We start from the raw sequence: 230,011 nt of genomic DNA, 5'->3' as shown, positions 1-230,011 counted from the left end.
GATTATACATTTCAATAATTTTATAATAAATTTTTTAAAAGGATTCTGAGGTGGTCCTTCTTAATCATACGATTATTTTATTAAAATTAGAATAAAATATTGCCTTTATCTAATACAGATATAAAAAATAAATTATAATACTTAAATTTAAATGGTATAGACATGTACCAGGTCGTTTTTCACTCGGTTAACTGATAACCAGTTATTAACAAATATAGTAAAAATTAAATATACAGATAAAAATAAATAGAATAAAGTGAATCTACTGATTCACTTTATTCTATTTATTTTTATGTTCATGAACAGCTTATAAAGTGAATCTACTGATTCACTTTATAAGCTGTTCAATCTATAATCTAGTACACAACAAAATAACTTTTCTCAAAAATAATAGATAAATGAACTTTATTAAATTAAGTAGGCGTATATTAATATAAGTTGTATAGTAAATATCCACCTCATTCACATGTATGCATGCACATGCATAGGCAAACAAAATGTAAACAATATGTATTAGCGAATCAAAAATAATAACAGAAAAAAATAATGCCTACCAAGAATATTGAAAAAGCAAACAATATCATAACCATTTTGATATACAGTTATCATTGTGCAGCATTATTTAATGCTTAGTAATAATCATACTCCATTTACATTACATTTCAATTCAATTTAATATGTGATAAAAAATATATATACATAAAAGAAAAACTAAACAAAAAATAAACTTTAATAAAATTCATAATTCCTATTATTCAAATTTACACATATACCGAGTGTTATTAAAGTATGGAAACGGCTTCATATTTCAAAAATGAGATACCAAGAGATAGAAATAAGTGCAGATCTACATAGTTAGAAAATTACTACTTTATGGTGCCTTTGAAATTTTTGTCCACCATATTGGATAACCAAAACTGATTCAGTTTTTTTTTAATATACATTAAAAAATAAATTTAACCTATTTTATGAAAATTAGTTAAAAATAAAATAGGTTAAATAAATTTTTAAATATATTTAGTTTTCAAACTTTTTTAAATCTTGTGATACATAATTTTATTGTAAAATTGTATAAGAAAATTGATGGCAAAAACTGTTTCCCAATAAATGTCTTTTTTTCGAGTGATAAGTAGTCATTGCAAAAATGGAAAAATCACAGTAATAATAGAATAAGGTAAAATGTTTCATAGTAACTTTTTTATTTTATATTATACCTTAAATTACATACAATAAAAAACTTTAAATAGTTAATGTTAGTATTAATGTATGAACACTAATAATAACATCCTTCACAATAATAAATAATAATATTCAATAATTAATAATTTGTCCCTACTACAAATTAAATGGCTAGGTTAACTGATATTACTTACTTTAATTTTAAATGTTTGCAGTCCTAAATTACTTAATACAATAAATTTTGAAAGCATACCATTCTACAAGAAATGTTCAAAATGCTTCCCATCTACAGCTTGACAGTACTTATATAATATCCATTTATAACTTGTTTTATCATATTTGGTGGTATATGTGCAGATTAATCATTTGTGTATGCTTTTTCTAGTCGACAGTGTTTACAGGTTTTGTTTTCTACACATGATTTAAGTAACTCCAAAATTAATAATCTAGAGGAGACAGATCTGGAGTACTTGCAGGCCATTCTTTGCAACCTATACAATGATCTGGAAGTGTTTCATTTAAATTTTGCCCTGTTCTTTGATAATAATGAAGTGGTGTCCCATCTTGCTGAAACCATAAGTTTTCTAATTTTTTTTTCCTAATGTGTACATTGCAATCTGTTCAACTAGTGAACAATAAGCAACCTCCTGAGATGAGGATGATGCGTGTGATATATAAATGAGATGTAGTCTTGTACAGTCTCAGGCTGATCATGAGAAGTATGGTCCAAATTACACTGGTATCCATTTACTAGTATTCAGATTCTTATGAAAGCAACAAAATTACTATACTGTGTTAAGTTTACTTGTAGAGTGAAGAATAAACAATTATTACATTTGTGTTAATGATTTCGTCAAGTTTCTGCTGAACCATGTCCCTTGTATCAGTATTTATTCACAACTTGACCGTACCTATATACAAGATAATAATCATTACTCATTTTACAGGAGATGGTTGTGAATTGGCCGCCTGAACACTTGTACGTGCAATTTGTTTACTCCAACTCTATAAGCTATTGAATTTGGTGTAGGATTTGAACCTCGAACCTCTGACTTTGAAAATCAACTCTTAAACAACTGATTTGCAAAAACGAGTTAACTATTAAACCAGCTCAGTGGGTTAAGTTTCCTAATTGTTCAAAATTTTCCTGGATATTTGGTAAAATCCTATTCACTAACAATTTTCAATAACTATTCCTGTAAGATTTCCACCTAAAATTAAAGGCCCTACAATATGATTACCAGTGATTCCTGCCCAAACATTTTCTTTCTCAGGGTACTGAGTAACCTTCTAACATCCATCTGGGATTATAATATTGTAACATTTACAATTAAATGACATAATACCAACTGATGTCAACAATTGTGGTAGTCTTTTATATTTAGCAAAATTAGCTGAGTTTGAGAGTAATGTTATACCATATGATATCTGCCAGTAACTGTCTCATAAACGGAGCTGCAAATATACTCAAGAAATTTACATGGATACCTCTTAGGAGAGACCAGTTAGAAGGTGGAGAGCAGTCTGATACTACCTTAATTCAGTTTGATGACAAATTCGGTAATTGTGTGAAAAATGTAAAATGTAGATGGCTATGGCTATGGCACTGACAGTGCAAATTGTCAAACTACTAAAGGATATGGGGGGTTCCATTATTTTATTTTTAACAATTAATTCCTTTCAGCTATAGACCATGATGGTACACAATTTACAATGCGCTACACTCAATAAAGACAAAAATGTTTTTGAGAAAGCTAAGCGAATATTGTTCTAAGTCTAGTAAAAGAGCTTGGAAGATTTAGGTTTGTGTAAATTGGAGCCAAACAAAATAGTAAATAAACTACATGATGATAAATTGCAGTCAGAGATTATGATTCTATTAGTGAACATCTAAAAAATGTTCTGAACCGATTTTGACTAAATATAAATTGGGCCACAAGGGGAAGGGAATCTTCCCCTTTCTTATTGTTTATGAGATGATGGATCAACAGTGGTAGTCAAACTTGTTTTCTGTTACGCAGCGGTTCTCAAAATTTTTTTTATATACCACTTATGTGAATTATAGATCAGTGTATTGTACCACTGAACTATTAAATATACATTATATGTCATTAGGATAGCGATATAACTACAGAATGGTAAAGCAATAAAAAATTAATTTTTATTTTAAAGAATCTATTTTATAAAAAATATGAATTACAATTTTTTAATGTTTTTTATTTTAAATCATTCATTTATTTCACATAGAAATATTACATTACATATTTACTTAGAATATTTTTGAAGACTAAAAATTCTGTGAGAATGATGGGGCGCATGATTGAAACAAGTGATGATAATCTGGTTCAGTCGAACTTAATTTTAACCATAAATTTGGGTTAAGGTTAATTTTATTAAACAATGTATTTTTCACTATCACCATAGCAGAGAATCCAATTTCACAAAGATATTTGGTAGGAAATGTAATTAAAACACGTATACTTTTCTGGACAATGATGAATACTCATTTCTAACCTTTAGCCAAAATTCATGTAATTATAATTTGGTAAATTTCCATTGCACAATAGTTCTATCAAAGATTCTGTTTCGTTGTTAATTAAGGTTCCAGGAATTATATCCTGTGTTTCATATCTTAGGAATTCAGATTAGTCTTCTTCAAATGTTTTCAAAAGTGTCAGCAAGCCTTAGGTTATATATAGTTGATGAGATTATCGTTCATTTAAATTTTGTGTATTGACACAAAATTTTTCATTTGAAAAACACTATTATTCATCAATTGACATTTTTCAATAAATGCCTTTTATTTTGTCATATACTGAAAATCAATTTGTTGTTTACCTTGAGAACTGATAAACTGATTGTTTACCTTTGATTCAAAATATTAATAAGACTAGTGTTGTGACCTACAGCTCGTCTGTCAATCATGCTATTCAAAATCGTTATCTATTAGGAACACCTGCACCTCTGAATGTAGCTCAAATAACCAGTTTTGCATTTTTCTTTTGGAAATCCATCTTACCTCTGTGTATATAATTGCATGTGGTCACTGCCCATTTTAGAACACAAATTGGACCACCTTGACAACCTCTGAGAACATTTTTAAATTGCTTAGGCATAATAAAGACATTAAGATTTCTTGATGACACTGCTCTATTGACAGAAATGAAAGATTACTTTAAAAAATTCTGAATGGCATGGATTTATTGCTAAGAGAGAGTTTTAGCACTGAAAATAAATCAAAGATTATGAAACTTTTCAGGAAAGAGGTTAATGAAGAATTAAATACTAAACTATTAAAACAGATTTATACCAGAAGTAGGAGATTTTTTTATTTATGGCTTTATAAAATTACAAATGATGGAAAAAGTATGTGGTCTTCAAAAGCAGACTGAGATAAAATATACAGCTTTCAAGCATAAAAGAAAGTATTCATAACTATAAGCTAGTATATAGAGATCTTTAGACAAATAGGTGATGAGCAAATTTGTTTATCTCTTATAAAGACAGACAAATCAGGTTAACTGATCATATGTTAAAACAAAGATGTTAGTTAAATTATGTAGTGCAAGGGTTGTTCAGAAAGTTCACGGCCTGGAAAAGCAAACAAAATTTTCCAGAAATTGTTTTTTTCCTTTCAATGTATTTACTTTGCAACTTGATACATTAAGACCAGCAACTTCCTAACTTTTTAATACCCTCAGTATAATGCGATTGTCCAATGCTTTAAACCAAGCAGTTCTCAATTTTGACTTCCATTTGAAGTGAATCTTCAACCAAAGAGCCATTTCTTCAGGTTTGGGAAGAAAAAGTAATTGCTGTTACATATTGAAAACACTTCAAAGCGTAGGGTGTAGAATTTTGCAGCAACAATTTAAGATGTGTATATGGGCATATTATTATCATGAAAGAGACATCTTTTCGGCCAGATGTCGATGTTTAACCAGAACAGCACCCTTAAATCATTCAGTGATGGTCCTTCCTTTTTCCAGGTAGTCTGTTAGCACTGCATCATGAGAATCCTAAAAAATCATAGCCATAGCCATGATTCTTGCAGGTAGAATTATTTTTACATTCTATGGTGCTGCAACTACTCATTGTTTGGACTGCTGTTGGTCTTTGTTTGTAATGATGAACCTATCTTTTCCCATTCAGACAACATTTAATTATTTCTTTCAGATACATATACTAAACAGTATTGCTAACATGCAGCAACCCTGCCTCACTCCCCTTCTCTATTCTTCCTGTCATTTCGTCTCCTACCCTCTCACTTTTATTCTCTGGTTATAGCCCAGCTCTTTTATTAGGTGCCTCTCTTTCCATTCAACTCCATTTTTTCCAAAATTAGCAGTAATTTATCCCATAAGTTTTTAAATTGTCAAAGAAACTTAGTGAAATCACATTTTAAAGTTTAAACACCCTTGAGAAGTGTTCAGTCAAATGCATTTCAGTTGTTTGATTGTTTGATAACAAACATGGTCTATTGAGATGTTTTTTTGATATCAGTAAGCTCATGTACCTTCAGTTAGTGATCACAGATAAGGCACTGCAGATTTTTGTGACAAATTTCATCAGTCACTGCGGTTTTCACAACTTCAGTTCAGTTTTGGATTCAGTCACCCGAACACTCATCAACTTTTTTTTGTTTAACCTCCAGGACCACCATTAGGTATTGCTTCAGAGGATGAGATGGATGATTTGTAGCATGTGAAAATGCCATGCCTGACTGGGATTCGAACCCGGATAATAAGATTATTTTACTTTTTCGATGACATTCTGCCCATCCAGAGGGCTTGCATCGAGCAGTGTAAGGCAATCCCACAAAGTGATTTCTCCAGAACGTTTGACAGGCTCTATTGGTCCTGCAATAAGTGTTTAGCTAGAGAAGGGCTCTATGTAGAGGGCTGATGTGAGTAAATTCATTTATCTTTAAATCTGTATTTTTATTTAATTTAGTTTGGTATCTTTTCAGACATACTGTGTATGACCACGTTTAAATTCAGCAGTTCAATTTTTTACTAAATGAAGAGGAAGAATGAATCCTTTACACTAGAATCTAACTCTTTTTGTCCATCAGGATGAAACCTTTTAAAATGAAGTACTAAGGACACCTCAAATTTTCATTTTTAAGAAAATGAAACTTACTTGTTTTCTTTACTCAATTGTCATAAACAGAACTAAATGCATGAGTGCATTTAAATGCAGGACACCATCTAAAGGATCATACTTGCACCATCTCTTTGTCAGGCAAACAACCCTGGTAGAAGGATTTGGAGAAGATAAAAAATGTAGGGAAAAACAAAGATTGGAATGAATGCAAAGATAATTGAAGATGCAAGACATATATATATGCTGAAGTTAGAAAATTAGCTTGGAACAAAAAAGAATTGAGAATAGAATCAAACTAGTTGCCTGACTGACAGCACAAACTCTTATATGTATTGGATGAGTGATATAATTTTAAAAAAAATTAAATTAATAATAAAAGTAATATGAAGTTTAAAAAGACTTTAAAAATGTAACAAAAAAGGATGCTAAAAATAAAGGCACCTTTAAAACCAAAATTATGATATTAGAGAGTTTTCAAGAACAAAACGGCAGAAAAGAAAATCCAAAAATGAAATGATTGAAAGAACCCAAAGAACAACATATAAAGAGAAGGGTGAGAAGTACTGGAAAGAGAGAAAACAGCAGAAAATAAAGAAGTGAAGGAGGTTAGAGTGTGGTCCTAAAATAATCAAAATCGAGAAGAAAGTTAATTTATCAAGATGTATCTTTGTAATGGTAAAAAGAACACTCAAAATAAAACCAATATTTAAAATTTGTTTTAATTGTAGTTAGTTTTTGTTTGTGTGCCTTGATATGATTTTTTTTGTTTGAATGGTTATTGCATATTAGGAAATATTTATGATAATTAATAAAAACAAAAGAGAATGTTTCCCACATTTAGCTACAATCAGTTATCATACTCAATATGAGGTATTTAAAAAAAAAACTAATTCTTAAATCTATAATTTGGTAATAAAAAACTTCTTTTCAATGTGATAGCTTTAATACTTCCTTGTCTCTTTACTTTGTTCATCATTCTTAATTTGGGTGATTTATTACCCATACCATAAATTACTTTATTTTTTAAATTTGCTTTATTCTTAAGGATTTATTGAAGTAAAAGTAGGTTTATAGTTGGAATTAAATCAAGAGAATGGCATACAAAATATCCAAATTGAAAGAATGCAAAATATCGCGATTTCTTGGAATTTATTTTTCATACTGTTGTGGTATAAAGATTTTTTAAAATTTTAACTATTCTAGAAAATGAAACGCGTGACGTATGAAAAATATAAATTGTTTTATAATTTAATTGTAAATGTTAAAATATTATAATCCCAGATGTTTGTTAAAAGGTTACTCAGCACCCTGAGAAAGAAAATGTTTGAAGTAGTAAAATGAAAATCCCAATTAATATTGAATATGAAATTTACGTAACAGATTATCCGATTGTAATTTCTATATTGTTTATTACTTGTACAATAATTTTTTTTTTGTTTTTATCAAAAGTATTCAATAAGATTATGTTGATTTATGAATTGAAAAGAATTTATTATTTTATCCTTATTACTACCTTAAGTATCTAAGTAAAAGATATTATAAAAAAAATCAGTTTATAATAAAACGATGAATGTTAAACAGGGAATAACAAGAGAGCTTCACAAGCAAGCTCGTAGAAACTATTCGTCAAGATCAGTTAATTGAAAGGTATAGATGATTTGTATCAAGCTGACATAGTAGAGATTATACAATACTCTAGGTTTAATGGAAGATATATATTCTTATCTTCCATTAAATATATTCTTACGATTATAAATTGGTTTTCGAAATTTGCTTTCGCTTTTCCATTGAAGAGCAAAAAAGCAGATGATGTAAAGATCCTTGAGCCTGTATTTTGTAAATATAAAATGAAACATTTTCAAACTGATGATAGAATAGAATGGTTTAATTCAAAATTAAAATCTTTATTACTAAAATTTAATATATAAATCATTATTCGACTTATTCTGATAAAAAAGCCTCAATAGTTGAGCGGTTCAGTAGAACTCTCAAGACTAACATGTGACGAAAATTTACCGAACAGGATGATATTGGATGATTTGGTCAATAAATATAATAGGGTGCACATAACTACCGGTTTTAAACCTAAAGAAGACGTTTCTTATAAAAATGAATGCAAAGTGCTGCTAAATATATTAACAGCCTCTTGGTGGAAAAACTGTTAAGAAAAAGCGGTAATAAATTACTCGTCCGTTGGTTAGGGTTTGATAAGAAAGAAGATTCGTGAAAAGAAAAAGCGGAAAAAAGTGCTAGAATTACTGTGCAAACTCCCCGATCGCTTCCTGTCGAATGTAGAGCTGATGCCGTTTGCACGCAAAGTTGAGTATACCGTACTTCAGAGGAGTTTTCATGCGCGATAATTTACCGGCAAGAATAAACAAATCCGAATCTGGAATAGTTAACCTGGACAGCGTCACCAATTCGGGCACACCAACCCAACCCAACAAACCCAATGGTTTGTTACAGAAAACGAGTGGTGAATGTGGTTTATTTTGAGTTATGGAAATTTACATCCGCCTAAAGAGTTAGCGGTGGGAAATGCTATGGGAAAAGCTAAAGTGGAATACTAAAAACTATTACACAGATTGGGCAAAATATATTCAGTATGTAATACTGAATATATCAGTAATGGTGCAAAGGCAAAAACAGGAAAGAAAAGTAGTGGATTTTTGAAAAAAATTAAAAAAACTGTCTTATACAAGAGCAGAATGGACGCACTGCTTCCTTCACAGACATGCTCTTGTAATAAAAAATATGCTGGAAAATCTCAAATTCAAAGCTGTAAAAATGGTTAATTTTATTAAAAGTTAAGCTTTACAGATGTTTTGCTAAACTAGGCGATGAGATGGGCAAAAAGAAAAATATTTCTTCTTTTCCATAAAGAAGTCAGATTTTTATCGTGAGGTAAAGTGTTAACCCGGTTACTGGAATTGTGAGACAAATTAGCAATATTTTTTCAGGATAAACAAACGCTATTTTCAATTATTTTACATAATAATATGTTGCTGTTGGCTTATCTAACTGCTGTATTTTCGCATTTAAGTCGTTTAAATGCGAGTTTACAAGGATGTGATAAAAACACTTTATTAATGACAGACAAAGCTCATACTTTCGTTAAGAAACTTGATATCTGGAATATTCACCTTCAAAATAAAAATTTTGATATTTCTATTCACTTCTGATTATACTAAGAAAAATTTGGATATTGAAGATATATTCACCATAGTTTGGATAACATGAAGATGCATTTGCAAAAGCTAAAAATTAATTTGGCATAGTATTTCCCGGAAGATAAAAATGATTCCTCAGAGGAACAGGTACTGAATCTATTTAATGAAAATGTTCTTGCATTTGCTAAGTTACCAGTTAAAATTCACTAGTTCATCAAAATATCTGCCAATAAAACATTACAATTCACAGCTTAAGATTTAGATACATTTTTTTTGGCTTGCTCTTCAAAGTAAATATTGAAATTTTAGTGACAGAAGCATTGAAAATATTAATTCCTTTCACCATGTCTTACCTCTGGAAAAAGGGTTTTTCATCTATGGTTGCACTAAAAACTAAATAAATCGTCTTTTATCACTTGAAAACAATTTTCTTTTGTGTGTTTCTAACATAGATCTACATATGGAGAAACATCTAAATTAAAAAAAAAAACACAACCATTTCATTAATTTATTTTCTTTAAATTATAAATGTAAGTAAAATGTTTATAACAAATGATTTTATTTTCATAGAATGATTTCATTATTGTTTGAATGTAAAGCTGAAGGCTAATTTTGTGACCCTCCCAGGTTGAGAAATGCTGCAAGAAGAAATGTATGGTAATCAGTCAAAAAATGGGGTATGGGTTTTTTGGATTTCTCAATATTTCATGACTCAGGGACCCCAAAAAAAAGAAAAAAAGTAGGGGTTTAACATTCCATATGTATGTACATGTTCGTTGGCGTGTTTGAAGCTTATCTGTCATCTGACATAAATCGTATGGCATCTACCATTGTTCACATAAAACAATTAATTTCTTGTAATTTTACTTCATATCTTTGTTGAATAAATACTTCTCCATGTAACTAAGATGTAGGTGTACATATGAAGGTACACATAATATATAAGTTGTACATATATATAGGTGTCCCACAACGAAGCTTTCTGGACATGTTCTACTGGTGAAAATAATATGTACGATAATATCACAATACAAGTACATATCAAAATAATACATATGTAATAATAGATACAACATTACACTTCCCTTATCTCTATGATAATTTATGATAACAGATTCAAATGAAGTACACAACTTTCAATGTTGACTAGCTATTTTTTAGTATTGCCAAACTATACAATAAAAGTTGTTTAGATATTTCTAAAATAACATACATTTCAACTTATTTTTTTACGTGATTATTACATTTAACCTGTGTAAATTATTGAATATACACAGCTAAAATACTGTTTTATAAATTTTGTATTTCTTTTAAAATTATTTTCAGCAACTAGAATGTTTGGTTTTAAAAAGAATGTTTATTAGGTACAGAAAGAATAATACGGTTTTCTTCTATTTTGCTTCAATAAAAAACCAATTTTTAAAAGTTTTTATCTTTTCATATTTTTTAATAATTCATTAACAAAATGTTTTTTGACCATGTAAACTTGAACTGCCTTACGTCACATTGAATGATGTATTATTCTGCTACTTTGTGTAACTAACCTCTTTTCTCATTGTATGCAGGTTCAATCCATGTGATGATCTTAAAGCAATACCTTTTTTCTTTTGAGGCTATATTGAACCACTTATTCAATCAATTTCCAGTGTTCTTCAAAGAGTGCCCTGTCTAACACCCTACCCTAACAGTTCTGCCAGTACCTTTTTAAGAAGGTGAACTTTAATTCTGCATTTCATCTAACCTCCACTGTGGTCTTTGGGTGCATCTGTAGAGAATGGGTTTGCTTTGAGTGTTGTTTATTTTTGTCTTGTTGAAAGCGTCCTCAATAATCAGTCCAATTTCTTTGAGATCCTTCTTAATTTCTTTGACGTATCTTCCCCTAGTTTTCTTTTCAAAATTCCTGAGAACCAGATGTTTTAGAGGACTGGAAAAAATGAGAAATCCTTCTCTTCTTCATCGCAGTGATAATCAGGTTAATTTCTTTGTATATGGTTTTGTAAGTGGTAATTCACTAGACCTCATTCTTCCAGTAATTTTTGTTTAAAAAAGTTCTAACAATCCTGCATTCTGTTCTGGTTAGTTTTAGCTTCATTTTTAATTTGAAAATAGTTTCACAGGTGTACAGTGCCTCTTATTATAACATACCATAAGTAAATAAAATATAATATAGAAAGGAAAATAGTAACAAATGTAATTATTGCTGATGATACATTTTATTTGTCAAAAAATGTTAACAGATAAATATAGCACTTAATTTGATTTAAGGATGAATATTTCTTGGATAAAATTTTAAGTTTATAACAGCATAATAAAAATACATATTTATGCAACAGTTTATTTACTGAGAATTTGAATTGATGAAATTTGGATAAATTACATATAATACAAATTATTAAAATATTTATGAATTCTTTGTTTCACTTTACATATTTATGTATAACATTTTTATTTTTACATGAAATATAATTATTTTAACATATAATGAAAATGATTTTTTCAGAATATTGTAAAAGTACTTCCAAAACAATTATTTCATGTGACTTAAATTTTGTACTCTATAAGTATGTTTGAAAATCTGCAGTAATTCATAAAAATGCATATATTCTTAAACATAATTCCACTCTAGCATTTACTGTTTCAATAGTTCAGATCATAGTCAGTTTCATAGTTGTTTCAGATTGTAGTGCTGCATATATGTTTTTATAGTTCAGGAGCCTTGGTTCAAGTTTTCAAATGTAGATTAATTTTAGATTACATTTAATGAAATAGTTTAGGTAATATGTTACACATTTTAATAGGACATTACAAAACAATTTTCTTATCACTAATATATTGTTACCCTTTTTTGGCAACATCTTTTACAATCTGATTGGTTTTATATTAAATTTCTAAAATTTGCAAAAGGTAATAACAAAGATTTACTTTTTTTCAAGTGACACTGATTCGTCCACACTTAACATCTTAAGAAAAAATAAAAATAATTACTGACTGAATTTTTGAAAATACAAATTGATGGTAAACAGAAAAATGCTATTCCAGACTGTCTGGAAAGCATTTTATAAACAATAAATTATTTAGTCCAAAGGTTCTAAAGCTGAATAATCAACAAGCAATTTAAAAGGTGAATTAGAAGAGTTTTAGAATAATTTGAACACTTCCAAGATTTTTAAAAAAGTTTAACATAATATAACCATAAAATGTTTCACTTTTTTCTGACAATTTACAAAATTATGTAACTGTTATAATTATACAAAAATTAAAAATAATTTTAAATTCCATTACAATATACGGAATTTGAAATGGATTTATAAAATTTGCAAGTTACTTTTGATGAGATTTTTGAAATTAGCAACCTGAAGTAACCAACATTTCTGTGTATTATATGGATAATTTCATTAAAATATATATCTTTGTAAAAAAAACCATTCATGGGTCAACTTTCTATAACTATTAAACAAGTTAGATAATACATTGTTACAGATATTCTAGGTTTGGCAAAGTTATTTCTATTCTGCATTTTAAAATAATAAATTGTTTTATAAGTAACAATATTGAAATAAATGTATGTATTTGAAGCCAGTCAACTTCCCAACTATACATTAGAATCCAATAAATAGCAAAATTGTTTCACCTTTTGATAATAATTTTAAAATTTACAAAATGAAAGAATTATTACTACTTATAAAGAATGTTTTCTAGTATCTTCTTAGTAATATGTCAATTCTGTAATGTTTCTACGCTTCAAAATGATCCAGCAAAACTGAGAATTTACTTTGTATATCCAGAAGAATGTTCTATTTGAATATAAACTTTGAGTACGGATATTTCTTGGGTAATAGTCTTCCTTTAATTATTGGTAAGCCACACTCCTTATATTACGCTGAAGTTTTTTTTTTTTTAATGAACTGCTTTACTTAGTCATACATGTATACAAAATACAGAACTACATGTAGTGCTGCATTTGGTCATTTGGAATAAATAAACAGCATTGAATTTATAATTGTCACTGATTTGAAAAAAGGTGCTGAAAAATGCTGCACAATGTTTGTGTACATACAGGTGGGTAAGAAGTAACTGTTTTACTCATTTTATTACAAAATATGTCAGATAAATATGAAAGCCAAATGTATGCTTTGCTGATTGCAATGTAGGATTTCTATTTAATTTTTGGAATACTAGGAAAAGATAATGTGATAAAATCTATCAACAGTGAAAAGTTCACAGTGGAAAAAAATTAATTATAACATGGTTAGAATGTGTCCAATGTTTTAATGACAGACAAAAAGTGCACAACCACCTTTGGTGAATGTTGACTTTGTGTGTGAAGGGATCAACAAAAAAGTTAATATGAACTAACTTTTCATAATTTCAGCACTCTAAAATATTTCCTCAAACCTATAATCTGTATGTGATGAAATTTTGCACAACATTAGAGTTATCAAAAAGTGTGCGTTAAATACCAAAGATATAAAAATACAAGAGCATATAGCATATACAATTCTGAAATGTTACTTGGAAGTTACATGCTGAACTACATTCTGACAGATGAGGTTTTGGTGGCACTTACCTCATCTGACTCAATTTCAATTACTATGATGGACTAGAAAATGACTAATTAAGCAGGTGAAAAAATTCTAAAAAATCTAAACAAAAACTTGTACTGTGCCTCTACGTGCCTACATAATGGTGGAGACTGTGCTGAAAAATGGTTGTTTGTAGAACTGAGTAACAATATAAATATTTAAATTATCTGCCTTTTTAACATTTAACATTTCTGAAAAATCATTGCACCTTTTACACTGTAACTGAAAATTCTGTAAAATCTGATCAGCTCTCGATTAACTCATTCAATAAGATACAAAACTAGAAAACAAATTTGACAACTATCTTTTCTTGAGAATCAATCTTTTCTGGATTAATTGATACAAATTAGTTTATAATTAGGCTTCAATAGATCAAGTATACTTAAGGATAAATATAATTTACAGGATAACCTGAATAAAGGTACTATAAAGAAGACAAAATTATATCAAATTATCAAAATAAAAAAGGGTCTGGTATTTATTTTAAATCTAATAAAATCACTTTTTTATGTAATCGGATTATGCTTAAGCTGCTGGCTAGTTTTAATTAATATTTACAGTATATTAATTTTTAACAGTTAGGAAGTTATGTAATCATTAAATTAATTCCATTTTGATTTAAATAAAAAAGATTTATGTAGAAGTACAAAAATATTCATGACAGTTTTTTTATCAGTCTTCATTTTCATCAGCCAAATCTAATTCATCTAGATCTTCATCAAATAAAGATTCATCCACTTTAACAGAATCTCCACCTGCAAACAATATTTTAATAAATTTAAATTTAACCAAAAATTCTTACTTAAACAAATAAAAAAATATCTTGTTTAAGCAAATTTAAATTGGTATAATGAGCACATTTAGATTTTGATCATAAATATAATACACTGCGTAAGTAGAAATCACTAATTTTAATAAGAAAAAGTATTGATTATAATCTTGTAATTTAATGTCTAGTACCAGATCCTTTTTTTCACACTCTGATTCTTGGTAATTTTTTTCACTCATCTCTTAATGAGAGGACATAAAGAAAGAAAAAAAACAAGCAAGTAGGGGGCAAAAAGAAGTATTCTCACACCATAATTATCTTATTAGTCTTATTGGAGCTGTCTTTTGTTTTTATGAGACTTTATTGTAGATAAAAATCATATTCATATTTGAGCTTAACTTATGCACACATAAAGTACTTAGACAATTAACCACAAAAAAGTTTGTGATTAATGTCATGACTTTCTGATGTAGTAAACCTTATTAATCTTAACTAAACTTTATATAGCATGTAAAGGTATCGCTGATAAGGTTCGATCAAAACAAAGTGATAACATATAAATGTCATCTAATCTTGCATAATTATTATTATTTGTTCATTTCAGAAGCAAGAAAAACACCCAACATAACTAAACATTAAACAGCTAAAATAGACATTAATTCTGTTAAAAATAAGTCCATTAACTTCAATTTGTTTCTGTTTCCAAAGAATGTCAGTTATAAAAAATCTGTTACTACTATGAAGTTTCATGTTTACCTTTCTAGAAGAAACCTGCTGTAAACCTGAAGAACACAGTAAAACTGATAAGATATAACGCGTATGTTAACATTTTATTTTATTTGATTTGGGTGTTTTTTTGTCCTTCCTAGCATTGTCATTCTAACTTCACAGTTGATGCATTTTGGAGTACCTCCATTCTTAAAACTACTTTTAGCAACTTTATTTTATACTAAAAAAAAAATGTATCGACTGTAATAAAATAAGTAATTAAGTTAAAAATGATGGAGACAATCAAGTTGAACTGAGATAACATAAATGAATATTAAAATTCACATATTTATCAGAATATTCCAAAATTAAAGTTATAAAAATGTATTAAGTTAGGTTGGTATAGGCACAACAAATTTAAGAATGGGAGTTATTATCACTTTATTAGTAACAAAATAATAATAACTTAATAAACAAATTTTCAATTAAATATAAAAATACTCCACCTTCTTCTAAGAATTTAAGGTCGGATTCATTAAGAGATTTGTCACGAAGGAATAATTCTCTTCCTGTAAGTTTTTTTGACTTCTCATCTTTTTCTTTTTCTCTGTTATATCCCATTTCGATATCAAATGCTTTTTTCCATGCTAAAAATGATTCCACTGTTACCCTGGTGCCTTCAAACCGTTTCTGAAATAAAATATGTAATGTAGTTATTGTGCTATATTAAGACAATTGACTTAAAAAATAAGTTAGGAAAAAATTATACAAACGCCAACTGGTTGCAATTTCCTGATCAAAATTATAGTGCTATTTTATTCCATTACTTTTAAAAAAATGTCTACAAATAATTTAAGTTTAGTATAATAAACATAATAATTAACATAATTTAAATATAACATATATTATAACATATTTTCAATAACACTAACTCTTTCTGCTTCTTCTTCATCTTTTATTCTTTTTTCTTCCATTTCTTCTTGTACTCTTCTAGTTTCATCATTTAAATTGTTCAACCATTCTTGTGCAGCAGAAACCAAGGTAAAAATCATTACCATACCGATATTTTCTTCAGCCTGAAATAAATAATCACAAATAGAAAAGACAAGATATAGTAAAAAAAAATTAAATTTAATTTAATTATAGTATAAGAAAATATAAATTAAATAAATAAGCTTGATAAATCTTGTTAATTGCTACTTTATAATGATCTAAAAAAAAACAAAATATAGATAATTTAAGATATACACTAAGACACTGTGTTTTACAGAATAAATAACACATATTGTATAAATTTATCCTTATTGTAATTAAAAATTTCACAATATTTTTCATAATAATGCAATATTTTATAATATAAAAATATAAATGCAAAGAGCAATGAAAATTTATCAGTTAAACTATTCATAATCAATTAGTCTTTAGTAGATTAATTCCTTACAACTAAAAAATTTTTATAGCTACAAGAATAACTAATACTTCATCTTTACTCTTATTAATTACCGCTACTAAATTGAAGTTCTTTCTATACGTTCCTTATTATTTATCCTTTACCCATTCTTCCTAGGATAGGTACTATGGGAAGTGTATCAGTTATCATCCTAGCTCCATCTATAATGCCATGCTGGCACCATCTACTACGTGGTTTTTTTATTGGGGTGGTCATTTTTCCTACACAAGTAACTCATTCTTTAATTTGGGGTTGCACAACAAACCAACTTTTTTTAAGTTTTTTCCAGGGGAATTGGGTTTCATATTTCTAACAACTAATAGATTACTTTACACTAGAAGTTAAGTAAAAGAACAATAAATATTCTAATTCATAGTAAAAATGGCAACTTATACATTTTTTGGGATAATTGATATAGGTGATAGCAATTTAAAAATATCTTTACCGCAATATTAACTAGGAATATCTTTTTACGAGATAACCTATTTAATTATAATTTTTATAATGCACTGATGTTCATAATAAAGTGATTATCATCATTACCATGTTTTACAGACACTTCTGTCTTGAGAAACATTTACTTTCAGCACACATCCTCCTTTGTTCATCATATAACATTTGTACTTCTTTTTTTATTTGTAATTAGACTTTCATACAGAGTAAATGGCAAACCATAGTTTAAATTTTAATCTATAAATTTGTCTTGTAGTTTATCAATTTATGTTGGAAAACATTAGGAAAAAGTACAGAGTAATGACATATTATGAAATAATGATGCATTGTAAACTAGTCAAGTAGCATTATTATGCAGAATTATCTCTTCAATAAACTTTAAATGAAAGACATCATCTTTTCCATATTATTATAAAAAAAGAAAACCCGTTTAAAATTTTTATGTGTAAGATCATAAACTTTGATTAATAGGTCAATTTTTAATTCATTTTTTTGCCAGGGATTACAAAACAGCAGATAGATTAAACCCATTACATACTTACAAAACTATTTTAGCAATATGAATAAATTAACAAAATGGCTCCCATCAAAAAAAGACAATCAGTTAGTTCTACTCTTCTAGTTTCATCATTTAAAATGTTTAACCATTCTTGTGTGACAGAAACCAAGGTAAAAATCACTGTTCATGAAATGCTGTTGTAATAAAATTAAATGCTAGTGAAAAAAAAATTACAACTTTGATGACTATTAATAAATAGATCACTGTACACATAGATTAATCAAAATTATCAATGAACTTTTGCATCTCATTTGTAAAGCAATTCTAACCTAAGATTAAGATCATTTTAACTATTAATGTTAAAAGCATCTTACATTATATTATTATTTTATTACTATAGTCATTTATTAAAGTGATTAAAGAAATATCTGAAAAAATATAATCTAAGAAAAAATCAAACTAAGCCTTTGGGCTAATCAGTAAAAGATATGATATATGTTATATCAGTATAAGATATATAGAAATAGGATAAATATACAATTAAACTTAGAATACACCAGTGATGACAAAAGAAATTAAGTTTAGGTAAACAGAAACTGGATGAAGGAAACTAGACCTTTTGAAAAGCTAATTTCTCTTAAAAGGTTCTAAAGCCTTTCATTCAAATATAAAGTTTGATCATTGTATTTGGAAAGGGTAATGGAATTTGGGGTAAATTTTTTATGTATTTACTGGCTCATCTAATAAAGAAAAAACTCTGTAGCAAGTTCTAAAATAAAACAGCACCTTTAACAAATAAAATTTATAGATTCTAATTTTAAAAACACTTTCCTGATCCTAACATCCTTCCCAAAGAATTATATTAATAGTGGCAACCATTCGTTCCATTCCATTGATGTATACATGCCTGTTAATGATTAACAACAGTCACAAATTTAACAGTTCACAACCTAGATGAAAAGATGTTAAACACAGATCAGAAGAAAACAATGATCTCTCACTTTACAACATATACATATACAGTAAATATAGTTTATTGTGACGTCCAAGGGACCGACGATTTTAGGTCATTATAACCGATGTTTAGGTAGCTTAGTGGTACTACTTTAATATGCCATCTAAATAAGTATTGTAATATAGAAATAATAATAATCATTAAAAATAATAATTTATTTCCACAATAAAAATCATATAAAACAAAAATATGCAATAATAAATACAAATATGCTAGAGTAAAAGAAGATAGAGAAAAATTACTTTTTGTGCAAAAAGTCTGTTATTTTGATTTGTTTTGTAATATAGTTTTTGAAGTTCCTTTCTAAATCAAAACAAACCTCTCTGTTTCTATATTAGCAAGTTCTGTAAAACTGAGAAACTGGCAAACAGTTTTCATTGCAACTGTGGAAGATTTGGCACGTTGATGTCTTCATCTTATCTTCGTTGTCATTACCTATGCTCCTACTTCTGCCAGTACTGAAGCCACTAAATCATTATCTGTTACAGTTTCATATGTTTCTAAATCTTTGTCAACCTCTTGATAATCTTCAAACAAGCATTTGATAACGATTGGTTTTGATAACTATTGTCCCATTCTGCTAAAGATTCTTCTTTGCATGCGATGTCAGTAACTTTGCCAACCTGTGGTAAAAATCCTGCATATCAAAAGCAATTTTTTAGTCAGCAGAGAAACCTCATTCCATGATATTTCTAACATAATTATAGTATCTACAATAATTATTTGTGTTTCCTTTTTTTTTAATCTAAATCCTGTATCATTTGTAAAATTAGGTGTTTTTTTTAGTAGACTTTTACCAACTTGATCACACATTGATTTAAGGGCTGTAAGACTCCTGTTGTTTTTGGTGGTAAGTACACTAACTTTATACATGAAAGATTTTCAACATGTGGATGAGCCGGACAGTTGTCAATCAGCAGCAGTATTTTGATTTTGTCATTTTCAATCTTTAAATCACAGTCCCATTTTCATAACCAAGACGTAAAGATGTCACTTGTCATCCAAGTTTTATTGTTACTTTTGTACATAACAGAAGGCAATTATTTTTTAAAACATTGGGGTTTAGCACTTTTCCCTATAACCATAAGTTTTTTTATCAATTCCAATCATATTTGTAGCAATTAGTACTGTTAGTCTTTCTTTTGATAATTTTCCCCATGAACACGTTTTGCCTTTAAACCGAAGGATTCTTTCTGGTGTCAGTTTACTAAAAGGATCAGATTCATCAGCATTATAATTTTTTCGTCTAAATAGCCCTCTTTTAATTTTGGCAAAATGGTTTCTAGTTATTTTTCTGACACACCAGTTGGAGCTACTGCGGCCTCACCGCTTATTCTCCTTGACACAATATTATGATGCTGACAGAGCTGTTGTATCCAAGCTGAAGTTATTTCACGTGGTTTACTTAATTTTTCAGAAGAATTGTTCGCCTTAGTTTGCAATATAGAGCTGCTAATAGGGATACTAGCCCTCTGGTATTTAAACCATTTTAACAGTGCTTTGTCTACATCATTATGTTCACTAGGTCGTAATCTTTTTGATTTCACAGAATTTGTTTCAAAATTTTAAATTTTTTTTCATGGTTCTTCCACATCATCGATACTGTCGAATGACGTATGCCTAATTCTTGGGCAATATCCTTATCAGTTTCACCATTCTCTAACCACCAGATAATATGCGGCTTTTCCTCTAACATGAATGTTTTTCACGTAGTCATAATTAAATCACTATTAAAGTTATTACACAGGATATGTAAAATGAAATGCTGTACCTGCATGATATGATACGTTCACAACAAAAGATTAATAACAACTGAATGTGGCTGCTTCAGTTTACAATAATCTGGTACAAGAAGAAGATAAGAAAAACAAGAACTACAGTACATATGGAGGTAAAAAGGAAAAGGTGACTCATTTTAATCATCAAAATATTTCTGCAGCTACAATGTTGACACACTATGTTACTGATGTCACTTATCAGTTATTATAAACAATAAAATATTGTATTGCAGTAGAAAAAATAAGTCATAATAACTGATATGTCACTACAACCGATGTAATTATAAACAATATACATACTGTACTTATGTATTAACAGCATACCAAACTAACCAAAAAGCAAGTTTTTGGTCACTATAAACAATACTTACTCTGTATGTATATATATGTTTTGCTTAAAAGTGAAAACAATATTTAAATACCTGAGATTTCAGAAAACTAAGGAGTGCTTCTTGCTGAGAATCATCCAGACCCTCTGCACTGTCAAAATCAAGCAATGGAGTTTCCTCAGGATACTTTGGCGTATATTCAAATTTTAATCTAGCCAATAATCCAACTTCATTATCTTCATCATAGTCATCAGATTTCACAGGTATTATAAAAATGAATGTTGGTTCAGTTGTCACTACTGTAAAACGTAAAAACATATTAAACTAGAGGCCAATTGAAAAAAAAAATATGCACACAATCCCTTTAATTATATTCTAAATGTTCAAACTAAAACAAAAATTATGTTATATGCAGTTTATAATATACACAGCTAAACCTCTTTTGCTCAAAAATATATTTTTTCAATCATCATTTAGGATTATCAAATCATATAGTTTCCTGAAAAAAAGGAACTGAATCTTACTTTTTAATAATTACATTCATTTAGAGATGTACTTAAGCAATTTTTTTTTATAGTATGTAGACAAAAAGTATATAATTTCTAGGTGCATTCTTTTGAAGTCTGCCATAGATTTACAGTGCTATTTTATCACAGATTATTGTTTCAAGATCATGCCTGTATCAAGTCACAATAATAATATAGGTGAACTAAATTAATAAACAGCAAACTTAACAAGTCACAATAATAATATAAGTGAACTAAATTAATAAACAGAAAACTTAACACAAGTTACACACAGAAATTTGACAGTAAAACACTTGTTATTTGAGTTACTTCAGCATAATTAAGAATTTTGATAATTTCAGATTTACGAAGTAAATGGCTTATACACAACTCATTGAGTTATAATACAAAACTAAAAAAAAACAAAAAACAGTACACTTTTAAAACTAACGTAGCAGTTTATGGAAACTTCAATAACCTTAATCTTAGCACACTTACTCTCCATTTCTCCACAATAAATCGAGTCCAACGCTTCGATTTCATTGTTTTGTTCTTCCTTATGATCCATAAAAGAAATTCATAAAACTAAAAATACAACTAATTATAAATAACACAAATAAATTTGCTACCGGAGCGTTACCATGTGCACACTCCAACACATTCAACTACTTAACAGAATTCACCATTTTGATATTTTAACATCGCTTGTCGAAACAGCTGATCAAGTAGTTGATTCCCAAATTTCCCATTCGGGGTTAGTTGATATCCTGTGTTGTTTCGAAAATCTGATTTTCGTCTGTTTTAGTATGTTTATTTTATGTTGTGCTTTTTATCTTTGAATGACTTTTATATTATCTGAAGGTATTATTAATGAAGCAAAAATTGATTTTCGTTATGTCGTTAAGTAATGTCTATTTTATTTTTAAGTGTTGTGTTCGTTGAGTATAATGTTAATTTTTTCGTTTTGACCATGTGTACTCTTTGATTACAATTTATTTTAAAAATAACATGTTTTAACTGTGGGTAAATCGTGTATAATTCTTTTTTATTCATGTTTTATTTGTCTTTACAAACTCTTAATGTGCTTGTGTATTTCTTAGTTTCTAAGAAATAACGTTTATGTAGTTTATGTGTGTTAGTTTTTATTTTTATGTACTATTACTCTTCCGTTAAATGAAAAATATTATTGTTGATGTGTTAAGGCAGATACATTTTACGTTTCTGTAATTATGTAATCTAATTCTTATCCGATAGACAGTTAGAAAATTGTAATTTTGTTGGAATACAACTAATTAATAAATTTCACCGTTTAGTATTTTTTAATATTATGAAATATCAGTTCACCTTTTAAAACTATACAAGCCTGTTTTGGAAAAGTATTCTGCTTTTGTTTGTATTTATTTTATTGCTGCAGATTTTTAAAATCACTTTTTATTGCTGTTTAACTGAATTCAATCACTTGTATGATGTAAAATGGCAGAGCCTTGCTTTTCATGTAAGTTATTGCTAATTTTTAGTTTCAAGTATTCTTTGCTGTTAATATTTTAATGTTGGATGTATATAAGATTTTTAATTACTATTCAGCATTTAACATTTTCAACTAATTCATCATTGATAGGCTAATTAAGTATCTTTGCATATCTTATTTTACCCTGTCAGATGGTTAAAAGAAAGCCTTATTCTTTTTTTAAGATATTTATGGCATTAAAGTTATTGTTGAATTGTAGATTCTGTCACATTTTAATTACAAGATATGGAAACTATAAAATCAAACCTTAAATTCAACATTTCACCTACTTTGGAATGGTTTAAAGGAACTTGTAGTTGCATTTTTTGACTCAGTTTTGATATTTCTGAATTTCAAGCTTCTACAACAGTTTCAGAAGATATAAATTAGAGCAGTGTTTCTCAACCTGGGTCATGGCATTATGAAAGGGGGTTGTGAAATTAGTCTGAAACTTTACACATAAACAATAATGAAATCATTTATTATAAACATTTTACTTATATTTATAAGTGCACATGTAAAGTATATAAATTAATGAGATTGTTGCATTTGTATTTTATTTATTAGTTTCTCCATACGTGGATCTATGTTAGAAACACAAAAAAAAATTGTTTTTAAGTAATAAAAGATAATTCTTATATTTAGTTTTTAGCACAACCATGGATGAAAACCCGTTTTCACAGAGGCTAGATGTGGTAAAAGGGATAAATATTTTCAATGCTTCGGTGACTAACTTTACATATTCACTTAAAATAGCAAGCCAAAATGCATCTAAATCTTCAGATGTGAATTGTAATTGAAATGTTTTATTGGCAGATTAACTGTCATTGTACAATCTTGTCATTTTACCAATCAATTCACTGAATGTAGATGCTTACTTTGTTTCTTCATAAATTTATCCATTTTGCATAAGAATCTAATTGAAAACTGAAAAACAGTTACACCATTTCACTGCACACTAAAAAACCAAAACCTCAGTTATTATTACAGGGGCGTATCAAATATAACTTTACTTTTTAAAAGGTTTTATTTGTTGTAAACAAATAGCCATGCATATGTCATTTTTCAGCATAATCTCATACTTTGGAAATGCATTTTTCCCAGTGGGGTGATAGGTTTTTGATCCCAGTATCATAAAATGAAGAGGTTGTGTCAGGAACCAATTGTGCACAAAGCCTCCACCACCACATGATCTTGGAATTGTCCTCCTAGTGCTTCTTTAAACGGTCCAAAGAGATGAAAATTGCAGAGCTATAGTGAGGATATTCAAGTGGAGTCCATCTCATCTCCACTAATTTTCTGCAAGTTAGAGATGCAGTATGGGGCCCAGCGTTGTCATGGAGGAGAATAATGTCTCGAATTGGTTGGTCTCGTCTTTTGGTACAATAAGCAACATTTACCTCATTCAAAAGCTCACAGTAATAAGCAGCATTTATTGTGCGACATTCATGCAAGAAATTGATGTGCAAAAAAAACTGTTCCCAGCACCTTGCTAACTGACAGCTGAGTCTTGGCTTTCTCAGGGGCTGTCTCCTCTTCCTCCGCCACTCCATGCTGACTTTTTTGGATTCAGGCGTGAAATGATGGATCCAAGATTGATCACAGATGACAATTCAATTCAAAAATGCATTCCTTTCTTCTGCAAACTATGCTGAAAGCACGTTGTGCTGCCAAAAGGTGAGGGATCCACCTAGCACACACTTTACAGAACCGCAAGTCTTTTGTCATGATTGTTTGACAGCTTCCATAACGTATTCCAATCTGTGATCCAATTTCAGAAACTGTCAGACATCAGTTACCTTTAATAAAGTCATGAATTGTACGAATGCTCTCCTCCATAATGCAGTCTGAGGACGGCGATCATGATTCTCATTTTCAACCTGTTGACGTCCTTCCTTGAACTCCTTGTTTCAGGCAAACATGCGAGCCCTTGACAGTTTTTGATCCCCAAACTGTTCAGTCAATCTTTGCAGAATTTCCACTGGTTTTATGCTTTTATATGCAACAAATTTAATGATAATGCAGTCTGGCAATTGAAGGATACACCTGTTGCTCTGATATGTGAGCACTACTGCCAACCTGGTCTGAACAGGACATCACCTGGTCTCCCCACTCCTGACATCCCTACCAATGCACTCTAGAAGCGTGGCCGCCCATTCCCTTCAAACTTTGGTGCTCAGTATGAAAAGTCTTGTTTATATTTGATCCACCCTTGTATTTTCAATGAAACTGTGTTTTTAAAAACTTAAATAAAGGCACTTCACATTCAAAATTAAATTGACATTCTGCAATCTCTTACACCTCTTTTGTACTGCTGAGAGCATGACATGTTAAAACGTATCATATGCATCTTCGAACAAGACACTCTCACAGCGAATATTATGTGAGCAGATAAAATTACAAGGAGCATGTACACATCAAGCTAGAACCTGTAAATTGCTCATGTTTGTCTACTTTATACATGCATGTTCATACTCATCACCATCAATGCAGTAAATAGTTTTAACTAGGTTTCGTTGGGTTGGGTTGGGGGGTCGCAAAATATTCATTATTTTTTTTTTGGGGGATTATGGAGCTAAATATACTGAGAATCACTGGATTGTAGAATACAGTTTTAACTCTCTTTGGGATGGCTTTAAGGAAAATTTCTTAGCTGAGTTAATACAACTCTAGAGTAAATATTTCTGACAAATTTCAGTGTGCATCTTACATGGAACATTGAAAAATTGGTTTCTGTTCCAATTCTACAACTTTGGACTTATTAATCAAAAAATTATTGCAGTATATTGGAATATCTGTGCTAAAGTTCTGCTGTTTTGTAGTTTGGAGAATTTGTGATAAAATTAATCATTGTGGGCTTTCCCCATATTTATATATATAATGTTACTACTACTAATATTATATATATATAAATTCAAAGTATCAAAAATTAATAGTACAATAACTTTATTTTTTTTACTATTTCTATTCTATTCTATTTTACTTAGGGTGGGTGTGTGCATATGTATGTGTGTGTGTGTGTCTCTGTGTAATTAAAAGGAAGAATGTATTTAAGGGGCTATTTATTATATATACTAGAGTGGTCCAAATAGGGCAAAATTTTTGTCGAAAAACGTGCAACCCCTGATTTAAAAGTACTCTCAAAAACAAAATTTTTGACACGTTGATGAACCGTTTCCGTTCGAAAAAAGTCATCCCCCACTCCACTTGAATTTTAAAGGGGATTTAACATGGGTTTTAGGTTATTTTCAAGTCGTTACGATATAGCGCTTGCATGTTTCGTTGTCACTTAAAAAAAATCTGAAGGATAGATTCAAAAGATCAACTCTCATTTTATTTTAAAAATTTTATATTCATGAATATAATTATTCAAATAATGTTGTTAAAATTTTATGATTTCTATTTCTATTATTATATTACATTACATATCTACATTTGGATGTTTTTTGCGATGATCATTTACAATTTGTAGTATATATTGCAATTGACTTTCATCTCTCGTGAATTTACATCTAAATTCTTTCACCAACTTAACCATTCTTTCTGAGCAGTCATTGACGACCTTTAGATTTTTAACACAATTCAGCCAAATAATCTTCGTTTTCGCTCCACTTACATGGATCAATTTCTAGAAAGCTAGTCGCAAGTTCGAATCGTTTAAAAAAATTCAAGGACTCCGTGTTGACAAAAAAGTAGATTTCTTTGTTTAACAATTTGTTAACATTTTTAGTTTTGTGTGAGCAGGTTTGTTATCATAATCACAATCTGTCGCAGATAATAAATTTTCATAAGTTTCACCCGAAATTGCTAGTTTTTCAACCATTTTCAGTTTTAATTCAGTTGAGATGTCTTCATCAAAAAGAGCTAGCGTACCTAGCCAAAATGAGTTTTTTTACTTCAAATTCGTGTTCTCCGACCCCAAAAACCCTAATTAACTTTGTTTGTAATGTCTAACATTGATTTTCCTTCATAAGAACGCTAGTTGTCAATTGATTGACAGCGATTTTGACAGTTACAATGTGTCAAAATAAGTTTTTGACTTCAAATTCGTGTTCTCCGACTCCAAAAACCCATATATACGTTATTTTTGAAGTTTTGTGATGAAACATGCTAGCGCTATATCGTCACAACTTGAAAATAACCTAAAACCCATGTTAAATCCCCTTTAAAATTCAAGTGGAGTGGGGGATGACTTTTTTCGAACGGAAAGGGTTCATCAACGCGTCAAAAATTTTGTTTTTGAGAGTACTTTTAAATCAGGGGGTACACGTTTTTCGACAAAAATTTTGCCCTATTTGGACCACTCTAATATATACCTATATATAGTATTTTACACGACTGGCCAAAAAGGAGCATAGTGTATTTATTTGTGTGTGTGTGCCTGTGTGAGCACACGTGTATGGTTGCTTCACCATAGCAGTGAAACAGCTGAACTGATTTAGATGTATGACCCAGTGTTGGAATCATGGCTGCTGCATAATAATCATTTGTACTCTAACATGCGAGTTGATTTCAGAATGAACAGTAACAAAATAAACAAAACAATCTTGCAATCAGTCACCACATAGCAAAATCAATATATCGAATGAAATGAACAATGTCATTTTCAAGATATAAGCAATGGTGTGTTTATAGTATGTGGGCATTTTAACCAAGGTAGCGATTGATTTGGAGCAGAATTGCAGGGTACCCAGTGTTTAGCGAATGCTGCTACCACCATTGTGTATTTGGCATTGAAGCTGCTGCCTGAATGATCATCATCAGAATTGGACAAAGTTTTGTTAGCTGATGACAGTTACTTCTTGCAATACTTGATGCACTTGGTAGATAGGCCAGACTATCTGAATACCGAAGAATTGTTGTCTCATGTGACTGCCAGTGAACATGCATTTGACATGCAAGTTCAACCATATGTAGTTGATGGATTTATCAAGCCTACTTTGCCTGAAGAATACCAGAGGGCTACTTTAGCAGTATAAAATCAGGTATCAAGCATTTCTTCCAGAGCCATAAGCGTGAGATCATGACCTGTCAAAATCAGTACTCATGCTATATTTAAAATAATGCTCATTTCTGTTTCTTTGACTCCTGTTCGAGGAGGCCAAAAGGATTTGTAGCTTGTGAAAAAGGAATGTCAATGTTGATGCGTTTTGCAACAGACTTGTCGCTGTGAATACACATGTTGATTGTCTTACAATGCAGAATGCAAGAGATCTGCAATTTTCTATTAGTGCATTATCTGCTTCATTAATGATTGCAAATCACCCTTTTCTACTGCTCATAAAACGCAAGCACAAGTTGTTGCAAATTATGAGGATTATGAGAATGAATGTGGCAATTTACTTGATAATATGAATGATGGTGCATTCATTACCTCTAGTATAATGCCAGTTGACACTGATAAACCAAATAGGAACTATTTCACCTGTTTTTACTGGCAACTGTCCGAGACCTATTTATCAGTTAATGCATAAAACAGCTGCTCCACTTAGCATTGTGAGAGAACAAAGGGCAACTCGCCCTCTCAACTGTAGAGTTACATAAAGCTCAGTAAAATGTTTCTGTTTGTGGTCATTTATACAAAAATGAAGTTAAGTCTAATAATGTTCAAAACGTTCACCTTGTGATGCATAATGTTTGAGGGACTCGGTCATATTGGCATAAAGCCTTCATGGATCTAATGGTAATTGTCTGAAATTTAGGGGCTCTGCACTTCTACATTACACTGTCATTTAATGAACTGTACTGGCTGGACATCCTATTTTTTTTTTTTGCAGTCATGTTTTTTTAGTTTTTAACAGATCTAAATCTTGTTTTCAGATCTGTTTTAACAGTATTATATCTGGCCATAGTATTTTTTTAAATTAAATTTTTTTGATAACTTTTTACAACTGCTATGCATCTGGAAAGTGACCGTTGAGGTTAGGGGATAATTTTGTTCTGGCAAACATGTGAGCTAGCTATTTAATTGAGGATAAGTTTATATGGATTTTACAGAAAATAAAAGCTGTACCACAGTTTCCATTTTGCATAAAACTACTGAATAAAAGTAAACATCAAGTGTTAGTATATTTTAGTAATGAAAAAATAAGAATTTGCTGTGATACTTTTTCTAAGATCATCATTGATATATTCTTATTAACTTTAATAAAAATTTAGCCAAACTCAAGATAACATAAATAATGAATTTTTAACCCTCACGGCTTAATTAGTTAAAAGTGTTTACTGCATTTATATCAGCTTTTATAAATTGTGTCTTCAAAAACTGATTAAAGTATAAGGTTAAAAATATATGTATTATAAAACTTAAATTTAATAACTATTTCAATTTTTTTTTTGTGTTTTCAGAATAATCTAGTATTGTATTAAATTTTGAAAATGGATAAGCTACGTAAATTTTTAAATGGAGATGAAACTAGGGATGATGATAGTACAACCGGAATAGTTCCTGTAAGTAAATAGCTTCCATTTTTTTATAGAATTTTGATTTAGATTTTATAAGATTTCCACATTACCTTATACATTAATTATGAATTCTATCTGTTCATAATGAATAAGGAAAATATGCTGCAATATCACCTGTTTCAATAAAAATTTTAAGTTGTGTGTTGTGTTTAAAGTACTTTGATCTGTGTCTCCAGTAGATATAAAAAAAATTTCAAATTTTTGTGTAGATTACAATCTTCCAAATCACAGCTATCAATTTGCAGTAGCATCATTTATTGATAAAATCATGAAATTAGATAATTTCTACTTTTATTTCATTTGAATGATCAGTAGATTCAGTTAGAAATTTGAATCGGTTATAACTTTATTGTCTGAAACAAATCTGGAAATTAATAACAAAATTAGGTTTCATGAAAAACTTAAATGTTTTTGTAAAAGGCCTTTTAAGATCCTTTTAATAAAAAGATAAAGTTTAACATAAAAAAAAAAACATGTATTACCGAAAAAATTATAAAATTTGGGTGTATATGAAGGAATATATGGGAATTGTTAAAAATTTAGTTTATTTAATAACCCAAAATTATTAATAATAGCATATTAATAATATAATAATTATTAGATAATTTAATACCTAATTCAAACAATAAAGTGAAAACTATGTGTGAAATTTTTCACACATTTTTCAAAAGCAGATTTGGAACTAGATCTGATAACTTCATCAAACATACAAAAGGACTCTACTTTCATAATCTAATATCTGGTGTAGTAACAGAGAAATATAATAAATTCTTTTCTGGTATTTTAAACAAGATTGATCAATTTCAACAGAAGTTAAAACTAGTATTTTGAATATAGGTAATAAGCATTTATTGATAACATTTCTGCCACAATTGTAAAAGATGTTCTAGATGTTATGTACAGATTTAATGTACAAAATTATAGGTCAGCTTCAGTATTGTCCATATTTTCTAAATTATTTGAAAGAGTGAACCTTGAAAAATAGGCTTTTAAGATTTCTCGATAAAAAATCATATTGGCAAAGCTTCAAAAGTCCATGTCTCAGTTATAAGAAAATATTTTAGAGAGCATAGGTGACAAAAGATATCTTTTTAATTTTGTTTATTTTAGTTAAACCATTCAGTCTTCTTTCATATTATTATAGATAAAATCTTACTTATTATACCAAACGAGTACTTACATTTGTTTAAATTTATTTCTTAGCAAACATTAACAGAAAATACAAACCTCACTTTAAGGTATAAAATGCAAATTACTATTAAGAAGCTCTTTGACCTTTGATCTTATTGTTTATTTTGCTTTGAATCTTAATAAAAGATTAGACATGTTGTCAGTTATCTTTTATGCTTACCTATACTCCCATCTGAAGCATAATATCATTCTCTGAAGATGTAATAAAATGGTCTTCCTACAAATTTATTTAAAATAAAATCAAAAAATTTAACTGTTACTTTTCTATTTTATAATCAATTGTTTATTTTGTAATTTAGTTCTAAGATTTTGGCATGTTTTCCTTTGATCCTTCTAGTCAAATCCTGCAACAATTTCTTTTCTAATACATTTATTTATCTTTGTTTAATTTTTGAGGACTTTATATCTAATCAAAAGTCAGTTGAGTTATTATGTATTCATTAGAGAAACTGTTTCCTACATTAATCTTTTAATTGTCATTTGTTATTTTTCTGTTCCATTTTCACTTTTAATAACGGAAAATTCTTCAGCTTTGTTGGAGTACTGTGAAATAGTTTTCGTATAAGGTGCCTGTGAAGTTAAACAGTGAGAAAAATGGGACTTTATCCAAAGTCTGGTTTCTAGGAGATTTTTAGTAAATCTGAATTTTTTTTATGTTTGTTCAAACCTTACTTTTCACTAAACAAACCAATTTAGATGATTCTTTTTAATTTTTTTTTTTAAATATTCCTCTAACATCTCTTTATTTTTTTCTGGATAATTTTAATGCAGGAGTTTTAAACAGAAAAACACATGATTTATGTGATTAATTTGTATGTAGTTTTCATTGTTTTTATATTTTTTCATGAACATTGGTTATTATTGTTTTTTTTTTTTAGCATAAGGGCATAGCTTAATATATTGGCATTTCTTTTATTATTTTTGTCACGATGTGGGTTTCATACATTTGTGTTTCTGAACAATGTGTTTTTTGTTTTTTATTTTATTTTTATATGCCTTTTATATATTTTAAATAAAATTAAAGTGATTAAAAACATAACACACCAATAAGTAAAAATAGTAATTTTTCAATTCTTAATTTTTACTTCAGAAAGCCAGATTAATAATTAAGAGGTTATTCATATTTATTTTTTAGTTTATTCCTGATTTCAGAAAGTAAAATTCAAAGAATTGAAAAATGTTTTTTATTTTTTATTGTTTAGTGATTTTTTTTGTCAGTTTTATAATTATTTTTTTGTTTTGTTTTACGTATTTTCTCTGATGTATAAACATAATTCATTGAGTTTTACATTTGATGTATATGACACCTACAAGTAGTTTATTCTTGGTGTGGAAATAATTTGAATATGGAATTCTGCTCATATAATAATTAGTATTCATAAACTTGTTAGCTATTGTTTTATTTTAGTAATATTCATTATATTTTTACTTATTCAGTAATTATTCTATGATGATTCTCTTTCTTTAGGCTATGCATAGGTTTTAACAGATGGGAAAAACGATAGCCTTGCATGTAAAAATTCATTCAACATACTGTAATTTTTTGATTTTAAGTTATGTCAAAACCAGTAAGGATTTCAGTGATAATATTTTTTTAAATAAAAATAGTTATTATTACCATTTTATAATGTAGTTATTTATTATAAAATTAACCAAGTACAGTTTTCATCCTTATTTATTTTTTTTCGTTTTTTGAATGTCCAATATTGTTGAGAAGCATACATGATAATAAAGGATTGATGGTGGAGGTGGGACTTACACATGCTCCTGATAAGGTGGAGATGGTAGCGATCTCTGCGGCTGAGAAGGGACCGATCCTCAAAATAACATTAGAGGATAGGAGAATGTGTCGAGGCCGGCAAGAAAGCACTTTGGCATATGGATGGATACCAGGTTAAGATTTATTACACAAGCAGTAGAAGCAGATAATAAAGCCAAAAGGACTGCGAGATTAATAGCCGACCTCCTACGTAATACTGGTGGACATTGGAGGAAATTATTAGCAAGAGTGATGTATACTTCAATGCTGTACGGGACAAAGCTTTGGGCTGATGTAATGAGATTTTCAAAATATCGTGGAAGACTAGTTTCAGTTTATAGACTATGTTTTCTGTGAATCAGAGCAGCGAATAGAACAGTCTCTAAGGAGGCAGCTGAAGTCCTGGTGGGTGCAATGTTGATAACCATTGGGTTGGCCTAGTGGTGAATGTGTCTTCCCAAATCAGCAGATTTGGAAGTTGAGAGTTCCAGTGTTCTAGTCCTAGTAAAGGCAGTTATTTTTATATGGATTTGAATAATAGATCATAGTTATCGGTGTTCTTTGGTGGTTCGGTTTCAGTTAACCACACATCTCAGGAATGGTCAAACTGAGACTATACAAGACTACACCTAGTTTACACTCATACATATCATTCTCTGAAGTAATACATGAATGGTAATTCCCGGAGGTTAAACAGGAAAAAAAAGAGAGATGCAGTGTCGATAGATTTGGTGATTTTGCAGAAGATGAGGCTCTGGGAGCAGAGATCCCTGCCATTAAGAGAAGAACGCACATAATATCTCAGATAACAGAAGAATTAATGGAGACTTGGCAGGGACATTGGGACCAAGCCACTAAAGGTCGGTGGACTCATCGCCTTATAAGTGACATTGAGAGTTGGTGTAGGAGGACCCATGGCTCGCTGGGATACAGTTTAACACAGTTCCTGGCAGGTCATGGCCGTTTTAGGGTGTATCTATAAACACGGCCTGGACCACATGGATTGTTGTCCTGACTGCAATGAGGAAGAGACTCATAACCATATTCATTTCTGTTGTCTGTGCTTTGATGAAGAACACAGGAAGATGTTAAATATGTAGGTTTTTTTTTTAACCTCTTTCTTTCTTTCTTTTTCCTGTTTAGCCTCCGGTAACTACCGTTTAGATAATTCTTCAGAGGATGAATGAGGATGATATGTATGAGTGTAAATGAAGTGTAGTCTTGTACATTCTCAGTTCGACCGTACCTGAGATGTGTGGTTAATTGAAACCCAACCACCAAAGAACACCGGTATCCACGATCTAGTATTCAAATCCATGTAAAAATATCTGGCTTTACTAGGACTTGAACGTTGTAACTCTCGACTTCCAAATCAGCTGATTTGTTAAGACGCGTTAACCACTAGACCAACCCGGTGGGTTTTTTTTTAACCTCTGGATCCACCGTTAGGCATTCTTCAGAGGATGAGATGAATGATTTGTAGCGTGTGTGAAAATGCCATGACTGACCAGGATTTGAACCCCGGACCCCAGGATGTAAAGGGGGTTAATTATGTAGGCTTGGAAGATATGTTCTGTCCAGAGGACACACAAAGCATAAAAGCTAAAAGGATTTAAAGAATAGAAAGCAGTTGAGAGCTATGTTAAGAAGGTGATGGATAAGCTACACATTTATGAAGTGTCCTGCCAGAAAATCAGACATTGGAGGGTGCCGGGGCGGATAGGTCTGTGGCTGAGGGGGCTCCTGAGCATCTGGGTGTCACCCCTCTGCAATGAGGCAGTGGGCACTCCACATTTCGGTCCCTGACGGCATGAAACTCCCTTTTAAATATTAGTAAAATATTTTCAGATTACATGCTTGCTATTTTCCAAAAAAAGGTAATACGTATCAGCTAACAATAAAATGATACATTATAAGATGTGCACAAAATCCATTGCATAAACATGTAATTTTGGCTATGTGGTATTTTATAATGTTAAATAATATTAAACAAATATTAAAATTTCTAAATTACAAATGTCAGCTCAAATATACATTGAATTCTTTGAATTCCAATTTTTCCCAGCCCTTGATTATAAATAAGAAACTTTTAGGCATAAAGTTCCACCATTAAAAAAAAAACTTTTTTTATTTATAATTATAACAATTTTATTTTTCAGGGTTTTATTTCAGAAAACAGTCTAAGTTGGTCAACAAGACTAAAAGCTTTTATAATATGTTTTATTCTTGGTATATTTGTGTCTTTCTTGGGATCTTTATCGTTATTTATTGGTAAGCCTCTGGCACATTTTGCTCTCTTTTACACTCTTGGAAATATCATTTCTATGCTCAGGTAAGTGAAAGTAAATTAAATTATACTGCTTTAATATTCATTTCTTTTAAAGTATAATTTTTAAACAATTCAATTTAAAAATATATATATATATATTTTTTAATGATCAATCAATCAGTGAGTGTGAAACAGGAAAAAAATTGTAGTTCTGATAAAACTTTAGTTAATTTTTCTTTATTTCTACATTAGGCAGAAGTAAAGTAATACATGTAATTCATTTTCTTTTCTTTTTTTTTGTTTATTTATGATTAATATAAAAATGCCAACTTCCTACTGGAAATTGAACTCAAGATTTGTGGACTGTGTAATTTTCTATAAACCTCCAAACTGTGATGGAGGATGTCTTCATTAATCTGTGGTGGAGGCAAGCCCTTTTTAATATTTTTAACGTGTTTATAGAGAGCTAGCAGATTTTCATTTTTTGTATTGCAAGTTCCTCTAGTAGATGATATTAAAAATATCAGTAACTGCTGCAATCTGAGTTAGGCATTACTACCTTCATTTGAAAAAATCAATAAAAATGGGGGTTTGAAGAAACTTTCACCAATCTTGCCAGCCATAGATGTATCCAGTGATAAGGAAATGAGAAATGTTCCGGAATATGTTAAATATTCTTGCATAAGGTTTCTTGTGATTAGGTACAACAAGGAAGGTAAATCCTTTGCTAAGGTTTCTCCCTTTCTGAGTAATAAATGCATTGGAACAGCTTGTGGTTTGCGAAACCGATAAAGAAACTTACCAATGGTGTCTAATTGAAGTCTGTATTGAAGAGCAGTGTCAAAAAATTCTAGACCTTAAGTATTATAGGGACAGACCGAGTGATAGTGGAACCCCATAACATGCTAAATATTAGAAAGGAGTAAGTGACCTTTGCCATAACTTGGCTGATGTTGAGTTACCTGTAATTGCAGAAGAGTTGACATCATAGTCAGTCACGTCTGTGTAGAGGATTATGAGAAGGGAGAATGGTGTTGATGTACCAACACCATGGCTGTTTCTGACTTTTTCCATTCTGACTGAATAAAGATTGGTTACCTTTCTGTTCGTGTGCAACCATATATACCAAACCCCAGATGCTGCTGCCAATGTAAGGGTTTTGTCACACCAATTACTGTGTCACCGTGGAACTCTCCACGGTGACACAGTAATTGGTGTGACAATTATGCAGGAATATTTTGCAGGAATAACCATTGATAGGAGGTTATTATTTGCTGTTGGGCACACACATGGGTATATCATGACTCAGACCAATGCACTCATTTGTGTTGGCTGTGACTGTCAACTAACAATACACTACTTCCTCATGGACTGTATGTGTTATTCGGCATTGTGTTGGAAGTTTAAACTAGGGGCTAATATCTGAAATATCTTAGACAATACTGTATGGATGTTATCGATTGTCTTATGATTTCCTAAAGCATATTCATTCACATTCATCTGGATTTAAAAATTTAATTATTCACATCTTTTTTGCCATTTGGCATATGCCAGATGATAATTTTGCTCTTTTAACTTACATTTTTAATCTAATATTTTGTTATGGTTTTATTTCGCCTTTAACATACATTGTAGGCGTTTTCCATCTATATTCTGTGTGTATGTTACTATTGTTTAGTTTTAAGTTAATTTTTAATATTTATTTGTTTAATGTATAAATATCATGTCCGGGTGCTGATGATGACACTTTGTTGAGTGCCCAGGAAAAAGGAAAAAACATATCTCCAGCAACATTAATACACATGTGCCATCTCTGAATCATCTATTGATTGTAATGAGCAAAGAATTCTTTGCCTTTATGTCAGAGCCAATTTAGTATATTTTCTTTGACATCATCTTTGCCCTTAAACGTTTTACCATGTCTTCTTGAGTGAATCAAACAAGTGAAAATCTGATGGGGTAAAGTCAGGACTATATGGGGGTTGAAGTAGTTCTTCCCAATGTAAGTTGTCGATGGTTTCTCAAGATACCTGAGATGTATGAGGCCAGGCATTATCATGAAGCAGAATGGGTTTTTGTGCAGATCCAGGGCATTTTTTAACACTGTTGTCTTCACTTTTTTCATAAGCATGTCACAACAGAGTGCACTGTTTATTTATTGCTCACTAATTTTCTAGAAAATCAACAAAAACCAGGCCTTTTGCATCCTAAAACATTGTCTTCTTGATAGATGAACTTGTGTGCTTCCAATCCATGTCCATCTTTTTGATTCTTGTTATTAGTGCTGAATTCATGTCTCATCACAGGTTAAAATACTATGCAAAAAAGCATCTCCTTCCTGCTGATACCATTGTTTCAGCTCTGTACAAATGAGAAGTCTTGTCTTCTTATGGTAGTCTCTCAATGCTTTTGGAACTCATCTTACGCTTGTTTTACAGTTTTTGACCTTGTTGGTGATAATGTTACAGATTGTACTGAGACTTATAATTTTTTAGCTATAATCTCAACTGTAATACATTGTTCTTCTTAAATGATAGAGTCTGTGGGAGTTTCCAGCACTGGAATTGAAACATCAGTTGGAATTCCAGTACAGTGCTCTCCAATTATTGAAGTTCAACTGCTTTTAAATATTTCTACCCGCTTGTAAAAATGTCTGCAGTTCATACAACTTTGTCAATATTGTTTGGTCATACAAGAGTAAATGATAATTGGTATTTCAGCTTTGGAAAGCAAAAAATAGATCACTGGATGCTGTTCAACTTATTCATTAATATCAAGAGAACTCACCATCACAAAATGAGATTATAAACAAAACAATTTTCCTCATATAGCTTTATATGATGATTTTCCTCATATAGCTTTATATGATGCTTTTACTCATATGGCTTTATATGATGCTTTTACTCGTATAGCTCAGAAGTCATTGCAGGGCTATAATTGTACTATTCTGAAAGTATCATAACCCTTACCAACTGTTCTGCTTTCACAAGTATTTATGTTTAATTATTGAAAAATCCTTGTATTATGACCATTTACATAGTTTTTAAATGAATTTTATCATGGGAAAGAGATATTTTTTATTAATTTTTTTATGTTCTTTTTGCGGCTGGACCTGCTTTAATTATGGATTCAGCATCAAGGAAAAGTCAGGGATTTTTATATATTTATAAAAATATTATTTTCTGCCTGTTCAATCTGTTATGAGCTCATCCACAAAGAAAACACCTTTCTAAGTCTGCAGTTTTTGGTAGAGCTGGTGAAGCTTCTTTAGTTCCAAGCAAAAGTTTACCTCTGTATTTGATCTCCTTTGGTATCGACTCAAAGGCTATATGCCTGTGTATCACTGGCTTCAACAAGTCAAAAGCCAAGTCCTGCAGAAACTCTTTGAAATTGACATCAGTAGTTTTTATTTGCTCTAAAAATGTTTAATGAATATAGCAGGAGTAAACTCCTCCTACTACATTCATTATGTGAAAAAATAATGTCAGTGGCCACCTACAGGAATTTCTCGATACGTCATAATGCCTACACATTTTATCCAAAATATTGACACCATATTTTGTATTATTGTATGTAGAGATGATTAATGGTTTCTTGTCTTTTCGGTGTTGGCATCAAGTGCACTAGTGTAATGCATAGTTGATATAGCACAAACTGCCCTTTTCTTCTCTGGTACATATGACACAAGAGTACATGTTTTTTGGAACCCAAAAAGGCTTGATTTGGGCTCCTTATCTTAATCACGCAGGAAACATGCAGGATTCTGGGGCATGTTTTTTCAAAGTTCCTACATACAGCAGCAATTTCTCTTTTAAGAGCATCTTAGCTAAAGGAACTGAGGAAAAGAAATTGTTGGCTGTTATGTTCCTGTGTGAGCCGATAACTGGTTCTACAAGGTGATATACAAGATCTTTTGTCACAGTTCTTACTTAAACAGGACCCTGTGACTCTTTGCCCACATATACTTCTAACTTAGTGGTATAAAAGTTAGATGCAGATACTAGAGCATTTTATCTCCACTTCATCAATAGGTTTTACATCCCTTTCCCATACAAATTTATTCTTTATTATCTTAATGTATATGTTTCTGGATTCAACAGCTTGCTGTATCATTACACCATCAATCAGACCAGTGTTTTCACACTCTTAGCATCACCTTGTGATATCCAGGCTTATGAAAAGCAGGTATAATATTGAAACATAGTGTTTGTGATGTAGGTGGCACCTGGGGTTCTAAATACCAGCAAGGTAGTTCTGACTTATTTGCCTACCAATATAGAATTCACTCTATCAAGGTGAGATTGAGGACTTTGCTCTTCTACAGGAGTACTTTCTTCTTCTATTCTACCTCATGAGCATTCTCGGTATCACTATCCTGAACTATATCTTCAACAAAATCTTCAATCTGGGTCTTTGATATTAATTACACTTTCACTTTCCAAACACTGCCATGTCTGTTCTTGATCACATTCTGACATTTTCAATACAAGTACAATATTACTTATACAAAAATCACAAAAAATTGAAAATAACTGATTTCTAAAACCGAGATTCAGTTGTTATGTATAGTTGTGCAGAGTACAATGGTAATCCAAGGGCAAACAAAAACACTCCATATATACACTATGTCAGCAAGAACACTGAAACTGCACTGACATGACCGGTGGGTAGTGACGGAAAGGTAGATTACTGCTCAAGGTAATCAGGTTCATTATAACCTATCAAGGTTAAGACCAGGAGAGGATGACCATGTGTCCAACTCTAAGTAAAATTGGAGTGAATGAGCTTCCACCTGCCAGAGACCATAACTGTTTAGGTCTTCTCAGGCGAAAGCTGCAGCCAGATATCCTGCAAGTGTGAGAGATTTTGTTTATCACCACGTTGCCAATGTCTATCACCACTATCCATCCTGACTTGGCTGTCGTGATCAGAGACAAGTCATTGGCAGCCCTGGTCAGGGCTGCCCCTTCAGGAAGCACGACAGACAGAACTTCATCATAAGCAATGTTCCAAGATATTGGGTCTAGGAACACAACTCATCTTCATTCACGCCTTCCCTCAGGAAAATTGTCTGTCACCTACCTTTCAGAGAGATAATACTGGATAGTCCTCCTCAGGTGTGGATTGAAGCCAATTCTTTTAATTACTCCTACAATTCCTCCGAGTTGTACTATTGAAAGCATTTTTAATGTCGAACATAATAACGGCATCATTCACGAATGCCTTGAGCTCAAAGTGGCCTTCAGGAGGCCAGCAATTAAATTGGCCTAAAGGATGTTGGATTGCAACCTTGCCTCATCTCCTTTTTGAGGAGAATTAGCTGGGCAGTCTTCCAGGACTCCAGAATCCATTCCTGGGTGATGATGTGATTGAAAGCATCAACTATATACCATGGAGCTCTGCAAGCCTTACAAACTCTACTGGCTCCTGTGATACACCAACTAGGCCAGAACTCTTTTCACATTTGGTACTCTTGTTGGCCACCATGAGTTCTTCTGACAACTGAGATATCAACAGCAACTATTTCCTTGCAAATTTTGTCGCCGCATGGTGGAAAGAGAACCTTTGCGCAACTTGCAAGAGTTGCCCTATCAAGGATGGAAAGTTGCCGACCAAATATTTTGATTACAATTATGTAGCAGTCTCCCAAAATGTCCTTGTCAAGGGCAATACAGAGCTCTCTCTACTTCTGCCATTTGGAGCTGGGAAAGAAAAGAAAGCTGGACTTGAAAAGAAGCCAAAACACGCAGGCTGAATGCTGAATGGGGGTTTTCTGTTTGCTACCTTGAGAAGGACTAGCGCACATTATCATGCTAAGATCTGAAAGGGTTTCATCTTACAGGACTTCTGGTGCATGCAGTCAAAATTACATTACTGTAGGAGGTCTGAACGCTTGCCTGTTAAAAGGGGGGGATGTCACCTTGATTAAATCAGGCAAATCCTGTCCTGGTTATCGCCTCATAGAGGATGCAGTTGCCCACTCTCCACACCACAGCAAGTTCTTAGTGTTGAAAGTGTCCCCTACCAGTTGATTTTTGTGACTGTCTGCTGATCTCCCCTAGTAAACTGCATTGTTCAAACACATCATTCCCCAGCAAGCAATATTCATACACATTGAATGGACAGTTTGGATTATAGATGTAGAACTGTCATGATGATAATCTATTTTTAGCTGTATTATGATAATAAAAAGGGTCCATTATTTATGAACTAATAATCAGTGCATTGACATTACAACATGAAATAAATTCTTTCTTAAAGACTATTTTACTGCCTTTAAGAAAAATGTGCATATTTAATTCTCTCTAAACTATGTTGGTCAAATCAAACTGATCCCTAAGAAGTACACAGGTGTGCTGCCTATTTATAAGTGATGGTCAGTTAACTGATATTATAGTACTGTTCTGTATGTCAGTTGATTGTAAAGGATTATTTTTTAAGCGACTTATTTTCTACTTCATTCATTTTTGGAGTCCTTTTTGAGTTTTAGTTGAGTTTCCTTATTCATTTAAATTGTCTAAAAAGATGAGGCAGTGAAGGAATTCGAACATAATTACAAAAGGATTGTAATGACAGATAAAATAAATGAAATTTACCTGATTGATGTCTAATGTTCTAGTAATGACCTGTAATTGCTGTAGGTGCTTTCCTATAGAGGATATCAGTACCTTCAAATTCATTTTCAGTCATTGTACTGTTTAAACTTTTTATAAAATTATTTAACATTTTCTAAGCCATCTTCAGCAAAGTTTACAAGGTTAAAAGTTCAGTATTATACAGTGGTAAATGTGATGAAATAAGAAAAAATGTTTAAAGCATTACTGCTTGTCTTTGACAAATTATGTTGTTAACATGATAAAAATATTATTATTGATTGAAAAATTAAGCATTATATAATAAATAGTATAATGCTTATTTATAATGTTTCAAAGTGCTTTCAAACTTCTTTTAGAAATTGAGTTTTTCATTTACTTTTGATTTCAATAGTTTCATTGTTTGATTTTTTTTTTTTTTACTTTCATGCATATCTTGATGTTTTGGGTGTCATGCGGTGAGTGTAATCATTTGATACTTTAGTGATATTATATATAGAAAATTGAACAAAAAAGTTTGAGTTTTATTTACTTACTCCCAATGGTATTTATTTTTTTTACCTACCTTTTTTATTATATATCACTTTTTTAACGTATTCTAGTATTATATATTATTAGATGAATTAATTAATCTGCGATTTTTGCAATGGATTATTGTTAATTATGTACTTCTCATGAGATTCTAAACAACATTTTTATCTTACTTGTGGTGACAAAATAAATTTCATTGTAATCTAGATTATAATAAAACTTCACTGTGTTATTAATTTTTACTTTTAATTTAAAGTATTGTTAAAACTATTGTGTCTACAATTTCATTAAACTGTTTCTCTCCAGCTTTCTTTTACTTTCCTGTCTAGTTAGCGCTATTGCTCTAGAAAGGAAAGTATTGCAATTGGTTCAATTTGAGTATATGCGATTTTCACTGGATCTTGACCTTTTTTTATAATTAATCCAATGTAGAGATCTGAAATGTTTCATGTAATTATATAGATTTGGATTTACATGCAATAATAATTTTTTTTTTTCTCAATATGTTTGCTATCAAAAAATATATTAAATGAATCATTTTTGGAAATAGTAGAAATAGAATCAAATGTAAGCTCAATATTATTAGTGCTGTATGTTATTAATGTATTGTGCATTGTCTAATTATCTGCAATTCTTAAGCTACCATAGCCAGTAGGTAAAAAGAAAAGTTCTGAACTTAAAAAGAAATATTTACTTAATCATATTACCAGTATAGAAAGTACAATAGGAATTTTCAATAAGAATATGATACAGTACCAGATGTATATCTTTCATTTTGCATCAAAACGTTTCATTGCATGATGTTGCAATTTATAAAATTTTATCTGAGTACCAATTTAGTATAACTTTTAAAAAGAGTATTTAATATTTTTAGATTTATGAGGCATTTTCATGTAGTTTGTGTAAAAACCAACTATAATATTCTATATTTAATATCAGAAAATCACTTACATTGTTTTTCTTTAAATATGTCGGCAATTTTTGTTTTAGTACTTGTTTCTTAATGGGCCCTGTCAACCAAATTAAGAGAATGTTTGCAGAAACAAGAATTATTGCTACAGTTATGGTATTTGTTATGATTGGTTTAACACTGTTTGCAGCGTTATGGGTAAGTAATATGTTTTGCTCATGTGTAGTCAAATAAGAAATAAGAAAATCAGCTTTAAAGTGTTACCAGTTTTATTTATTTTGATATTGAAATTTATTCATTTGATTTTGCTCAGGTTGTCAGCTCTCAGGTTAATAAAGAATTTTTTCCTCCTTAAATGCCACTTAGTACAAAATCAAATTGATTATAAATTTAATTTTCAGAAATTAGAATTATTTATACATGGTGCAGCAGGACAATTTAAGCAGTTCAAGCTGTGTGAGCTGTAGCCCTGTCCTGTTGGAATCACAGGTCTCTCAATCCCTCTTCTTCAACAATCTCTCTTTCATTTTATTTTGGGCTGCAGAAATTTTACAACATTGCGTCATAACATTCTGAGTTCATGGTCACATCATCCTCCTCAAAGAAGTACAGGCCTATCACGCCAAATTGTGATACAGCACACCTTTAGTTAGGAGAATGTAGCAGTGCTTTTAATTGCGCCATTCTTGGCTGACCACGCTTCACCCTACACCGATGATGTGCCAAGAATGACACAAATACAAAATGAAAATTTTAAATGGTCTTATAAAATTATGTTAGTAAAATTACTAAAATGTTGAAATGTTTGAGTTTTAAATGAAATGTAATACAACGCTGAGAAATTTGAATGTTTGAACAAAGAAATTTTATTAACATAATTTATCTTAAAATTAATACTTTTTACATTAGGATTCACCCTTTGATGCTGGCCGGACGCTCATCACATCATAGACAGAAAGTCATCTTCACACACATTCGACTCTTCACCACGTTATTAATCTCCCGCCATTCACAGCATACACAGTCGCCAATCTTAATTTCTTGATACTGCTTCGTCCATGTCCAGAGTGAGAGTGCCCTCCCACACACTTACTAGCTGGCCGGAGAGGAAAAAATAATTATCTTCCCCTTCCAGCAAAGTTTCTTACATTACAGATCGCATGCACGAGAACTTAAACATCTTAACAATAATGCACATCTACTTAATACTAGTAAAATAAAAAAACGTTACTTATATTAAATCTAATACAGTGTCATGCAATTAAATACAAGTTACAATGTCAGCTTTATTTTTATTCATGAGGTTTGGCATGCTTCATAATTCAGGAGTTATTCTCAGCTCAGTAGCAGAAATTTTGCTTATTCACAGCCCCGTGAAAATGTGCCCATTGCTACTGAAGAAAGCTGCCTCGAGAGTGATCTGTGCAAGCATTTGCTCACACAAATTTTGGCAGTTGGCATAGTCTGTTGGACTCAGATCTTGAGACATTATTATTTTGAAGGGTTGAAAATTCAAATTGAAGTCCAAAATTATCCTCAAAGTTAGTTTTCTTCATATTTTTCATTTCTATTTTATTTTATAAGGACCTTACTTTAAAAAGTAGAAACTTACTTATCAACTTACTTTATCAAAATTAATGAATTGTTCTTAATTTATATTTATTTGACTACTCATTCCACTAGTTTTGTAAAAGTCGATCAGTTTTAACAAACTTTGCTGTATGAGTGTATTTTAAAGTTAATTGGATGCTGTGCTATAGTTTGAATAGGGCACTGGCCTCTTGTGATAAACAATTTCTTAGCATATTAATGGATTTTGATAAAAAAACATTTTTCTTGGGAGGGGTTAGTTTCTTTTTAAAAACAGAACTGAAACTAAGAGAAGTGTCAAACAATTGGGAAAGTTTTGCAGTTTATAATTGTGTTTTACTTTTGATATGTAGGACCCTTTTTTGTGTTGCTCTGGCAGTAATAATAATTTATTTATTTGTTTGTATTTTTTGTGCAATAGGACAGCTAACTATAGCCTTTGTGTATTACACAATTGTACATAAAAAAAATATCTATACACATTAAATATAAATTAAAAATTTCAATATAAATTAAAAATACAAAATTTAATCATTAGTTCATAATAATTATTAGTCATTGGTTCATAATCATAGCTCATATAATTATTAGTTCATAAAAATAAGAGTAATACTGGTGTTTTAATTATGTTACACAATTATATTATTATATGTCTTTGCATAAATACAAGATTACAGATAAACATGTACACATAATTCAGGAAACAAAATTAAATAATATAGTTTAATAACAATAATAATAACATTAGTTATAAATTCAAAAATTTACATCTTTTCTCCTTCATCCAATTACATTTAATTAGAATTTCAGTTACTTATACAGCACTGTCAATATATATATATATATATATATATATATACATACATACACACACACACACACACACACACACACACACACACACACACACACACACACATATATATATATATATATATGTGCAGGTAAAATAGACACAAAAGAAATTTACATCATTGTTATACAATATAATTGATTTTAATTATTAAAATATTTATTTATTTATTAATAGAAAATTGTTTTAATGTATGTAACTTAACTACGGTCAAGCAGAAGAGGGTTAGTGAAGTTCTGTAGTAATCCACTATTATGGTTTTTTATACTTTTAATATCTATATTATATCGGAGTAAAACCTACTCAGTTCAAAAACAAAATTCTTCCTCGGTTGAAAAAAGTCTATTTTATCATATTTTTTTACAGCAGTTAAAGCGCATCTCTCTGTGGGTGAGATAAGTTGTGTAGAGTATGCAAGAGGACAAAAGTTTCGAATATTGCGTCCGGGTGTACGTAACTGTATTTCGTTTTCCGTAGGATTACTCCCGTGTAATGCTTTATGAAAAAACAGTAAATCAAAGTATTCTCTTTGACATACAAGAGATGGTAAATTATGTAGTAATTGAAGCTGTTGCTTTCCAAGATGGTGAAGTTTAAATTTGTGAGTCAGCCAAGATAGAAAGTTGTTCTGAATGGATTTAATGTTAATCGATGTATAGTCTCTTCGAGAATTCCAGGTTGAGGTGGAATATTCAAGCTGGCTTCGAACAAGTGACTTGAAGAGTAAGACACAAGTTCGAGGATCAACAAAAGGTCTCGCAATCCATTTCAACAGACCAAGATTTCTCTTCGCTCGGCTCACAATCATGTCTGCATGTTTAGAAAGGTATAGCTTGGAGTCAAGGAGTATGCCTAGATCGGTGACGGAGTTCACAGTATTAATGGGAAGAGAGTTTATTGTATAATTATACCAAGCAATGTTAGTTTTTCGGGAGAACGGAATATGTTTAATTTTTTAGAAATTTAGCGGCATGTGATTTCTCATTGCCCACTGGTAAATATGGTTAATATTGTGTTGTAACATAAGGTGATCATGTAAGCTTTTAATCTGAAGAAATATTTTAAGGTCATCGGCACACATACTCAGACCAACAGAGACGGATTCAGTAATATCATTTATAAAAAGTAGAAACAGCAACGGGCCAAGGTTGGAACCCTGTGGAACTCCAGAGATTGCAGAGAATTCTCTTTGGGAAGTGCATCCAGCATACCTAACAGCAAAAGTTCTGTTATTCAAGTATGAAGAGATCCACTTGACAAGACGCTCGCTGAACCCAAATTCAGCCAACTTCTTTTGGAGCAGGTAATGGGGCATTTTGTCAAATGCTTTTTGATAATCAAAATAGATAGCATCCACCTGACCTTGAGATTCAACAACAGGACCAATTTTATCAAGGAAACAATTGAGGTTTATAATATTATAATTTAGTTTATATTATAATAATAATAATAATGTTATTAGTTATTTTCCTATTTAAAAATAATGTTTTCTTTTATTTCAGATTAAAAAAGCTCCTTTGGCATTACTTTTCATTATTCTACAGTGGATAGCTATGACATGGTATTCATTGTCATACATTCCATATGCTCGAGATGCTGTTAAAAAGACAGTGACTACATGCATTGCTTGATAAAGAAAATATATTTTAACTTTTTTTTTACATAGAAATGTGAGGCATTCCAAAAAATAACTATGTACTTATATTATTACTTCTAACTTATATTGTTGATTATTATTGTTATTATTACCATTAATTTAATATATTACATAAATTAATTATGTTATTTATAGAAATCAAAATAACATTATTTATATTTTAAAAGTAGTTCTGAGCTACTCTCATAAAACTGACCGAAAATTTACTAAAACATTTATAACAAAATTATATTAATTTTTACTACTAATTTTTAGAATTAGATAACAAAGCATTTATTTGTATCATGTGGTTGAATCTGTGTCACACTTTTTCATCAAAAAAAAAAAAAACAAAAAAAAAAAACATTGTTTGAATGATATATACACACTAAAGAGAAAACTCATATTAAATGCAATGAGCAACCGAAAACAAGAATACAAGAATGGAGGCTTAAAAAATAGACATATTTTCTGAACTAAATGCAGAATTTGTTGATTCTTTATCCATTGTTTCTTTTCTTTATTGTGTATTCCATCAGTCTATCTGTGTCATCAATTAGGTATGTTGTTTTTAGGTTTGTAATTTTTGAATGCCCTTTGGCAGTAATGAACTTGAATAAAAGCACCTGTAACTTTCAGCGTGTACTTTTGTTTTATCCCAATTTAAATAGTCTTACTGTATACTAAAGGGCACAAAAAAATAGTTAAATTAGTATTTCTTCTTTACAGCCCCATCATGTTTTGTACTTATTTATATCTCTCCTATTATTAATATTCGGATCACAGCTTGCTCTGTATGATTACCCTTATTGTAACACATTACTTCATTAAAGATTATTCATTTTTAGAAAATAAAATTATTTTTATTATTGATTTTAATTAACTTTTTTTAAGTAATATCAGACTTTTGATACCATTCATTATATACATTAAAGAAAGTGTATAAGAAATGCAATTTTTCAGTATATTTAATAGATTTTTGTTGGTATCAGATGTTGAATATAAATGCATACCATAAATAACATATTCATAAAATAACACATCATCTTTATTAAAGCAAATTAACTGAGGAAATCATTATCTTCACAGAATATGTATGAATGACTCATTAACTTTCTTGAAATTAATTTGCACACTATTATTTATTTATAAAAGAATTTCTATAATAAGTTTTATTAGGGGTGTTAAAAATATTGCTAAATAACATTTTGTTTAAGTATAAAATTATGTAAAACTTTGTGTAAGTTTTTCCATTTTTTTTATCCTTGTGAGTTATGTAAGTGAATTAAATTAATTCACATTAGTAATATAAGTAACTTAAGATAAATTCTTCACCCCCCTCTCTCTATCTTTGTGTGTGTATGTGTGTGTGTTTCACTTGATTCATACTTAAAAAATATATCAATTTTATGATCAAAGATATTTGTCATACTTTATATTAAATTAAATAAAATGTAAACACTTTCCTTTTGGATTATTTTTTTTGTGAAATGAAAAAACTACCAACTTACAACCAAAGCAACAGGTTGTAAATTGGTAGTTGGACTAACTTTTTACTGCAGGTAGTAGAAACTAATAACTTTTTACTTCTGGTAGTTAAACTTTTATTTTGTATGTTTTTACTTTCCTGGTGATAGCAATAAATGCTGCTATAACTATAATAGGAAAGTACATAGATGCGTAAAAAAAATCTAAAAAACTTTGGTCTTTTCTTAAGTTTTGTGCCTTAAGAAGACATTTTAAAAAAAACTTTACAAAAGATAGATTTAAATAAATTGTAAATAATCTTGAAAAGTATTTTTTATTCCAGTGCTCCCAAATCCAAAAAGTCTTTTTTTTGTCAAGTTGGCCATTTGTACATTTGTAAGTTGGCCTGTACTTGGTCTTGTAACTGGAACCCATAGACCAATTTTCTTCAAACTTTGTAGACAGATCTAGGGTTGAAAGAATGTACTCATATTAAATTTTTGCAAAAATGGGGAAAAGGGGTGAGGGCTGTTTTCGGCAGAAATAAAATTTCAAATCTTAACTGGGACACTTTAGCAAAAAAACATTTCTTGCAAAAGTTGAAGTTTTTTATCAAGATCACAACTTAATCAAATAATTTTATTTAATATTCACCCTCCTCTCTAAAAAAAATGACTATATATTTTTCTTTTTAACTGTATTTTAATATTTCAGAAAAGTAGTTAATGGAAGGTTTTGCATCTAATCAAATATATCACTGTAAATTTTTTTGCCCATCCCATTCCAATGGTTGTCGTAACAAAAAATAATTTTTTAATTATTTTAAATTTAAATTTATCTTGCATGTTACCTGTTGCATTTCAAATGCAAAAAGTTTATTTTTTGATAGCGTTTATTCTTTAGTATTTCTGGGAAAAAAAAATAGCCAAAATTTTCATCCCTTTCCTAGAAAATTACAAATTTAGTAGAATTTTTGCTTTTTTTTAGTACCTGTATCTCTTAAACAATTTTAAAAAGTTCTTTTTTTTTTAATTTATCTTGACGTAGAGATTTTTCCTAATTTATTTTACCCGATTGTTTCTTCAGTATGAGACCCCAGAATGAAAAAAAAAACAATTTTCACAATTTGAAATTTTTAATGCTTAAAACGTATTTTGTTAAACAATAAAGCCACTAAAATAGCTTTATACCCTCTCCTAATGGGAGAGCTCCCAAATCTAAAAAAAAAACCGAAAATTATTTAATTTTGATTTTAATTAATTTAAAATCAATTTTCATGAATATTTTAATCATTATAAAAAGCCATGTGATGCATGACCCCCTAAACTTTCAAAAAGTCAAAAACATATTTTTCAAAATTGTGATGCTATATAAAATAATATTAAAAATTTGGTTATTGCTTTATTTTGTTGATCATCTTGTTTTCATAAATTAAAATTAAAAGTTTTAAATATAATCTAAAAGTAATTTCATATATAATAAAAAAAAATATATTTTTGAAATCAGTAACATTAACATTTATTAGAATGCTTGTTTATTTAATATCGATGAAGAAATAACTGAAGCTGGCTAATTAAGCATTTTTGGTTGTGTATTCACTTTCTGAACTTTTAATGATTTTATTTGTTTGGAAAAGAACAAGAACACAGAACAATAGTCCCGCCGTTCAACTTTCATTGACTCCTTCTCAAGTATAAAAATAATCAGTTATTTTGTTTTTATTTATTTGACTATTTGCCATAAAATAAGAAATAAATATTTTTACTTAAAAATGTGAAAAAAAGAATCCATAATTTTGATTAATGTTTTTCAATAAAAAGTAATTAATTATTTTATCAAAAAGATACAAATACAGCTTAAAATGATTGAATTGAAAAAATTAATTTCATAACTTGATTGGCTTAGCCGAGAAAGTTATGCAATTCATTGCTGGCGTTTTCCCTGACTTATTAATGCTATCTTTTAATTCCATCAATATTTGAAAGATTATAGCATATAATAAATAATGTGTAGACTTTTATTTATTCTTTTAATTTATTTTTTATTTTAATTTGGTATTCCTTTTTATTTTAGTCATTTCCAGTTTGTTGAAAACAGAAAGCATTCTCTTGTCTGATTTGATTTTTTTAAAAACTTATCTAACTCTGTTAAAAACTTTTCTCTTATTAATATACTACTTTATTAAGTTCATATTGTGTCAGTACTTCTTTCCTAATTGTTTTGTTGTTCTTTTTTGTAAAATTTTCCCACATTTTTTTTGTGTGCTTTACTATATGATGAATTTCAATTTACCTTCAGATGGTGTATAAATAAGAAAGTTGCTATATTGTACTAAGTAGTCATTGACAATTATATGAGAATACTACCAGCAGACTTCAAGAGTCAGTGGCCGTAAGATATTCTGCAACATGTATTAGAAAGTATGTCTTGTAGTTATGTGTTTAGACTTTTAGCAAATTAAATGATGAGTTGTCATGGAGGGTTTTAATGTACTCTATTAGTAACAATATTTATCTCTGGGCTCCTGATGCCCAAGCAGATTCAGTTGTACGTTTACAAGTCAGAAGCTTCAAAATAAAACAATGGTCATCACAGAGAATTTGAATTTAATTTATAATTGCTTACCAGATTTTAAACAACTTTCATCAAGGAAGGATTTATAAACTTTCTCATAGAATGAGTTTCAAAAAAATTTGTCTTACTAGTTGATCCCCTTCCTAGAAAATTACAGCTTTATTTAGAATTATTACTTTTTCTTAGTACCCACATCTCTTAAACAATTTTAAAAAGTTATTTTTTTAATTTATTATCATCTCTTAGAGATTTTATTTTTAAATTTATTTTACCCAAATGTTTCTTCAGTATGAGAGTCCCCAGAATGAAAAAAAATATTTTCCCGATTTGAAATATTTAATGCTTAAAATGTATTTTGTTGAACAATAAAGCCACTAAAATAGCTTAATTCCCTCCCCTAATGGGGTAGCTCCCAAATCTAAAAAATAAAACTGGAAACAAATTTAATTTTAATGTATTTAAAATCAATTTTAGTGAATGTGGCATTGCCCTGTCCTCCCAAATCCAGAACAGGTAAGATCTGCACCATCAGTTTATATATATTACTTACCTTCTAGTGATATCCACAGGTCTATATAGTACAGCCCTCCAAGAAAGCTAAAACTTTCATTTTTTCCTATAAACTACTGTTAAAGCTACAAAACATTAACACAAGTGTTTGTTAACTTCAACAAGTGTCATTTAGAAAACATCACTTTTAAGTTTGCATTTTTGGGTGATATTTCTTTATGTTTTATTATCTGTGTTAGCTAACCAACGCTTAATATCTTTATTCTTGTAGGACATATATGCTGTTGTATAAGATGTTACAGGGATTTAAAATATTAGTAAAACATTAATAATAGATATTGAAGGTTACATTTTTTGTTTTTCACAAATACCCCAAGCAGCAGTATGAAATTTTAAATCTGTGTTGTTATGTAAATATTGATAGCATACAATAAAAAATCATTTTTGTTAGCATTTTTTTTATTTAAGTCTATATGGAATAAATGATTTAAAAAAATATTAATTCACAGTCAACAGTCTACCTGTAAATTTCTATACATTTTACTATGTTATCATTGCAGTAATGTAAAAAATCTTGATGGCATAAATAAAGACTGATTAAATCTTGTTAATCAGTAAGACTCAGATATGTTTTCAGTGGTATGAGATTTGTGATTTATATTAACAGCAAAAATAGGTTTATAGATGATTATCTTTGAAACTTTGAGAGTCCAAATCTTATCATAAACCCTTGATGTGAAAGATACTTCTTGTAATGAAAAGTTGAGTTTCTTCTGGATGGAAGTTCAATCGTATTATCAACTGTGTGTTACATCAATGTATTAAAACTAAAAAAAAGTACCTTGCATCAAACTGAAATAATGAGGTAAACATTACTAATTTCCAGCTTTTTTATGTGTGGAGCTATAACACACATGTTTACATGACTCATACACCTACCTACCTTTCAGTAACTAAACTGATGAACTCAATACAATGATATATCTGGTACAGGTTAATAGCTACATATAGTAAAAAACAAAATTGATTACAGCAGATACATAGCAATAATTGATACCAACAAAGTTACCAATGTTTTTAGGGAAGAAGGCTTTCAAAATAACAAAATAACTTTCATTCAAAGATACAAATAACATACAACAGCAGAATCAACTTCTGCAAATCGTCTATAGTAACTAGGCTTACAATATGTGCGGGATTAGCCCAGATAGTCCTGGTTTTTTAGTGCTGTCCAGGGTTTGAGAATTTTATGACTGGCAAGGTTTTTTTTTTAATTTTAGACCTATATGTTTGACATCGCATCTTTAAACATTCTCTTACGGCTGTGCATCTGTCAGCTGACCTTGGAGCAAGCACTGATGTTGACTTTGACAGAGGCGTGGTTACTGGTCCCACCACAACTTTTTACTTAGTCATTTGGCAACAACAGGGGCAATGTGTTTATGTTGTTTTCGTGTGTAACTTGTCTATAAGTTTTTGATCATTTTTTGTCTCATCGTTTATCAATGGGCAAAAGAAAATGTGTTTAATGTTCACCTGCAACAGGAATACAAATTTTTGAAATTGTGTAATGACAGAATCACTGAACATGTTTATTGTACACTATGTACTGGAGAATTTTCTGTTGCACATAAAGGAAACGGTGATGAAGACCAAGTGAAAACAGCCAAACACAGGAGTGCTATTAATTCTACTGCTTCAGCGAACATAAGAGATTTTTTTAAAGCCAAAGATGGCAATAACAATAACAGTGATCTTGAGTGTGCTGCTAAAGAAACTTTATTTTAATACCAAACTGCTAGACACGAACTGAGTTTCAAAATATTTGACTGCACATCTAAACTGGTTAAAAAGTTATATGACCCAAAATTTTCATCTGCTAGAACCAAAACGAGGCAATTATTGTTAACGTTATTTCGCCATTTATATTTGATAATGTGTTGCATTCTTTTGAAAACATTAATTATGTAACAGTAACAATGGATAGCTCAAACAGAAGTGAAGTAAAACTTGTTCCAATGTTGTAAGATATTTCAGTCTGGAGGAGGGAATTCAAGTTAAACTTTTAAATTTTGATGAAATGTCAGATGAAACTGCTCAAATTTTCACTCAGAATCTTTTGCAATATGTGAAAAAAATACGAACTTAAAGAAAAGTTGGTTTGTTATACTACTGATAATACTAACAGTAATTTTGGTGGTGTGAAGAGAAGGGGAATGAGATTGTGTTCAGAAAAGTTCAAAGTGACTGATAGACCTATTTTAGGAATTGGTTGTTCAGCCCACATTGTACAGAATTCAGTACAAACAGCATGTGATTCTCTACACCTGGATATAGAAGTTATTGTTATAAAAATTTATAAATATTTTCACATTTATACAGTAAGAGTAATGAAACTCTCAAAGAGTTCTGTGAATTTGTGGAAAGAGATTACAAAATAGTATTATCTCAGCAGCACAAGGTTCCTTAGTTTGTTACCTGCAATATAAAGAATTCTTTCCATTTTTGATGGCCTAAAATTACTTTGTATCTTGTAACAAATGGAGAAAATTATTATTTGATTTTGTTGAAAATCTAGAAAGTGAACTGTTTTTGAAATTTTTATATGGTACTCTACAGTTATTTGATAGCATAGTTCTGAAATTGGAAGCTAATTCTATCACAGCAGCAGAAGCATTTCAGACATGAATTAATTTGTCAACTTCACGAAAGAAAAACCCACAAATCTATACCATCTTCTGCCAAAGAATTGCTTTGCACTCTAAAAGAAAATAATGATGTTCAGGCACAAAAATTCTTCTCAACTGTAGACAATTTTTATAATTCTAGTATCCAATACTTAAGAATTGTGGAGAACCAGTTTTGATGAAGTTAGTAAGTTTTAGTGGATAAATTTATGAACTGAAATTGCTCGGTCTGATTTAGAAGAGAGTACACAAGTTAATGAAATTATAAAAGATTCCATAAATACTGATGAATGTACATTGTTGAACTAGGTATTTCAAAACCAAAAAGTAGGTTGTGGTTCAAGTTCTGAAAAAGTACCAGGCAATATTGAAGAGAAGTGGAAAGCAATTTTTAAGGTGTTTCAAAAGACTGATATTTCATGTTGCAATATTTCTAAATTGGTTGAGTTTGCGATGTCTTTGCCTGGGACATCTGCTCCAGTTGAGAGACTTTTTTTAATTACAGTGAACATTTGGTCTGCAGAAAGGGGTAGACTTTTAGTATCTACTGTGAAACTTCTACTAAGTGTTAAAATTAATTCAGTACTTTCTTGTGAATTTTATGATTTAATTAAAACAAACAATTTCTGAAAAAAGTCTTGTCTAATAAAAAATACAACTGAATAAATTGTTTAATATTCGTATTTCAAAAAACAATTAAGACTTTTAAGTAATTTCAAAAATATGTCCTGAGTTGGACCCAAGAAAAAATGGTAACCCTAAGTAACAGGACTTATACAAAGACATTAACCACTAGCAATTTTTTCAAAAAAGAACATAAAAACCAAGGTCTTAACACTGTTACGTAATATGAAAATGAAAATAATAAGTTTAACTAAATCTATTTAAAAAATCTGTCAAAACATTACAAAAGAAGTTTACAATGTTTTTTAAAGCAGGTGCCATCAATAACAACCCTAATGGTAATTCCATTAAAAAAGAAGCATTGTCTTTGAAAGAATGATAGCAAAGTTATTTGAAAGAGAGTTATATTGTTGACAAATTTTGTCATAGTTCTTCAAACAAAAGTAGTGTGTACTTTATTCATCTAGTATCCACCTACCCACCCAGACTAGCAGGATAGTACAAAGTAGTGTTTTCCTGTTATAAAACCCTTTTTTTTATTCCACACTCAGACTGGATCTTGCCCAGAAAACCTGCAGAAACAATTTAGTCTGTAGTGAGCTTTTTAACGTATTTCAAAAAAACAAGTTTTCAGTTCCTTGTAGGTTTGTATTTTTGTGAATATTCAAGCAGTAGTCTTTACCAAATGGACTGATTTTAAATTTTTTTGAAGTTTGTTGGTTTTATTGTAAGTTTTCTCTACACAATTGGAAGATTTTTGTAAACATAATTGAAAGATTGTTATAAAACATATTCTGCTGTATTTATTTCAACTACGAGCTAACTGCCCAATTACAGTTACTTATAATGTATGAAAAATGCCAAGCCTGACTGGGACTGCCCAAGTTGGTTACAAGTGAAAGGCAGACTACCTTTTCATTACAAAGGTCATAATGTTGATATCGATGTTGTATACCTGTTTTAAAAGAGCTATATCCACTTGATGTCAGTTAATGTAATTTATTTATCTTATCAGAGTATTTATCTTATACGAGTATTTTATCAAAATACTCGTTTTGGACCTTTAACATTAAGTGGTAAAATTTGAGTTTTTGTTGTGATTGGTGTAAAAACACGACTTGGTATACTGGAAAAACATAATTGTTGGATTGCCGGAAACATCGCGGCGGTGCCAGATTATTGTCTGAACAATGATTCAGTATTTTATTGATTACAATGTTGCTTTTTATAATTAATTTTTTTATTTACAAATTAGTATTTTTAACTTCATTTAATAATAAACAAACACACATAAAAAAAATATTATAAAATTAGGAGCTAAGAATGTTATACGCCTATAATCAGAACAATAGCACAAAATATGAAAAAAGATAACTTATTCGTAAAAATAATTCCGCGATACATTGTCGAATTTTTTTCAAATAATCTTCATTTAGATACCGCTGCCGCTGCTACATATAGTCAACCAAGTACGAATCTATCGTTGATCGGCTTGTACACCAATGTTTCTTGATCTAATTTTTGTCCTTCGCTCACATTTCTTTAAATGCGGATCAGTAAAATACAGTGTGTAATTCTCGTTTGGTGTACGTACTCGTAATGCTGCTGCCGGAGAGCTTCATACGTTGTCCATTCATCAGAAAAAGCAGTAGTCCGTGGTTCAATGTATTGCCAGATGATTGGCAACAAGTTTCTTCGGATGTCTGGTACTGCTACAAAAAAACAATCTCTTGTTTCTCGGAAAATTCCAATACCTCAATTATGAGGTAATAATCTTCCTCATATTTTTTCTAGTGAAGCGAGCTTCGTCAGTTTCGACATGCGTGTTAGGCCCACCAATTGATTTTTTAGTAATTGTCTTCGTACACCTCACGCATATAACTTCAAATCAGTACATGTATTTTTGTTCATTCCTAGTTCTTCTTAACAGAATTTGACCGAAACAATATCTGTTTCGTTACTGCAAATGAAATTACTGCAGTAATTTGCAGTTTCATTTGCAGTAATTTCATTTTAGCAAATAAATTTATATTTTTATGACAATAATGAATGAAGGCTTCGACTCACGAATGATTTCTGAGGAATAGAATATTGCAAATGAATTAATTACAGCGCGGTGACGGCAGTAATGACGTGCCATACGGATATTATGTTATTCATTTCATCCTAAATCGAGACGCGTTTACGCTGTTCCCAAAAAAGAAGAAAATGCTGCTACTTAACAGAAAAGATCCCTCGTTTTTTTTTTTTGCATATGATGTCTTACTGCGATTGTCTTTTTTTATGTAGGTAACGGCTTTACTCTTTAGTCGGTACCAAATCTAGGATTGTGTATTTTTTGCAGTTGTTTTTAATTTGGCTTTGGCTTCTAAAAGACGAAACTTTTTTTTAATTTAGTGTCTTTTTAGGTTAGGTAATAAGTTATTATTCTACCCGAACTCATTTTCGGTGAGTGTTAACAGTTACGGAATTTCTGAATTTGAAGATAACCGTCATTGTATCAATCAGTTTAAAAATATACTGCTGTATTTACTGGTACGTTTATCAGTGCTGGAGAAAGCTAAAACCCATATTTTTAACAAGAATGGATGATTTTAGACTTCATGCTTTGGATCAGTAACACTGTAACCCAACATAACCTAAAAAACCACATTTTTAATCATAACTTCAATACCAGTCAACTAATTTTTATTTTATTTGTATTAAATTACTTGTCATTCAACGGGCCTTTCAATAACATGTTAAAAAAATTAAGTTTTCAAAATTGAAAACATTTAAGGGTGAAATTTTGTGTTGTAATTTAAAAAATAATTTTTCCAGTTTTAATCTACAGATTATTATTGAATGGTTTAAGAAGTAATATCACGTAATTTTATAGTTATTTTTGTTGGACTGAAATTAAAAAAAAATACTACCCCAAATGGTTTTTCGCACCTACCGAGCAAAGAGGTAGGGGATTTTAATTTTCTTTTCACCAAAATTCATTATTTTTTTCGGGTTGTCAATTAATGTATTTAAATGTTACCATTGCCACTTAAGATTTTTGAGTTGGGGTAGGTGTAGCGGAGAGGTGGGTTCCACCCACCCACAATTATAATTTTTTAAAAATTATTTTCATACGGAGTTCCCCTATGAAAATAATTTTGAAAAGATTACACCCCAGAATGGTGTACATGCCTGCAAACAGAAGTACGATGGGACTGATAGCTGTTGAATAATAAATATTATTTTTCAAATGATTCACTTTTTATAGAAATGATGGTGGGAGTGGCTGTCACATGGTTGAATCAGCTGCGACTTATACGAAGTATTTATACGCAATTCCGCAGTTAATAATATTTAAGAGCGCGCGTTATGTACTCCGTCTGAATTAGTGCCGCATTTTCTCTTCTCTTACAAAAATGTATTCAAACTATGTAAGTATTATATTTACTAGTAAGATTTTTTACAGGATTCTATATGAATACAGTAACAGAAATTTGTGGTAGTCATTAAAGTATCGTAGGGTGAATGTAACAGTTTCCGACCAGTTAAGACTAAATTTTGCATTAAATTAACATTAATTTATAAAGGAATTTCATAATATAATTCGAAAGCGTTTTCTTTATATTAGATTTGGCTACCTCTGTAGCAACTTATTATTGCTTAAAATTGGGTTTTTGATTTTTTTTTGTGTAAAGTTACAAAATCACCAATAACCGATCACTTATCCCAATTACCTACCACAAATGCACCAGTTACCGAACAGTAATAATAACTTTCATGAATTAAATGTATTAATATTTAAAAAATAATTGTATGTAATGTATCAAACCTTTAAATATAGTTCTATGCAACACAGGTAATAATATCTAAGGTTAAAAATAATAAACACTATCATGGAACTAAATTTTTATGTAAATGAAGCTGCAAAACATATTAATTCTCTTGGCGTACAGTTTACTACTTAACATTAAAACTTTTTAAATTAACATCAAAAGAAACAAAAAATGTTTGCCTTGTATCATCAAAAACTTTAGGTAAGTGTACTATTTGGTGCCTTTCAATGGCTGATGTGTCTGAAATGTTTGGAAAAATGATTTTGTTGTCACATTTCTTACGTAGACACAAAACTGAAATTTCACTTTCCTGTGCGCTTAAAACTTTTCCAACATAAATAAGCTTCTTTGTCTCCTGCTTCAAATGGAAATTTTATTAAAGCTTAATCATACTTCAATGGATCCCTGTGTCTGTGTAGGTGGTCTAGGTTTCAATAAGTCTGCTAATTCATTGTCCAAATCTGAGTGGTCTTCAATCTCTAACAAATCATTATCTTCTTAAGTAGATGAAAATTGTTTATTCTTTTTTGCTTCTTTCTCTGATTGTTTTTGTTTGAACTCTTCCCCTTTTTTCCTTTCCCTCAGGTCTTTTCCTTTTATTCTTTTCTGTTACTAGTTTAATTTTGTTTTGATTTCCTCAGCATTTGACCCAAGCTCCAGTCCCTATAGCATCTGGAAGTTTGATTTTTTGCAAAACTTTCCTATCTTTTTTTAATGGAAACTGGACGAGCCAAACCATGCTGTCAGCAAAGGCTGGGCTGCTTGAATTTGTTAGATGCCTACTGGCTCTAGGTATGACACAAGTCATATTTGGTTTAGGTAGGAATGCTTGAAGTTGACCAACCGCTTTAGTTGACAGATTGTTTGTTAGTTTTGGATTGGTTTCAATTAAACTGTCATTGGAGCTGAATTGATTTACTTTATCTAGATAGAAATCAGTCATCATTTGGTCAGGATGGTTATTGGTTATCGAAATGTCAAGATTAGTAAAAAAAAACAGAAGTTCATTTGTTATAGGCCTACCTTGCAAAAGGTTGGATGCTTGCTGCTTGGTGGAACATCAAGCTTATTTAAGTAAAAATGTTCAATAGAATTTCCTTGTGCTGAATCAGGACAGTTAGTGATTGATAGAATTAGCTTTCAAGATTGTCAGTGCTTTGAATTTCTTAAGGCAGGTCTGAATGTTTACTGCGTTATGGAACATTGAGGTTATTAGAGCTAGGATGTCCAACGTCTTAGGCCTGTCTTATGACAAAATGTAGTTTTTAATTTTCTTCCATACATAAAAAACCTCTTTTGCAGATTCATCTCCTCACCATACTTCACCACTGCTGTAGAACTCTTGATTGCTTGAAGGGAATGACGTAGACTCTAGTTACAATAAATGTTCAGTTTTTAACTGGCATTGTTTGTCAACTAGCCTGGAATCATGACTTAAACATTTGCTGTAGTCAATATTTTCTTTATTACTGTTAAATCCCACATTTTTTAAACCCCTTATGTAAAATATCTTTTATTGCTACTTGTAAAGCACCATCTACCATAAAATTCACAAGTTCATTGAATGAATGCCTTTTAGATTTTCTTTTTATTTAATTTGGATGTAGGAAAGACTGATAAAAGAAATCTGTAGAATTAAAGAGTCGCAGGAATTTCATTTCAGAGTTCATAGTGGAATAAGTACCCCCAATCAACAATCACTTATTTTCTGTTATTATTGTTATTTACTTATTACTGTTACTCTGTACAATGAATTGTACTTTCTACTCAAGCTGAATCTTTCAAGATTAATAATATCTAAACTCTGGAACCAACACTCTAGAACAAAGTTCTCTGATATGACAAATCAAAGGATATTTTTACTTTCTTTTACGAAGTTAAGGAAGTATTGTTTTGGTTTTCAAATTTCAACAGAAATATCCATTTTGACCATCCCTGAATCCATTTTTACTAGTTTTGGGATGACATCTGTCATACATATGTATGTATCTCACATAACTCAAAGCCAATTAGCTATAGGATCTTGAAATTTCAGATTTAGGACTTGTAACATCTAATTGTGCACCTCCCCTTTTGATTGCAATCAATTGAACCAAAAGTGTCCAAAAAAGCCCAAAATCCTAAAACATTTGGATGTTGGACTTTTTATTAACTGCTGTAATCAGCCTCCGTTGAGAGTTTTTCAACAGTATATCATAAGTGGTACTTACGAATATTTTCATTGGTTTCAGGGTTATAGCCAAATAAAACTTTAATTAATGAAATATTCAGATCATACAAGGGGAAGGCACATCAGTTCAAATCAGACATCATTTCCTTTTTTTTTCAATTTTTTTTTAATTTAAATATATTGACATTATTTTTGATTGCAAAAAAAATGTGTATATGTATATGCAAGGAAGTCATGTGATGCTCTCATCAGATTTTTACAAAATATAATATGAATCAAACTTTATTAAACATTTGTTCATTATGGGTTCTCTTTGATAGGTGTGTTAACCATGTAACAGAGAAAATAAAAATTTCCTCATCCGTTCTCAATCATAATTATATCTTGGGTGTTAAAACTACTGTCATCATTGGCTGAAATTTTCATTATTATGAATATTTAACCTATTGTTATGTTATTCCTTCTTTTGTTTATTTCTTCTATTGTTTATGTTATTCCTTCACATAATTAATATCTAATAAAATAATTATAAACCTTTTTTTATGTTCAGTAAATTAAATTTTATTAGGTTCAAAAGCAGTAAAGCTTAAGTGGCTAGACCAAAAACCATAGGTTTCCAGGTCACTGTAATATAAAGGGTAATCAAGTACTGTGCCACCTATAATTCCATCTTTGTTGGAGTTCCATAGTAACATAATTGATAATATTTACTGTAGATTTCTAGGAATTAGATATTTTCAATGGATACATACAACAATAACTTGTGCAGCGAAGTAAGTACCATGTTTAAGGTATATAAGAAAAACTCAAAAATAGTTGAAAATTCATATAAAAAATAGGTGAAGATATTATAGGTTACAGGTAGGAGAATGACCATTAGTGTCTTTGTTAACCGCAAATAATAAGCATTCTGAATAAGTTGTGGGTAGTATCTAAGGTATGGTGGGGTGTGTTTAAGGTTGAAATAGTACACATAAAAGATTTTTTTACCCATCAAGGTTACTGTACCATAGGGAAGTATCAACTGCTTTAAATAAACTGCCGTATCTCTCGCATAGAAATATTTTTACATTTGAGAAGCAGATCACTTATTTGCTACCATAATGGACTAGACAAAGAAATTGTATCTGAAAGAGATCTGTACGGCCTTTTCAGTAATTGTTAACTACTAACCAACTGATACAGCTTGAACAACACAGTTAAAGCAAAATATTTTAGGCTTTAAAAACTGTCCAGTTAAAAGCACAGGAAAACTACTCCTGTATTTTAAGTAATTTTTCCTAATTTTTTAAAATTAGTATGGTGGTGGTGTCTTTGTGGTTAAAATATTCTGAAGGCAAAGTTGTCCTTTAAATCGATGTGAGTGGGAATTGTTCATGAGTAGGCCATTATTAAGTATAAAAAGTGATACAATCGTCAACTTGGAGCTTGTATTCAAGCTACAGTGTTAAACTGGATAATGTAAAAAAAAAAAAAAAAAAAAAAACTAGAGAAATAAAGCCAGAATGTATTAGAGGTCTAAACAGAAAGCCTTTATTAGGAAGAAAAGAAATAACTAATAGGTAGAAGGAAAATATAGAGGAAAAAATTATCAAATGAAGTTTTGAAGGAAAAAAGAAACTGATGATATCACAGGAGATTTATTTTCAGATCCTATTAAAGATAGTCTTGAAGAATTAAACAAAAAAATAAATAAATAAATAAAAGATGATATACTATCAGAATTGTTATTTACAAGAAGCAGGATTGAATAGACTACACAGATAATATGTAGGCTGGGAAAGTACAACATATTTTAGAAAAACTTTGTGTAATGGATGAAGTGCAGTAGATGAAATATATGTACGAGTATCTTAATACTTATAGTCTATTTTGTATTAATCTTTTAAATACAACATATTTACTTCTTCCTTAATTATCCGTTTTATGTATTCCAGTACATAAAAACTTGATTTGTAAATTTTTTACCTTTTACATGTCTTTCCATTGCCAAATTAATTAAATCTGGATGTCATAATATCCTTCCAAACTATTTTGCCTATTTACAAGATTAAGCCACAAATTTCTATCCTCTTTCTATTGTTATCTGACCTCTTCCTTTCAAATTTTTTTAACACACTTAGTTTTTAACATCTTTTTGTAATCACATTCCAAAGGCTTCTACCCATTTACATTTTATTTTTCCCATTATCCATGTTTCACTACCATAAAGTGATACACTGCATGAACATTTTCGCTAATTTATTTTTAATTTATTGATTTAATGCTAATTCTGACATTTAAAAGGGGGAAAAAATTTGATACTGGCAGATTTCTTTTTGACATGAAAGTTATTGCTTCTGGAATCTGTTTTTTATCTGTGTATTATTTCATCCATTTGATTCACCGTCAGATTTCAAACAGAAAAAAATGTCTAACCCATCATTAGGTAATAATTTTGCAGTTATGTAGATCTGCACTTGTTTCTACCTCCTTTTCCTCAGGTTTGAACTATGGTGCCATTTCCATACTTTTCTCTAGCGATATTAAGTAAGGTACTTTAAGCCGTACCTTAAAGTTTTATATTTTTTGTTTTTGTTACTATGTTTTTTATTGTTTTATTATTGTATTTACTTTTTATAAAAATTTTCTTTCACTTGCAGTTTTATTCTATTGGGATTATTAAATTTCTTTTGAGTATAGCGTAATAAATTTTTGGTAAGTATATTGTTTTGTGTTATATTCCTAAATTCAGATTTTTTCCCTATTATTTTTGGGTGTATGTATGCTCTGTGATCATGGTGTGATACATTCCTGATTTTTGTGACTGTAATATATCTTTATGTATTATAGTAATATTTGCTGTGATGTGTGGTTACTTCGTCAATTAACTTTTGTTCTTATATTATAATTATGCCTAAAAAATGAATTTAATATAGACAGTATGCAAAATATTATGTGTACATTCTATTTCATTTATTATTTTGAAATATTTTATAACGTAATATAAATGATCTTTCAGTGGTGGCTCAACAAATGTTACCACAAAAGATAATAAATATACATATGTATGCCTAAATAAAAAAAATTAATTAGATTTAAAAATTTTATATATATTTTTTCATTACGTGGAATTATTATTGCATTTGTAATGTGTTAACTTATAATTAAAAATCCTTTTTTAATTTTGCTCTAATGATAAAAAAACCTTGCAGTGGTAATCTTAGTTTGGCAGTTCATTTATTGTTGTTTATATTTATAATCCAAGAAATAAAAAAAAAGAAAAGAAAAAAGAATCGCTCATAATAATATATCAGGTGCACAAAACAGAATATCGGAGTGGTTTAATTTGTTATAATATTTTTTGGATGAAGAATCATGGAACAAAAAAACAGTTTTAGTTGCATAGATGACTGTAAATTGATATTCCCTATCTTTCCCCATTTGCTATCTGCTAGTTGTGCTGTCAAGCACCACTAGCAAAGATGGCAACTCCTTGACAAAAAGCCTTCTGTTTTGCAGTTTGCTAAATGTGCATCTGTGGTTACAGTTCCATAGTGGATGCCATGTTTAAATTATTTTTAAAATATATTTTTTTTATACAATTTGCCTGTTAATTTGTATATTTTTTTAGGTGACTTTTTTTGTTTTGGAGTTGTTTCTGTTGTCAGAAACTGCTGTACATTTTGTCACAGGTAAGTTAGTTCTATTTGTTTAAATAATGCATTATGAAATAATGTGTTTAAAAATGTATATTTATTAACTCTTAATTAATTGTATTATAATAACTCTTTTATTTGCTTAGACATTTAAAATTCTGTTTAATATTACTGCAGCCTTTTTGTTTTGATAATTTTCCAGCCTGTCTAAACAGTTGGTCAATTGCTTCATTTGCTATTTGGCCTGTCCACAAAGATATGATTTTTCTACCATAGTGTTTTATATTTAGTGTTTATATTGAGTTGAGTGTTTTATATTTAATTAATCAATGTTAAATTGTTCTGCTGGGGGAAGTCTCAGGATCTAATGTAGGTTTAATTATTTTCTCATGTAAAATTTTCATATTGTAAACATATTCATAATTTACACTTAAGCCCATTTAAATAGAATAAAAAAAGCCCAGAAGTTAAAAATTCAGGATACTTTTCAGATAAAAGAGTTAAATTCAGCTTAGATTATTTCTAGTTTTTACTTTAAAGAATTCAATACTCATCTAACTAGCTGTGAAATATAAGAAAATTAACGATAACAGTATGGTACTAGACTTAATGTTTCTTGATTGGCTGTAAAAGATGTCTGTTCTATCCCACTCCCATTTCCTGAAAACTAGAAGCTTTGGATAAGAAAATAACTATTCAAGGTACGTAGAAGTTCCGAGTTTAACCCCTAATATTAATATATATTAATTTAATATTCAACTGAGAGGTTTATGACCAATGATTCTTTTTTTCCTATGTGACATAAGATGGTAGCTTTTAATTGGTGGTTCAGAGATCAGACCGGGTGGTTGCCACTTGATGTGGAGGCTTGTAGCAGTGAATTGAAATTTCTATTAAAGATGCAGATATGTTCATTGATTTTACTAGAAAGGCAGTACATAGGCAAGATTAGACAAAAAATTTAGCAAATGTAGCAAAACAGCCTTATTTCAAAACAATATAGAAGGATTGAAGAAAGCATGGACAAAATTGCATATTGTCTTATATATAGCAGGCTATAAAATATTTAAAAAAATCACAATGTAGCATTTAGGAACATTTCTAAGAAAACTAAGAAAAATCGCTCATAATAATATACCAGGTGCACAAAAAAGAATATCGGAGTGGTTTAATTTGTTATAATATTTTTTGGATGAAGAATCATGGAACAAAAAAACAGTTTTAGTTGCACAGTTGACCGTAAATTGATATTCCCTATCTTTACCCATTTGCTCTTTGCTAGTTGTGCTGTAAAGCACCACTAGCAAAGATGGCAACTCCTGACAGAAAGCCTTCTGTTTTGCAGTTTGCTAAATGTGCATCTGTAGTTACAGTTGCATCTGCGTTCTATAGAAATTTTAATTGTGTTCCTCCAACTGGAATTAACATTCATCGATGGCATGATTGGTTTGAAACATCTGGATCTCTGTGTAAGGGGTCTAAGGGTACCTGTAGAAAATTTTGAATGTGTCAGGGAGTCTTTCCTGCATAGTCCTAAAAAATTTGTTAACAAGGCCAGCCATGAATTATCATTGCCAGTGGTAACAACGTGAAATGTCTTAAGAAAATGCCTTCAAGTATGTTCATACATTTACAGCAGTTATAGGCTTTGAAACCCTATTGACTGTACTATGTTTCCCAACTTCATAATCAAAAAGTTGTAGCATGAAGTTGGTTGCTTTTTTCATCATATTATGTTTAATAATGAGTGAACATTTCAACTTAGTGGAAAAGTTAACCCACATAATGTCCATATCAGGATTCGAAAATTCTCATGAGTAATTACAATATGAAAAGAGCTTCCCAGAATCAAATGTTTTCCATGCAATTTCCTGATGGGAAGTTTACAGGCCATTTTTTTTTCCCACTGAAGTAAGCATAGCAGTAGTTTCTTGTTGGATATGCTGCATACTCTTCAACTGCAAGATAGACCGGAGAATTTTATTTGGCTACAAGATTGTGCTTCTCCTCACTAGTATAACTCTGTTCACAATTGGTTAAATAATGTTTTCCCCATCGCTGGATCAGTTAGCATGTACTTGATGACAGAGCTTGTTTGTGGTGATCCCCTAAATAATTGACTGTCTCCAAGTAATATTTTTCTTTGGGATTTTATAAAAGTTCTTGCAAATGTATGCCTCCGTCTGCCTACTGATCTACCCAATTTTTTGGCACAGGATTGAAACAGTTGTTTCTTCCATTACTCCAGACATGCTGGTTAAAGTAAAGGACAAATTCTCCGACTGGTTGGATGAGTGTCACATGATGAATGCTCACACTGAACACTTGTAGCGAAAAACTGTAAGAGTTACTTTTTCATATTATTTGAGGTCATTACAGTAAGTCAAAGTTAAAGATATTATATAGAAGTTAAAGATATTTAATAGTTTTAAAACCCCAATATCGTTTTTGTATATCTGTTTAAGACCAAAGAAATTGACTAGCTGAACATTGCCAGGAAATTGTATACAAAATTAGTTTACTAGAAATAACAGTATTAAAAAAAAATGTACACAAGAATTAGAGAATTTGGGAAAATTTACTTATCATTGGTGGTGCAGAAATATCATTGCCGAACAGTGATAGGGAACCACTACCTATTAATATTCTTTTAATTTTAAATTTAATAAAAATCCTTTTCTGAAAGATTTTAATTGTAGCGTTAAATGGTTATCCCCAGGTTTTAAATTTCATTGTAGGGGATATCTCATTGATCGGTATGAAATTCATGCTATCGTAGCCCTTATTTGAGATAAGTATCTTAGTCTATCCAACCACTAAAAGACCAATAACAACTTTAATTATCATAAAGAATGGTGGCCTAGCCAAAATTGTATTCAAAAAACCAAAAAAGGTGTTATAAGATGTATTATTATATAGCTTTTTGGTAATTATTTGTGAGTGTTACAGAACACTAAGTTTTGCAAAAATTCATGCATAGTATGAAATTGGCTATTAAAACATATTTACATGATCTAACTGAAGGGTAACAGATAATGAAATGAGAAGTAGAGCAGATTCCATTAGTTTAGAATTAAAGTTCAGAATTTGTGGCAATAACTGTAATATTTACCTTCACAAATTTAAACAAGATGATTTGGTTGGGTGTGTCTTAATGATTGGTCAGGGAGTTTACATGTTCAGTCTCTTTAATAAACATGAGAATATTTGCAGCTGAACTGTTTATGTTACTTAATTCAAAACTTTATGAAAAACTTGTTTACATTACTTATCTGGGGTTGATCTCATGACAATGGGTAGGAGATGCTTCTTTATTCTTGTGTGCTGTGATTCTTTCATTACACTTCTAGTACTAGTTGACATATGTAATTTATTTGGAGAATAGAATGAATTAATTTTAGAATGAATTAATTTTTTGTATTCATGGGTTTTCATTTTTGATATATTCAGAAAATGTTTAAAATGATTATAAGTTACCTAAATTTTTTGCTGAAGTGGTTATTTAAAAAAAAAAATGCATTTATGTGCAAACATTTTAGAATTTGATGTGAAAAGTATATGTCGATTCATATAGAAGGGTATTAAGATGATAAGCAAAGGAAGTTTGAAATTTTTTTTCAAATTTGGCTGTAATATTTCTGTATATATATATATATATATATATATATATATGTGTGATCATATGAATTTTTTTTTCTAAATTTGTTAAAGAAGTGGGGGGATATCGCAAAAAACCAGTTTTAATTTTCTTCATAAGAACTTTAGAGAACTTTATTAGTGCAAATATTTATCTACAGTGCAATGAATTAGAAGAGAATTATTATGTACATCTGTTTTGTCAATTTCAGTCTGAAATTTACATCAACTATTTTCATAGTAACTGTAGCCTAGGATATTCTCCTTAATACAATGGGATTTAATCCTAGTATTAAAATAAATGAACGGAGCCACCAGTGTTTTCAGTCATGTTTGTACGCTGGTCTGCAGCTCGATGTCTGTGCCAAAATGTTGTCTTCCTAGCCAGCGTTTCATGTAAGCAAAGAGGTAAAAATTGGATGGAGCCAAGTCCGGGCTGTATGGTGGGTGATCAAACACTTCCCAACTAAAACGCTGCAGGAATTTCTTTGTTACAGCTGCAGTGTGCAGCCGAGCATTGTCATGAAGACAATGCTTGATGACAACATTCCTCTCCGCTTATTCTGAATTGCCCTTCGTAGACATTGAAGAGTAACGCAGTATGAGGCTGCAGTGATGGTCGTGTCACGTTCCATGAATTCCACCAAGAGAACTCCAATCCGGTCCCAGAACCCAGTAGCCACACACTTTCTGTTGGAGAAGGTTCGCTTGAACTTCTTTGGTTTACTGGGAGAATGAGAATGCATCCACTGTTTGGATTGTTCTTTTGTTTCTTCTGTTTAGAAATGGACCCATGTCTCGTCCTCTGTGACAATTTTGTTAAAAAAATCTTCTTCATTGTGGTAGCGCTGGAGAAACGTTAGGGAGGCGTCCATTCTCATTGTTTTGTGATGATCGGAAAGCATCTTGGGAACCCATCTCGCACACAGTTTGTGGTACTGAAGTCTGTCACTCACAATGGTGTAGAGAGCTGACCTTGAAATTTCAGGAAACGAATCACTCAATACAGAAATTGTGAACCGACGATTTTCTTGAATTGTCTCATCCACTCGCTCAACGAGATCATTGGTTGACACTCGCCTCCTTCCCTGACCACCTGCATCATGAACATCTGTACGTCCTGCTTTAAAGTTCCTGCTCCATTGTCGCATTTTGCTATCACTCATTCAAGTTTCACCGTACACATTACTTATTCGCCGTGAATTTCAGCTGCATTACACCCCTCAGACTGAAGAAATCGAATTACCGCACGCACGGAGATGCTATTGTTGTAGACATGTTTACGTGCTAGCTGCGTGTTCAGAACTAAACGAAGTGACGCGGTGTGATTGAAGGCCATATTGGAGACGCTGCGCAACACATATGCGTAAAGGTTCCTCCGATTTTTGCACGGGTTTTTATTTCGCGACCGATCGGACCTTGAAAAAAAAATAACCCTTGTATAATATAATTAATGTTTTTACACTTTTACAAAAAAATCAAATACGTGTTATGTAGGTTTAATCTTATGTACAATCCTTTCTTTTATTTTCTTGTTCTGTGATCATGAGAATGGATAGAAATATTGCTTGAAATCACACTCTAGTCATTGTGTGGAAAATAGGGACCCAATTTTCAGTTCCCAGATCCTTCAATTGATTTTCCATTACCTTTATGTACCCTTAAATCTAAAAATCTAAGTAAATCTTAAAATGAAGTAAGCTCACACTATATAGGTCAAACCAATTGAGTAATTTTTGTGATCCTTTTAGTTCATTTTCTCCTTCATTTGTGTAACAAACTGTAATATATAATATTTTATCTGTAATAAGTTGTTTGAAATAATCAGTGGCTGAGTTTATAACACTGTTAGTAGGAACACTTGGTGTGTATTTTATTAAGTTGTAAGCTGGATGTCGGCAAACATTTGACTGTTCAATGCTCCATATAATATTTTAAGATCGGTTTAGAATAACTTGAATTTTTTATTATCTTCACTATTCAAGTTTTCAACTAGCATGCTGTTATTTATTTCCACTTCAAGGCCTTTTTTTTTTAACTTTATCGTCCATGTTAATTTCTTCTTCTAAATCATTCACTGCCTTTTGATTCATCATTATGAAATAAATCTACCATAGCCTGTTCAAAACTGCAGTTGGTACCAAATACTCCATTATTTATTATCAAAACTCATAATCCACAAAACATTGATGAAACACTGATTGTTTTAAAGAAAGGTTAGCACCAAAACATTCGATCTTTTAAAAGGGGAGGCATACTGAATGGAAATTTTAGAGTTGATAGGCCTGAGAAGCTTTCATTACTTAATAGATCATTGCTGAAAACATTGGTATATATAGCACTTTTGCCAGTGTTTCAGTAGTTAAGGTTAAAAAAATTGAAAGAACAATGAAAGATAAAAATAAAATTATATAAATTACACCACACTATTTATCAGTTTATTTTTGTTTTATCTTTACTAATTCATTTACAATTTAAATTATAACTTCAATAATTATAAAAATTAACTAAATAATATTTTCTACTTGGAAGCTCTAATGTGACAATTAAACCTATTTTTCATCCAATTCTTTAATCAATTCTTGCCATTTAGATGTCTAAATTCCTCCTAATTTAATTCTATTGATTCCTAAGGTTATCATAGTAGGAATTCATATCATAGTATTGTTGATTCCTAAGGTTATCATAGTAGGAATCAATAGAATTAAATTAGGAGGAATTTAGACATCTAAATGACAAGAATTGATTAAAGAATTAGATGAAAAATTGGTTTAATTGTCACATTAGAACTTCTAAGTAGAAAATATTATTTAGTTAATTTTTATAATAATTGAAGTTATAATTTAAATTGTAAATTAATTAGTAAAGATAAAACAAAAATAAACTGATAAATAGTGTAGTGTAATTTATAATTTTATTTTTATCTTTGATTGTTCTTTCAATTTGTTTTACTGCATTTGTATGTAATAGATAATTATTTTAAAAAGATTGTTGTTACTATCTATTAAATATAAATAATAAGATTTTAATTTAATACTGTTTTTAATTTTTGTATTGACCTGTACTGATACAGATGGACAAAGTACATGTAAATAGCTTTTATTAAATAAGATTTTTTGTAGGAATAATTTTTTAAATAAAATCGTTATTATTGTCATTTCAGTCACCTTGTTCAAGAATAGTAATCTGCTATGCAGTACTGTAACACATTACCTCTATACAGAAGAATTGTCCATACATTTTCACTGACTTAAGACACAAACATTCACATTTGGCATTTTTCAGTATGTTGCTTGTATGTTAGTGTACATATTCTTACATTGTGTATCATATTTTCATATTGTGCAGTCAACCGTACATATCAGTAAGGTAGAAGATTATGTAAACACTAAATACCTTGCTGATTAAATCATCCTCATTTTTTTGTTGTATTCATCATGTCCATGCAAAACTCAAGGTTTTCCTTGTCACCGTCATTCAGTATCCAAAGCAGTTACATAACATATATGGCTTAGACTCAAGATTTTGAAAAAAAAAATTTCCATATAGTAATACATGGAATGTTGTACTGCATTTGCTCTTGAAGTAATTTTTTTTTTTTTACCTTTCACTTAATTATGGCCCCAGTTTCCACAACTTGGTCTGTTGCACTAAGACATCTTAGTGTTGTTCTCAGTGTGTCATACAGCAAGTATAACAAATTGAATATTCCATGCATTTAATATTTGTTTGAGTTGGAGCTTTATATATATTGTATGGTTTTAAAAGTACACAAAAGTATCCACAATCAGATGGGAATGTCCAAATTTGACAAACAGTCCAGAGCACTTAGAATCACTTGATGTAGAGTCCCCAGATCACCATCAAACGCTTGAAGTGAGCACTCCGAAACAATACGTTCTATTGTCTTGCTCAGCAGTCGCAGTCAGCAGATGGGCAGAAACCCCACCTCCATTGACCTGTCCTAATGCGGTTCAGCCTTGACCAGGTTAGGCACAGTTGGTGGACTTCCTCAACCTTCTTTCTTGGAACTTGAACCAGGTGAGGGTTGTTCGGTGGACATTCATTCCAGCATTGTCACCACTTGGAGGCCACATCAACAGAAGTGATACCTTCCAGATCAGCCCAGGGCATTTTGCTTGACCTCAGCCGAGTTGGTAGATCTTGTAGGGCATCGTACAAGGGAGAGTTCTTATGAGAAGTGATCCTCTTGAGCAAGTCTACCTTAGCTTCTTTCCTCATCAGATCTTGCGGAGCAATATTAGCCAGGACAGGCAACCACTGAATAAATGAGAGTAGATCTAATGATACCAGTGATAACCCTCATGGCTTCATTTAGCTGCACATCAATCTTTGTTGTGTGGGCACTGTCTTCCTACACAGGGGCACAATATTCACCAGTCAAATACACAAGAGCGAGTGCAACAGAGCGTAAAGTATTGGCGACAATCTTGTGAAGTAGATTCACTCTTGAGCAGAGTTTCTTACGTAACCTGACGCACTGTTGTTTGAATGTCAAGGACCGATCCAGAATGATTCTCAGATATATTGGATTGTAATTGTAGGGCACTTTGATTCCGTTGAAAGTCACATGTAGCTTCCTTAGGACTTCTTTATTAGTTAGATGGAATGCAGTAACCTCACTCATATTTGGGTTAGGCTGAAGCCTCCATTCATAGAAGTAATCATTCAATTTTGTCAGATCAGCTTGTCAGCAGACTCCCACAGCGGATAAGATCCTTACTCTGGAAGACCAATGCTAGATTATCTGCATACTGAATTTTCATGGAGTCAGTGTCTGGCATGTCATGGATATAAAGGTTAAACAGAATGGGGGCCAAAACTGATTACTGAGTATGCCATTATTCAGAATGATGAATGCTCCGTTCTTGGTTGGTCCTGAAAATGACTATTTATTCATAGATAGATTCTTCTGCATACTTGTTGAAAGCAGCACCTTCGTGGAAGAATCAGCTGGTACTAGACTGTTGCCAAGGGATTGCCTAATTGTAGTAACCACAATCTTCAGAGAGGCTTCTTCCTTGATCCCAAGGCTTCTTCTGAGGAAGTGATACTTACTATTTTGTGATACTTGCAATTAACAAAATTAACCCTGCATACAATACAGTCATTTACAAATAATACCATATAACTTGGAGTTATAAGACAACTACATAATAACTATATAATTCAACTATCTTTAATTTGAATTAAACATTAATTGCATTATAACTCTAAAATTTATGTAAGATAATTTACATAAGATATGTGAGATATGCTTCTACCAATTAGTAGTATGTACATAAATATTTAATATACACTTAACTGTATATTATCAGAAGATATATAAGCCTGTAATTGATAAAAGCTAATACTTTACATGCTTATTGAACTTAATGTTATCAAAAAGGAACAAAAATCAACTTGGCAATCAATAGGTCGATAACAGCTAAACTAATCATTATTATCAGTCACCTTGATAAAAGTTTCTCTGAAACCCATGTTAAGTATTACCTTCTGATTTGTACTTAAAAAAAGTGCTAAATATCCATAGAATTAGATAACTTCATGTTTTAAATTTAAGCTGTACCATGTAAACTATAATCTCAGGTATGTTAATTGATAGAATAATATATAAAAATAAAGTTGTTAGATTTCATTTGTCTTTTTGGAAAGAAATATTTTATTAATATTGAGAGTAATTAGTAAAATAGTAAAAATAAACTGGTGTTGTGATAAGATATGTTCATTTTGTCAGATCTGCACATTTGTGATTTGGCCAACATAATTTTTGATCATGATCTGTAAAAACAGTAAAACAGGACATTAATAAACAAATTACCAATATTCACAAAACACTAGAAACAGAGTATTTCTGCTTGTATTTGCAAAATAAAAATAATACTAACTGCTGATTAAGAAGTTCTACGGTATCCTGTAAGGGAGTTCAAGTCATAAGTGGAAAGTCAGCTTAAAAACAAGCTATATCACTTAATTTTCCCTTGTAGACTGGCTGTTGTGCCTTGATACCCTGCCGTATGTATGTGGTTGGATAAAATAAGAGTTTATTATCTAAACAAAGATAGAATAGAAATCATACTTTTACATTAAAAATAATTTAACACACAAACTGTTAACAGTCTTATGATAGAAAAGCTTTTCATCACAAAGATTTTTAATAAATGTATAATTTAAAAGGCTTTTAGATATCAATACCCTGTCAATATTCAAGATTGAATTTTTTTATTGATAATGTATTAAGTTTCCAGCCATTGTTCTTCTTTTTTTTTAGTGAGACATTGTTTTAGAACTCTGGCTTGTTATAAAATTATCTTGTGACTAGTTTCCAGACTTGAACATAGCTGATTTCTCTACTTTTCTTGACGTACAGTAAGCCATACTTCTTTTTACTGTAGTTCAGTTTTTCTTTTACAAGTAATTTGTAGTTTTAAATTTTAAAACTGTTTTTTTGTGTTAATAGTTATGTAGCCAGTAATCATTAATGTACGTAAGTAGTGCATGGAAGATATGGCAGATTGTACAATCGGTATTATTCCTTAATCTAAACAGTTTAATTTTTTTTTTTTTAAGTACATATGCTACAAAAATATTATATTTAATTAAATATGATATTAATTTTTGAACATATATAATGTGTTCAAATGCATCTGTGTTGACAGATGCATTTGGATATGTGTAGTTGATAATATTAAATTTTTTTACTTATTTTGATGCATTTAGAATTCCATTTTTTTATTATTTCTGGTTTTAAAATAATATTAATAATATAGAAAATACCATTTTAATTAAGTTTTACAATTTAAAGCCTATATTTAAATAATTGATTTTGTATTTTGCAGGAGATTCACCTTGTCAACCACATATATTTTCACATGGTTTTATTGGCTGTGTATGTAATGCAACATACTGTGATACAATTGATCCTGTGATGAAGTTACCGGCCGGAGAGTTTATTATGTATACTTCTAATGAGGATGGTCTACGTTTTGCCAAAACTAGTGGACAGTTTCAGTTTTATAATTTAATAGAATCAGGTACCCATAAGTTTTTATGATATATTCGCCAAATTGCATGTTGAAATTAATTTTATTTTGTGTATAATTATTGTATTGAATATTATAACATCAGTGCTTTCATTTTATTTAGTTTGCAAAAAATTATGGATTGTTTATGTTTGCATCATATTTACTTTATTCAGTACTATTTTTTAGCATTTTCTAGGATAGTTCATTCAGCATACATCTTCCTCTAGCGCTCTGAAAATTTTTCTTTTCTGTGGATTTCTTTTTTCCTTTATCTTTTCTTCCAATTTCCTCCATCGTAATATCACACTACTTTTTCTTGGGTTTCTCTCTTATTTTCTGTCTTCCTTTTTTCTTCAAGAATGATCTTAAGAGTTTCCCATTCAGTGTTCTAACTAGTGTTGAAAACAATCATCTTTACCTAGTCTGTCCAACATTTCATTTATGTAGGATCTTATACTTTCATTTTTTATCTTTATTTCTAATCTTTCTTGCTATATTTCTGGCTCTTACATTTAATTTTTTCTTGGCTATTCAGCTTCCACTTTTCTGGCTGCATATGTTAGAGATGCCAGATAGATATAAAATATCTATCTAAAATTAAAAGCATCTTTTCCATATCTTTTCTTTGCACTTTGTTGAACCTTCCTTACTACAGTTCAATTCAATTTTATTTTTGTTAAGTGAATTATATTACCTCTTGCACATAATATATGAGTCATCATTAATTTATTACTAACTTAATTATCATAACTTCACCATGGCTTAAAAACAGTTCTGAAAAGCACGCATTGGTTGGTAAACAGGGCAATTTTTCCACGTTTGTAATATAAAAAAACCTTTATGACCGGTGTGCAAAGCCCACCTTTTAGTGATGAAAAATTTATTTATTAAATGGTGTTTGCTTTGTATAATTAAATTTTTATACTTCACAAATTAGTCTTTCTTAAAAAAAGTTCCAGTCATAATTAAAATTCCACTTATTTCTAGATATATTAATTGAAGTCCTATATTTCTGTGTCAAGTAGTTTTCAAGTAATTATAATTTTTTTTTAATTTCATTTAGTAACTACAGGGTAACCACCCAATTATAGTTTTTCATGATAGAATAAATTTTATTTATTTTTTTTTTAAACTCCGCTAAATATTTCTTTTATTTAACCAAAGTAATTGTAGTAGAGATTTGAATAATGAAAAAACATATTTTTAAGAATGATTTTAATTTCACTTGTCAGGTTTTTCTATTTATTCATTATTATTTAGTTTTCTCTTTGTAATATGTGTGTTGTATACTACATTATGTATACATAATTGTATAATAATTTGTTGTATAATTATGTATACATTATGTTGTATACTACATTATGGACATAAATTATGGACATATTTTATAAATAACATTTATAATTTTTTTAAATAACTGTGTCTATATTGTAAAGTTGTATTATATTGAGTGAGTAATTCTACTTAAATGGATCTTACAGTATTTAAAAAAAAAGTGAAATATCTATTCACAATAGTTAAATATTTTAGCCTATTATAAAAATTATGTATTATATAATATATTATGTAATATATGTAGTTATGTTTATAAAGCAATTTGATTAAAGGGATGCAAATTTAATTAAATGGTAGTTGTGTAAAGAATTTTTTGCATTATTCTGTTGAGTTTGTAAGTAATTTATATATATATATATATATATATATATAGTATATCAAGTATATTTAAAGTACTTATATATGAATATGTATAAGAATACATGAATTATACATTATATTAATGAACTGTACTTAATTTTGTAAACAGAATTTGTTATTGATTTTGTTTACCCTTTAATTATTAATAGTAATTAGTTGTAAAAATTAACTTTATACATAGAATTTAAGTTTATTATTTTATATATTTTAGATTATTATACATTTGAGATTATAGTTTTTTAAACATTTAAAATGGTAATATACTCGTAATTTGTAAATATGTTTAATTACTTTGGTAGCAGTGTACTGTATTTTATTTTATATTGTTGTGTATCTATTCCCAGGATAAATTTACACCAACGGCAATACAGAGAAGTCAATAAATACAGGTCATTAACTGTACAATATACATAGCATAGCATCGGTGTCAAGAGATGCTTTGGATGTGTAAGAAAGGTACGAAAACACTGTAGTATTGGTGGAAGTAGTGTTTTACTGCTTTTCATGAAATTTTGTTTAGAAAAACTTCTCTGACCAGTTAATGTTTATGGTAGATTTCATTAAACTACTAAAGTATAAGACACTATGATGAATATTTTGCTGAAACATTTTCATTCTAACACCATTTATATGAAAGTAAAAGCTCCCAAAAAATCATAAGTGTATTCATTTTAATTATTTTTTGTTAATTAATTATACAATTATAATAATAGCTACCTGACAGTAATAAATTGGAATGCTACATAATAAAAATTTGTTATATGAGCTGTAGTGTATTCTAATGTAAATGATACTGTGTAATTAAGTTACTGTAAAAAATTAATATAAAATTAACAACAGAATTATAATTTTAAAAACTTAGTTAATTATTTGCCAATAGCAAGTCAGTATTCCTCAAATAGGAATTACAGGATTTTACCTCATAATTTTATTTTTTTTTTTAAATAGTTTCAGTTAGTATCAACTAATTTTATGTTGTTCCTTTGTATATAAAAATTCTTCTGTTTTATAAGGTATTTAAAGGTAACTATCTTAATTTATTTTTATGTCAATAACTTATTTAAATTTTAATTTCATCATGAAGCTTGTTGAAAACTTTTAATGTTTATGTAAGAGAGATCCCTTTTAGTAGTGATACGTGCTAGGATTCCATAAATCTGCAGTCCTAATGTTGTAAATGTGATCCTTTAACACAAAAAATCAGTTAAATAAATTTCTAGACTCATTGTAGGATACATTTTCTAAAATAGTTTTCTGCACAGGTAATATTTTGCTGCTGAAATAATCCACATATAAATAATTTCACAAAATACTTACGCAGTTACAACAGACTTAACTATATATATATACTATGCCATTACATAACAAAGAACACCTCTAATAAACCTTTAAGACGTCCTTCTAAATCACTACTTTAATATTTTTTTGAAAGCAGACAGAACTCTACTTAGCTATACATGTAGTTCCAAATAAATCCTCCACTTCATAATTATTTAACAGTTACGTAAAAAAAACTTCACTGGAAGATGATCAGTATATTTCTTTTCACTCATCGTAACTTGAAGTTATTTTTGTCAATCAAAGGATGAAAGTGCATTAATATTTTTTTAATAATAATTCAAGTTTACACAGTTCTGTTACACATTATTTACAATTACTATGTGATCTTCATCTCTTGCTTTAAACTTATTCAAATTATTGCTAGAAATAGAGTCTAGGTAGATAGGTAGGTATATGCAAATTGAATAATTCTATCGCCTCTTTTGATTTGATTTGAGAATCATTAATAAAATGGAGCGTCGATTATCTGGAATGACTTTTGCAATGCTAAATCTGGATAATCTGAAAACCAGAAAATTGGAAAATTAAAAAAGTTTTGTCATGCGTACTTCTCATATCATTTTTAACGGGAATCACACTTAATAAAAAATTAAATTATAGAAAAAAGATATATTTCAGTAAAATTAGAAGAGTACTCAGAACAAACATACAATGAAATGAAAAAAAAACAGATGTACTTTATAAAAAATCCAAAAATTTACTAATAAAAGAATCATAATTAACAAAAATTATCCAAAAGAAATTAAAATTTACTTTTTATAAAAAATATTATTTAAAAAACTTATAAAAGCATATGAAAAATAAACTGAGTTTAGTTACTTAAAATTATTTTTCAATGTCTTACTTTTGACAGAATTCCATTTATCAGCTACCATATGTTAGCAAATTAGTGTCTTTAATTCTCTTAATTGTCACATTTTCTTATTACTAGAAAAGTTTTTCATTAATTCTTTTTAAGGTAAAGAGTTTTGAGGGAAATCGATAACCCTTTGATCCATCGGTTGTAAAATTGATATAACTTTTGGAGGTACAGACATAGTACAATCCTCCAAGCAGGTTTGCTTGGAGGATTTTACCTCGAAAAATGATTATGGTGGCGGTGTTTCTATCTTCAATCATAACCTGTAGGAATGGCTGTAAGCAAGAAGTATTATTCTTGTTTTGAGATAAACTAACTTATCTTTGACCATTCAATATTTTTACTGTAGATATTAATTATAGATTTAAATATGTATATACAGTATCCAGTTTTAATGTTGGAGTTACTATATTTTCTCCTGCTGCATAATTCAGCTTCAAATTGTAATAGCTTCTTGAGAACCTATTCATCTTTGAACATTCAATATTCTAATCACTTTCATATACACTTCATTCGTTATCGTCATATGCTTTATCCTCATTTGCCTTCCAGTTTTATTATCCAAACTTTTTGGAATTTTTCTGTTCTCATTTGCTATGTATGCACATTCTATTAATCTGTATTTCTTGTAAAGCTGCTTCACTGGTTTCATTTCTAATACATGCCATTTAATATTTAAATTAATTTTAAAATTTTGCCATTATTTCTTAATCAAATATTTAAAATGAAATATCAGAATCCTAATATAAAAAATTATAAATTTCATTTTATTTTCCAATTTATTGATTGGTCTGTTAATTTAATTTAATCTATATTTTTAGGCTCTCCTACTTTTTCTGAAATACTGTACACAATGTGGATAAAAGCCTAGTGATGGTGGTCCATGCCATTAAATAATTTGAACCTGATTGAGGTTACTGTCTATAAGTGAAAAGAGCATGGAACAGACTTTGCTTTACATAGTGATAGGTTAATTATATTTTCCTGGATTATTAGTATCAAACTATTATCTAAGCTATTTTAGTATTAAGATAAACCAATTCTACACAGCTGAGGTTGATTGCAATGTTTACCAAGTTCTGATTGATGGAGTTTGCTGCATTTCTAAACCGGATTTTCATGCAAATTAATCTTTTTATTTCTGACTTTAATCATCACTGTTCTGATCCCACCTACTATTGGCTCTTGTGTGCACTGTCACATTTACCAGCACTTACTTTTTTCTCAATAAGAATGTAGTCCATCAGTGATTGTTTGTTATCTTATCAGTGTCTGTTTTACAGTAGGATTTTTTATTATTAAATTGTAGGTTTGATTCTCTTCTTTATTAGATTTTTTAATTGGAGCTAGTCACTTTTATGTTTATTTATGTTTTGAAACTATCTTATTATGTCACTTGAGTTAAAATTGATAAATGTGACTAACATTAATGTGTATGTATTTGTGGGCATTGTGTGTAATGTAGCTATCTGGTAAAATTACATGTCATATATTTTTATTTTAAAGAAATAATAATGAATTATGCAGAGGTTATTTTATTTTAGATTTTTTTTTATTTGTAGATCTTGTATTTCAAGTCAATAAGTCTGTAGAATATCAGAAAATTTTTGGATTTGGTGGAGCATTTACTGATTCTGCAGGAATCAATATACTTTCACTTTCTAAAGAAGTGCAAGATAATCTATTAAGGTAATTTATCTCTATGTATATTTTATTTTATTCTGTTGTGAATATATTTATTAATCTTTTTTTTGTTATATTTAATTTATTGGTCTGTGTATTCCTTTCTGCCCTTCAGTACGGTTTTAATAATCACTTGATATATTTTAATATTTGTTTTCTTTTACATTTATTTTTACTCTTGTTTACTTCCATCCACTCAACTCCTTTTCAGTTAAATTCCATAATGGTTATGGCTTGTCTTTCTAGGCGTGCCTATAACTGTGGTCAGAGTTTAGGGAATGAGCAGTTTGAAGAACTTAATTAAATTAATAAATAATTCACTATTAAACAATTTTCAAACCTTTTGCGCAAAGTGTATGTCTGCATTATTACAGTATCATAATGAAATTTTTGTTCAAACTTACTATAATTTCAGTGTTATACAGTTTTAAATAAAACATTCTGTTTGCTTTTTAACTTCTAACGCTTCAAAAACTTGTAGTTAAATATGATTATTATTCAGAAACACATATAAATTATTAATCTATCATGTCACTGTTTGGCTCACTGGCTAAAAACTAACATCATAGTTAACATTTTCATCTAGTATTACATAACAGATTATGATGTACTCTGAACTTGTGCCACAGTATGATTTGTACTTGGAGGAAAGTTATCTTAGAACACTAATAAACATTTTTTTAAGGACACTACTTGGATAAACAAAACAAGATAAGAAGTAAGATGATGAAGGGAGGAAGGTTATGTTAGAAAGTTTGTCAAGGTGTAGAAAGTTAAGAAGTTTGGCCAAGTAAAAAAATAAAAAGAGAACAAAATAATGAAAAAAAGCTTGAGGACAGAAACAGGAAAAAGTGAGTATCTCATCACTTTTCCTGTTTCTTTCCTCAAGCTATCAAGCTTACCTTGTTGGTAAGCCTAATAGAAGATTGATTCAGTGAGGATAATAATACAAATGAGCTATAAAAATTATGATATAGTAATGTCTATAAAGCAGTAAAAGTAAAAAAAATATTTTTCAGTATCCTAAGGTATGGTATAATTTTCTAAAAGTGAAGAAACTTAAGAAAGAAAGCAAAGTTTCTAAATAAGAATATCTAACTTCATTTAGATCTTTTTTTATTTATTAATAACAACTATTTAAAAAAAAAATTTACAATATAAAGTTGTGAATTGCTACTTAACCCATTTAATAAAATTATCCCATCATTCATTAAATGTATGAAAGTTAACCACAAAATATAGATTTCTTGCTTCTTCATCTCGTAGTGATCTTTCTTAAAATGGAAACATATGAAATGAAAAAAATACCCAAATACAGTTGAATTAATTATAAACAAATAAAATATTCAAAATAATTTTTTTTTTTAATTATTTTTTTTAGGTCGTATTTTTCACCACAGGGTATAGAGTATAATTTTGGTAGAGTTCCTATTGGGGGTTCTGATTTTTCTACTAGAAAGTACACACTTGATGATGCAGTTAATGATGTCACACTGAAAAATTTTAGCCTCGCTTTTGAAGATTTCACTTATAAGGTAATTGTTTTTGCTGTATTATTTTTATAGCTTTTTTCCATTAAATAAATTTAAAATTTGTTGATTATGAAGAAATGTTCCTGTATAGTTTTTAGGGTGTTTAAATTAGGAAGATGGTGATGTGTTTATTAATTGAATTATCTATGCTCAAAAATAAAAATGAGATGATTAGAGGATTGTTGATGAGATGATTAGTTTTCTTTATTCAAATTTTGTCTTTTGTATGAAATTTCTGGTCAGTGCATCTAATGTCTGTGAGAAGAAGGTTTTTGTGTTAACAGATCCTACAGACTTTTAGAAAAATTCATTTTTAAGTTTTAAAAGAAATTTATTTTTTTACAGTATTAACTCTACAGCACCATCATTTTTTTGTTACATTTTCTTTCCTACAAAATATCTGTTTTCAAGCTTTTTATATTTATAATTAACCTAAAATTAGTATTTGTAGATCAAAATTCCATTTATTAACTTTTAGCTTATTAATAAAAAACCACTCACTTGTCATATTTTTGCTAAAATGGGTAGGCGCACCCTGTCAACTACTAAAAATATATGACATCCATAATAGAATTTATTTCGTCTAGGTAGCAATTCGCTGCCACACCTAGGTCGCTGAATGCCAGCAAGTACCTGTCCACCATTTTATAGCGCTTGGAGCCATAATAATTGGCTAGAGGTCAGCCATACCCAGGGTTAGCTTCCCATGACAATGCAATAAGAGTATTTCCCTTAAGTAAACTACGAATGCCGGTTGAACAAAGCAACCACATCTAGGAACTCCCACACGGTTCGACAATGTGACTCTCGCTACATTGACTCGCCACCTATGAGTGGCCAATTTTCCCCTTGACATCTAAGTTCCAGGGTGGCCTGGTCTCTGGCCCCCCCAAGAGCAGCGCAGTCAAACATCAGGTGCTCATTTGACTGGACCTCCCCGCAGACACACAGTTCATAAGCTGCCAGACAGAGTCAATACAGATATTGGTTCAAGTTAGCGTGGTTGGTGAGCACCCGGGCACCCGTTGCCCTTAAAAATGAACTCGAGGCATCTCATCCCCCCAAATCCTGTATAAACTTATATAAGGATCTTCCCTTAGTCGTGGTGCTCCATTCCAGCTGCCATGCTTTCATCGTGAGGCTCTGCAGCCTCTTCTGCAGGTGGGAGATGGGCAACTGAACAAAATTTAGATCTGGTGCATTGTGATCACGAAGTTTTCTATTTATTACTTTTTAATTAGCATTATATAAAGATTCATGGATAGAATAGAATTTTTTATTATATTTATTTTATATTGATTAAATTGATAGCAAGATCTTTAAAACGACTTAACAATTAAAAATAGTAATGGAAGCATAATAAAAGACCCCTTCTTGCAAGTGAAATTGCTACATTGAGTTACATGAAAATATTCTGTTGCCTTGTTTGTAGTTTGAGCTGGATACTGTTATTTTATCATTTTATAGGAATAAGAGACTACTGTTTTTAGCAAGCTAAAATTTTACATATATCATCATCATCATCAACTGGTATATGGCTGGCAGCAGATGCCTTATCTTTCCAATGCTGTTGTCAAGATTCCACTTCGTCTAGCCACACGCTTTAACCAGTTTCCTTTTCTGTTGTGTACTTCCTGCATAAGTTCTTTTTCTTCTTTAATTTTGTTCATTACTTCCTCATTCCTCACTTTAATTGTCCATCTTACTTTCTCCATCCTTCTCTACATCTACATCTCAATACCTTAATCCAATTCCTCTCACTCTTCCTCAATCTTTGGTAACAAAATCTTAACTGTAAACATTCTTTGAATTGCATGTGTGTTAGCTAAAATTACGATATCAGCAGCAAATTTTAAGCATCATATTTTTCATCCTTCTGTACCTATTCCTTCTTCTCTTTCTTCTAATATATTACTTATCATATTTGTAATGTAAGTGTTAAAACACTCACATTCGCTGAGAGGCAGCATCCTTGTTTAACCCTTCGACTTAGACCCATCCAGTCACTATTTCTATTTACTTTCATTGCTACTGTTTATCTCTTCTATAATACTTTAATTAATCTTTTATTTCACCATTCCAAATTTTACTTTTAGAAATCTCCATAATTTTCTCCCATGTTACTATAGATGGCTTCTATAAATATGTGAAGCATTAACTCATTCCTCTTATTTTCTAAATATCGCTCTTTAACGATCCTTAGTATCCCGATGTCATCTCTGGTTCCTTTTCCTTTCCTGAAACCAATCTTTTAGTCTCCTGCATTCTATAACATTATTGTTACCAACTTCCAGTTTAGAATTCAATATATTAGTAACATGGGCTATTAAACTTATTATTCTGTATTCTGTGCATTTTCTTGTACCTGTTTTCTTTGGAATTTGTAACATTACTATTTTTACAATCTTCAGGCAATTCTCCTAACTATATCCTATTACGAGGGCAAATCAAATAAAAACGGGATTTTTGTTCCTGAGCATCTCTGGTTAGTAGGACTGGGCCTACAATTCTAGTATTCTTGGGTGGGGTCATTAGGAGTGGGAGATCCAGCCATTACACACTTCCAACCAATTTGTCAGTAACACTCACAATGTTCGAGCAATGTCTGGCAAGGTTCTTTCAACTGTTTTTTTGACCGGTGAGGCATTTTGCTTATTGATTTTTTGCATGAGCGGCGCACAATCAATGTTGCTTACTACTGCAAGCTGTTGAACGTGGTGAAGGCTGCATATTGCAGCAAAAGATGAAACCAACTGATTCGAGAAGCCATCCTCCTCCATGACAACACCAGGGTCCATACTGCAGCTCTAATGGTCTCAAAACTAGAAGAAATGCTCTAGACTCAACTTGATCATCTTCCCTATCGCCCTGTGATTTTCATTTACTTGGACCGCTTAAAGAAGCTCTAGGAGGGCAACAATTTGAAGATGATGAGGGCGTGGAGGGATTCATGTGCAGTTGGTTCCTGATGCAACCAGCTTCATTCTGTGATGCGATAAAAAACCTTCCTTCTCACTGGGAAAAATGTATTTCTAAAACAGGAAACTATGTAGAAAAATAAAGTATATTTGCCTTTTATTTTTCAATAAATAAATTTAAAAAAAAATTAAAATCTTGTTTATATTTGATTTACCCTCACACATTGTTCAACTAAATTAAAATCTTGTTTATATTTGATTTACCCTCACACATTGTTCAACTACTTTTTCCACTCCTTTCTCTTTTAAGCATTCATAAAATTTTATGGGTGTTCGTTTATTCCAATCAATTTTTTATTCTTCATTTGTTTAATTGCTTTCTGCACTTCACATTTTAATATCTTGGTTCTTTATCCTCCTCAGCAGTCTCCCATTTCTTTCCTATGCTTAGTTGTTCAGGTTTTTCTCTTGTCATGTAAAGGTCTTCTAGTATTCCTTCTATTTTTTTTCTTATTTCTTTCTGCTTTGCATTTTATCATTCTTAATCTCAATTAACATCATTTTACCATTTCCGTTATTTATCCAATGTAAAACATTTCACCTTCCTAACATCACATCATACTGTCCTTTCTTTTCTAGAGCCTTAATATCATTTCATTCTTCCTTCAACCACCTTTCCCTAGGCTTATTTTTTTACCTCCTTAACTCATTGTTTAATTGTAATTCATTGCTCTTTCATTTTCTACCACATTATTCTTATACCTCTTTCTTTTTTAGCATTTCTCTTGCTTCCCATAATTTCTTAGTTCTTTTTCCCACATAATAGCCTGCTTATTCTTCTGCTGTTTTTACTGTGGCATTATTTTATTTTCATCCAGGTCTCCCCATTGTTTTCATTTTCTTTTTTCTTTACTTAATTGCCTTAGCTAGTTGTTCTCTCATTGTTTTCTCATCTAATTTCAACTTTTCAAAGTTCCATTTCTTAACTACCTTTGCTTTCTTTACTTTCTTTACATTTTATTCTCATTTCCTCATAAGTAGCTCATGATTACTGTTGATATCTGCATCTGGTAATCCATTGGCTTCAGCAGCATTTTTTATGTACTAATAGTGCTAAAAAATTCACCTTTTATCTCTAAGATATGGTCTATCTGATGATAAAAATGATGCTTTGTCCCCAGGGGATACCCATGTATATTTTTTTCTTTCATGGTTTCTGAGCTAATTGTTAGTTAAAAGAATTTTTTCTGTTGGCAAAACTATTAATCTGTTCCCCTTTCCATTACTTAACTCTAAGTAATATTCTCCTACCACACCTGTTTCTTCACCTTCTCTGACCACAGCATTTCACCATACCTTACAGCAGTCCTTTTCTGATTTTATTACATGTTCAATACTCAATTACATTTCTTCAATAACCTCTTCTTCAAGTTGTCATATACGTACTTGTATTATAGCTAAATCTTTTTATAACATCCCAGTCCTTAACGATATTAATGTAACATACTTTCTGCATCTGTTTTGTTATATCATTCCTCATTATTATTGCCATTCTGTTTTTCCTTTCTTCTGGAATAGAATATGGTTACTTTTCCATTCTTAATTTTACCCTGTCCTTTCCATCTTACTTCACTCAGTCCTAATATATTCACTTTATTTGTCTTCATTTCCTTCTTGAGAGTTTCTAACTTTTACTGTGTGATAGTTTTGATTTTAACTTCTTTTATTATTTCTCCTAGAGATCCAAAAGAGAAGCTAATTTAATTCTTGAATATTTGACAGAAGATTCCAGCATCATAGTGTAATGCAAGGAATTATCACTGGGATCTTTAATACAGTGGTTTTCCATTGCATTCTGTATTTTAATACTGTTGGCTTCCTGAAGAAGTTCCTTCTCTTTTAGTTTACCACCCACAGGGCAATAGAGTGCCCTGTGCCATCATTACTCATCTGGGCAATGATGGCCTCGTTTTGAGAAGACCATTGGCACTTGTAATGGAGGGAACTAATTATTGTGGGAGTAACTCATTCCCTTCATTCATTAACTGCTTGTATATACTAGTAGTTGTTAATACACACACACACACACACACACACACACACACACACACACACACACACACACACACACACACACACACGCGTGTGTGTGTGTGTGTGTGTACACACACGCACGCGTGCATACACATACACACACAAATTGGGAATTGATTATAGAGCTTGAAATAAGGAAAAAAGCTCATACAAAAATATGTTTGAAAACACTTTGTTATTAAGTTTCAGCTAGCGAAATATTTCACCTGGATTTCAGTTCTCCAGGTTAAATGAGGTTATACATAAATTTATGACATTATATAAGACAGTAAACTATATTTCTTATGTTTTTTGGCCTAAAAGATTGAATAAAACAGGTACCAGAACTGTACCTCCTGTAGTTTTCATGATATTATACATATCTTGCAATTCCAATAACAGAGTTAACACTTTCTCACATGATAACCATCCAACTTCTGTATAGAAAAGAAGAGATTTTTCTTTTCGCCAATTTCATCACATAGTTTAGCAGCCTATTTTGTAGTGGCTGAATTCTAATAAAATTAGCCATTTTTACAGTTTTATAAAAAATTTCTTTGATATTTTCTGACTTTTTATGTGGCAAGTGCATGTCTATGGAGGAAGCAGTTCATCCATTTCGCCCCTGAAGACAATTTTTTAATTTTTTCAGAAATCCAGTTTTTCCCTGTTATCACCTTTTGCCCAATCTATATTATAGTTTTTAGTAGCTTCATAAAAAACATCAAAAAGACATTGTCCTATTGTGTGACCAGGTATTGATTTGCAAACAACATATTTTCTTTGGTTGATCTGTCCCAATCCCATTCATATCTCACAAAATATAAGAACTAGAAATGTTTGTCACATTTGTTGATTCATCAAATTGAATACTAAAAAATTCACTTGAACCCACTTGCTGAATTATCTGATTGCGAACATCGACAGGCATGATTGATTTATATACTTTGATACTGTGTCATTAGAAAGGAGAATCTTTTAAAACTTTTTTGTAGGTTTCATGCTCATTAAAACTGACCATATAAATTGCAGCAGGCAATATGAGGTTTTCTGTGATTGTATGGGGTTTGGACATCTTACCTACTCTTAATGCTACAAGATAAGCTGTTTAAAATGTACTTTTATATTAGTTTTGCTTGATTTACAAATAGTTTTTGATTATAATATAATACCTTGTTGATTTCTCAAAGTATGTAATTTTCTTTTGAAAAATTCCTAGGGTTTGCTTTTATGATCTGAATGTTTAGGTTCCAAGTGTCAAATTAATTTTGATGGCTTCATGCTTTCTTTCCATCCAATTAGTTAAAACCATAATTTAAATAACTGTCATTGTAGAATCTTATTTTTTTTACAAATCAGTTTACTAGATGTAGAATGCTCAATTCGTTTTTTCACAAATCTATCTATTTTGCATAATAATTGGAAAAAGAAAAACAGTTACACCATTTGACCACACAATAAAAAACCAAAACCTCAATAATTTTTATTATTTTCAATGAAATTATGCTTTTAAAAACATAAATAAAGGCATCAGATGCCTTTTGAGAGTTATACCAGATATTTTGCATTCTAAACTAAACTGTTATTCTGTGATGCCTTATGTCTATTACTGCTGAGTGCATGATGTATTAAAACATATCATATGCATGTTTGAACAGGACACTGTCACAGCGAATATTACACAAGCAGATCAAATTACAAGGAGCACATACACATCAAGTTGGAACCTGTAAATTGCTCATGTTTGTACACTTCATATATGCATGTTCATACCCATCGCTATCAACACAGCTAAGTAGTTTTAAACTAGGTTTCATTGGTTTGTGGTTGGGGAGGGCTTGCAAAATATTCCATATACATTTTACTTTTTGGGGTTATGGAGCTAAAAAGGTTGAGAATCACTGCTCCATAAGTTTTAATAATAAAATGTATGCATTTATCAGTAATTTTACAGCGTTATTGTATACTTCATACCTGAAAAAACTTGTTTTCCAACCAAAAAATTTCTTTATGTCAAGCTTTACAATCGGTTCCCAAATTATTTCCCTTTCCTCATGAATTATAATATTTTATATATATATATATATATATATATATATATATATATATATACACACGAGGTCCTACCCAAAAGTTCAGGGAATTTTACCATCAAAATAAAATAGCTTACTATAACTTATAATTTCCACTACCTCCTTCAAAGTAATTCTCTTGGGCATGATACAGTGATCCCAGTGTTTTTCCCATGATTCCATGCATCCCTGGAAGTCTGCAGATATAAGTGTTCGAAGCACATTCTGCGTTTCTTCCTGAATCTCCTCAATTGTGTTAAAAGGACGGCCTTTCAATTGAAATTTTATTTTTGGAAAGAGAAAAAAGTCGCACAGGGCAAGGTCAGGCGAATAGGGTGGGTGGGGAATCACTACCGTCTTTTTGGAAGCCAAGAAATTCCGAACGGCTAGCGATGTGTGCATGGGAGCGTTGTCATGTTGCAGAATCCAGCTGTTGTTACCCCACAGATCTGAATGTTTGCACCTAATGCTTTCACGTAACCGCTTCAAAACTTCACAATAGAACATCCCATTGACAGTTTGACCAAGTGGAACAAATTCCTTATGGATAATGCCTTTGATGTTGAAAAAACAATCATCATGGACTTCATGTTGCTGCGAACTTGGCTTGCTTTTTTTGGCCGCAATGAACTTGGTGACTTTCACTGTGACGACTGCTGCTTAGTTTCAGGGTCATACCCGTACACCCATGTCTCATCACTGGTTATGATGTTGGAGATGAAGTTAGGGTCATCTCTTTCTGAATTTTTCAATTCACTACAGACAGCTACGCGATTTTGTTTCTGGTCGCTGTTCAACAGTCTCGGTACGAATTTTGCAGCAATGTGTCTCATGTTCTAATTGTCCGACAAGATGCGTTGCACAAACCCATACGTCATTTGTACAATTGCACAAACATCATGGATTGTTGGTCTACGATCTGCAATAATAGCCTCTCGCACTTTCAAAATGTTTTCCGGTTTTGCACTTGTTAATGGTCTTCCTGAACGCTCATCATCATCAACTGTCGTTCGTCCATCTTTGAATCGTTTGTACCACAAAAATGTTTTACTTTTACTCATAGCATTGTCACCAAATGCTTCCACAAGCATGCAATGGGTTTCTGTACCAGTTTTTTTAAGCATGAAGCAAAATTTGATACAGGTTCTTTGCTCTTTAAAATCTGCCATTTAGAATTTCGTTGAAGCAGTAAAACAACATTATACAACTGCACGAAAGTCAATAATGCAGCCTCTCACTGTCACAGCTGTTGGAACACTGATTCACGAAGAGTACTGTTAGCCACATCTAGTGGCAGCAGGTCGTACCAGCAATGGTTCGCGCGCGAAATTCAAATTCCCTGAACTTTATGGTAGCACCTCGTATATATAATATTATAGTAGTAATCTAAAGCATTATCTACATTATTATTACTACATCTTAGAAATTTTTTTTTTTTTTTTTTGTCTTCAGTCATTTGACTGGTTTGATGCAGCTCTCCAAGATTCCCTATCTAGTGCTAGTCGTTTCATTTCAGTATACCCTCTACACCCTACATCCCTAACAATTTGTTTTACATACTCCAAACGTGGCCTGCCTACACAATTTTTCCCTTCTACCTGTCCTTCCAAAATTAAAGCGACTATTCCAGGATGCCTTAGTATGTGGCCTATAAGTCTGTCTCTTCTTTTAACTATATTTTTCCAAATGCTTCTTTCTTCATCTATTTGCCGCAATACCTCCTCATTTGCCACTTTATCCACCCATCTGATTTTTAACATTCTCCTATAGCACCACATTTCAAAAGCTTCTAACCTTTTCTTCTCAGATACTCCGATTGTCCAAGTTTCACTTCCATATAAAGCGACACTCCAAACATACACTTTCAAAAATCTTTTCCTGACATTTAAATTAATTTTTGATGTAAACAATTTATATTTCTTACTGAAGGCTCGTTTAGCTTGTGCTATTCGGCATTTTATATCGCTCCTGCTTCGTCCATCTTTAGTAATTCTACTTCCCAAATAACAAAATTCTTCTACCTCCATAATCTTTTCTCCTCCTATTTTCACATTCAGTGGTCCATCTTTGTTATTTCTACTACATTTCATTACTTTTGTTTTGTTCTTGTTTATTTTCATGCGATAGTTCTTGCGTAGGACTTCATCTATGCCGTTCATTGTTTCTTCTAAATCCTTTTTATTCTCGGCTAGAATTACTATATCATCAGCAAATCGTAGCATCTTTATCTTTTCACCTTGTACTGTTACTCCGAATCTAAATTGTTCTTTAACATCATTAACTGCTAGTTCCATGTAAAGATTAAAAAGTAACGGAGATAGAGAACATCCTTGTCGGACTCCCTTTCTTATTATGGCTTCTTTCTTATGTTCTTCAATTGCTACTGTTGCTGTTTGGTTCCTGTACATGTTAGCAATTGTTCTTCTATCTCTGTATTTGAACCCCAATTTTTTTAAAATGCTGAACATTTTATTCCAGTCTACGTTATCGAATGCCTTTTCTAGGTCTATAAACGCCAAGTATGTTGGTTTGTTTTTCTTTAATCTTCCTTCTACTGTTAATCTGAGGCCTAAAATTGCTTCCCTTGTCCCTATACTTTTCCTGAAACCAAATTGGTCTTCTCCTAACACTTCCTCCACTCTCCTCTCAATTCTTCTGTATAGAATTCTAGTTAAGATTTTTGATGCATGACTAGTTAAACTAATTGTTCTGTATTCTTCACATTTATCTGCCCCTGCTTTCTTTGGTATCATTACTATAACACTTTTTTTGAAGTCTGATGGAAATTCCCCTTTTTCATAAATATTACACACCAGTTTGTATAATCTATCAATCGCCTCCTCCCCTGCACTGCGCAGTAATTCTACAGGTATTCCGTCTATTCCAGGAGCCTTTCTGCCATTTAAATCTTTTAATGCTCTCTTAAATTCAGATCTCAGTATTGTTTCTCCTATTTCATCCTCCTCAACTTCCTCTTCTTCCTCTATAAAACCATTTTCTAATTCATTTCCTCCGTATAACTCTTCAATATATTCCACCCATCTATCGACTTTACCTTTCGTATTATATATAGGTGTACCATCTTTGTTTAACACATTATTACATTTTAATTTATGTACCCCAAAATTTTCCTTAACTTTCCTGTATGCTCCGTCTATTTTACCAATGTTCATTTCTCTTTCCACTTCTGAACACTTTTCTTTAATGCACTCTTCTTTCGCCAGTTTGCACTTCCTGTTTATAGCATTTCTTAATTGCCGATAGTTCCTTTTACTTTCTTCATCACTAGCATTCTTATATTTTCTACGTTCTTCCATCAGCTGCAATATATCGTCTGAAACCCAAGGTTTTCTACCAGTTCTCTTTATTCCGCCTAAGTTTGCTTCTGCTGATTTAAGAATTTCCTTTTTAACATTCTCCCATTCTTCTTCTACATTTTCTATCTTATCTTTTTTACTCAGACCTCTTGCGATGTCCTCCTCAAAAATCTTCTTTACCTCCTCTTCCTCAAGCTTCTCTAAATTCCACCGATTCATCTGACACCTTTTCTTCAGGTTTTTAAACCCCAATCTACATTTCATTATCACCAAATTATGGTCGCTATCAATGTCTGCTCCAGGGTAAGTTTTGCAGTCCACGAGTTGATTTCTAAATCTTTGCTTAACCATGATATAATCTATCTGATACCTTGCAGTATCGCCTGGCTTTTTCCAAGTGTATATTCTTCTATTATGATTTTTAAATTGGGTGTTGGCAATTACTAAATTATACTTCGTGCAAAACTCTATAAGTCGGTCCCCTCTTTCATTCCTTTTGCCCAGCCCGTATTCACCCACTATATTTCCTTCCTTGCCTTTTCCAATGCTTGCATTCCAATCTCCAACTATTATTAAATTTTCATCTCCTTTTACGTGTTTAATTGCTTCATCAATCTCTTCGTATACACATTCTACCTCATCATCATCATGGGCGCTTGTAGGCATATAGACGTTAACAATCGTTGTCGGTTTAGGTTTTGAATTTATCCTTATTACAATGACTCTATCGCTATGCGTCTTGAAATACTCCACTCTCCTCCCTATTTTCTTGTTCATCACGAAACCTACTCCTGCCTGCCCGTTATTTGACGCTGAGTTAATTACTCTAAAGTTACCCGACCAAAAGTCGCCTTCCTCTTCCCACCGAACCTCACTAATTCCTACTATATCCACGTTTACCCTATCCATTTCCCTTTTTAAATTCTCTAGCCTACCAACCTTTTTTAAGCTTCTAACATTCCACGCTCCGACTCGTAGAATGTTATTTTTTACTTTTCTGGTGACCCCTTCCTTAGTAGTCCCCACCCGGAGATCTGAACGGGGGACTATTTTACCTCCGGAATATTTTACCAAGGAAGGCGCCTCCATTATTGCTTTTGTAAATGCAGAGCCACATTTTCTTGGAAAAAAAAACAGCTGTAGTTTTCCATTGCTTTCAGCTGCGCAGTACTCAGAGGACTGAGTGATGTTGATATGGCCGTTTAAGTCATTGTGATTTACGCCCCTAACAACTACTGAAAGAGCTGCTGCCCTCTTTCAGGAATCATTCCTTAGTCTGGCTCTCAACAGATACCTCTCCGATATGGTTGCACCTTCGGTCCAGCTACTCTGTATCCCTGAGCACTCAAGCCCCCCCACCAACGGCAAGGTCTCATGATTCATAGAGGAGGTCTTAGAAATTAATGTGACTTAATTATTAATTTTGAATTGTGCTTTTTTTCAGATTCCACTGATAAAAAGAGCACAGGCCATGAGTGATAGGAAAATTAATTTGTTGGGTACAGCTTGGACAGCTCCTCCCTGGATGAAAACTAATAACGATTACACAGGATTTGGTTTCCTAAGAAAGGAATTTTATCAGTTGTGGGCAGCGTATCATATCAAGTGAGAACAAGTGTAATTCTACGTATTTTTATACATTATTTTTCAGATAAATTTGGAAAGAAGGTTTTGATTCTATCCACTTTTTGTTTAATGACATTAAAATATTCTGTATTAGTAGTATGCAGCAAACTTTTTCATGAATAGTACATCCTTTTTGGGCATATGGAAACCTGTAGAAGATTTATTGAATGTTAATTAACCTCAGTCTTATAAAATAAAATACATTTTTTTGGGGGGAAAATAAACTTCTTTAATGAATTATTCATTTAACTTGCAAATATTTTTGAAGGCCAACAATTGTTTGAAAAACCGAAATAGTCTTTCTGCAACTTTCAAAACTTGTAATATTAAAAAAGCTAAATTGTTAAATCAGAAAAATCTATAAACTTTTGTACAACATTCTGTTCCATTGCAGTAAATATTTTAAAATGGTATTTCCTCTTTATCCAAAATATGGAAAAGATGTAAATTAGATGAACATACGAGATCTGTTCTAAAAGTAACTGAACTTTATTTTTTTAATCTTTACAGATTATACCAAAATTCATTCCATTTTGAAAATTGGAATGAATCATTTAAAGCTTGAATTGATTTTTAATTCATTTGAATCATTGAATTGATTTCAATTTTTTTTGGTGAAGTTTTTTTTTTTAATTTACAGATTATTGGACCTTTTCTTTTTAAAGTACTCCCCTCCCCTATTCACACACTTTTATAGCTTCATTTGAAATGGTCTTTAAGGTTTGTAATGAATTTGTTTTAATGTCATCAGTAGTCTCAAAACAGTGCTATCTTTTCATCACTGATTTTAATTTTGGAAATAAGAAAAACTCGCAGGGAGCCAGGTCTGTTGAGTAGGGAGGTTGAGGAAGGACAGTCATCACAAAACTGACGAATTGACAGTTCTGAGTGTGTGGGCATGTTATTGAGGTGAAGAAACCATGAGTTGTCTTGCCATAACTCTGGTTTATTTTTGCAAATATTTTCACGTAACTGTTGTAAATCACCTTGATATTATGCATGGTTCACTGTTTCACCTTGAGGCAAAAATTCAAAATGTACAGTTCCATTAAAATCAAAAAAGAAAGAAAACATCACTTTGACATTGGATCAATTCATTGTGATGAAACTTTTGCCTCAGTGTCATATCCATAAACCCAGCTTTCATCTCCTGTTATGATCCTTTGCATGAATGTTTCATCATCATTGGCTTGTTCAAGAAATTGCCGACAAATGTGCTTGTGATGTTCTTTCTGCTGTTTGTCATCAAACAAGGAACAAACTTTGCTGCAGTTCGATGCATTATCAATTTTTCAGTCAGAATGTCATGGCATGATACAGTTGAGATGCTAACCTCTTTTGCAAGTTCTCTGACAGTCAATTGGCAATTTGCACACCAGATCATTGATTTTCTGAACGTTGGTGTCATCAGTTGAAGTCAAGGGTCATCTTTAATTGATTGAAAACCACTTTTAAATCATGAAAACCATTCCTAACATTGCGTACAATCCAGAGCATCATCTCAGTAAGCTTGTTTTAAAAATATGAAATGTTTCTGTGAAATTTTTCTCCAGTTTCACTTAAAATTTTATGTTGTATCGTTGTTCCTGAAAATCACACATTACAAAAATCGCTACTAACACTGAAACATGTTGCACTCAAATAACAATAACACAAAAACTAATGAGTAATCAACAATTCAAGAACATGTGGTCACAGAGGAGGTTATGCAGAACACAATGCTGCCAATCGCAAGTCACTAAATATCTCCATTGTTGATTAATTAAAAATGTTCAGTTATTTTCTGAAGAGACTTCATATTACTCATAAAATGTAAGTAAAATTAATTTTTTATTTGTTAAAACATGTAAAATGATTACTTTTACATTATTCAATATTACGGATCAATGATTTCAAAGTACTACTATATCTGTAATTTGTAGACAGCCAAACAAAAAAAGTAGTTAAACATCTGAATTCTCTACAGAATAATCTGTAAAGAGTACAATATATTACTCAATTTAAGTGACTATGTTTCAAAAACTTCTTCATGTGATGCGAGTCCAGATTATTTTATTAATCATTGATGTGACAAAAAACATCTAGTGAAGAAAGTTATATGGCGTAAAAATTTAGGCTATTTATGTTAATAAATTTATTCTGTATATATAAAGTGAACTTTCCATTATTTGATTTATTTAATCAGTAAATTAAAAAAAAAAGAAAAGTAATTCATTAATCTGTTTAATCAAAAAAAGGTAATGAAGTTTTATTTCAAATAATTTTTCTTTTAAGTAAAGAATATCTGTATATATGAGTAGCTCAATAGAAAAATGTAAAATCGCTGTTAGATTAGCTTTTCTTGCATGTTAAAAATATGTCAAGAAAAAATAGAAAACTCACAAATATGAAATTTAAATATTAGTAAAGTTTGTGCTGTAGAAATTTAAAGGCAAATGTGGGAAATTTTGAGATTATCAGGTATGGCATTATGTTCAATGAATGAGTTAATGAGTTCAGATTATTTTCAATTCATTATGAGTTAATGAATAGGATAAATTTCATCTTGATCTTGATTTTATTGTGATGGACGATTTACTGTGGCTAGATCACGTAGGTAATTTTTACACAGATTGGTTCCACCTTTTCATGTCTGTCAATAGACAAGAAAAAATAAATGGGAATAACTTTTCTAGACCAGTATAAGCAAGAAGACAATGAATTTTGTAATCATATTATTACTGGTAATGATGTACAGGTTTATCATGAAACTGCTAAAGGTAAATGCCAGTTAATCAAGTGACATCACTTAGAAACTCTTTCAAACCAGAAAATACTAACAATCTGAAAGCATAAGCAAATAATGATGAGTGTAATGTCAGACTAGAGAGGATTCTTAATCACTTAATTCTTGCCAAGTGGGATATAATACTTTCATGAATTTTCTGTGAAAAACTCCTTTCCCATTGTATAATACTACACAAACACCACAGGTTAGTCTTTGCCATGAACTTCATCTATACTCATTCCAAAAATCAAAGCACTGATTTAAATATTATGTTGTGAATTATGTAAATACCTGCACCATGCAGTCATGATCTGTTTCTAGTCCTTTGATGTCTTTCCTAAACTAAAAGAATTTTCAGGTAGCAGTCATTAGATAGCTAAAGTTAGTGAGCTTTGATAATAGCAGCAGTGATAAATAAAAACTTTCTTAATTATTATTAAGTGTAATCATAAAACTAAATAAAAAAATAAGTATATCACTATATATTTCTATAATGCTAGAATAGAAAAACTAGTGACATGACAGCAATAATTAATTAACTTTAAATAATGGATATGGATGTAGAGATATAAAATGAAGTTTTGTTATTTATGCTGTTTAATTTTTAGTTATTACTTGTCTTAAACTTATTATAGGGAAACATTGTTTATTTTTACGAAAATCCTTATATAACGGCTGTATTATTTCATATCTTTATAAATATTTTCTAGATTTCTGGAAGCCTACAAAAAAGAAGGCTTAGATTTTTGGGGTTTAACCACTGGAAATGAACCATTAAATGGATTTTTGCCATACATTGTTAAAATTAACTCAATGGGTTGGTTCCCAGTAAATCATGGTAATTGGATTGCAGAAAATCTTGGGCCGCTATTACGTACTTCTGAATTTAATTTTACAAAAATAATTGCATTTGATGATCAGCGTCTTCTCTTAAGTTTATGGATTAATAAGGTATGATTTTATTTTTGTTTTATTAATTTGATTTGAGTAAAGAACATAGTAATATCTGCTTAGATTTCTTATGTATTATGCTGTCACTGATGGAAACCTAATATTTTTTTACCTGATTATTCCTCCTCTTTTTCAGTGATTACTGCAAGAACTATATTGAAATAGACAATAAAAATATTCATTCCATGATGTAGGGTGTAAAAATTTATCAGATGCACGGTTCACAGGCTACTCAGTGTACCCTTACGATTAGATTACTTGGACTAACTCAATATTTTAAAATACTTATAATTCATATAACAACACACTCATTGACCGATTCCTACAAAAAATAAAAAACAAAACGACTACCAAAACCAAAAACACATCCCGCTTAAAATTTTCAAATAAACCAAGATTCTGGAAAAGATAGTTCAAAAATTTAAATACTAATTAAAACAGCTTTTACAAGAAAGAGCAGTACAACATAGTATATGCTTATTATACAAACACAGTGCTTTAGAAATAGATAACTCAAATTTAGTGCAGAAAGTATTACAGTGTAGCAGGATTTGGTTTTAAATAAAGTACAATGAATATGTAAAAGCATTCATCAGATATATAGTAGACATTACAAATCACCTCATTGACCACATCAGAAACTTTTTAAAATTTAACAAAATATTCTATACTACATGTACACAAAATTGAGCCACATCTTGACTTATAGTCAAATTGTATTAAGTGTACTAATGTAATGTACAGTATCTTCAATAAATGGTTAAAAACATTCAAACAAAACTGATACAAATGGATTGACACATTTTAATTCTTACATGCATTTTGTTCATGTCCAAAATATGTCTGTTCTTCTTACTTGGAAAATTGAACAGTGTTTTCTTTCTGTGTAAATAACAGTGTAATGTTATTTTCATTCCCTCATTAATTATTCTCACTACGGAGCTACTCAAAAATGATCATATCCTCTTGCATTATCTGTTAATAATTTGATTGATTATGGCTACTTTTCATTACTTTTACTTTGTGGTAGCACTCAAATGTAGTATGTTTGAGTGCATCAAAACAGTCTAGTTTACCATGCCTGTGCATAGCTCAATATTGAAGACATTGCAAATGATTGCCGAGCTATATTCAAGCACAAATGTTTAGAATACAAAAAAAAATGTTATTTTCTTTTATTGTTTTTTTGATGAAATTTATATGAACAGTTATGGAAAAAGGAAGATTCTTTTATCTTGCATAGCATAATCATGATAGTGTATTAAAGGTTCCATTTTTGTTCGTCTGTTGCACATTTCCTTGTGGTATTGTTTAGAGCTGTTTCTGGTTTTTTTTTATGAAGTCCTGTACATTGTTATTTTTGAAGTGAAACAATTATTTCAAGATCTTTTTCAAAACATTATCGTAAAAAAACATTTTCAACATTGTCATTGATCATCAACGATTCTGTAGAATCACTTGTCTCTTAACCTGTTCAGCATCTTCAACAGTTGGCGATAAACAAAGTATCTGTCTAGCATACTTCTGGAAGTATGCTAGTATAAAAGTTTCATTCTGTTGGTGAAATCTTTTAAATCTCCATAAAATAATAATAATCTTTGAAAACTTTGTGTATTTGAAAGCATATGAAGTTTTTGCAAACATCTTTTTTAATATCTATGATTGATTTACACTCCATGAATTCTGTAACAATTAACACTGACCAGTTCTACATGGTCACTCACTAGTAAACAACTTTCTGTGTAGATGACAGTGTAATTTTATTTACATTCCCAAATTAATTATTCTCACTAGTGATCTACTCAGAAATTATTATATTCTCATGCCACACCTTTTATTTTTAATTTGGTTGTTTTGTCAAAAAACTAATCATTTTGTTCAAACTTTTTTTTAGCTTCATTAATTTGAATATAAAAGTGTTACGGTTATTTTAAACCTGTAATATTTATGTTAATAATTATATATTCTATTTTTCAGCTTCTGTCTAATAGGAAAGCAATGAAGTTCATTGATGGCATTGGAATACATTGGTATTGGGACTTCATTATTCCTGTTTCTGTGGTACAGAATGTTCATGATTCATATCCTGATAAATTTATCATTAATACAGAAGCAAGCCAAGGTAATGTGACGTACCTTTTTAATTTATATTTTATATACATGTAAGAAAAGCCCTTGTACATCTGCCCTTGTGAATAATTTTCCTCTGGTTGCCAGTTATGGCTTCAATCACTAACCCAATTTATTTTTAATTATTTTACTGTGAAATCACTTTACCTTGATAGATCTAAAATTATGCTAGATATTTTATTAATTTGTGTATGTAGTTATTATTTAACATATTTACTTATCTTAATTTATTTTCACATTGCTAAGTATTATTATTATTAATCATACTTCCATGTTGCTGTAATTGAATAAATAACTGTTATTGATGATAAATTAGTTCTCATTGAATTTTTTTTACATTTCTGTTTTTTACTTACAATATTTTAATAATACTTAATTAAACATATAAAAAACTGTCTGTCTTTTAATAATTCTTTTTGCGGTAACAGTTCATGATACTATGACTATACGGATAATATTCTCCCACAATTGAAAACTATTCTCTGCTGTGAATGATGTCACTCACTGACAATTGCTTACCTGCGCTGTTAGTTACTGTATAGTATACCCGCTGTTTATAACCTAGTACTTTAGCGTGAATCGCCATCGTAATCTGTGTTCACCTGTGCATGATTTACTTACTGTTTTTTATTCTCATTTTGGTGAATGTATTGTTTATGTGGGTGTAAAATCTTTGAATGTGTGTTTGTAAAAACTGCATTGTATGTGTGTGCCTGTTTTAAGTTTGAATGCGGGTGGATAATTTTACGAATTCAAAATGGTGATATGTGCTGTTTTTGGGTGCAATAACAATAATAATGAAAAACTCAAATTCAATATTTATATACTTGATAAGAAGGTTATATTTCACTCATTCCCAAAAGATAGTAGATAAAGAAAAAATTGTAATTGGGTTCAGTTACTTCTGTATCTACATCGAGCAATTGTCAGAGGGGCGGTTATACAAAAGATCTATCGATTTTTTACAAAATTATGTAATATTTTTCAAAGAACAGACTTGGCATGTAAAATTTTATCAACTCTGCTTGAATCAAAAGATGTTAATGAAGAAGTAGAAGAAGAGGAAGTTAGAAGAAGAAGAAGCAGTAATAAAGAAGTTAATGGAGAAGAAGTAAAGAAACCTATCTTTAGAACTGTTATGTTTTTTTCATTAAGAAACATAATAGTAACATAGCTGATGGTAAATCAAAGAAAAATTCAGAAGACTGTTACTTTTTTTTGTTTAACCTTGAGGACCACTGTTAGGTATTGCTTCAGAGGATGAGATGAATGATTTGTAGCATGTGTAAAAATGCTATGCCTGACTGAGATTCGAACCTGGGACCTCTAGATGAAAGGCCGAGAAACTGCCACGGAGGCTGGCTGTTACTTAACTTCAAAAGACTGCTATTTACCTAACAAATATCTAACCTTTTCAATATTTACTCTTAACGTAAATTAGTTTTCATTTATATATTTTTAACATTTCAATTATGCTATTGAACTCTTGATGGAAAAAAACATAATTTTAGCATATAGTGAAAAAATATTATTTAGAATGTAGCAGATGAAGTATAAGCCTAAGCCTACTAGTAACTAGAACATGTGAGATGTGCACTTTATTTGTTTTCCCATGGATATTTTCAAGAATAGATTATTTTTTAAATATATCATTCATTATCTTTTTTGTAAGTAATCAACTTCATATATAATATAATATAAATAATACGTAATAATAATAATAATAATAATAATAAAATAAAATTACAATATACATGTACCTATAACAATAACATGTTTTGTCCATTTCTTTTGGGCCTGGGCCTATAATAAGTAATAGTTATTTTCCTCTTATCTAATTAAAATGGGTCAATATTGCAAACTATAATCATATAAAACTATAACTTCAACAAAAATATACGCAAGCTATAAAACATTATAGCTCTTTGACAATACAAATGGTGAGTCAGTCTTTGTCTGGTGATGAGTTGTCAGGGAATGACAACAAGTGTGGAAGTGAGATAGAGCTACACATGCGACTATCTGCAGTTGTATTGTCATGGTAAAAGTTAAAGAGAATATTAGAATATAAAATAGTAGTAAATCACATTTTCAGGTAAAAGGTAACAAATCTGGGATTGGTAGCTACTTAGTATTAATCATATTGTTCTGTTGAACCATCTTCAATAAACTTAGTTTTAATTTTTTATCAATTTTCTATATGTGCATAATTTTAGACTGCTATCACAGGATATACATGTATGTATGCCATAACTTAATGTTTTTAAATGGTTGTTTTTGTTTTACTTTATTGTTGTCATTAATTCAGTCACTAATGTTTTCAGTTTACAGTGCTTTTTGTTAAAGATGTATGAATAATTATTTAATTAGAAATAAATTATTGTTGTTTTTTTTTTTTATTGATAAAATGGAAACAAAATGTTTTAGGAGATAAACCATGGGAAAAAAAAGTAGTACCAGGTTCATGGAAGCGTGGTGAGTTGTATGTTGATGACATTATAGAAGTAAGTACTTGTTGCATATATATTATTAAAATATTTATTAAATTAATTCAAGAGTAATTTTTTAAGTGTTTATTAAGTTTCTGTAATTTTTCCAGTTGTATTTTGGCTGTAGTAAGTTCTTTGTTGTATATAATTTATTGATTTCATGTAACTTTTAAAAAGGTTTTAGATATTACTAACTCAAAATGTCTTACTCTCAATTAGATGAGAACACCATTACTTCAACCTGCAGAAAGTGGGTGGAAACAACGTATTTGTTATTAGCTTGGTATATATTGTTTCATTACATTTTGTATTGTAGAATGCTTCTTTTTTTAGAACTTCTTTATTGGTTCCATCAGGTTGTATAGGCTGCAAATGCACCATCTAACCTAGAATTCTTTTTAAATAACTGGTAACAGTCATTTTCTTATTTTACTATGATTATTTTATCTACATTGTATTATATATTGCCAGAGAATTATTTTTACTACCTGACAATTATTGTAAGTTCTTTTATTATTATTATTAAAAAAAATCTATTGAAAAGATTGTTTTTAGTTCTGTGCTAAATTACATAAATTATTGCAAATTTTAGCATTTAAAGGAAATAATAACAACTTCCCTAAATTTGGAATTTAGCATGATAATGTTTCTTATATCTACTTCCTAACAAAATTTAAAAATTTCCTGTTGATCAAATCAGTGTTTTTTCTTTATTGTAGGTAAATTGCAACCAAAAAAGAGAAGTTTAGTATCACTTTTTTTCTAAGGAAAAATAACTACTGACATATATCTTATCTTACATCAGAACTGTGTACCCTTCTTTTGTCTAGATATTTTTCTTTGAAAGTGATACTGTTGTGATTTTTTTATTTATATTAGTAGTTTTTTTTTCTGAAATTATTTTGAGCTGCTACCAAAAGTTATATCAAGATCATAATGGCAGTAAGAAGTATTGCATTATCCTTGATTTGTCAGTTTAACAAGCGGCCACTTGTTTCATTCAGTTTTTATATTTATGAATGTTGTTTTCATATCCTTTCTATAAGTTTAAAATTCTAGAAATGGCACTGTGAAGAAGCAATAAGTAAAGCGTATTATCAGATTGACACTCAACTCTTCTTGCTCTATGATTTGATGCATTGGATTTTTTTTGTTAAGTGCAGTCTGATTTTTTCAGATCAAAATAAATATTTATTTTAAACTTATTATTTTTAATACAAAAGTATCAGAAAATGATGCATTTTTATTAATTTCAACACTTTATATTAATTGTTCACTTAGTTGTATGTTAATATTTTTCTTGTAGAATTGTATCGTGTTTACCATGGTAGTTGGTTTTAAGATATTTATTTTTAAACTTGTCTACATATCACTCATTTTAAACACTTGATTATAATTTTTAAATTGTAATATTTAGCATGATTTTTTAACTAATTAATATATTTAATTAATTACTAATATTAATATTATTATATTATATTATTTATTTTAATAATATTACTAATTAATATTAGTATTTTAATTTTTTTTTTTAACTTTTCGTTTCATATATAATTCATGAGTAAAAGAAAGATCATATTATATTAGTAGAGACATGTTTCAGGTTACATTTAATTCAGGTTAATTTTTTTTTTTACTTAATAGTAATAATAATAGTAGTATTATAACAATAATTTTTGATGTATTCAAGAAAAGCATGCCAAGATACTTTAATATGCAGTCACTGCTAATTGTGCTGTTTAACTTTGATGGCATCAATCACGTAGCATTTCTTCCTAGTCACCAACCAGCTAATTCAAACTTCTGTACCAAAATTCTAAAGTAGCTGTTTGGAAGGAGGTAACAGCAGGAATTCTCATATTGGTATTTGAATTTACAAGAAAACCATATTGATGGTGACAATAAGTAGAGCTTTTTAGCTTATTTGTATTTCAACATTTTTTGATAAATTTATGCAGCAGATAATCACTAAAATTGTGTTATAATTTGATAAAAGATTTATTTAACTTGATATGCAAATTTTAATAGGTACAATGTTTATTTGAAGTTGAGAATGGCCATTTTAATTAAAATATCATTTTTTACATAATTTTTTTTTCTTTTTTTCGGTCATTGATAAATATTTGTATATTTATCAGATTAATTGCACTTCTGGTTCTTTATCATATAGATGTTATGGTAGATTTAAGTAGGGATTAATAATTGAAATTCATATTATATTGCATAATATCTTTTTGCAGAATGTTTCTAAGTTGCTGCTATATACATTAGCTGGTAAACTAATAATGGTTTTAAGTGTTTTTTTGCTGAAATCCAACAGGTTAGTTTACATGTAGAGGGCAACTGCTCTCATTGTTTCTAAACTTTATTTATTCTATGAAAACTATTTTATTTAACAGACTGTTTTTTTTTGTTTTTGTTTTTTTTTTACTTCCAGTGCACTGTTGTTAGAAATGTTTTCCATATTGCACAACCATCAAGTGATCACTTAAAACGTATTCCATAACATAATTGTTGAATAATAGGGTAGTTTTTTAAAATTATTTAGTATTTTAGTAATTTTTAAGAATTTGTTTTGTGTTCTTTTTACAGGACTTAAATAACTGGATGTCTGGATGGCTAGAATGGAATTTAGCTGTTGATATGAAAGGTGGTCCTAATTGGGCCAATAATTTTGTTGATTCTCCAATTTTAGTGGATGCAAAAAATGATGTATTTTATAAACAGCCCATGTTTTATGCCTTGGGTCATTTTTCAAAATTCATTAAACCTGGTGCTGTAAGAATTTACATTGCTCCAACAAAATATAAAAATGTAAATGTATTAGCTGTATTAAATGAGGATGAAAGTATTGTTGTTATATTACATAATCGGTATGTATATATTTTTTCTTTAGTATAGTTTAAATTAGAGTACTGATTTTCCAAATATTTAGGTGCTAGGGTCTACTCTCAAAATGGATTTTTTTAATAATAGGTTTTTTATAACACAAAAAAGTAACATCATTATGATGTTCAATAAATTCTATTTAAGATACAGTACATTAAAAAAGCATTAAAAATATTATGTAAAAAAAATAATCCATTTATTTTATAGTTGGTTAATTAATTCTCATTAATTAGAAGTCAAGTAATGTACAGATAATTTGTTTAATAAATGTTCAAATAATTAATGCCATAAACCACAATTGAATAGAACCATTCGTATAAAGATGTAATCATTCAGCATATTTGTTCATTTTTAAACACAGTTATTCTAATTATAAAAATGAAGAAATTCTTTAAGATCAAATTTTAAAATCTTGTGTGTATTTGAAGAAAAAACTGTGAATATAATACTTAATAATAAATTGAACAAATCACTGTTAAACTGATTAATACTATTAGGAAAAAATTTCAGATTGGTTGATAAAGTGTATGGTTGTAGTTTTAGATTTAGATTGTGTGGAATTTATTTTGTTAATTCTGAGTTTAAAAAACTTTTCTATTGTATTTTATTTTCTTTAGTAACATACACAGTTATAAGTTCTTAGAGCATTCCTTAGTCACTTTTCAAAGTAGAATAAAGAATTATTAATTAAACACATATTAGGTTGAAGATTTTGGTTTGCAGGATTGATGATATCACCACTGAATAAAGACACTATTATGTGTTCCATTTTGTCATTTTTAAACAACCATTAACTGACAATAGAGCAATGCTTGTGTTTATCTTATTGTTGGTAGAAAAGAAATAAAAACAGTCAATTACCTACTTAAGGAAAAATTTCCTGATTTTCAGTTTCAACCAAATTGTTTGTGATTTAACCGTTTGTAAGTCATGGTTTAGAATAACATAGTTGGTCACAGGACCACTGTTCTTATTGACTCTTTAACCTCTATGAATGTTTGTATTTCTTTTTACTTCCTTGTACAAAGTAAAGGATGTATTATGATTGCGAAAAATTTCGATTTTCAGATTTCAATGGAAATATCCATTTTGACCATCCCTGAATCCATTATGTTTCAGCATGACGTCTGTACATATGTATGTATCTCACATAACTCAAAAACAATTAGCCATATTGAAATTTATTAGGATATTGAAATTTTGGATTTAGGACTGTTGTAACATTTAGTTATGCCTCTCCCCTTTTGATTGCAATCAAATGAACCAAAAATGCCCAAAATCCAAAAAATTTGATTTTGGACTTTTTCTTAACTGCTTTAATAAGCCCTCATTGAGAGCTTTTCAATTATATATCATAAATTGTAATTATTTTCATTGGTACCAGAGTTGTAGCCAAATAAAATTTTAATTAATGAAATATTTGGATCTTAAAGGGGAGAGCACATCGGTTTGAATCAGACTTCATCTGCTTTTTTTTTTAATTTTGATTTTTAATTTAAATATATTGATTTATTAATAAATTATTAATCTCTGATAATAAAAAAAATTTACAATAAATAATAATTCACTAATAATAAAAAAAAAATACTGTATGAAAGAATATCAGAAGTTATTAATGAAATAAAATTTTATGTAATTTTCATTTTAAAAAAAAATGTGTATATGTAATTTAAAAGGCGTACAAGGAAGTCATGACTGTCCACATCAGATTCTTTGTGTTATATCTCTGATGAATACATTTGAAAAACAGATGAAACGTGTCACTATCATCTGAATTATAGATGAAATGACAGAGTAGGATAAATGACCAATTAACCTGCCATTTTTACTTCTGCTGTTATGATGGATGAGAATTCCACAAAATAACCTTGTTTTTATTGAATAATGAAACCCAGAAAATTTAATTGATTATCATGGTTTCTTCTTTCATGATATCAATTAGTAGCTATTAGCAGTTTTAATTATTGCTTAATAATAAATTTAAAAAAATATTTCCTATAAATGAAAGATAAAAGTAATGCTGTCAGTCTTGTATAAGTGCAGAACTCTGTCAGAATCTTATGTTGGAAACAAACATTTAACTCAGTTTAGCACTCATCTTGAAGTACAAGGTTAATATTATATCGCACTAGACACTTTAATAGATAGTTGCATGGTCCTACAAACCATATGAATTGTTTATAATATGAAGCCTTGAATTCAATTTAAAGAGAGTGTAGTGGTCATCCACAATTGATGCAGAATTAAATAAAAGATTTGGGCTCACAGAGGATCCTCAATCATGCATTTATGGTTTGTGCTAGCTGATCTTCCTCTCCCAAGCTGATTTATATCTTACCTTACTTAATCCTAGCCTTAGCCTTCTGACTGGTCTTTACCACTCTGGCTTCCTCCTTCATGTAATCCCCTTCTTCCTTCTAATCACAAGTCCATCTAATTTGAACTCTTTTTGCTTTCATGTTGGGTATGATTTCGGAGTTTTATATAGTTTTCTCAACAATTTTCTTCCCATTCCCCAACTTTACTTTTGTTTGATTGTGCTGAACAGCTTTGTTATTATTTTTTATTTTTGAATATGATTAGGCTTTCTTCATTTTGTATTCTTTAATTTTTTTTTTTACAAGAGTTCAAGTTTTACTTCTGTTTATTAGGCTAGGCTGAATTATAATCTTATACATCAGAATTTTGGTCTTGAATGAGAAGAAACATAACATTACTGCAAGACAACAGGCATGGCTTTATAGTTTATTCTTAAATTCTTCACATTCTCTACTTACATTCCTGGATAAACTCATTCAGTTTTTGTGGCTCAATTTCAAAGTTATTTTTTTCTTTCTGATATTGGTTTTCTTACAAAGTGAGCAGTCTTTTAAGGCCTTAAGTGAAAAATATAACTATGCTCAAGCATTTTTTAAAAATTCTGTTGAAATCTATGAAACCCATTTACTTTATACTTCACACTATAATGTTTACAGGAGATTGGTTTGATATATATTTAAAATTTCAGAATGGATTGTAGTTCATTGAGAGGCAGAACCATATGTTCCAGAATGCATTACTTAGATATATGAAGCTAGTCTCAATTTTTGAGGGATGATTAAATCAAATAGGCTTGAATCATGTGTATGAGGATATAAAGTGGAAATATTGTCATTCTTGAAAACTCATACCTGATTGGGATTTGAACCTAGGACCTTCCAAATGAAAGGCTGAGATGCTACTACTCCTCCATGGAGGTTCAGATATTTGAAGAGTTGTATTAATCTTCATAATTATTTTACTGGAGTAACTCAAATCCTCGTGGAATAATACAATAGGAATTAAATCTTCCTAGTTTAAATGTTTAGAGCAGTGGCAGCAAGGTGCTTTTTTAATGGTTTGGAAATTCACATTCTTCAAATGTTACAAGTAATTTTTACCTGAGTTTAAAAATAGTAATTGTTTGACATTACTGACATTATTTGTTAAACAGTTTTTATAAGATGTAAAACTTGCCACTCTCTGTGGCAGAGTGGTATCATCTCAGTGTTTCATCTGATCCCGGTTTTTAATCTTGGTCAGGCATGGCATTTTTCATACGCTACAAAATTTTATTTCTATATTCATAAGCTTCAAGCTTATATGGCAAAAAAACATAATTACAAATGTTTTTAATTTAGAAATTAATGACTAATTCGTTTGTTTGTGTTTTGATGTACTTTTCCATTCTCCTTTATTGTGCTAACCTCTTAATGGTAACGTACAAATTCCCTTACAACCTTCATCCTCAATCATCTGTTTAAAATATTTTAACTGTCTTTGTCTTCTTTTACTGTTTTCTCCTAATACTGTTCCTTCTAGAAAAAAAATTCACTAACTCAGGATATCTAAATACTCTTATACAGCACATATGTAGAGGAATTTCTATGTTTAATGTCAACAAATTAATCTGACATCCACAGAATCCAAGATTGGAAAAAAGTTTCTCCTCTTTATTAGTAATTTTAAAACAATTTACTATTCCATTATTAAGAAACAGGATTGTAAATAACGGAAATAGATAGATACTGAAAAAGCACTATTAAAATATATGGAACCACAATATGAAACTAACAGTCCTATCCTGAGGTTAGCTCAGTTCCAAGCAGCAGGCAGCTATCCTGTTCACAGATAAGATATTTTTATTAAGAAAGAGCTACATAGAACTGATCAAAACTTTTACAGATTAAATGTATAGCGATACAATTACTGCTTTTCTCTGTAAATTAAAACGTCACTCATGAACAGATTCATGATTCCTAAAGGAAAATCTTACCTACATAGAATTGTACCTTATGTGGAACTATCCACTGGACTATAAACCATTCAGCTTGAAGTTCTTACAGAATTATGGTTTCAAAAAAGGGTTTTGTATATAATAATTTTAAAGATGAAGTGTTATGATCGTGTCATTCTGTAGTTAGCTAGCAATTGGCTCAGCACAGTAAACACTTGTGTGCCTAAATGTTCCTGTTGATTTTTTCTCAGATTGTTTATTATTTTATATTTCTTTTTTTTTTTTTTTTTATTAATATGACCTTAGGCATTCTTTTACGCATGTCTAAGGTTAATTTAATATTATAAGGCAAGCCTGCAATTAATGTATATATGGCTATTTTGTGGATAATATGTAATTGAATGTGATGGCAAAGATAGGCAAAATTGATAATTGCATTAGATAATGCTAAACCAAGGAAAAAAATCATGGTAATATATATAAGAATAATAAGATATAACTTTATTGAGTAGTATCTAAAAATAGGGCAGAAATATATTTATGCTCATGGTATATTGTTATTTAACAGAATTTAATAATGTTAGAATATTTACATACATTTTAATTAAAAATTAATATTATTTTTAATTAGATCTATGCAGATTTAAAAAACTTTTAAGAATAAATTTAATTTATAGGAAACTTATATAAGTTTAATAAGTTCCTTTTTTGTTTTTCTAATGGTTTAATGTTAACAAAAACTCCTTCCTAATTGCCTTAGGGGGCCACATAAAATAGGCACTATATAATTTGTTTGTTTTCAATTCATTTAGTCTAAAAATCATTCAGTTTCATAGCTGAAGGGGGTAATTTATGAAAATAAGTAATTATCTTTTTTCTTTATTTTCAGGAGTGCAGAAAGATTTTCAGTGATATTAGAAGATGCAGTCAGAGGAAAGGCTGTAATTGTGATGGAGCCATTCTCATTTAATACTGTTATTTATTGGTAATTGAACAATTTCCCAAAAACTTTATGGTCCATATATTAAATGGAATATAATGGAAATACCAATTTACTGTTATATTTTTTTTAGAATTTCAAATAAAGAGAAGTAAAAGTATCCAATTAATGAAGTAGTCACCCAATTTTTTCCTGAAAAATAATGAACATGTTGTAGTCATTGAACTTTTCACTTGCCTGTTTCACTTTTCTATGTATTAATAGAATGTAAATATTCAATTTCTTGAAAACAAAATTGTAATATTGTAAATTTGTAACTATCTATTTTGTACTGAAACATTCCTTCTGAAGTGACTGGTGTATTACAGTTTATTTTTATTCAGGTTGTTTTGTTTATTTTTACCTGACTATGCCAGAAGATGAATGAATACTGTGTATGTGGGTAGTGTGTTAATTTATTTGATTCCTTGTAACACCTGACTGATTGCACTACGTTAAGAGATAATTTATTATATCAACCAATAATTTAACAACTGATGAGCTTTTCCGGATTCTATAATTATAATTTTTAAAGTACAGAAAATGTGGTTTGTAGACTAAATTCATGTAGAGGACGCTATAAATCTTAAAAATTTGAATAGTTTTCTAAAAAATATTGAATATACTTTAGCAGTAGAATTAGAATAAAGACATATGTCTAAAAAAAAAACAGTATTATCGATAATAACAATTAATAATCTATCAATACACTCATATCAAGAAAAATTAGCCACATATTGCAATATGATTAATATAGCTAATAAATTATATAGGAGATAATATTGAGATAATTATGTAATTACATAGAAGATAATATCAGCCAAAAATAGTTGTAATATAAAGGTCATTAATAAGTTAATTAAAACGTCAGTTTAGAAATAATAAAATAATTGTGACTTTAAAACTGACAACAAATAATTTCTGTATCCCATTAAATTATAATATGAACATATAAAATTATTTCAAAAATCATTTAACCAATTAATTATAGAATTAAATTCTCTTCATTCTCTTTAAAAGATTTTTGTATTCTCTTTAAAAGAGAATACAAAATTAGATAATTAGTTACAAATTAAATTATAACATCTTCAACAAAGTTTATGAAGTAGAATGTAGACAGCAAAATTGTAAAAAAATTCTAAATAGGAACAACTAACTGAAATTAAAAAAACATAATCACTCAGAAATATTTACAAACTTATAATGAACCGAAACCTTATTATGTTGATCACATTAGAAACAATAAACATATATTTTCAAAAATAGATAATGTGCAAATATTAGAAATATGTAGCAGTAAATTTAAATCCTGAACTCTTGAGAAAATCCATAAAATAAAAAAAACGCAGAAATATAATTAATAAACAAATAAAGTTTGACCATGATAACTGGATTAGGGAGATAGTAGTACATTTAATTTAAAAATATGTATTCCAATTATATGCCAGGAACAATGATTCTGTTATTTTTCAGTTATAACAGCAGAATAATTCATTTTATACCAGTGACTGAAATTGTAAACGTACCTCTCTATATGTATTTTTATTCTTAGAAAATATAATTTTTATACTTTTCTATGTAAAAATCGGTGCAAAACCACTAAATGGGGAAAAAGAGTGAGTAGCAAGTTCAAGGAAATTTTTTTTTATTAATGTTTTTATTATTCTATAGGATGCAGTTTGCTAGACTATTTATTTACATTTAAGTAAATTTACTTTAATAATTTTTAATGTACATCATACAATTTTCAATCACTCTTTTAATATTACAGGTATTAATCAGGTTCAAAATTAAGATAGATCTTGTTTGCAGATCAAAAAGTTCATTCAAACTTCACTGGTAAGAGTCTGCAGAACTGGTCGGCACAGCAAAGTTAGCAAACTATGTTTAGAGTTCTAAACATGACCTAACCTATAAGTGAAATGAAAATGCGGAAAAAATTAACAAATAAGCATGAAAACATTATATTTCAGTTCAATTAGATTTGTAATAAAGAATACTTTTCAAAAAATACCTCTAATTTTGTTAGACAAGATTTTTTCTTCCATTTGATGAACCACAGGACTCAATTATGTCACTTTTTCCATAAAAAGGTGGATTTACGAATCACACCACTAGGTAGTATACTACTTGATAATACTAGGTAGCATACAAAAACTTGATAATGTACTTGAAATAATAAAATTTAAAAGAAAATATAGTACAGCTTGTTTTAATAGTAAATGCTGGTATGCAAATGAAAGTACTGATGAAACAATTTTCAGATGAAAATTTGAAGAAATGAAACAGATGAAGCAGATGAAACAATTTTTTTAATTCCCATCACTTCATTAAAAAAAATATAAAAGTGTTAGTTTACAAGAGATTATAGCTGCTAATAAAACACGAACAGTAGGAAAGTGTTGCAAATGTAGCAACAAGATTTGTTACATAAAACAGAAATAAATTTGATTGGTAAAATTTTTATTCTGCAATTAGTATTATTTTTTGTAAGTTTATATGCCATATTACGTTGAGTCCAGGAAGGCTATTGGAGGAATACTGAATGAATATAATGCAGAATTGGCTTATATAGTGTGTACAGAGCTGAGTGAACTGTCAGAAGCTGTGTAAATGTCTCACTGATCCCTATATAATTGGATAGGGGATCTTGTATATTGGAATTGGTAAAATTTGAACCATAAACTAGCACCACTTAATGAGTAGTAGAAATAAATAAAATGAAACTGTGTATGTGAAGAGGTAAGTGTGAGTAGGGATAAAACCACATTTTAAACCAATGCAGTAAAAGTGTTCTGATTTTGTATTTTGAACACTGATCTATATATAAATTTTCTATATTCTATAACTGTCCGTAAATTTCTGCTTGTATTGCAAAAATGACTGTTCTTTTGGTTATCTGTTATTATAGATATCCGTTCTTTTGGTTATATGACTTGCGTAAAATAAACATCCCTACCATCATGATTATAGTCGCGCAAGTGTACAATGGTTTTATTTAGTTCCCAGCTGCTCAATCTGTGGTGCTGGAGTATGTTTCAGTATTGAACACTTAATTATATTTTATGCCATACGATCCCCTATCCAGTTATATAAAGATAAGTGGAGCGTCTGGAGCTGAGTGCAGCCAACAGGAGTCTAGTACATCTGAAAGGAACTGTGCCAACTGATCAAAAGACCTTTAAATTTTCAAGTCCTTAAATAAATTTTTAATAACATGCAATGAAACTGAGTCTTAACAATTATAACTATTTGAACTAATTGATGGAGAAATAAAAAAAAGTTCATTTTATAATAATATAAAAAGTGTGTCCACGAAAATAATAAAAATCAAGGGTTACACTTACAAAGTAATAAGGGCAATATTATATCACAGATCTTCAATCCGTGAAATTCATTACACTAATTTTATTAAAAAAGGAAAAATATGGTGTGAAGTGACTATCAACTATCAATATATGACTATCAACAAAAAAATTGGCTGAGAAATTCCAAAAATGTATATTTGTTTGTTCTAGAAAGGCAACAAATTTTAATAATAAATCCATAAGATAACAATCAGTAATTCATAAAAGAATAATCTAAGAAAACGCAGTGATATCCAAAAAAGATTACAATGAAATTTTCAGTCGTATGGTAACAAAATGATACTGATATCAAAAAAGATAAGAGACTAGATTTCTATTATCAAAATCTGTTATTAATTTAGAATTTTGTTTATATATTTAATATGTATTTTTTTTTTAGACAATAGATAATTAATGTTAACTGTTCCATGTAATAAGCAAAAAATAGAAAAATCTGTTGTAAAACAATAACCAACCTGATTTCATTTATTAAACAATGAATAATCATAAGAATTGTATTATTTCTGTAATTGTGATATGTATTGCATATAATTTTTTTTTATCATAGCATTCAGAACATGAAAGAAACTACGCTAAATTGTATCTTTATATATAAAAATATGGTAATTAACAAAGTAAGACAGGTAAATAAATAATCAATACAACTAACTGTTGCTAAAAAAAAGGATCAGAATAAGAAAGAAAGTAATGCAAAATGCATTTACTTTTTTTTCTATTTATATCCTTTAGTAAAAATATTGCATTAAAACATACATTCAGTGAAAAAACCAAATTTTCATCAAGTTGAAAAGTTAAAAACTTGAAATAATGTTGAATACTTAAAATAAAGACAGGTCAAGTCGTAGTGAAATATAAGGTGGAAATTACTTTCAAAACAAATATGTAATTGAAGAAAAGATGTTGAATCACTAATAAGTCAACATGCATTATAAATGCTAATAGATGATAAATTTGTGACAGCAAATTTATAATTGTCAAATATAACCAAAATTGTGGTAATGACTTTATACTACCCCTGCTAATTATATGAGTTTGTTTAATAAATGAATTCAGACAGTAAGTATTTTGTAACAGATTTTTCTATTTTTTTGCTTATTGTATGGAACACTTAAACATTTTTATTATATTTTATTATATATTGTCTACACATTTAACATGTATTTTTGTAAAAATAAAATTCTAAATTAATAGATTTTGATAATAGAAATGTAGTAGTCTCTTACCTGTTTTGATATCAGTATCATTTTGTTACTTGTAAGACTTACCGTACAGTTTACAATTTCATTGTAATTTTTTTTGTTTCTTTTACTGTTAATTTTTTCATATGAAACATTCAAGATGTTCACTTATAATACTGCTAGAAAAAGGGTGATTGATTATTATTCACTTTATAATTAAGTCACGATTTGCCATAAAAAGCATTAACTTAAATTTTAGTGAGAAATATCATGATCTATTCTAATTTTATGTTGTCTTAATTAATTTTCTTGATATACCAGAGGACTTAGAATAAGTCTTACAGAACTTAAATTTGAGTTTTGTATTCTTCACTCATATAATTTTTTATGTTGAATTTTCTAATGTAATATCAGACCATTACTTTAAGGATTTTCATTCTTGGTTCATCCCCACATTGAATTCTGTCTTTATTTTCCTTAGGGTTCAAGTGGTTTCTTTTCTTTGTTTTACTACATTTAGGAAGGATGTTTCTGATTTTTAGGATTAGTGTAATAGTCTTGCTTGATGTCTCTTCACTATTTTGTCTCATTGATGCTTTATTGGAGAAAATTATGTGATTCGTTTTCTTGACTAGGTCTTCGAGTTTATCTGTGATTGCTATTTTTTCGGTTGCTTTTTGGTAATTTTTATTCTTGATTAGTTGGGTAAGGTCTATTTTTCTTTTAGTTTTAGGGGCTTCATTTTGTTGCTTTCTTTGGGGAGTAAATTTAATTTTAATTTTGACTAGTTAGTGGTCTGACCCTGTGTCTATTCCTTGGAGGACTTTTTCATTGTAGATCTCCTTGTGGTGATGTTTGTCCATGAAGACGTGTTCTAGTTGCCATTCTCCTTCAGTGTAGTAGGGATGTTTCCAGGTTTTAAATTTTTTAGGTTTCCTCTTGAAATATGTGGATTTTGAGATTAGGTTGTGGTTTCTGCAGAGATTGACGAGTCTGATTTTTTTTTGGGCAGGCCACTTTCTGATGATGATGCGGTATCTTTTTTTCTCTGCCTAGCTGAGCATTGAAGTCTCCTATTAGTTGTTTAACATGATTTTTGGGGATGTTATTTATGGTCTAATCTAGTAGGTCCCAGAGTTTTTCTGTTTCTTTACAGTCTAGGAGATTTGGTTTTATTATTAGTGGGCATATGGCCATCTACTATGGTGTAAATTGTATTAGGTGCTTTTAGGGTGAGTGTTGAGATTCTTGGGGTTGTGACTTCAATTCTTGTACAGAGTTTATTATTTTGAGCTAACCAAAAGCCTGTACCAAACTGTGGGGGGACTCTTCATCACTCTTTTCTCAGGTATACCTTTGTAGAGCCTATATCCTTGAGATTCCATGGCATCCTGGTCAGTGTTCCTTATTTCCTGCAGTCCCATGATGAGAGTTTTATGTTGGTCCATAGGCTAGTTATTTTTTTCAATTAACCAGTCTGCATGAGCAAGTTTTTATTATGTGTTGAAATGGTGATTTGCTTGACATTTATTATGATATTTTTTATCATTGTTGCAGACTAATTATATATATTTGCATGATATCAAAGTTATCTTCTTGGAAAATTCAAAAACATTGGTCTGAAGTCTTAGGTTAAAAACTTAATACATAATCTAGGCAGCAATAGCTCCACTTATTAATTTTTTCTGCATTCCTTTTCTGATTTTATCAAAAGAAAGGTTTTTTGAGTCTTCATTAATTGCAGCTATTATTTTTGTATGGGCAATAAGTTTTGTAGGTTTATTCATATTTTTAATGTAAAATAAAATACATTTTTAAAAAAGTATAAAACTTACTTAAAAAACTTCACTTTTTGAACTCTTTTAAAGTTCAGCTTTTTGAATTAAGGTGCCAAGTTCACGATTTGCAAGTAATAAATAGGCAATTTTTTAGCGTTACATTAAGAGAAAGAAAGATGGAACAAATAGTTGTAGGACTTATGTATATCAAGAGAGAAACCTGAAGAACCAAGCACAGAAAAGGAAAAGAAAGTAACTGAGTAGGACAAAGGAACATTGATATTAAAATGTAGGTACAGAAACAAATTGAAGAAATGAAAAATTAAGAAATTGACAAATAGATGAACTGCCCATAGAATTTTATAAATGCTTAAAACAAAAAGAAGTGAAAGAAATAGTTATAGGATAAACAGTACAGGAGAAGGGCCTGAAGACTTTGTAAAAACAGTACTGAACCAGTTCCAAAGAAGACACAGAACAGTAAATTTAATAGCTAATACCAATAATAGTGAATATTTCAGAGTCCTAAGCTGGAGGTTGGTAAGAATAATGGAAGAGAATGCAAGAGAGGAAAGTCTGTCTTCAGGAAAGAGAAAGGAACCACAGGTGCCATCAGGCTATTAAGGATGGTTGGAGAGATATTTAGAGAGGAACATGAATTTTTTATAGATTTAGAGAAGCCATTTGATAAAGTCCAAAGGAAAAAAATAATGGAGGTTTTTTAAAAAAAAGTAGAGTTGAAAGACGGAAGGTTAAAGAATAATATAGATGAGACAAAAAGCATAAGTGAAAGTAAATAAGAATTGACTGACTGGTTGAATCTAGGTTGAGGTGTTAGGCAAAAATACTGCCTTTCACCGACACTTAAGATGTACACTGCAAATATAAGGAATATCAGGTATGTAAATAAAGTAATGCAACTAGTTTTTTTTTTGGCAGCCAAATTGGCAATAGTGTAAAGTTACTAGTAAACATATGGTTATATGAACAGCTGATTTATATTAGGTATTAATATTTTTAGTCTATTGTTGCCACATGAGATGTTAACAAACTTTTCATGAAACAAGTTTTTGTTGTGCATTACAAAAAATGAGTGATACTAACTATGACCAACATTGTGCAATCAAGCTTGGTGTTAAACTTGGTGAGAATGCTACTGAAACTTTTTCAAAATTGAAAAGGACGTACAGAGATGACGTTCTGTCAACAGCCCAAGTTTTTAGGTGGTTTAAAGCATTTTCAGATGGCCGGGAATCAGTTGCGGACCATCCATGCTCTGGATGACCGTTAACATTAGAAGGTGATGAAAATGTTGAGCAAATCAGAGACTTGATATGGTATGATCAGCGATTAAGTGTCAGAATGATTGCAGAACAATTGAATTTGAATCACACCACAGTTCACCAAATTTTGATAACAAATTTGACATGAAAAAAGTTTGTGCAAAATTGGTACCAAAAAACCTCACTGTTGAACAGAAAAACAACAGGGTGGAAGTGTGCCATGATTTTCCAGGCGAATTGAAACTGATCCTGATTTTCTAATAAATGTTATTACTGGTGATGAATCTTGGATATTTGAGTATGACCCAGAAACAAAAGACCAAAGCAAGGAGTGGCACACTTCAAACTCACCACATCCCAAAAATGAGCAAATCAAAGCCATGCTAATTTGTTTCTTCTATAGTAATGGCATTGTCCATAAGGAGTTTTTGCTTATAGGGCAGACTGTAAATCAATATGTTTACTGAGAAAGATTGCAGAAAAGAGTTACCCATGTGAGACCAGCCATCAAAGACAACTGGATGCTGCATCATGACAATGTACCTTGCCCTTGTCACACTGCACTCTCAATTAATGAGTTTTTGGCAAAGAAACACATTTCTGTAGTTCCTCAACCACCTTATTCACCTGACTTGAATCCCTGCAACATTTTCCTGTTCCCGACTGTAAAAAACACCTCAAAGGACACCATTTTGGAACAGCAGAAAACAAAAAAAATGTAACTGACCATCTGAAGGATATTCTGATATTTTTGAGTTCCAACTGCTATGAAAAGTGGGAAAACCATGTGAATCCTTGCGTGGTTTCCCAAAGGAACTATTTCGAAGGTGAGTCCATTTACAATTGGATTGTAAATAAAAGTTTTTCTGGACCAGTCTCAGTACTTTATTTACAGATCTCGTATATTAGAAGGAATAAGTGTAGGAGGATAAAAAATAAAAATGCTTAAGGTTGCCTGATGATATGATAATTCTAGCTGTTGGTAGTCACACGATTCAAAAATTGTTACTAGCCTCGGAGGAAGGAATGAAAATAAATATAGAAAAAACTAAAATAATGTAAGTATCACAAAGAGTTTTTAGTGGTAAAGAGAAGCGAAGAAAGAAGAGATAAAGTAAAAAAATTACAAATATTTGGGTACTATGGTGCCAGATTACTGGAAGAATGCAGTGGAAATAAAAGGAAGCAATGACAAAAGAAGTCTTCAGTAAGAGGAGGGAATTACTATGTAGTAAAAGCCTGGTCTTCGATTTACAGAAGAGGTTAAAACCAAATGCTATGTACGAAGTGTCTTGTATGGAAGTGAAGCACTGATAATGAGGAAGCGGTACAGGAACTGAATTGAGGTTTAAAAGATTAGGTATAGACAAAGTAAGTTGGACAGATAAATTGAGGAATGAAGAAGTAATGAACAGGATTAAAGCAGAAGGAGCTCTTATGCAGTAAGTACATAATAAAAAAAGGAAGCTAGTTAGAGCATGTGGTTAGTAGAAGTGGAATCTTAACAAATACATAGGAAGAAAAATTAATCCAAATAGGGAGTTTTTTGTTTATTTGTGTTGTGACTACATTGCTTGACCACCCTATTCTTTAAGTTGTCCATTTATTCTTCTTTAGATATTTACCAATTTTCATGTTATTTTAGTTTTTTGTGAAAGTTTATTTAATTGTTTGTTACAAAATCATATTTTTGTATTTTTTGTTATGTGTGCCTTAAATATATTACAATAATAACATAACTCTAAGAAAGCATTCCAGTATTACACAACAACAAATAGCTTCTGAGTGTGGTGTTGGAGTAGGGACAATGAATGCAGTTTTAAAATAGTTTAAAGAAACTGGTTCCTTTTAACCCCAAAAGAAAGTAAAATATAGTCATAAATAAAAAAAACTACTCCAACATGGTTGGTTATTAAGAAAAAGTAAATCTTGATTCAGATTTATCTGCTGTGGACTTAAATCAAGAATTAGCAGCAGGTAGAACAGATTTACAAATGACAAATATTAGATGCCACCTTATTGCAGTTAAACAGAAATTGAAATTTTTGTCCAGCTGAAAAGCAGCTTTTAACATCAGCAATGTACAAAAAAAAGGTATTTGTGGGCCAAAGCACATGCTAACTGGGCAAAAAAAAAAACTGTAAAAATGTTATATTTTTTGATGAGTTAAATTTTTAAGTAAAAGGGCAAAGAAGTTCCATATGTTATAAAAACATCAGATGAAAATACATCACCAAAAGAAGTTGTGGGGTTGCTTTACATTTGAAGGCCCTTGTTCATTACTTCCAGTAGATGGTATATTAAAAAAGTATTGGATATAACAAGATTCTAAAGGAAAGAGTTGTGTTCATAACAAATGTGCACAAGGCAACAGAGTTTTCAAACAAGATTTGGTACCATGCCATATTGCCAAAAAATTGGAAAAAGTTTGTAAAGAACAAAACATTGAAGTGCTTCCATGTTTTGGAAACTTCCCAGACTCTAAACCTAATTGAAAATCTCTGGGCAGTAGTAAAAACGTCTCTCAAAACTGAATTGTACCACAAAAATTGACGACATTAAAGCACTAATATCGATATGGTTTCGTGAAGAAATAAAAAAAAAAGTGTAGTACACTAGTTGAATTGAGGCCAAATCATGTACGTCAAGTGATAAAGAATAGAGAAAGACATTAATTACAGATTCAAAAATTGTACAAGTATGATTTTTTTGTAATTAGTTACTTTCTATTAACTAACATTTGTGTTAGGTCTCTGTGATAGTTTGCAGGCCTCTGTAATGAATGAGATGAATATTGGAAAATACAAGGAGACGAAGGCGAACCCATCGGGTTGGTTAGTGGTGAACGCGTCCTCCCAAATCAGCTGATGTGGAAGTTGAGAGTTCCAGCGTTCTAGTAATAGGAAAGGCAGTTACTTTTATACGAATTTGAATACTAGATCGTGGATACCGGTGTTCCTTGGTGGTTGGGTTTCAATTAATCACACATCTCAGGAATGGTCGAACTGAGACTGTACAAAACTACACTTCATTTACACTCATATATATTATGCTCATTCATCCTCTGAAGTAATACCTGAACGGTAATTCCCGGAGGCTAAACAGGAAAAAAGAAAAAAAAGAAGGGGACTAAGGTGATGGCTAGGTAAAGAAATGGATGAGGACAGCAGTGTTGTAAGGGTCCTGCCGCCAGGCAGAACACCAGATGATAATGACATGGTTGTTTTTAATTTGGCGCCGACTTTGAAAGATATAAAATGGTTCTATTTTTTAATGAAATTTATTATATATTCATTACGATTTTGGAAAATATGTAAATAATAATCTAAACAGATAAATATCCGTAAAACTTTCTAACTATGAAAAAATTAATTGGGCAGCGTTCAACCAGATACGTGTTTAAGGTTACGTGTGTACTTTATAGTTGAATCTGTGGTTGTTGAGTTTTCCAACTTTACTCGAGTTTTAATTAATTTAACCAAGCAGACATAGTGGAAAATATTAACATGATGATTTCTGACTGGATGAATGAAAAATTATCATCGTTGCTGGATTTTCCTGTGCCACAGGATATGATAGAGTAAGATCATATTTCTTAGATTTGTTCTTTGAGTAATTTAATTTGAAGATAAGTTCCTGCATTTGAAATCATCCTTATTCATTGATATACAAGATTTAAAAAAGTTTTTAAAAGAAAACAAAAAGAAAAAAGGTTGAAAAACGTGTTCCTTTTGGTCGCATAACCTGTACTTGTTTTATTTGTACTGAATCTCGGTTATACTGGAAAGAAAGTTTTATAAAAATTGACATTTTTTTCGACCACGTAAACTTTTTAAGTGCGTTTAGTTTGGGAATATCTTTAGGCAACAGCAGTTTGAATAAATAAATCTGGACAAGTTTTTATTCCTTATTGGAGTCTGTAAATTTCTTTCATTACTGAGAGTAATGAGGTTAAGGAATGTGAGCAAAAATTCATACTCATACAAATACTCCAATACAAATTGAATTGAATTGTTAATTTATTTATACACTTTCCCCTATTTGTACCAAAAGGTTTGCCTTAATTATATGAGTTCATTTTCTTTACACATGTTTCTAAAAATTTATGCATACTTTTCAAAGAAAATTTCTTACCCAAAACTTTTAATTTTGCTCTTTAATGTTGGTCATGTTTGAATTTATTATTCTTTCAATATTTACTGATTTCCTTCATGGTGGAATTTGAAAGACAATTCCCCTATTTTAGTTAGTGATTTATTTGCCTGCTAATGTTTCTTCTTCCTTTGAGATTGATGTATGTAATTTGTTTCTACTTGGTATTACCTGAGTTTAGTACTGCTTTAATTCCAGATGGGTTTTTATTACTTTTACATGAATGCATTATGTATCTTGCAATCTTGAATAAACTTTAATGTTTGGGAATTTTTAATTTATTTTTTCTTTATAAAAACTGAACTGTTTCTATATTCCTTAAAAATTTAGTAAATATTTTGTTATAATACTTTTATGATTAAAAAAACTTTTGTTGCTTTCTACATGCAGGCCGGTTGGTTTCTGCAGATACTTCTTACTTTATCCCTTCAGTTTCTCTTTCCAATTTAATATGAAACCTGTCCATTTCTTCTCACTACTTGATTAGTTAATTTTTCTTTATTTAATGATCTATTTGTGTAGTAATGAATGCTGTTAATATATATATATTTAAATGTACATCATAATGAGTTTCATCCAGCATTACTTAATAAATATGCTTATCAAAATGAAGTGTAAATAAGGATAAAAACTCATAAACGGGTTTAACTCATTAAAACGGTTTAATCTAATTAATGAACATATTAATGTTAAACATAACATTTAGTACATTTATGTCATATTAATTATATAACTTGTGCAAACTGATTGGTAGTCTTCAGGTAATGCATGCTTATGAGTTGCATTTAACACATTTATAAGTTTATGACTGCAAAACGTTCTTCATCCCATTTAGAATCTAGAGGCATATTTTGTATTCATGCATATAATATATTAAATGACTGAAAGAAAATTATTATTTCCTTCTTAGATTTTAATTTAATGGTTTTTTTAATAGCCTTAAACATTTACTTATCTGATACATGATTGGCAAAATTTCATAGTATATAAAAAAAATAAAAAGAAGTTTTAATATGTATTACAGTAACTTAAATACTATTTTACTGCTAGGATACTTTACCAGAAATTATTAATCAGTAATATTAAAGTAAAATTGTAAGAAATAAATTTGTACATGAATTTAAAAAAAAAAAAGTTTGTGTCTTAAGTCCAAGACTTCACATTCTTGAGTACCATGTCAAAAAGATAACTGCATAATTATACTTTTATTTTTAAAAAGTTATCTTTTTGACATGGTAAAAGACAAAGTTAAATATAGCAACCAAAACAGCTAATAATGGATTAATTAAATTAGCTAATAAAAGTAAATCCAGCATAAGCAACATGTAAAACAAGGTATTTAAAATGAAATGTAGAAAACAAAACCGTAAAAACTTTTGTATTGGTATGTAGTCTAATTTAACATTAAAACAAATTCCAAATCTTGACTTAGGACTTTACTAATAATGGTAACTACACGTCAACTGGCTAGGCAGTCTAGGGTATGGTGAATGTTAAAACTATTCATCTGACAGCAAGCATGTTTTTATCTTGAACAGTTTGTTTAGCAGACTGCAGAGGTCCAATGTGTAGAGTTGAAAGTTTCATGGAATACTTATTGATTAAGTTTCTGTATCGGGTAATGAATTTTAAATATACTATAAAGTTTAATGGATAATAAATTCTATTTATAAGTGGACTACTGCTGTACAGCAAGAACAGAAATTGTAGTTTCAAAGAAAGTGAAGTGAAGAACTAATAGAATATAATTAATAATGGAATGTTGTATCTAGCTTAAATAATGTTTGTATATATTAATGTTAATATTAAAATCAATAATGCTTATATGTACTTGTATGGTGATTTTAATTTTCCTGACCTTTCATTCATGTGTAACTTTATTTAAATTTGAATTTAATCGGTAAATTTAGAATTTAGCCTAGAATTTAATTTGTAATAAGTTTTGTTTATTTTTTTGAAAAAAATTATTTGTGATAGATACATTATGGGGATTGAAAATGATAGAGATTTGGAGGATTATTTAAAAACATTATTAGATTTTACAAATATTCAGCATCGTAACTTTTTACAAGAATTACTACAACGCCGTCAGAGAGGTAAGTTTATTTTATAGAATTCTGGTACTTTCATATTAATGGGGTGAGCACCTGATTTTTCCCAAATTAACATGAATAGTCATTGTTAACGTGTAAACAAAGGCCAAAATGACCTGATAGCTTGAAGTATGGCTGAGAAACAGTCTATTTTTGACCCGTATATTGTGCCATAGGAGTTCGACCAAGTAAGTACAACCCCAAATGATGCCATTCCGTGCCATACGCGATTATGCTTATTTCACCACTTCACTCTATCCCAAATATATTCAGTCTTTCACGTACAAGCTGTAGTCCCAGGTTCATCAAAATTATAAGTATAATTAACTTTGAAGTATGTGAATTCTACTTCTTTTAATTACATTGTTCTATGTGCTTTCCAGCAGTCCGATATAAGTTTGTTTCCTCAGAAATCTTATTTTTTTGTATCTCTAACTTGTGAGCATTTTGAGTACTATCATTACAAAATAATCATTGGTTTCCTTACATATATCGGTACTTACGTATTAACGCCACCGCAGCTACAGCTTTATTTAAAAACAAAGTAGTCAATCGGATTTCGGTGGAAAATGAACAGTCTCTTTATTAATTTTAATAAATGGTTATTTATATTTATTTATTTTATAAATATAATTTAACCAAACTTAATCTACGCTCGCTTCGCTCGCTAACCTTGACTCAAAAAAAAATACTCAAAAAATTATGGTGATAATTAATCACCGTAATTTTTTGAGTATTTATTTAATAAATTCAGTAATTATTGCAATTATTTATTATTTTTTAAATAATCAAAACACTCCTGTTAATTAGTCAAGGTTAGCAAGCGTAGGTGAAGTTTGGTTAAATTATATTTATAAAATAACCATTTATTAAAATTAATAAAGAGACTGTTTTGAATATGTTAAACTCTATATCGACCCATTTTCCACCGAAATCCGATTGACTACTTTATTTTTAAATAAAGCTGTAGCTGCGGTGACGTTAATACATAAGTACCCATATATCACAAAGAATATTCGTTATTGTGGAAGGACATGGCCTGCATTAATCTCCCCTTACTTTAAGCTCTCATTAATTTCTACAATTTCATCTGACCATCTGATTTTTAACACTGGACTGATTTCTAAGAGTATCTTCTGTATTCACTTTCCATACGATACAATTATTTAAATTTACTTTTGATTTAGCACACATATTTAATTGGTAGAGACATTAATAAATGTGAGGCGTTTGGACCAGCAGTGTTTAATTGTAATAAATTTTTAAGTGTTTAATTATTACAAGCGGGATGTGTGAATTTTTTTAGCCAAAAACTGGCACAAATTAATCTTATTTCGGCATCAGCCTAAGCTGGAGCAGCACTCTATACTTCTGCTGAAGTATTGAGCTTTATATTGTGACTACTTTTACATACATAGCAGCAGATAAAATTTCATGTTTCTGTAGGAAAACAGGTGCCTTTTTTTGTTCTTGTTTTCTCATTATTTGTTTTACTTTTTTGGAATTATTATTTTCAGATATTAACTCATTTATGATATTGAATCATTCTGTTTTAATACTAGTTTTATTAAATTAAATATGAATTTAAAATGGAAATGAGAGTGATTTGATATAGTACATATTCCATTTCTTTTTCCTTAATATTAGTCTTATTTTTTTGTTTACACTTTACCACCAAATGGTACAGTTCAGCCATTTTAAAAGGAGCAGAGTGTTATATGTTTAAATGTTTCATTGTAACTTTCAATTTTGCACTATCTTATTGAATTCCTTTAAAAGTAGTTGAATTTTGTTAAAAGAAGTTGAATTGAATAAAATTTATGAGAATAATGTTATTTTATATGTTCAGTTGTAATTGTGGAACAACATTAATTTCACGTTTATTACGTTAACTTATTTAGAAAATATGTCTGATTTTGTCATATTGAACAAGATATACCTTTTTGCATTATCCTTTATATTTAAACCTGATATTTTATGCACTTTCTTTGAAGTGCAGTGTAATTTATATTACCACTAGACTTTTGTCAAAAATAAACAAACTTTGCTTATAAAGATTGTTGGCTGCAGTGATGAGTGTCTGATTGTGGATATTAAGTTGACAAGCTTTTCAATTGAAAAAAATTACTTTTTGTCTTCTTTTTTTAATTCATTCATTTCATTAAAATGCTCTAAAGTTGCCCCTAACTTGGGAAACTAAAGTCTCTTTAAAGTGTTTCATAGTCTGGTTGCTCACCTTCAACTTGGCCAGCCTATGATGTCCTGCCAAGTAACTAAACTAGCACTGACATATCTGTCCGGATGAATGGAGGTGCAAGCCCTACCAGGGCATCTTCCAGTAATGCATTTAAAGTATGGACAAATTAACTCAAACAAAATATTGGAATTTATTTTTTAAAAGATATAGAGAAAAAAACTTATTCTACTCGTTGAAAAAGAAATTAAATGTTTACTTGCTGAGATGCATTTCCCCAAAACATTTTTAAGGTTTAAAATTTATGCTGATTGAACTAAAAAAACATTGAAGTTAACTTTTGAGGAAAATATTTTTAAATTTCAAATTAGGGTTTCATCCCTCCCTTATGAAATAGTATTTTTTTGTTTTGGGGATGAAGTAAAAAAATGTAAAGGACAAAAATAAAATTAACTGAAAAATTTTGTTATTAAATAATCATATTTCTTACTTTTGAAAGTATGAATTGCTCTGTGTTTTTGGGGGAACACTAAACAATTTAATTCAGCTATTAAATATATATATATAATATATATATTTATGCATAAATATATATGCCTAATTCTATGGTGGACTGCATTGGAGATTTTGTTAATGAAGTTTTGCTAGTTACTACCAAAAGCCATAAAACCCCAGGAATGAGTCAAGTAGTTAACCTGGAAGCCTAAGACTATCTTATATGATTGTTTAGTTTCTAGAGGAAAGCAATGACTTTTGCAACACAGATATCCTATCCACTGTATAAAACTTAAAAAGGAGTACACAATAAATCAGAGAACTAACTTGTGTCATTCTGTACCAATGTATGTAAAATTTCTTTACTTTTAAAAATGTAAAATTAAACAATTTTTTTACTCTTATTATTCCTTGTCTTCTTTTGTGAGGTTTTTTACAATTTTCTTTTAATGAAAAGCTCTGTATTTCTGTGCAAAATTTGAAAGCTTACTCCCATTACACATTCTAATAAAAGTGATTTTAAAATGTCATGGTAGTGTTAAGTAATTGAAGAAACATTGTTAAAAAAAATTTACTTTGTTTTTCATTTTTATTAATTTTTTAGCCTTATAGTTTATCAAACCGGTATTGTCCAGTATATGAATATTTTATATCTAATAAGATATAGTAAACCTTTCTAGGTATGAACAATACTTTAAAACTGTGTAGTGTTAAAAATGTACATTCAAACTTTTCAATCAAAGTTTTTCTGTTATTAAATTTTTGAATCCTCAATTTTAGATCCTATGAAGGGAAAAAATTATGTATACCAAAAAAATTTGGTTCTTTTGTAAATCTTAGTGCTACTTAAATGTGTAATTCATACTTAAGTAGATTATTTAAATGGTATATATGTGTATAGGTTTATCCAAATGATTACTACTTGAGAACCTCTTAACTTATGAATCTCTTAATATATGAGTCTTTGAATAAGTTTATCTAGAAATAAATTGAATTTTAATCAGTATTATGGATGGACTTTTTTAATAAATAATTTCTAGAGTGTAAATCACAATAATATGATTAACAGTTCATAAATTAGTTTTTATTGCTGCAAGACTGCTTTGTTTACAGGCCCTGAAATTTTGTGGTATAGCAGAGAGGGTAAGCTATTCTCCATCAGCTAATGCTTGTGCACTAGAACCCTTTTTTGTCCATAGTGTAGATATATTGCAATTTGAAATTACTGTACACTCAGTTACAGATTGTAAAAAAAAATACAATAAAAAAAGAATTATTCAATAAAATAACGGCAGAGCTTTTGAACATATTGGTTTAATATTATATTAAGTAGAGACTGTATTATGAGTTATAACTAGAGAGTGTATGTAAACCACTCCTGTATTTATACTAACAAAAATGTAAATAAATAAAACAAAACCTTAGAAAATAAATAAACAGCAGAATAAAGAAATAAATAGAAATTATGATCTGTCAAATGAAAGTCTTTTTTTCACTTATGGTCTTTCATTTATCTTTGTGAAGTATAAAAAAAATGTTTATGAAACTTTATTTTTAGTTTTAGCAATTTTTATATAAAATAAACATTGATTGCAGAGTTCAGAATTAATATTAATCAAAATTACAATACATTATTTATGAATGTATTAAATTAAAAGTCTCTTTACTGTTTCCTTTTAAAAACAAAAGACCCTTTCAAACAAGTTCTTAGATGTATATCATTTAGCTATAAAGGTAATCATTAATTTTAAGGATTCTGGAACCCCTTGGGCAAAAGGGTAAAATGGGACCTCTATTGTTCCCCTTTTAATAATTGATCAACTTCTGAAAGTGATTTCTGGTGGCTGTTTCTAAACGTTCTGGCCAAATTTCACTACATAAAGAGGGTGTTTAGTATGCCTAGATTTACCTCAAATATGTAATTTTTTTTTGTAAGTAAAACAAATAATTTTTTGCTAATAAATTATTAAAATTAGCAAAATAATTTTTTTTTTGTTACAATTGAAAACTTGATTTTTTGGGAGAAATATATAATAGTTATTGTTTTATTTGAGTACTACTATATTATATTTTATTATAAAATTTTACACATGCAAATTTCTCTGACAGGTAAAAATATAAAAATTCGGAAAGATACCCAAAAATTAAATTTGAAATGCTTGAAAAATTTATTTGTAAAATTTTGTAATTATTGTTTATATTACTTAATTTTATCTTGCTTAAGTAAATTTCAAATGACTATATAATTTTATTTTATATGTTGGCTGAAGCTGTACACGCTCCACAAAAAATACCCAAGTGCTCAATGTCATAGCTCATGATTATTCCTAAACAACAATTGGTTTTTTTTATTCTGTGATGGCAAAGAAACTTAATTAAATTTCATTTTGTCGTTTCTGAAATAGCGGTATTTATATTTTTCTAAAAAAGATAAGAAAACGTTTTTACCCATATTTTGAAGTCCAGGCTGAAACAATTATTACTTGAGGTAAATATTTCTACATTCAGCATTCTGTATCACCTAGTGAAATATCTTCAGAACTTTATAAATACTATATAGAAATCAGTTTCAAAAGTTTTAAAAAATTGTGTAATAAATTCATTTTTTTAAAAATTATCTAAATTTGATTGCCAAAATTGTTTTCCATTTTGTGTATAATAATAATTGTTATGATCAGTTTTAAATAACAATAAAGTCATTAATATTTAAAAACCCGTCATGTATTCGTAATAAAAAAAAAATAAAAAGGGTTGGATACAACCCTTTGTCAGCTTTTATATTGATGTTGTTGTTGCTGCAATAGTAATAATTATTAAAAAGGTGGTACCAGATTTTTAACTAAGTTGTAATTAAAAATTGAAACTGAAGATGACCTTAGTGTTGACTTTTTTTTTAGTTACTGTTCAGCAAGATGTTCAAGGATATAAAAAAAATGATGTTAGTGAAGTGTATTTTCCTCAAAAAAATGCAGATAAAAAGAAGAAAGGAGGTAAATCAGAAGATAAAGAAGGTAATAATGGTGATGTAAGTAATCTTATATTTTTATTAAAAATAATATTATGACTGTAAGCTGTGTTTTGTCTTTATCTTATTAATCAAGTATTGAATTACTTTGTAATAAAAATTCTTCAAAGTTGACTTCTGAAAAAAAATTGTTATGGTCTTTTTTTTTAGTTATATTTAAATAATAATTATATATATATATATATATATATATATATATAATTTTACTAATTCTGCGTCTTAATTTAACATCCTAAAGATTTCAGTATGACTTCATTTCACTGGGGTAGCTGAAATCCATTACTCACAAATAAAGCATTTTAGGACATATGTTTATATGAACTTTTTCCATTATTTTCATAAGTAGAATAGGTTGTGTAAGTCTTGGGAGACCTTTGTGATAAGTTGTATATTTAGTTATTTAAAGCACACGATCTGATAATTTAATTTAAATGAAAAAATAAATCTTTGTGTTCAATTTATTATGATAACTACTGCACATTGTTTCAGCATTGCTGTTATTGTTTTTTTTTCTTCATCTTTTATGACCAGATAGAATCACTTTGGTCAGTCCATTATCCAAGCCCTTTTGTTCAGGCCTTGCAGTCCAAGTAATTTTTCATACATTCCGATCTCCATGCTCCATCTGATGTTGAAAATCTTCAAGTTGTGAATTTCTTTCTTGTGAATGTGAAGCGAATGTTTTTGTCCTTGACTTTTTTCATTTAATTTTATCTTATCTGATGTCTTCTGGTGTAAGGCCAATTTCCTTCATATCTTCTCTTATTTCTCTGGTCCATCTGCATCCTGTCTTTGTGTTTTGACTGTACCAGATTGTACTGTACCAGCTCTTTCAGAAGTCTCAAATTTTGCACCCTCATGATGTGTCCAAAGAATCCTAGTCTTGTCTTACACATGGTTCAGTGATGGGTAGAAACTCTTGTATATGACTTTGTTCGGCACAATCTGCCACTGCCAGTCTTCCTGGTACTTTTTGTTGATACAGGTTCCTCCAATTCTTTCGATCTTCTGGAGTATATCAATCTTTGATTGTTTGTTCAAGCAGAAGAATGTTTCTGCAGCATATGTGGCTTCTGGTTTTATAACTGTGTTCTAAGTGTGTTTAACTGTGTTTTATAAGTGAGTCTTAGTGTATTATTTTTGTATGTATGGATAGAAATTTTTTTACTGTAGGTGTACCAGGTTAATTTTTGAGTTTTAGCTAGTGTGTTAGTTTTTCTTTGGATGGAGGTTGTTTGTTATTATATTTCTGAGATATTTCAATTGAGTTACGTTTTGACTTTATTACCGTTTATGTTTACTTCTTTTAATTGTGTTGCTTTTTGAGGCATAATTTCTGTCTTCTCAAATGATATTTTGAGGCCAATTTTATTTGCAATGTTTTAAGTTTTAATATCTGTGTTTTGGCTTTGTCAATGTCGTTTGCTATCAGTGCCAAGTTGTTGATGACACAACATAGTTTGTTTTGATTTTGTGGCCTATTTTTATTTTTGGGGGACAATGTTTGAACCATTACCATATCTAGAGCTCAGTTAAATAGTAGAGGTGAGATTCCATCGCTTTGTCTCAGTCCTGTTTTGATCTGAAATGTTCTGAATTTCACTTTAGACTTAAGAGTTTGTGAGGGTCAGTTTATTCATGTTTATTTATTTGGTATGTAGTCCAAAGTGTCTTAGAATTTTTAGTAGGGATTCTCTGTGGCTTATCACAAGCTTAATCATAAGCTTTCTTGAAATCTACAATTGTTCTCACTATGTCTGTTTATTTTCCCATTGTAATCCACTATTAGCTTGAGACTCATGATGTGGTCTGGACAGCTTCTCCAGGTTCTGAAACCTCCCTGATATTCTTGTATTAATTTCTCAAGTTGTAAACCAATCCTGATGAAAATGATTCTTGAAAGAATTTTGTATATTGTGTTTAGGAATAAGATTCCCCTGTAGTTATTAGTGGTCTGTTTTCTCCGCTTTTTTGTGTAGCAGGTGGTTGAGAGTTGTCGTCCATTGTGCTGGTAATTCTTTGATTCAGAGTTGACAATCTGCTGGTGAAGTGCAATATTTGCTGATCTTTCTGCATGTTTCGAGATTTCTACAAAAGTCTGATTTTGTCCTGCCACTTTATAATTCTTCATCTCACTCATTGCTTGGTAGATTTCTTTTATTGTGGGAGGGTTGATTTTTCTGGTGGTGTTGTTATTGGGGTGCTGGTGTCAAAATTTAGGAGTTCTGTTGGTTCTTGCAATTTTGGAATTTGTTGAAATATTTAGTAAGAATTACAGTGTTGTCTTTATTGTTATCGGCCAGATTACGGTTTTCTTCCTGTATTAGTAGGGTTGGGGGTTTGTATTTTTGAAGTTGTTTTTTGGTAGTCTCCTGATTTCATTTTGTTGTATTTTTCTTCTGCTGATTTCAGTGTGTCTTTATGGTGTTGTCTTTTTATTTTCGTTAGGGATCAGGTGGTTTCTTTTCATTGTTTTACTACATTTTGGAAGGATGTTTCGGATTTTTAGGATTGGTATAATAGTCTTGCTTGATGTCTCTTCTCCACTGTTTTGTCACATTTGCTGTTCCCTCATTGATGCTTTTTATAGGGCTTTATTGGGGGCAGTTCTGCAATTCATTTAAAGTTGTTGACTAGGTCTTCGAGTTTATCTCTGATTGTTATTTTTTCGGTTGCTTTTTGGTAATTTTCATTCTTGATTGGTAGGTTAGGGTCTATTTTTATTTTAGTTTAAGAGGCTTAGTTTTGTTGCTTTCTTTGGGGAGTAAATTTAATTTTAATTTTGTCTACTTAATGGTCTGATCCTGTGTCTACTACTTGGAGGATTTTTCATTGTTCCTTGTGGTGGTGGGTGTCCGTGAAGACATGGTCTAGTTGCCATTCTCCTTCATTGTAGTTGGGGTGTTTCCAGGTTTGAAATTTTTCAGGTTTCCTCTTGAAATATTTGGATTTCAAGATTGGGTTGTGGTCTCTCCAATGATCAACAAGTCTGTTAATTTTTGTTTGTTTTTTTTTTTGGGCAGGCCATTTTCTGATGATGTCGCGGTATCTTCTTTCTCTGCCTAGCTAGCTGAGCATTGAAGTCCTATTAGTTGTTTAACATGATTTTTGGGGATGTTATTTTTGGTCAAAACTAGTAGGTTCCAGAGTTTTCTGTTTCTTAACAGTCTGGGAGATTTGGTTTTATTATTTGTGGGAGTATGGTTGTTTATTATGGTGTAAATTTTATTAGATGCTTTTAGGGTGAGTGTTGAGATTCTTGGGATTGTGACTTAAATTCTTGTACAGAGTTTATTGTTTCGAGGCTGACCAAAAGCCTGTTCCAAACTGTGGGATACTTTTCATTACTCTCTTTTCAGGTATACCTTTGTAGGGCCTATATCCATGAGATTCCATGACATCTTGGTCGGTGTTTCTTATTTCTTGCAGTCTCATGATGGAAATTTTGTGTATTGTCCCTTAAGTCTGTTATTATTTTTACATAACCAGTCTGAGTGAGTGAGTTTACATTGTATGTGGAAATGTAGGTGATTGTTTTGACTTAATTTTGGATTTTGTATTGTTCTTTTGTGTGTGAGGTGTTAAGGCATTCTAATTTTTATGATCGCATGTTTTCTTCTGAATGGCAGCCCACCATATCTGAGTGCTGCCTTCTCTGCCAACTCTGGTGTTGCTTGGTTCAGCTGGTAGTAGAATGTTCCTTAAAAAACCTTTCATGGGTGACTGTCAAGGGATCACCTGTGGTGGGACTAAGTCCCAAGTTACAACTCTAGATATGATCTAGTGAGGGAATAGTGGGGTGTGACTTGATGATAGATGGAGTTTGTTTAGAAGTAGCTCACCGGACAAATTTTTTCTATTTGTTCTAGATATATCCAGGTGCTCCTTGTGGAGGCTTGATCTGACTTTAGTTAAAGTTATTATTTTGAAGAAAAGTTAAAATGATTGATCCTAAACATTACATCCATTTATTGTTTTATAAAAAAAAAACAAAAAACAATTATTTATCTAAAAATAAATGTTTTAACTGTGGATCAGTACACTATTAAAATAATCTTTGTAGTAAGCACTCATAATTTTCAGGATCCTAAAGTAGAACTGATTTACTAGTAAATTACAAACATGTTTTTAATTGTGTCATTCATATTATGATTATATTTTGAATATATGAAAACTTTTATTATATAAAATGTTATTTTTAAACTGTTAATCAGATCTGTTAATAATTAAAAGAAAAAAAGAAGAATATTTGCAGATATAAGAATTGAGATAAAACTAGTAAATTTTAATGTAGTTTTTCTAATCCTGTTGTTTGTACACTTGTTCGAATAATTTCCGCCTTGGTATAATACCTTGGTTAGGAGTAATTATCCTGTATATAAATCGCTGATTCAGCTATTAATAAATAAAGAGATTGTTCACTTTATGTTTAAATATGATCCTTAAACGTTTTATGAATAGTTTAACAAACGTTTAACAAACTTTGTTAATTAATTTATGATTAAATGAATAGTGTACATGTTTACTGTGTGAATGCTTAATTTTGACTGAACAATACAGGAATAGTAATACTGTTAACATTATTAATATAAAAGATCAGCTGTTAACAAGTCTAGCTGAATATAGATGAATTCAATTATTTTACAGTGAGTAAGAAGAACTATACAGGTAATACATTTATTTACTTTTACAAAATAATAAAGAGGAGTTGATACATGAGTCTGAACAACACGTACTAGTTCTAAATAAAGTTTTATGAAATATTAATCTCCATAGTAATTAAGTGATTTTACACTAAAAAATTATTCTAATCATTTTATTCTAAATTATATATACTCTAAATTTTACTCTAAAACCCATTGAGCTGGTCTAGTGGTAAACCATTTGTTTAACTGCTGATTTTCAAAGTTGGTTTTGAGGTTCAAATTCTGGTAAAAGTTACTTACTTTTTATACATTCATATTTGAATACTAGACAGTGGATACGTGTTCTTTGGTGTTTGGAGTTCAATTAACCACACATCTTAGGAATGGCTGACCTGAGTCTGTATAAGACTACATGTCGTACATTTTATTTACATGTCATACATATCATCCTCATCTCATTGGGCCTTGGGGGAGGGGATTGCTTATTATTCATTGTTTGAACAGATTGCTATGTACACAATAGGAATAATAATAATTTTACTCTTAATAATATTGGATATATTCTTTAAATATATCCAGTATTTAATACATCCATTTCAGAAAACAGGAGAAAGTGAAAAACATTTAATTTTATGAATGCTATCGTATGAGTATAAATTATTAACTTGCAAGTCATTGTTCTCACATACAAAATTTATTAATTAAACTAACTCGTAGATCTGTGTTGAGGGAGTTGACAAAAATTTAAAGGACTTTAGTAAAGTATCATGGATGCATGCTGTTACTGATCTGCTGAAGTTAAGAAAGAATTGAGACATCTCCAAAGGTTTTTTATTTGATAATATTTTAAGTTTAAAAAAAAATATTTTTTTGTTAAAGTTTATTTTTTTTGTTGATAATCATAGTTTACAAAATTAATGAAGGAAATTCTTTAAAAAAAAATTTTATATATATATATGGTGTATGTCTGTCATTAGACAGAATAATAATTTTTTCAGACTATATATTAATTTGTATTTAAACATCTTTAATTTAACTTTTAGTTTTATTTTTATAAATTTTCTATAAACTTATACAGTATTTGAGCAATTAAGTTTTTATAATTTGTAGTGTAGTTGATTTATAGGGATCTTTAAAGAATTTCTATAACAAATATTGTAACTTATTATAAAAAGTAATATTTAAATATCAGTTACTTATAAATAAGTAATCGAAAAATTATTATGAATAACACATTTTTTCTCTAGTAAAATAATTTACTTCAGTTATTGTAACTGTTGATTTACAATAAAATAATTTTTTACTAGCTGTCTTTTATTAATTTTTTACTTCCTTGTGTGTACAAGGAATTATTGTAATCAAGAAAAATTTCGGTTTTCAGATTTCAATGGAGTATCCATTTGACTAGTTTTGGCATGATATCTATCCGTATGAACATATATATATGTGTGCGTATGTGTCACATAACTCAAAAACGATTAACTGTAGGTTGTTGAAATTTTGGATTTAGGACTGTTGTAACATCTAATTGTGCACCTCCTCTTTTGATTGCAATCTACTAGACACTGAAATTGTAAGATGTTGTAAATTTCACAGCCAAAATTTTATATACACATTGTATATAATTTTTATTTTTAATGTTAATTATACAAGGTTAGCAAGCAAAGGGAGTGTCTGTTATGTTTAGATTATATTGATTACATATACTGATGAATCATACATATGTCAACATAAGTAATATTTTGTCTAAATATAAGTGTTGTTTTTTCAACAAAAATACTTTCTCTGAATTTGTCATTTTACTTTGATTTCTCTAATATATTTTTAATTAAGCATTCAAAAACAAGCTATTGTACAAATATTAATTAAAATAATATTTTTTAAATTTGCCATCTGATTGCAAAAAAAGGACACATTTATTATTGCAATATATAGATTATATTCAGTGAAATTAATCAGTTAAATAAATTACTTTATCAAAAAAGCCGAAAAAAAATTAATTTTGAATTAATTTATATTTGAAATATTAAATAATTTAGTAGTGAAGATTTAGTAGTTCTCTTATTTTTTATATATTTTTGTACACCTTAAAAGTTTATTACATTTTTTCTGATTGTATTGGCAAATTTAATAGTTTGTTATGTTATATGTATTTAATAAATTCTAATTATACTTGCAAGGATGAGTCATTTTAATTTAAGTTTTTAATTTGTAGCAGATTAAAGAAACTGGTGATACATCTAGTTTCCATGGTAAGAAGAAGACCAAATATGTAAATTTATATTCTCAGGAAGGTCTAAAGAAGGATATTATATTACTTAAAGGTATATAAAATTATATATATTTAATGTGAAATATACAAAATATTAAATTCACATTTAAATAAAATTTGTTATATTTCAATATTTCTTTATATTAAATTAAAGGTATATTAAATTTTTATTACTTACCACACAACTATTATTATGGAGTCAAATTTAATTTATAACAGTAAATTACAACTCATATTAAAATTTTCATTTAGAATAATATATTATTATTTAATATGTTTTGTTAGTTGTTTGTTTACCAGATATGTTTAGAATATAAAAAGAAAATTTTTTAAGTCATAATTTTCTTTTCCTTTTAAAATAAAGCACTTACTAGAAAAGGATTATGGAAAGTAAACTTTTAATTATTTAGTTAAAAACAGTTAAAAAGCGCTCATGTTTAAGCTTCATGGCAACAGATCGCCTTTTTGATTTTTCTATTAGTAAGTAGTTTAATAAGCTAATTGGGCTCTTAGGTATTTTCATTTGAACTATTCAGAGACAAAGTCCCGTTATAATGTGGACTTGTTGACCGTGTGAGAGAGTGGCAAAAAAAAGGTAAATTTCATTGAATTCTGTAAATTGGGGCTGGAGAAAGTTTTTCAACATAACAAGTACCTGTCAGAAGTCACAGTAATGGGGATGCCACTCTCTTCAAAAAAGAAGGGCCTCATAATGCCCAAAATGGATAAAGCGCACCATACTGTTGCTTTCAGGTTATGAAGAGGTCTTTGGTGAGGCTGTTGAAGGTTTTCTGATGCCCAATACTGAAAATTTTGCTTGTTTACAGTGTCTGAAAGATGGAAATGAGCTTCATTGCTGCTCTACACAACAGATTCAGAGGCATACCTGAAAGGATTCTCGGACACAAAGTTCTCTGCCTTTCCAGTTTTGCTCACTTAATTCCTGTGCAAGCATCTTTTTGTACAGATGTAGATTCAAATCACCATGCAAAATTTGCCCCACAGATCAATTGGAAATCTTGAGTGCAAAAGCATGTTTTTGAGCAGAACGTTTTGAAACTGCTCCATAGATGCTTTTACAGCAGTGATATTTCCAGGCATTCTGATGGTCCTATGATGGCTAGCTGGTCTCTGTAATGCAAAACCAGTTGCTCTTATGTTTGCAATCCACTTCAGTATTGTTTTCTGATCTGGAACATCCACATTTGCCATTAAGCAGAAGTGCATACGAAATACTCTTTGTGTCAACCTGACCAAGGCATGGTACCTATTGACAAACTTCATCCTCTGCCCAAGTGAAATGGACCTCCCCCACTCTTCAACCTACCACTCCACCTGGTCATTGTCCTTACAAAATGTGAGACTCCATTTTGCTGCACCCGGTGTAATAAAACAATGATAGCCTCCACTATGATTCCTCTAGAGAATTATAGCATAGTTGAAGAATAGAATTGTAGTCTATATCCTATTCAGTTAGCTTACAGAGTTCAGGTAAACAAACTGCATATGTGAGTGTCCAGGCGGCCAATTCACAAGTATCTCCTGTAAATCTTGATGCATGTAAAAGAAACTACGCAGCATTAATGTTTAGTAATCATGCGCTATTACATTTTAAATTATTATGTATATTTTAAATATAAATAAATTAAAACATTTTATTTGAGTTTTTTAAGTCATGAAATTGTCCAAAGGCAGGCAAAATTTCACATATATCTTGGATTAAATTTCCATGTTAATAAACAAATAATAAATTCAGTTCAGTTTTCGTCTTCTGATTATGAGAAATCTGTAGTGCTGTCAGTATTAAGAGATACAACAGGAGGCTCAATTTTGTTTTCTATTATAATATCAAATATCCAATAATTTGGTTCAACAGTATCCGTTACATGTTTTATACAGTTTTCCATTCATCTTGGCCTGTTTTATTGATTGCTTTTAAGCATAAATTTTTAACATCAGATATTTTAAAAAAGCAGTATTTTCTGCTTTTAAAGTAGCTGATCATAACTTATTAGATATAAAATATCTGATATAACTTTTGATTGAAAGTTACATAGCGTACATAACTTTTGACACTTTACATTTTACTTTTAACACTTTTGTAATGCATATAACTTTTGAAAGTTATAGCTACATAATTTTTGATTTGTCCCTAAATTAACTTAATTGGGTTTAGTACACAATGATAGGGAGGTAATAGAAGCAAGGTTTTGCGACTGGATCTTATTAACTCATCAATTTTATACACATTAAAATTACTTTAATATGTGAAGCTCCTTACAATAATTGGACCTTAAGTTCAACGTCTTGAAAAATCACTCTTTTTGAACTAAGCCTCATTTTGATATTTTTGTTTTCAAGACACAGCTGGAATTCATTCCATTTTACATGGATGACAAGGGGCATTGTCTGAGACAATAACCAAATTATCTTTCACTGTCGAGGTAACACATCGCTAAACCATTTCTCAATAAATAAAATTCATGTACTTTTTTACGAATCATGTTTATCAAAATCAACATTTTCTTCAATTGATCTGCAAGGTTTTGTTTTTTTAGGAAATCATAATTCATTGGTAGATTCATACTCGCGAATCACATTGTATACTGAAGCAGCACAACTTGCACTTATGTTAGCAGTTTATTAATGACATCCGATTACTCTGTAATTTGCTTTTGTAAGTATTTAAAATGATGTGTTTTTCTGCATTACTTAAGGGCTTTTTTCATGACCTTTTTTCAGTGGGGATATCAGTAATCATACACTGTTATCAGTTTAATCGGTATCAGACATGGTGTCAAAAAATAATTGTACAACTTGAGTCATACAGACACAAATTCGGGAATACACTACACTCACACTCCAGTAAACTTAAAGTAACAGAAATACAAAAATTGAACACAAGAACAAAAGAGTGATCGTATGAAAAAATCAAGGGTTTTAATAAAACTGAGAAGTCATAACATTATATAAACGTTTGATTACATTGACTACAAATCAATATATGGTGACTGTATATCAGTAATGGTTTTGTTGTTGTGTATAGGTATGGCAATGTTATGAATTGCAGTGAACTGGCACTAATGCATGGGATGTGACTCAGCAGAATCATGACAAATTGCTCACTCACAAAAAGGCAGTGTTTGTTTATTCCTCACTCTGTAACCTAACTGAATACAGTATAGTTTAGTTGAAGAAATTTAAAATGAATTATCTGCCTACAAAAATTAAAATAACTAAATAAGTAAACGATTTACAAGGATAAAATTAAAGAATCTCTATAAAAAATACAGTATGTTCTAAATAACTGAAGTATTGAATATATTATAGATCTTTTTTGGCCTTGTTTAAAATGTTACTCATGAATTGTCCTAAGAAACTGGTTGTCAGGTGCTTCATTTCAAAATTTGTGTGTTTCTTCAGATCTAAATGCTTTAGATATTTTCCTCTTGTAGCCTTTTGATTTTCTTTTTAAAAAGCAGTCAGCTTAATATACTTTGTTATGTCTATTTTATGTTTCAAATTTAGAATTTATTATCAATTAATGCATCCAAGAGATGTTGATTTCAATTTTTTAAACAGTTCCTCAAAACAATACATTTTTTAACGACAAGTCTACATTGTTTGCTAATTTCCAATCCATGATCTGACTATTTTTAATTTTTCTTGTTATGAATTTTTCATAACATTTTTTGATTTCTGTGAAAATAAGTTATCAGTCATAACTTCTGCCTGTTCTTTAATACTGATAGTTGTTAAAAGACATTACTTCCTAGGAATCCAAAATAATTAACAAAAGGATAAAGAGTGTAATATACAAATTTAGGTTACCTACTTATGTACTTTCAAATCAACCTCTGCTTGCAAACTACTAAATCAGGTTAAAATCAAATTAAAAAATCAGCTGATATATTAAACAATACTTGCTTGCAATTGGACAGTGTCTGAAAAGATTAGGATTTTAATTGATTGAACACATGTATCATAATGAAAATTTATTTTGTAATGACCCTCATAATGATATAGGTTCCATCTGCGCAATTCAATTGTTACAGTACAGACATAGAAAAATATAGTTTCCATACATCAGCTCTAATGAAAAATGAAAAATATAAAACAAAGTTGCTTATTAAATTTGAGGTCATTTTTTAAAAAATTTTTGAATATGTAATTTTTTTAAATTTAAAAATTAATTATAAAAAAGTTGCTAATACATTTTTAAAACAAAATATTTATATTCATTTTTTTATTGTAGTTTTAATGATGTTTGATAATTATTGATGTTTGGTTTAGAGTCTAAGAATATGTGAATTTTTTTTTTGTGTATTAAAATCAGTATATTTAAATCATTTTTACTGCAGATTGAAGGAAAAACAAACATGGCAAAACAGAATAACCAAAAATTAAAAGAGCACTAAGTCTAACTTGGCAAACATACAATAAAAAATATCTCCCACTAAAATCCTAAATTCACTATTATAACACACTAGTTCTTCTGGTGTTGCTTTATGCTTGTGAAACTATCTTTTAGTTTAAGAATGAAAGTAAAATGCACCAATTGCTTAAAACAGAAAGGCGAATTATCAGAACTTGTTTAAATAAATGTTATCAAAAGAATGGAGTCTAGTGAATTGCCACAAATATAGCAGTCTACAAATAAGTCGACCCAAGTCTTAGTACAATGAAAAAAAGATTTCCCATTTTTTCCACATATTAAGAATGCCTGAGAACCAAATTCTAAAACAACCTGTCACAAGGAATATTAACAAAAAATCTGTTGAAAATATGTTGGAGAAATCCAGAGATCTTCAAGAAATTGTCTTGAGGGTTGAAGACGCCTGTGATAAAATGAAAATTAACTACGCACTTCAAAACAATAGATTCAATGTTAAAAAATTAGAAAGGCATAACAAAGTGGAGGTCAAAGACCAAATCAGGAAGCAACGATCCAATGGAATGAAATACTGGAAAAATCGAAAGGCCAGACTAATAGAGAAATTCAAGAGGAACTGAAATATGGATGACTAAATTTGTCCAATGTGGCCTCAAAAGTAAAAAAAAAAATCAGTCTATGCATTCTGATATATCATGTAATTTTAAACATTTCGTAGAAACTATTATTATGCTTTAAATGCGAATTCTCTTTCCCATTATGAGAAAATTTATGTTATTTGCTTGTTGAAATGTAAAAGAATTTTGAGGGAAAAGCTGAAGTGTTTCAAATAATTTTAATGTACAATTTTGTTTTTGACTGAGAATTTCTTTCTTGGTAATGGAAAGAACTTAAGCAAAGAGAAACAGTGGACTGAGTAATTCAGCTTGTTTTAAATATTTAAAAACTTTGAAAAAACTTAAAATGACATTATGATTCGTCATTATGAGATTTGTCAGACTAATCATGCTTAATAAATTTTCAAAATTATGTGTATAATGTTTACTTAATTGTGTGTGATTGATTTATCTCCAGGAGACTTTTGTAGTGTCATTCAGACAAATGTAAAGTTACTATATTACTTGCTACCATAGTAATGTTTACCGAATGAATACTAACTACTTTGAAATACTAATACTTATAAAACATAATACTCCATTTAAACGTTATAGTTTATGAGGTACTGTATTTTAGAGTAAAAACATTGTTTCAAAATGTGGTCAGTTGAAAATGTGTTGAGAAAACTATATGTCTTTAAAGAACTTATGCTTTTAAAATATATTTAAACTTATGTATACTGCATTATTTGATATATACATATTGATAATCTTTTTTTAAAGCAGTTCATTTTTATTATGTGCAGGGAGGCATAAGTGTGATTGTCAAGCCAGCAAACATCGCTTAATTAACAATTGTCTAAAATGTGGACGAATTGTTTGTGAACAAGAAGGATCTGGCCCTTGTGTATTCTGTGGCAATCTTGTAAGTTTTAATTTATGCCTTTATTCATGGTGTCTGTTGAGTTATCTTAATCATGCTTGTACATTAATACATTAATATTTATTTGTCATATTGACTCCTCTAACACTTCACAATAGCTTCTTGTCTATCTTTAAACAGTAACATCAAATAACTTAGGACATTTAAGATATTTTTCATAATAAATGACACTTATAATTTTTTTTTTATTGAATAATGTGTTTCAAACAAATAGTGTTTTTTAATTTTTTTATGTGTATGATTTATGTAAAGTTTAGCCATACCATAAAGATTTGTTCAATTTTTATCATTATTTTGAGTAGGTGTGTTCACGTGAGCAGCAAGATATCATAACATCAGGATCAAAGCAGTCAAATGTTTTACTTCAACAACTTATGGATGATAAACCATTATCTCTTACTTCAGCAATTGAACATCGTAATCGGTTACTTGAATATGATAAAACCAGGTAAAAATCTTAAAACATTGTTCTTGTAATGTGCATAACCTTTTTATAACTACGAGTTACAATATCAAATATAACCATTAAATATTCTTTATTTATGAATACATTTTTGCAAAATTCTTGTCACCTGCAAATTATTCTCTTGCAGTACGTTATTTCACAACATGACAATTTGAAGTCATTTCGCATTAATGAACAAGAACTGTTTTGTTTAAATTTAAAATTAGAAAACAAAAATTTTAAATTTGTTTTAAAAATTTAAAGGAAGAAAACATGTTTAAGTTGTAATAGATCTTTTTTTCATTTGGTAGGTATCAGTATTCCAGTAGTTTAGAAAGTTATGGTTTGATAAATTAGTTTGAAGGAGTAAGAGATAATACAATATTTAAATGAAGAAGAAGAAGATTATTTTGTGTTAGTTAACACAATGAGATACAGAAAGACTTTGGCATTAGAATTTATGATATACTCTCTCTCTCTCTCTCTCTCTCTCTCTATATATATATATATATATATATATATATATATATATATATATATATATAATTTATTTTGGTTAAACTTTTTATAGTCCTTTTTTCCCTATATGTAAATATCTACATATACAATATAGTATACTTATAGTCTCTGCAAAGCACAGAATTAGAGAAACATTCTTACCTATAACTTTTTGCTTCATCAAAATGCTTTTGGGCCTAAGCCCATCCTCAGTGATATCTTTTATAAATTCTTAAACTGTTTACAATTTACACAATAACTCTATTAGCTTTATACATTTTGTAAAAAATAAAAATAAATTTAAAGAATTAAAAAACTAGGTATAATTTTTCATTCTTTTTTATTCCTAGTTGAACTAATATTCTAAATTTATTTTAAATATTTTTAAAGATTTTTTTAAATTTTTTAAAAGTATGTATATGTTTTCATTCTTGACTGAACAGATATTTATTCTAAATTTATTTTAAATGTTTTTAAAGTTTTTAAACTTTATTTTTATTTTAAACAAACGATTTTACAAAATGTAAAAAGCTAATAGAGTTACTGTGTAAATTGTAAAAAGTTTAAGAATTTATAAAAAATGTCACTGAGGATGGGCTTAGGCCTAAAAGCATTTTGATGAAGTAAAACATTAAAGGTAAGAATGTTTCTTTAATTCTGTAGTTTGCAGAGACTGAAAGAATATTGTATTTTATATATAGATATATTTATTTATGTAATTTTTTTTTTGCCAGCTTGATGTACAATGATCTATCGTCATGCCATATTCTTGAACAAGACTTATTTTTGTTTTGTTTGTATGTAAAAAGGAGAAAAGTATAAATTGTAAGAAGTTTTTCCTTCCTATTTTTGGTGTATTGTAAGTGACTACTTTTGTGTTTCCCTTTTTAATTTTATTATTTTGATAAATACATTTCATTAATATTATTCTAGCACATCTCTTTTGAAGAATAAGGAGACAGTTGATTCTATGCCTAAATGAGCTGCCCTACAACTCTATCCCATAGGATAACCCCATATATGGCTCATTGTAAATGGTTTTCATCATCTCTTGGTTAAAGGGCTTTTTCAGACTTTTGAGGAAGTATATGGTGGAAGGTGTCTTCCTATAGAGTACACCAACATGACTTCTTATGTCAAATCTTTATTGAAGATGACACCAGTAAATTTTATAACTAATTTTCTCAGTACTTTCTGTTCATGGAATGTGTATTATTCTTCTCCCCTTATGTCTTGTACCAAATTTTATCAATTTTGATTTTGTAGGAGTTTACTTTCAATCTGGGGATTTCTTCTCCGGAAAACCTTTAGAATATAATTCAGTTTCACTTATATTACACTAGAAAATTTTTTCAAGTTGTTGAATATTTTCCTTCTAGAAAAGAATTGATTAGTCATTAATGTTTGAAGTTTTAAATGTGTTCTTGAACTTTGGGGTGTCACTCACATACAAAACAAAGAAAATGGGTTTAAGATTACAGTTTTGTGGTACACCCTGTAAATGGTTATAGCTTGAGCATATGAATTTTTTTCTTTATTATATTGATAATATAATTCACAGCATTGTGTTTCAAAATGAATAACAGGGTTTTAAAGCTATGTAATATTTCTCAAGTTTCACGTATATTAATTTAAATGAAAGAGCAACTCAAACAGTTTTATCTGTGCTAAAACTCATAAACTGTTTCCTGTATCTTCTGCTTGAAAGCGCTGGTGGCAAATTTTGCCAACTTGCTGATTATAGTATGGGATGAATATCCTATCAGCTGGATGTGTGCTGTGTGACTAATGGTGCTCACATTGAACACTTATAGGAAAAGCTGTTTGAGTTGCTCTTTAATTTCATATATAATTTATCAGTATAAGTAAAATTTAATAAAAATTACAACATTTTAAAACCCTGATATTCATTTTGAAATACAAGATATTTTCCACAAAGGTAAGAAGAAAGAAGTCTTCCTTTCAGAGAAGATCTTCTTTCTTTTAGGTAAATCTAGAGTGGTTCCTTTTTCTTATTCATCCAAGAACAGCCCAAGAAATGAATTTTGTCCCTCAGAATTAAAAAAAAATTTTATAGTCAAAAAAATGAATAATCATATAATGTGTAGAGACAAATATTTACTAATGTTTGGTTCATGCTAATGTTTTCCTTTTTTTGAATTTATGTAGTGAAAAGAGAACTCATGTTATTGATGATGAAAGTGATTATTATTCACCAAATTCAGTTTGGCTTTCTGAAACAGAACGTACCCGTTTGAAAGAAAAAGAAGAAGAGCTTAGAGCTGCCAAATATTCAAGACAAAATCGTATAACATTTGATTTTGCAGGTAATTATGTTATGTTATCTAATGAATTATAGTGGTTATAAATATTTTATTTTTTTAACTGACTGAAAAAAGTCTTCTAAGAGAAACCATAATAATTGGTAACCATGGGTATAAAAAGATTTCTTCCTTTACTCACTCTTTCATGTAAAATGATAATTAATTGGTAGTAACATTACCTGATCCATTTTCTTCTACGTACTAAACCTATATTTCCATCTGAATTATGGTTATTTTATCTAACATTATTCATTCCTTCATTCAAATTAACCTAATTTTCTCTGTAACTCTTGGAATTCTTCTATTTAAATAGAAAGTTTTAATTAATTGTAGTTTAGCTTCTAATAAGCTGTACAGAATTCACAACGTATCTCAAAATACATTTCTTATGTAAATCCATCCCTCATTCTGCTTTTAACACATTTTTGTCTTACATTCAGAAAGACAAGAACTATTGACATAAAATTTATCTAACCTTCTTTTATACATTATTTTTTTGTATTTTGCTTGGGTCCTTTTTTATCATTGAAATACATTTTTCAATTTTACTTTGAATATATGGCTCACACCAACCCAAAATTCCGCACCTTAAATATTTGGCATATTGTTATTGTTTTATATGAAGTAAAATTTTCTTGCTAACCATCTCCTTCCCATTAATATCCACTTCTTGGTTTTGCTGATAGTACTTTATGTTCTGTTTTGCAGTCTTCATGAATTTAAAAAAAGTTTTTAAATGATCTTTTGAATTTGTAATAATGTCATATATACATATGTCATATATGCATAGGCTGGGAAAAACATATTTCTTGCTATGTAGATCTTAAATATAATTTATTGTGTACTTCACTTATCCATTTCCATGTATGTATTTGTGGTTCGATTAAAAAATAAATGGAAGTTTAGATTTCCTGGGCTGTGCAAATTCAATTGTCACAATTGTTTTATGTTGTGTTGGTACACTTGTCCCTAATGTATATTTTTACATTGGTAGTCATATTGGATGCTTAGTTTAGTGTTGGCTGTCGAAAAGGGTACGTGTGTTTTGGTATGGTCAGTGTTTTAACTTGCGGAAAAATGGAACAAAGAATTTGCATTAAATTTTTCTTTAAGAATGGAATAAAATGCAGCACCGCATTGGAAATGTTGAATGTTGCTTTTAGTAATTCTTCTATGGACAAAACAAGTTTTTTACAAGTGGTACAAACATTTCTAAGAGGGTAGTGAAGACGTTAAGATGAGTGCCCTGGATATCCCAGCATAACAACCGATGACAGCAAAAAAAAAAAAAAATTGAAGAAATTGGTTATGGATAATCACCAAATTTATCAGAGAGGTAGCTGTTGATGTTAGCATATCATTTGGCTCATGCCAAGTAATCTTTTCAGATGTTTTGGGCAGAAAATATGTGGCAGCCAAAATTGTTAAAAATCAACCAAAAGCATTGCCAAATGAATATTGCCTAGCAGTTGCTGAATGAATTGAGAAAAAATTCAAAATTGTTTAAATGAGTCATAACTGGTGATGAAATATGGGTATGGGTATAATGTCAAAACTAAGACCCAATTGTCCCATGGAAGTTTCCTGAAGACCAAAAAAAGCTCATAAAGTGGAATCAAATGTGAAAGTTGTGATCACTGTATTCTTAGATTTCAGTGGCTTTGTGTATCATGAGTTCATGCCACCAGGTCGTATGATCAGTAAGAAGTACACCTGGAAATTCTATGCCATTTGCAATAACCAATTCAAAGAAGATGCCTGTATTTGTGGTGAAAGAATTCATAGCAATTGCACTACAATAATGCATCTGCTCACACTTCACTGTTTTTTCGTGAACTTTTGCCCAAAAGCAACAATGTTATGATGTCTCAGCCTCTGTATTCACTAGACATGGCTCCTTGTGACTTATTTCTATTCTTTAAGCTGAAAAGAACCATGAAAGGGTATGTTTTACCAACATTGAAAAGTTAAAAACAGAATCAATGAAGGAGCTACACGTCATACCGAAAATTGTGTTCCAGAGTGCTTTGAAGATTGGGAAAAGTGCTGGCACAAATGCATTACATCTGAAGAGGTTACTTTGAAGGTGACAAAATCAATATTGATGATTAAATAAAGATTTTTTTTTGAGAAAAATTAAAATGCTATATATTTTTTTATCAAGCATCATGTATGATTGACTGGCAACAGATAATTATGCCTAACTCGTAAGATTTATTTTAATCTTATGACTCCTTGTGTAATGATAACAAGTATTTGGAATTCCTCTTATTTTAGATTTGGTATAATTTTTCCTTATTACCTTATAAAAAGCCTTTATCGAATAAATGTATTGTATATGTACCTCAGACCAATTTACAGATGATTCCAGAAATTATATTTAATACATAAACTTTTTAATTTTGTACGTTATTTTGCTTATCTAAGTACATTAATATATCTTTCAAACATTTTTATATATTAATTTATTAAATCTACCTTCTGTTCGATCATAGGTTAATATTGTCTCCAGTTAAACTTTTACATTAAGTTTTTCTTCATGATTCTCTATAATAAACAAAAATGAAGTATTATTGAGCAGTAGTAATTTTTTAATGAAACTTTTTTTAATTTAACTAACCAAAACAGTGCAAGAAAACACATTTCAAATTATTATGTACTGTGGCTGTATTACTACATGTTTAAATTTCTGCTTTAATAAAAAAAAGGAAACGAGCAGTTTCATAATGCACATTCTGTTGAATAAGAAAATTATATAAAGAAACTAAATTTATTTGTTGGCCTGTGATATTTACTATAACAGCATAAATTTGTTTCTGGCTGTGTCTGTAAGTTTAATTTGTAAACATGTATATGCTTTTACAACTTAAATTTTTTATAGATTAAAGAAGTTCTTAATTGATGGTTTGAAAAGGTTTAGTGGATATTGTTGGAATGTCTTCTTTTTAGGTCGAAAACTTGTTGAAGAAGCTCCTGACTATGATGAACTATATGATCCAAATGATATGATTTTAAGGAAGATATCAGAAAGTATAAATAATGAATCACAGTCACCATTTTCTGATGATAGCGTTGTGAATCCTGGTTTGCTAATACATCCTAAAGTGAGTAGATCTCAAAATGTCTTATTCAAAATATATTTCAGATTGTTATATTATATGTTCATGTCTTGCCAATCATTCAGATATGTCTAAAAAAGATTTTGACACCCAAAGACAAATGGAATGAAATATTATGTATATGATGATACATAATAGTATTTCCATTATATATATAAAATATTATTATTTTACTGAAATTAATCTTAAGATTCATTTGTATTGTCTATCCTTTGTATTGTTAAATTATATTTTCTACTAAATTCTATTAATATAGACCACCTAATACAGGATATTAAGATAGAACATAACTTATCTTAATTTTACCATGAAAGTACTTTTGTGGGATACAACATTCTCAGTCATGATTGAAATATTTAATTAAAGTGCATATTAAAAATACTAAAATTATGAAAATTGTATATTTATTTATTATAATAGTGCTGCTATCTGTTGTAGTTTTTATAAGATTTTAATATATATAAAATTTCAGTTTGATAAACCATGAGACAGTTTTTAGGGTAACACACTTATGACATAACTAATATGTATCCTACCGTACTTATAGATAACACCATAAAAACAATAAAAAGTACATTAACCCTTTCTGTCACAAGTAAAACGTATGTTCCTAGATCAAATGTAGGTAAAAATTACCTACATGCTCATTTTTAGAAATTTCTTTTCTAGTAAAGTGGTTGTTACAGATAGATAGGTATTCATTTAAAACTGTTAGAAAAGGTCTTTATCATTGTGTATTGCACATAAATAAATAAAAATAAAGTAATATGAAACATATATTTTGCACAATATCTTGTGTATTACACTCTAATAATCTTCAAAACAGCTCAAAATAAAATATATTGCACATTCAAATTACATTTAATAAAATTAGGAACACATATTCTTAGAACTACATATGAGATTTCAAAATAGACATAAATGAATAAAAAAAAGGACTAGAGATTATTTGTTAATTTATTAAAGATTATTTGTTTTTGTAATAAAGATTATGAAGTTTTGAAGTTTCAGAACTACAAATATTTAAACACAGTTGACATATAATTTTCTGGAGCATTCCATACACACAGGCTGTTTGCACTTTATACACATACTGTTAGTTTTTCTGTATTTTGTTTATGAACATAAAGAACAGTTTTTTCTTTTTTCCAGTTTATCACTGTTGATTGTAGATGAAGTACCAGCAAATTGCTGGTACTTCTTCTGTTCCTCTTGCTGTACACACAAGAGCGATAGATTTTTCAATCAAGCTTCAAGTTGGTTAGAGATTTTTGGGTTTTGGAGCCACTCAAAGAGGAATGGAAGCATCTGTATGGCTAGTTTTTTATCAAAATATTTCTTGTTTTTTGCACATCATTGGCTACAAGACACTGGTGTAATATGAAAGAGTTAACCATAGTTATGGCTATCATGCCACTCAATACACACAATGGCCAGCAAATGTCTTTTCTTTGTGGGGAGTACACACTGCAACAGGAATCCAAAGTATCCACCCCCCCCTTTTGTTCCATTGTGAAAGGCTATAATCTCTGGTTTGCCTGTTTCTTCATCAATTCTATTGCTACTGTGCATACTTAATACAAGAAGGGGCAACACGGTTTTTTTTCACTTTCCGAAGAGGAGTGTCATACCATCTGAAAAACCATAAAGCATATCATTCAAAGACTGCTATCGATGAATACAGAAATTCAGGGAGTGTATCCCTTTTGTTTTTTTTGAGGGTGCCAACACAGATGAGTCCTTGCTTTCCCAGTTCTTCAACAGCATGAATGGGGCTAAATAATTGTCAGTTATGTTTCTATTTGCACTGTGGATTGGCTTGAAGCTTGAAGTAAGGTCTGAGTAGGCACCATGGAGGAAAACCGAAGATAACAGGAAGATTTTGATTGAAATATATGATAAATGCTTTTCAAATAAATCGCGTGTTTGAATAGAATTTGAGAATGCAGCAGAGGAGGTAGGCCTGTCATATTTACTAATGAATGAATCCTACTTTCAATCACCACATGTGAAGAGTAATGGGTGGACTGATAAATCTATCAGTGGCTACAAGAAAGTTTTGAAAAGATCAAGGCTGATAATATTTCATGTTGATGAGAGGAAGGAGAGTGGAAAATATCTTTTGTTTTTTAAATTGAGCCAGAAAATAGGGGTCTCTAACAATGAAATAAATGGGGAAAGCAATGAGAAATGAATTAAAAACCGATTGATCAGAATTCTTCCTAGAAATTGAATTTTGGTAGTAAATATTGCTATGTTGCATAACAAAAAACACATGCTACTCAAAATTTGAATAGTAAAAAGGCAGTGTAGCTGCATTGCTAAGAAAAAGGAATATTCCATACTCTAAAACTATGTTCAAATCTAAACTTTATGAATTGGTGAAAGTAAATATATCACAATCTGAGGAATAATATTTCAGTCAAATTATTAATTTGGGAAAAATAAGAAATGACATCGTTCTGTACAATGTAATGACTGACCTCAATATATTGAAAGAAATGATTGGAATAGAAATTTAGACAACTGGGTTCTAAATTTTTTGAAAGTGGTGTGATATTTGAGAGGAGATAATTTTGATTGATAGCAACAGCAATATTGAAGAGTGACATTGTGAAGACAAAGGAGAGTGCACTTGAGCCTTTATAATAATTATTTATACATTCAACTTTTAAATTATTTTACCTGTATACTTGCTATTGCAAATAACCTAACATTATATGAAGGCATAATATTTTATATAAAATAAATATTATTTCTATTTTATCTTGTATAAATAAATAAAAGTAAAATAAAACAAAATAAAAGTGAATAAAAGCTACGTAACATATAAATATACAATAATACAATTAAAGAAATTAAGATGATATAAAATTAAAAAAAGTATCTTAGAAATATAAGAAATCATTTTTCAGGAGGCAGGCCTCTGCTTTCTGCATAAATACATACACATGCACACATTCAGGTAAACTTGTGTGTGCATACACATTCTGGCGCTGCAACAATGTAATTCTCTCGCCCACATCTAAATATCATTTCCAACATGCATGAAAACAATTCATAGAAAACTCGAACTTTCTGTACGTAATCTTTTTTTTATGTTTTCATTATAAATCTAGTCCCTCTAGTTTGTGGTGATCCCATTAGAAAAATCCCACTTCTATCAGAATTTATTGTAATTCTTTTTATTATTTAAATTTTTTTTTGTCTATTAAATTTATTTACTGTTCAATAATTTTTTTTTTTTAATTCTAGAATGAACAGTTTAAGTCATCTAAAAGTAATTTCAGAGAAAGTAAACATTTAATCAAAATTTATATTGGTTGTATATTATTATAATATTCTTTGTTGCTTTTATAGTTTGATATGCGAGTAATATCTGGTTTTTCATCTGTGGAAAAAGACTCGTGGAAAGATTTAAAGAAGTTACGTATACAAGATAAAGAATATTTAGAAATGGTAGATGAAGGATTTTGTCTTAGTATGCATCAGCCATGGGCTTCACTTCTAATTGGTGGAATCAAAGAGTAAGATTTTGATTTTATTGGGTTATTTGTTGCCATTGACTTTTGTGCAGTACTGTTTTTCACGTCAGCAAGGAAAGGATTAAAGAAGTTAAATAATTTTCGTACAGCTAAAAAAAGCATAGCTGTAAGTTCATTTTTTGTGACAGAATATGTGTTATATTAACATAATTTATAATGAATTTAAACAAAATTATCTTTTCTTCTTTAATTCTTTATCCAAGTATTGATTTTTTTCAATTATCCTATAATTTATTGATAAAATAGAAAAACACTTTGTCTTATAAACTGACAGTAAATGATTATTTATCATGCAGGCATATTCTACTGCTTGGCAGAGAAGCTGCATTTTGGTTGAGCAACAGTTTTTGAAGTGACACTTATGGATCTACGAATGGATTGGAAAAAAGCCAGCTAATGGCTGATGTTCCTTTAGGCAGAGCGCTTGATCTACTTACAAAATCTTAATCTTATTAATAGTTAAGATTTTCCCTTTAATTCAACCCTGTAGAGGGAAGTAAGGTAAGATTTATGTAATTACATTTTGCAGACACCTGTAAACATTTTGATGATGTAATTGGCATCATATTATTTGTTAATTACTGTTAAAAATTAATTTTTAAATCAATAATACCAATTTTGTATCCAATGTAAGTTGTAGTTTAAGATATTATGTAAATAAAGTAAAATTTCATTTATTCAATACCCAAGAAAACTAGACAAATTTATCAAATTTTTTTAATCATTACCTCTTCCGTTTTGATTTTTCCTTTTCCCTAGCATCATTTACTAGCATCTTTGCTAATTTGTGTCCTTTCTCATTTTTTCAAAATAGGCAGTAAGATGATTTTGTATGGTATTCTGCTTTTCTTTTAAAATGTCATCATTGATTTTTTTTTCTGTCTTCATTTCTTATGAATCTGATTCATAACAGTGAAAACAAGACAGATGAGAATGCACTTGCTTGTCTTAATCTAGTTTCCACCAAAAAATTTACAGCCTTTCCTATTGTGGTCTAAACAGTTCTTTCACAGTTTTATAACTGAATCCTTTAATCATTTCTATAATTTCTGAGGACATTCCTTTCCTCCTTAATGCTGTTCATACTTTCCTTCTTGGCAGATTTATTTATTTTTATAAAGGTTATTATTATACGGTCATAACACTCCCTATGCTTACAAATTATTTCTTACATGAAAAGATCAAATCAACTAAATTTTTTCCTCTGGAACTCACTAATGTATCACATTCTCAGTTATTCTTTTTCTAATATTTTTTTACAATTTAAGATAATGTATAAATCTTCATCTAAAAAAAACTTTTACATTGTATTTATGTATTTTTTTTTTTTGAGAAGTAAGTACACACAGTTATTCATTAAATTTTTCACAGGCATGAAGGACGCACATGGTATACTGCTCATAGAGGTAGATTATGGATTGCTGCGGCAGCTAAAGTTCCTGCTCCTGAACAGATTAAAGAGATTGAACACATGTACTACATATTGAAAAAGGGTAAATGTTAATTTGCATCTTTTTTTGTAAGTAACTAACATGTGAGATCTTTTCAAAGAGTTCTCATACTTTAGTGTTATTGTAAAAGTGGATTGATTTGACACATCATTAGTCATCTTTGCTACTTTAAGTAAACCTAAGTGTTGTACATTTTTTAGCATCTATTGCTGTGGTTTTTAGCTATAAATTGTAGTAAATTACACTGTTTTCCTAACTTCAGTGTTGTATGAGAACTGGTATATGAATAATATAACTTGGGTCATGGACTTTTAAGTTCATACTATTCAATTTCCGTGTCCTTCCCTAAAATGTCCCAGTTATTGCAGAACTATTAGGTTGTAAGAAGATACACTTTAGCATCTTATCCAGGAGCTAATTTATGTACATAATATGAAGATGCAACAGTGCATGTTAATAAATTTTCATTAATTTACAATGAATGTTAAACACATTCACTGTTAAATTTTTTTGCTCTGCTTAACAGGTGTGCTAATTTTTTTTTGGTAATTATTTAGTTGAGGTGTCACCCCGAAATCACAAAAAACATATCAAATTTATTCAAAATTAATATTTATTCATTTAATGATGTCGGAAAATAGAAAATTAGTAAAAATTTACATCTCACTTATAATTCGCCATAAATGGTGAAACTGTGTTTTATAATCACAATACTTCCTTTTAAATAAAAATTCAGCCATATGTCCGTGGAAATGGTGTTTGGAATTTCCATAATGCGGCACATTGCTTCTTACTTTCTTCCATTGACGTTTGATTGTCTGCAGGGTGCCTCACCCCGAAATCACAAAAAAAACATCTCAAATTGTTGTAAAATCTTTTGAAATGTATTTTATGACAGAAATGAAGTGTTGGAAAAGTAGATATTTGACTATTGATACACTTGATAATGCAGATTCACACACACCTATGGTGTGTAAAAACCTTGCTAGTCAAGGTTAGAAAGTGAAGCGAGCATAGGTTAAGTTTGGTTAAATTTGCTAGAACATTACCAATATAATTTAATCAAACTTAACCTACGCTCGCTAACCTTGACTGGTAAGGTTTTTACACACCATATGTGTGTGCATTATCGAGTGTATCAATATTCAAATATCTACTTTTCTGACACTTCATTTCCATCATAAAATACATTTCAAAAGATTTTACAATGATTTGAGATGTTTTTTTGTGATTTCGAGGTGAGGCACCTCAACTAAATAATTATCTTTTTTTTTAATAAATTATGTCAGTATACAGCACTAATATACATAGGTTTTTTTTTAAGTCTTCGAGTGTCATAACTTTGAAAATATGTAATGGACACCATGTGTGTGTTATTAGCAAATGGCATATAAATGACCCCTACTGTTATGCAACCCGCTTGTTAATTGCCGTTTTTCAATTTGTTCTTTGATATTATTGATTTTTAAAATCTGTGATGTAATATTCAATCAGAGCAATTTTAGGAGTCATCTTAGGTTACTGAAATTATAATTTTCTAAAAAAAAATGTAATAATTATTTTTAAAAAAATATTCTACAGAATTACATAGAAATCTTTTGTTTTCTACTAAGCATTAGTTTTCTGATTTGCAATAAAAACTATAAAAATATCAGAAGATAGCTTTTATTAGAACTTGTAACAATAATTATAATTACAGTTCATGAAAATTAGAGCAATTGACAAAAATTATAGTAACTAATGAAGTTTATCACAAGTAGCATGTATTTTATTGTAAAAATTGTAGATTAATTTAGTATATTCTAACAATTATTTTTCAAAAAAATATAACTTAAAAAAATTTTTAAATACTTAGAATATAAGAAATGATCACACATTATGTATTTATATTATATAACACATTTTGAGAGAGATAGTTGTTAAAAGTGTTGTTGAAAAAAGTAGCTGTTAATCTAATATGAGCGCCAGTTCTTCGTCAATTTTGTCTGATTTTCTTTTGCCTGACCTGCTGGTTTCAAAAGTGGAAGACTATGTGCAATTCCATTCTGAAACAAATAAAAATTCAAAACTAAAGTAAAATTGCAATCTTACAAAATTATAAGCGTTTTTAGCATGCTAGTAATATCACATATTATTTTTTAATTAAATTAATTTTTTTTAATTTTAAAAGTCCTTAAATGTAAAAAAAAGTAAACCAATTGAAATATGCATATTTCAATATGAAATAAAAAAATTAAATAAAACAAACAAAAAAAATGAAGGCATATTGTATTATACTTTGCAAAATGTTCTTAAAGATAAAATGAAAAGTTGGGAGTTATAAATTAGAGCCTAAAAAAAAATAATGTCAAAAACAAATTTCATAAAACAATAGCAAATTGTTTTGCAATGTTTTTAGTTTTTACAAAAAGTAAAAACAAACTACACAACCAACCCAAAGAATCATTTCTCTGTGCTTAATACACAATGGAAACCCTTAATGGATGCTGTAACCATTATAAATTCTGACCTAAATTTAAATTTAATTGAATTGGCTTATTTAAATTGGTGAATTTATTTGTATTTTTTTTTATTGTAAGAAATTTTTATTGGATTTCTTAATACGTCGACGGACGATATTTTTTTAAAAACGTAAAAATTAAATTAATAGCAGCATGATTCATTGGTTATCAAATTCCTTCTTAAAATGGAATTTTAAGAAATATGACATCATGCGTAAAAAAATGAGCAAACGTTTTCTGTACAAAGAGTGTTACGCTTGCGTGAGTACACATACTCACACAGACTTAGACAATTCAGAGAAATAGTGGTGGGGTTAGACCGGTGACACCATCGGAAAGCGTCAGTTGTATGAGAATACAACAGCATACAACTTTGTACAGAATACAGGCATGATAATTTAATATCAAAGGCTACTCCATAAAGACATTCATAGATTTATCAGATTTCTTATCTGCCAATTTTTTTTTTTATAACAAAAAATATTATTGTTGAAATTATAACATGTTAAAATGACAAATTATGTTTAAAATTGTAACTAAAATTAATTTTGGATTGGCCAATTCCTTACTATCATAAGTTTTAATAAGATATTTTGTTAAATTATGATGTATACTTGTTAATTAACAAAAGTTTTAATAAGATATTTTGTTAAATTATGATGTATACTTGTTAATTAACAATTATGATGTTATGTAGTAGCGGCTTTACAAACTTAACTAGACTAGTTATGGAACTTCTGAGTCAAATATGTTTATTGTTATTTTTCTCTATTTTTTATAAGTAATGTGTTACTTACAAGTGATGTTTTACATGAAGCTCACAATGCTGACAAAAAGTAGAGGATAAAAAATGCCTTACCCTTGACATGTAGGTAGTGTCTTGTGCCTGGAACAATTCATCATTGCTTTTGTCGTTGCTCTTTTTGGTTATGAGACTAGCAAGCAGTTCAAGTGGGGAAATGCAAATTAGCATAGAATAATAAAAATATTTCAAAATATTGGTAGTGAAAAGAAATCACTGAAATGGAAGAAACAGTCTGCAAATAACTAGGAAAAGTACTAAAATTTGTTAAAAGCTTTAGGCATTTATGATGGAAATTATCTGAGGATGAATGAAATTAAAATTCATTTTCTTAACTTTATGAGAGTGCAATACTGAAAATTGTAGTAATCTGTTTCATCCAGTAGTGTGAGCAAGGTAAAATGTTTTTAAAATTCTCACCTCATAGATGAAAACTGGCTGAACATTTTTTCGATTGTAGCATATTGATTTTCTTATAATGAGAATTGCAGGTGCTGTTAATTATAATGAATAAATTTAGCTTTGACCATGAACAATATTGTTGGAATTATAGATCTGTTCAATTAACTCTAACAAAGATCCAGTTACAATATTCTCCAAGCTAAAGGTATTGGGTTTTCTTGGAATTTTTTCACAGACTTGTTTGACCACTTTCAACTGTATTCCAAGAATGTATTCAACATTTTGCAAAAAATTGTACTCTTAAGACTTTTGAAATTCCTACCAGATACCTAACAGTCTTTTCAAACTGCATGTCTGGGATATCTGGGTATTATACTATTGCAGATTTAAACTTCATTTGAAAAATTCATCAACATAAACAATATCGGCATAATTGAGAAGATATACCACTTTTAGAATAGAATTGAATCAGAATTTGGCTAACAAATACAAATTTTGTAGATGAATATTACAGCAGAGTGTACATTCAATTAATTCCAATTCAAGCAATCAGTAATGCCCAGGATTTTTATGGTAATGGCCTAAAAATATTGTACTATCATTTGCCTGAATTGCAAATGATACGGGTGTAATAATGTTTTTCCTAATTTTTTTGCCTGATATCTTATTATCAAGTGATTCTCAAATTTTTAGCTCCTTAACTCCAAAAAGAAAAAAATATGTAATGAATATTTCGCAAACCCCCAAACATCACCCAATGAAACCTAGTTAAAACTATTTAGCTGCGTTGATGAACTTGCATGTATGAAGTGACCAGTTATGTATAGATGAACACTTTACAGGTTCTAACTAACTTGATGTACACATGCTCCTTGTAATTTGGTATGCTTGCTAATATTCGCTGTGAGGTCATCACTTTTTAATGACCCAATATCAAGGCGATTGATGATAAGGCTGCCGATATTCTCAATTAGATATAATTCAGCAAGTGAAATTTTTATTATTAAATTTGATGAATCAACAATCTGGCAAACATTTTTCATTCTTATGTTTTGTGATATATTAATGTGATAGGGACATATCAATCAAAGAAAATATGTTGTTTTGCAAATCAGTACTTGATCATGCAGCAGGACAATATCTTTTCGATGATTTTATGAAACTACTAAAACCTATAACATAGATTGGACAAAATTTAATGCAGTATGTTGTGATGATGCAAAAGCAATAACAGGAAAGAACAGTGGATTTCTGAAAAAATTGTCTTATACCACAGGCAGAATGGATATAATATTACACTGCTTCCTTCACAGACATGTTGTTGCTACAAAAATATGCTGGAAAATCTCAAACAAATTCTTTTTGAAGTTGTAAAAATGGTTAATTTTATTAAAAGTCTACCATTACAGAATAGGGTGTTTGCTAAACTATGGCGTAAAAAGAAAAGATCTCTTTTTCTATACAGAAGTCAGATGGTTTTTGCAAGGGAGAGTGTTAACCCATTTATTGGAATTGCAAGATGGAGTAGAAGGAAAATGTTTATAATAAATGACTTTTTTCTCATAAAATGATTTCACTATTGTTTGCGTGTAAAATTGTAGGCTAATTTCACAACCCCCACCTTTCTTATCATCAGGACCCCTGTGGGGAGGGGGAGTCATGATCCCCAGTTTATGAATCACTGCTTAAGAAGATAATAGTTTGTTTATATTCAGAAACAAATTGAGAAAAACTTTTTAGTTTGCTTATATTCAGAAATAAAATGAGAAATTTTTTCTGGACCATATTTTATAACTTTTTAAATAATAGAAACATTTTCCAATGTAGATTTTAAACATTAGCAAAACAGATATTTTAAACATTTTAACATACATAAAGAATTCCTGGACTTATTTTATAACATTGTTTTTCTTCTTGGTTTTAGAAACAATTTTTAATATATTGACATTTCTTCCTTTATCAATAATGTTAGTAAATGATGAAAATCAAGGTTGAAATGATTTTTTTTTTTGAGGGTAAAAAATGCTTTCTTGTTATTGCCTGATTTTGAAATGATTAAGGATCAAAAGATTATGTTGGGCTAATAATGTATATCACATGGGTAGATGAATTACTATTCACTTCTATATATGTACAATGAAACCTTAGAATAACATTCAGTACTGGCGCCAAAAAGTTAGCGTACTCTGTTTATGCCCTAGTTTAGGGGAGGCCTGAGAAAAACAATTTTTTTATAGTTCTAGTTAATAAGAAATGATAACCTCTATTATCATCAGCAGACTAATGTATATATTACAGTAACTCATGAAAGTGGGGTATTTGCAATATAAAGTAAGGTAAAGGAATTCTAAAGTAGTAAAATTACCCATTCGGCTGAACTATTGGTAAACATGTCTTTGTAGATCAGCTGATTTATCAAAGTCAAGAATTGCAGCGTTCAAATTGTAGTAAAGGCAAGTTACTTGTATATGAATTTTGAATACTAGATTGTGGATACCGGTGTTTTTTGGTGGTTGGGTATTTCAATTAACCACGCATTCTCAGAAATGATCGACCAGAGACTGTACAAGATTACACTTCACTCATACATATCATCCTGTGAAGTAATACCTGATGGTAATTCCCGGAGGCTAAACAGGAAAGAAAGTAGTAAAATTAAAACACAATTAGCCAAGAAAACTTTTTTTTTAGTTTTCTAAGAATTCATTGTGAAATATTTTTAAAAACGTAATGTTAGTAAAAATGTGGAGCTAGAGCTAAGAGAAATACATTGAAGAAACTATAATTTAAATCTTGAATACACAATATTCGTAAAATAAATATATTCTGGTAAATTTGTAAAATTATCTATTTTTTTGTATATACATAAATTGTATTTTTCTATTACTCTTCATTGATTTACTGGCTGTTTTGTATATCTATTTTAATATGAAACTAATTATCAAAAAAGCAATAAAAGAGAATAACTTAATTACTTTTTGTTTATTGTTGCAGTATATTTTATCTCAGAACTTAATGTTTATAAAAATTTTAAATTATCCATAAAATAATAATTAAAAAATTACTTTGCATGTACAAATGAAATCGCAGTCAGAGCTGTAGGTAGTCTTAATAACCATAAAGTATCTTAAATTAGGGTCTACACAAGTTGCATTTTCATAGTTCTAATAATTCAGTTTGTTTATTTTGAGCAGAAGCAAGCATATTTAATGTGATCAAACTTTGCTATTAGCTAGGTTTATATATCTTCTAATGGTTGCTATAGAATATTAAATTTAAAACAGGAGTATTAAATTTAATTAATTATGCCTTTATATTTTTCAGAGGATGTAAGATTTCCAACTGAGTATCCTGTTGGTTGTTTACTGGGTTGTGTTAATATAACAGACTGTTTACCTCAGGAAGAATACCGTGAAAAGTTTCCCACTGGAGAAAGTGATTCCCCATTTGTATTTATTTGCCAAGATCCACAGGCTCTACCAATAAGATTTCCAATGCAAGGAAAACATAAAATTTGTCAGTATTTTTAAATACTTTATTTTTTAATAAATTTAAATGTTATATTTATACACAAATGTTTTTATCTTAAATATAATTTTGTTTTAATATCTTTTAACCTTTATCTACTACATTTTTACATTTATAGATGCAGTACTGTACTTACATTAAGCTATGTTTATAAATTATGCTGCGTTCATAAACATTTAGTATATATATTTTGCGGTGTTATTCTATGGTACTCTATGTTTGAGAATAGTTTGAATTGCTTTGTTTAATTTATTTTTCTTTGAATAAATTCATTTTACAATTATGCTGCTAGATATTTTGATTTGCTGTGTAGTTTTTTTTTTGTGAGGGAACAACTAGATGGAATATTATAATCCAAAATGCCATGCTGTTGAAAAACTATTGGCAATCTGTTTATAAAATTGTGAAAAAATTTAATTGGATGCATATAAAATAATGTAAATCAAATTTTATACAACATACAGAAAATGGAAATAGGGGAAACATTGAAAGGAAATTGAAACAAATACTTGTAAAGGTAATTGACAAACAGAAAAATGAAGTAAACAGAATTGGGTATAAAAATCCATGTTGGATAAATAAAAATATAGATAAATATTAATTTGCATATGTTTGTCTGACACGATGACATATGGACTGGTGCTATATTCAGAACTGAGTAATGCAATTACTTACAGCTGGACAGAGTTTAAAATTTGTACAATCTATGAATTATATTAACATATGACTATGAAAGTGAATGATGAAAAGTCTGGTAGAAGTTGTTGAATACACTACTAACACTGTACAAGATAATAAAGAGTATTACAGACAACTTTTGTGGGATGCAATCCATCACAATTAGAATTACATTAGAGAGTGAGAGAGAAAGGGCAGGGGAGAGGAAAAATAGAGAGCGATACTTCATATATCTTGCACATCTGCTCAAGCATTACACATTGTAAGTGGTTCTCATAAAGCTACAAATTCTGAGATTTTTAAAGATATGGTAATTGTATGAGCATATACACACACACATGCAAAGCGGTACTGATCAAACCAGAAGGATGCATGTGTTGTAAGTTCATCACTAATTCACACCCAGGTGAATGTGATTGCATCTGATATTACATCATCATCTGGTAAAATTCAATAAAATTTTATTGTACTGGTAAAATGTATTAAAATTCAAAGAGATTTCTAATAAATTTAAGGAAAAGTTGGTTAATGTAGGGCATATTGTTACTTAAATTTTACGAAGACGCATGTTGGCACACACTGGATGACATGGGGAATTTACACCTCAATCAGGTATGTTCCAAATATAAGAAATAAAGAACCACTTCTTCATGATGATTCCCACAATGATATACTATCTTTAATATGATGCTACTTATTGTCACACACTCTTCCGACACTTGAAAGAATCCATAATCAAAATGGATAACATGCCTGATCAAGACTGGCAAAATGCTTGGTTTCTTCATATGTAGAGCCAGTACATCAGTTCTTTTATTTCTCAAGATTCTTACATGGCTTGGAACACAATCCAAGTTATGGTCTTAAAGAACATGACAGAATCTACCCCTGATATGATGAAGAACATTGTCCTCCATAAACTACTATTTCTGGGTAATAGTTATTTCTTTTCAATTGCGTTATACCAATTGAATAACCCAATTGGTTATATTGATATTGGGTTATATGGGTTATACCAATAGTATATAAATTTAAATCAATATTTTATTATAATTTCATTCCTTTTACATTAACCTTTTAATTTGTTGTCTACCGGTTGTACACTGTGCATTTTGTAGTAGTTGTGCATAATATTATTATTCTATATTCCAACTTCCAAATGAGGCTACAAATGACTGATCATTTGTAAACAGAAAGAGATGATTGAGTTCTGGTCACAAAACCATAATCTACAATAAATGAAGCACTTAATCAGATTATCCTTAATATCTAACCATCCCAGTGGTTCAAACCTTAGGTTAAATCTCCTCACCGAAGTCTTGTCCTAGCCCTATTACAAGTGGTCACTAGCTTATTGTTGAGTGCAATCACATGTACCTGCTGCCTTCCTCATGCTGGATGTGATATCCAGGATATACTCCTGCTACCAGAATTAACTAAGACCTGCAAATTAAGTTTTGTTTACCATAAAATTATAGAGCTATGAATATTGCATGTAACCAATTTTTTCTTTTTTTATTATTGCAGATTCACTGGAGTCAAAAATACATCAAGCGGCTGTAAAGTCACTTCAAAGGGTTGCCAAACTTAAAGCTGAACATACTTTAAGTAGAAAATAATAAAATGTGTTAATGTAAATAAAAAAAGCAGTTTCTTATTTTTAAAAATTGTAAATAGTTAACTAATATTTAAGTGTTTTGTATCTTTATTTATACTACATCAGTAAAAAGAAACTATTGTAATAGAAGTCATGTTTTAATAAATTGAATCCATAAAATATTAAATAAACAGTTGAAAAATATTTCTGGTTTCAGAAATATTTATGAATTATTAGTTACTTCACAGAATTTTCCAATTATCAAAATTTATGGTTACTATTTATAATCAAATCTACAAGTAGAGCAGCTATCATGTGAGGGTATGCCAAACTTACTTCATTCAGTGAATTTTTTCTCTAATATTTTCTTTCATATTTACATTTACATCAGGATTCCTGCTATAGCACAGAATTCAATACTCCTTAGTTTTATTTTCAATAGTCGTCAGTTAGCTGATTAAAACCTGCCATGCTGTTCAGATGATGCAACACTGATGCAGTACATGTTTATATGAATACATTAGAGATATACTTTTTTTTAGGTATATATGTTTTAAATTCAGCATAATTCAATGACAAATGAAAATAAGACTGCTCCACAAATAAAGTAATGATTATGTTACATGTACTATAGAATAAGCTAAAATTACTAAGGATATGACCTCTGTAAATGTAATTACAAAATATATATATATATATATATATATATAACATTGGTGATGCACGATAGAAGTAAGGAAATATGAAATATATTGTTTTCAAGTGATAAAAGATTCTTTCATAAAAAAACATAAAAGACATTTTTCTATTGCATGACCACATATTGCAGATGATGCAACACTGATGCAGTACATGTTTATATGAATACATTAGAGATATACTTTTTTTTAGGTATATCTGTTTTAAATTCAGCATAATTCAATGACAAATGAAAATAAGACTGCTCCACAAATAAAGTAATGATTATGTTACATGTACTATAGAATAAGCTAAAATTACTAAGGATATGACCTCTGTAAATGTAATTACAAAAAAAATATATATATAACATTGGTGATGCACGATAGAAGTAAGGAAATATGAAATATATTGTTTTCAAGTGATAAAAGATTCTTTCATAAAAAAACATAAAAGACATTTTTCTATTGCATGACCACATATTGCAGATGATGCAACACTGATGCAGTACATGTTTATATGAATACATTAGAGATATACTTTTTTTTAGGTATATCTGTTTTAAATTCAGCATAATTCAATGACAAATGAAAATAAGACTGCTCCACAAATAAAGTAATGATTATGTTACATGTACTATAGAATAAGCTAAAATTACTAAGGATATGACCTCTGTAAATGTAATTACAAAAAAAATATATATATAACATTGGTGATGCACGATAGAAGTAAGGAAATATGAAATATATTGTTTTCAAGTGATAAAAGATTCTTTCATAAAAAAACATAAAAGACATTTTTCTATTGCATGACCACATATTGATTTCCAAACAACATTTTGTTTTTATTGATTTGTCCTTATCGCATTCATATCTCATAACACATAGTAATTGAGAAATGTTAATGTTTGCCACATTTGTTGATTTATCAAATTGAATACTAAAAAATTTACTTGAACTCACTTGCTGAATTATCTGATTGCAAACATCGGCAGCTGTATCATCGATTGCCTTGATACTGTATCATTAAAAGCAGAATTTTTTTGCTTCCTCCATACCTATTAAACCACTGACCTCATCAATTACAGCAGGCAATATGAGGTTTGGACATCTTAGCTACTCTGAATGCTACGAGCTATAAGATGCCTCAAGTGTTTTTGTATCAGTGTGGCTTGATTTACAAATACCTTGTTGATTTCTCAAAGTATGTAATTTTCTTTTGAAAAATTCCAAGGTTTGCTTTTATTATCAGGATGTTTAGTTCCAAGTGTCAAGTAATTTTGATGATTTCATGCTTTGGTCGGAGAGAACTTTCATCCAATGAGGTAAAACCACACTTTGTGGTACACAGTTACTTGTACAACAGTTATTGTACAATCTTGTATTTTTACCAGCTCACTGGATGTAGATGGCTCACTTCATTTTTTCACACATTTATCCATTTTGCGTAAGAATATAATTGAAAAAATAACAGACACTCTTAAAACTAAAAACTATAAACGTGCACTAAAAATGTTTAACTAAAACTAAAAATGTTTATTATTATTTTCAATAAAACTATGCTTTTAAAAACTTTAATAAAGGTACCAGACATACGCTTTGCATTCGAAACTAAACTGACATTCTGCATTCCCTTACAGATCATGTTCCAACATGACACTCTCACAGTGAATATTATTCAAGCAGACAAAATAACAAGGAGTATGTACACATCAAGTTGGATGATTGCTCATGTTTGTACACTTCATACATGCATATTCATACCTGTCACTATCAATGCAGCTAAATAGTTTTAACTATGTTTCATTGGGTTGGGGTTGGAAAATATTCATTATATCTTTTTTTTTACTTTTTGGGGTTCATGAAACTAAAAATGTTGAGAATCACTGGACTACACACTTCACTGAACACCCACGATTTCTTGACACATTTGTTTTTGATCACTAATGATACTAGTAAAGAAAAAAAAACAATATGTAGTTCTTATGCTAAGTATTAGACATTCAGTGTATGTAGGTCAATGTTAGCACACAAATGGTGGGTGCATTCTTTTAAATGTAAGCAGGATGTTGAGCAGCAGTTTTAGTTTATTCAATAATCATTGACTGATAAGCCAATACACTTCCACATATAAGGCACTCTGGTATCTGTTTATGTTCATCTCCACTACGCATAAAACAATGATGCAAGTATTTATCACTATTTACGAAGCACAGCTTGTTTTTAAAAATTCTGAAGGGAATCGTAATTTCTTCTCACATTATTTGAATTAGCACTACCATGATTGCTGTTACAGGTCACAGAATTTGATTCAGCTTTTTTTTCGATTGTGAGATATGCTTATGCCACATGTAAACTGAAACTGACCAATATGTTCTGATTACTAATGGACAGTCTAAAAACTCGCAGTGTAGCCAGGGTTTTTCAGCAGAAAATCCCTCAATGTGGCAACATTGCACACACTGTTTATTACCAAGTGTGGGAAGAATTAACTATGAATTGTTACAGGTATATCACAAAATTAGCAAGCAGAAAAGTTAACATTGTTGCAATTGTTGGCCGATACAGTCTCAATAAATTTTACTGTATTAAAGGTTTTATGGTAAGCATAAATTGTGTTACACAAAGTTTCTGAATGACATAAAATTTATTTTTAGATTCTAAAATTTCATGAAATACCCTGTGAGACTGAGTGACATACAAGTTGGAACCACTGGTTTAAACAAAGCTGGTTGTAAAACAAGTAGATTTGTGAATGTCATGCAAGTAGACTGCATATGTTATGCAGCGTTGCGTCGTAAGTTTAATCTACCTAGAAACATCTGTGGTATCTTGTACAATAATAGCGGAATTTTGGACCGGATGTTTCTGTTTTTGCATAGTACCAGGTTACTGCAAAAAATTTAATAATATCATATATATTTTTATGCTAGAAGAGTTGTTGATAATTTTTAACCTTTACTTCCAATTTTGATTTTTTTGGTTCTACGTCTTTAATTTTATTATCTGCGAAGGGAGCCTTTTGCACAACCCATTGGAATTACATAAGTTTTATATAGTTTCTTTATTCGATTATTTTAACATGTATATTTTAAAGACTTCATAGTTTTATTTTACCTTCTTGACTCTTGTTTTAATAAATTTTTATTATATGATTAATATCAATTTTACACATTATAAGTTTTATTATTTTGGAGTTATTTTACCCTTTTATTAATAAAATTCCGGACGATGATAACACCCAGGCGTTTTTCGCCCACAAAAAAAAAAAAGGTAATGGTGTTCAATATATTACATGAAATAAGTATATTGAAAGTTGACACTGTCTTATATAGAATAAAAGTCCTTTTTTGTAATTTAGGAAGTTTTTTACTGTTTTCACTTTCCAATAAAAGCAGTTTAATTAATGTAATATTGTCACAGTAATAAAATATTAATTACTAAGTTCTGCTACAGCAACTTTTTTTTTTGTACAACTAACTTCAACAGATAGGTATACAAGTTCTATCAATATGACAAAGGGAATCACTTTTTTATTAATTCTAGCATGCAGACAACTACAGAGGCAACAATTCGCTATAAATTTAATTTTCTGAATTTCAGCTTTGTTGTACCTTTGAAATAACTTGCTCAATGTACAACACCAAACACAGTCATCAGTTATTAAGATTCAGTCTTATTTGTGTTATTGACATATTACAGCTGATATATAATTTTTCTTTTAATTCGGTCATGTTCACTTATTAATTTTAATATCTGTAAACTTGCCAAGTAGCTTCATAAAAAGTTTAAGCTGAACTTATTGAAAAATTCTTGTTAGGACTCCCACAACAGAAAATTTCATTATCATAAATTTATAATCAATAATGATTAAGGTTTTCATAAAATTTTAGTTTTATATTACATTCTTTTCTCAAATACAAACCTATGATATCCTTTCATGGTTGATAAATCGTACACCATGGAAATTAATTTTAAAACTCTCATATTATTTAAATTACACTGTTCAACTCTGGGCAGTAATAAACCAAAATAAGTAATGAACAGATATTTATTTATTAAAATGGAATAATTTAATATAGAGTTGCTTCAAACCGATGTTTTTTTTTTTTTGTCTGTGAAGTGACTTTCCATTCACTGGATCACTTCAGTAAATAAACTAGAAATAAGAAGATGAGTACATTAAGATACAATCAGAAACTGCCCAAACATTCTCTCTGGCAACCTGTGAAATAAACATCTGGTATACTAATTTGAAAGTGACTATCAATAGCTGTCTAAAAATGTTACTTTTAATTTGAATTATATTTCACCTAAATAAAATATGTTGAAAGTTCCTATCCTTAAGTCAATCTTGCTTACAATATTAGGTTCTAACCTCTGTGTATGGTTTCTGCTTCAATTAATATTAAAGTAAATGATTTTATTTCTACTTGCAATACAGAGGCAAATGAATCAGCGTGTTGCCTACTAGTGGTTTACAAACAGGGTTGTACGAAGTAGATATACAAGTTGTACATATATCTATATCAACTAGAATTGTGGCTCAGGACACTCAGATTTACATTATATATATATTTTTTTGACTACAAATACAAAATTTACATAATCTTATATAGGACACAGTTGCTAGAGAAATTACTAGTAATTATTACTATTACTTAGTATAATTTAAGAACATTTAGAAAAAAGTTTTTAATTTTGAAACTTCACTGAAGAATACATTAAAAATAATTAATGACTGTCTAGCGACAGATATATATATATATATATATATATATATATATATATATATATATATATATATATATATATATTCTGTTTGTATTATGTTTGTATGTAGTCCATAGGCAACATACAAACATTGGTTTGTTAGTCATATAATAGTCAAAGTTGATGTAAATAAATTTGTTTGATATGATACAAAAATGCTTAAAAAGCTAGCAAAGCAAAGATTGCAAACATCTGTCCCATACTTCAAATTCTTAGTAAATATTAATTCTGTTTTTGCTTTGAAAAGTGAAAAATAATTTTTGAGAATGTATTTAAAAAGTTAAGATTTTATGTATATTCAGTTTTAGATAAAATTAAGTTTTTAAAATTTTATATAAACTTTTCTGAATGTAATAAACACTTAAAACTGAAGCTAGTTAGTTTTAGTAGCTTTGCTGCAAAACAAAAAAATGTTAACACATTTCTTGCTAGTAACAGAATATTGTTTTCAACAAATCTTTGTTCCATCAGTTTTTACTAAAACTGTGCAAATAGATCTAGTGCTAATGCAGCCAGTATATGGTCTCATTTGCAAACTATATATTCATAATGAATAACATTTGTAAAACTTATGCACATTCATATTGCAATGCACATCTTAGGCTAAAAGGTTTGTATACATATGTATATTTCTGAATAAAGTTTTAATTATACAGTAAAGTACAAATTTTGATTATTATATCTATATCCCCAACCTTTAGTCACTACAATTTTGTAATGGATTGTACTTTCCTATAAGTAGCTCTATCCAAAACACAAAAAACTAGAAATTTTTATAAGACATAAGTAAATATATCCATGTTTGCCTGAATTTTGATTAATATCTCTGGATTGACTATCGTGAATTCTTCAAAAATGGTTCAACAATTTTCTATAAATGGGATTAAATTTTGAAGAAAATTATAAAAAAGGAAGGTTTAGTTTTCGCAATTTTGAATTTATAGCAGTCATAGAAAATTGAGCTGAATATGATGAGAGGACTTATTTGAAATTCCAAAGTTTTAAGTTAATTGCATTTAGGGAAGGAAGAACATTATTTTTAAGCTTTAAGCAGTTTTTGCCCCATATCTTGAAAAGCCAATTACCCAAAAAAAAAGCTGAAATTTGATTTTACATGTCCCAGCTTTGGTCTGATTTTTGATTGCCCTGGACAAAAGGGTATCACAGTACCTTTATTTTTTTTATTTCCTCCAGCACAAAAATATTTATATCGCTGTGGTGAGGGCCTATAGCTACAGCTATTATTATCCCTCTTGTGATGTTAGCCAAACTTAAGGGATGATTCAGGATATCAAACTAACAAAAAAAGTTCATATGGACAAATGCCATATTTTGTTTTCTTTTTCAGTCTGTCATTTTGTGTTTTTTCAATAAAAATTTATATCTTAAAAATGGACTGAGATATTTTAACGATATTTAGTGTATGTGTACCCAACATTATCTTCTACAAAATAAATTAGTTGGGCAATTTTTTTCTTTGGAAATTAAAAACTAGCATCCATTAAAATCTTTTTTTATCATTAACAGTTTTTTATCATTAGTTTTATTGAATTTGTTAACAAAATTACACTGCATTTGATCAAATCTGTTCACAAACATGAGATATGCTGAATTCTTTAAGTGGATTGCAAAAATTATGTATGAAAACAGGCACAAAATTTGCACAGACTGCATAATTTTCAGCTTACACTCCTACTGACAAGCAGGTAAGGTAAGCTAAAAACTTACCTTACCTGCTTAGATTTTTATTATCTAAATTCTACAACACTGATAAAAAAAAATGTCATTTGGTCAAGGAGATCAACTGAAAAACTTGTAGGAGATGGTGAGCATTGGTGCGGCCTACAAGGGCATGAGGTGTCAGAAGGTGCCAGGTTGGACAGGTCTGCGGCTGAGTTCCTTGGGGGCCCTCTTGAGCATGAGGGGGGGGTCACTTTGGTGCGCTGAGGCCGTGGACACTCCACTTCTGGTGCCTGAGGGTGTTTCTCACGTTTAATGATTGTGGTTGATGGTTGCGTGGGTAAATGATAAGTGGTAAGTAGTTGAGTTTTGTGTGCGTGTGTTTGTATATTTGTGTGTGTTTTGTGTACTCTGGGTGAGATTGTTGAAACTTAATTAACTTTTGAATGTACTTTGGTGGATAAGTTATGTCATGTGGCCATGTCTTCTTGATTGTGGTGCACTTGTCTTGAGTTGGCTTGATTGTATGAATGTATAAATATGTGTGGTACATCTTAGTACTGTTAGGTGTTCTACTTTTTCTGAATGATTTTCTCTTTAGGTGTTCTTGTAGTGGTTTGGTATGGATGATGTTTGCTAGTGAAGACCGAATGTGTGTGTGGGCGCTTATCCCCTTCCTGAAGTAATGCTTTATTAGCAGTTTCCCTGGAGGTGGGGTTGCCAGGGGTGGAGGTTTAGTCGGTAGTGCGCAGAAATACATATGCATTTTCTGTAACAGCTTGCAGAACATGTTAGTGAGTCCAACACTGCTTTGGAGCCCGTAAATGGGGTTCCTCCACCTCAAAAAAAAGGTGATCAACTGAGACCCAGAATAAAAAACTTTTAATATTGCATAATTTTTAAGTAAAAACCTTTGATCAAGTGGCTAAAATTTTTTTTACTGAACATTTTCAGTAACAATATTCTAAATATTGCATACTTAAGTCATTAATATTTAAAACTATATGTCATATTTGAAATTAGAAACTATCAAAAATAAAGATTGGAAAGTTATCCAACTATTTACTAATTTTTTTTATGAACATCTAGTATGTAATGTCTATTTCATACATAGAAATATTTTTGTAAATATTATAAATGAGGGTCATTCAATAATTATACACAAATTGCTTTAGATCTAAAACGGTTTAGTTACATGAATTTTTTTCACTTTTCAATTTAATCCAGCAATATTAATTCACTTGTTCCTTAGAATCAACTTATTTATGCTTGCTGCAAAGAAATCTTCGTTATGGTGTCAGAGTCTATTTAGCACATTTTCTTTGACGTCGGGTTTGCCATTAAACTTCTTACCACATAGTGTCTTCTTGAATGGATCAGACAAGTGGAAATCCAATGGGGGCAAGTCAGGACTGCATGTGGATTATAGTACTTACCTAGCCAATAGTTTCTCTAGTTATCTGAGCTGTGTGAAGCCTGGCAGAATGATGCCTTTGCTGAGATTCTGGGTTTTTTCAACACTGCTGACTTCACTTTGTTGTTAAGCATGTCAAAGTGATATGAGCTATTTATTGTTCGCTGATCTACAAAATCAATAAAAACCAGGCCTTTTGAATCCCAAAAAATTGTCATAAAGATGTTTCCTGCTAAAGGTTGAATTCAGAATTTTTTTTCGAGGTGAACTCATATGCTTCCACTTCATGCTCTGTCTTTTTGATTTCAGTTTGTATTTGTAAATTCAATGTCTCATCACAGGTTACTGTGCAAAAAAGCATAGTCTTCCTGATGAAACCAGTGTCTCAGCACTGAACACATATGAAGTTTTGTCTCCTTATGGTGATAACCAAAAAATCATTGTTTTCCTGCTTATACAGTTGTTTCAGCATGAAATTTTGTCTCCTTATGGTGATCTGGAGTTATATTATAACTTTCTCGAAATCCATCTTGTGCTTGTTTACAGTATTTAAACTTGATAATGTTATGAACTGTACCAATAATTACTTGTATTTTTTTAGCTATAATCTCCATTCTAATCCATCGATCTTCTTGGATGAGATAGTCTATGTGAGTTTCAAGCACTGCAGCTGAAACTTCAATTAGACATCTAGAAAAATGCTCATCACTGAAGTTTGACTGTGTTTAAATTTTTCTACCCACTTGTAAAAATGTCTGCAGTTCATACAAATGTCTGTATTGTTTGGTAATAAGAAAGTAAATTTTAACCAGTTTTTCAAATTTAGAAAACAAAAAAATGGATCACTGCAACCTGTTCCAACTACTTTACAAACTTCAGGAAGACTCACCATTATAAAATAAGATTTTGAGGTAATAACAAAACAATTTTAGTTGATCATAAGTCATCACAGGGTTATCAGCTAACTGTTCTGAAAGCATCATAATCCTCTTACCAACTATTTTACCTCCATAGCTATTTGTGTCTTTAATTATTGAATAACCCTTGTATGTTACATAAATCTAAACTTTAGTTTAGCTAACAAACAAAAGCGAAAAATCTTATTTGAAACAGCTGAAAAACAACTGCTTTCTTAGATTCAACATGTTCACCTGCTGTTTGATAGAGTAATAATTTGTAATTTAACTGAAAAATTGAATTTTATAAATGTAGTGATTGTAGTTTATAAACAAAAGTATTTATAAAATTAATTATTACCTATTTAATAATTTATGGCTGGTAAATCACACCACTTAATATTCTGCTCCCTTATGCTCTTTAATTAAGAAATAAATATAGACATTTCCTTTAGATGTTTTAACTATTTCTTTGTGAGTTATTAACATAATTGCTGCAATACCATACATCAGTGAAGGAATACCTGTAATAATTATTAACCAATAATTACTTAATGAAGAATGTTCAAAATCAAGAACAACTTAATGATTTTTATCTTGTTATAAAGTAACTTTTACACATATTCATTTTTATATTGTACTATTGTACACTTTTATAAGTACGCCCCAAATAAAACTGTCAGGCTCTACCTTTTAGATCAGTGTTAATTTTATCGATTTATTTGACTTAACTGCAAGATTTACTGCACGTAGCTGCATATTAATTCTTTTGATAAATTACAGATTTTTAAAAGTTGTTTTTATATAATTTTTTCTAAGTTCTTAAAAAAATGGAGGAAAAGTTGTGAACTGTAATTCTTACTGGTAATAAACTACAATCATTAACAGATGATGCATGAATATTTGGAAATGTTAATGGTATAAAGTGTTTGGTGACTTCCAGTGTATTACTAATTATATTTTTAATATGATTAAAATCATATTAATCATTACTTATCATACATGAAAATTTAATTTCATATTTTGTTTTCCATGGCTTGAGACAGTTACTGTACGAAAAAAATTGTTGTTCAATTAAATCTCTTTGTAGTATTCATATTTTTTTCATAAAGCTTTTCCTTTTGTTTATATTTTGCTAGTAAATAATACTTAAACAGTTTGTTACAATCAGTGTTTCAGAAGTTTTAATAAAGTGCCTTTAGGAAATCTCTTTCAAGCTGTAATGAATGATTGAGTGCATTTTTTGGGTAAATTAAACATTAGAAATTCTTTAATATGTTACATTTAGTCTCCACATATTACAATGAAAAACAAAACTATACAAACAAAAGAAAGAAACATTATTTAATAATATTTGAGCATGTTAAGCCTTTTCTATCCATGTATAAATATTAATATTAACCGTTTGGTGAATTTCTGATTTGGCTGGTAAATACTGATAGTGTTGCTATGAAGAGCTTTTAAATGTTCACTATGTCTTTGAAGTTCTGTGCCATTTTAATATCTGAACACACTAAGCATTATATAGTGCACTAACAATATGTACTAAATGAACAGACGCAATTTAAATGCAATATTTTTGCAATTCTGTGCATCTTATTAACTTAAGAAATATTTCCAGCAATAGGCTAACGTAAGCTGATAAAAAAATGAGAACAGCAGCATTAGTCACAGATAATGGCAAAGGGTTTTGTTATGATGCAAATTTTCAAAACTTTGTATTAAATAAATTTGGTTCAGTTAATTATTAAACATTTTTTAGTTTGCATAATCTTCAACACTAACCAAATAAAGAACTGGTTCAGAAAGAGATGAGACTTTGTTTTACAATATGTTTATAAAAGAAACAATACAAAAATTATTATCTATCTATCATTAAACAATACAGAAATAACTATCTAAAGGGAGAAAGTAAAGATTTTAATCATCATTGACCACATTAAACATTATTGATATGGTTCCTTTGGCAAAAGATCAAACACGAGTTTTAAAGAAATAGTGAATACCCATGAACTTATTTCTAGGAGATAAATTTAGTTTAAACATAAATAAGAGAAACAAAGATGATGAAATAAAATTTAAAATAATAAACCATTAAATATTAAGATAGGGGTACATATAAGAAGTTGCAGGATTTATTTTTTATAGGGTAGATGAAGGCATCAAAAGTACACTGGCACTACGCCAAATGTCTAATATATTTAATACAATATCTGTATTATAATAAATCATGCAATGAGTGTTTTAGAGGAAACTGAACCAGAAAGTCAAAAGCTGCAAAATATTTTTTAATTATTAAAAATTTCTAAACAGCTCTTATTTAAGTTAATGAATTTGTTCTACCTTTCCAATTCTCTGGAAATAGAAATAATTTCTTGAAAATATTTGGGTACAGTGTAGCATATATATTATGTTTGTGAAACTGGTAAAAGAAAAAAATGTTTTAAATTGATTGGTACAGGAGAATGTTGAAATTAGGTGGATATATAAGTACGTAAAAAGCGTCTTAAAGATGAGAAATCCATGTTTACTTAATTTGGTAACACAGTAATGTGTAGATAAATAAAACAAATATCTGAGATTGTAGTAAATATGTTAAATATTAACAATTAACAAAGAACATACTGTAATGAAGGATAGCAATAAATGAATAATTTGATGTTATTTTAAATAAATAAAATTAAGTGTAATATTTTTTTAAGTTTTGGTTAATGTTTGGTCCCATGGTGTGTGTGCGTGCCATTCTTATAGTGACTGAAAAAAAATAGAATCTGTTGTTGTGTATTAGTATAGTTGATTCTGCTTTGTGTATCTTTGTATGGTTACAAATCATCTCTTAAAAACAGGATATAAATATTAACTGCTTTAAATTTTACACACAAAAATCAGAACTGCAAAATAATTTAATATGAAATTTATGAACTATATTTGATAAAAACAAAATGTATTTTATGTATTATTCAACTACATAATACATAAAAGGTTTTCTGACTGTTTCAAGGCAGGTGCTGTTAACACAATTACCATAAACTTTAATGTATAAGTTGTTGATAATTGATTCCAAAAGGCCATTAAAAGGGCAAGTTCATTAATTAGAATACAAGTTAAATTAAAAAAAAATGTTTTTTCAGCAAATTGTTCTGCAATTGTTTTTTTTTTTAGCAAAATTGTTTACTTATTAAGTCGACTGGTATTAATTTCCCTAAAAGGATTAAATTAAAACACACAGCATGCATTGTAACTCTCAATTACTGAGGAAAATTGCAATTTAAATCGGACGCATGTGTAAAACTAGGTTAAAAATGTCGCTGAACAATCAGTTTTTGCTAGCTTACCTAAATTAATCAGTTTAATCAAACCCATCATTCTATTGTCAAATGATAAATCTTGGGGAGCCCTCTTAGAACAGTGATATTTTATGTAAGGATAACATCCTGTTCTAAGTATATGGTAGTTACTATTACCAACTTTCCAATTAAAATGAGACAATCCCCTTTGATCATTAATTACACTACTATATTTTACAAAATAAGAAGTCCAAGGCGGTTCACCACACTGTTGCAAGTAAGCTGTTAACACTTCGGATGCTGCTGGTTTTTGTGACCTTAACCACTTTAAAAATGACATAACACGGCTGGCTTTCAATTAATAAAATATTAAGTAGATTAAATAATTTAAAAATGATATAATTCCTAGTAAATAAGATAATATGTAACTTAAGGTGAACTTATCACCTTCGTATTTTATGTAGGAACGTACGATGTATTTAGGTCATGATATTAATTACAGAAAACTCAAATGAAATTAGATAAACTGAATAAAACATACATTTGAAATCGTAATTTACAAAATATTTAATTAGTAGAAACCCGGCAAATCAAGGTTTTCATTACAGTCCGTTTCAGCTGAATGTCAGCTGACGGTAAATTTTATTTCAGTCCCCGTTTCAATTCATTATTAAAAGAAATTGAATAGATTCAAATAACGGAATGGAAACAGTCAGATGATCATTGTAAACAGTAGAAAATGGCGTCCTCCCAGGATGCTTGGTATTTATCGTTGTTAGGTTTGGCTGAAAATTTTCGAACTTCTAGCCCTCCTAATATAAAATTGTGTATTCAGTGTTTACAAGCTGTTTTTAATTTTAAACCTCCTCCAATTGTTGAAGCAAGGACACATTTACAGTTAGGAAATATTCTTTTAACACATACAAAGAACATAGATTTAGCCAGAAATCATTTGGAACAAGCTGTAAGTTATAATTCTACTTATTGCATTACAGACTGTTTATGATAAGTAAAAATAATTTAAATAAAAAATATATTAATTTATTAGTGCTGTGCATTTAAGTTTGTCGCTGTTTATGTTATTTTTATATAGAACTTTGTCTGCAACACAAGTTCTTGTGTTTAGTTTTACTTATTGACATTTGACTTGTTATGTCAGAAAATTTCGAATTTCGTTGTAATCATGAACATATTATGTATTTTTAAATGAAATATTTATTACTGATAAGAAATTTATTTTCCAAAAATAAATCTAAGTTGTTTATTCTTCATGGGCTCATGTTTTATATTGTTCAGCCACTTGAATAAATATGTTTTATTGTTTTGTGAATTGTAAATAATTAATCTAGAGTTACAGAACTATAATATGAAGTGTTATTTAATTATCTTCGTAAAGTGTCTGATTTTTTTTTTGGTTTTATTGTGTATTGAGGTTAGGTTAGTTTCTAATTCTACTTCTAGCACCAAATAGTTGTATTGTAAGATTTAATTTTAAGATTTTTATTAATAACCAGATAACATTATTTACTGTGTTTTTTTATTTTTATTAATCCTAAGTTTATTCTTATTAAGTCAGCAATTTTTGTTAATAGTAAAAGTTTACTTTTTTGCTGGAGCATAATTTAATTTTCCTTACATAATTGTGTACTGTAACTAGTAAATATTTGTTTCTTGTACTGTATGAATTAATATAGTTGTCTTGAGTTTAGCTTATAAAATATAATTGCATTGAATCTTGTAATAATAATTAACTAAATGTCTGTAATTAAACTTGTTTAATCACTTATAAATATTTACATGTTTATAAATTAATAACTGGCTATTTTATTCACTTAGAAATGCATGATTTAAATGCAGTCTTAAACAATACAACAATAGGCTTAACCTATTCATAAAATTTAAGTTCGTGTAGCCAATTTTTAATGCTACATAATTAGTAGGCAGAATGGATTCATTTGTGTTATTTATATTTCCTAACATAATTTCAGCATTTTATTACTTCTGAAGTTCGGTTGAGGAGAATTTGAAATTAATTTTTTGGTAAGAGTTGAGGCAATGGATTAATCTCATTCTATTATTCAGAAATTATCTTAACACACATATACTTCAAATTTTTTGTTGAGTAATGGTAGTATTCTGTTTTTTATTAGTTAATAGTATTTTGAAAAAAAAGTTTATTTTGTAGATATTCTCTGCGCATGGACATTGATGAATACTAACCTGTTCATTATGGATAAGTAATTAGCATACATGATTCAATCTGAGTTCAGCATTGAAATTATTATATATATATATATATATATATACATGAATAAATTATACAATATTTATTACTACTGCCTATTGTAATTTAAATTTATCTTTTTCTCTTATTACTTGTTTCAGTGGCTTTTATCACAAATAATCAATGGTTTTGATGATGTGAAGTTTGAAGCAGCAAGCGTCTTAGCTGAACTTTATGAACAACAAAATCAATCAAATTTATCCAAGCCCATATTAAGAAAAGCTATTGAACTTTCACAGCACAGTATATATTGGCATTGTAGATTAATATTTCAATTAGCGGTAAGTTTTATTTTTAATGTATTATCTTTTCTTCATAAATGTTTTCACTCTTTTCAATCCTTAATTTTTAAAGTGTGAATTATTTTTGGAGCACCCTGCACTTTTTTCTAGTATTTAGCAACATTTTGAATTTAAATGCTATTGTATTAAAACTTTTAAATTAGTGTGATTATCTGCTTGAGTAATTCTCTGAAAGTACTCAATCCCAGTAATTAAAATGTTTTATTACAATAGAATTTAAATTCAAAATGTTCCACATTCCCAGAAAATAAAAAAACAAAACCCATAGTTAGTTGGTTTTTAAGATTTTATTGTTGGTTGTCTTTAAATTATAGAATAACAGCAAAAATGCTACTGTCATTAATAAACTACAAATTTATATAAAAACATTTTACTTTAATTTTTAGTGTTTTAAATTGGGTTATTTTTGATATTAAAGATATTTTTGTAATTTTCAATACTGATTGTCATAGATTGCAAAATCATTATTTTTTATCAAAATATTTATTTGTTTTTGTTAAATATATTTGGTTTTTAAGTTTCATCTACGTTTATGAGTTGTGAGTTTATAATATGACCAAGAATTTAATATTATAGTTCATTTATATGTTATAAGATTTTCTTTAATAAATTTTGATTTTATAAATATTTTGTTTTTTTTTGTTACAGCAAATACATGCAACAGAAAGAGATTATGAATTAGCCAGTAGTTTATTAGGTGTGGGTGTTGATTATGCACACATTTCAGCAGCTAGTTACACACGTGTCCTTTTTCTATTAAGTAGATGCATGGTAAGTTTTTATTAATATTATGTAACTAAAAATTTTAATTGGATTGTCATTTTTAGTTGTTAATTTTTTAATTATAGTCATTAGTCATACTTTGATTTTATAAAAAAGTTTTAAAATTTAAAAAACTGCCATTGCATTCAGACAAATATGAAGCATTATATTATTAATGTAGATGGGTTATCTGGCATTTGTCTGTTGCTTAATAAAAAAGCAGTCTGTTGTCAATTAATTTACAGATTATTTAATTTAATTTCTTAGCTTAGATTATTTTTATTTATATTTTTATGTACTTATTATTATTATTTTTATTATCTTTTAAAAATTTAATTTTGATAATAAAAGAAAGGGATTATTAGTTAATATTAGCAATAAAAAAGAGATTCTTTATTTAGTGAGAAAGAGTCGTAGGCACGCATACAGCAGTGCATCACGTGGTCTGCTCTGCACCAATAGCAGCAGCTGGACTGGCAACTAACACAATCTCACATGAAACATACAAGACTAAATGAAGAAGATGGCAACCCCAAGTCAACTCCCTGTTATCATCATATTCATGTCAAAACATATTTCATTAAAACGTATTATTATATATCTACTTACTCCTTAAGCCTATTTTTAATATAAAAACACCAAAATGTTCTGAAAAATATTCTCAACACACTAATATTTCTTTTCTTAAAATATCTGTGTAAAATACTTAATATTCTCATGAACATGATGATATGAACGTGTCGAGAGTGCAGGGGGGCAGAGCTCCCTGGCTAGACGATCGAGCAAGTGAAGTGAGCTTTGACCAGCTAGTACATAAACAATGGCAATGTATTTCACTTGAAAACACAGTTATATCAGAAGATCCATTTTGGGAAAAATTAATACAAATACCTTATAAAATTGTTAAGTTTAATATATGGTTAATAAAAATAAAATAAAATTTTGTTGGCAAATGTGTATTCTGTACAACTGCTAAATATCTTTCCTTATAGAATATAGCATTATATAATTAATTTTAGGCTTCATTACTTATCCTTTGGTTTGTTGAACACTCTACTATGTGGTTTATACAAAAATTTTAATTTATGGATATATAAAAAATTTTCTCATTTCTCTTTGTATATTATCAAAACAATAAGATATATAATAATAAAAACAACAAGATAAATAATAATAATACAGCAACATAATTTAAAAAAATCAAAAATAAATTTTTGTCTAATTCAGTTTTAATTTTTATAATAAAAAATTTGATCTTTGCTTTTAAATTTGGCTTGTATTGTATAAGTTAATGCTAAGTTTATAATGTATGCAAATTTTTGTTAGAAATTTTATTCTTAGTGATTAATTATTTAATATTTTCAGTTCTTAGGTTTTTTGAAATTATTTGTTTAATTTAAGTTATATTTTTTAGAACTAAAAAATTTTGTGCCAGCATTTATGATTAAACATCAAGTTCATGTTATTTTTATTTTAAATTTTAGTTATTGGGTGAAATTTTTATTGATTTTTTATTTTTTTTTTCTAAATAAAGAGGCTGGTTTTGTTTTTATTCTTGTTTTAATTACTATTTTTTATTAGTAAACATTTAATAGATTACAAATGTATTTCTTTCAACTAAACATTGAAAAATTATTATCTTAATTTTATTTATTATATTTTTAAGTTCAACAAATATATCTAAGAAATATATATATTTATTAAGAGAAATGAAGGTTTTGTTTGGTTGATAAAATTTTCTGTTCACAGTTACTTTTAATTGATAAGAAGTTTATTGAAGTTTTACCATTACTAAATCAAGCTGGACATTTAGTGGATAGTTGGCAAGGAAGCCAGTACCAAAAAGAATATTTGAAAGTATTCTTTCTTGTTTTACAGGTATATAAATTAATAGTTAATTAAGTTTATTACTTAACTTATTTTAAGATTAATTATTTTATTTTGTTATTGTTAGAATGTTTGAAACTTTTCCCATTTTTCTATATTGTGAAACCATCAAGTATCCATAAAGTTTTGGTGTTGCGGGATAAGATAAAAGGCATGGTGGATTTTAGTTAATACCAAGGCCCTTTAAAATATTTCAAGATCTAATAAGTGACTGGGGTGAATTTAAGCCATATTGTGAAAAAAACTCATGTGTTAATGCCTGTTCTTCATGCAAAAATGGTGTTATCCAAGTTGGCAAATGATATAATTACTTCTGAAGGTAGCAAACTCTTCATTATTAAGTGGAAGTTACTTGTAGATCTAAAAATATAAGGTATTACCTCCTGGTAATGCGTTTTCTTCTTGGAGTACTGTGAGAATTGGGTAATTACAAAAGAGTTGAAATTACCAGATGATAGTTACCTACAAGTAGAAAAGAAAAAGAAAATGAAGAAGAAAACAGGAGAGAAAAAGGCTGAAAAAGACAATAATGTGATCCTAAACGAAAAAGTAGAGCCATTGGTAGATTATATGATAAAGTAGTCCTGGCTGTACTAGGTTGGCAGAGGAAAAACGAAAAGGGAAAAATTATAAAAAGTTAAGAAGGAGCTTACACCTTTCTGGAGTAGTGCTGGCATTACTTCATAGAGAGATGTGAGGCAGTACATTGGAGAAGTGCTATGTATATAGGTCCATCTTTAAATACTTTTTTTTATGACTAAGTTGATTGAATTGTCATGCATTAAAGAAATGACCTAGTAATCTGTGAATCCTGGTTTAGGAAGAAGTGCTCATGGAAGATTACTAGATATGGTTGGGACAAAAGGAGAACAAAGACCTCTTGAAAATTACTTCTTGATTGAAAAATTGAGACAAAAAGAGTTAATGGATGGAACAGCCATGATTCAAGGGGATGGATACATTTAATTGTCTCAAATGGAAGCCTGTTGAAGGATCACAGACAGTGATTGCAAAGATTAGGATAGAAGTGAGTAACTAGAAAATAAAAGAGAAAGTAATAAAAATTGTTGAGTTCAAAGATAGAAAAATTTTGAAAAGTTTCCTGTAGCAAGTTAAAAAGCATATTCTAAAGACTAAATATGGAAAGCATAAGAGGAATTATTAAGGAAATTAATTTTATGTTCCTCAGTTAATTGTTCTGGAAGAAAAATAAAATGGATCTGAAGAATGACTTAGGAGAAGATAAAAAGTAATTATTTGAAATGGTGAGTTTAAAAATAACCAGGAATGTTGGTTTTGTAACGGTAAATAATGAGAGGGCAGAGTTACTGGTCTAAAATTAGTGCATAAAAGAAAAATAAGAATATTTCAGAAACTGTTAGGTATTGTGTGGTAGGTTAATGATATTGTGGAGGTTGAAGAGTATCATGCTAAGTACAAACTGGAGAGTGAAAGTACTTGAATGAGAGAAGTGGAAGATTTTTTTTTGTTTGGATTTTTCTGAGCGAAAAACGCTTTCATGTTATCATTGTCTGGAGAAGTGGAAGAGGCAGTAAAGAAAGTGAGAGTAGGGATTGCCTCAGGAAGTGATGAATTGTGAAATGGTAGAAGGAGGTGGGCAAGTAGGACTATATTGGTTGTGCCAGTTGATGAAAGCTGTCTGAAGAAAGAAGAAAAGCTAGAAAAGTGGTTAGAAAATGCTACACCTAATCATAAAAAAAATTGTGAGAACTGTAGAGGATATTTCAGAGATTGCCATACACTGAAAATCTTTGAAAGAGTACTAGGGAAAAGGGTAAGAGAAGGAGTAGAACAGTTAGAGGAAGAATGGTATAGGCTGTTGGGGAAGCTTAATTTGATGTGCAAAGGTGATTGAAAAGTGTTGGGACTGTGGGAAGTTTTCTGATTGGATCTCTGGATGGTGACTGTGCAAGAGGAGTCTTCAAGAAGTATAAAAACTGAGCTATTCTTTGAGTCAGAGCATGAAATATTGTAAAAACAAGGAATGGAAAGCTTCATCTAGATGTAATATGAATTAATAAAATAAGATGGAAAGATGGGTCAAGATTTTTTGCCAGGACGTATGAGTAACTGATACAAAGTCTAAAAATAGGAATGTAGGAATGATATATGACAAAGAGTATATTCCCTATAAACTGTATTTAATAACTTACTCTTTGTCATATATTACTCATCGTCAATATTTGTGATGCTATTAATATCTAGCATTACAATAGAGAATTATTTTAGTCATAGTAGATTAAAAGCCCGAGCTTGCAACAAAAGTACAGGATATGTCCCAACTCTTCTGCAGAAGATTAGATAAAAAGGATTTTTGTAAAAATCATGGATAATAAAAGATGTATTAGTAGAATTGATGATTGAAAGTGGAAAATATAAAAATTCTAAAGCTGATGGAAACTGTGCAATCACTTCAAAAATAAAATTGATAGAAATTGCAAATCATCTAAGGAAAATAGGTTGATGTAGAGATTTAGTAAAGTAGAGAAACATATGATTACTGGAAAGATAGATTTAGGATATTGAAAATTTATTGAAATGAAAGTCACTGTTTTATTATCAGGTTGCGTATGAAAAGCAGTTGTTAGAAAGGTAAGAAAGAGATAACCTGTACCAAGAATATAAAGAGAAACTACACAGAGATTAAAAATAATATGATTAAGTTTGGGAAAAAGAAATTGATGGCCAGAGAAAATTGGATTTTGAGGTCAGAAAAGAGTTTAATAAAATTCATAAAGATGTGAACAGAAAAAAGGCAGTAGGGGCAGATATATATCAAAAAAATTACTGCCTTGTATAGAAGTAGGACTGAATAGACTGCAGGCTATGAATTTGTGGTAGTGGGAAAGTACCCACAAATTTTAGAATAAATGTAGTTGTCATAACAAGAGAAACAGAAGCAGATATATGTGAGAAGACTATACTATTAAGTTTTATATCAAGGGGAAAAAACACTTACTTGGATAGTTGTAGGCTAATAAATTGTGCATTAGGTGGTGTACTACTTGGCAAAAAAATTATATACACCTGAGTTTGAGGTTTTAGACTTAGTAAAATAAAACTACCCAGCTGATTTTAAAAAAAGACATCAGCTTTTTGATAATTTTGTTCTGTGTTTAATAGTGTTGTGGGAATTGTAATACTACTTTTTGTAGTATGTTATTGTAATGAAAATTAAAAAAGACATCATTTCTTGAGCCCTCTGTAGATAACTTAATTTTGATTGCTAGTATTAAAATCTACTACTTCAATATTAACAATAAAGGTTTTACACAAGGTAGCTCATTCTATTAACTTATCACTCCATAAACATTAGATTTTTGTCTTCATCTGTTCAAGAGTCTTCAGTTGTCTTCAAGAGATGTTATTAATTGATTTGTAAAACCGTTTTATCTTTGTTCCTATTCATCATAGAAACATGAGTCAATGCTGTTTTTCTTCTTTCTGTTTGATGTATATGGTGTTTTATTTGAAGTTTGTTAACTTGAAGCTTATTAAAGATTTTTTTTTGTATGAAGAAATAAATTGATTTAAGTACTCTGCTAAAAGAAGGACAAAATAAATTAAAATATTTTAATATTTTTAAAGCTGTCACTGAAGATCCAAAGCCTTATGAGAAAAGCTGATAGAAAGTATTTTGAAAATAAAAATAACACTTTATTAATTAATTGAATAAATGAATTGCAAGAAAACAAGTAAAATGACATATCCAAACTGATATTTGTCACCTGAAACTTGCAATAGAATAAGTTCAGTAGTGTCGTATCCATAGGTAGGCAGTTAAGGAAGACCTTCTTGGCACAAATGTTTCCTCTTTTAGTAGTTCACTTAAAGCAGTTTATTTCTCCATGGATAAAAATTTCTAAATTAAATTCAGATTAGAAATAACTTATTAGTTATCATATTCATTAATTTAAAATGATAGGAACAAATATAAAATGACTTTACAAATTGAATAATAGTTAAAACTATTAAAAATATAGGTATTGTAGATGATCTTGGATAACATGGAATAAAATAAAAGTGAAAATTTTAAAGAAAATTGAACTGAAATATAGAAAAAGAATTAATCTTAGTTTGTACAAGAATCAGGTATAGTTAGATAAGAGTAAAAAATAAAGAAGACCAGATTTTATTCAGAAAGAAGACTAAATGGATGTAGTCTTTACCTATTGCCTGTTAACTTGCATACAGAAGCAATGAATGATTGAATAAGAATTTTAAATATAGAATAGTTATCCAAAAAGAAGGATAAAAATATTGAGACTTTTGATGGTGTTGTTTTGGCAGAAACTAAAAATGAGTTACAATGGATTCATTGCTAAGAGAAAAAATTGAGTTTGAAAATAAAAAAGGGTAAGTAAAACAATCTTGCTGAAATTTAAGGAAGAATAATAATGAAAGATTAAATATCATAAGGTAACATAATTTGTCAGAAGTTGTAAAATCTTGTTATGTTCAGATGGATGAAGTAAGGATGAGTTCAAATGCAGGTTGCACAACCAAGGGATATTTTTATTTATAAAAGAAATCTGCTGGAATTGAATATCCATTTGAGAATTAGCAAAGGTTCTTAAAGGCTTTATGAAGAATCAAGAGCTTATGATAGTGAAAAATATAAAAATCAGAAAGAAAAATAATTGAGGTAGTTGTAATGTGTGTTACAGGGAGATATTTAAAAGCTTATGTGGATTATTAAAATTAAAAGGTCTTAAGACAAATAGAGAAATTTATGACAGAAACTTTCAAAGATAAAAATGTGTTTGCTATTTATGTTAAGGTATCCATGTTAGTTAATTCTGATAGGAGAGGAATATATAGAAGTTAAAAATGTTAAAGAAGACGAAAAATAGAATATGTAAAATACACGTAACATGTAATAATTGTTTTGAAATCAGCATGATTTTAAAATTAAATGATATATTACTGTAGAACAGCTAATATATATTTGAAGCAGTATTAGAAAATTGTTAATTTCAAACTTTAAAAGATTTATGTACATTTTTTCCTTTGTAAATTATATTATGGAAGCTTAAACATTGAATGTTAGAAATATTTTTTTTCTGCAGCTTAGTAGCACTCAATTCAGATGATGCCTGTTGGGAATCTGTCATATTGAGAGGTATATAAGTAGCGTTTCCAGTTATACAAGGTGTGATGAAAAAAGTAAACAGAATTTTAATTTTTATCAAAAGGGATTTGCTTTTCTTCTATGTTGATGTTGTCCCTTTCAAAGTTGTTCCTGAGATATGCGACACATTTATACCAGTATTTTGTTTGATCCTAGAGTATTTCAGAAAGCATTTTTTGTTATATCTTTAAGTTCACTTAGCAATTTTTTTCTTGATTCTTAGCAGAGTGTTCTTTTAATCATTGGAAACAAGAAAATCGCAGGGTGTTATGTATGGATATTATGGAGGCTGCAGCATCACTGTAATGCTATTTTTGGCTAATCACAAATTAATAAAGTGTGAGCTTGTGGAGATTTTTCTTGGTGTAAAATCCAAAATCTGTTGCACATATTTGTGGTTGTTTTCTTTGGATTGTCTCACATAAGCATAAAACTACTAATTAATGCTGTTTGTTGACCGTACAACCTTACGGTTAGAATTTATAATGAATGACAGAATTGTAATTTTCTTTTCTTACTAAATGTATCTGATGTCTTATAAGAGAATTAAAATATGAGTTGACATTTTGTAAATTTTTTAAATGATTTTGGTAGCTAGAAAATAATATTACAATTATGAAATTTGGCACACTTAAAAGATTTATCATACTTCAATTTTTTAAACAATGTTTTGGTTGAACAACAATATAGATGTTTGGAATTAGGTAAAGATGAAATGGGAATTAGATGTGGATGTTGCCATGTGCAGTGATTAGACTGCCCATGTTTTAAGGGTTAATAGAAAGTATATTCTATATGGCTTTACTATTAATGATTTATGACAAGTACTGTATTAATAATGTTTAATTGTTTCAGCCTGTAAATGTATGTAACTATTGAATAAAAATTTTTTTATGATAAAATGTTGTTTGAACACACAGTTCACGAGGTTGGGCTCTAGGGATGTTTTACATCCTTAACATTAGACTGCTGGCGTTGAACAAGTACATTTCCCAACTGGCTGTTGAACTTATACCAGAACTATTTATTGCAGTAGTTATACCAAAAAAAGGAGGTTTATATAGTGGTTATAAATCTAATGAAATATTTATTATAGTAAAATTATAAAAGTATAATAATCCTAAAATAGCTCACAATATAAAAATTATTAAATATAGTAATAATAAAAAGAAAATCTTCACTTTAATTTTTTTTATTGTATTAAGAAATAGTAATTAATTATGTTTAACAATCAGGGGAAATCAACTGTGTGAAATATAACTTAATGTGAATTATGCAATTTTTTTTGTCTTCAGTCATTTGACTGGTTTGATGCAGCTCTCCAAGATTCCCTATCTAGTGCCAGTCATTTCATTTCGGTCTACCCCCTACATCCTACATCCCTCATCCCTAACTATTATGAAATAACACTGTTTATTGAAATTTTAACAAGCATTGAAAAATTAATGAATCTTTTAATGATTTTTACAGACATCACTAGATACTTGATTGTAAAAGTCAAGCATGACTTTTAGATTCATTAAAGACATGTACTACTTTTTTTTATTTATTATTCAGATAATGTCTGTGATGTTTCTGGCTGATAATCGTTAAAAGTTACAATTAAATCCTTTCTTATGTTTTTAGGTATGTCATTATCTTATGGCAGGTCAAGTAAAGAGTGTTAAGCCATGTTTAAAACAGTTACAGCAGAGTATACAGACAATTATGCAACCTTCGTGGCCTTCTGATGAAAGTAAGCAAGCAGCTTTATGATGTTTGTTTTTATTACTTATTTTGATTATTGTAATCTCTAAAAACATATTAGTTTATGTTGTAATATATTAAAAATATACTAATTTAGCTTGTATTTGGTTGTATTTGTTAGTGTCATTGTTTATGTTACTTTAAATAAGGAACATTGAATTGGAATGTGTTAGATTTTATACGTGTGTAACATGGAAGTTTGTTAAAAGTCACTGTATTTTTTTTTCAGTGGTGAGTGGTAATAATAAGGGTGATATGTTTATATGGATGCCAAAGGAACACTTGTATGTTCTTGTGTATCTTGTTACTGTAATGCACAGTATGCAGGCAGGCTATATGGATAAGGCTCAGAAATACACTGACAAAGCGTTAATGCAGATAGAAAAATTGAAAAGTAAGTAGATAAAATGAAATTATTATAAATTAATTTTTAAGACATTGAGTGTTTCTATTTCAGTTTTTATTATTTGTTGTCTTTTTTTATTCAGTATTATTATATCAGTGTTGCTTTTTAGATCAGAACTGAAAAAGTAGATAAGTAATACAAGATGTAATTTTAATCAATTAATTAATTAAGAAGGTGAGTTTTTTTAGGTTGTTGTCATAACTATTTGAAACAACCTGTTATCTCTTTTCATGTATTTATGTGATAAGTAATATTTCTTATTATATTTTATGCTCGTGGAAAAATCTAAAGTAGTGTTTTTCATATTTATTCAAATTGTGAACCTGTGGAGATGTTATTACATTTACATACATTCTATATTATCTCATTTCTTTTAAAATAATACACTAGGTGTGTCTCAAAAGTAAGTTTACTGATTTTCCTATGGATGAACAGGTATTTTAAAATGCCCTTGATGTATAACAGCGCATAGTTAGTGACCTAGGGTGAACGTATATACTTGATTCAACTGGATCGATTGAGTCGGTTGCTGCTACTGTTATTGGTGTTTTATAAACCTTGTTATGTTGGCAATAGAGGAAAATATTGAACAACGTTACACACCAAATTTTGTGTAAAACTCAACAAGTCTGCCACAGAAACATTTGAAACTTTAATCAAAGCTTTAGCTACTGTATCAAGAATTTTGGTTTTTAAGTGGCAAAAAGCTTTCAAAGAGGGCTGAGAAAATGTTGAAGATGACCTCATTCTGGAAGGTGGAAGCAATGATTACTGTTTTTTCGACAGCTGTGACATGCACAAAAGATTTGTACCTCAAGAACAGATAGTTAATACCGTCTTAACAAAGATGTCTTAAATAAAGATCCTGTAACAAAGATGTCTTAGAAAGACTTGATTGGGTGCTGCACCACAATAACATGACAGCTCACACTTCCCTTTTAGTTCGAGAATTTCTGGTAAAGAAAAACATTTTCTTACTTCCACAGTCTCCCTACATCCCAGATCTAGCTTCGTGCGATTTCTACCTCTTCCCTAAGTTGAAATTGAAGTTGAAGGGTCATCATTTCAGGACAGTGAAAAACATAAAAAAAACTGTAATCAATGAGCTGTACACACTTAAGGGACGTGACTTTTGGTACTGCTATGAACAGTGGAAGAAACATTGGAAATGCTGTGTAACTTCCCAAGGGGTCATACTTTGAAGGAGATAACTTGTAATTTTAGGTAGCTCCATAGATAAATAAAAGATTAATACACTTTTGGGACAAACCTTGTACTTTGTGTCTAATATATATTGTGAGTTGCATGTAGATGTGATTATGATGAGCTCTTTCCATAAATATATGGGAACAATATTGCTAGTGTTGTCAGTCAGAATTTAGCTTTTGTTATTATACCAGGTTTGAATTATTTTATCTTTTAATTAACTCCTACAGATATTTACTTTATCAGTTGTAATTAGAGCAGTTTTTAATTATGTATGATTTACCCTTTAATGAATGTGATTGTTAAAATGTGTATTTTAATCTCTGTCAGAATTCTTTCAGATATGTGTATTTTGTTTTTCTTTTGTTGATGATTTTAAGATAAAAGATCTTGTTGGTTTGTGTTACCTGTGTCTAAATGACCATATAAATCAAAAGTACCTCTCGTGAGTATACCTCAGAACTAGAGTTCTAGAATCATGAAGTAATATTTTTTATGAGGGTTACGTCTTTCCTCTGTTTCTAGCATATTGTTCAACCAATATAATAAATGTCTTTGTAATCTACAGGCTTGTGATACTTATATGTGTGTTTATTACTGTAAATAAAAAATTTAAAAAATTGTATACCGTATATTATATTTCAAGATTATTGTGCCAACTTTTATTATGGTTATTAGACAAATTCCCTTCACTAAAGGTATAGTGTAAATTGGTAACCTAGTTAGTTGTGTAGAATAGTGAACAGAATTTTAATCAATATGTATAGCTTCCAATAGATGTTGACTCTCTGGATACTTCTTATCTCAGATCAGAAAATACTTTGGTTGTAAAATATTTTTGGGTCACATTTATATCTTAGGCTTCTATTGCCTCTTAGCATCTATAAAACTCTTATCAATTTATTCAAGTTTTATGTGTCAGAAGGATATCATCTTTTTATGAAAAATGCATTTATTTATTGAGACGTTATTGTTTTTACTATGAGTATGTGTCAGTTTGAAAATAACATGTAACACAAAATGACTCTTTTTTATCTAAGGTGATGACTCTTTTTTAAGTTGTAGGTCCCAATGTAGAACAAAAATTTTCAGAAAACTATTTAAAACACAGGTTTAGTGATTTATTTAACAATTAATTACCTAATTATAATTAATTACTTAAAAATTAACATTCCTGTATAATATTTATAAGTCAAGAATTTATTTATTTATAAGTAATGAAAAAAAAAAATCAAAACAGCCTTGATTTCACTGATGACTTTGCAGTATTGGCAAACGACATTGACGAAGCTAAATCACGGATATTAGAACTTCAAAACATTGTAAATAAAATTGGTCTCAAAATTTCATTCAAAAATACAGAAATTTTGCCTTAAAAACCAACACGATTAAAAGAAGTAAACATAAATGGTAATAAAATCAAAATAGTAACCCAATTTAAATAACTTGAAGAAATAGTAACAAACAACCAAAATGAAAAAAACCTCCATCCAAATAAGAAGAAACAAACTAGCTAAAGTTCAAAAATTAACCTGATACACTTAAATGAAAATGCCTATTAGTAATCGTAAAAATAAGACACTACAACACAGTTATAAAACCGGAAACCACTTATACTGCAGAAACACTCTTCCGCCTGAATGAACAAGCAATAACAGACAGACTCCAAAAAATCAAAAGAAGAATTGGATGAACCTGCATCAATAAAAAATTCCAGAAAGATGGGTAGTGGTGAATTGCCCAACAAAGTCATTTACAAAGAGTTAGAACCCATAACTGATACCATATGTAAGAGGAGACTAGGATTCTTTGTAGATCATCACGCAAGATTCAAGACTTCTGAAACAGCTAGTACAGTACAATCTTGACTCAAAAAACACCAAGACAGGAAGGATGCAGATGGATCAGAGAAATGATGATGGATCTGAAGGAAATTGGCCTTATATCAATAGATACCACAGATAAAATAAAATTAAACAAGAAAATCAAGAACAAAAACACTCACACTCGCAAGAGAAAACTCGCAACCTGAACATTTTCAACACTAGGAACAGACAAAATCGAAACGTATGAAAAAGTAGTGGGAGAACCACAAGACCCAAACAGTCCCACTGAAGAGACTTGGATAATTGACTGACTAAAGTGATCCTATGCAGTAATAAAAGATGATAATAATAATGAAAAAAAAAGATGATGGTGGATTATATCACAATATTTTTCAAGATTTTGTCACAACCAGCTGGAAACTGTTTATTTATTTTACAGTCTTTAACAGTCAGGCAGCATAAACAAATATGTCAAATACCTTATATATCAATCTTTTATATTATGATGAAGTATGTGATTTGTTTTTAGGGAATTAGTTGTTCTATTGGCTTATTAATAATTAATGGAATTAGTTTGAAAATGTAGGAATAGTTGCCACACCCATCAGTCTATTGTCTGTGATTTATATGTGAATATTGTGTGCAGGAGAATTAGGTACTTATTTCCTTTAATAGGAAAATATGTTTTTCATTTACTTATATATAAAGTACTAACAATGTTTTTTGGTTGAAATGTTCATGTAAATTTGTTAAAAATTCAATGGGCGAAAAGTTTATGAGAATGAATCAAATGTAAGCTGTAATTTTTTTGATGAATTTATTGATTAATAGTATACACAATTCATACCTTCATCATTTCTCTATTTAGTCTCCTACACAATCTACACACTTTTGCCAGTGAATGTTTTGGAAGCTTGAATATTACTTGTTCATAAAATGATTGGGGACGAGTTGTCAACCAATTCCGCATACGCTCCTTGAATTTCTTAATTGTTTTCGAATCGTTTTCCTTCAAGCAATTCTTTCAAAGGCCCAAACAAAAAATAGTTACAGGGGGACAAATCTGGATTGTGGGGAGGGTGGTGTATTTTTCCAGTTCTTCACTTGTCAAAATCACGGTGTGTGACCTGGCGTTTTCATGGAGAAGGATGACATCTCTGTTGGGCATAAACAGATCTCTGATGGACAGTTTTGGTAGGTGACTTTTGTTGACTGTAGCAACTGGCAATAAGCCACATTCACCATTCATTGATTGTGGATAAAATCAATGAGTAAAACTCCCCTTGAGTCAAAAAAAATCATTGCAAGAAATTTGCTGACAGAATAGTTTTGGCCTTCACAAGGCAGCTCTTATCCTTCCTTCACCACTCTTTACTCGCCATTTTTCACTCTAGTGTAATTATGGATCCATGTCTCATCACATGTGACGATGTTCCTCAAAAAATCATCTCCTTGTTGAAATTGATTTAGAAGTTTCTCACAGATTTCCAGCCTGATCTATTCTTGAGTCAATAACTTCAGAACCCATTGAGCACTAATTTTTGTAAAGCCAAAATTATCAGTAACAATGGATTGAGCACTCCCATAGCTGATACCCACTTCTGATGCGATTTCTTCAACAGTGAACTGGCGATCAACTGTTGTAAGCTCTCAAATTGTGCAGATAATATCAGCTGTGAAATTTGACCTTGGGCATCGATCATGACTTCGGTTTTCTACATTTTCTTACCCGCCCTTAAATTGTCTAGCTCATGTGTACACTCAGTTCTGGGACAGTGTAGCATCCCCAAACTGTACCTTTAAAAATTCCACAGGTTTAATGTCTTCATTAGTTAAAAACTTTATGATTATATGTTGTGCAACAGACGATGGAACCTCTTGCTCACTTAGGTTGTACTGATGACAGAACAGAGCAGGGGAGCTAACTAAGTGGTCCTCCCTCTCTTAACACACTGAACATTAACCCTCCCCATTCTACCATCCAGCTTGGAACTGCTTGCTGCATAGAATAGCAAAATTACCATTTAAATTTAATTCACCCTCGTATTTATATAAAAATTAAAATAGCATTCATAATTGGGTAAGAAAATATATCCAACCTCTGTAGTTGTCCATAGACTAGAGGAGTTCTGAAAAAACCTAAAAGTACTTTTTATTACAACCTTGGTTAATGATAAATTGTGATCTATGTTGTGTCATATTCTGCAGATAAATGTTCATGATGAATTAGATAACAGGGAAGTCAGTAAGTTCACAATGAATGCATTAAAATGTGAATTCAGTTTATTACCAGAAAAATTGTTGGTTAACACTGTTAAATTCAAGTATCAGCAACAGCCTTATTGCTTTAGAATGATTCTGTGGATAAAACTGTATTAAAAGAGCACTTATTAGGAAATCAATTAGTTACTTTAACACAAGTTAATAAAAATAAGAATAATCAAATAAACTCAATAACTCGAAAGAATGAAAAAATAAAACTAATAAAAATAAAGAAAAATCTTTAGCTAAATATTTTACAAATTATTTTCTCAAATAAATTTGTCTTTCTATATATTTTTTGCCATAAAGATGCTTTTCTAATTGAAAATGTTAAATATTGTGGTAGCTTGGAATCAGGTTCCATCTTTTTCTCATTCCAGTTGTTTCATTTATGTCCATCATCATTAATAAATTTTTTTGCTTTTATATTACAACTTAAGCTAATATCTAGGTGTCTTGACATTTACATTCTGGGAAACACTTCCCATTTAACCCTTTCTTGCATTTGATACAGACTGTTCTGTTCCTCTTCCTTTTTTTTGACCATACATACACAACATATATGTTTACTTTTCCTTGGTAGTTTTGCAATTTTCATATTGCATTATCACCACATTTACATATTATTCTATTTCTTTCTAGCCAATCGTCTACTTTACTTTCTATAATGCTTTCAAGGTATTAGTACCTAATAAGTGGTTTGCCAAGGTTAAAGAGTATAGGATTTTAAAATCATTCTTACAGATATGATGAAAACCATTTTTTTCCAAAGTCTGTTGCATTGTCTTTCATGTACACATCATTTCAGCTGTAGCAATCCCACTCATGATAGAAATCCATTTATTATGTATGGTTCCTTGGTTTTAGATCTCTGTTCCATATGTTTTCTTGTTTTTTATTACCTGCAGCTTTTGAATCTGAAGAAAGAAGATTGTTCAGTTTTGATTTAAACTTGATTCCCCTGGATGAAAGTATTAATAGTAAATTTTTTAATACATTTTTCTCTCACTTGAAATTTCCTCTTTTTATCTGCTAGTCATCTTATGTTTCTTCTAATCGCTCCATTACAGAAAGTGTTAATTAATCTTACACTTGTACAATAACAAGTCTATGCTAATGAAGAAATTTCTAAAAGAAAATATGAAAATAAATATGAAACAATTTGAAGTTGTATGATAACAGTACATGTTAATTAGTCTATCTGATTTTGGTCCTGCATATCAGTACAAGGATAGACAGTTTTTAACTGAACCACATGGTTGATATAATTTCACCTTTCCCATCAGTGATTACGCTTGCTCTGTAACTTTATGTTCGTTTTGTGTGGCTTTTCAATCTGATTAAAAGTTCATTGATAGAAATTTGTTTGATAAGTGTAGTAAAATTTTGATAAGTCTTTTAAAATCAACAACACAGGTCATAATTTAGGTCTGTATGTTTAAGCAGATGTGAAGTATTCTACAAGGATGTGAAAACAGTAATATTTTTTCAAATCATCATTTTTTAAACATTTTCTGGAACTGTGATAAACTTGAGATAATATACACAACCTTTCTTTAGCCCCATTTCATGACAGCAGAAATTAAAATTAAAAAAACGGTTACATTTTGAAGCTAAAGATAATATTTAAAGAGTCTGCTATGAAATTACAATAATCCTTTCACTAAATTAAATCAATGTTTTACAAGTATACTGGTGTTTTTCCATTACTTTGACATGTAGAATGAATGGGTAAAAATATTTTTAATTAGTTGCTTTAAACTTTTTAAAGTTTTCTCTAAACCTTTTAATTTTTTAACATTAGTAGGTGTAAGTTTTCATTATTGTATTCACTTGTGTTTTACTTTTCAGTGTTACGTATTATTTAATGAGAAGGTTGACTGGAAAATAGTTTTATGATTAAAAATCTAACAGTGATTCTTGAATAAAACATTTTATTTAACATAAGATCTAACCTTAACCTAATCACAGGTTTAAGTACTTACTGTACTGTGATAAGTTTTTCATTCCTGCATCATATTCTTCTTATCAGTTTACTGAGATAAGAAATCACTTTTCTTCAAGTCATCATCATTCAAAACACTTTCCTATCAAAAAGTGTTTCAATTTGGTAAACAGATGATAGTCACTGAGGTCCAGGTCAGGGCTGTAGACTGGATGATTGCTCACTTTAATTTTTCAAGATAATTAGAGCAATTGTTTTGTTTTCTCAGTAGCTTGAGGTCATGTAATATCATGGAACTCACCTTGCACAAATTTTTCTTTACTAGAATTGAATGTAAAATGTTTGTACTAGAAATGAATATAATTTCATGGATGTGAGAAACAAATAGAAAGATTTCACTAATTTTAACAAGAGTAACACACTAGTCCTGTTGATGAATTCATTTACACATTGGACCAAATTATCCTAATAAAGACTGGCAACCACACAGTTCATCATATCATCACATCAGTTCATTATTCATCACATCTCTGTAAACATCCTTGACTTGATGCTGAATATTGCACTGTTGCGTATTTCTTTCATTAAAAAATTGAATGACTTCATATGCAGTTGGGATTCAGTATTTTTTTTTTTCATTTTAAACTTACTCAAAAACAGTACAAGTTTATAAAATGCAATGAAAATGTCCACAGAATAAATGGGCACTGAGACTTGCTGAGTAGGAATTGATATCCATAGGCCTCCTGCATGGTAAGGGTTCATAAATAGTTATTACTTTTTGAATGACCCTCTTATATGTAAATGCTATTTTTATTATTAAAAAATCACTCCATTAACTACATTTATGTTAAGTTTTTTAAATTAAATTCTTCTTGCAGTTGTAGACAATAAGCCGATCCTATCCGTATTTCAACTAATGTTACTGGAACACATTGTAATGTGTCGACTTGTAATGGGTAACAAATCATTAGCATTACAAGAGATGTCACAAGCATGTGCTTTATGTCAGAGTCAACCAAAGCTGTTACAAACTCATAGGCCGCAACTTCACACATTACTTGGTTTATATGCCATGTCAATGAATTGTATGGAGGCTGCAGAGGCACAATTTACTGCTGCTCTTAGGGTCAGTATTTCATTTTTGTTAAAATAAAAGTACTTAAATTCTGTTTGAATGGCTAGGTTATTGTTAAATTATTGAAAACAGTTCATGAAAAAATTGGTGGTTGTTGAAAGGTGTGTTTTATTTTTAATTTATTATTGTTTCCTTAAATTATTACTGTTATTATTGCTTTTAAGTTGATTCATTTTAAAAAAAAGTGTTTCAAAATACCAGTTGTACTTTTTACTTAATAAATTTATATTTTTAATTATGTAAGTAAATGCAAATTCCTGTTAATTATTCTTGAATAAAATGACAACATCTGTAAAAGGGTGTTTAATGTTGTGTTAAATTATGTTTTCTCAAAAACATATAAACTACTATATTAAAATGAAAAATTTCTGAAATTTGTTTTAAGCTTATCATCAATTCATTGTTTACCTGTTAAAACAAGGAGCATTGATTGTAAACTCTGAAGATAATCTCAGTCCATTGTCCAAATTTCTTAACTGAGATTGTATAATCTAATAGTGTAAAATTGGTAAGTGTAAAACAGTTTGAAACAGTGTTTAAGTACAGAGGTATATCATCAACTGTGTAAACATTTTGATATTAAGTGGCTAAATTTAAATTTTAAGCCCTTAAATTTTAGAGAGTAAAAATCTTAAAATTAGAGAAAGAAATATTTTATAATTTTTTTAATTTAGTAAATTATGAGCAAATTTGCTCATAATCTTGAATTAGGTCAAGATCTCAATGAGTTGCAAGGTAAAAAATTTAATGATGATTGGATAAATGTGAAATTCTCTTGTAAACAGCTAGATATTGTAACTTACAAGATTATTTAAATGTTAATGTTCTCTTTGAATTAAAAAATTAACTGTTTAGTATATGAAAAGTGCCATATGTATCTTAGACTTAAATGAAATCAGCTGTGTGGAACTATTCATTTTATTATAAAAACCTAGGTGTATTTAGTTTTTTCTATATATTATAATTCATTTTTATTTTAACTTCTAGGTATCGCAAGAAAGGGAGTTATGGACATTTGCTAATTTAAATCTTGGTATTGTCTATTTGAGAGGGAAGAGAGAAGCAGAATTCGCTGCATTACTCGATAGAATTAACCCTGAAAACCTAGTCTCCCATTCGCACAGTCTTCGAGCTGCTGCATATTATGTACAAGGATTACAATCATTCTTTCAGTCAAGATATAATGAAGCAAAGTAAGTAAATTAATTTAATTATGATATTGAATTGATTTAATTACCTATGATTTGATATTACACATTTAGAATTTAGTTTTTTAAATTTGTAATAAGACTACTTGTTGATAGTTTTTTAATGTGACATTAGGTGCTTTCTATTTATTATTAGTTTAAATTGGAGTTAAGAAATTAACATTAAACATATTACGAGTGGTTATCTCTATATTAAAGACCATTTCATTGTAAAAAAATTTATTGTAAAAATTTTATAAATATTTCTATATCTTTATACTACTTCTCTATTTAATCATTACATGAATTAAGACATTTATTGTAGCAATATACCAGCTTCAATCAATATACCCTCATCGTATTCTTCTGCCACCAGTCCATTTAGCCACTGATTAACAGCATTTTTAAGTACATTGTCACCCATGAATTGCTCACCACTCAAAAATTATTTCAGTTTCCCAAACAAATGGTATTCAGAAGGAGCTAAGTCCAGACTATATGGGGGGTGATCGTAAATTTCCATCCAAATGTTCTCAGTAAATGATGTGTCAGACCTGCAACTTGTGGACATGCATTATCATGCAGCAGGATGACATTGTCAGTCAGCTGCCCACGTTGCTGATTTTGAATGGCGTGCCATAACTTATGTAGAGTTTCGCAGTATGCCAAATTGATCCCAAAAGACTGGCCATCAGTTTGTGTCCAAATGGCTGTAGCTTGACCTATGTTGGTCTGGTTGGTGATTGAGGATGACACCATTCACTTTACTGCTCTTTTCTCTCTGGTGTATAATACGAAGTACATGTTTCATCGCCGGTAACAATTGAAGTAAGGAACTCATCACCTTTTTCGGTGTAGCACATCAAAAATTCCAAAGCAGACCCCATTCGGATTTTTTTTGTGACATTCCGTTAAGACGTGCAGCACCCAACGTGCACAAACCTTTCTGAAGCCTAGATGGCCATGAACATTGTGATCACAGCTCTTGAAACATCAGGAAAAATAAGGACCAGGTCAGAAATCATAGAGCAACAATCTTTTCTGATTTCATCATTGACACGTTTCAACCAAGTCCTCGGTGATTATCAAGGGCCTCCCCGAACATTCTTCATCATGCACATTAATTCTATTATTTCTAAACCTTTCACACCTCTTTGGATGTTTCTTTCATTCATTACATTATCACTGTACATAGTAACCAACTGCCTATGGATGTCAGCCAGCTTAACGTTTTGATTATTTAAAAAACGTATGACTCCACGTATTTCTCAGTTGCAGCAACATTGATTTTCCTATTCATTTTATAATGTAATAAGTCACACATAATCAATGATACTGTAATACTACAATGTGACAAGTTACAGACAACAATGCAGTGTATATGTTACTAGCATGGCCATGAATGACACAGGTTCACCAACCTTAAGCGAGAAATTTCCCAGCGGTCTTTACTTTAGATATCCCTTGTATATATTGTTTAAATTATAATATTGTAATAATTTTTGAAAACTTTATCTTAATTTTTTTTTATTACTATTTACAAAAGTGTGCTAATTTTTGTTTTGCTTTTGCAGGAGGTATTTAAGAGAAACTTTAAAAATGGCTAATGCAGAAGATTCAAACAGATTAACTTCATGTTCATTAGTATTATTAGGTCATATATTTTTATCGCTAGGTAATAGCAGAGAAAGTATGAATATGGTTACACCTGCTATGCAGCTTGCCAGCAAAATACCTGATGTACATGTTCAGCTGTGGGCATCTGCTATCCTTAAAGGTATAATTTTAATTTTAAAGGTATAATTTAATAAGTTATTTTGAAAGTAAAGTATTTATTTTTTTATTTGTTCTTGATGGCATTTTGAATGTTTCATTTTAATTCTTATAAATTTTGTTTCTGAAATTATTTTACAGTGATTAGGTTATGTTTTAGATAATTAATTCACCAAGTAGGTCTGAAGATTGTGTGTGGGGATAGGGAATGGAAGTTGTGTAACATAAAAAATGCAATGCCTGACTGGGATTAAGCCCGCTGCGTGGAATTTTCAGTTGAAAGAATTGGGTATCATTCTGCTACAGATGTTAACAGAGTGTAGCTGATTAAGAATAAAAATGATTTGATTTGATTTAAGTAGTTGCGAATTTTCTAATGTGCTATATTATTTAGTATGGAAAAAATATTGAGTCAAGATAAAAAAATTATGAATCTGCTTTTCAAAATTTAAAAGTAGACACTTATATTAGACAAATTCAATAATTAAACATAATTGTAATAAAATAATAATAATAATTTTAAAGGAATATTTATATATATACTCAGTAGTTTTAGAGATGTAAACAATTAACCCTTGGTTTAAAATGTTCATCTGATTAAAAAAAGCATTTGTTGTCACTATAGTATAATTATTATTTTATGAATAATTAATTCTGTTTTCTCCTTATCAGATGATTAGTCCTTCATGAAGAGTGCTCTGTATATCTCTATCACCTTTTAACTTTCAGCTTAACCTATCTTTTGTCTATAACACTGATATTAATACAGTTTTATTTCCTTGAGTTTTCTCATTTTTTTGTATACTACTTTTACCATTCCAGTAATTATTTTCGTTTTATTACCATCTCTCCTTCAATCAGCTTTACTTTACTGATTTGCATTTTCATTTAATTTTATTTCTACAGTCCAAACAGTTTCCTGCTTTAGTAATTTGAGATATTTTTTATACTTTTACATTCAACCATCAACCCTATTGTACGCATTTCTTGTTGTCCATATTTTTGTTTTAATCTTTTATTAATATTATATTTTTAAACTTTTTAATACCTCCTCTCTTGGTGTAATTGTTTGCTTTTTTAGAGTCGATTAATTTTCTGTAGTATCTGCTTTTTCATTAATTTGTAGGATTATTTCTATAGTTCTATAACTTCAACTCTAACAATCGATATTAATATTATATCAATATATCAATCGATATAATTGATTAATTAAGATGGATAATAAACCGCACCAGGTAGGTTTTACTGGCCATTATTTGATTTTTAAAATCTCTACATTCTTTACAATCTAATTAATAGTTTTGCAACTCTTGAAATGATGAGAGTAGGATCCTGGAAATTTAATGATGTGATGATGTGAAGTAGGGATAAAAATGGTTGAGGCTGAATGTCATAAATCAGTTTCTTTAAATAACTGACATTAAAGAACATTGGGTACAGTTGCAGTGTGTGCTGTTGGCAATCTTTACTAGCTAGTAGGAATTGATTGACTTAAAAATAAAAATTAAAAAAATAAATTCTTTTAATAATTTATATAGTTTATCTAATACATTAAACCATTTTAATCCATTCTTCTGGTTTATCCATTTCTTCTGGATTCACCCACTTGTATTTATTCTTGTGAAAATTTTAAAAAGAGTAATTGAAATCATTAGTTCACATTATTAATTATTAGCATTTCAGTTTTTTCATAGCATTCACTTTTTATATTAATTTTCATTCCTCCTACTTGATTTCTATTATTTGATTCTGTATTAATCATAGCTTTAATTCCCTAATTGATAGTCTGCTTTTTATTCCATTTTCACTTTAAATCAGCCATCCTATTCATTTCTCATTTTAAATTATTTTTCTTGTTCCTGTCATGGACGAAGCAGGTGCGATATAAAATGCCGAATAGCACAAGCTAAACGAGCCTTCAGTAAGAAATATAATTTGTTTACATCAAAAATTAATTTAAATGTCAGGAAAAGATTTTTGAAAGTGTATGTTTGGAGTGTCGCTTTATATGGAAGTGAAACTTGGACAATCGGAGTATCTGAGAAGAAAAGATTAGAAGCTTTTGAAATGTGGTGCTATAGGAGAATGTTAAAAATCAGATGGGTGGATAAAGTGACAAATGAAGAGGAGGTATTGCGGCAAATAGATGAAGAAAGAAGCATTTGGAAAAATATAGTTAAAAGAAGAGACAGACTTATAGGCCACATACTAAGGCATCCTGGAATAGTCACTTTAATATTGGAAGGACAGGTAGAAGGAAAAAATTGTGTAGGCAGGCCACGTTTGGAATATGTAAAACAAATTGTTAGGGATGTAGGATGTAGAGGGTATACTGAAATGAAACGACTAGCACTAGATAGGGAATCTTGGAGAGCTGCATCAAACCAGTCAAATGACTGAAGACAAAAAAAAACACAAAAAAAAAGTTCCTGTCATGTGTAATTCATCATAGATGGAAATAGGGGATTATTTTACCTCTGGACTATCATGATAGAGAATGTCATTATATTTCATTGTAATAGCAAGAATAGAAGAAAGATTTCTTTAAAAAGAACATTATTGTTTTTTATTGCTTTTAACCTTCAACCATGCAGTACTCAAATTTAATATAAATAGCTTTAAGTTTCAGTTGTTCAGTTGTATGAGTTATTAATTAGTTGGCTTCCTCAGAATCTTCTGTAAGGCTGTAATCTCTGTTAATCTTTGTCTGGTTTCTTCATAGATTTCCATAATCCTTTATGGTAACTCCTGTATATGATGATTTTGCATGTCATAGACATGTAAGATCTTTCACCAAGGAAAGTTCTTGTGATTGTTAGAGGGAGAGGAGAGTCCAATACTACAGTCCCAATGTAAATATTGTGGATTCATTTAATATGATAATATAAAATTATCATATTTCTCTCTTTTCAGTGTATTGAAGAATCTATAAATCAATTATATTATCAGTAATATGATAATATTTGACCAGTAAATCAGTTTCCATTCGAAATTTAAGCATAAGTTTTAGTGATCAGTGTGAGCCGATATGCTCAATGTAAATAAATCCAGTTCAATGTGTGTGGCTTATTTGAAGCTACTGTATTTCAAAATTATTTTCATTATTTGTAACAAATAACTTATTGAAATAGTTGTAATAGAAATGTGTTATTTCAGATTTATACAGGATATGTGGAGATCCTATGAGAGAAAATGAAGCTTACCAAATGCATCTTAATTTTTCTCAGACATTACTTAAAGATCATTTTCAGTCGTCTCAAATGGCAGAACATAATCTTATTTTATGGACAGAGGGCAATTTCCCCCTTCTTAATGCCAATCCACCAAGTACTTCAACTGCACTTTTATAAATAAATTATCTTGGGGTAAGTATTAATATAAATTTATACGTTTCTTAAACATTTCTTTTCTGTAATTGTGCATTATTACCATAATATTATATTTTACTTTATCACCTTAATCAGGGAAAAGATTTGAAGTTTTGCTATCACACAGATTTCCAAGGAGGCTATAAAAAACAAAGAGTATGTTAGTTACTACAAATCTGACATTATTAGGATTTGTATCATAAAAATAGGTTTCAGTGCTTAAAATGGTTACCTTTTTCAGTTTTGTTCCTTAGATATAATTCTTGCTATGACCTAGGAGTAAAACAAAAATTAGAGACGTTATGAGTTTCTCTTACCAGCCATCTGAATTGCAGGATCTTTGTTGTGCCAGAAAACTGAATGAACTGGTGCTTTCTGGAACGAAAAAGCTCGATTGTGAATTGTGTTGCAAATGCCTATTCATGTATGAAAATTGGTCGTAGATCTGAGATCTGAGACAGACATTCTTTTACTTCCTAGTTGTTATTATCTTACACATATTTAATGTTTGCGCCTACTTTCTTGGTCAGGAAGAGAAGTTTCTTGACAACATTTTCTCAACAACCAGGTTGTTATCTGGGTGGAAAGTCACAAGGGATCTTTTTTTGATTACACAAGTATATCAACTTGGAATGTGAGTAAGTTATTGGATCCTAATTTTATTAGATAGACTGGATCTCCTGTCTTAAAACCTAGTTTGAGCATTTGAGTAGATGGATTTGATATCTTACTGACATTAGTGGAATCTTAGCTTCTCTGTATAAAGTTGATAGTTATAACTTTAATTACTCTCTATCAGCTTCAAATCATTTAAAAATTTATTACTCAAGAGGTTGAGTAATACTGCAACAGCAATACTGAAATCATAAGGTTCTTTAGTACAACCAAGTGCTGTGGTACCTGGAAATGCTATTATTGGGCTCTTTCAGATCAAAACAGAAGGATTCATACTGCAAAAAGGGAATCCTAGACCGACTTTCAGCAAGAAGACAGTTTCTGTCTATGCAACATTGAGATAAAAAAGATGTAACAATCAAAATATGCATATTATTGACTTCTTTAGTTACAGGTGGAACTTCTATTAGGTGTAACAAAAGTAGAGAGAGATGAGGGAAAGATGTCCTGTTTTATTACTTACTGATATTATGGGGTTTTGTAGACAGCTGGAGGTATGCCTTGGTCTGGTGTGACTTATGTAAGCTGGTATAATAATAGGTTAATAATAACAGTTTGGATTAATTATTTTGGTCAGGCCTTTAAGTCTATCAGTGTTCCTTTATTTCTTTGAAAATGCTGTACAGAACCAGTGGAATATTGTTTGCAGTGTTGGAGACTTCTGGCAAATGCTTTACATTCCAAACAGTTTGCTTTGCACACAGATATACACACAGTGATAAAGAATACCACTGTCTTACTCAGTAGGTAGTGAAAAACAATTATGCAGCTATTTATTTAAAAGTTAATCATTCTGACAGTATGATTCAGTTTTAACCTGCCATGACAAAGATGAATATTTTCCTTTCTAAGTTGTAAAATTTGTAAAAAAAATGACACTGCATATAAGTATTTTATTTACTTGATAAAGCAACAATCATTGTGAAAGCATTGTCTAATAAAGAAAAGAAGATAAAAACCATAAAAATGAATGAAACTTTAGTTTAATGCTACTCTTCATGTAATTGCCCTTATGTATAATAAGATGCTCTTCATACAGGGTTATCATAAAAGAATGGTGGGGTTTCAGTAATTTGTAGGAAGATTGTAGGGAAATTTCTAGATATTATATTGGTATCCCTGAAAGCCTCCAATCCAAAAGTTTGTTTATCAGCAGTTGAAACCACCACGTCAATTCTTGTATTGTTGTTGTGGTGAGTTTAGCGAGTTACTATGTTCTCGGATAAAGACAAAGCAAAGTGTGCTTTATTGATGGCTGAATTAAAATCCGTAATTTTAGTTCAATGTGCATTTCGATGTGAATTCGGAAGAGATCCACTACACAAAAATAACATAACATGTTGATTCAAACAATTTGAAGAAACCGGATCAGTTAAGAAACAGAAATCAACCGGCAGACCAAGTGTACCAGACGAAACGGTTGAACTAATTAGACAATCGGCAATTAGAAGTCCTGGGAATTCCATCCCCCATTAAAGCGTCGAATTAGGTATTCCAAAATCAACAGTTCACAAAGGATTACATAAAAAACTGAAATTACATGCTTATAAAATCCAGACTGCAGGAATTGAAACCTGTTGATGGTGTAAAATGTTCCAATTTCGCTGTTGAAATGTTGGACATAATAAGTGAAAACGAATCATTTTTAGATGATATAATTTTTACAGACGAAGCTACATACCATGTGAATGGATGTGTTAACAGACACAATTCACGAATATGGGGCTCTGAAAACCCACACACAATATTGAGAAACAACACGATTCGCCTAAAGTTAATGTTTGGTGTGGTGTGATGAAAAATCGTGTAATAGGGCCTTTCTTCTTTGCTGACAAAACAATTAATGGAGTTGTGCATCTTGACATGTTAACCAATTATTGCTTTCCTCAGCCGGATGAACACCGAAAACATTCATCAACTTCATTTCCAACAAGATGGTGCTCCCCCGCACTTCAATGCATTGGTCACGGACGCTTTGAACGAAAAATTTGGAGATCGATGGATAGGCCGGCAAGGACCCATACTTTGGCCTCCAAGGAGTACTTACCATACTTTGACCTGACACCTTGGATTTTTTTCTTGTGGGGGTACATCAAAAGCGGTTTTATACACAAAAAATTCGTGACCTAAACCACTTAAAAAACAGGATTAATGAAGCAATGACAACCATTAACGAAGAAATGTTAACTAATGTTTGGAGAGAAGTTGAGTATCGTTTGGACATTTGTCGAGCGACTAAGGGCGCACATATTGAAATTTATTAATTATGTAAAAAAATGTTTGAGACGACAAATTTGAAAAATAAAAAACATAAACTGTAAGTAATTCTGTTTTAATTTAAACCATGTTCAAAACCGCACCATTCTTTTATGATAACCCCCTGTATATTAATATATTGTATATGTTCATACAATAACAGTCCTTTTAATAATAATGACCATTATTATATATAACTTTGTAGTCATATAATAGTCCTTATGTAATTACTACTCTTCATTTCTCTCTACTCTTATGTCTGATGTATTCTTATTTTACTTTTCCAAACTTATATGCATAGTGCTTCTTCCTCACTTTCATAAACTCCTTTTGATCTGTCACTAACATTTCATTTGCAAAATGTGTCATCATTTTCGCTTGTCTGTATCAGACAAGTTCTGTTTCTTTTGTGAGAAATCTTTTTTGTGTTTATAGTGCTTATCAAAATTTGTGTGCTTATCATTTTTTCTTTCACAAGTTTTTTGCTTTGCTTCTTTTTCTCCTATCATTTAAATTAATTTTCTATCTAACAGCTTCTTTAACTATGTATTTAGAAAGATTATCCTAACCCTTCTAATTTTTTTGAATTTTGTCAATTAAGCACTTAACATCTCTTTGCTTTTTTTAAGTTTACTTCTTTTGCAGCATTACTGTTATGTTTCTTATTGTTATAAGTCACTTTTATCTTTGCCATTTTTGTCTTTATGGCCTATCAGTTGTGAATATTGTATAGATTTCATTCGTATAAAATTAATAGTGTACATATAAAATATATGTACAATATCACATATTGTTGTGATAGTCAAAATGATAGAGATTATAAGTGTTGCTTTGGTTAATGTTTTGTCACTTATAACTAATGAATTTTTGACAGTGTATAATTAGACCCCAGTTATATTAGTTAAGTAATGATCACATATATAATATAAAGTCAAGCAATATTTTGTTTACGCTTTTTTTAATATTGATAATTTCATTTGACAAAAAAATTCCCTGTTAAAATTAGAGTTTATCTTATTGTTTCTTGTTAGCTACATTTTGATAATTACAGGGAAAATTAAAATTAAAGTTTTAGTTAAATTTACAGGACAGTAAAAATATTTCATTATATATATCATTCTGCTAAATCCAGGTATTACTCTATATTTTTATCATATAGTCTTAATGAATCTTAATTAATTTTTTTCAGAAAGCTGGAAATTTCGGGTGATGCACACTTTTGTTGAAGAGGCATGATGAATGGGTTGTGTAATAATAATATTAATATTGCTTTGGTAGTTTCTTTTCCTCCAGAATGTATGAGTACAACATTAAGTTATTGTAAATAGTACATGATTGAAAAATGAAAAAAAATGACTGAAAAAATTTACTTTTGCTGTACAGTCGTAGGTCCAGAACTAAATACTTTTTATTAAGTGAACAAATCAACTAAGTTGTGAAAACTTTAAAGTGTAGTGATTATACAAATTTATTATTGTCATTATTATTATTAATATTATTACTATTATATTATAGTGTTGTACAGATATTATATATTATTTTATTCTTTTATTGAGATATAAATATTTATATTTATAATATTGTAATGAAATAATCAGTGTTAAATACTAGTGCCGTGTTGATAAAGATATATGTTTTATATAAAAAAAAAAAAAATCATTGCACCTGTGCATGTACCATATAATATAAATATAATTTATTTTATCTGCATTTAATTTAATTTTAAATAATTAAAAGAATTCAAGTAATTATTGTATTAATATTTTTTAGCAATAGTGCTCTGTGAACTATATTTTTTAATTGATTTTTGTTTAGTACTGGTAGTGATATTGATAGCAAACTACAATGTTTACAATTGGTAGTACTATGGATCATAGTTGTCACAGCTTTTGGATAACCACACAATTTAAAAGTTTAGAAATGTGGGAATGTTGAATAAAAAACAACAAATTATGTTTTAAAAGAAGTGTTTTGTTAGTGTATTGAATCAATTATGGTATTTCTGGAACACAAATAATTGTTTGGCAGTAAGAGTGATGATACATTTCTCATATTTACTAAATCATATTTACCATCCTTTATAGTAGTTGTAAATAGAGTGAAGAATTGTGTTTTTAAGAGGAAGGAATTTTTAAAGCTCCAAGCAATTGGAATAAAGAATTTTGATTACATTATGAGGATGAATGAAAAATACAAAGTTTAAACCTGCAATCTAACTCAGGATCTATATATCTGTACCAGTTTTACTCTAGTGGCCAAATATGTGTATTTAATTATATCTTAAATATATTTTATGATAGTCTGAAATTCTTCACTTCTGTAATGAATTCCTTAGTAGAGATAATATTCACAAAGAACAAGTGTCCTTTTTATAGGTATATGGTGTACTACTAAAGGTAAAGCATGTGTTTAGAATAAAATCTCTCATCAGTGTAGATTCTCTAAATATTCGATACATGACTCATTTTAAATTTCAATATACTTTAAAGAAATTAAAAACTTCATAACTGTTAAAAACAAAAATTTATTTTTAAACCCATTTTTATCATACGTTTTCTTTTATCATGTAAACTAGAACGCATTATCTAAAATATAAAAGTTTGTCATCAGAGGAAATAATCTTACATATTTTTTGAGTATATCATAGAAATTTCAGCCTTCTAGTGAAAGGGGTTCAGGAACTTCATTGTTTTAAGAAAAATTTTAATTTTTGCAACTGAAACATAGAAAAAAATTAAAATTGTTCTTTATTTCAAGGAAATAAAAAAAAATGCTGGAAGAACTCTTATAGTACAGAAGTCTCTTTGATCATTGACTATATTAAACAGAAATAAAGAATAAATTTTTGGTGCTCCAGTTTGAAAATACATTCACAAACTACAGTCAAGTTTCAAAGGTTCTGAACATTTTAGTGTTTTGTATTCATTTGTAGCCTATAAATCTTTTTCCAAGTTACATTTGTTGTAAAACTAAAATTGTCTTTGTGAAATCATATTAATATTAAATAATATGCATTATTATATCTTGCGTAAAAATTGTAATTCTAAAAATATAAATGTAAATGTCACCAAACTTAATGAAGGCTATGATGTGGTATACTGTTCTGACTTATTTAGAAGATAAGTAATTAGGTATAATTAACTGTAATCTTTTAATTATAATATTAAGCAGCAGTAGCATTATTTGAAAGATTGAAAGGAATTTTTTTATAATGGGATGAATGAAAAAACCAAGGAAAAATACAAAATGTGAATGATCCTTTTGGATCTTTGTTTATATACATGTGTATATATATATATATATAAATACAATCTACTAAAGTTAATGTAAGTTGATTAGCTCACTGTCAGGTTTAGCGCCCACTCATACTGAAAATAATCATGCAGAATTTATATCTTTTCTCAATATTCTGTTCATGATTGTGCAAAAATCGTTTTACATGCACTATAATCTCTCCAGATTTTCCTTTACCTTGATATAAGGATTGTGGCCTTAAAAATATTTTATTATACTTCTTTGAAAAGTAAATAACAGTTTTTTTTTAAATCACTGGATCCCTGAACCTGCATGAAAAGGTTGAAATTTTGTTAAAATCAAAAATATTCTAAAGTGCAGTTTTTTTATTCATAGATTGCATATCTATTTTTCACACATTTCAGACCATGTATGTGAAAAATGGTCAATAATTGTGCCAAAGATAACTTTAAATATTGTCGAACATACTTCAACTCGCTGAAGAATAACTTTTAAAGTGAACCATCATCAAATTTTTTATGTTTGCACCGATAAAGTATATGGTTTTAATTCCATGCCTTCATTTTTCATTGTACACAAATGTAGTTGATAAATGTAGCTGATAAATCATTTTAAAACATTGAAATTTTACTTCGTCTTCTAGAACTTTGTTGGGAAGAGTACTGTAAAAAATAATTTACAGGCCTCTCATGTTTATTGGTTATCTCTTAATATTTCTCATTTATGTATTTTTTAATTTTCATCTGTTTTTCAACAGTTCATGATATTTTTATTATTTAAATTCACTTTGCAAATTTAAAATTTTTGCTTTTTTGATGTTATATTTACAATTACAATCTATTCTTCTGAATATCGTATATTGTAATTTATTGTTTATGTTTATTTTTAATTGATATGTTCATTGTTAAGGCTGAGATTTATAAAAATCATTGTGAGACTGTAACACACACTTTTTAATGTAATAAAGGTGGAACATATTGTTTCATTACAAATAGTTTATAATTTTATGTTAAATCTATAACACAAAGAGTATAAGTATTTATAAATTGCAGGATTCCAAATGAAAGATGTTATTTTGCCAAATGAAATGTTATGAATTGGTGATCAATGATTATTAAAAAAGATTTTCGTAGTAAGACAAAAAATTATACTTAATTTTTTTGAAAAATATTTTTTAATAATATTTTTATTTCCCTCTTCTATAACAGTTCGTTTAATATTTATTAAAAGTACGCTTTCATTGTTTTTGTGTAATTAAGTATATTACAGGCAAACTGTATCCTTTTTATGCACACACTGTTTGATCCTGACATGCTTGTAAAACTTTAAAATTGTGAAGGGGATTGTTGTAATTTCATTGTTGTTACTTTATTAATCTATTTACATTATTGGATTTTATTGATTACTTAAACAATGTTCTTTTAATTGTTTTTATGTAGCAAGATAAATATTTTCTCTGGAAGTAGGGAAAACTTATATTTTATTTCTTTTTATATTTAAAAAATTTTTATATTTAACTGACAGTTACTCTTAAGATGTTCAGGAAAAGGAATTATCCTGATTTCTGACTTAAAGATATAAATATTTCATTCAATATATGCTTGTATTTTTTACTTACATATGAATTCTATGTCAAAAAGTAATACTCTTGGATTGAAATACAAAAAAATGTTTTTTATGTAAATACATATCTAATAGTTAATTATTTAGATAATAAACTTATTTATATTTTGGGCATGGTAACAAATTTTAAGTAGTGATTAAAATATATTAACTATGTTAAATACACAAAAAATTGATAATGAAAATTAAACTTATTTCTAAGTATGAAAAAACAATTTGGAAACTAAAACTAATTACATTAAAGTTGAAATAAAATCAATAATTATTAAACATTTAAATAATGGAGATTAAAATTACTCACTTCCAGATTGAAACCTTTGGAAGATTACAGTTGTGAAATTTAGATGCAAGACCTAAGGAACTGTTATTACTCTGTTCAGTATATTCAAAATATAAACTTATCTTTTACTAAGGTTTTCACAAAAAAAAATGTTAACAAGACAATATAAATCTTATAATTGTTACGATTTCTATGTTGCTTATATATCCAATTGAAATTTTATTCAAGAAAATTTAGACCTTTTTAAAGGAATTTTAACTATTCTACATTGGTTCCAGAACTAATTTGTTAAATTTTTTTTCACTATCTTTGATTATTAGTGACAAAAATACCCTGCAAACTAATTCAAGTAGACGTTTAATCATATTAAAGGTGGAGACTATCGCTTTGTTTACAGAACAATGGAATAGAAAGTGATCAATTGCATCCACAGTTGAGTTTGTCAGTTGTACTAACTTATGATTAAGTCAGTTAAATTGAATTTATTCTGTTGTAATATTTTCAAACACTCGTCTTGTTAGATTCACCTTCAACAACAGAAAAATTGTTGAAATTTTTTTTTTAATTTCTTTTCAAAGTAAAATTATACTGAAATCCTGTCAAACATAAACTAAATATATATGTTTTATTAGTAGGATATAAATTGTCATTGTAAAATGTCTGTCTAATGTAAAAAAGTACAATTTTAAACTATGTTTGTCCAGTTTTTTCACGTAAACAATATAAATAAACATTGTTTATGCCAAGTGTAGAGTGTTTAATTGCAACAGATTGCCTAGGCATAATGTTGTTATATTTTTTTTTTAAATATGTGTTATTTTTAATTTTGTTAATTTGTTCATCTTTCCACAATCCTTTTAACTTGCACCGTGTAATCTTATTGAGGAACGACAAAATAACAAACTTTTATGAGTGATTGCTACGCTTAACATAATCCGTGTTCAATCTATATTCAAATTGTAACCAATTAGTAGCCCAGGTACACTTTTTTTTTTTACAGATAATAGAGAGCATTCAAATTACCCAAAAGTTTTTTGGAAAGTATTCTGGCAATACTGATTCCTTTCTTAATGCTTTTCCAACCTTTTTTTATCAGTATATAAATTAATTTTAGAGATACTATCATTAATCATATCTGCAATAATAAATGGAAGGCTTGCAGTGTTTTAATATTTGTCAATTGTTTAATATTTAAATGTTTTAATTATAATATTAATGTTTTAATATTAAGTAAAAAACTGGCATCAGATTTTTCATTGTTTTATGTCTGACTTTCTTCATCTGATTATTCTGATGTTGCTTTTATCTTTCTTTACTTAATTTTTTCTGATCAAAAAGTTATTGTCTCTTCAAATAATTTGTATTAAATTGCATGTTTCTTCATGATACAAATATATCATTTAGTCTTAGATATATAAATTAAAAACTTGTCAATCATAATTATAATGAATAAAATCTTTATTTAAAAGTTGTAGTGGTTAACAATATGATACTGGCAAGCAGTAGAAATTATAAAATAGTAGTTAGAGAAAAAATAAAAAAGAGAGAAAACATTTAAAATAAATTATTAATATTTGAAAATGAAATGGTGTTAAAATTATAAAACATTCCATAAAATTCTACAGGATGTTAAAAAACACTGAATATAAGAGACAGTCATCCTCATAAATGTTCAGGATTCAAAAACATTCCATTAAAGATTTATTTAAGTTTAATGAGAAATTTTATATTGATGAGCTATGTAATTTGTTAAATAAGTGATTTGATCATGAAAAATAGACATGAGAAAACTACTCCAGGTGAAATATAAAATTTGCATTTAGAAATAAGTTTTATATAAATATATAGAAGGCGTACATAAAGAATATTCTTCAGAACTTCTGGTTAGACACAACTACTTTCATTTTCTCTATATTACCTGGTCCATTAGATGATGATTACATTAGATACAGATTTTTAAAGTACATCAAAATATGATTATCAAAAATTTTTTATATTATTTTGATGTTTATTTACAGTTAGATAGGGCTTTTTTAACCCATTAGGGACCAATTTTTTTCTTGATGAAAGTTATCTTCTCTCAACAAGTAACTGTAATTTTAAGAGATTTGCTTATTTTTTTTTGTTTTATTTGGATTAAATTTATGAAGTGAGCAAAGAAATGATTCCATTGGAATCAGAGATTTAAAAAAAGTTCATGTATTAAAAAAATAAATAAAAATCACTAATCATATTCTTTTTAATTTTAAATAAAACTTTAATGTTAAAATTTAAACTTATATGTTACAGAGTTATTAGGTCATATAAACAGCTGGAAACTAGCTGCTGGAAAAATATTTAACACAAAGCAACATTGTAATAATAAAAAAATAATAAATAAAATTTATAGATTCTAAAACAGTAGCTGTACATTAAAACAATATTTTATAAAATTCTACAAAACTGTTAGTTTTCTTGTCATTTTTTATTTCTTTTTACTCATATGTCTTCCTCTGTGTGAGTTTTTTAATATGTCCTTCATTATCAAAGCAAACTTCATTCTTTTAAAATACTTATAAATTTGTGTAATCGCAATGATTTATATTTATTATAATAAAAACATTTCAACCGGATTATAAACTGCATATAATAACCCATTATAGATATTTTAATGATTTTTCACTGGCAGAAAAAATTTCTAATTCATTTAATATAAAATTTTGGAAATGGGTTCTTAACTTTTTCTTTATTTCATCAGTAACATTCATCACATTTAGCTAAGCATCACTTGCGACAGTGAACAAATTTCTTAAGAAACAATTAAATATTTCTTTATTTTCAATTAAGTACATATCACCAATGGGAAAATACATTTCACAATAATATGGATTAATAAATATTATATTGGTACCATTTTGTATTTGAGTTTTGTGTAAACTGTAAAATCATTAAATTCTAGTATTTAATGATTTTAAAAAAAAAATCATTAAATTCTTAGATTAAAAGAAAAGTTTTAGATAAAAGAGAACATATCATTATATGTTATCTTTTGTATGAATAAATTTTCTCGTGTTGAAACTTTTTAGGCACTTTATGAATTTTTTATATTGGCTGTAGGAGTACAAATTATTCACTTAAAACCATATGAACACTACATTAACAGTTTATAATTAAATTACATTGCATCAATTGTTAGGATAAGCTACTTTTTCAAAGTATCACCTAATTTAAAGCTGTTATAGTGTTCTCTTTGGGCCATTAAGGACAGATTAAGTTCTGTTTACTTTTATAATGATAAATTAATGATTTTACATAAATAATAGTCTTATTTTAATTTTATTTGTACACCAAATATTGTAGAATTTCAAACAATTTTTGTAAAGTGCCAAAATAAGTTAGTGTAATATTGTACACTATATTATTGTATTTGATGTATTTAATTTAATAATGTATTAAAATTATTTTCATATAAAAATTCTGTATTGTATGAAATCATATTTGTCTTGCAAAAATGATGATAAAAGGTAAAAAATCACGTGGATTAAAAGGATGTACACTTTTAAAGTTATTATACAACGTAATACACAGGATATCCATATTTATTTATTCTCTAAAATTGTGTATCACTTCTTTTGTTTCAATAGACCTTGAGTGTTTGAGAAGTAATATTGCAAATGTTATGTAAAAATAATACTTCCAATGCATTTTCTTTAATTTGTGCTTTTACCGTTATCTGCTGTTTGACATTGCAATTACATTTCATTATGGCTAAATGTGTTCTTTAATCTTTTGTTGGCTGTTTGTTTTTTTTATTTTTTAAGGATCATCTCAGATTAGTAATATTTTCCATTCAGCACTATTAAAATATCATTACTTATGTTTTTATATTCAATAATTCATCTTCAGAAATATATTTTATGTACTGTAAAAATTTATTTTCATTTCAAGTTGATTTTGGTATAATTTTATATTAGCTTGTTGTTGAAAGCTTAATATATAGAGATTACCAATCGCATCTTAATGATGACAAGTACATTTGTGAACAATGGAAGTTCTCTATACATTGATGAAAATACATTGTGGAATTAGAATTTGTTAAATAATTTTGTTATAGCATGAATTTTTGCAATTCATTTTAAGGATAGAAAAATAAATTAAAAAAAAAAACATAATTATTAGAAAGGTAGAAAATCTTAATTAAACTTGTCCAACTCAGTAGTTGGTTTAATGTGATATCCTTCTTAGTAGTTAAACATCGTCCAGATTTTATAGTTAAAATTTTTAATGCCTAAAATTTCACTTAAACCATTATTACTTTTCTGATGTTTAGAATACATTGTTTTTTTTTTTAAATTAGTCATATTTGTTTTATTCTATGATTTAGATAAATTGTGTTCATGTTTAACTTCATTCTAACGTTTAAATATTGGAGGAGTATGTGAAAAAATAAATCTGTAGAAAAGTTAAGATTTATCTGGTGTATCCAGGTTTTACTGAAATAGTAACTATTTAAGTCATAACTTCTTTATTAATAACATGATATTATGCAACTACACCCACATACATACAGTTTTATTTATAACATAATATTATTTAAAATAGTCTTTTACTGGTGGCAGTGCATTTGAATTTACTTGTCCAATTTACTATGGAAAAAAATTTTTCAGACTTTCTCTAGGATTTGGAAATATATTTGCTTTCATTATGGTTTAAAGTATATTCCCAAAGTGTTTTTTCTTCATCCAACTTCAGAAGTAAAAATTTATAGATTGCAGGTTATCGCTCTTAAAAGTAGGAGCATGCATTTACTGACCATTCCTTTATACAAGAACTTGTTATCAAAGAAATGGCACCATCATCGGAGGTTATACTGAGTTGTCCATTATTGTGGTGTAACCTGGATCGTACAAATTTTCTGTGTGGTCTTGTATTATGAAATATGTTTTCCAAATTATTTGAATTGATATGAATTTCAGTTGTTTTTTTTGGTGTATTACACATAAATAAATCAAGCAATACTGTCCCTTTCATCCTCCCAAAGACTTTTACTGAAACTGCCTGCTGAGCACTGAATTTTTATCTTTAAGTCTCAGGGAAATGGAGTATTGTCACTCTGCAGACTGATTCTTGGTTTTTAGGTCATATGGGAGTCTCTAAATTTTATAACCAGTACAGATATTATTAGAAAAAAGATATTCAAATGAGAATTTAAACAGTTTCAAAGTCATGTGCAGTCTTGAAGATTGCACACGAGAAGACTGCATCTGATTTGAAAGGTAAGATATCTTTCGATTTAATTTATGATTCATCATTCATTTCCAAGCAAAAAATAAACTCTTATTTGGTCTAACTTTCTATTATTAAATATATGATTATTATTTTAAAAAAGTTTGAAATATTTGAGGAATAATCTACATCTTTGTTGTGTAATTAATACAAAATGTACATTTTTATTTATTATCTGTTATTGGCTTGTTAATAGCTTCATTGTAGTTGATGCTATAAGTACATCAAGGTATATTGTTAACCTTTGTATTAACTTTAATTGTTTACTCTATTGTATTGTTTATGTAATAATATTTTAAATAACTAACTAAAATTTTGATATTTTTACAGTAAAGTTATGATAATCTAACTTAATTAGTTTGTCAGATAACCAAAAAGAAGAAAACAAATTGAAAAACAAGCAGGATAAATAAAAAAATATGTAAAAACTGGAGTTAAACCATGAAAGGAGAAGGAAGAATGTAGCTGATCGCTTTCATGTTTATTTTGCATTGATAAGCAACGAGGAAAGAAAAAAGAAAATTTTGGGGTAGACTGATAGTCCAGGTCTAAAACATTTTAATATTAAGACACACAATATTTTGTGTTCTAGTCGAAACTAGAGATGAATCTGAAGAAATTAGTGGTATATGGATTCATTTCTTGAGGAGAAATTCAGTTGAAAGTAAAAAAAGTAAGAATAAAATTCTGCAGAAATAAGGATCACATAGGTGAATCATACATTAAGATACCCAGAGTGAATGAATTCATTTCTAGGGAGTATAGAGAGTAAAAATCAATAAAAGAAGACGACAATATACAAAACATAATTTTGAAGATGTTGGATGTCAGACAATATTTTTTATATTAAAAAATTATGAAATATATCAAAAATGAAATATTTAAAAAGATTATGAATGTGATGTCCATGGCTTCTTCAGCTTCTTAATTCTATTATGTAACTTCCAGGATTAATGCCAGTTAATTATAATTCATCTTTCTTTTTTTTTTTTTTGTGTGTTCATTTGTTCATAACGTTTCCCTTGCATGGTGTCTAAGAGGACATCTTGACCCCATAGGGTAAGACCAAAATATAACAATAACAATAAATAATGTAACATAATGTAACCAACAGAAAAAATGTATAACCAAACAGAAACAAAAACAGCAACAAAATAACAATAAAACTAAACATAAACATAAAGAAGGAAAGTCCAAGAGAACATCACATCTCTTCAGCAATCCTTTCTTTTGCCGGAAATGCTATAAAACTCTCTACGATTACCCATTTGGCCTGGTTTTTCCAATTAACATGCAGAACAAGTGTCGACCCGATAATATCAAGCCGACAAAAGATGGTCTCTGTGTGCATTAAATCATACATACACATGATAAGCATTGTCCAACAATCTGCATTGCAGACACATACCAGAATCCACCAGGCTAAATTTTTGTAGTGTGTCCTGAAAAGCGCCATGTCCTGAAAGAAATTATGTCACATACTTATTCGGGTGTACCCAAGAGGCATCCTGTAAATCAACAACATTAGGGAAAAGATAATGCATGTAAGACCCACATTTTCTCATCCCATCTGGCCTGTCACAGGGTGATACCATGCTGTTTTATCTCCTTTATTTCCAAAGTCAATTCACGTGACTGCTTAACAGCATAACGCTATTTTGCCTTTTAGACACAATCATGTCTATCTCGGTTTCACGCCTGCAATCACCAAGATCGCCTCCTATGAAATTGTACAGCAACCACTCATTATCGTCATCAATATAAGGCATTGAATCCATAACAAAATATCCTGATAGCTTTTAAATTTTAGCCTAACTGCCCAATCAGGTGCTGCATATAGCATAATTGCTTTGCAGATGCCCTTATACAAGATACTCATAATCTTATGATTAAGACCCCAATCAGGATTGAACACGTGTCAAATTGTGACAAAGTTTTGAGAGCACTCCAAAGTTCTGCAACCCTAGCATATAAAACACTAAATAGAACATTTGTGTACCTGTTCATCTAATCCAACAATGAATTCCTTGCTGTATATTCCTTAACCACCAAAACTGTTTATTTCAATTATGATCCCTTATTGTTATCTTATTATACAATGGAAGAAAAAATTCCTTTTGCTTACTTGATTTGTTTACGGCTCTTAGAAATAAGAGAACATTTATTTTAGCTAATGCTTTTATTTTCTATATATATGATGAATAATGCTAGCGGAAGGCTTGTCCCTTGTGCTTCCTTGATCGATATTTATTTTTTTTGGTTCCTTCTCTACTTGTATTATTTTTTGATTTCTGTGACCTTTATAACCTTTGGGTTTTCCAGTCAGTTCCTATGTTTTCATCTTCTGAATATTTTCATTTATGCACTTATGTTCAAGCTGTGAGTGAGAGTTCATTCAGTATAGCTCATTAATTTTATAATGAAAGAGATCACCTGAGAAGTTTTCCATATTCTATTTTTTGGTTCTATTATGACTAAGCTAATGTTTGTTTGTATAAAGATTCTTTATAAAAAACATATTATTTTACTAAATTTAATGAAATATCTGATTTTTGCGGTACATGAACAAATAATTCATCTACTTATTTACACAGATTATTGATAACTTGGTGTATTTTATTAACAAACTAATTCTTGAAAGAAGTAAGTGTACATTATAAAATAATTAGAAAGTGTTCCATATTAAATACTTTAAGTATTTCTGTAAGTATTTCACTTCTGACATTTTGTTTCACTTCACTAGGTTTTGTATTTTTTTATTTAGATATATTAATATCTAAATATCTAAATATTTATTAATATCTAAATATTAATATAATAATTCATAAATATTTCATGTTATTGTTTTACCCACCTCTTCATCTGAAAAACATGTATAATATAAAAAGAATTTTTTTTCTAGGCTATATAGTAATAAAAAACTGATATATTCTTTACAAGCTTAAGGTTCCAAAATCAAAATGTCGTGTATTATCTTTGGAAATACTGTGTTAAATAAAGATGTAGGGGTGAAATACAACAATTGAAGCCATATTTAATTAAATTATACTTGTGTAGAAAATTGAATTTTAATAGTGCTGAGTGCAGTTGTCTGGAGGTCAGGTTTACTTGATAATGATCATAGTGGTCAATGCCAATAAAAATAATTGTTATTCCTTCATAGCCATGTAACAGATACTTTTACCTAATCTTTTGTATATCTTTATTTGGTATATAGCCACATTAAAGTAATGAAAATATTAAGGTATTATTTTTAAATTTTAAAGCTGATAAATCTGTCTTAAAATTTAATTGCATTGCTTAATAAATGATTTACACCAATGTAATATCTGAAAATGTTGTTTTTATTTAAATAAATAATTATATGTTTGATGTACATGTGCGCACTTTTTTAAAAGTTTCTTTAAATACATTTTAATTACTTAATTTTATAATGTTTTTAATTATTGTAAAAATTAATTATTTTAGCATTGTAAAATTACATTATGGTATTTTTAGCATTTCTTGATCCTGCTCTCCTGTCTTATTGTTTTCTCTTATTTAATTAATATCTTTCATTTTTATATTAATGAAGTACATATATTAAAAATAATGATGTAAACTTTTCAGTTGAATGAAACAATTGATCACTTAATGGATTGCAAAATAAGCAAAATTATGTTTAATTTGAAAGTTATTTTTTAATTCTTAGAGACTGTTATTAATTATAGTTAAAAATTAGAATGATATTGAAAGTTATAATAAAAACAAGTACAGTATTGCCTCTCAGCATTAAAACCTTATTAATAATTGCAGTAGCCCATCGACACAGACTTGACAAAAACTTTTCTAAGAAATCTATAGCAGGAATTAACTGTATTTTTTCTTAATGTATCAGTATTTATCAAGATTGAAAGAACAATTTTTGACCAATGAAGTAAGACAAAAAAATTAATTATGATTAAAATTAATTAAAACTAATTAAACATTAATGAATGAAAATTGAAAAAAAAACTAATAAATAAATTATATGGTAGTATACAGATATCGGTTATTCTATGACAACAAGTACATACATTTTTTTATAATAGCATAATACTCTTGGTAGCAATGTTCATTACTACAGATTCTGCTTATGAAGTTTTTTTATTGGTTTTCAACAATAGGGATTCCCACAATCAATACTATTCTAATTTTAACACTATGCAACAAATTATAGTATTTATTTTTAAAAAGTAACTAAAATTTAATAAAACATGCATGATATCACTTATTAAGAAACATTTTTTATTTCAAGGGATAAAGAAAAAACTATACTAATATTTATAATTTTATACTGTTAATTATATATTTGTTTGATCTTTACATTTATTTATTGTAGCTAGATTATTTTACATTAATGCTTTGGTTTTAAATAACTTTGTTTTATCATTGCAATGATAGTTACTTTTACTTACACGTTTTTTTATTCAGTCCATCAGGTTTTAAGTCAGATTCTATTCTTTAAGTTATGAGATTAAAAACAGTGGTGAAACACAATTATCTGTTTACGGTTAAAGCTAAACTCACCTTGTAGTAAGTGGTTTTATCCCTTTAGCGTTTTAGTTTTTAACATGAAGTAACTATTTTGATCAAAATCCCAACTTTTATTTGGCATAAAACTATAATAACGCCTACCCTTTTCATTGTAAACTTGTGAAAGAGGGGAAATTCTGCTACTCATTAGGAGTTATACCAGTTTCTCTCTTGGGTGATAAACCCAAAAAAATGATTGTACATCTGTTTCACATATGAAAGTTCTATCATTATATCTAACATAAGCTTCATATTCAAAAACGTTTAAAAAGATTCTTAATAAGAATAAGAAATGAAAAGTTACTAAGTATTTCAAGCAGTAGGTTTTTCCTTACTGAGGTTTAGCAAGATTTTCATGCGACCATATTTTAATTAATTCCTTTTTGCTTGAATTACTTCAATCTGTAATGGACATAACTTAAGATATCAAAACTTTAACATTTTTTTCTTTTGACTAGGTAAAAGAGATCTGATAATTTGATTGTGTATATTTTATTATGTGTGTATAAATTCACATTTATCATTAAAAAAATCTTTTATTTAACTTTATGGTAGTGTTTTAAACTTTTTTCTCAACCAAGAGAATAGGTATGTTTTTTCTTGACTTTATGGCCTAATTAAAAACATATACTTATGAATTAGTTATGAACATATATTCTTTTAAATTAAATTTATTTTAATACACTAATGAACTTACCAATTAATTCATTTACACAAATTTCATGACAGTTTATTTTATTCACTTACTGTGTAAAATATGTAAATATTTCTGTAAATATATAGTTATTAGTTAGTTTATATATATTAATTTAGTTAAGTTTAAAAAATAAATAAAAATATATTTCTAAACTTATGAAAATATTAGAAATAGGAATGAATCCTATAAATTGTCTTCATTGTTTAAAAAGCATTTAACATTTTTATGTTTAATGGTCATAAAAAATTTTATGAAGATAAAAGCTTTTTACAAAAAGTTTTTTTGTTTTATTTAGAATCTTTAATAATTTAATTAATCTGTTAACCTGTTTATCTAATTTTTTTCCTAATTTTTCTATTTTAATTAGAAAAGTTATTTACAATTGTTGATTGTATTTAATGAATAAATATTTACAAAATTAATAAATTATATTTTAATTATAAAATAATAGGTAGCTGTACCTTTTTTAGGAGAGTATGTTTTTTATAAATTTTTTTGTCATCAATTGTTTATGAAATTAAAAACTTTCCAAAATCCTATCAAGTAATAAATGAACTCTGCTGTGGTGATTGTATTTGGAAGTTGTTTATTTACAGTACTAATACGAGTATGTTAATGCTAATATAATAATAGCATATACTATTTTTTTATATAGTTATATGTGTATATACTTGCATCTGATTTAGGCATAGTGTAAGACTTCGATTATTCATAAGGACAGCTAACCAATAATGTGAGTTATCATAATAGGTAACAGAATAGGAAATCCCATGTTATAAAAAATATATTATTTGTGTAATATATACTTTATATTATAAGTAATTAGTATTTCTTAAAAAAAAAACATATTTTTATAACAAATTATTGCCATTAATATATTTCCATATAATTGGTTTTGCATCTGAGGTATTTTTCTGGCAGCATGAATTAGATGAGTTTTTGTGATACATTGTAACAGAGCAGAACTCTTGGTTCATTTAATCAGCAGGTAAATTTCTTTTTTACCTTCATATTTTTTCGGTTATTGATAAAAATTTGTTTTAATCTATGAAAAGATGGAAGATTAAAAGAGACAAATTGTTTTTTAAAATGTACCTATTCGCCTCACTTTTTTACTCTTCCGCTGCATTATGAATAGTTCCTTTGCTCATTAAACAGCACCTTTAATGACCTTTGTTCAACAAGCTGGTAAGTCTGAAAAATGTTCTTTATTGTGTAAAAAATCACTGGAAATTAGCTCATTTGTCTAGGCTGACTTTAACATAGTTTTATAAATTATTATAAAAATTATCAATTTATTATAAATAAAATCTGTAGACGGTATACACACACAAAAATTAATTTTAATTCTACAGTTATTACAATGTAATTAGAAGTTAAAAGAAGCTGATTGAGTGATGGATAATCGAAGTTCAACTATATGATCATTAATTACATGAAATTCATATTGTATTTTAAAACAATTGTACAACAAATTACATGGATAATATTTTTTACTTAACATCCTAAACGATTATACAAATATTTATCAGTTAGATTTAGGTATAATTTATTGATTTATTTATGATGAATTTTAATGATAAAAAGCAATATACTTAATGTTCAGTTAATTGTTCTTTTATATTTTTATTATTTTTTTTATATTATTTATACAGTATTTATAAAGAAATTTCATAACATGGTATTATTTAATTATATTTAGTTCATTAAATTGTAATGATTTGTTCATGTGTCAGTTATTTTTTTTAATTTTGTCAGGTTAAATGTTAAAATGTATGGAATCATGTACAGTAACATTAATATATATATATATTTATGTATTGTGCCTTCAGACAATAAATGTAAACTTTTGAGATTTTAAATTAAAATCATTTAATTAAGCAAAGAATTTCATATTTGTTATACATTAATTAAATAAGTAATAAATTAAGAATGCTGTAAAAAACTTAAGTTTCTATCCACACATTAGTGTGTGTAGAAGATAAAATAAAAATAAAAAATTCTATTACGTAGTCATTATTTTTCTTTTGTATTTATAAATTATTAGTATTTTATATTTACGTAGTTTGAATAAAAAACTAATTAGTTCATGGATATCAACATAACTTAAGTGTCCATTTTGTCAGAATTTTATTCTTTGAAATAATCACAAGTTTCTTATAATTTTGTTTTTCTGTGCTGTTGTGATAGAAACATTTTTAATTTGTTATATAGTTTTATTTAATGTTTTTCATTAATCTACTGTATTCGTTTTTAAAATATGCAATAATTTCTAACTAAGTCATTTAGTTTTAATGCGCAGATATTAACTCGTGTTGATTAACTCACACTTTTGAATGTTTATGTCTCAAAATAATTTTATTGTGCAACTACCCTGCAATGTATTATTTTATACATTTATGCTTTTTTTTTTATAAATTTTTTAAAGTTTTTATGAAATTTTGCCATTTTTATAAAAGTAACATCTAACCCAGTGAACAAGGTTACAAATATTAGTAAATATAAATATATGTTTATTTATATCTAAACGGGTACATGCAATATCATAGAACAGCTATTAAATTTTACTTCCTTGTATGAAGTAAAGGAAGTACTGTGATCTTGAAACATTTTGGTTTTCATATTTCAAATTTCATATTTCATATTTTTGACTATCCCTGAAAAAATTTTGACTAGTTTCGGCGTGACATCTGTATGTACATATATATGTGTGTATGTATCTTGCATAATTCAAAAATTATTAGCCATAGGATGTTGAAATTTTGGATGTAGCACTGTTGTAACATTTAGTTGTGCACCTCCCTTTTTGATTGCAATCAAAATTAAAATTTTAATTAATGAAATATTTGTATCTTAAAGGAAAGGCACATTGGTTCAAATCAGACTTGATCTCCTATTGGTTTTTACCCTTTTTTTATTTATTTTTTAACTTTTCTTTTTTTAATTTAAATATATTGATTTAATAATTAACTCCGTAAATTAAAAAAATTACAGTAAAAAATATTCAAAAATAACAATAAAAAAAAAATGAATAAGTCAGAAGTTGTTAGTCAAATAAAATTTTATGTACCTTTAAAAATGTGTACATGTAATTTAATAGGCGTACAAGGAAGTCATATGGTGTTTACATCAGATTTTGTGAAACATCTGATTCTTTAATATTAATTGAAAATTATAATTTGAAGTATTGTTTTGTTTTTAGCTGTTTGTGGTTGTGTTAAAAATTAATTTAAGATGAGTGCTCCTTTGTCCAACTTCACTAAGGGAAATTATTGCAGTGTTTTCTCATTTCAGAAGATATGAAACCAGAAGGGATTGGTAAATTAGTTTTCACGATATGAAGAGTTGTTAGAGTGGAACAAATATCCTTGAATGGTTAATTGGTTGAAAATATTAGAATTTTTGCATACAGTGAACTACAGAAAGTTATAAAATCAGCTTGAATGTTAATTATGACAATATTCTGCGGTAAGCAAGATCAGTTTTTATTTACTTCACGCCCAAAGGTGAAACCACGAAGAGTGAAAACTACTGTGTCACTGCTCACTGAAGGCAAAAAACAAGTTCGAAAGGGGTATCAATTTTCAAAAGGTTTGATTTTGTTTCATCGTAACAATTGCCCTCGTACACCCATAACTAATTTTTGCCTTCAAAATTTCAGTTTTGAACTGCTGGATTATCGGTTGTACAATTCTGATTTGGCTCCAAGAAGGAAATTAAATGCGTGTTGAAAAATAGACTGAAGTGCATAAAAGGAGAGAGGATTATATTGAAAAAGAAGCTTAATTTTTTTAAGTGGAAATAAAAGTAAACGGTCTTTTTAAATTTCGCTTTACTCTTTGACTTACTTTCTTGGGTATGTATTACTTTCTTGGCGAATGTAGCTAGAATAGCTATATTGAAGGGAGAAGTATGATGATCATATCAAAAATAGGGTAACTGGTGTTTCAAATCTTACATTTTAGGGTCCATCTAGTTCATCTACACAAAAATAACACATTTTTATAAGAATCTATATGCATACAAATGTAGGAATTTGTGTCGCACACTTTTGGTCTTATGTTGCAGATTGACTGATTTTCTCCAAATTTTGGCTCAAGAAATTCTAAATGTGGGATATTGATCATGTTAATTTTTTCTCAAAATTCTTTTAGGGAATTGGAGATATCATGAAAAACCAATTTCGATTTTCTTCAGACACTTAAATAAAAAGTTTTCTTTGGTAGATGTAAATTGTATAAATAGATCAAAAAACCATTTTTCAAAATAATCAACCTCCGGCTCTTAAAATTGAATTATAAATATCTGTATTTTGTTGTCCTTTTGCTGTATCTCCACTTGGTTTAATACATTTTTAAAAAATTTTTTGGTATTTTGTATATCATATATAGGCCCATCAAAAAAATGCCTACAATTTTCCAAATTAACCCCAGACCTTAAACAAAGAAAAGCTTTTTAAAAATGTTTACGTACTTATTTACCTTTTATTAGACGGGATGTTAAGAGTTAGAGAAAATTAAATTAAACCTTAATCTATGAATGAATATTTTAAAAATTATTTTAATTTTATTCCTCACCTTTGACAAATGTAATATTTTTAGTTTTTGGCTTAACTCATTTAATTTTTACTTCCTTGTATAAAATAAAGGGAAGTATTGTGATTGCAAAAAATTTTGGTTTTCGTTTCAGAAAAAATATACATTTTGACTAGCTTCGGTGTGGCGTATGTATCTCTCATAACTCAAAAGTGATTAGCCGTAGGATGTTGAAATATTGGATTTAGGACTGTTGTAAAATCTAGTTGTGCACCTCCCCTTTTGATTGCAATCGACTGGACCAAAAGTTCAAATCTAAAAAAATTGGATTTTGGACTTTTTCTTAACTACAGTAATAAGCATTGAGAGCTTTTCAACAATATATGATAAGTGGTACTTATTTTCATTGGTTCCAGAGTTATAGCGAAATAAAATTCTAATTAATGAAATATTTGGATCTTATGAGGGGAAGCACATCGGTTCAAATCTAACTTCATCTCCTTTTCTTTTTTTTTTTAAATTTAAATATAATGATTTATTAATAATTAATTATTAGCCTCTGATTGTAAAAAAAGGTTGTTAGTGAAATAAAATTAATTTTATCTACTTTTAAAAATGTGTACATGTAATTTAATATTTGTACAAGGAAGTCATGTGGTGTCCACATCAGATTGTTTTTTAATTGTCCATTTAACTGATGAATTAGGATTCCTATTGCTTGTGCATTTGTTGTACAATATGAAACGCTTCAAAAATAATAATAAAAAACTACTCATTTTCAAGTTGATGAAATTTGTTCTTCCGAAGGACCTTTTGGAGCTAATTATTAACATCTTCAGTAGTTGTTAATGTTACCCATCTTAAAAGGTTAAGTATGAGGGTAAGTCAATTATTATCTGCAATTTAGTTATATTTTTGTTTATTTTGGTGGTACTGTCGTTTTGCGTAGATGACACATGCGTGGTTTAATTGTTATGTTTGTGCAGGTTTGATGCTGTTAGGTTAGTTCCATTATCGCTACCATGCCGTTAACAATGGCTGCTCCGCTTTCTGTTTGTGCACCAAAGAAGAGCAACGTTCAGAGATCAGTTTTTTGTGGTCGGAAGGTGTATCAGAGGCCGAAATTCATCGAAGACTTTCTGTACAGTACGGGAACAGTGTGTTGCCGCAACGGAGTGTCTATGAATGAATTGAAAAATTATAAAAGGGTGCACAAGTGTTACGCACGACAAAGGAGCCGGACGACCATTTACCGCCACAAACCAGGAAAACATTGAGCGTGCAAGTGACATGGTTTTTTTAGACAGACAAAACTACTTTTCATTTACATTCATACATACCCTCATTCATCCTTTGAAGTAATACCTTATAGTGGTTTTGTTCTACAGGCTAAATAGGAAAAGATAGTCAAGATAGGCTAAATAGAAAAGATATTGTCTAGTGTAAAAAAAAAAAAATGCTATAATTCTTTTAAGAATAAGTGACTACTATTTTTAAGGAAGATTGCACGTTAGTAAATATAAGCAAATGGGAGAAATAACATGTTTACTTTGTTAAATATTGATTTGTATTTTTTAATGCCAAACAATGGTACAACAGGCCGTTTTTGTATCTTGAAGCTCATTCTGAGTTTTTGAATAAATCCAATTGATTAATAGCTATGTCCGTGGATAATTTTTCCCAAAACCATGCTGAAATTTATCTGTACGTTATGCTTTTAAAGAAAAGTTGGAAGTCTATATGTCCTTATTTTCCCTTATTTTAGTAAATACAGACAATAGTAAAGTTGAAAATATGAAATAACAATAGCGGACGTTTTGGAGGTGAATGCTCAGGCCGCTAACCTGCTTCTTTCTCGCGAACAGCTTTTTACACCTGACGTCGCGAGTTTAAGGCCCGATCTGGTTATTAAATCACCGGGGAGGGCTTTGGCTATTGACGTCACTGCTCGATTTGAACAAGGTTCTTCATTGTAGGAAGGTGCTCAAGAGAAGGTAGCCAAATATACACCTATTATTCCAACGATAATGTCTAGCTTCAAGGTTCAGGATGTTCAGATACTTCCTATTGTCTTTGGTGAATGTGGAGAGCTCATTAGCTCCACGCTTAGGAATTTGGCTATACTAAAACCTAGTATAGCCAAATTCTTGTAATTGGATCTTATTATGATCCAATAGAGCTTGAGAGATGGATTGATGACTGACATCCTTCGGAGCTATATTTTTATAACTCGAGCCCACATGGATTAAGGATGGCGGCTTTTTGTTTTTTATTTGCTCACTTAGGCCTTTTGTGAAAATAATAGGAAAATATAGGAGGGTTGCCCAGCACCGGTTTGGTGTGCCTGTCGTTGGACTTTGTTACGTGGGGATAGTGGTTTCGCTTGGGGCATCTCGATTCCCCCCCCCCCCCCCCGAGGGGAGAAGAACCCACCTCGTAGCGTGTCCGGTCGCTACACCACTCCCTCCGTTACTAGCCAGCAGTGGCTTTAACGGAGGACTTCTTCTCGCCCTCAAACTGATGCGCACCACAGCTTACAGTTCAGGCCCCGCAGAGATGCCACCGATGCAGATGCCCCAAGGGACATCTACATCGGTAAAAATTCACCCCGAGATAGATTTACATGTTTATGCCTTCAGAATGAAGACAACGGACACCTGCAGCTACCACGTCGCCCTCAAGAACTAAGCTAGAAACCTAACCGCGGAAAGAAGACCCCGCGCCTAGATCCTACTATAAAGAGCCACTAACTGAATGTCGCAGATTCGCACTAACAACCTCAACAATAAACTTCCCACTAAAGTTTAACATCGAAATTTAGACCTAGTTCCCTTAAGAACCCCGCTTAATACTCTAATGAGTTTCTATCAGACTCCGTTCCGTTCTGCCCGGGAGAGGAGAATAAACGCCTACTCCCGTACAGCGCCATCGCGGAATCCCGCATGACATTCACCATCTTTCGCAATTGCCGCCAAGACTCCCCTACGTACCACCTAAGC

General features: G+C 29.4%; 6 protein-coding genes across 23 annotated transcripts; 4 read left to right on the top strand and 2 right to left on the bottom strand.

Annotated features, from left to right (window-relative positions):
* Positions 1–13,721: 13,721 nt before the first annotated feature.
* Positions 13,722–22,246, bottom strand: LOC142321614 (RWD domain-containing protein 1). The gene is made up of 5 exons (XM_075359849.1): positions 22,044–22,246; positions 21,133–21,338; positions 16,448–16,591; positions 16,022–16,205; positions 13,722–14,793 (listed from the first exon to the last, which is right to left on the bottom strand). Exons 1-5 carry the CDS (start codon positions 22,111–22,113, stop codon positions 14,711–14,713), a joined length of 687 nt encoding a protein of 228 aa, XP_075215964.1. The 5' UTR covers positions 22,114–22,246; the 3' UTR covers positions 13,722–14,710.
* LOC142321615 (vesicle transport protein SFT2B) lies at positions 22,245–48,643 on the top strand. 4 transcript variants are annotated; one of them, XM_075359850.1, is made up of 5 exons: positions 22,245–22,406; positions 29,401–29,502; positions 34,627–34,799; positions 42,851–42,968; positions 46,716–48,643. In XM_075359850.1, the coding sequence occupies exons 2-5, from the start codon at positions 29,431–29,433 to the stop codon at positions 46,842–46,844; spliced, it is 492 nt and encodes a 163-aa protein (XP_075215965.1). In that variant the 5' UTR covers positions 22,245–22,406; positions 29,401–29,430; the 3' UTR covers positions 46,845–48,643. The 4 variants fall into 4 exon arrangements, with proteins under 4 accessions (XP_075215965.1, XP_075215968.1, XP_075215967.1 ...); XM_075359853.1 differs by lacking the exon at positions 22,245–22,406 and adding an exon at positions 22,426–22,449; XM_075359852.1 differs by lacking the exon at positions 22,245–22,406 and adding an exon at positions 22,430–22,564.
* A 9,333-nt stretch (positions 48,644–57,976) lies between these two features.
* Positions 57,977–112,594, top strand: Gba1b (Glucocerebrosidase 1b). Of its 8 annotated transcripts, none has more exons than XM_075359848.1 (13): positions 57,977–58,127; positions 63,342–63,396; positions 74,834–75,028; positions 77,059–77,170; positions 80,477–80,603; positions 81,979–82,132; positions 93,954–94,114; positions 97,613–97,853; positions 99,831–99,975; positions 102,411–102,487; positions 105,065–105,345; positions 110,506–110,601; positions 112,367–112,592. In XM_075359848.1, the coding sequence occupies exons 4-13, from the start codon at positions 77,149–77,151 to the stop codon at positions 112,371–112,373; spliced, it is 1,311 nt and encodes a 436-aa protein (XP_075215963.1). In that variant the 5' UTR covers positions 57,977–58,127; positions 63,342–63,396; positions 74,834–75,028; positions 77,059–77,148; the 3' UTR covers positions 112,374–112,592. The 8 variants fall into 8 exon arrangements, with proteins under 8 accessions (XP_075215963.1, XP_075215959.1, XP_075215960.1 ...); XM_075359844.1 differs by lacking the exon at positions 77,059–77,170 and adding an exon at positions 64,313–64,373; XM_075359845.1 differs by lacking the exon at positions 77,059–77,170.
* An 8,807-nt stretch (positions 112,595–121,401) lies between these two features.
* Positions 121,402–165,411, top strand: LOC142321611 (activating signal cointegrator 1). 2 transcript variants are annotated; one of them, XM_075359837.1, is made up of 12 exons: positions 121,402–121,782; positions 124,332–124,450; positions 130,034–130,161; positions 137,026–137,131; positions 142,875–142,993; positions 143,314–143,459; positions 146,124–146,281; positions 149,228–149,382; positions 152,758–152,924; positions 154,314–154,435; positions 161,423–161,614; positions 163,832–165,411. In XM_075359837.1, exons 1-12 carry the CDS (start codon positions 121,709–121,711, stop codon positions 163,921–163,923), a joined length of 1,578 nt encoding a protein of 525 aa, XP_075215952.1. In that variant the 5' UTR covers positions 121,402–121,708; the 3' UTR covers positions 163,924–165,411. The 2 variants fall into 2 exon arrangements, with proteins under 2 accessions (XP_075215952.1, XP_075215951.1); XM_075359836.1 differs by having other exon boundaries at positions 121,404–121,782; positions 137,023–137,131; positions 163,832–165,409.
* Positions 156,043–177,069, bottom strand: LOC142321612 (uncharacterized protein C15orf61). Of its 7 annotated transcripts, XR_012755677.1 has the most exons (6): positions 176,677–177,069; positions 173,703–173,865; positions 168,504–168,803; positions 163,597–163,747; positions 160,464–160,728; positions 156,043–156,438 (listed from the first exon to the last, which is right to left on the bottom strand). XR_012755677.1 is itself a non-coding variant. In XM_075359838.1 (3 exons), exons 1-2 carry the CDS (start codon positions 176,966–176,968, stop codon positions 173,738–173,740), a joined length of 420 nt encoding a protein of 139 aa, XP_075215953.1. In that variant the 5' UTR covers positions 176,969–177,069; the 3' UTR covers positions 156,043–156,438; positions 173,703–173,737. The 7 variants fall into 7 exon arrangements, 1 of the variants encoding a protein (XP_075215953.1); XR_012755676.1 differs by lacking the exon at positions 160,464–160,728; XR_012755675.1 differs by lacking the exon at positions 160,464–160,728 and having other exon boundaries at positions 163,617–163,747.
* Positions 177,070–177,367: 298 nt separating this feature from the next.
* On the top strand, positions 177,368–211,570 carry Mau2 (Mau2 sister chromatid cohesion factor). The gene is made up of 11 exons (XM_075359835.1): positions 177,368–177,592; positions 179,014–179,193; positions 179,863–179,985; positions 181,726–181,854; positions 188,642–188,750; positions 188,991–189,155; positions 197,288–197,535; positions 198,532–198,737; positions 200,306–200,508; positions 203,661–203,869; positions 207,993–211,570. Exons 1-10 carry the CDS (start codon positions 177,368–177,370, stop codon positions 203,852–203,854), a joined length of 1,782 nt encoding a protein of 593 aa, XP_075215950.1. The 3' UTR covers positions 203,855–203,869; positions 207,993–211,570.
* The last annotated feature ends 18,441 nt before the right edge of the window (positions 211,571–230,011 follow it).

Source organism: Lycorma delicatula, chromosome 3 (assembly GCF_047948215.1).
Source record: "Lycorma delicatula isolate Av1 chromosome 3, ASM4794821v1, whole genome shotgun sequence".
NCBI lineage: Eukaryota > Metazoa > Arthropoda > Insecta > Hemiptera > Fulgoridae > Lycorma > Lycorma delicatula.
Note: the sequence above shows the minus strand (reverse complement) of the source record. Positions and strands in the feature narration are given on the sequence as shown.

Bases quoted from the DNA above. Each gene is read 5' to 3' on its own strand.
- LOC142321614 (XM_075359849.1), bottom strand. From the start codon at position 22,113: ATGGATCATAAGGAAGAACAAAACAATGAAATCGAAGCGTTGGACTCG. The intron at 21,339-22,043 runs GTAAGTGTGCTA...TACGTTTTACAG, and splicing joins TTATTGTGGAGAAATGGAGA to TAGTGACAACTGAACCAACA. The intron at 16,206-16,447 runs GTTAGTGTTATT...ATTTTATTTCAG, and splicing joins ATGAAGAAGAAGCAGAAAGA to AAACGGTTTGAAGGCACCAG.
- LOC142321615 (XM_075359850.1), top strand. From the start codon at position 29,431: ATGGATAAGCTACGTAAATTTTTAAATGGAGATGAAACTAGGGATGAT. The intron at 34,800-42,850 runs GTAAGTGAAAGT...TTTTTGTTTTAG, and splicing joins AATATCATTTCTATGCTCAG to TACTTGTTTCTTAATGGGCC. The intron at 42,969-46,715 runs GTAAGTAATATG...CTTTTATTTCAG, and splicing joins CACTGTTTGCAGCGTTATGG to ATTAAAAAAGCTCCTTTGGC.
- Gba1b (XM_075359840.1), top strand. The intron at 64,374-74,833 runs GTAAGTTAGTTC...TGTATTTTGCAG, and splicing joins TGCTGTACATTTTGTCACAG to GAGATTCACCTTGTCAACCA. The intron at 99,976-102,410 runs GTAATGTGACGT...AAAATGTTTTAG, and splicing joins TAATACAGAAGCAAGCCAAG to GAGATAAACCATGGGAAAAA.
- LOC142321611 (XM_075359836.1), top strand. From the start codon at position 121,709: ATGATGATTTCTGACTGGATGAATGAAAAATTATCATCGTTGCTGGAT. The intron at 137,132-142,874 runs GTATATAAAATT...TATTATGTGCAG, and splicing joins GGATATTATATTACTTAAAG to GGAGGCATAAGTGTGATTGT. The intron at 149,383-152,757 runs GTGAGTAGATCT...TTGCTTTTATAG, and splicing joins GTTTGCTAATACATCCTAAA to TTTGATATGCGAGTAATATC.
- LOC142321612 (XM_075359838.1), bottom strand. From the start codon at position 176,968: ATGTCATTTTTAAAGTGGTTAAGGTCACAAAAACCAGCAGCATCCGAA. The intron at 173,866-176,676 runs GTAAGCTAGCAA...TAATTATTACAG, and splicing joins GATTAAACTGATTAATTTAG to GTATTCCTTCACTGATGTAT.
- Mau2 (XM_075359835.1), top strand. From the start codon at position 177,368: ATGGCGTCCTCCCAGGATGCTTGGTATTTATCGTTGTTAGGTTTGGCT. The intron at 181,855-188,641 runs GTATATAAATTA...TTATGTTTTTAG, and splicing joins TATTCTTTCTTGTTTTACAG to GTATGTCATTATCTTATGGC. The intron at 189,156-197,287 runs GTAAGTAGATAA...TTCTTCTTGCAG, and splicing joins GCAGATAGAAAAATTGAAAA to TTGTAGACAATAAGCCGATC.